Source organism: Thunnus albacares, chromosome 22, assembly GCF_914725855.1.
Source record: "Thunnus albacares chromosome 22, fThuAlb1.1, whole genome shotgun sequence".
NCBI classification, from domain to species: Eukaryota; Metazoa; Chordata; class Actinopteri; order Scombriformes; family Scombridae; genus Thunnus; species Thunnus albacares.
The window spans coordinates 12,255,161-12,521,462 of NC_058127.1; the positions used below are offsets into that span (position 1 = coordinate 12,255,161).

The 266,302-nt window shown below is 39.8% G+C and overlaps 23 protein-coding genes and 2 long non-coding RNA genes across 30 annotated transcripts; 13 read left to right on the forward strand and 12 right to left on the reverse strand.

Annotated features, from left to right (window-relative positions):
* The first annotated feature begins 1,218 nt into the window (after window positions 1-1,218).
* LOC122973932 (polyubiquitin-like) lies at window positions 1,219-15,243 on the forward strand. Its single transcript, XM_044341735.1, has 4 exons — window positions 1,219-1,401; window positions 6,173-6,398; window positions 12,065-12,286; window positions 14,285-15,243. The coding sequence occupies exons 2-4, from the start codon at window positions 6,254-6,256 to the stop codon at window positions 14,536-14,538; spliced, it is 621 nt and encodes a 206-aa protein (XP_044197670.1). The 5' UTR covers window positions 1,219-1,401; window positions 6,173-6,253; the 3' UTR covers window positions 14,539-15,243.
* A 1,181-nt stretch (window positions 15,244-16,424) lies between these two features.
* On the forward strand, window positions 16,425-23,486 carry oxa1l (OXA1L mitochondrial inner membrane protein). Its single transcript, XM_044341617.1, has 10 exons — window positions 16,425-16,565; window positions 17,675-17,809; window positions 19,113-19,395; window positions 19,558-19,701; window positions 19,810-19,895; window positions 20,227-20,391; window positions 21,176-21,280; window positions 21,430-21,592; window positions 21,715-21,795; window positions 23,207-23,486. Exons 1-10 carry the CDS (start codon window positions 16,455-16,457, stop codon window positions 23,326-23,328), a joined length of 1,395 nt encoding a protein of 464 aa, XP_044197552.1. The 5' UTR covers window positions 16,425-16,454; the 3' UTR covers window positions 23,329-23,486.
* Window positions 23,487-23,596: 110 nt separating this feature from the next.
* On the reverse strand, window positions 23,597-35,897 carry slc7a7 (solute carrier family 7 member 7). Its single transcript, XM_044341616.1, has 11 exons — window positions 35,610-35,897; window positions 34,988-35,037; window positions 33,100-33,751; window positions 28,929-29,054; window positions 28,679-28,823; window positions 26,821-26,944; window positions 26,627-26,730; window positions 26,394-26,490; window positions 26,132-26,281; window positions 25,859-26,042; window positions 23,597-24,412 (listed from the first exon to the last, which is right to left on the reverse strand). The coding sequence occupies exons 3-11, from the start codon at window positions 33,590-33,592 to the stop codon at window positions 24,339-24,341; spliced, it is 1,497 nt and encodes a 498-aa protein (XP_044197551.1). The 5' UTR covers window positions 33,593-33,751; window positions 34,988-35,037; window positions 35,610-35,897; the 3' UTR covers window positions 23,597-24,338.
* Window positions 35,898-40,634: 4,737 nt separating this feature from the next.
* On the reverse strand, window positions 40,635-47,757 carry si:ch211-212k18.5 (sal-like protein 4). Its single transcript, XM_044341438.1, has 3 exons — window positions 47,230-47,757; window positions 42,060-45,418; window positions 40,635-41,910 (listed from the first exon to the last, which is right to left on the reverse strand). Exons 1-3 carry the CDS (start codon window positions 47,303-47,305, stop codon window positions 41,674-41,676), a joined length of 3,672 nt encoding a protein of 1,223 aa, XP_044197373.1. The 5' UTR covers window positions 47,306-47,757; the 3' UTR covers window positions 40,635-41,673.
* Window positions 47,758-49,008: 1,251 nt separating this feature from the next.
* Window positions 49,009-52,786, forward strand: LOC122973320 (E3 ubiquitin-protein ligase CCNB1IP1). The gene is made up of 5 exons (XM_044340726.1): window positions 49,009-49,110; window positions 50,013-50,317; window positions 50,477-50,623; window positions 51,011-51,185; window positions 52,241-52,786. The coding sequence occupies exons 2-5, from the start codon at window positions 50,021-50,023 to the stop codon at window positions 52,405-52,407; spliced, it is 786 nt and encodes a 261-aa protein (XP_044196661.1). The 5' UTR covers window positions 49,009-49,110; window positions 50,013-50,020; the 3' UTR covers window positions 52,408-52,786.
* Window positions 52,787-52,927: 141 nt separating this feature from the next.
* On the reverse strand, window positions 52,928-59,089 carry ttc5 (tetratricopeptide repeat domain 5). Its single transcript, XM_044340725.1, has 9 exons — window positions 58,798-59,089; window positions 57,483-57,615; window positions 57,191-57,402; window positions 56,683-56,833; window positions 56,427-56,518; window positions 56,115-56,318; window positions 54,520-54,734; window positions 54,272-54,416; window positions 52,928-54,177 (listed from the first exon to the last, which is right to left on the reverse strand). Exons 1-9 carry the CDS (start codon window positions 58,858-58,860, stop codon window positions 54,058-54,060), a joined length of 1,335 nt encoding a protein of 444 aa, XP_044196660.1. The 5' UTR covers window positions 58,861-59,089; the 3' UTR covers window positions 52,928-54,057.
* A 33-nt stretch (window positions 59,090-59,122) lies between these two features.
* mettl3 (methyltransferase like 3) lies at window positions 59,123-66,268 on the forward strand. Its single transcript, XM_044340724.1, has 11 exons — window positions 59,123-59,491; window positions 61,196-61,386; window positions 61,500-61,952; window positions 62,037-62,212; window positions 63,009-63,222; window positions 63,398-63,585; window positions 63,969-64,007; window positions 64,135-64,243; window positions 64,366-64,431; window positions 64,553-64,665; window positions 64,761-66,268. Exons 1-11 carry the CDS (start codon window positions 59,389-59,391, stop codon window positions 64,873-64,875), a joined length of 1,767 nt encoding a protein of 588 aa, XP_044196659.1. The 5' UTR covers window positions 59,123-59,388; the 3' UTR covers window positions 64,876-66,268.
* Window positions 65,163-71,526, reverse strand: si:ch211-237l4.6 (uncharacterized protein LOC446130 homolog). The gene is made up of 3 exons (XM_044340727.1): window positions 71,287-71,526; window positions 66,619-66,714; window positions 65,163-66,511 (listed from the first exon to the last, which is right to left on the reverse strand). Exons 2-3 carry the CDS (start codon window positions 66,701-66,703, stop codon window positions 66,339-66,341), a joined length of 258 nt encoding a protein of 85 aa, XP_044196662.1. The 5' UTR covers window positions 66,704-66,714; window positions 71,287-71,526; the 3' UTR covers window positions 65,163-66,338.
* Window positions 71,527-82,216: 10,690 nt separating this feature from the next.
* tm4sf5 (transmembrane 4 L six family member 5) lies at window positions 82,217-89,342 on the reverse strand. Its single transcript, XM_044340555.1, has 5 exons — window positions 88,968-89,342; window positions 87,460-87,540; window positions 86,385-86,527; window positions 84,507-84,699; window positions 82,217-82,784 (listed from the first exon to the last, which is right to left on the reverse strand). Exons 1-5 carry the CDS (start codon window positions 89,139-89,141, stop codon window positions 82,767-82,769), a joined length of 609 nt encoding a protein of 202 aa, XP_044196490.1. The 5' UTR covers window positions 89,142-89,342; the 3' UTR covers window positions 82,217-82,766.
* A 6,170-nt stretch (window positions 89,343-95,512) lies between these two features.
* On the forward strand, window positions 95,513-99,167 carry zgc:103586. The gene is made up of 5 exons (XM_044341328.1): window positions 95,513-95,969; window positions 96,097-96,213; window positions 97,808-97,919; window positions 98,008-98,065; window positions 98,911-99,167. Exons 1-5 carry the CDS (start codon window positions 95,963-95,965, stop codon window positions 99,022-99,024), a joined length of 408 nt encoding a protein of 135 aa, XP_044197263.1. The 5' UTR covers window positions 95,513-95,962; the 3' UTR covers window positions 99,025-99,167.
* A 134-nt stretch (window positions 99,168-99,301) lies between these two features.
* fis1 (fission, mitochondrial 1) lies at window positions 99,302-104,043 on the forward strand. The gene is made up of 5 exons (XM_044341777.1): window positions 99,302-99,416; window positions 99,885-100,017; window positions 102,665-102,741; window positions 102,945-103,050; window positions 103,148-104,043. The coding sequence occupies exons 1-5, from the start codon at window positions 99,372-99,374 to the stop codon at window positions 103,249-103,251; spliced, it is 465 nt and encodes a 154-aa protein (XP_044197712.1). The 5' UTR covers window positions 99,302-99,371; the 3' UTR covers window positions 103,252-104,043.
* Window positions 104,044-111,861: 7,818 nt separating this feature from the next.
* Window positions 111,862-116,105, forward strand: cldn15a (claudin 15a). Its single transcript, XM_044340520.1, has 5 exons — window positions 111,862-112,262; window positions 112,624-112,788; window positions 113,136-113,217; window positions 113,307-113,414; window positions 115,024-116,105. Exons 1-5 carry the CDS (start codon window positions 112,046-112,048, stop codon window positions 115,118-115,120), a joined length of 669 nt encoding a protein of 222 aa, XP_044196455.1. The 5' UTR covers window positions 111,862-112,045; the 3' UTR covers window positions 115,121-116,105.
* Window positions 116,106-116,319: 214 nt separating this feature from the next.
* Window positions 116,320-129,354, forward strand: LOC122973767. Its single transcript, XR_006400126.1, has 2 exons — window positions 116,320-116,429; window positions 129,316-129,354. It is a non-coding gene; the product is annotated as an uncharacterized LOC122973767 (long non-coding RNA).
* On the forward strand, window positions 117,805-124,255 carry dnajc3b (DnaJ (Hsp40) homolog, subfamily C, member 3b). The gene is made up of 12 exons (XM_044341498.1): window positions 117,805-118,154; window positions 119,826-119,936; window positions 120,085-120,209; window positions 120,350-120,424; window positions 120,544-120,687; window positions 121,109-121,290; window positions 121,415-121,534; window positions 121,827-121,932; window positions 122,111-122,231; window positions 122,335-122,467; window positions 122,601-122,749; window positions 123,240-124,255. The coding sequence occupies exons 1-12, from the start codon at window positions 118,070-118,072 to the stop codon at window positions 123,386-123,388; spliced, it is 1,500 nt and encodes a 499-aa protein (XP_044197433.1). The 5' UTR covers window positions 117,805-118,069; the 3' UTR covers window positions 123,389-124,255.
* naa38 (N-alpha-acetyltransferase 38, NatC auxiliary subunit) lies at window positions 125,299-131,313 on the reverse strand. Of its 2 annotated transcripts, none has more exons than XM_044341499.1 (3): window positions 131,149-131,313; window positions 127,387-127,561; window positions 125,299-125,791 (listed from the first exon to the last, which is right to left on the reverse strand). In XM_044341499.1, exons 1-3 carry the CDS (start codon window positions 131,245-131,247, stop codon window positions 125,667-125,669), a joined length of 399 nt encoding a protein of 132 aa, XP_044197434.1. In that variant the 5' UTR covers window positions 131,248-131,313; the 3' UTR covers window positions 125,299-125,666. The 2 variants fall into 2 exon arrangements, with proteins under 2 accessions (XP_044197434.1, XP_044197435.1); XM_044341500.1 differs by lacking the exon at window positions 131,149-131,313 and adding an exon at window positions 128,269-128,376.
* A 2,698-nt stretch (window positions 131,314-134,011) lies between these two features.
* chd3 (chromodomain helicase DNA binding protein 3) lies at window positions 134,012-178,623 on the forward strand. Of its 3 annotated transcripts, none has more exons than XM_044341494.1 (40): window positions 134,012-134,862; window positions 137,367-137,494; window positions 137,590-137,778; window positions 137,901-138,028; window positions 140,773-141,011; window positions 141,348-141,487; window positions 141,634-141,763; window positions 141,913-142,091; window positions 143,433-143,702; window positions 144,086-144,289; window positions 144,870-145,093; window positions 145,289-145,420; window positions 145,848-145,944; window positions 147,294-147,485; window positions 147,577-147,777; window positions 147,930-148,067; window positions 148,747-148,868; window positions 148,961-149,134; window positions 150,120-150,261; window positions 150,685-150,816; window positions 150,999-151,116; window positions 152,475-152,599; window positions 152,695-152,926; window positions 153,228-153,412; window positions 154,804-154,981; window positions 155,329-155,415; window positions 155,774-155,859; window positions 156,327-156,460; window positions 156,557-156,701; window positions 157,138-157,300; window positions 157,447-157,607; window positions 157,945-158,140; window positions 158,244-158,360; window positions 158,449-158,580; window positions 159,469-159,577; window positions 161,522-161,654; window positions 164,518-164,713; window positions 165,665-165,828; window positions 166,212-166,338; window positions 169,860-170,201. In XM_044341494.1, exons 1-40 carry the CDS (start codon window positions 134,700-134,702, stop codon window positions 170,126-170,128), a joined length of 6,381 nt encoding a protein of 2,126 aa, XP_044197429.1. In that variant the 5' UTR covers window positions 134,012-134,699; the 3' UTR covers window positions 170,129-170,201. The 3 variants fall into 3 exon arrangements, with proteins under 3 accessions (XP_044197429.1, XP_044197430.1, XP_044197432.1); XM_044341495.1 differs by having other exon boundaries at window positions 155,350-155,415; XM_044341497.1 differs by lacking the exon at window positions 169,860-170,201 and adding an exon at window positions 176,277-178,623 and having other exon boundaries at window positions 134,014-134,862.
* A 2,944-nt stretch (window positions 178,624-181,567) lies between these two features.
* LOC122973890 lies at window positions 181,568-185,847 on the forward strand. The gene is made up of 2 exons (XR_006400152.1): window positions 181,568-183,966; window positions 185,704-185,847. It is a non-coding gene; the product is annotated as an uncharacterized LOC122973890 (long non-coding RNA).
* On the reverse strand, window positions 184,924-192,544 carry tnfsf12 (TNF superfamily member 12). The gene is made up of 6 exons (XM_044341693.1): window positions 191,587-192,544; window positions 190,097-190,178; window positions 188,335-188,391; window positions 188,162-188,185; window positions 187,945-188,072; window positions 184,924-186,214 (listed from the first exon to the last, which is right to left on the reverse strand). The coding sequence occupies exons 1-6, from the start codon at window positions 191,758-191,760 to the stop codon at window positions 185,939-185,941; spliced, it is 741 nt and encodes a 246-aa protein (XP_044197628.1). The 5' UTR covers window positions 191,761-192,544; the 3' UTR covers window positions 184,924-185,938.
* Window positions 192,545-193,502: 958 nt separating this feature from the next.
* LOC122973656 (diamine acetyltransferase 1-like) lies at window positions 193,503-199,842 on the reverse strand. The gene is made up of 6 exons (XM_044341355.1): window positions 199,510-199,842; window positions 199,161-199,212; window positions 198,850-198,933; window positions 196,875-196,976; window positions 196,670-196,710; window positions 193,503-196,506 (listed from the first exon to the last, which is right to left on the reverse strand). Exons 1-6 carry the CDS (start codon window positions 199,570-199,572, stop codon window positions 196,339-196,341), a joined length of 510 nt encoding a protein of 169 aa, XP_044197290.1. The 5' UTR covers window positions 199,573-199,842; the 3' UTR covers window positions 193,503-196,338.
* A 1,867-nt stretch (window positions 199,843-201,709) lies between these two features.
* LOC122973657 (thialysine N-epsilon-acetyltransferase-like) lies at window positions 201,710-211,361 on the reverse strand. Its single transcript, XM_044341357.1, has 6 exons — window positions 211,220-211,361; window positions 206,817-206,868; window positions 205,318-205,401; window positions 203,664-203,765; window positions 203,459-203,499; window positions 201,710-203,255 (listed from the first exon to the last, which is right to left on the reverse strand). The coding sequence occupies exons 1-6, from the start codon at window positions 211,280-211,282 to the stop codon at window positions 203,088-203,090; spliced, it is 510 nt and encodes a 169-aa protein (XP_044197292.1). The 5' UTR covers window positions 211,283-211,361; the 3' UTR covers window positions 201,710-203,087.
* A 2,349-nt stretch (window positions 211,362-213,710) lies between these two features.
* On the reverse strand, window positions 213,711-215,582 carry LOC122973658 (thialysine N-epsilon-acetyltransferase-like). The gene is made up of 6 exons (XM_044341358.1): window positions 215,182-215,582; window positions 214,834-214,885; window positions 214,550-214,633; window positions 214,307-214,408; window positions 214,103-214,143; window positions 213,711-213,897 (listed from the first exon to the last, which is right to left on the reverse strand). The coding sequence occupies exons 1-6, from the start codon at window positions 215,242-215,244 to the stop codon at window positions 213,730-213,732; spliced, it is 510 nt and encodes a 169-aa protein (XP_044197293.1). The 5' UTR covers window positions 215,245-215,582; the 3' UTR covers window positions 213,711-213,729.
* Window positions 215,583-232,817: 17,235 nt separating this feature from the next.
* si:dkey-19b23.8 (low density lipoprotein receptor adapter protein 1) lies at window positions 232,818-237,306 on the forward strand. The gene is made up of 3 exons (XM_044341485.1): window positions 232,818-233,258; window positions 235,013-235,747; window positions 236,117-237,306. Exons 1-3 carry the CDS (start codon window positions 233,177-233,179, stop codon window positions 236,200-236,202), a joined length of 903 nt encoding a protein of 300 aa, XP_044197420.1. The 5' UTR covers window positions 232,818-233,176; the 3' UTR covers window positions 236,203-237,306.
* On the reverse strand, window positions 237,255-242,134 carry si:dkey-19b23.7. 2 transcript variants are annotated; one of them, XM_044341483.1, is made up of 8 exons: window positions 241,890-242,134; window positions 241,496-241,567; window positions 241,311-241,382; window positions 240,905-241,104; window positions 239,916-239,979; window positions 239,588-239,753; window positions 239,193-239,346; window positions 237,255-238,835 (listed from the first exon to the last, which is right to left on the reverse strand). In XM_044341483.1, the coding sequence occupies exons 1-8, from the start codon at window positions 241,902-241,904 to the stop codon at window positions 238,658-238,660; spliced, it is 921 nt and encodes a 306-aa protein (XP_044197418.1). In that variant the 5' UTR covers window positions 241,905-242,134; the 3' UTR covers window positions 237,255-238,657. The 2 variants fall into 2 exon arrangements, with proteins under 2 accessions (XP_044197418.1, XP_044197419.1); XM_044341484.1 differs by having other exon boundaries at window positions 239,149-239,346; window positions 241,890-242,128.
* An 860-nt stretch (window positions 242,135-242,994) lies between these two features.
* Window positions 242,995-250,814, reverse strand: man2b2 (mannosidase, alpha, class 2B, member 2). Of its 2 annotated transcripts, XM_044341632.1 has the most exons (19): window positions 250,460-250,814; window positions 249,491-249,637; window positions 248,591-248,696; window positions 248,328-248,500; window positions 248,051-248,166; window positions 247,709-247,886; window positions 246,958-247,156; window positions 246,684-246,874; window positions 246,385-246,556; window positions 246,090-246,226; window positions 245,641-245,918; window positions 245,304-245,495; window positions 244,962-245,205; window positions 244,754-244,864; window positions 244,479-244,671; window positions 243,956-244,102; window positions 243,717-243,829; window positions 243,472-243,589; window positions 242,995-243,305 (listed from the first exon to the last, which is right to left on the reverse strand). In XM_044341632.1, exons 1-19 carry the CDS (start codon window positions 250,592-250,594, stop codon window positions 243,199-243,201), a joined length of 3,057 nt encoding a protein of 1,018 aa, XP_044197567.1. In that variant the 5' UTR covers window positions 250,595-250,814; the 3' UTR covers window positions 242,995-243,198. The 2 variants fall into 2 exon arrangements, with proteins under 2 accessions (XP_044197567.1, XP_044197568.1); XM_044341633.1 differs by lacking the exons at window positions 242,995-243,305; window positions 243,472-243,589; window positions 243,717-243,829; window positions 243,956-244,102 and adding an exon at window positions 244,148-244,307.
* Window positions 250,815-250,898: 84 nt separating this feature from the next.
* Window positions 250,899-252,932, forward strand: smim20 (small integral membrane protein 20). Its single transcript, XM_044341634.1, has 3 exons — window positions 250,899-251,117; window positions 251,963-252,019; window positions 252,404-252,932. The coding sequence occupies exons 1-3, from the start codon at window positions 251,009-251,011 to the stop codon at window positions 252,445-252,447; spliced, it is 210 nt and encodes a 69-aa protein (XP_044197569.1). The 5' UTR covers window positions 250,899-251,008; the 3' UTR covers window positions 252,448-252,932.
* Window positions 252,933-266,302: the final 13,370 nt, after the last annotated feature.

Genomic DNA, 266,302 nt, shown 5'->3' on the forward strand with positions numbered 1-266,302 from the left:
ATGTTATGTATATTAATGAGAGGGCTGATGTGTATTCTTTGTCTATGGACTATAGTTCAGCATAATCTTTAAATTTGACTCAGTAGGACTGGATGCATAACATGTCAAAGATACAATCTACTGTATTTAAGTATAGTTTTGAGTTACTTTGAGGGCAAAAATGTCTGTTCAAAGAAATGACTGATACTGATGTAACTTTGTGTGACAAATTAAAATCCGACCGGGATTGATTCTGATATAAACCTCTGCAAATGACTGAATGAATGAGGAAATGGCTCTAAAGGAGAGATGAAGACAGTCTCTGGGTGTTTGTTACAAAAAGTACAAGTTACATTATTATTATGGTTATATGAACCAGACAACACCCTGAAGTAGCAGAGCTTGAAAGCAGCGCAGCAGCTCGCAATTAGTGATGAGAGAAATTAAGCTTTCTGAAGCACTGAATCATATGAAACAATTGTGCTGAAAATGGTTCACCGTTTTGAAGCATTTGATACAATCAAAATGGCGACATCTGCTGGGCAACGTTGACATTGCTTTTATATGTAAAGATTCGAGACAAGACGTCATGAAACAGGCAAAATACGACTAAACTCACCGCTGTCATCGGTTTGATGTTTTCTGTCATATTTTGTTCAATAAAGGTTATTTACCAAAAACTGTCTCAGTGAATGGATGTACACACATATATATGGAGATAATTAGTCATTTTTTAAGAAGGTTTATAGTAACCCCTTTCTACTTTTATAAACTCCTTGATAAATTAGGGACATTAAGTTATATAATAACTGGCTTTAAGCAGTGACATGAAATAAAGGAATAAAAGTGATTGTGCTATAATGATAATATAGTATTTAAGGATATGCTTGTGCAACTTGGAAAGTAATGAAAAAAGAAAAGAAAAAAAAAACTTGTGGGGGATTTTGATGTGCACGTCCTCTTGGTCACTGCCTCTCCAGTGAGACCTGTTCACATATCATCGATGTTGCTGGCATATTAAGGCACCTTTTAGCCTGTTTAAAAAGGTTTGCTTACACTGTCAGCTCTTGAGCACAGATCAAACACCTGACCTTTTTAGGAATAATCAAGATAAAGTGCCCCCACACACATGATCTGGCTCTTTCTGCTGGTGCTTCCACCATTAACCTTTTTTTCTTGCTTCCTCATTCTATCAAACACTCGCACAATCTGCCTGTCAACTACACGCACATGAGCACAACACTCCCCCAATATGCACGTGTGACGTATATTTGTTTTGCACGGTCGCATGACTTGTGTTACATCAGCCAGCAACAAGTAAGGTTACTTTTGCATCGAAGGATCGATCCTGTGTCGAATAGTCTGCTTCGAGCGTTACACCACTTTTTAAAGCCTTTCTGATGTGGTCCGGACCAAATTAAGGTAGAAAACTGTTTTGGGAACTTTTTTGAATTAGTTTTTGAAATAGTTTTTGTAGCTCTCGTGAGTGCAACCACGCGCAGTCTTCCGTGTTGCGTGTTTTCATTTGTTAGTACTGTAACTCCTGGACATCTGCATTAAAACAACTGCCTATACAAGGTTTTAATGTAAAATTTAACGAAGTGAATACTGTAGATTTTAAAGGAGTGAGCTTCATGTTTAGTGTATAGTTATTTAAATGTTAATAGTCGTTCATTCGAGTCAGTGCACTATGTTAATGTTGTAGGACGGTTAAATGTGATATTTTCGTAATGTTAAATGACCAAGGGTGTTGATATATTATATATGTATTAGTGTTTTTATTTTGTAGAGGTGCTCGTGTATACAGTAAATCAGAGAAGGCTACAACAAAACAACCTCGAAAACAGCGTTAAAGATTCTAGTAAAGTATATCTTGCAAGCTGGTTACAGCAGCAGTAAAATAATGTGAGTTGTAGTACACAAAGAGTTTACAGCAGTATTTGATAACTATTAATGGTAAACGTAACCACTGATTGGTGTGTAGAGATCATACGTTGTTATTCTGACGAGGCTGAAGTTGGCATTGGTAGTTGGAAGTTGATATTTCCTGGTCCAGCTAAAAAATGGCAAAATGCTTGTTGATGGCGTTGTTCAGTCATTTTGAAGCTAATTCATTAACTGAAAACATAACAAATAGGGGGAAGATGAAATGAGAATGAATCGTAGAATGATGAGTGTCTGGGGTCTCATTGGTTATCTAGTCCAGATTTGACAGGTCTAAGTATAGTGGTTTTTGATCTGGACCTGGTCTAATCAGTTTACTATGAGTGAGGTCAACAAAAACATACAATTTCATTCTACTATTCATTCTCATTTCATCTTCCCCCTATTTGTTAGGTTTTTCAGTTCAGTTCAATGACTGAACTCCGCCATCTACAGGCGTTATGCCACTTTTTAGGTGGACTGGGAAATTCCATTCAGAAAAAAAGAAAAGAAAGAGAATCTGTGAATCGGATGCCAACTTCAGCCTTGTGTTATTCTTGCAGTAACCGGTGACAGTTCATCATTGTTGTATTGAGAATAGATAAATTATGGTTTTTGTTACGTGAAGATTATTGTGAACAATAAACTTATGGTTTAAGTTTAAAAGAGAGAAGAAAGATGAAGTCTGTTTTAATAAAGACACAGAACAGCCTGCAGAACGAACACAACTAACTTGTCCTGTCTCTGCTTTTCATGTATAAAACAGGACTCATCTGTTCACAGGTAACTCATGCCTGAGGCCAGTAACATTATGATTTTGTTTAGACAAAAGTAAAAGTGTCCTTTACCCCTCTCTCATGTCAGATCCCATTGATTAACCCAGACAACACCCTGAAGTCACACACAGAAACAGCGCAAAATGAGTAAAATCTACAAGGTCGTCGTTTATGGCATAAGGGGGAAGAAGATTGCGATCCACCTGTGCAACAAAGAGGAGCTGAAGAAGAGAATGACTGCACTGCGGGTCAAGGAGAAGATAGCAGACAGGCTTTCTAAGTATGGAGGTAAAAGAACTAAAAGAAAAACACGATTTGAACTCGCAGCTGTTTATTGAAGCTGGTGAAAGTTAAACTACTTAATTTAAATACTGTTGGGTATTTTTAAGCTATAACAAATGTATGTATTCCTCTGTGTGCACCTAATTTAGATACCGCACGACTGAATTTCACAAACAAGAAGCTGTTTGGAGACTCCACCGAGCTGTCTGAATATGGAATCCAACACATGTCCATCATTCAAATGGTTGAGCGTCTAGCGGGTGGAGGTTGGCCCGGAGGGGGCATTGGAGGGACTGGAGATGGTGGGATGGGTGACAAGGGGGGCAAAAATCGAAGTATTGAAAAGCTCCCAGATTTCTAAACCTACTAAGGATATAACTGGGATACTTCAATAGAGCCCAACCGATATATCGGTCGATATTGGCCTATCACAGATATATTGGTATGGGGGTATATGTCTTCTGATATGCGCCGATATATATGTATATATTTTTTAAAAATATATTGGCAGCATATTATGTATATTTAATCATTTTTCTTAAAGTTTAACATATATGTACATATACTTTTTTGTTCTGTGTTTTTTTTTTTTAAATTTATGGTTACTTGTTGGGGGTGTACAGCACACTACACCAAGTTCACTGTTCAGCATGATTTTGGCACAGCAGGAAAAAAGAAAGGTAAAAAAAATAACATTTTGGTTTTTCATTTTGAAAAAATTAGACATCCAACAATGGCTCATTGACCAAAACTATTACTGAAACAGTTTAGTTGTGCTGTAGTAGAAAAGGGAAAACAACCTTTATGTTTGTTACAAGGAGTCAGGACAGCTGCTGACAGCTGTTTTATGCTGATTTATTATCTAACTGTATATAAAATAGTTGAAACTAGCTCCACCTCCAGCAGCTACAACAGTAACATGCTGCTCTAACACTAATGCTTATGTGTGTACATATATATATATGTGTGTGTGTGTGTGTGTGTATGTGTGTGTATATATATATATGTGTGTGTGTATATATATATATATATATATATATTTCTGTATATATATTTCTGTATATATATATATATTTCTGTATATATATTTCTGTATATATATTTCTGTATATATATATATATTTCTGTATATATAAGATTATCAGATTTTTTTTACTCCCTAACATCATTGGCATGGGCCCCAAAAATCCAGTATCAGTCAGGCCCTGTATTTTAATGTTTAATTTTCACTCTACCGTCATAATTTACTCTGTGTCACATTATTCAGTATTAAAGGTTACAGCCTACAGGTCTGCACATTTTTACACTTTTATACCTATGTGAGCAAAACTGAACACTTGTCAGTTACATTACATGTAAAATATCTGTTTAATACTTTGAATTTTATATTGCATGTGAATGAATGTTAGAATTTCACTGATGTTTATCCTGTACAACAAACAGGAAGTTCAGTCACTTACATGTATGGAGAAAACATCTGATAGACATTGTACATTTTATTCTCATGTCTTTTCCTATTATTAAATATTATTGTGTCATTAAATTTATTTTATGTGATAACAATGTTTTTTGATGGAGACTTAAAAAATAAAATAGCCTTGGACTACTGTTTTATGGAAGATCATCATGTTTTTTGAGATTGAAATAAATGCAAGAATGAAATAAAAGTTTATATTGTTATGAATTAATAGGTGGCTGATGTGTATTTGTGTACTTAAAGGATAGGTTGTGAATTTTTCATGTCTATCTTTTAATCATTTTAACTATAGCATTTTTTTCTTATCGTCCTCACTCATGGTAAACTGATTTTCAGTCTTATTGCTGTTTCTGCTCAGTATTAAACAATCTCGAGAAACCGACAATCCAATATGACAAAGAACATCACAGAGTATCATAATCCTGAATATTAATAAAATCCAAAGTGGCATTTTCTGTCTTACTGAACTTATAAATTAGCTTGAAAATGGCTGAATATCATCTACAGGTGTATAATGCCACTTTCAAGGTGGACTGGAAAATATCAACAAAAAGCTGTGAAAAAATAAGCCAGTTTCAGCATTGATTAGAGAGTTGTTTTTATTATAAGACTTGATATGAATTTTTACTAAATAAGTGGACGCAATACGAACAGGAGAAGAAAATAGTTAAGACAAGTTAAGACAAAAGTGAATGTGTCCTTTGCCCTTTCCTGATATCAGTTCCCGTATTTTAACCAGAAATAACACTGAAGTTGCTGAACTTGAAAGGCTCGCAAACAAAAACAGCGCAAAATGAGTAAAATCTACAAAGTCGTGATTGATGACAGGAGGGAGAGGACAGAGATCGACCTGAGCGACTCAGAGGAGCAGATGCAGAGAATGACTGTGAAGCAGCTGAAGGAGAAAATACAAGAGAGGCTTCCCGAGTGTGCAGGTAAAGGAACTAAAAGATAAAACATGATTTTTTTTTCAGTATTAAAGGTTATAACCTACAAGTCTGCAAATGTTTACACTTCTATACCTGCGTGAGCGAAATTGACCTATGTTACATGTTACAAAGTGTCATTTAGCTCATCTAATATATATCATAGCAATGTTTTGATGGAAACTTAAAAAGTTTTTTGGAAGATCATGTTATGATGGTTGAATAGAATATAATAAATAGGTGAATGACATAAATGTTATGTATATAAATGGGAGAGCTGATGTGTATTCTTTGTCTATGGACTATAGTTCAGCATAATCTTTAAACTTGACTCAGTAGGACTAGATGTATAACATGTCAAAAATATATAATTTACTGTACTTTATCATTTTGAGTTACTTTTGAGAGCAAAAATGTCTGTTCAAAGAAATGACTGATACTGATGTAACTTTGTGTAACAAATTAATATCTGGACAGGATTGATTCTGATATAAACCTCTGCAAATGACTGAATGAATGATGAAATGGCTCTGCAGGAGAGAGGAGACACACCTGACAGCGAGCGTTATTGGTTCACAGATAAGTTATCTCGGTAACTGACACACAGTCAGTGTCCAAAAAAATATGTCAGTGATGAGACTTTTTTTTCATGACAAGACTCAAGGCTGTTATTAAGTTTTCAATATAAGTGTAAGTTATACGCTGAGGAGAATAAAACAAGCATTTTTTATTATCATTATTATTGTAATTATTATCACATTTTTTTAAGGCGAAAGTGAATGTGTCCCTTTGCTCCCCCCTGACGTCAGATCCCGTAGATTAACAAACAACACCTTGAAGTGGCAGAGCCTGAAAGCAGCGCAGCAGCTCGCACACAAAAACAGCGCAAAATGAGTAAAATCTACCAGGTTGTGGTTCATGGTTTGATGGGGCAGAAGAAGGAGATCGACCTGTGCGACTCAGAGGAACAGCTGCAGAGAATGACTGTGCTGCAGCTGAAGGAGAAGATAGCAGAGAGTTTTCCCGAGTACGCAGGTAAAGGAATTACAAGAAAAACATGATTTGAACATTCAACTGTTTAATGAAGCTGGTGAAGTTTAAACTATTTCATTTAAATACTGTTGGGTATGTTTGAGCTATAATAAATTCCCTGTGTATGTGGTGTACTGGCCATCAGGCATACCGGGACAAATTCGGTTGGACCGGTGTCACAAATCAACTGGTTTTCCTGTTAACTGGTTACCTTGGTTTGTAAACGTCGGGAGTGGCTCATGATGACAGCAGAGGGAATTACTATGAAGGGAGATTGGTGGGTTAGTGAGGTATGCTGAGCCTAAAATCAGGGTTTTCAATGTCACAAAGGTGTCTCTCTTTTAACCTGGCTAGATCACCATGGTAACTTATGCTGCAAATTTAACCTGATCCGGATCAGGTTATGTTCCGAGTTTCGGCTTAAATTGGCGATAAAAAGCGCCGCCCTTTCGCTAACCACCTGATTTTTCTGCCAAGTTCGTTTAACACTGCTGGTACTGCAGCTATTAGAACACCAATTAGAAAATTGATTAGCCTTTTATCATACTTACCATTGATTTGATATGTCATATTGTAAATTTGTAATGGTGCAATAGGTTAGGGTTACTTGTGGGATGGGATTTTGTTACAATATATCAAACTGTATTTCAAATAAATAAAAAAAACTAATGAAAAAATACTTTGAACAAAAAAATAAAATTGATTAGTCTATTGGTATTTATCACAGATAATATTCAATCTATCAATGATTTCCACTTATCTTTCGTTATGGGACAGAGTCAAACCCTAAATTCACTTCTTGAGTATAATGTTTAAACCTGCTGCATCAAGTTTAAAGTTTAAGAGCTCTGGATTTGGGAGGCACAGAGAGTGCATTGAGTGGTAAAATAAGTATATAAACTAATTACGAATAAGTTTCTTAACAAATTTACACAATCAGCAATTTTCTGCCAGCATTCCTCTCTCGCCTCATTTGCGGTAACAGTGTTGTTTTTTGTTATGATAATGTATTTATATTCTTCATAGCTCTCCATTATAATGACCTGTTCCTCTTGACTGAAGTAGGCGGCACACAATTGGTCCATTTTGTGCAGAAGAAGAGTCAAATAACGTGCCAAACACCCCTTTTTATGGGAGCACGCACAGAGCCTGAAGCAGAAAGCCTGAGTTAACAAAAAAAGTTGATAACCACTGTCATGATACCAAGCTGTCGAGCCAGCTTACAAAAAGAAAGCCTGGGTATGTTGAACTTGCTTCGTAGTACAGCCCTCTGATGTTCCAATCACGGAAGAGGAAACGTAACTCACCTTGCAAATGCCTGATTATGATTTTATATCCTTATGTTTTTATTCTTTTAGGTTTAACACTAGAGGCCTGTACTACGAAGCAGGATTTGGGGTTAGCAAGGTAACTTCAGTTTTAACTCTGGGTTTTCAGTCCTACAACGGTGGTTCACTTCTTACTGGGGTTCATCACCATGGTAATTGATGCTGATCAGTTAACGTGCTCCAGAGCAGGTTAACCTCAGAGGATCACAACCTGTCAACACTGCAACCACTGACCAATCAGATCACTGGGGGAAAAAAGTCATCATTCCTACAAGATGACTACATGGACAAAACTCCTGAGTTTACAATAAAGTGACAAGTAAAAAAGAGCAATAGGCTATATATTGTAATAGGTCAGTGGAAACATTTTATTGTTCCAGGCTTTCTATTTCCACTTTGGTTTTAAAACAGAGCTTCTAATAAATGGAGAGATCGTTTACACAACTAGTATAAAGTTTATTTATCCCCGGAGTGACAAGTTACAGTGTGGATGATTTTACACTCTGATTCCATCACTGCAGTCTTTTATCAGAAAAATAATCCACACTGTTAATTGGCTCCATGATTATAAATGCAACATTTGGGTCAGATAGACCCCATCAGTCATTAAATACTTTTACACTCTTTGCTTCGGTAGCAGAAACAGTCTGGCATTACTTTTAAGTTTGTTTTTTTATGTAACATATTCAGAATGGTTTCTTCATCATCCAACTAAATAGCAAAAAATACTCTCTCTGTACTTAAGTCATATATTTTTTATATATTTTTAACTCACTCCTCAATCTGCCTCCTCCTCCGTCCTCCACTCTGCTCACTGCAGACACGTTTGCCTCATTTTTTACCGATAAGGTCGCTGCCATCAGTAACCAGTTCTCTGAACCTGACCAAATTAGTCTACAGCTGCTAATTAACAAGGCCACTCCTTATTCTCCCCAATGACCGAGGAGGAAGTCTCCAATATTCTGCTAGACTCTCATCCCACTACCTGTCCACTGGACCCAATACCATCCAGTTTGCTACAGAAAATTTCCCCCACACTTAACCCAGCAGTCACACACACCATCAACTCCTCACTTACAGCGGAATTCCTTTCTGAGAACAATCTGTGCGACCCAAATCAGTCAGGCTTTAAGCAGGGTCACTCTACCGAGGCTGCACTCCTGTCGGTTATGGAATCACTACGCTCAGCTAGAGCTGCTGGTCAGTCCTCAGCCCTTTTGCTACTGGATCTGTCAGCTGCCTTTGATACAGTTAACCACCAACTCCTCCTCTCCACACTCACTGAGCTTGGTATCTCAGGATCCACCCTCTGCTGGTTCATGTCCTACCTGTCAGGGAGATATTTTAGAGTATCTTGGAGTGGAGAAGTGTCCAAACTGCACAACTTATCCACAGGGGTACCTCAAGGGTCAGTGTTTGGTTCACTTCTTTTCTCATTATACACCACCTCACTTGGCACAATCATCCGCTCCCATGGTTTCTCATACCATTGCTATGCTGATGACACCCAGCTCTTCCTGTTATTCCCGCCGGAAGACCACACAGTCTCAGCTAGGATCCTGTCATGCCTTGCCGATATATCAGCATGGATGAAAGAACACCACCTTCAACTCAACCTCTCTAAGACTGAGCTCCTTGTCATCCCAGCCAGTCCCTCCATACAACAAAACATCAGCATCCAGCTCGAATCAACCCAACTCATGCCCACAAAGTCTGCCTGGAACTTGGGTGTCATGATTGATGACCAGCTAACCTTTAAGGTTCACGTGGCCTCAATCACTCGGTTGTGTCGGTTTGCCCTGTACAACTTCAGGAAGATCGGATCCTACCTGTCTGAGCATTCAGCACAACTCCTGGTATAGGCTCTTGTAATATCACGCATTGACTACTGCAACTCCTTACTGGTAGGCCTCCCTACATACACATACAAACCTCTGCAGATGATTCAGGACGTGGTGGCACATGTGGTCGTCACCCTGCTTCCTCCACTGGCTCCCAGTTGCTGCCTGCATCAAATTCAAAACCCTGACACTTGCTCACAAAACAGCAACTAAAACAGCTCCTGCTTACCTGAACTCCATCTTTCAAGTGTACACTCCCTCCTCACCACGCTCTGCCAACGAAAGGTGCCTGGTACCACCACCACAACAGGGCCCTAAGTCGCTAGCTAGACTCTTCTCCTCTGTAGTTCCCTGGTGGTGGAGCGAGTTATCTAACTCTGTTCGATCTGCAGAGTCCCTCTCAATCTGAGACTAAGATTGAAGAAGCCTCAGCTCTTTCACGAACACCTCTGCAACTGATGGACTGGAGGTAGAGAGAAAAAAAGAAAAAAAAAACCTGCTTCTATGCAATCTATGCACTCTATGCATTGACTTGGTGCACTGCCTGTGGGCATCTACGTCCTATCGGACTCTATCTTCAGCTTTATGGCACTTACTCATGTTGTTGTCTCCTGACTAGATCCCTGCTTGTGTTGTATCAGTTTTAGATGTACGTTTCTTTGGATAAAAGCATCTGCTAAATGAAATTAAATGAAATGAAAAATGAAAAATATATAATAATTCCTACATGTATTTTAAGCCATAGCCTACTTTTAATATGGCGAAATTGTTGCTAGTGTTTCTACATCTTCTTATTCTGTTGTATAATTACAGGCTGTCATTTACATTTCACTTTGTTGAATGTGACTTTTTGCTGTCTCTTAAACAGAAGTTCTCCACAGGTACTTGGTATCAATGTTTCATTTCATATCATGAAGTACTTCATTCATGGGTCTGATGATGTCGCTCGTAATTAACAACCCCACCTCTTTCACATGAATGCACTCGTAGCTGGATAGGAAAACCCTGGGTTGACTGAGCTGGTTGATAACTAGTTTCGTAGTACTGGTTATCTGGACAGCCAATGTTAGGTTCACTGAAGCCAGATAACGAAAAGATATCCAGGATATGTTGAACTTGTTTCATAGTACAGGCCTCTGGTATCGAAACCCGGCTGGAGAGTTTTTATTTTGAATATTTCTAATCCCACAGTTGCACTGAACTCCATTATGTCACGTCTGATTGTGATGGGCAGGCCCGCTTGACCATCTTCCATTGGAGCCAGGCAGAGACTCATTACGCCGCTGGCTGGGCTCACTGGCCAATCACTGGAGAGACAGAGAGCATGCCTGTAGCTAGCTTAAAACATTAGGTTTAATCATGTCATGTATGTCTACCAGAGAATAAAAGGTAGTTTATAGCTTTATATGCTGAAACCCATTGCATTGTATATGCTAACTACATGCAAGGGCTGACATCACGTCTACAGTAGCGATAGCACAACTATATAGCAAACTCAACTACATAACAGGATGGCATGACACTTTTCACAGCTGATATGGGAGTACAGTTTGTAAACATAGATGGAATTATATTAAAAATTACACACACAGACATGAAATAATTTCCCATTCAGGCTCTTTTTACAGTTAGCATTTCAGCTGAATGCAGGTTATTCTGTGATTTAAACATCTAAACACTACGTACCTTTCAATTAAACAGCTGCTCTGTTTTTACTTTCATGTGTGTTCTCTGTGACTGGCAGAGGTATGTGTATGCTCAGGTATGTGTCATTTTTACGGAGGTTTTTCAGCTGCACGCTGTCCGTGCACTTCAGGTCAAGTCTCTTCCACCACTCAGCACACAGCCCTGTAACGTTATCCTTTTCTCCTCAGTTTTTCAGTTTGGCAGCTTATAAAAACTTGGGTCTGGGTTGTTTACCCTGTTAGTAGTGTAGTGTAAGGTCAAAAGATTGGTCAGCTATTCATTAGCCAATCAGCATGCAGGAAACCAGTTGATGTACACAGTCCACTACATATGTCAGCAGTGTGATTTTTGGCGTGCGTCACATCTTGCGATTTTAATATAAGAGGGGAGTCAGATTTTGCTAGGTGTAAAAACTTACATAATATGACTCCCCCTCAGTCTCTCCCCTGTTGCCACTAGTGACAAATAGGATCCAGATATGTCAGCAAAGAGATTTTGTTTGTGTCACACCTTGAATTGTTTAATGTAGCCTAAGAGGGGACTTGAACTTCGTTTAGCGAAACTTGCGAAACGAAACTAAGTGAATCGAAATCCCTCATAAAACCATCTCCCTCCCGATTTACTATTCTTTCATTATTCATTCATCCTGCAGTGAACTGAAGATAACAAGACTGTTTTCAGTAAACAGTTTTCAGCTTGTAGCACAAAGTGTGTGCTACAAAACCATCCCAGCAGATAAGTTCAGGGCTGAATTTCTTTCCCAGTACACTCCTGCCTGTGTGTATGTGTGATTTGTGTATTTCTCTTTGTGCAGATGAATTTGGTAGGCTCACCGTAGGACTGCACCTTAGAGAGAATGTGAGAGACTCCACCCTGCTGTCTGAATGTGGAATCCAACACATGTCCGACCTTCAGCTTGAGCGCACGGTCCTGGTGAAAAATTCAAATGGGAAGATGATTAAGATCAACTACGATGAGGGGACGACAGTGGACAACCTGAGGGCAAAGATGCAATATAAGGAAGGCTTCCCCGCAGGTAACTCACTGAAAGAAAAACATGACTTGAACATGCAGCTGCACAACTTTATTGTTAGATCAACGTGTTTCAGCATGTGGCCTTCATCAGGGTCATCCATCCAGTAACCGATGACAGGTTTTCTTCAGCAAACCCTGAGTTTCTCTCCTCCTTCTTACACAGCAAGACCATAGACTGTGTATATATATATATATATATATATATATATATATATATATATATATATATATATATATATAAAATACTTATATATAGTCTGAGCCAGACTCACTGTTTCATTTCCTCATTCATTCAGTCCTGTAGAATAAGGGACCAGCAGGTTTATCCTCTGCGGAAGTGTTTCACTGGACAGCAACACCCCTTTGATCGAGTGTATTTATTGATTGGTTATTAATTGGTCAGCTGATCTGACAGGACAGTAAACAGTCGGGCTGTTGTTGTAATACAGCAGATGAATCGTGAATCAATCATAAAAAAAACACTCTTGTAGCTTTATTATTTTTCCTCATCAGCCAAAAGGCTTCTCCTTTCTTCTTTTCTGTATCAAGTACAATTAGGGTCCTCCAGGAAAATATGACGCTGCACAGCTGCGTCTCCTATAAAATCATCTTAAGCCTGACGTCAGACGTTCACAAACTAAATAAGCAATATTTTATTTAAACATATTCTGCAGGCTGCAGCTGTTTTTATTGCTCTTTTTCATCATTTATGTTCTTTCATTAATTAACTGATTTAAATTGTCTATTGTGTCTTATGACAGACAGACGCTGCTATAGATCTATAGTCAAATGATAACAATTGGAGTACTTATCAGCTGTTTTCCTTCCAGCTATTATTAAGTAACAGTTTAAAGTGTTAATTAGTTATTCATGAATTTTAAGGTTAAATTTAAGTGTTTGAACTATTACTTAATAATTTCTACATATTGATAGCTGACTTCTATTTGACAGTTAAGGTGCATCATGAGTAGTTACCGTCTCCTCAAAATGATGCTGGAGTGAGTGAGAACATCCCGTTTGGTCAATTAAACTCCTTCGTCCTGAGTCACAGTCAAAATCCTGGTTGGAGATCAGTTTGTTACTCAAGGACTATCTTTAACAATGTTACCGCGTCTAGACAGTAGTCAGTCATTTATTTGAACATCGGTTTTAGTCCTCACATTCAAATATTACACAGTGTGAATTCACCCTCAGCTCAGAATAAAACCTCTCTATGTCCTTCTGTTATAACACTGTGACTCTGTGCACATCGATCAGGCAGCTGTCAGGTTATTACAGTAGTTCCTGCATTTAAATGTTTGTTGCACATTATGTCAGTTTAAATTAAAAAGTCTGTATGAAGCTTTAAACACACAAGATCAATGAATAAGTCAGCCTGATAATTATCTCTATAACTCATGATGTGATTGGTCGCACTGATGGAACAATCATAGGTTTCATGTCATATTTCAGATGCAAACTCAATGTAGTTTGAAAGTGAGTCCTTTAAACAGGCTGCGTATACTTTGAATGTGCTTTAACAGCATTTCAGTTTCTGTATTTAAATGTACATTTGTTGAAATAAAGTCGCTGAATGCTGTTGGGCGAAGATCTAAATAGACATCTAAAAATGTTCTCTCAGTCTGGACCTTGAAGCCTTTTCAACTGCAAATCACCAAACTCATTATTATTGTCTCAGACTGTTTTTTTTTTTTTTTTTTTTACAATATTTTAATAGACAATAGTCTTTTTAACTATATATTTTTTTGCTGCCCCCTGTGATTTGTCACCTTCAAAGCTGAATAAATATATTTTAAATGTATTGCACAGCAAGATGTTTACTTCTAATACACTGGTTGCAGGTCCAAGAAGGACAAATTGAATTGACCTTTTAAGAATCATAAATCTTTGGAATTAATTTTTTTCATCCTTGGCAGATAGTGAATGAGCCTTTTCTTACTGTGTGTGTGTGTGTGTGTGTGTGTGTGTGTGTGTGTGTGTGTGTTTGTAATTATGGTAGATCAGCAGAGACTGATCTACGGAGGAAAGGAATTGCAGCATGGCAGACTGTCTGACTATGGAATCCAACACATGGATACCATTGATTTAACGCTCAGCCTTCGAGGGGGATGGCTTCCACCAGAGGAGGGCAAAGGATGGGTCATTCCAGATACTGTAGATGGTGCGATGGGTGACAAGGAGGGCAGAAATCAAAGTACGGAAAACTTCTCAAATTTTAAAACCCCTTCAGGATCTAACTGTGCCATACTTTAATGTCTCATTTTCATTCCACCGTAACACCATTAGTGGCCGAAGTGACCCTGCTTGTAGCTCAAGTTCTGCTCAGGTGTGTGTAAGAGAACCTGTTCACACCAAGTCCTCATCTATGGACAGACTGGGACACTGTGTTTTAACCATTGTTACTTGGAACAGAAGCACAGAGATTTGTTTGGTTAATTTATAGCCGCTTGGTACTAGTCACGAAAAATATAACCCTGTATTTGATGTTTAAAAGAAGAAAAGATGAAAGCAGTTGAATCTGCACCAGTTCTTCTGTTAATTCTCTTTGCTTTGTTTGCTTTGACTTTCCAGGCCTTAGTATGAAACTGAAGCATTTATGTGAGCTCATTATCTGTTGTTTTTATCCTAAAATGTAAAGAAAAATTTAGAAATATGTCATTTTTGAAAAAAAATTCTAACTTTGTTGGAGATTACACCATTTTTTGTCATCAGTGTCATCATTGTTCAGTGTTATTAGAGGATTGACCTATAGATGGTGCTACAGATCTTCTGGGACTCTGCAAAGTTTACTCTATATTAAGTTACTCAGTATGAAAGCTTATGGCCTTCAGGTCTGCACATTTTTACACTTCTTTACCTACGTGAGCAGAATTGAGCACCTTTCCACTACACTACATGTAAAATAAATGTTTAACATTTTGAAATTTATATTGCATGTGAATAAATGTTTCAATTTCACTGTCAACATGCAGGAAGTTCAGTCACATACATATATGGAGAAAACATCTAATATTCAGCATTTTATTCTCTTGGCTTTTCTTGTTATTCAACATTGTTGTGTCATTAAACTTATTTTATGTCATAAGATGTTTGATTGAGACTAAAAAAAATAAATAAAATTATAGCCTTGACCAATGTTTTATGCAAGATAATTATGTTTTTGAGATTGAAATAAATACATGGATGAAATAAAAGTTCATATTATTAATAAATGGGGGTGGTTGATGTGTATTCTTTGTCTATAGGCCACATTTCTGCATAAACTTTACACAGAAGGGCTTGATGGATAACATATCTGTCTTAAAGCAACAGTCAGGTGTCCATATGAACATTGAAAGAGGTTTTCCTCGCTGTAATCATTCCTCCTGTTCATACTGGCTGTTAAAAGATCCTCTTCAAATGAGCTTTCAATATAAGTGATGGGGGACAAATTCCACAGTTTGTCCACACAGTCATTTTATGCTAAAATGCATTTAAAAGTTTATTTGAAGCTTATATGATGCTTCAGCAGTCTGAGTTAGTCATATCAAGTGGATATTTGCCACATTTACAGTCTTTTTAGTATCAAATTCCCTGTTGAGCTGTGGAGGAAGTATAGTAACAAAAAAAGGGACTTTGGTACTAAAAAAGACTGTAATGTTGAAAGATATCTACTTGATTTGACTCATTTGGACAACTGAAACTTCTATTATTATTAACTTCAGATAAAGTTTTGAATACATTTTTGCACAGAAGGAGGACTGTGGATTTTGACCCACATCACATCTGCCTGTATTGAGGCAGATGTTAGAACTCTTGTTGTTTTAAGATGTACTATATAAATAAAAGTGATTGACTTACATTTTAAGTGCATTATGAACTGATCTTCTAATGGTCAGTATGAATAGGAAGGGTGATTATGGCAAGAAAAACCTGTTTCAATGTTCATTTGGGCACCTAACAATATTGTATAGGCTACTGTGGACAAGTATTTATAATCGTTTGAGTTTTGGCAGAAATGTGGAGAAGGGGCAGAGAGAAATCCCATTATATTTCAACAGAATGACACTACACCGCCCTATCAATAAACAAAAACAAACAACACGTCACGTCGGGCTAAGAACATGCTGAGAACAGCCGAGTGAATTGACTCTTCGCGCTTTCCGTAGCAGGTTGTATTCCCTGCCAACATGGCTGCCATCAGAAGTGGGGTGACTCCGGGCTGCTTAGCGAGGTGTTTTCTGAGACAAACTGGAAAACCGAGCCGAGGCAGCCATCCTCTTTCAGACACATGGAACCACGTAGGTCTCACTTACAATTTACCGCCTGGTACTTTCCCGCTGCTTTTTAAACAAAGACACAAACAGCGGCTTTCTCTCGGCTAACTCGCTAGCCGATTAGCATCCTCACAGCGTAGTAATGTGCATGTCTTCTGTGTGACTTTGACAGCAGCAGCCTCTACAGGAGACACACATTTCACTGTTTAAGTTTTAATCACCACGGTTCATAAGCGACAACATAGATAATTTAGTTAAAAGTAACGAAATGCTTGCTGCTGATCATTAGGAGTGTTTTTATGGCATTATTGAGGTTTACCCTTCATCTCTGGGGCTCCTGCCATCTTTGTCAACATCTACCGCAGAAATCTCTCCTAAAGTACAGATATTACAGCTGTTGCTCTGCCCTTTGTTTAACTGATGTTTATACAGGTCTAAATCTTAAGTAACTAACCTCAGGTTAAACACAGAGTCCTGTAGAAATCACCTAAATGCCCCTAGAGGTCACTGTATACATGTGAGTAACGTCACTGTTTTCAAGTCTGTTATAAAACAGTCAGGAGCCCAAATTAACATTGACATCATACGTTTTTCTTTCTGTAATTATTCCTCCGGTTCATACTGGCCATTAGAAGATCCCTTCATATTGCACTTCTGCGTACATGCACTATACACCAACCTGATGGTACACACACATACATAAGCACATATATTTACACATATACTATACACATATAGATATTTATTCATATATCATAGGTAGGACATGCATACTGCACTTTACATACATACACTCATATATGTTTTAGACTATTCATGTTGTTTATAGTCTTGTTTATTACTGTTGCTTTCACTCTTTTAAATATTAGTTTTTTTCCTTACTGGAAAACAGTGACTTAAATGATTGATTATCAAAATAGTTGCAGATCAATTTCCTGATAGTCAATTGTTTCAGCTCTAAAATATTTCAATGCATGTAGGCTATGAATGATAAAACGTGCATTGTATATTGTTCCAGTGGTATTTCTGATTTCCTTCATGGCTGCAACAGCACCAACATGTGTCATCAGGTTGTATTTTATTGTGTGAAGTGAGCACCTGCCTGACGCTCGTTCCCCCTGGTTTACAAACAGCGGTTGCTGCAGAGGTCCCACCTGCACACAGTGTTTGAGTGCAGCAGTCCGACCACAAGAACTCTGCTGGGTCGGAGACAACATGGAAAGTTGCTGTGGGTGAACGCCGTGGCAGTCAGACACAACAGCTCACAGGTGAGTTGGCACACGGGTGATAACTGTTGTCTGAGTAGCATCAGTGACCGGCGGAGGAGTGAGATTATCCTGTTATGGCTGCTTAGTCTAAAGCTCTGTCTGTGTTTTTTCACCATGTGCATGACGCTATATTCAAATATACATTGTAAGAATTTGAGTTACAGGTAAACAAAAAGCATTTTTTGTTTTAAAATGACCAGAATTGGAAATATAAGCCTGTTTCACTGCCTTTTTTCAATCATTATTAATGTAAATAAATCTCTAATATGATCATAAATTACTGGTAACTAACTGGTAACTAAGTTTTTGGAGTAACAACGTGTTCCAATGCTGTGTTTGACATTTTGAAAAAACAGTCAAGGCCTTGAAAGTTTTTGAAAGTAGACGTAAATAGACTTGGGTCAATGAAAGTGCTTGAATTTATATATTTTGTGCAAGAATAGAACATTGTTTTGCTGCGTTAGAGGCAAGAGACCTCATAGTCTGTGAGCTTCTGTAAATCCTATCAGGTATTCTGTGTTGTAACAGTAATTAACTTTGATCCATGTCTCAAACTGTTCTGTGTTGGGTCCTTGAATTTGAGGGGATTGGGCCTGGAAAGTACTTTAATTTGATGTTTCAGGAGGTGTGGGAACCCTACTTTAATTTTTTCTCAAAAATACATTTAGCATTAAGTAAAATTTTTATCACAGTAATTTTATATTGCAATATTAATATGTAACGTCAAATATATTAAGAATATAAAACAGATAAAATAACTAGATGGATGGAAATGCCTGTTTTAGTATTATCCAGAAGAAAAATATACCTGACAAATCAAGGCAGAAACAATGTAAAAATGTAATAAATCTTTGATTTGCAACATTACCCACAATGGACTAATATAACCACAGATATGAAAGGGATTATATCCTCACACACACACACACAGTTTATATCTTCATATTACCCTTAAGACGATTGCTTAAATTTTGTCTTGAAAATAAGTATTTTGCTTTTTGGAAGAATTGAAATGTTTCAAAGTAAACTGAATCAAATTGCGGCCACAATTGGAGATTTTGTGGTGCGCTAAATCACTGCTAAGAGTCAAATTTATATCAAATAACTGCTAAATCGATACTGATATTGCCAGATCCCACCTGAGGCTGGATCCATGGCAGCTTCCTATGAACCTCCAGTTATTGAGTCGTCACCTGTCTCCCTGCCGGCAGGCCCCACCCCCATCATCGCACATCCAATCACTGAACTGGTGGCTGATATTCTCACCTGAATCATGTTTCTCCATTTGGATTCATATTTTCAGATCCCAGTCGAAACTGTTTCCGTGGCAGCACCAGTATCGGACAGCTCTGCTGCTCCTCCAGTTTTGGGGCCTGCTGACCCCACCCCAGTCATAACGCAGCCAATCATTGAGCAGGCGGCCGACGCTGCACCGACTGCGGTGGAGGTCCTGCAGGCTGCGGCTACAGATCCCACTTTAGCAGAGCTGGGACTCGCCGCCCACACACCAGTGGGACTGATCCAGAACTTGTTAGAGTTCATGCATGTGGATCTAGGTTTACCCTGGTGGGGAGCCATCGTTGTCGGTAAGCACAGATCAAGAAAAACTTAGAAAGCAACATTCGGGCATTCTGGGAAAGTAGTGAAGGCAGGTTATATCTGTATCCAAGGATGTACTTCCTGTCTCACTTCTAATCTTCTTCTTCTGTTCCTCTTTGTTTCTGTAAATCTTTCCCTCCATCGTATAGGAACAGTGATCGCTCGTATGGCTGTGTTTCCAGTCATAGTGAAGGGCCAGAGGGAGGCGGCCAAGCTAAACAACGTCATGCCCGAGATGACCAAACTCACCACCAGGATGACTGAGGCCAAACAGAGTGGAAATAAATTTGAATGTAAACGTTCTCTCCTGTTTCTTCACTGCGTTTCTCTTTTCAGTCACAATACAGATGTGTGTGTGTGTGTGCAATTTCAGAAATGAGCTGCTGTTTTTCATGTTGCAGTTGCCAAAGCCTACTCCGACCTGAACTTGTTCCAGAAGAAGCATGATGTGAATCCTCTTCGTGGCTTCCTGGTTCCTTTGGTGCAGGTCAGTTTATCTCTTCCAATCAAATTTAAAACACAGTATGCATCTAACTGATTAAAGCGGGATTCATTTTCATGCCTGTTTCTATATGTTGCCCTTTTGTGGTGACAAACCTGAATGAAATAAAATAATCATAATAATGGAGACAATATAAGGAGGTAAAAACTGATCAGGATCTGATTTATTAAGTAAGTTTGCATACCAACTTCATACTTAATGCCAGTTTGTGACATTATGTTCAAGATTTGTAGGGTTTTTTGTAGCACAGGTTCTGTTTGGCCATTGTATCTGTTAATGATGAAGACGACTCACTTATCTGTCCGTCTCCCCCCAGGCACCAATCTTCATCTCCTTCTTCATCGCACTGAGGAAGATGGCCTACCTGCCAGTGCCTAGCATGCAGACAGGTGGCGTGCTCTGGTTTCCAGATCTGACGATAGCAGATCCTTTATACATCCTGCCTTTTGCCGTCACTGGAACCATGTTCTTCATCCTGGAGGTGAGCCAGCTTTTACTCAACTTGTCAGACAGATAAACGGGACATTGTAACTGTAAAATACCGCATTGGCCTGAATATAGGATGATGTAATCTGGAAATTACATTTGAAAAAGTGAGGTTCTTCTTATATTACATGTTCACAAGAGAGCGTACTGGTGTTACAGCAGCTCCTACAGAGAGTGCTGCATTATGGGTGATTTGGAGCTTTAATGTTGCTAGGCTAACGAGCATATTCAAGTCCATTTGTGGTGCATCTGTCGGCACTAAAAGTGTTTAATTAGCTCAGTTTAACTAACAGGTGTTTCTTAGGGCTCATGTGATGTGTTTTTTCTGCCACAGAGGAAATAAATTCATGGCAAGTGAAAACAAGTCAAAAGCGTCTTCCAACGTCTTGACTGCAGAACCATACCGGGGTCCAAACTGTCCTTTAAAGCTGCCAAGAATTACTGCTGTCACAGATGATGAAGAGGTCAAACAGACAATCTGAAATATGCTAACTTGACCGCTTCCAAGCTGTGTGTTATATCTGAAAAAAATCTTTTTCCCAAAAACAGGCGTTGGAAAAGGAGAGAACAGGGGGTCGTCTTATATTCGGGCCAATATGTTAGTATGAACCCTGTTAATGTGTAGTTTTTTCAGTGCTCTTATGCCAAAAACAGTCTCCTTCCTGTTATTATCAAGCCAGACAGAATAACCAATCAGCACAAGCACTTAATTATTAGAATATTAGGACTATCATTGGACTGACTGTCACCTTAATAATCTTCACATTTGTTGCCTCCAGCTGGGTGCAGAGTCTGGTGTTGACAACCCCAATCTGAAAGCCATGAAGACTGTGTTCAGGATCATGCCCTTCATCATCCTCCCTCTCACCATTAACTTCCCCACGGTGAGTCTGCCTCTCACTCGCATCTGTTTCTACTCTTTTCTCCCTCATCTTACATATTAGCAGGTAGTACCAGGAAATACAGTTTAAACGTCTTAAACTCTTTGCTGCATTCAGTGTCTAAAGTCTGTTTCTCCTCAAACAAACCTCAGGCTGTTTTTACATACTGGTTGACCTCCAACTGCTTCTCCTTGGGTCAAGTCGCTCTGCTCAGACACCCCTTCATCAGACAGAAACTGAGGATCCCAGATAGGATCAAACACCCAGAGTCCGCGCTGCCTCCAAATGAAGGCTTAATTGAAAGCATGAAGAAGGGTTGGTGTTTTAAACTACTTAAATCTGATAGATTAAGACATTTCATCTATTTATTGTTTGATTCACTGAAAAATAAATCAGAAAAATTGCAGCACTGATTATTTCTCTGGTTGTGTTTCCAGGCTGGAAGAATGCTCAGCTGGCCCAGCAGCTGGAAGAGAGGGAACGAAGGATCAAGAACCATCTGGACCTCGCTGCCAAAGGTCAGTCCCAACATACGCAGATCCTCTCTCCATATCTTGGTTTGGCTTGATTTTACAATTTGTGACATCAGAACAAAGAGCTGGCTGGAGTTGTTTCTAAATGAGAATATAGGATGGGAAAAAATATATAGGAAAATAAAATATCTCTCCAATACAATGTCCTAATTTTGTACATTATTTGTACTAGTATACAAATGGAGGAGGTGCTCCCCCTTGTGGCCATAGTCAGATATAGCAGCAATGACACTTGAATAATAAAAAGATAATTGTAGCAAAAAGAGAAGAGTATTAATGGGGATTGTGGATGTTTTCTTGCCTTTACTGTCGAAACTTTTACACAAGACTGAGAGCTAGAAAATAGTGTAAAAAATTATCACCTTCATTTTTACCTTCTGTATGAAAATACAAGTTTTTCAACTAACAACCAGACGACCCACCTAATAATAAAATGTTACTGACTGCAGTTTAGGGAACAGGTACACACTTAAAATTCTGGTACAGCTACTATATGTATTCAGTCCTGCAGATTTACAGACTTCAAGTTGTGCCGCAGTTGAATCAACAAGGCTGTAAAGTTTGTTTCACAGCAAAATCAGCAGGTGATAAACGGCTCTCATATGAGTATTTGGAGCTTCGCATGTAAACTTTTACCAAGTCTGAAACCTTACAGACTTTCCAGAGTGAATTTTTGCTGAATTTACAGCATCTTAACGAGTGTTTTTTGTGTTTATTGTACTAGTATTTAAACAGTTAGTCAATACATCGATAAATTAATCAACAGAATGTTAATTGGCAACTATTTTGATCATCGTTTGTTTGGCAAAAATATACTTGTTCCAGCTTCTTATATTTTTTTTAATTTTCTTGGTATAAAGTAAACATCAGCTGTAGGAACAATAATATGTATTTTGTTGTGTTTGCTGCCTTTTTATAGACCAAATGATTAAGCAAGAACATAATTGGTCAAGAAATCAAAATATTTGTTAGTTGCAGCCCCACATCAGTCACACTTTTTGTGTCATTTTCCGTGTGTTTACATCTGAAAACAGACATTTATTGAGGACATTTTATGTTTACAGATGCTGTTGCTGTAACAAAAGCAATTTATGAGGTTACAATTTTTTAATTTATTTTTTGCCTGTTGTGTGCCACTTTAATACCCTTTAACATTTTCACAAAACAGGCCAATGTTATCACCAAAGAGCCACAAAAGCTCACTCTTCAGGTTTGAAGCCACACTAATCAAGTGTTTGTCAAATGTACTTCCACATCCTGACAACTAGATGGAGCCGTCAGCACGATTGTCTGGCTGCTGCCAAGCGTTCCGACGCCTGAGACCATTTACAACGAACACTGCAGCAAGTGTGTTTCATTCAGTTTGTCATTTCTAAAAGTCCTTCTCTCTCTGCAGGTCCACTGAGGCAGACTTTTACCCAAAATCCTCTCCAGCAGACGCCTCCCATAGGCGCCGCATCAGCTAAAGACAAGACAGCCGTTGGCAAAGCGAGGCCATGGAAGGACACTATTGGATAAATCAGAGATAAATCAGAGTGGCTGAGTGTTTGAGAGTATCATGAATTATGTACATATTTATAGATGCAGGAGAAGGAGGGAAAAGATGACAGGGTGGGTAAGAGTTGTCATTGTGTATGTGTTATTCTAATTAAAATGTAAAATCTGCCTCAAAACAACCACTTTGGTGCATGTATTGTCATTATATTTCACTACACAACATATTAATACACTCAACCAGTAATGTCCTTGTAGCAAAATGAAAGAAATAAGACATTTATGTTGTCAACAAGTAATTTTATTATAAATACATGTTTGCAGTTCAACTGTCTCATACTCTTCTACATTTAACAGCCTGTGTGTGAGAGACACTGAAGACAAAATGAGTTAATTTGAGTAAAAATAGCCCTTTGTTTCACTAGACTTTGCACCTGAAAGTACAAAACTTTTATGAACTTTTTCTCCACATGAATGAATGTGGATTTACATATTTAAATCTTTTATTGTTTGTTTTACTTTGTGCAAATAATAATATCACCAAGGCTGTTTCTATGGTCTGCAGTGCTTTTAGTTTCAAAATGTTCTCCTGTCCACTTAATTTAACCATAATAATAATAATCTGTAACCTTCCAGTAAAATCAAAAAGATATCTCTCGGGTTATATGATGTCATACATGACATATCAATTAAATAATTTTCTACTAATACTTTCAGTTCTGTGATAAAAAAACAAAACAAAACAGGTGTAGTTGATTTTTTTCAGGAGTGCATTAAAAATGGTCTCTCTGAAGTCGCAGTCAGCTTGAATGAAATCTTGCCAACAAGCACCCGGGCGCCATCATGCATGCATTCGTTAACATTATCGCCGGGGTGATGATTGACAGGTCAGAGAGCTGCGTCCAGCTCAAGCCCAATGTTAGTCCATCAAGGCCTAACAGTAGTAGTTGACTGGCCAGGATGAGTTCAGGTTGAGCCTCTGTGTGTGTTTGTGCGTCGTCAGTCTCTGGCAAGGTATTAAAACCAAAATGTCTCTACTCTTCCTTGTCAATGTCCATTTCAGTCAGAACGGAGAAGCACACCTTCTGAATGAGTATGCCAGATTTAGCTGAAAGAGGAAGAAACAGGAGAAGAGTTAACGTGAATCCAGCTGTAAAAATCAACAGTTTAGTCCTGGGTCCAATTTGAATTTTTAAAACTTTAATGGGCAACTTTTGAGCCGTGATATCTGGTTTTAAAATTTAGTTTTACTTAATGTGAGTGAAGAGTGTGTGGTAGACACGGACATCCAAAAAACCTCAAACAGTCCAAAGAAACGTACAAAAGAAAGAAGAAAGTCTGCACACTGTAGCTCCCTTTTTCTTCAAATGCAATTTAATGGGACATCCACACTTTGTGAAAAAGGGAGCTACAGTGTGCGGACTTTCTTCTTTCTTTTGTACTTCACCTGAATGATCCATCTCTAATTATTTAATCAGTTTAGCTTTAAACAGCTAACAGTATATTGTAAATTAATATCCAAAAAGTCTGATAACTTTGTAATAATTCTTCAAATCATGCTACACCAGTTGGTAGAAATGTCCATTTATGTTAAGGTAATTTATTGCTAACATTTTAATTTTTTAATTAAAAACGTCATATTGCCTGGAACACAAGATCTACAAAATCTAATGGTATTTCAACTAAATTAGTATTAGTAGTATTAGTATTTACTTTAATGACATTTTTTCTCCCTTAAAGTGAAATAAAAGATAGTAAAAGTACATTAAATCATGCAGATTTGAGTTTACTTTTAATGTATGTGGACGTCTCTACCATTTGGTTGAGGCTCATATTTAAAAAAAAGCATTCAGTTAAAAAAAAACAAAAAAAACGTTTTTGTTATTATTTTTGCCCAAAGAAACTAAGAAATAAAATTAAAAAAAAAAAAAAGTTTCCTTTGAAAGGTTAAAATAAATACAATTTCTTGTATTTCATCCAGCCTGCATTTAAGTAAATGCAGTTAATGCTGAATGATACAAATGGATTCAAACTACTTGAACCCCTGTTTTTTTAACTCCCATTGTTATTTTTATTTCTTTTCATTTCTTGTCTTTTTTTTTTTTACAGTAAAGATTTCATTTACTAGCAAAGCTGCAAAACTGCAGCATAAAAATGTATTTCATCATTATTTCACATTTAAGATTTAAGAAGGTGCACCGACATGCGTTACATTGTCGACATAAACACTTTAACTATGACCAACAGCAGTCTGATTTACCACGATGCACCTCACACATCTGCAAACTCCAACTCTATACGATCTCAAGCAGCATTACTCTATTAAACATGTGGAGCATTACGTTCGGTATGAGGGAGAGGTGAGAAACTCAGCTTTGTGGTGCATGTTGTTGTTATTATTATTGTTAAAACAAGTGTCTAAGGACGTCCCTAGAACAACGAGAGCAACCAGTCATTTACCACCAGGTAATTTGACTTTGAGACCCCTGCTTTAAAAACAAACGGACAATTTTTCAAATATGAAAACAATGAGAGAATCCTGCGGCTTTCTTACCAATCATCTTCCGTAGCAGCAGCGGCCTCTTATGGGCCGGAGTGTAGCAGCAAAGGAAGTAAACGGGCACTCCTGACAGGGCGATACCAATGCCAATGAGGGAGTTGATGGTGTCACTGTAGAGCGGCACCACCACCAGGAAGACAGTGAGCAAACAGAAAACGATGGGGTAGAACAGACTGAGCTGAGGGAGGACGAGAGAGGGAAAGATTAGACATTGTGGCCTTGAATTGTTGATGAAATAAAGCACTGTGCTTTAGATGAGTGAGCTACCTTCAGTGGTCTCTTCCTGTCTGGCTGCTTCCAGCGCAGATACAGTTGTCCCAAAATGGACAGACCCACAAAGAACCAGTAGCTGAAGCTGTAGTAGTTGATCAGCCTGAAGACGTCCTCTACGCACAGGTAAATGAGAGCCATGAGCCCCTGCGGAGTATAAAGCAAGTCAGATTGAGAAATGTGAGGATGTAGGGTTTTTTTTGCAAAGATACAACACTTTAAATAAAACCGATAAAACAGACGATGAAGGCAGACTGACGTTGAAGAGCAGAGCGGGGACGGGGGTGTAGCGGGTGACATGGATCATGCACAGGTAGTCGGGCAGGTGGCCCTCTCTGGAGCCCACGAAGAACAGCCTTTTGAGACACAAAAATGTGGATCAGAGTGGTGATGAGTGACGCCGACGGACACAAGTGACAATGAGTGGGGTTCTGATAACACACGGATGAAATGACAGCGCAAAACGTTTCCTAAAAGTGCAGAATCACTCACCTGGAGGACGCCAGGATGGAGGCGTTTAGTCCTCCGAAACAGGACAGAGCCACAGCTAAGGGAATAGTCCAGTTCATCACTCCGAACACCTGGTCTGCAAACGTCTGGAGAGAGAAGACAGAAGAGTCTTTAACAAAAGGATGACGATTACAAAGCTTAAATAAGATGATTTATCGTGGATTATAGACACTTACCACTGCTACAGCATCACTGTCTAAGATTGCATTCATGGGAAGGATGGTGTAGTACGCCACGTTGGTCAAAATGTAGATTATTGTCACTATGGGCATGGAAATAGCGATGGCCAGTGGCAGATTCCTGTAATTAACACAAATAAACAGCAGAGGGAAGCAAAAGAGAGATGAGACGTAGATTCAGGGTTCCTCATGAGTCGGCGGGACAAGAGCCAATCGACCCTATGGGTGAGGGAAGGATGAGGATTGGGATAAGGTTGGGGTGTTTATCACTTAATCTGCCTGGGAACTCGGGGAGAGGCTTGAGATCCGATCACATGTGTAGCCTTGCTTCATTTGATCAGCGTTTGGAAGTGTGAATCACAGCAATAAATTTCAAGCACACATTTGTGGTTTCAATGCGGTTTCCTTTAAAAACATCATCACAAACTCTTTCACACCTATTGTTTCACCCACTCTTTATTTTGTCTGTCACATATTGTTCACTACTCAGCAATTTGCTCCTTACTGGCTGACATTTATTTCAGAAAGAAAAAAAGCTAATTTACCTTCTTTTTTAACTCAGGACAGAAAGAATTTTCTTTGGTTCAACAATAATCTAATTATTCTGGTAAATTTGAGGTCATTGATTAACCTCTGTTAGATACAGTAAAAATGCAATATGCGAATAAAAAATGTGAATAAAAACTCAGCAACACTTTATTTTACAGGTTCTTTAATTTTATACTAATTACCTGGAAATTTTCTGAATAATTGTTTATCTAATACTTTTCTCATATTCTATAAAATTACATAACTCTTTCAAAGAAATGTCCCAAGATTTATCAGTTAAACAGCAGCTACTTTTAGGAAGTTTTGAAAATACGTCTTGGAAATAAGTGAAAAAGTAAGAAATCTGTGAAGTATTATCTTAATTGTTGCTAGAAGTGTTTTTAAGAAACAATCTAATACGCAAAGACAAAACTACACACTGAAAAATACTTTTTTTCTGTCTGATGAAGAATTGGTAAGAGTCTAATTTTTTAAGAGGTTTTGCAAATTAACAATTACATACAAATACTGTATAATGAGTGGGCACTTTTTATTCAAATTTTCTAATAATGTTTACAAAATGTCCAAAAAATGGATCGTTAAATACCTGCGAATTTCTGGGAAATTAGTATAAAATTCAGGAACGTGTAAAATAAAGCGTTACCAAACACTCTCCTAACTTTAGTTTGTGTCCAAGACAAATCTGGATGATATTTGTTTCTCCACCTTTAGACTGATGATAGATTTTTTTCTTTGAAAATGAGAACAAATTCATAAATGTGTGGACAAAATGTAAGTGTACGAAATACACAATCTTTAATTCATTAGTGGCATCAGATAATGTTCAAAATGGTAACACAGTGTTAGCAATGAGTTTCATTTAAAATCATGACATAATTAATTAATCTATGTGTCTGTCTAGGAGAGGTAGATGAAGAAAGGATGAGCTGTTATTTAAGATTCTGCCCTGAAACACTGTGATAGATGTAAATGCACCATGGATTTAGGAAACAAGTATATTGAAACATAGTAAAAAAATAGTAAAAGAATTAAATAAAAACAAAGTTGCTTAATGTTTTTTTTTTGTTTGTTTTTTTTTTTTTACCATTTTTCAGGAGTCTCTTCCAGCTCTCAATGTTGACAAAAACATGTACACACACAATAAGGATGAACATATTTTGCTTGTATTAAGTGATGGTAAATAATGAAATGTATTTCAAAACCTGATATTATGGATTGGAAGTAGAAAATGCTGAACTGGTCACAATCAAATGCCATCATCCGACAAGTGTATCATCTTTATCACCCTCCTGCCCGCCCTCCTCACCTCTCTGGGTTCTTGATCTCCTCTGTGACAAAGTTGAGGGTGTCCCATCCAGAGTAGGAGAACAGAGCCGAGTACAGGGCCAGAGCGATGCCTCCGGGGTCCTGGGATGAGCCTTCAAACATGCCCTCGAAGTTCTGTGTGTAACCTGAAACACATCACAAAGGGAAAGAATAATCATGGTAAGTAATGGAATATAATTTCATGATTGTTACAGTATTTGGGTTAATATTCTGAATGTAAGATAAAAGACCTTGTCCAAGCTTCACCAGCCCAGTGATGATGACCGCAATGAGAGCAATGACTTTGGCGTAGGTGAAGAAGTCCTGGACCCTGGTGCCATACTTCACATAGGCACAGTTCACAAAGGTCAGCAAACCTAAGGGGAAATAACCACAGTAAGTTCATAAACACTCTATAAACATGCACGTATTACTGATACACACATCCAAACGGATTTCTTGAAATCCTTCAACGGTCTCAATGGTGACATTTGCTCTGTAAACTCAGCGCTTGTTTCCGTATGAGTTTGCCAGGTTTAAGGAAACGGTGCTGCTGACTCAAGCAGACTGCCGTGTTGTTTTTCAGACGAGGAAACAGCTGAGTGCAGCACATACAAACTCACACACACACACACACACAGACACACACACAAACACAAGGGCCCACAGGTACAGCCATAGAGATGAGAGAAAATATAAAAGCTTTTGTGAAATTAGATCTTTTCTCTGATTTTTCAGCATTTACTCTTCTCAGCTGCTTCATTTTTCCTTTACTGCCCTAGTTTCACTTGAAGTAGTATCGATGTTTTTGGAAAACATGTTTTCATGCTTCTTTCTTTCTGAGACTTATCTCTCTCTGGGCTCTTATCAGCACATGATTCCTCCAGTTTCTAAACATTAAGATAGTAAAGTACAGGATGTCTGCTCATTTTGAATCCTCCTGTGTCCCAGCAGTGGTCAATTGCCTAAGAAGCAACAACAACTCAAAATTACTCTAATTTCCTGCTCTAAAAAGTGTTTTTTTATTGCACTATTCTTTTGTTCACAAATGTGTTTTTAATTGGATTTTGAGGGGATAATTAATGGATTAAAATTAAAAGGTATTTTTAACAGGAAATGGAATTTTTACAAACTTAAAATTGACCAAAAACCATGTAAACCACCCCTAAGTTATACCTTAAAGCGCCCGGATTTTCAAATTACAGTGAAAATTAAGTATACAGAAAATGTATGTGTAAATCAAGGGAGTTTTCAAATTAGAGTGTTTTAAGGAGTTTAGTTTTTGCTTTAAGAACCCCTTAATTACTCCTCAAATTAATAAATAAGGGATTATGTAGCCCTTGAATAGTACCTAATTTGTAAATTAAAGGTGAAATATATGACATTCAACCCCACTAGATGTCATACTAGAACACCAGCATCTCAGACCAAAACAAATGTGCAGCTCACAAAACTCAGATCAACTATTTCTCACCTCAATGTTTTCATATTTTACTGTACTGTTTAGCTGTGATATGAGAAATTTGACATGGCTGCCATGTTGGAAATGGACGTGGGGAGGACACAGAGGGACCCACATGCACTAATATGTACACAAGCCGGACCAGCTACCTAGACAAAGAACAGAGAGGCTCGGATTACAACACACACAGAGGGAGTGTGACTTCTTTCTCTGCTCAGTACGCCATTACTTCACTATATCTTTACATAGCAAATAGTTGTTTGCTTACATCTAGTGGGGCTGAATGTCGTGTATTGCACCTTTAAGGGCTTCTCAAATTAAGGTGTTTAGAGGGGTTTGGGTTTGCCTTTTCAAATCAAAAGGATCTCTGACAGTCATACTGAACAATTAAAGGGGTTTTGGTATGTTTTCAGGGGTAAATTACGGAGCAATTAATGGTATTTTAAGAGATTCTTGTTTCATAGTCGTTATTTAAATATTTCTCCAGACTCTACAAGTCTTGTAAGCACTGATTTAACAAGTTCAGCTGCAAACCAGCTGAGTGCACATATTTTATCTACCGTTGCGTCAAGTTCTTATCACCTCTCGCTAACCTCCACATCAGCCAGACGTTTAAAGAAGACACCAAAACAGGATTACATCACTGTCCTTCTCCTCCACGCTGACCATCGAAAGGCCTCCCACTCAGGCCACAGTAAGAGGAGGCTTCAGTGATGAATCATAACACTATCATCTTCCACCACATTGACAGGTAGAGGATCATAACAAGTCCATTATCAGCACGAGGCCCAGTCAAACACAACAAAACACAACGCTTTAGACAGAGGCGAGGGAGACTTTGCCACACAGAAGTAGAGGCGTGGTGTATTGACAGTGGAAGGTTAGAAGGGTGGGAGGTGTGAGATCGGGTGTAGGAGGATGGCTTGACTGGTAGTGGAGGTCAAATGTGGTCCAGATGTGAGATGAAATGGAGATCTTGAAAAACTCATTCATTTGTTCGCTAACTGTGAACTCACGTGCTGGTGGAACATCCAGACTCTGGATGTAAGCAGCTAAAATGCATTAAATTTCCATGTTATTTTATTGGAAAATAAGTTATTGACAACTGCGGAGCTCTTTGAAATGTTGATGTAGATTTGGCTCCTTCTTAATTGAAATGGTTAATTATGTTTTTTTTCTGTGAAGCAAAGATGTTTTCTTACGTCTAATGGATACAAATTTAGATTTTCTGTCATTTTGGAAATGGGAAAGTCAGTGAAAGTTTCCAAATTTGTGGTTAAAGGTGTAACTATTGTGACATTAAAGGTGTCATCTTAAACCACAAAGGCATTCATGTGAAATTTCCACGTGGTACATTTTCCTCATTTCCACCAATAAAAGAAAAAAAATCCATAAAAATATAGGCCTGATAAAAATGTAAAGTATTTCTTAAATTTTTAATAGTTGTTTTACTTACAATCAATAATTTTGAGATTCTAATTTCTACCCAGTTTTCAAAAGTCTGAGATGCTAAGTTGAGTTTTTGACTTACTGAGTCAAAATTATGAGATAGTAAGTAAATTATGACTTACTAAAAAAAACAAAAAACTTTTTACTCAGTAAGTCATAATTATTAAACAGGAATTCAAAATTTTGATTCAGTATCTTATCATGTTTACTCAGTAAGTTGTAATATTGACTTAGTAAATTAAAACTATCTTATATTTTTAACTTTGTTTTTTTTTTTTTAGTTTTTGTTTTTAATCAGTAACTGTTTTGGTTTTTTTTACTTGGCATAAATGAGCTTCCATATAATTGGAACAACTTCTGTTAAAGCTAGCATGTAATAGTCTGAAGATCTGCCTTGAACTAATTAAGAAGTAGGATATAAGAATTAACCTGTTAAATTAATGGTATGACCTAAACCTTAATCTCAACAGAAACAGGATAAGACTAAATTGGGGCATAGGGGAACTACAACCTCTATGCCCCGACCTGTCTGATCGCATCATTTCCGCACCATTTCTCAGTCTCAAAGAGTAAAAGTTTGTCAATGAGACTTTCACTAACAGGAAGCATGTTTAATTTGGTTTAAAGCTTGACTCCTGTGCTGAGCTGTCAGAAGCTGCTCAGGTCAGAGTCTCACTGCAATAAGGACTTTACCTCACGGCTATCAGCACTCTAAGCCCTCCTCTGAGCGCTGCTTATCGGTGCGTGGCGGGAGTGTGTAGGCTATGTGAGTGTATGTTCAGGTGAGTGGGCGGATGAATGAGTAATATTTATTGCGCCCCAGCACATTATGTGTAGTTTTTATCTTTAATATTTGCGCTTATCTGTGAACTACTGCCTACATAAGCTCTCTGTCCGTCTTTGGCTTTTTGTCTCACTGTGCGGTTGCCAGAGTGTTGGTATTTCATTGCCTCCAGAGTTGCTCTCAGTTGCTTAGCGAGCAGTTTTGTGAATTTCTTGTTAGTTTGATTAATTCAGTTTGTCGGCTTTACTCTTTCTGTGCGCCATTGTGTTCTAGTTACCTCAGCAATCTGGGCTGCATCCATCAGAAAGGCTATGTCTACATTTATGAAGAGTTTCTTGCCGTTTCCCAGAACAAAAACCCTGTGACTTGACTCCTCATGTGCAAGACGCCACGCCAGGATTTCTAAATCAGTGCTCTGAGATTGAGTAAAATGGCTTTTTCCCCTACTCTTCCTAATTGGCGCAGAAGCCTTGGGGTCACTTGGTTCCTCTTTCATGTGCTGTGAGTGTGTTCTTCTGCTGACAGCAGCTGTGTTGTCACCATTTTTCAGTTCTCCTGTCTATAAACCACAGGTCACATGCTTCATTTCAAATGTGAAATTGAATGCTGCTATAACTTCGTTGACTCATATTTCACCACTTACACTGACTCATCTGTCATTCTGTCTGTGTCACACACAAGCAATAGACACACAGTCGCACACACTCCAGATTTGTAGGCTACTTACATATACAAGCAGCTGCCAGCAGCCTGTTGGCCAAGTATGGAGCGATACAGGTGGGGAAGATGGGCTGCACCATGTAGTTGGAGAACGTGATGGCTATGATGGCCTGGCTGGTCGGCTCGATGATCAGCAGCGACGTCCACAGGCGGATGAAGGCCAGGAAACCCCCGAACGCCTCCAGGATGTAGGCGTAGGAGGCGCCCGACTTGGTGATGGTGGTCCCCAGCTCGGCGTAGCAAAGGGCCCCGAACACGGAGAAGATCCCGCCGACGGTCCACACCACCAGCGACAGGCCGTAGGAGGCGCTGTGGATGAGGACGCCCTTGGGTGAGACGAAGATCCCAGAGCCGATCATGTTGCCCACGATCAGGCACACCCCGTTCAGGAGGGAGATCTCCTTCTTCAGCTTCATGGACCCATCAGAGCCTTCAGACTTCACAGATGGGGGGCCGCCATTTGATACCTCTTGTGTTGGGGCAGAGCTGTAGGACGCCATTGTTCGTGTTTTTGTAGCTATTTACTATATATTAATTTTAAAAAAATGAGAAGCTGTTTTCTGAATGAGATTTCAGTCACAAAAGTATAGTTTTTCGCCTTGACGTGACACTGAAGAGTTCAACTTTTCCTTCAGCTATCTTTGATCATCTCCTGTCATCTGTGGAGGGAACGCAGAAGCTCATGTCAGTGATGCTGTTACCATAGAGACTGATTTGTCATAGCACATATAAATACCTATGTTGTTTCCATCTTGCCCAAATCTAGTCAAACGAAAACATATTTATATGTCACAGGCACTAAAGTGGGAACAAACATGTAAAAATACCACACCGGTGTGCTCGCTGCTGGATTTGAGGGCAGTTTGGCGGATTGGAGAGCCATTAGGCCGCACAGCAAATGGCCTTTTAAGGTTGAGTGTATTGACAGAGAGAGAGAGAGAGGAGCAAACATGCCTGAAAACACTGGCTCTTCATTAGTAACCATACGTCTAGCTGAGGAAGAATTACCGACTGAGACACACACACACATTTTGATTATTAGCCGCCCACCCCTTCCACCTAGTACACACACACACACACACACACACACACACACACTAGCTTGCAGAATTTGAGAGTGTCAGCACAGTGACTGGTCACATGTTTTCCAAAGTTCATTATCATCAGCATGTATGGAGATGATGATGAGTCAGACACATGTCGGACAGCATTCACCTTTCTGCATGACAGGCTTCAACAGGTAAATGTCATTGTGTTAATGGGCTCCAATTAGCTGCAGTCTGAACAAACTCACTCATTTAATGAGGTGTTGAATGAGCTTAATAAAGGCCAACTTTGCAGTGACATTATATTAAGATTTTCAACAAAAACATGCAGATTTTCTGAATTGAAATTTAGACTCTCATCTTAAACTTTTTTTAGGGGATTTAAGGGTGAGAAGACATAAAGAGCATACAAAAAATATTTCATTTTATCGACTTTTTCTACCCTCTAGCTTTATCGTAAAGCTGTTACGGCTCCATATAGACGTCTATAAAAGGCATGTTTTCACCTTAAAATCACCCAAAATCTTTCTTGGGCTGCTTAAGCATTTTTCCACAAGCAGAGATTGATCAAACAACCAAGAACAGTGACTCATGCTGAGATGAAATGTAGCTTAGAAACACAAAAAGACCTCAGGGAGACTGGCAGAGATCGAAACAACAATTGATCCCAAGATAATAGACAGAGGACACTGCATGAGTGATACAGGCTGAGAAAGGAAGTGAGATAACTCAATCAACACGTGCAAGGACCTACTTTACCGTGTGATCAACCAGGTATTGAAAATGCAGATTAGAAGCAAAAGATGTGAGTGTGAAGCCTTTGAGGAGACTTGAAAAAAGTTCAGATACCTTGTGGCAGCGGCAGCAGATCAGCAGCACGTGGGTTCAGGAAGGAGTGACTGCAAAGGAGAAGGACAGTAGATTGAGTGTCTCTACGTGAGATCAAACGCGTGCCGGAGACACTGAGGAGGCGAGACTCGTACAGAAAGAGAGTGCAAGGTCCAAAAGCTGCTGATAAGCATAGTCCTTCATGAGTTACTCAAGGTTACATCCTGGACCATGAAAATCCTCTCCACTGGAGGCGTATAGTGAGGTTATTCAGTTCCTTATCAGAGATTAATAAAGCAATAATCACCTTTTTTTATCTTGAAGAATTATTTGAATTAGATTTGAAAGATGCCATTAAGATATCATCTTCTACCAAACCTTTAAAATACTTATTCTGATTTATCACTTTTTCCTTATTTTAACTGATAAATGAGCTAAATCTAACACACTTAAGGATGCAGTTGTGCACACAGTGCTTAAAGTCAACAGGGAAAGGCACTATAAGTTAATAAATGATAAATAGACCTCAGCCAGTGTTGTAAACGAGTCTGTAACTATCTTGTATCACTGGAGAAGCCTTGTTGAGTAAAGACAGTGAAGTACAAGCAGCTATTCTTTTTTTTTGGGGGGGGGGGGGACTCACCTTCTCCAGACGCGTTTCAAGCTCCGTTTTGGGTCTCCTTCCTGGTGTCGAAAACGCGCAGCAGCAGCAGCAGCAGCAGTAAGCAGCAGCAAATTTTGATCACTTCACTGATCACAAAAAATGTACGGCTTCAAATGCGTTATCTCTCCTCACCAAATCGCCTCAGGTCTCATTTTTCTGTGTTTTTCTGCCGGTGCAATGAAGCCCCAGCACAGTACGTCCTGTTTCCTCTCGTTTTGACTCTGCGCTCCTCAGCTGATGCACTTGTGGCTTTTATGCACTTCTGGTTTCTATAGCTTTACTACCAAGGAAACGGGTAAGACGAGGGGAGGAGGAGGAGGAGGAGGAGGAGGAGGGGTGGTGGGGGGGTGGGGGGGGGGGGGGGGTTCTTAATTGCCTCGCATTGTGTCTCCTGAGTGAGTTTAATTTAATTATCGCGCACATCAAGCGCGCTTGATAAATGTTACAGAGAAAAGAACAGCAGAGCAATGTGATTATGAATATTATCATGCAAATACAACTAGAGTCACTTTATTGTAATAAAAATAAGAAGCACATATACACTGTAAGTCTATATATTTATTTTTTAATAGGGTCTATTTAACAGTAGTTGAATCTAACTAATTATTATTTTTATATATTTACTCAAGTATGTAGTTGAGTATTTACATTTCCTGCAGCTTTAAACTTCTACTCAACTACATTTTAGAGGGAAATATTGTACATTTTACTCCATACAGTATGTATATGTATGTATATATATGTATATGACAGCTTTAGCTACTTTTAGGATTAAAATGTTACATGAAAATATGATATATTTTTATAGATTTAACTATAAAACAGTAAAAAAAAAAAAAAAAAAAAAAAAGGAAAGTGGTTAGAATTACTTTCACTTCGGTCAAGTACAATAAAATAATCCACCGTGCAGTAATAATAATCTAATGTTTTTATAGGGTAATATTATAACACTTGCAGGGGCAATTTTTCTGAATTAGGAGTATATTTTTGATACATTAAGTTCATTTTCCTCACAGGCTGTGTACTTTTATTTAAAGGACAGGTTCACAATTTTTCAAGTCTGTTTTAAAACAACAGTCAGGAGCCCAAATGAGCACTGAAAGAGGTTTTCTTCCCTGTAATCATTCCTCCTGCTCATACAAGATCCCTTCATAATTCACTTACAATGTAAGGGATGGCGGCCAAAATCCACAAGCTTCCTACTGTGCAAAAATGTATTTAACGTTATCTGAAGCTGATACGAAGCTTCAGCCGTCCAAATGAGTCAAATCAAGTAGATATCTCTCAGCGTTACACTCTTTTTAGTGCCAAAGTCCCTCTTTTTGTTACTACACTGATATTATCTTGAACTTTGCAGATGACTCAGTTATAATCAGTCTCTTCCATAATGATGAATCAAGTCATGGTCCTGTGGTTGATTATTTTTTAAACTTGTGCAAAAAGTCCTCTAACTCAGTGTATCAAAGATAAAGCCGTGCATAGACTTCAGATGCTGTCCTCCTACCACTCAAAACACCATCATTGAGGGTCAAGAGGTGGAATCGTTTGTGAGCTATGAATACCTGTACCTTCTTTAATCATTGATAACACTTTTGAATGTAACACTGAAATGGTTTGCAGTAGAGGTCAATAGCGACTTTTCTGCCCACAGAAACTCGCCAAGTTTAATCATTTTCCCTCATCTGCTGGTATGGCAGTCTACATATCAAATCCAAGAATGCACTGGCTACACTCGTGAATGCAAGCAGCAAGATTACAGGTGTCCAGCAGAGTAGACTGCCTGTTGTGTATAACAGTCAGGTGGTGAAGAGGGCAAATTCCATCCTGTCTGACTGCACTCACCCTCTTCATCAGGACTTTCAATCCCTGCCCTCTGGCACCCGCTTCAGATTCCTCTCAGTCAAGACAAACAGATACAAACACTCATTCATCCCCACAGATGTTACGCTCCTCAACTCACAGAAAGGGAGGTAACTTGCACATCAGGAGTATGAACGTCTACTTGTAGAATGATGCTGCCACCGGACAAATTTGTTCATGTATTTTGATTGTTATGCTATGTTGGTCATACTTTATGTAGCGGGTTGACAGGATAGTCTTCACTGTTAGTATTATTATTGCTGTTCTGATGATTATGCTTGTTAATTGATGCAGTGCTGCTGAGTCTGTGTTACTCTCACTAATTTATTTGATGTTGCATTTTATGCTGCAAAACCAACTGCCCCTCAGGGACCAATAAAGTTGAATTATTACTTCAACCGCAGCTCAACAAGGAAACACTGTCCGAGGAAACACAAAGAGGGAATTTGATGCTAAAAAGACTGTAAACGTGGCAGATATCCGCTTGATATGACTAACTCAGATTGATGAGGCTTCATATAAGCTTCAGATAAACTTTTAAATGCATTTTTGCACAAAATGACTGTGTGGACACACTGTGGATTTTGGCCCCCATCACTTATATTGAAAACACAATTGAATGGGATCTTTTAATATCCAGTATGAACAGGAGGGATGATTACAGCGAGGAAAAAAATCTTTCAGTGTTCATATGGACACCTGACTGTTGTTTTAAAGCACACATGAAAAATTGTGAACCTGTCCTTTAAGTGACATTTTCAATGCATGACTTTTACTGACTTTAATGACTTTAATTTTTTGACGAATATTTATTTATTTATTCACTCACTCAGTCAACTGCTTTTTTAATCACCACAGCCTCTGTGCCTGTATGTGTTGTGTGTTTATTGTGTTTTAATGTCTTACTGGTGTTTTCATGTATTTTTGTTGTCTGTCATGGCTGCTGTGACAATGCAATTTCCCTCCGGGATTAATAAAGTTTTCTATCTATCTATCTATCTATCTATCTATCTATCTATCTATCTATCTATCTATCTATCTATCTATCTATATATCTATCTATCTATCTATCTAATTATCAAATTATCATGTTGTATTTTTATTTTTTTGGAGTATTGTTACTTTTACTTAAAGTAAAAGATGAATATTGCATTCATGAATCTGTCTTAAATCACTATCTGGAAAGATAAAATGATAGGGTGTTATTTGCAAACATGTCATCTGTCTATATATAACATAAAAATCCTTTTAAAGTATATATGGATGCATGTGTTGGCAAATGATTTTACTTGGTTGATGGATGTAAAAACTTTGGATCATAGCTCCCTCTTGTGGATTTTTCAAAAACACTGGAGGCCTTCCAGTGTGTCTCGTAATTGGGAGTTAATGCCAACTTGAGCAGGCCCTTTTCTCAGCATTCAGCTCATATAACATTTATATAAATTGTTTAAACTGGATTCAACATGTAGCGTTTGCATGGTTAAGTTTGGTTTATTCGTGAGTTGAGATCAAGATCTATTTTACAGAAAAAGACTTGAGAAAAAACTATATATATACAACTTTAAAGTCCCTTTGTTGAGATATTTGTGCAGTTTCCTTTCAAAATATAACTAAAGTTTGCATTCTGCTTGTACAGAATGTAGATAAATACTTTTCACTAGTTTCTCCAACAGAATCTATTTATACATTTCTGTGGCTAACAATTAAAACAAAAACTGCTCAGAGAGTCTTCCTGAAACAAAATGTTATCAAATATCAAATGCATACCTAGTATTTGGGATATATTCATTTAAATCTATTATATACATTAGTGCTTAAATGTGTATTTAACATACTATCTCTTTGTCTATAACTGGTGAGGAAATGGAGTCATGTTGAGTGGCAGGTTTAATTACTAAGAGCAAATGAATGATGCCCAATGTGGAGTAAACAACCTCTTTGTCTTCCAAATTGGTGTTGATTCTTCATTAATTGCAGGCTAAATATGCATATTAGACGACCTTTAACACCTTAGAAAAAACTTTTGTCCATCCTACTGAAGATGATTGATGTCCACAGAGTGTTGATTGATGCGTATTGATGAGTGATAAATGTGTTATAGGCTATGTGATCAATGCCTGCTGCCTTCCACATCACACCTGTGGACTTCTGTATTCACCTCTCCTTCTTTGCTATAACTATTAAAATAAATTTCTTTTCTTTCTTTCTTTCTTTCTTTCTCTCTTTCTTTCTTTTTTTTTTGATTGAGACACGTCCCTTGTCGCTCACGAATGCATGTAGACAAACTTCTCACACATGGCTCCTTTCACTCCTTTTGTCCCCTGGGCATTCTTTTCCTTGGTTACCGGTTGTCATGGTTTCGGGAGCCCCTGTAGGCTAAAAACTGGAGGGATTAAAGGCGGCCATTTTGGGGACAGCTGGGCCAGGTTGGTCCCTGTTGCCCCCTGTCCCGCTCCCAGTCACTCTGGGGGGAAGAGGGGTGGCATTGTGTGAGGATTAGAGCTTCCTGTGTGTCAGCTCATTACATGGGTTGGGAGGAGGGGGGCAGAGGGGGAGTATAGGGGTGAGGGGGGTGAGGCAGTGAGGGAGGGGGGGTGTGGGGGGGGGGGGGGGGGCAGAAAGAGTGAGGGAGAGAAATGAAAGAGAAAATGAAAGAGCGTACGTATGAAAGAGAGTATGACACAGAATGGGGGAGGGAGGGGGGGGGGGGGGGGGGGGGTGGCGGCCTCTACAGCTGCACCCTCAATCACACTCATACAGGCTCTGATTATCCTTTTCACACACACACATACGCAGACACACATACAGAGAGAGAGAGAGAGAGAGAGACTACTGGGGAACTGAAACATATTAAAAGACATTGAGGGCAAAAAAAGGCAGAATTAGGAGACAGCTAGCCCAGCGCCCCAGACAAAGGACCCCCCAATCCAGACACACCGAGAGCTGGAACAAACAAGAGAAAACTGACCAGCATGCAGGCACACACAGAATCAGAGTCATGCAAACAGAATGCTTAAACAGATAAATTAATTCACAGAGACACGGGCTTAAACTGAGCCCAGACAAAAAAATACGAATCCCATGGCCCTGAAAAACCACAGACAAGCAACAAACAGGTCTCCCCTTCACATCACCATTGTTTTATTTATCTTTTATACATCACATGGGAACCATGGGAACATATTTTGTGTCATTGCTACAAAAAAGGGATACAAAGGGTAAAGAAAAGCATACAAATACTAAACTGGGATAAGCAGGAATGCAGTGAGTGCAGACAATTTCTGCAGGAGCAGAAAACTCTCAAGTGCTTTGAGAGAGGAGAGTAGGGAGAAGAGGGGGGAAAAAAGAAAGATAAAGGAGGGGGAATTTTAACGGACGGGGCTCATCCTTGTCGTTGGTTTCTGCAAGAGTCCAACATGAAACTGCAGATTGCCTCGACAATCAGGAAAACCATTTACAATCATCAATATGAGTACGGTAATTTGCCACTAGCAAAGTTTACAGCTATAAGTACAGGACTGTTCACAGAGTTACTGATAATCTAACACATTCATCGCCATCATTATCAACATCATCATCATTGCTAGCATGTGGTGTTTGTTTCAGCAGATGTTTCAGCAGCACAGGACACAGTGCAACTCATAGTGCAACTCAGCACATCAGAAACATGCATTCAGCAGCATCACATTAAAAAAAAGGAAAGAAGAAAGTAACAATAAAAAGGCATAAAATGTAACCGCAGCTCATATTTACAGACGTTGGCCATTACTAATTTGGCCTGTTTTGGTATGGAGTTCATCTTGTGAGTTTCATTTTCTGGACCGTCTTCTATTTCAAATCAGCTTATACTGGTTGTTTATACAGTATGTGCTGAGAAATGTCAGCAAAAAAAGGCGCAAACAGTTAATTCTCACCATGACAATGCTGTGAAGTGTGTAAGATAAGGCCTCACTGTGGTCTTTGAAGTACAAAAATACATAGGTAAGATGACTCATGCTCTACATTCACAAATCTCTTGCAATTTTACTACATCACAAACTAGATCTATCTGCCTAATATGAAAGGTAAACATGAATTAGAATCAATAACTCTAGAAAACAAATCTTATTCTATTAAAAAAATACATTCCCTTGTCAGGACCCTTTAAAAACTGACTGCAGCCATTCAACAACACTAACTTTTTCTACACAGCAGTGTCCATAGGCTCGCCCGCCTCATCCGAACCAACACTGATTGGTAGTGGGTCTGTGCTGCCACCTTTCTCAGGGGATTTAGCCAATCCCTGCTTTTCTTCCTGTTGTCCTGGATTCTTATTGGCTGAATGAGAACTGTGATCCTCCACAATGTCATTGTCATTGTCATTGGTTTGAGCCTTGGAGGGGGTATTGGTCAACACTCCAGGGTGGGTTTTCATGTGCCCCTGTTGTTGGGAGAAACAACAAAATAATAATTTAGTCACAAGTCCAAAAGGGTGAATTCTGACATAAAATTGCATCACCACATACATATCATCATCTTACAAGATATAACTCAAGAGCAGTGTTAATCCTCAATATCTTAAACTCTTACCTTAAGTCCACTACGGCTGGCGTATGCCTTTCCACACTGGGAGCAACTGTAGGGTTTGTCCAGGCGAGGAGGCTGGGAATGTGGTGCTGGTGCTGGGACAGAGGGCTCTGGGTCCTCTGAAGGCTCTTCTGGCACGCTGTAACCCTCCTCAATTGGAGTGTCCTTCTCTGGATCTAATGCCGGCAAAGGCTCTCTGGGTGTGCTGGTCTCACCCTTCCCTTTACTTTGGGCAGCATCTCTCTCCTGTGGCTCCTGTGGTACACTGCCACAGGCCTCTTCTGCTTCTCCCCTGGCTTTGGGGCTGGCAGGAGGGGTGAGGGAAGGTAATGGGTTTGCACCTGGGGGTTTCGGGTTAGAATCAGGACTAGTAGTTTGCTCTTCTGTGGAGCAATCGTGATTCTCTTTAGAAGAGGTGGCATCATTATTAATCGCTCTGTGCGGCATATCATTTTCTGCGCCAGGCTTTGAAACACAGAGGGAAAGAGGGGTGTCATCTGCCTCTGAATCTCCATTCACTACAGCTGAATTAAAAGTAGCTATGGGTGCTTTGCCCAGGTCAGCGTGGGTCTCCTCCTCAGAGTACATGGAGCTGTTCATGGGGCTACTATCAATTAGGGTGTTCTCTCTCACACGCAGGGGGTCCTCTGCTCCCGCTGAGGAGGGATTACGGGTCAGGGGTGGGCTGGGTGTTGAACTCTCGGATTCCTCTGTCTTCACAGAAGATGCATCAGCAGCTGTGGGTTGCTTAGAAGTGGACCCTGAGTCAGGAACACCAATTGGAGACTTGGAGCCTGTTGTTAAGGCCAGGGGAAGGAGTTGTTGGGCTTTAGATGGGGAGCCAATGGAGTCATTCTCACCATCATCAAAGACAGCATTCTCAGTTTCTGCGCCATCTTCAGGTGGCATGTCTTCATCAGGTGGTATTTGCCCTCCTAGGTGCAAGCGGATGTGGTGCTGAAGAACCAAGGCATTTGTGAACTTGCGTGGGCACAGTGGGCAGGAGTTCAAGGCACGGGCATTGGGTGGTCTTGCACGGTGAGTGGCTTGGTGGGCCCTGAGGCTACCCTTGGTGGAGAAGGAACGACCGCACAGCTTACAAGGGAATGGCCGCTCTCCCAGATGTGTGGCCTGGTGCAAACGCAGAGCTCTAGGGCAACTGAGGACACGCAGGCACACACCACACTGGTTAGCCTGAACAGTAGGCAGAGAAGGGGTAGTGGTGGTGGTGGTTGTGGTACTAGAACCTGAGACTCCCTGGCTGGTCACTAGTCCTGCAGCATTGGCACTTGGGCTCAGGCCGAGAGCAGCCAACATTTCCCTGCGATAGGCACTAGAGGTGGTGGTCAGGTCATGGCCATGTGTGTCCCCATTGGCTTCAGCAGGGGTTAGTGAGGAGGTGGAGGCAGAAGAAGAACCTCCCTGTGGTTGCTTTTCAAGCTTCTGAACCAGGCGCTGCAACTTGGAGGTGTCTGAGGTCTGGGTAGAGGTGTTGGGAGATGATGAAGAGGGAGAAGAGGTTGATGGTTTGGGGAAAGGTGGAAAGGGGAAGGGTAGCTGATGAGGTGAGGTGAGGTGGGAAGTGGATGGGTGGCCTGGAGGTCGGAGAAGTGCAAGGTGGTGCGGGGAGGTACCTCCAGGGAAGAGAATCTTGGGAAGGTGGGCCAGCTGGGAGTATGGGGAGGTTGCATGGAGGGCTGAGTGAGGAGGTGTATTCTCATCAAATCGCTGCTGCTTTGCTCCTTTGAACTGACTGCCCATGGAGGAGGATGAAGATGAGGATGAAGAGGAAGGCATTACAGTGCTAGATACACTGGCAGCAGCTGCAGCTGAAGCTCTGTTCAGCTGTAGTAGTGAATGGGCTGTGGACAGCAGGGCCATGTCCACTGAGGGGGGCAGAGGTAGAGAGGAAGGCGAGGGGCGAGAGGACGTACCAGACAGGAATCCTAAAGCCATGTTCTCTGTCATCCCGGGAATGCTTCCTTTCACTCCATTAAATGGCTCATCATCATCAGCTCGCCTTTTTCTCCTTCTCTGGATGGCACCAGGAGCAGAGCCACTCTGCGTCTGCTCTGACAGCGCTGGGGGCAGCAATGAGAGAGACAGCTCTGGGTTCTGCTCTCTGTGTCGCAGGAAATGGGCTTTGAGGTTCCCTCTGGTTGTAAAACGGCTCAAGCAGACCGGACACTGGTAGGGCCTTTCACCTGTGTGTGACCTCAGATGGATCTGGAGTGATGAATCACTGCTAAGCACCTTGCCGCAAAAACGGCAGACATGCTGAGGGCGTCCCGATGAGGAGGCAGAGCCGAGGGAGGAGCTGGGTTGGAGGTCCTGGGAATGGCTGGTGGTAGGAAGGGGAGGAGTGGGGAAACTGATACCATTACTGTGACCAAATGAAGAGGTGTTAGATGACTTCTCATGGAGGTAGCGTGGCGGTAACCCCAATGACAAAGACAGTGGGTGTAGGGAGGCAACAGAGGAGCTGATAGTGGATGAAAGAGATGAGGAAGACGAGGATGATAATGAGGAGGAGGATGGAGCCCTGCTGCCATTAACATGTGAAGCACCTGATTTGGAGACGGATGGCTGAGGAAAGAGGGAAGAGGGGAGGCCGGTCAAAAGCGATGAAGCCGTAGTTACTGGAGTGGCAGTAGAGGGGTGTGTTGGTGATGGTGAAGACACTGCTCCTGCAGTTTTCTGGCTGCTGTCAGCACCACTAGCCTGTGTGTTATTATCTTGGCCAAAGACAGCCCCTCCAAGCCTTAGAACATGCCTACAGATTTCCTCTGTTATCTGCATCTGGTGGATTTGCCTCTGCTGTAAAACTCTAAGCTCCTCCAAGAGTACTGCCAGGGTGGGAGGCACCTGGATCTGTCCCTGCTGCCCTGGAGAGCTGGAGGCCTGCTGCTGACCTGGGCTGGAGCTGTCACGGTGGGGTGGCACACAAGATGAGGAGATGGAAGAGGAGGAGGAGGTAGTGGTGGTGGCCGAACTGCCCATCGGTGGGGAGGTCATGGTGGAGTGAGAGTTTCCTTGGTGGGACAAGGTGTGGGAGCCTGAGGTTTGACCCAGGGGAGGAGGTGAGTGAGTCTGGGAAGACAGCGAGGGGTGAGGAAAGTCTGGGGAGAGGGAAGAGTGGGTGTTAGGGAGGGAGGTGGTGAAGGGGGCAATGTGGCTTGGCCAGTGGGGAGGAGGCGAGCTCTCGCTGGGTAAGGAGGGCGCGTGGAGCCCACCGGGGGATGGGCGAGGGGCCAGAGGCGGCTGGCAGTCTTGGAGAGAGGTGGGGGATGAGGAGGAGGACCCTGATGAGGTCACTTCTGAGCCAAGAGATGTGGATGGTGACTTCATGCCCAGGTGGTCATCTGCGAATTGAGAGAAAACAGAAGAAAGAGGTTTTTTAAAACTGAACAGTCGCAGTGAGTGTGTATCTTTGCAGTGTTTATTATTATGCAATACACAATCTCCAATATCAGCCCAAATGTCCAGGTATGTAAATTCATTAAAACTTTCTGCTTCACTTACAAAGTGTTTTTATTTCATTGCTTCCAGTTATTGTTTACAATTTTGTTTGCAAATTTGTGTGTATGCCAAAAGATCCTGTTACAACTTCAAAAGAAATGCCTGCTAGGAAATGGACTTGAACAAGCAAATAAACAAGTGGGAGAAACTCCGCAGTCTATGAGTCTTTGTAATGTCTTGCCTCAATCTGTGCTCTCCAGTGCAAAACTCCTCAAACATCTTGCACACACAAAAAAGCTTACAGACCACCTTGCTGCTATGGCAACACATTTTAGAGGACAATGGGCATCACCAAGACAACCCATAACCCCTCTTAACCCACCCCCTCCCTTCAGGAGTTACGTCTTTCATCTCCCTATTCACCCTTCCCCCCTTACGTCACAGTGGAGGTCAAGGGTCAGGCCATGCTAAGGGTTCTGGGCACTGTCCAGACACTCTGATTGGTCAACTAATCTGACCTCTGCCGCTCAGGGGTCAAATTCTTTCAGAATCTTGAGCACAGAGTGAGAAAGAGTAAAAAGAAAGAGAGGGGGGGAGGGTAACAACAATGGAGAGACAAACTAACTATTCCCTCCTGGAGAGATATAGTGATGGAATGAAAGACTGTACCTCAGTGAAATTCCTTCCCTGTGACTTATAAACAGACCCGAACCTGCAGGGAGAATATAAATAATTCCCAATCTGAACTCTTACTTTCATGTAGAAGTTTACCTGCAGAGTTTCTAAGGTGCATGCACTTGAAGCTATCACCCAGTACAACTGTGAGAACAATCTCTCTATCACCCCTCAATCTTTTTTTTTTTTCTCATCCATCTGAACCCCCCCAACTGTGTAGGAGTATACAGTCAATAGGGCTGGGGTGTGTGTGGGGGGGGGGGGGGGTGTGGGGGTGAGAAAGAGGGAGAAAGAAAGGGGAGGGAAGTAATGAGAAAGTGGAAAATGGGGGAAGAGGGGAGCATAAGGAAGAATAGCATGGATGAAGAGCGAAAGAAGGAGAGAATAGAAGGGTGGAAGATTAATCTTTACCAAAAACACTGCTTTCCCTTCCCCCCAACCCATGCACCTTATTGTTAACAAATAAGAGAGTGCTCTATACTAATCAAAGACCTCCAGCAGTCAGCGCTGAGCAGCCTGTTGGTTTCCTAGAGGATGAACAGCACATGAAAATGGCCACAGATGTATGTTAGTTAATCCTTCTCTATTCACTTCACAGGGACAAGTTTATTGGCCCCGACCAAAGTGCCTAAGGCCTCCATTTAGTGGGGCCCATAACAGTGAATGACTAAGCAGGAGGGGTTTCTACAGTTGACAAACTCAGACCTTAAACTTTTTTTAGTCTGTTAAATCAGGTGTGTTTGATGGAATGTGGCCATGCATGCATAAACGTCTGATAAATGACAGAAATCAAAGAGAAACCACACAATACACATGAAACATATCCCTCTAAATCCAAACTTTTGCTTTTGTTAAGTGTTTTTTTTTAGTTTTCAAACTCTGAAAGTAAATTCTACATGCAATAATGAGCACCATTTGCCTATGAGTTGCAGGGTGGATGCTCTCTCTCTCTCTCTCTCTCTCTCTATCTTTCTCTTTGACTCAAGAAATTCAAAGACAAAAACGCATGCCATGCACACTCATAAAGATGTTTTCTCACCGTGAGATAGCAGCCTTGGGCCCCCCGGATCCGCATTAACGAGATGCTGGGGTCGCTTCTGCTTCCGGCGTGACATGATTCACGGCGAGTCAGACAGAGAGGGGGGCATCAGTCGATTGAATGGCACCAGGCACGTTTTTGCGCACTTGGACGCGCTCCTGAAACCATCCAACCATCAACAATTAAAAAAAGTCGCGCAAATCCCGCAAGCTCTGAGATGAAAGGGGAATTTAAAAATAACAAAATAGCGTAGAACCAGTTTTAAATGTTGAAAGAGACGTTTTTTCGTGGAAGAAGGTCAAAAAAAGGAGGGCAGTGGTGTTTTGGAAATCCGCAGGTCTGCGCCGTGTCATATGAAGCTGCCGTGAGTGCGTGTGTGTGGCTGTTTTCTAAAGTCTCTTCTCCCCCAAAAAACTTGTCCAATTTGCGCCCCTCCTCTCCCACTGCTGCCCCGCTGCATGCACATACAGGGAACACACACACACACACACATGCAAACACACACCATACACACACACACACACACACACAGACACACAGAACCACTCCTTGTTCTTCAATGATATTTGCATTTCAATGGCGTGTAACACACAGCCTCCCTGGTTCTCTCTTTCTCTTTCTCCCCAGCTTTATTTTTCTTTACACACTCACACAGCAGCCATAAACTTTCAATAAAACATGACAATGAGGTGTCAGAGCCGTTGGTTGCTTAAAAAACATTGAAAATGGGCGTTAGAGTTGGCTATTTGTTAAAGATAAATGTTTCAACCGTTGCTGGAAGATAAATTAAACCATCATGGGGCAAATTAAGATTCAATAATAGATCTGAAATAAGTCTTACAGGTTACTGATGAATCAGGTGACATCTGTTTATGACCCGCCTGGTGTACCACTGTCTAAGCAAGGTGGATAATGAAATCATAGCAGTAATAATTGAGTGGCAGGTGGTCTGCATCAGTAAGAGTCAAAAATCCGTCTTCCCAGCGGTTATTGTGCCAGATGAGGGGTGCACCAGGCAATATCTCTACCCTTTGATTTCCATAGGGCCAATTATCAACAACAGTGCCCGTGAGTCGCTGTTGTGTGCAAGTGGGGCCACACAGCCATTCCACATGCATGCATGTATTTCGTGTGTTATCACCAAGCGCATAATACCCCCCCTCCACACCCCACCCAACCCCAAAAAAGCATCTTACACTGGAGCTCTATTTAAAAGGCAGAGAATAGATGGGAATCTTTGACAATGGCGTGCTGGCCACAGTTGAGTGAGCATCTCCCCTCTCTCACTATGAATCCCCGGATCCACTGCTGCACAGCACAATGCCCCTCTTTCACCCCCCGCCTTTACTCCTGTACCACGTGGAGAAATGGATAAAAGAGAGAAAGAGAAAAAAGTGGGTGGAGGAGGAGGTGGAGGAGGAGGGGGGGCCATATTTAAGTAGGTGTCTCACATTATAGGGTACATATATATCCACTTAGAGACCGTATAAGAAAATAGGGGAATTGTTTGATCTGGAGGAAATTACGGACTCTTATATTTGTACAAAAGGTTACAATGTGGGCTGTTCAAGAAATGTTTGACTTCATTCCAGATCATTAGCATCACCTGGAAAATAAATAGGAAAATGGTGCCAGAGTCAAAGTCCAAAATGCTGTTTGAAGCGCCCAATTTCTCCTTGATGATCCTCTTATCAGTATTGAATAAAGTCTATTCAGAACTTTTACTGAAGAATGAAAAGTGCAGTACAAATTAAATGTATTATTATTTATTATCATTGAAGTAAAAATAATAACATTTATATAGGAGTTACAAACAGCCAATTAGATTACAGGGCAGATTAAGCGTCACCTGCTGCCACCTGCGGAGAGAAGAATCAACTGGTAAGTTGTGTAGCTGCTGAAATTTACTGTTAATAACGACATATATTCGCTCTCCCATTATGGTTAAGGTGTCCATTTCGAGTTTAACAGAAAAAAAATGTAGTTTTAGTTGTTGAAAACGTTTTTTAAACAGCAGTTGAAGAAAAGAGAGCTGATATTAACGTACAATTAGAATGAGTGGACTGTAAGCTAACGTAAGTAGCCCGCTAATGCTAGTTAGCAGTTAATGGCAGTTGACAGTTAATAACTAACAACGTCATTTAACAAAGTTATGATATTTGGAATATATAACTAAACGCTAACAAGTATTTATTATCTAGTATTTTCCTAATTGATACTTTGAAACGGATTAAAATTAAATTAAACATTGAAAATGAGTCAAAGTTATTAACAAATTGCTGTTTTAGAGGATTTCACATTAGCAACCAGATTCACTCTGCAGTCGCAACACTTTTATTTATTCACTATTGAAGAGCTGCTAGTACAAACACAGGAGTTTTACTGTTTGTTGCAACTAGCTAAACAAGCAAACACACCTCCTGAAAACATGTTCATTGATAAATAGATCCAGTGGGCCTTAATTATCCATGGAAGTTGTAGATTTTAGTAAAAATAAAACCTTAGGTGAAAATAAAACTAAACACCTTTGACATTTCTCAGCTTTTTGCAGCTCTTCATGTTACATTTAAATAAGACTCAACTTTAAATTTGAATGGCTAAAGTAGTATTTATTCCATATTTCTCTACTTGACAAGATAAGGAGTCTAAATTAAAGTATTCATGATATCTACCTATGATCAATATCATACTGTAATATGTGTAAAATCCTCTTATCATCTTCAGTTTATGATGTGCCTATTGCACTAATCCTCATTACTGAACTGTTTCTGTACTTTTTGCAGTCAGGACCATGTCTCTCTGCGATGATACGCTCCTGTGTAACTTCCCAAAGTGTCGGACCAAGTTGAGCGGCTTCGCCTGGGTCACGGCTTGCTCACACGTTTTCTGTGACCAGCACGGATCCGGTGAGTTCAGCCGCTCTCCTGCCATCTGCCCGGCCTGCTCATCCGCTCTGTCTGGGAAACTGGACATTGTGAGGACAGAACTGTCGCCCTCTGAGGATTACAAAGCCATGGTGTTGGCAGGTCTGCGACCAGATGTAGTTCTGGACATCAGTGCCCGCGCTCTGGCCTTCTGGAGCTATCAGGTCAAATATCTTTCTTTCAGTTAAAACCTAGAAAACTCATACACCACATACTCCTAGAATAAAGGTGTGTTGACATCTGTGTTACATCTGTTTGTCTGTGTCAGTCTGGTTGTCTTCTCTTTTCTTATAAAACAAGCTCATCAGTTTGTTTGTATACAGGTCCATCAGGAGCGTCTGTATCAAGAGTACAGTCTGTCACGGTCCGAGGCACAGCTGAAGCAGATGGAGAAGGTGTTGACCCAGCAGAACCAGAGCAGAGAACTGGAGCTCACTTCCATGAGAGGGGAAATTGCCTCCCTGAAGAAAGTAAACAGCAACTCTTGAACTCAAGTGCATATTCATAATCTCATGTTTGAAATGAAGCCCTAAGACTGTTATCAATTGTCAAATTTAATTTTTAGTTGTAATTTGGATAAAAATGGCTTCAGCTGGCCCTCTGACCCGCTAAGGGATACTTTTGAGGATGAAGAAATAAAAATAGGAGCAGTAAACCTCATGTTTTCAATCTTCATCTCTGCTTATGATCCACAAATAAATTAGAATTTGGCCAGCGATCTATTAAAAACACATCAGACCATTGAGATAAGGAACAGGATATTATTTAATCTTTGGGCTCGATTTAGTAAACTTCAAATTCAGAAGAGTAATGTTAGATGAAATATTTAGAAATCAAGGAAATCTTTTTTCCATCAGGTGATGGAGGAGTATAAGAGGAAGTACAGCGAGGTGTCTGAGAGGCTGATGGAGAGGAACAGGCAGTACCAGAAACTACAGGGGCTGTACGACTCTCTGAGGCTGCGCAATATGGTGGTGGGTGTGGGGGACAGAGACACCCTGACACATCCAGGACATCACGACTTCAACACTGGTAAGAACAATAATTTGATCTCAGATTAATGTCTTTCTACGTTTAAATGTGCACTCATGAAAAGGTAGATTGGATAGGTTTAAATTCATGTAAAAGTTGAAGTGCACATAATTTTATAGGAGTTTATGAATCAGCTTTTTAAGAAGATGTGAAACAAGGAAATGAGCTGTAATATTTTAATATATTTTTCCCTGTTTTCAAATATTGTTTTTTATTATATATATATTATTTTGTTATAGGGATAAACTTTTCAAAACTGACTCGTCAAAGAAACAGAAACTTAACGTTTTCAGGGTATCAAAGGACAATTTTTTTTCATATCTATTTAAGTATGAACAATTTAAGAAAATGAATAAACTGATGGTTACAACAGGAGATCCACAGGCCAGCTTGTGCTTTAGAATAGCAGCTCCTGATAAAAATATTATAGCTGAAGCAATTAGTCAATTAATTAGGCAAAAATCAATTGCTACAATTTTGATAAGTCAAACAAAAATGTCCACATTTACTTGGGTCCGCCCTCTAAAATGTGAATATTTGCTGGTTTTCTAAGTCTTCTATGATAGTAAATTGAATATTTTGGGGGTTTTTTGGCTGCTGGTTAGACAAAAATAACTTTAAAAAAAACATCACCTTTGGGAAATTTGGGCATTTTCACTAATAGGAGAAAATAATTGGCAGATTGATTGACAATGAAAATAATGGTGAGTTGCAATAAAACAGTCATCTTTAATATGGGCTAAAGTATCACTTTCATTTAGTTGAGATGAAATAACATAATAATGTGAGCTGTTCTGCCCTTGCTGTAGAATTTGATGCTTTTATAAAATCAGTTGTCACATTTGAGTTGTGCCCACGGTGATTAACGAGTAAAGGAAGGAAACAGCAAGGATAATGTTAAGTGGCACAAAAGGCGACACAGCTGTAGGTGTTTTGTCAAGAAGAGGTGGTCATCCAGAAAGAACACTGGGAGTAATGAGCTGATTGTCTATGTAAGGGAATTTTACTCAGTGTAACAATGAGGGACATCCGTCAACCTCCCGTGTGTCACCCAGGGGTGGCTCGGCAGGCGACTCCCCAGAGGAGCCCTCAGTTCCTCTCAGTGAGCCACGACGGGGACAGCCGGTTCTTCTCCTGCCTGGAGGCTGACGGAGCAAAGACTTTCTTCCAGTTCAGCTCCCCTGCCAGGGACAAAGGCCGGGCCTTCATCAAGAAGCACTGAGACAGGCACAGGTTTCACAGTGGATGTGGGGCATCAGCTTAACTGCATTTATTCATATATGTTAACAAAGTTCTGTTATTATTTAAGTTGAAGTTGGTGCTTGGGTGCATTTTCATAGTGTTATTTGTCATTTTGAGACATAAATGTGGCCAAAAAAAGCAAATACTGGGCTACAACTGGCAGTGAAAGCCAATATGAATTTTCAGTCCTGCTCTCTGTTCAAGCAGTAGACAATGTAAATACAACATAAACTGTTTGTTTACGCAGAACAGACTTCCCTGTTAATGTAAATTGTGTCAGATTGACCGTAAATGAGTAAGCTTCACCTGCTCCTTGTCAAAAAACAGACAGATTTTACGAAATAAAACATTTGAGAAGACATCGCTGTAGAATTCAGCCCTTAGTTTTTCCCGTCAGTAATTTCATGTGTGATTAACATCTGAAATGTACAAAAAAGTTTTGCTAGTCATGGATAGTCTAACCCTAACTGGAGTGAAGAAAACTGAGGGAGAATACAGTGTAACATCAAAAGGTCAGTGGTGTTATTGCCACATCAGATCGGCATAAAAAAAAAATCACATTTTCCTTTACCTTATACAGTACATAAATGTTACTGGATGACTAAGGGTAGGTTGTAATTTGATTTGCAGTGTTGCACAGAGCAGAAAACAAGTTAATTTGTATGAATTGCAGCAATCTGGGTTGTTGATTGGAGAACCAGTGGAGTCTGGATTGGATATCTTGTGTAATATGAATTGTGTCTTTTGTACAGATATTTTTTTTTAACTAGAGTAACACCAGACAGACAATGTCATTAGGCCTTTTTCACAGAGGACATTTTAACATGCCACAGTAGGAAAAGCACAGGTGTAAATAGTAAAATGAACAATGGCTGAATTCCATTTACTTGGCATTGTTCATTCAGATACTTTAATACAACAAGACGTTGTTAATGTTATTAGTAACACCTGCACTTTTCCTAATATGACACGTCAACATGTCTGCTGTGTAAAAGGCCTATAAAGTCATTCATGTCTCTGGACCTGATCAGGAATTGTTGCGTTAAGACAGGCGTACTGAGAGGAAGTCATAAATACTGTACAATGTTTTTAAAAACATAGCATAACAGTTGTAGCTTTGACATTTGAGGCTACAAACATCTGACAAGATCTTTCACATCAGTTAAGGAAAAGAGATATTTGATAAAAAATAGTCTTTAAACATTTCTTCCATTTTGCTTATTGTTGAATGAATTTAACACCAAAACAGTAAATTTAAACAACATTTTTTCTCCAACCTCACTTTGAGAATTGCTCTTTTATGACGCTGCACCATTTGAGGTATAAGAGGATTTTTTTTTTCCAGGGTAAACTGAAGTTAAAATTATTCTGACATCACACAGTCATCATCACAGGTTCATTCATTTACAAAAGAACTCATTTTGCTCACATAACAACAGAATACAAAAAAAAAGGAATTATTTATAAATATAAACAACCTGTCTCTCTAAAGACAATGTAACAGGGAGACCACTATGTACAAAACAACATAAAACAGGCACAAACTTTGGAATCTTCACACTCCCATAATTATCCAAACTCTTCATCCATGTCCAGCATCTGACTTGGTCCTATTTGCTTCTCGCTCGGCTCATTCGCTCTGAGGCTTGTAGCTGACGGAGGCAGCGATCTGACTTTGGATATTTTGTTTCTTGCCATTGACAATAGTGAGCAGAGGAGAGTCCACTCGTATACTTTTGAAGTCAAACGACTGGAAAAGGAAGAAATAGAAAAAAAAAACATTATTATATTATGAACTAATTAATGAAGGACACTGAAATTTTTACCGACTCACAAACACTGACCTTATCTTTATGTGTTATACTGTGTCGTTTGACCTGAGGTTCAGGAATGACTACAGTGTCTCCTATCAGGACGCCCCAGCTGTCTGCCGTGTTGTAAACCATCACCACTATGCACGTCTCCTCGCTGTCCACCATGCCGAACGTACTGGAGAAAAGCGAGCGCAAGATTTTACAACAGCACTCCAAAATTCAAGAAATCGCTCTCCGTTATCACAACAAGACCGAAGCATGCGGACAAGTGCACTTACAAGGCCATGCGACCCTCAGAGGCCAGACTGAACACCACCTTGCCCAGGGCGGCCACCCCGGCGTTGTGGCCGTGCGTGAGGGAGGACAGAGTTCGAGGCTCCAGGCTGCCCACGCGCCCTGTCGGAGCGCGAAACTGAGGGGAAGAGCAGGGACCCAAAGCCGACGTGTTGAGGTTAGAGAGCATCGTCCGTAACCGACGCGCCTTCACCTTCCCCTGCAGAGATGCACAGACTGGATGTAAGAGGCAAAACAAGGAACATGGCAGGACTTTGCTGCCACCTTGTGGTGAAAAACAGAATATTATCGTCTTGACAATTGTTAATGCTAAGAGATGAAATTTTTATGAATACAAATGTATTAATTCTATAATATTGACATAAAAAATAATGACAAAAACCAAAAGGAGATGATAAAAGCGTATAACAAACATTCACTTTTTACAACACAATATTTCTGTCTTAATAAACGAGTTCAGGAATGTATCTATTTTTTATAATGACAACATTTAATCTATCTTCTTTATATAATTGCATGTTCCCTCTTTCCTGAAATGCAATTTGCTCTATTGAATTTTCCCATAATTTTGTTCCAGATTTGACTGCAAGGACTACATTATTTCTGTAACCATAATTTAGTTTAAAGTTTGTGACGACCCTCTCCAGACAGACTCTTTGGCGTCTCGCTGCAGGAGCCTGGAGAGCAGAGTTAGGTCATCGGGGAGATTAGCCACTTGCCCTTTTTTCCCCTGACTTCCACCCTGTTGGTTTGGTTTTGTTGTGTTTAGTTGGTCTTTCATTTCTATTTTAGTTATGCACAACAAACCTATTTTTACTTACAACTCATGTGTGGTCTCCCCTAATTTGTCCAGCTTTGAGTCAGGTTGTGACAAGTTTCAAAGTGGAGAGCTTTAAATTTTTCCGGAAATGTGTAATTTTTTAAATTCAAGTTCTGCTGTTATTCTGCCAAGTGATAAAGATTCTACTCGAGCTAAAACAATCAGTTGATAAATCAAAGTCTTAGTTGACCGACTGAAAATTAATCAGCAACATAGTTGATAAGATAGTTGATTAATTGTTTAATGCTGCAAAAATTCACTCGTTGTGGCTTCTGAAATGTGAATATTTCCTAGTTTTCTCTGTCTTCTATCACAGTTAACTAAAGATCTTTGAGTTTGGACTGTTTGTCTGACAAAACAAGACATTTGAAGACGTCACCTTGAGCTCTGGGATCTTGTGATGGGCATTTTTCTCTATTTGCTGACATTTTTTAGACCAAACAATCAATCAATTGAGAAAATAATCTAAAGATTGAAAAGAATCCTTAGTTTTAGCCTACTAGAGAAGCTCTCTAATGATTTTATCAATTTCTCTATTTATTTACTCCCAAAATGGGGAAAAACCAAAAAATTATATTAAATGAATTTTATTAAAAACATATTTTATCACATTTTGTCCAAAATTCTGTAAACACTGATGAATTCTATCTATTTTTCTTAATAAATCAGTGCGGTAACAAATGAATTTGTATTTTCTGTGCATATCCTGACCAGAAACTGGAGGCATTAGTTGTGTGTTTTGTTTCAAGGAACTCCCACCTTGTTCTGTATGAGTTCTGTGACTTTCCCCAGGTACTCCAGCAGCTGCCTCTCCCTCTCTGGAGGCTCCTCCCAGCTCGGGTCAAGTGCGGCCGCTCGGCTGTAGCCGCCGAGCGCAGACCCGAACATCTCCTCGTACTGGAACAGCGTGGCTCGGTTAAAATGCAGCTCCGGGTAACAAGACGCAGTTCTGTCGACTTTCTCCTACAAAGGGGAGAGAAAGAGAAAACATTTGTACAATAATGAAATTAGGGATTTTATTATTGGATTTTTATAAACATGTTCAGCTCCAGTCAGCATGCGTATACTCACAGACTGTGCATAGGCACTTAGAGCTTGTTGAGACAACTGTGGATTCTGTCCACAGGTGAAAAACAGGGACACATAGGCATTTCCCAGAATATCTGTGAAAAGAACAACATGAAAAAAACATTTTAACATAATCTGCATTATCACTGTTACAACTTCCATCTAACTCTGGGTCTGTATAACAAAGAGCTCCTTCATTACAGAGAGCAACACTACCCACCGCCCCACAAAGAAGCAGGTACCCTGAGGCTCTACTCACACCAGGACGTCCCATCCGTGACATCCAGCTGGACGGCTTGTCGGGCCATGTCCACACTCTCCAGCACCTGCTTGCCGTGTGCGTCGCTGTCCGCTGCTGGCAGCTGCCTCAGCACCATGGACAGGTTGCGCAGAGACACTTTGTTCTTGCTCTAAAGAGGAGGACGATAAAGCAAGATGAGGCACAGACAGGTGAATCAATAAGTAAAACCCAGTGATTAGCATAGTCCCAGATTATCTGTTATTTCGCAGTTTTTAATGGAAAACCAATTTGAAAGGATGAAAACAAATTGTGCCGGTTTGCAACAGCTCAGGCTGCATTTTCAATCCTTCACGATGAAAACTTAACAATAAATGGTGAAAAAGAAACTTTTTAATAGAGCCACAATATAAAACAACACCATCTAGAAACGCAATGCTTGAATTACGGATTATGTGTAAAGCCAAGGGGACCAAATGGAAACAGACCGAGTGAAAAACATATCCCCCTCTTTCTGTCCTTAATGTACCTGTTGCATGGCTCCAGTGAAGCAGTTCTTGGCACCAGTTAAGTCTCCTTTTTTCCAGTACTGCTCCCCCAACGTGTTCCAGCCCTCGACCAGGCCGGGCTCCAGTTTCACAGCCCGGGAAAGGCACTCTTCTGCTGCCGCGCTGAAATCGGGAGCTACATTCAGACACCTGCCCTTCTGCAGCAGAAACTCCGCTTTGTGTTTAAAGCGCTCTGTGGGAAATCAGAAATACAGTGTAAATTATATTCCGCAAATAAGCCATATAAATATGCTCTTTGTCTAATTACGACACCTTCTTTCTCCTCCAGCTTCTTCAACGTCTTTTCCATCTCCTCCGCGACATCGGGCTGTTTCCTTCCAGCATCCTCCACACTGTGAGTCTCAAAGTAACAGTCTCTGTAATTATACAGCTCATCCACAAGTTCCTGTAACAGAGGGGGCATAGAGAGGGAGGGTAGATGTTGAAATTTTAACAGCAGTTAAAAATAGACCAAAGGCACATTTCTCTCTGCCAAATCTGCCTGATGTGCAATTCTGAGTTGGTGAAAAACTAGGGCATCATGCGCCGCTAGAGATAGTCCAATATAACAGCACACTATTAGGACTGGATGATATCTACATTTTTGTGATTCTTGTTTTAAGTAAGCCACTTAATTACTACTATCAAATCTGAAACAGTAAAATTGTCATGGTTGTTTTAGGTTTGCTTTGGCTTGATTTATTGATAACATCCCGATATGTTATAAAATAGAGAAATAATAATGAAGTCCTGGACTTATCATATTAAATTTATCAAGATGGAGACTCCATGTTTGGCCAAGTAAATATTGGAAACTAAGAGCTAAATACTAGAAAGATGAACTACAAAAACACAATACATAGGCTAAATAAAAATTTAAGCCTTTAGCAGCTCTTCACACTTACAATATATTTTAATTTTCATGTAAATTTCCATCTTCTTTTATATTATTCAAGATGCTTTAATTTTGTGTATATTTTATTTACATTATACATGTTTTTGGCTTTTATGCACCACAACACAAAGGCTTGTATGTGCAAACCTACTTGGCTATAAATCTGATTCTGATTCTTAAAAAGTATCACAATTGACTTGCAACAAATATGCACAGTTTTACCTTTATGATAGGCATTTCTGAAAGGTTTAAACCGTCTACACACCTGCATGAAACATGCACTGGCTTCAGAAAAGACATCAGAGCATCTCTGGTGCATTAAATGTCCTCAAGCTAACTGACAATCTGGTGACTCAGCAAGAAGGATGAATGCAAGCAAAGAGTGCACATTTAAGGCCATTTTAAGGTAGTTTAATGAGGCAAAAATGAAAGCGCTGAAGCCATTCTTCACAAAAATGGTGTGAGCCACAAACACATTAGTAAATTAGATTAATAGAAATGAATTAAATTAAAAGCATGGCAGTTGCAGGCAGTTGTTATAGTAACGAGTGGCTCAGGAGATGATAAGGGAGCAAACTAAAGAGGCGACACACGACACCGACCGCATGAGAAGCCAACAAAAAACAAACACTGAGAAAATAAACACAACAAGTTGTATTTTAGTAGTGGTGTGAATCAGCTGGGAGGAATTACCTTCATAATGTGCAGTTCGTTTTTGTCTTTCACAGGCTCGCTGCTCTTCTCTTCCTCCGCCATCTTTACGTCGCTTAGAGGAGCAACAGTCTGAGCTGAGACGCCGCCGTAGAGGAGCAAAATGCTCTAAGTTACGAGATGAGTATTAAACCCAAGACTCTAGTGTCTCTGTGCTGACAGAAAAAAGTCATTTCTTTCAGGAAAATATCACGAAGGCGATAACTTTTAGCACCGAGGAAACAGGTTATTAATTTCAGTGGCGCCGGAAGTCGGAGTTGTCCGTACGCAAAATGCTTCCGGGAAAAGACATCTAAACAAATTAATTGGGGGACTATCATCTGTGGCGTGTAGTGTTTCTGTTCCCTAAATACGGCTTTCAGTTTAGGCTAATTATACGATTATAGATCATTTCACAACCGGGTCTTTTTTTCTCGTAGCAGCAATTAGCCGGAACCTTTCAGTCAAGATTCTCGTCCGACACTTTTTCGCTGTGTACCATACATTCTTTGCTCCTCGCAGGGCCGGCGGGACAACTTTTGTCCAAAGAGTGGCTTGTGTTTGTGTTTGTGTCGGCGCTGAGCCCGGCTCGTCATGTCGGATACATGGAGCAACATCCAGGCGCACAAGAAGCAGTTGGACTCTCTGCGGGAGAGGCTGCAGCGGCGGCGGAAAGACCCAACACAGCTGTCGGCGGGTAAGTGCAGACAACACAGCGGGGGTGGAAACTAACGAGTGTTTCATTGTCAAATACTCAATGTAGTATTCGTCCAATTAATTGGTTAGCTACGTAGTGTATACACTAAAAAGTGCATGTCCTTTTAAAATTGCAAGAGGCCATCGTGAAATTTCCCACTGACTGTGGAAAATGATCACAACAATGCAGTCAAACTTTCAGCTTCAGGTTTAAGTATGAAATTGCATCCACTGTGAACCTGTCGGTCTGTTGATTACTTCTTGATTAATCATTGTTTAGTCAATATATAGTGGTTTTGATCCATAAAGTGTTTAAAAAATAGAGCTGCAGCTAAAGATTATCTTCATTATTGATTAATCCGTCGATTATTTTCTCTATTGGTCGTATGGTCTATAAAATGTCAAAGAATTGTGAACAATATTGATCACTGGAACCAGAGAATTTGACATTTTTTCATAAAAAAAAAATGACTCACAACTATTAACTAGTATCATAATAGTTGGGGACAAATTTTCTGTTGGTCGACTAATTGTTGCAGCTCCAGTGAAAAATGTCGATCACTGTTTCCATGATGCAAGCTCAGATGTCTTGTTTTGTCCCGACTAACAGTCCACTGTTATGGATATTCCATAACTGACCAGGACAACAGAATGTCAAGCTGTACTCTTCTGTTCTCTCAAACAGAAGATAACACATGTTGTTTAATAAACCAGGAGCCTCACAGGCGAACCAAGGCCAGAATGCAGGTCATCATCAGACGCAACAAGACAAACCAAAGATACAGATTTAGGTCATAGGTTTATGATTCGGAACTGACGAACTAGTTTCTATGATTGGCTTAAAGGCTGGTTTTGGACTGTGAGGGTCAGACGAGTTTGGGGACACCGTACGAACAGGAGGTGTCCCTTGAGTCGCTCTCCCTTGCAAGGTTCTTCATTAAAGTTTTCCCAGAATCATCATACGAAGTTTGGTTTGGTCTTCTCTTCTTCAAACTGACAACTGCCAGTGCATCAGCTCCGAAAATCCACAACAATTTGGCGTCACGAACAGGATTTCAACACAACAAAGACGTGGTAAGTGCATAATTTTATTTTATTATTGTGCCTTACCATGTCTGCGTTTGACGAAATCACAAAGAAACTGTGCATCACTTTCACTTTAAAGGTGGTCACAAAGTGAACAAAAAAAAAAAAAGCAAAAAGCTGATGGTTAAAGAATCTAAACACATGAAAATGTGTTGAAACTGTGCAGTGATAAGCAGGTGCAAAGCATGTGGTTGTGAAGAGGTAAAAAAAGGCAGAGTTGAGTGAGTCTTAACTCCTGCAGTGCCACAAAAGTGGCTGGGATTTCTGGGCTAGCTAACCTAAAGAAATTCAGTTTACTGTCACAGAGGACTAAAAAAAACAGAAAATATTCACATTTAAGAAGCTGGAATCAGAGAATTTTGACATTTTTTCATAAAATGATTATTCGGTTACCAAAAAGAGTTGGCAATTAATTCTCTGTTAATTGACTAATCGATTAATGGACTAATTGTTGCAGCTCTAAATTAATTCATAGCTTGAGCCACTTTCTAAGCAAAATGTCAAATATTCGGTGATACCAGCCCCTTAAATTCTTTCTCCTTTCTTTCTGTTATTTTTTTTTTTTTTAAGTGGGGTAAGTTTTCTCTTAACTTAACCTCTCTTGTCTCCTCTCGGTCAGACGGTGGAGGCAGCACAGATGGTTCCACAGCCAGGAGCGACAGCCCGGCTCCGTCAGCTCCACCACCTGCTCAGGAGGAGACTGAAAAACCACCAGATCCTGAACTAGAGAAGAGGCTGCTGGGATATTTGTCTGATCTGAGTCTTTCAATGCCGACAGACTCCCTTGCCATCACAAATGAGCTAAACAGTGTAAGTCTCTGTATCCAAAACACATAAATGCTTGTGGCAAATAATATGATTAAAGATTTTTTTTTCTTCTTCTTCTTCTTCTTCTTCCTTTAATGCGTATGTCTCGTTCACAGTCTGAATCAACCATCACTCATGGATGCATCCAGAGTCTTCTGTTGAAATTCTCAGCTCAGGAGCTCATCGAGGTCCGGCAGCCTAATTTAGCCTCTTCTTCTACAACTTCTTCCGCCACAGTCGTCGTAGCAGTGGATCATACAAAACTATGGGCTATGATCGGGTCTGGGGCTGGAGCTCAGCGGACTGGAGTCAAGAGAAAAGCTGAAGACCAAACGCAGCACAAAAGAGCTCCAGGCTTCTCACCCTCGTTACAGAGCTCTGCTTCTCCTCCGCGCTCTACCACCACCTCCCTGACGCCAGCATTGTCCTTGCAGATGGCGGGGCCATCGGCGTCAGGGAGCGGAGCAGAGAAGAAGGGCAGGAGCAGTAAAAGCCAGTCGTCTCACGTGGACATGGAGATTGAGAGCCTCCTGAACCAGCAGTCCACAAAAGAGCAGCAGAGCAAGAAGGTAGGACGGTCAAGGAGGAGAGTTGAGGAGAGGTTAGGTTTGAGTGTGATTACTGATGCAGGGTTATGTGTTATTCATGTGCAGGTGAGCAGAGAGATCCTGGAGCTGCTGAACACCAGCACAGCCAAGGAGCAGTCCATCGTGGAGAAGTTCCGGTCTCGCGGCCGCGCTCAGGTCCAAGAGTTCTGCGATCACGGGACCAAAGAGGAGTGTGTGCGTTCTGGGGACACACCTCAGCCGTGCACAAAGTTACACTTCCGGTCAGTGTTCATCAATATACTTGTGTTTTTTCAAACTTTTTCTGTCTTTATTTATGTCACCTGGCATGATGAAATCCTCACAGCAGCTAAATCTGACAGCACAGGTCTGACTTTTACATAAATTAAATAAATAGGGCATCTTTGCACCACACTTCAGTGTTATATTCTGTTTGTCCTTTACATGGTGCTATAATTAAGGTTAGAAAAACATGCCAAATTCATATAGAAACACCACATTTTGACACAGTTTTGGCCAAACACTTGGGTTTCATGTAAATACAAGTACAAATTTTAAACTCAGAAAGGCCTTACTGCTAAATCAGTTTCATTTTGATCAAATTGAGAGGGACAACGTATTTTCATACTTGTTTTTTGTCTCAAAATATATAATTTGTGGAGCTTTTTCTCATCCAGAAGAGCAGCAGTTGCTAACTTCTGGTCGGGACTTTCTAAATGGGTTGCAAGATAAATCTGAGGGTTCATAAGATGAATAATAGAATATGAATGAATCAAAAACTTTTTCTACTACAATGAATTGTGTTTATATTGTGTTTTCTGTAACCTTTGCTAATTTTCTAGTGATGTGCTAGACAGTTTTATCCCCAAAACTTAAAAGATTGGGAACTATTGCTCTAAGAAAAGTGGGTGTTTCTGTGCAGAGTCAACATATTTATATTAGCTTCCCTGTATTTTAACTTATAACTTTTGTGGTAAAATAGAGGAGGTTCTGTGTGTTACTTTACACGAACATGTTTATGCAGCTGTTTCACTGTGATTTATTATATATTTCTCTTAGTCGCATCATCAACAAGCACACAGATGAGAGCCTCGGCGACTGCTCCTTCCTCAACACTTGTTTCCACATGGACACCTGTAAATACGTCCACTATGAGATCGACAGTCCTCCGGAAGCTGAGGGGAGCCTGCTGGGGCCCCAGGCGGGGACCACAGAGCTTGGCCTGCACGAGGGGGACGCGGACAGCAACGTTGGCAAACTCTTCCCTTCACAGGTGAGGAAGAGAGAGGATGGATAAGGAAAGAAGATGAAGACAGATGGATAGATTTTTTTAAATGGAGGAAGAAAAAAAGATCAGATGAATTGGATATTTAAGTAGAGGGCTTGAAAACTGTGTTTATACATTTTTTAGCAGGTTATAAAAGTGTCTGTTGTGTTTTTATTTGCAGTGGATCTGCTGTGATATCCGCTACTTGGATGTTTCCATCCTGGGTAAGTTCGCCGTGGTGATGGCCGACCCTCCCTGGGACATCCACATGGAGCTGCCCTATGGCACGCTGACTGACGACGAGATGAGAAAACTCAACATCCCCATCTTGCAGGATGACGGCTTCCTTTTCCTCTGGGTCACCGGCAGGTAACCGCAGCAACACAAACAGTCTCAACAGCACAGATGAGAGTGATGTGAATGGTTTCTCTGTCCTACAATGTCAGTGTGTCCTTGAACTAAGCACTGAAAATTCCTTCAACTTCTTGCTTTTTAGTACAAGTATAAAAACTGCAGGAACACAATTTAAATATATTTTAATACACTTGTTTATCCAGTAACATGTTCAGAAGTGATACCTTGACAAGAAGGTTATTATTTAACAACTAAATGTTTTGGTTCAGAAGTTTTGTGAATTAAATCAAGTGGTCTAGAGAATGATATGATTCCTTTTGCTTACTTTATAATATCTAACAATATTTAGTCTATAATCAGTCTTAATGGGTTGAATCAGCAGTGTATGGTTTTTACAGGGCTATGGAGCTGGGCAGAGAGTGTCTCAGTCTTTGGGGGTAAGTCTCTCTGTCTGTGCATCTACCACCATCATCAAGTTATCATTTTGTTAGGACACCATTTGATTCATTTCTCATGTATTTTCTGCTTCTTTTTTTTTCTTGCTTTATTTTCCTCTTCTCTCAGGTATGAGCGTGTCGATGAAATCATTTGGGTAAAAACCAACCAGCTTCAGAGAATCATCCGCACAGGGAGGACGGGCCATTGGCTGAACCACGGGAAGGAGCACTGCCTGGTGTGTTTACATACCTCTGTGTTCTTATATATCTTCTTGCATACTGTATTTAAATCTGTGGTATGTTTCTGTAAAAGTGTGTCTGACTAATGTTGACAATGTGCCTTGTGATTCGTGTTCAGGTGGGTGTGAAAGGAAACCCTCAGGGATTCAACAGAGGTTTGGACTGCGATGTCATCGTAGCCGAGGTAAATAACTGCTGTCATACGTGCTGTAGTTACTCATATGATTCTTACAGCCTGAAAGGAAAGCTTCTGTAGTATCAAACAGATTATATCTCTTCATTTAACTCCACTCACTCCCTCCCAGGTCCGCTCCACCAGTCACAAACCAGATGAGATCTACGGCATGATAGAGAGACTCTCACCCGGCACCAGGAAGATCGAGCTGTTCGGTCGACCCCACAACGTCCAGCCCAACTGGTAACACATCATCACATTTAACAGGCTAGCTAACTGTTCTACATATTTTACATGTACTGATCGGCCCGCGCTGTACGTTTCACTTTCCTGTCCAGGGTCACTCTCGGAAACCAGCTCGATGGCATTCACCTCTTGGATCCTGAAGTCGTGGCTCGCTTCAAGAAGCGCTACCCAGACGGCGTCATCTCCAAACCCAAGAACATGCAGTGACGACGTCATCAGTGGACACAGGTCTGGAGAAGTTTGCTGTGATCATCTATAGACAGGTTTTTTTGTTTATTTTTTTTTATACTAAGGAGCTAATTTTTAAATAAATATTGTTATGATACATTGTCTGTGTCTTTGTTCAGATACTGTGAGCGAATAAAACCACACGTGGAAATAATGTGAATTGCATTTGGTGTTTTGTAGTGATGTTTTCCATGTACATGTAATCAACATACGGTAAATGCTGCAAAACTTGAGATTCAGCATCAATAAAAACACAGGAGACAGTGTTTAGTGTAACTTTTGTTATTATTTGTTAGTAAAGAATAAAGACGCTGGTCTTTTGACTCACTGTAGATTTGAATAACTGACAGTTAGTTTTGCATGAAAAGGACAAACATTGACATTTTCACCAGGTTTTTCACACTCATTTTGGATCAGTGCTTACATTCACATCTGTTGTGTTTTATGCACATACAGAACCCTGTTCGTCCTAAAAAAAATCTTCTGCTTCTGTCGGTTAAAAATAAATGCATTTTAACATGAAATGCAACCAGGAGTTTTTTTTTAATTATAAAAATATTAAAGAAGAAATTAACCAGAATGAGTCAAATATGATTGATGAAATAAACAGAAAAAATATTGTGCAACTCGGTTTACTTTTCCAAAAAAAAAGAACTAGTTAGAGGCAAAAACAGCTGCTGAAATGTGATCTGTAAATGTACATGATGTGTCAATATGACGCTTATGCACTTAGTTACAGTCAGTGCTTTTTGTAAAAGAGGAAAGTGTTTTTCTGTTTTGTACAGTGCAATGCTTCACTGTCAGTGTACAGGGTTTTTGTCACAGAGCAGGATCAGAAAGTTTAGGAATATGATTCATTCACACATGATGATGATGATGATGACTGATAATAGTAAACTTTCACAAGATACTGACCATCTGTTAACTGACTCGTCCTACTTTGTGAAACACCCATATTTCACACGGACCATGACCTAATCAGTAAATTTATTCCACAATAGGTAGTTTAAAAAAAAAAAAAAAAAAAGAAAGAAAGAAAAACAAACAGTAAAAAAAACAAGAAAACAATGCACTTGTTGGTGGTGAATGCTGTAAACAAGTCTTCTCTCGTCAGTAAAAGGTGCGTTTGGGCAGTGGATCCACTCTGTTCAGGATTTAGTCTTATATTCTCGCTCCAGAGGAGATATTAATGCACTGAGACCGAAAACAAAGTCTGTTTTAGTCCGTTTTATCCGCTTCATTCCCGTGTTGAAACTGATGAATGTCTGAGCACAAGAGTTCTTCGTGGGCAACGTGGAAGAAGATGTTAAAATCCTAATTGTGGCGGCGCACAACTAACTTCAAATTTCATCTATCATGAATGGGCAGCTGGTTGAATACTAAAAAACTTCAAATACTGGAGTCAATTTTTTTTTTTTCTCCTGTGCAGCCTCTCGTCCTCTTCAGTAGGTGGCGTCCACTGCGTTGATGTTGCTGTCCAGCTGGTGTCTAAAAGACAGCCTGGCCTTGGTGGAGAAATAGATTTGGGAGCCTCGACTGAGGCTTCCGGCTCCTTCGCTGTCACTGCCCCAGGATGTCGTGGAGGCCAGGCGCGGCTTCATCTCCTCTATGGGCACTGAAGGATGAAAGATAGGAGCAGGAAGTCAGATTTAATTGGGTGTGACATGAAATAAAAAAATGGTATTCTGCCTACAAAGTAGTCAGACTGTAAGTGCTGCTCACCTGCCGCTGGGGGGCACTGCCGGCCCTTGCAGCGCTCTTTACAACGTCTGTAGAAAGGAAAACACTGAAGCATCTTCACACCCATGACAGCAACGTCTGCGTAGAGAGGACAGTGAACAGAAACATGAATACTCAAGGTTACATTTGAGACAAAGCTCTCACTTCCCATTTAAGCTGTTCTATCACAGCAGAACTGAGTGTTCAGGCCTCGCTGACAGCTCCTTGTCTTCTCCTCAGGTCACACTTTAATGGAATTATGATCCCGCGCCTCACTGACATGATAGCCTAATGTAATCTGACAATATCACTGAATGGCACGGCGGCCCAGCAGCCAACCAATTAGCCTGCAACTCCAGCGCCATCATCATCATCATCACCCTCCCTCCTGCTGTCTAATCTTGGAAAAGGACGTCAATGAGCTACGGCAGCCAGATTAATTGATAAGCCCTCTTCTGACACACACACACAATCAAACACAGATTACACAGAGGTCATCCAACCTATGCCGGTCCTGACTAACAGGCAGACACAGGTGCATATCTTAACTCCGACGACAAGCTTTTGTTTCCATTTCAAGAAAAGTTTTTTTTTTTAACTTTTCCCTTTCAGCCAGCTATCGTGGGGTTTCACTCAACCTGCACAAACAGTAGCTGCTTTACGCTGCTCAACCTTGAACTATCCGACTGCAGATTGAGACTTAAATCTGTTCTGAGCACACACGCCCGATCTTTGATCCAACTTCTTGAAAGTAGATCAGATTCACAGAGCAACAAGTCGGTCAAATTCCTCATTTTCCGAATGTGTGGGAGGGAGGAAATTTATGTGTGGCACCGCTGAACGATAAGATAAAGCTGAGGGGGCCACACACCCCACCTGTTTGCTTAGAGTGAAAAAAAGGTATTTATTTTAGTCTAATCAGGTTAAGAAATAGGTCAGGTTAAATGGAAAGGGGTGGAGGGGGAGGGCAGCCTGTATTGTAACTGTGCAGAGAAGTAAAAGAATTATTGTTCTTCTTCTCCCGGGTGAACAAGGGCGAAACACTGAAGCATTTCACGCATCTTTTCATCATTAAAAAAACTAAAATAGCTCTTTGGGAGACTAAACGACAGAGGATGATTTCCTGCAAAGCACACAGCAACGTTTCAGCATTTCCACAATGAGATCTGGACTGTTGTTAGATGTCATTTTTACCTCTTTTCTAATAGTCTTTTAAGCAGGAGACGTGATCGAACTTTCAGGCCTCCAAGGTGTGTCAAAATCACACCAATGTATCAGAGTTCAATTAAAAAAAAGTGGCATTTTCATAACAGCACCCCCTTCAGCCAATCAGTCTGATTTTTTAAAATATCTTTGCAGACTTCCAACATGCTTCCTGCAGTGCCTGAAACGAAGCTCTTACCTCTGTTTGATGGGAAAACCCAATTGTGTGTGATAATCCACTGAGCCCCATTGTTCATTAATGACAGAGGGGAAAGATTTGGATATCCGATGTCAGATAGTAAACTGTGATTGCAACATACACACACAGTAGTTCAGTGTTCAGCTAACATCTTTCTCCTCTTTTTTTTTTTTTTTTTTTTTTTTCCCTTTCGCTGTTTACTGCTGATTCCTCATGCGGCTTGACTCAGTGAGGCAATTTGGTGGAGACGTGACAGCTCACACACACAGTCGCAGATCTGCTGTGGCACGTTAAACAGAAGACAGAGAGGACTTGTAAGTGGAAAAAAAACTCTGTATCTAATTTCACTCGCTCTTTTTTGGGGGGGATAAATTCACACAGAAAAACCATTTCTTCTAGCTTCTCTTTAATGCACCTTCCTTCTCTCTTTCACACAGGTGTGGCTCTGAAATCCTATCCCGTTTACAGACACAGTGAATCCATTATATTTAGGTCAATGCAGACGTTCTGCCTTTGAGATGAGAACTCACAGTACAGAACAAAACGGGAACAGACTGACGACGTTTCCTCCCCCACCTACTATAGTTTCGTTATACTTGCACGGTGATTATAAATTCTTTCTGTATTAACCAAGAATTCGCACACTCACTCACTGACAGACACTGAATATTAAGGCCTTGGTCAGTGGTGTGGAATTTTGGGCCCAGATCATGACTGGCTGAGGGGGTCTGGCAGCACACAGCAGCCTGCTAGTTTAGAAAGAGAAAAACAACCCAGATGGTAAACACACACACTTAGAAAGTAGAGAGACAGTAACCACATTGACCACAGAGAGCCGAGAGGGGGGGTGGCGGGGGGTAGGCTGAAGAAGGAAAAGCAGGAGAACCACAAGATGAGAGGTAGATGTGATGGGAAAGAGCAGGAGGATAAAAAAAAACAAAGCTAAAAAGGGAGGAAATAATATCATGAGAGGGGGTTTGAGCTTGTGCATTGACCTCTTTTTCTCCTGTTTGTTTGTTTTTTTGTGTCAAACTGGAGGCTCCAGCCTGCAGGCAGCCGATATGAGCGATGTGCAGCCCTGAATAATGCCGTTTTACTCGTTTCAACCAGAGGTGGGTCCACTTACAGAGCTGAAAATTGTGCAATCACCCCCACCGGAGAAGCATTAGTTGGCTGATGATTTATCGTCTCAGATGTGGCACGTGTCGCCGCAGCTTCTCATCGTTTTGAGTGCATGTTTGTGCATGTGTGTTTACAGGGAAATTAGAGTAAAGCTACTCAGACATGATTGCCAACAATTGTAACTGTCGTTACATATTTTTAGACATCAGTCAAACTTTTCTCCCAAGAAAACCACCTCACTAGTCCCCTCTGTCCCCACTCAGCTCCTTATCTGCTCTGTAAACAACATTACAGCGTGTAAAGCTTGCAGTAACATGATAATAATCTTCCCACAGCCGTGTAGCTCCACATGTCCACCTTTATTTTTTATCCAAATCAGACCCCAGAGCTTTACGGAGAAAGTGCAGTCCTGTGGCAGCATGCAGCTCTTAACACAAGAGCCTCACACAGGCCTGCCAGGCTGGATGACGCACGCACACACACACACACACACTCACACTGTGCATGTATGAGTGTTTGTGTGTCCACTAATAGCAACATACAATCCTCTTTCATTAATATTCATTATAACCACAGTGGATAAATCAGCTTTCAAAGTGTTTCTGCAGAAGTCTAATACAAGAGAAACATCAAACAATGGTCATAATGTTATCAGTGGTGGAAAGTAACTCAAGTACTGTGTTTAAGTACTTGAGTAATTCCATTTTATGCTACTCTATACTTCTACTTCTCTACATTTCAGAAGCAAATGTACTTTTTATACTCCACTACATTTATTTGACAGCTATTAGAGTTACTGATAAAGATTTTACAAACAAAATGCAAAGAGCTCATAAAATATGGTGCGTTTTTATAGATTGAACCACCCAGCAACATATAAAGTACCAAATGCAGCTTACGTATTAATGTAATAGTACAGAAACAGTACAGTAATGTAATATATACGCTGCAAGCATTAAAATACAATAAAAAAGAGACAGTTCTGCAAAATAACTAGTTTTATGTTTGCCACTCAAAGTACAATTTGTTGATAATACTTGCACGCTTTTTTTATAATGCAGGACTTTACTTGTAATTGAGTGTTTTGTTCATGGTGGGATTTGACCCATTTTAACTTTTGAGAGCAGTAAGAACACTTTTCTTTTAGCCTAAAGTTGATGAGTTGAGTGTTTGACCCACATTCATTCAAAAATACTGTTGCATTCCTCACATTTAATATAATCCATTGAAATCGTTATGTTCTCCTGTTTTATGTAACATCGGACCATTATATACAGTAGTGTGATTATAAATGTTTTTTCCTCCATAAACAAAAAGCATAAAAACTAAAGAATGCACTCTGTTTGCTCTCTGAAAGCTTCATTAAGGATTAATCCTCCATTTATCTGTGGCTAATGAGCTGTCCATGAATGATTTATTGTTCGGAAATGTGGTAAAGAGACATATTATGAGGGGATACATTAAAGAGTCAGAATCTGAGAGGTATGTAAGGGCTTATTGCTTTCAGGTATGTTATGGTGGACGTGCGCAGGCGCTCGTGCGAGGGGGCGGAAGCCCGGCTCTGCGCGCGTGCAGGTAGAAGGTTGAATGAAAAGCTGCGCCAGACAGGCTAATCCGAGTTTTCACCTGATGTACTATGCATCACTTATCTCTCTGTCTGAGCGAATAAACCCTTAAAGACCCGTCAGGAAGTGAACGCTGACATTATTCGCTTATTTAAGTGAGAAGTCGAGCCTGAACTTGTTGATAAACCCCCGTTATTCGCACTAATCAGTGACGCCAATTAAGATGACCGACCGGATAGCTTGTTAACGAGAAGAATGGGTGAATTACTGGGGCGTGCAGAATGAAGTTTGACAAGTGGTTTTCACAAACAGTAGCACAAACACACACACAAAAAGCTCTCAGCATACCAGACAGACTTATTTATGATCAGCAACCCTCCTGCAGACACACCCCCTGCTCCAGAACCAAAAAAGCAACCCTTACACTTAAGCTGTTTTGATAACAGAGGCTTAAATGTCAAGTATATTATATTTATCCACTTGTCTCACTGCTTTGTTTTGCCTCAGTAGAGACCCTTAGCAAATCCAGAAACCAGTGGTCTTTTCATTTGAGGCTCAAATAGGTAAAGTGGCGTTACCTACCTGGTGAAATGAACTGTAGGCTTGGAGATAGGCAATGAAAGCTGGGTATTCTTGGTAGTTTTCCACCTGCGACACGACTATTCTCTCTTCATTTGCGTGTTTCTTGGCGCTTTCCCTCACTGAAATGTGTCCTCGGAGCGCTGCCCGGTTCAGCGCGTCCTGGAAAAAGCTGCGTCCTGGTGCGTCCTTATTGGCAATACGGAAAGGTCTCTGTGGCGCGGAGCGACTGAACTTTAAATAGCTAATCCCTGGAGCATGGTGAGTGAGTGGACACGCCTGCTGTCTCTCTCACCCTCCCCTCCTTCTGTCCTCCTCTCCCTCCCTCTGAGCTCCCAACTCCCCTTTTCCTCATTTGCTGCTTCTCACCCATCCCACATAAACCCACACAAACCCACACACACTTCCTTCAGCATGCTCTGCTTTGTTTTGCCTCCATCTTATGTACATTTTCGTTCATAAATGATCAAAAATAGCCTATAGTGTATAAATAGCTGCTCTTCCTTGTAATGTAAGTCACGTAGGATGAAGTCATAGGCGCAACTCACAGGTCAAATGACAATAAAATCATGAATCAAGGTGATTTGACCTTTTGTGCTATGGTTTAGATGAGGTAATTACAATCTATCAAGAGACTCATTAGTTATTGTGAGCTGTAGATGTGATCTTTTCACCTCATTCTCTTTTTAGTGATTCATGTAGGGAGTTTATTTCTCCTTCCCAGCCCACTTTAGAGGCAGATTGTTGATGGTATCAGTAAAGGAAATGGAAAAATAACTGGAAATTTACAGTAGTAGTGAGCATGTTGTCTCTAAAATGCAGCTCCAGACACAGCAAACACAAAAAACGAAAACGAAACAGAACCAAACAGAAATTATACCATCAAAAAAGGTGAAATATAAGTTAAGAAAAGTGCAGGAATACAGTAAATGCTATTTTATGTTATGTTACGAGACAAAAACTGACATAATTTAACAGGCTGGGATGGCGGATGGGCGTACACATTAACCTTCAGTTAACGTGAACACCAATCCTACAAGTTGTTTAACCACAAACAAAACCTCAGCATGGCCTTCACCAAATTTCTTTTCTTGCTTATTGCCCAGACTTGAACTGTTTGTGTTCGAAACACATGCACAACAGTTATGTTTTTGTGCTTAACTGTCAATTTGTATTTGAGGAAAGAGATATGCGAAGGAAATCCCCACCTATCCTATTAGAGTGAGAGGGTTTTAGTCTCCAGTGGATGAAACCTACTGAGAAGAATTAACAAGTCATACGTGCTTCAGGTGATAGTGGACATTTTTATGTCCATCTCTGCCTCTCCCCCTTTATCTTTTTGACAAAAAGCCACCTTACAGACTACAAGGACTCAGAAAGCACTTCGTTTGAATAGATGCAAATGTAACATCAGTATACAAGATAGATTCTCATCCTCTGATAGTCTAAAAATACACTCTAATGGCTGGAATCAAAGATTTAAATCAGCACCAACATGTTATCACTTGTTTCTTGACTCTCGTCCACCAAATTTCATGGAAATCTGCTCAACGTTATGAGGCAGCAAACTAAGAGCAATACAAAGTAACTGGCAAGGGCTTAGACATAACTTTCTTAGTAAAAGTCAATTATGCTTTCAAGGAATAAACATGTGGCGACGTGTCACTTCTTTGTCACCAGCATTCATCCGGTAAAAATTAATCACGCCAAGCTGCTGTTTTACCTTCATGTCCATATGAAATGTACAGTACAGTGGGGATGTTCTAGGTTTACCTCAAAATGTCCCAAATTATATGAACTCAAAGCATCAACTAACACTGAAGTCACACCCAAAAGCAGCGATATGCAGGAAAATAGCCCACATGAAGCTGGAAAGCAAATCATTTGTCATGTTATCAAGAGGAAACACCTGAGCCAGCACTGAAAATAAATTAAAAATCTGACAGTTTGAAACACGAATATGCACACATACATGAAGCGCTATTATAGTTTCTAATATTAAGCACTTCACATTCTAAAAACAGTTGTAATAATCGTAATTCATCTTGCTTGGCTGAACTCGTCTACGTGTCCATTTATAACATGCTAATGGATGCAGCATTGTGATCTTGGCCACTTGGCCCATGAGATGTTTTACTGCTGTTTATTAGCTCTCTGGCCTGAACTCACTGAAGCTTATTGAGGGCGGTTCACTGGTTGGAGGGATTTGTCCTGGTGGAAATTTACCCAGATGAGTTCTCAGAGTGAGTCTGAGCCCGTTGGTCAGAAATCACCCAGGAAACAGTCTGTGTAACAGCAGGCACGTTTCTAAAGCCGATCCCGTACTGTGAACTGCAGCAGGGACTTACCCGCATGTAGATGAGCTGTTTATGGCGTTGATAACTCATGTAAATGACATTTAAAGTGGATGCACATGCACAAGTTGTAATTATAAGTAAAAAGATGACATCTTTCATATATTTTGCGTCATTGCACTGTTCAGCAGATGCTACTTAATCATACAGCATGTTATAGCATAAGCATATAGCATAAGTCACAATATTACATAATTCAGTTCTTATGCAACAAAAGCTTTCCAGTTAAAATCCGCAGAGGTTCTCTGAAGTAGAATTACAACATACCATCGGTATTTTCCCACATTCATTATCATAGTTTGACCCTAAAGGCACGGACAGACATCCTGTTTGTTCCTCCAAATCTACATGATATCAAACCAAATAAATTAATATGAACAACCTTTTTAAACACAGAGTAAGATAAGATGCTTATTAATTTCATATCCTGCATTTTTCTGGCACTAATTTTAGGTGTCCTGTGTGCCAAATTTGAGGTGAAAACTCTCTCTTAAGTGCTGCTAAGCTAGTTACTGTTAGCAGCCTGTTTAGCTGGGTTTTCTCCATCATGATTGGGTGTAACTTCTGCCTCGTTTAGTTATGTGGAATAACTAACTGAATTAAAATGTTAGTTCATCAAAATTGGTATTTCTTATTTACTTGTAATAGCTAAATCCATAAGTAAATTTAGTTTTAGTTTAAGCTAAGGCTAGCTGTGGCTATCTCACCAGCTAGCTTCAGCTCCCTCTGTTGCAAAAAAATAAAAAATCAACATTTTAATATTGGTTCCAACTTGAATATTTGCAAAATCTGTTATTTAGACTGACATTGAAATGTACTGAAGCTGATCTTTAGCAGCCTGTCAGTGTTAAAAGGTTATAACCCTAACTGTTGCACATATATTCAAAATGTCTGCCTTCTCTTTCACACTACAAGAGTGTGTGAATGTCCAGTCTTTCCTACAAAGACATGCATTTGTATCCATGCAGTGCATGTTCACAGTCACTCATACAGATTTATACCTGCAGATGTGGGTGAAAGGCAGACATACTTCAGTAGGACATTGTCTCTAATTTTAAATCAACCCCATGTGGATGATTAACAGCAGGGCAGCAGATTTTTTTTTTCTTTTACTTGGTCCTAAACTGGTGTATAGAGTTAAGACATTTCATGAGGAAAGAGGAAATATTAGATTTTATTTCAAAGTATAGACTAATTCTTTTTTACTTTCTATAATGAATAGTCTCCTATAATTAAGACTTTTGAGACCTTTTTTTAGTTATCTCCAACTTTTTTCCTTATTTCGCTCTTTGTTTTCATAAACTGAAAACTGGGACAAATTGCAAACTTGAGCAGTCGGAAAAAATAAGAATAATTTTGGGTGGCAGAAATGTTTTTTCTTCTTCTACCCTATCTTGAAAATGTTTATGCAATGCTTCAAATTGGTCTTACAACCCCCTTATGTTGTCCCGACTCAGGCTGGAAACCACTGCTTTAAATCAGAGGATGATTTGTCTTTCCCAGTCAACTTATTTTATGTGAACGGTCTAGAGCTTACTGCTTTTTATAATGAACAGTCTCGTATAATTCTGACTTTTACTCTATTTTTTGGGGTATTTCCAACTTTTTTCCCCTCTTTGTTTGTTATTTCATAAACTGAAAACTGGGAATTACGTAAGCGTATTAAGCAATAACTCTTTTTTCCAAACTTGCTCTGAGGTAATTGTCATGCCTTCACAGAGTCAACTGATTCCCTCTGTGCGTTCAGACACTTGTTCCTCTCCATGTAAGGTGTCCCTGCTAGTCTGCTGGTGGCTCAAGTATGATTATGAGCCAACACATTAGCTTCCTGTGAACCCATGAAGAGGCTCAGATATCAGGGACTGAATGACACTTCAAGTGCCACCGTGATATCAGACACTTTCAGCCAGGGGTACAAACTGGATGGCGACTGGAAAGCTGCATTGTCGTAATACTTACATCATCCCTTGTGGATTTTTTGCCCCTCTGGTAATGTAATCCCTCAGTACTTCTGCTCCACTGGCCCAGAGACAGGAATAGCAGGGCTGTGACTGTGCAGCAAGATCGAAGACAGAAAAAGAAAGAGACAGGACAAGGTCACAAGGGTGACCTAAAGTCAAATTAGGTCTTCAATAATCAAAAAATAATCAATCTGAGGTAAGATATCCATTTAAATGTTTTGTAAAATTATAGATGTATATGTCTTACAAATGTAGTGGAGCAAAGTCTGCTGTACAGAGCAGATTAGCCATTTATTATATTGGGTTGGTGGTTTGATTCCAGGCTCCTCCCGGCTACATGTTGAAGTGTCCTCGAGCAAGACACTGAACCCCAAATTGCTCCTATTGTAAGTAAGGGAGAAAACAAAACAATGCTTCTTCGGAGGGTGTGTATGTGGCGGAAAATGTAAGTTGTTTAGGACAAATGATCAAAAAAAATGTGATGTAGTCTCACAAAATGGAAGTAATTGAGTTAAATGTCAAAATCTCAAAACTGTAATCAAATAAAGATATTCAAATGCACAAACATTGGTGTTTTGAGGAAGAAAGGGTTCAAATTTCCAACCAAAGAAGCTGGAGAAGTGTGCAAGTTAAACTAACTTTTAATTTAACTATTAATAACTTGGTTTATTCATGAGTACCATTTAAAAAGTCTTCATCAGGGTTCAAAGCACCTCAAAATAACCTTTTTATACACTCAGTGAATAAGGGATGTGTTTTGATTGGAGGACTGGGACAACAGGTGGTGACCATGAGTTTCATTCAAACCCTGAACTCATCAAAAATGAAAACAAAAAGTAAGCAAAGGTCCTGAAGGTATCAAATATGTATCATGTAGGAATTGTTCTGACACTGTTGCATCAAGTTTAAATATCCAAAAACTTTTCTCTTTGGAAATGTGAGCAATTGCATTTGGTTAAGGAAAACTATTTGGTTAGTTTACAGCTTGAATCACAGGTTTCTGATCTTTGCGGGTTGTAACCCTTAATAAGCAACCTTCCTCACAGTTTTTAGCCAAAAAGGTTGGTCAAGGTCAAGCTGGAAACCATTGGTTTAAATCAGAGGACGATGTCTCTTTCCCAATCAACTTATTTTATGTGAACGGTTAAGAGCTTGCATTGCATCAGAAAAAACATCATTTACAGTCCACAGGGGGGTTTATGAGTTCTAGTAGCTCAAAACTGTAGTCTCACATCCATCTAATGACATCTAAATCGAGGTTTATTTGATTTTTAATTGCTTCCATACCTTTGAGACATATATATGAATGCAGGAACTTTTAAAAGTGGCAGGGAAGGTCACCATGCAGGGTCGTCGACCTGTAAAAGCTATTAGACTTCAGTTCATACTAAAAGCATTACAATCAGAGACCTATTATAATAATGTATATAAACACCTTGAAATCAAGTTATTGCAGGATCAAGCCAGCCTGAGCCTCTGTGTGAATGTTTACTGCTCCCCACCCAGATTCCCTGTTTCCCCCTCTTGTCCCCTCCCGCCTCTCTCAGACCTCCAGACATTCCCACACCCAGGGTTTGTTGATTTTCTGTTGATGTTGGCATGCTTGTGTGGAGCCGGGACCGGGACTGACTGGCTGAGGTCGCTTCGGCTGGTTCCAGCCTCTGTCACTCCCCTTGTTCTGCTCCTCTCTCTGTGCACTAATGTCACTTATCTCGTGCTTCTTTACCGTGCCCTGCTTGGATTGCAGCCTCTTTTTGTACGTCATCAAGAGAAATTCTTGTATAATTATTGTTCTTAGTGATTACATTAAAGTGCACAGTGGAAGGGGGCGTAATCACTGTTGTTTCCTACATACCATGCAAATGAGCTGATAAAGCTGGATGTAGTAAATAGACAATCAGAGGACAAAGAGCAGCAGACTGTCTTTACTTCTCTGCCTTTTCACCCAAATTGTTTTTCAAAGTCTCAAAGTCTCTTACATAAAAAAAACAGTCCTTAAAATATCAGAAAGAGAGTATTTTCAACATAATATTACAGAGGCAAATAAGGAAGCAGTGAAGTTGAGAAAATAGTGTTTAAAGCTTTAAGGCTGGCAAGGAAACTGCATACCAGATGGAAAAGTTATGATTCATATGCCTTTTAAGGCTAATTATTTCACTCCCAAAAATCATAACTCCCAAAAAATGCAGATATTGAACTCTGGCTTTGGATATTCTTCAGTAGTATTTGCCAACAACATGTGTTTTTCTTAGCTCAGTTCTCTCTTTTGACTAGTTTGTTTAAGAAAATACATTTTATCTTGATTGTAGCTGGGAATTAAATGCATCATTCCTACTATGTGTCTGTCAGTCCATCTACAATAAATGTGTATTATGAAATGTACAGTTTAACACATTAAAATATGTGATTTAAAGTTGGCTTAACCAAATCAAATACCATGAATTCAAAAGCCGTGATGGCACTTACTGAAATCTGCTAAGCTAGTTACCGTTAGCATAAAGTTTAGCTGGGGTTTCTCCATCGGGACTCATTTAGTTATCAATCAATCAATCAATTAGACTTTATTTGTATAGCACTTTTCATACAAATATGTTGTAACACAAAGTGCTTTACACAATTAAAAACAATACAATTACCCCACCACCACCACACCTCAACCCCCCACCGCCATCCATACACAAAACAATAAATGACTATGTTATAAATAAAGGACTCAATAAAAACAGGAATTTGCAATGAGGAAACACCAGAGGTAGGATAAAAAGGTTAAAATTCAGAATAGCAAAATAAAATTATAATACAAAATTGAAGTATGAAAAAGATAATAGAATACTAAAAAAAAGAGGAGATGTATTAAAGTGAGTAAAACCAGAAATAAAAAGTAGGGTATAAAAAGGAAAACAATCAAGAGAATAAAAATAGAATAAAAGGATATACCAAGTAATAAAACAGGTTAAAACATATAGATAAAAGACGGATAAATGTATAAAATAAATAAAATTCAATTAAAAGCCAGGCTAAAAAGGTAGGTCTTGAGTTTGCTTTTAAGAATATCAACATTCTCTGCTGCCTTTGGGTCTTCGGGAAGGCTGTTCCAGAGATGTGGACCACAGTAATAAAAGGATGCCTCATTGTGGGTTTTTGTTCTAACTTTAGGGTTCATTAAAAGGCCACTACCAGAAGACCTGAGCGTTCTAAAAGGTTCATAGGATAAAAGCAAATCTTAGAAACAGGTAGGACCAAGACCATTAAGAGCTTTATAAACCAATAAAAAGATCTTGAAATCAATTCTGAAGCAGACAGGCAGCCAGTGCAGAGACTTTAAAATTGGTGTAATGTGTGCTCTCTTTCTGGTTTTCATCAACACACGAGCAGCTGAGTTCTGAAGTAATTGTAATTGTAATATATTCTTCTTAGGGAGACCAGAAAGCAGAGCATTACAGTAGTCAATCCTGCAGGTAATAAAGGCGTGCAGTAGTGTGTCTGTATTGGCTTGAAAGACGAACGGTTGCGCTGATGAAATGCATTCTTAGTTATGTTTATAATGTGTGGTTCAAAACTGAGATCTGAGTCAAAGATGACTCCTAAGTTTTTCACCTGTTGACAGGGGTTTAATGACAGTGCTCGCAGTTTCACATTGAGTTTCTCTCTCTGAGCTTCAGTACCAATGACCAAGACTTTAGTAAGTTCTCTGCCATCCATAATTTGATATCTAAAATACAGTTAAAAAGGGCATTGACTGGCCCTGAGTCAACAGGAGATTCGGCAATGTAAAGTTGTGTGTCATCAGCATAGCTGTGGGAATTGATGCTGTGCCTACTGATGATGTTTCCAAGTGGCAGCGTATAAAGATTAAAAAGAGTAGGACCTAAAATTGAACCTTGAGGAACACCACAATTCATTTTATAGCTTTTAGATGAACATTCATCAGTGCTTACAAAAAATTCTCTATCGTTATGTGGAATAAAATGTTAGTTAATCATTCACTTACATATAGTTAACAGATAAGGAAAAGTACATTTCATGTTAGCTTAAGCTAAGGCTAGTGGATCTCACGATAGACAGGTCTTAGCTCAATTTTGACCAAATATGTAGTTACTGTGTTTTTCCTTTCACACGCATGACTTGATTTAACCTATTGGACTTAAACCCCTCAGCTTCATGCATGCAAAGCAGAGATAGTGGATTTTTAACTCAGTTCTGTTGCACTTTGCCTGTTTCATGTGCAAGCTGCCATTAAGCAATGATGTAAAACGAAAATTGTGACATTATGTCTTGTTGGTAATGTGTGGTTTGAGCGTTGAATGTCATGTCTCAGTTGAAGTAAGGCAGGTACTGTCAGCATTTTTAAGCAATTGTTACAACAGAAATTGTTCTTCCAACCAGCTCAACTCATATCACAAACTGACAGAGAAGCAACGTCTTCATCTGATGATACTTTATGTTTTTGTTTGTTTGATCCAACTGAAATGATGCTGATAATCAGTTTTGGTGTTGGAAGCATAGACTGTATATAAAGAAATTTATAAAGATGGAAGCAATTAAAGGAATGTGGTCAACATTTTGGGACATACACTTATTTGATTGGAAACAGGGGGAAACAGCGAGCCTGGCTCTGTTCAACTCTGTCCAACTTTTTCCAACTTCCCCTGTTGCTAAGGTAAGGTAACTGGCTGCCGGCTATAGACCTATATTTAGCGAGATTTATATTTAGACAGATATGAAAGTGGATTGATCTTCTCATCTGACTCTTGATATTTCCCAAAATGTCATTCCTTTAAGTCAAGTCAATGTACTTAGGGATCATATATAAAAGTAACACATGTTGACCAAAGAGGTTAAAAGTACAGCTAAGTAAGTAGAAAGGTAAAAAGGTACAAATTTAGCTTGAAAAATTAATTGATTTTGGACTTGTTAGCTCACACACTTGTAGACAAACTGCTCGCAGACCTGCTGAATGTGCCTGACTGTCTACTTTGTGGCGTGGCTTGGGCCATTCGTAGTGTGGTTGATGTAATGACAGGGTGGTGGACACTGCTGACTTATCAGTTACGTGTGTCTGGGTTGAAATTTGTGTTTGGCCGCCGGTTAAAGCATGACTGTTGCTTTTGAATGAGGCTGTGGTTGTGTTTGTGCTGAGGAGATCTCATCCAGAGATGAGACGAGAAAAGTAAAAAGGGAGCACAGTCATGCTATTGTACGAGCAGCAGGTTAATTAAAAACATAATAACATTATCACCATCATCATCTGTGCTGTACCGTCGTCCTTCTCTGTCTAAATTCTGTTTAAACTATTCCAGTCCATACCGGCCAGTTCTGCCTCAGTGTCCTGTGTTTCTCTTTCGCCTCCAGTCTGTTTTGTTAGTCAAGCCTGAAAAGGGGGGATAAAACAGAGAGGAGGGGCTCGTTTTTGGGAAAGGGGTACATTTCTAAATAATGGCCTCACCACAGGGTCTAAACGAATTTCACAAGGCGAATAACAAGAATTTTGTGCTGAAATGACTGTCCTTTTGACCTGTTGTCATTCTTTCTTCGTCTTCTCCTCTCTGTTTTTGGGGAACCTCCATCAAGTCTCAGCGCATGTGTGCACTTATATCAGTGTTTGTCCACCACGCCATTAAACCGCACTTTCTTTGCCTCTCTCCAGATTCTTTCAGAGTGGCTACGATTTGCATGAGAAGTGGCTGAGAATGGGCCCCCTTCCCATTTTCCTCCCTTTGTCCTACTATTCTTTTATTCCAAATTCTTCTCACTTATGCTCCTTCCTCGCTTTGTGCTGTGCATTATATAAGAGAGCTGCACCGGCCAATCAGTCAGCTAAGGTGGTCACAGTGTCGTGCACAGGCTTTTTTTTTGTTGTTGTTTTTACTCAGCAACATAATTTTTCTTCCTGTCCTGGAAGTATGTGAACACAGACATCATTCTCACTTAAGATCTGTGAGGAACTTTTGAATTTTAAAGCCAAACGGGGAACAGATGATTTCCTCTAAAAGAACATTTGTATGTCCACCAACCTGATTCACCTGGCTGCACACACAAAGCTCCTTCTTGCTGAGTCTGTTACTGAAAAAGGGTAAAAAATGAGGCCACTCAAGCAGTATTAATCTGTATTCCTGGGGAGGTTAGGCTTTAGCTTTGAGCCACAGCTTTGGGCTATTTGGTGTCTCTCATCTCACACTGTGTCTATATTTACCTGGGTGCAGCTCCGCAACAGGCGTTTAACTTGAAAGTTAGGTAACAATTACCACGAAGTCGCTCCATGGCAACAAAAGATTATGGGCTTAACCTGGACCTATGCTAACAGGCGCTTGTCCAGATTGTGTACTGTTTATGCAGCTGCAATGTTCTCGGTGTCCACAGGGGGCGTTCTGACCTTTGACCCTGTCTGGACGTGCAACAATCCTGTTAGATCTGGCTGTCTGGCTGCATGGGCACAGCATGAGGTGATTAATTTACAAAGAGCCTGATTCTGCAGAAGTTCTTCAACTAGATAATCAGAGTTAATGAGTGTGTGTGAAGGCAAATAACAATGGCAAAGTTCACATCTTGAAACAGTTTTTTAACTTGAACGACTAATTTGTTGAGATCAAGTTGTCAAATAAATGCAAACCATCATGCAAAAGAACTGGTCAGAAAGGTTTTTAAGGTTGACAGTTACACAGAATTGAAATAACTTGACTCCCCCTGAGAAATGTCACTTGTCGTCCACAAATCCAGATATTAAAACTTGGAAAATACTAAATAATGTGTTTTTATGTATCAGCTTTTATTGTATTGTTATATTCACCTGATATACAATAACTCAAGGTGGAAAGTGTATAAAAGAAACATAAAGGATTATTTACATCTACAGTTTAGTTCACATTTGGTCCCATTGGACACTTTCAGAATGGAAATTATTTATTAATCCAGTGATTATTTAAGCAACAAATTCAACCAAAACAAACAAAATCAGGCAATACACACAAACCTTCAGCCACAGTAAATACACACAATAATGGAGTAAGTAGTAAGGTAAGTAAGATCTCTAAGACACAATTAATGTGCGACAAATACATCAAAAAGTATCATGGAGAGGTTTCCCTGAATGTGAATGTTGGGGAATGAATGAAGTGCTGAAATGCGTCCTGGTCTTCGTGAAAGTACAGCAAAGTGATCCTCTCCAATTTCACAATCCACCGTCATCCTGCAACAGGTCAGAAGTCACGTGTTTATTTCATGTTTTGGACAGGAAGCAAGCTCTTGGATGACTGACAGAGCTGATAATAAATGTGAGCCGCGTGTTAATGTGTAGACATTTGTTGATACAATACACATGTGGATGTGTCTGTTCAATATTGTAGTTATACACAGAAGCCTGTACTGTAACTGCCATGTCCTTCAAATCAACATATGTCTTTTTAATTATATTTATCTCCATGATTCCTTTACTAGAGTGCATATATGTGTTGAAATCTATTTTACAATTCTGCAAATGAAAAATTAGCAATCCACATCACTATATGTTCAACCATGTGTTAAATCTCAGCTTAATCTTCAACCTGTATGTGCAGATATTACAGTTCAAAAGTACATGTATACAGCTCATATGTAGGCATTTTTCACTATGCCAGTTTACTTATTGTTCCTGTAAGAAGGGTTGAGGTTAAAATTGGTCACCATATTGTGTCCTGTTTATCTTTAGCAAATCATCAGATTTGTTATAGTGTATGGGAAGGAATTTGAAAATATGATAAAGTTTAATGTGAGAAGCAAAGTTTCTTGGAGGTAGAAGAAAGCATAAAGCATCTCAAATACTATATCTTGGTGGTTCTAGTTTAAGATCTGTGTCTGACATCCAATAAGAAATTTTACTATGGTAGAGGTAAAATGGTACAAGTACTATGGTACTATTATACAGATACCATGGTATTTTTGCAAGTTCCACAGTACATTACTTAGGTTCCACTTTCCGTACATACCATTGCAAACAGTATGGTATGTACTACAGTTTACCATAATATGTACCATGGAAACATTTCTTTTGGGGTTTATGTGTGTACAGTTACTGATTGAAATAAAATGTGAATTCTTTAAAGTAATAATACGGCATTTTGGGAAATACGCTTTTTCGCTTTCTTGACAAGAGTTAGATGAGAAGATTGATACCACTCTCATATCTGTATGCTAAATTTGAGGCAACACCAGCGGCTGGTTAGCTTAGCTTAGTACTAAGACTGAAAACGGTGGGAGACAGCTAGCCAGGCTCTGTCCGAAGCTAACAAAATCCACCTTCCAGCAGCTCTAAACTCACTTAAGTCTTGTTTGTTTAACCCATATAAAAAGAAAAATGTAAAAATGACAATGCTACGGTTTTAAAATTTTCCCAAAACACCAAACTATTTCTTTAAATGAGTGCAATTCCTTTCACAAGTAGGAGCAATCTTCCTGTTTAGTGTTGCTACTCTGTTTGCAACAGTCCCATTTAAACACTTCCTTGAATGTTTTATCAACATGCGATCAAAACTACACAGAGCAAACTTTTCCCTTTTCCTGTTTCCATCAGTGGGAGACCTGACAGAATCCCAGGATTGCAATCAAAACAGCAGTAAAGAAACACTCATCTTAGGAAGCTACTGTAAGGCCAAGTCACATATTGAGCTACAGAGTATTTGGCTCACTCCCAGCAGCCAAACCAGTTACTACAGAACATGTTGGTTCATGTTGGCTTGGTGCAGTTCTAATGAAATAGTTTATTGTAAAGTTGTATTGTTTCACCCTTTTATTAACTCTCCAGTTAAGGTTTCATGACCTCCAGGGCTCAGAAACACCATTCATATCTCCTTGTGTGCATGCATTCTCTCATCCTCTCCTATCTCAGTTTACTTTTTTAGAGTTTTTCAGATTTTTTTAGGGTATGTTCACTTACATCCTTGCTGTCCCGACAGTCCCCGCACACGCATCCCAAGCAGCCATTGACCACCTGGATGCCACAGAGCACCATCTGCACCAAACCCATAGCCAGCAGTATGGAGAACAGAACGACGTGCCACTTCACTGCATTCTTGGGGAACACACAGATGTCCCACTGATCTTGGTTTACAAGGTAGCTACCGTTACCCCTGCGAGGGAAGACAGAAGTAGAGCATAAGCTTATACAGGACAGCATTAATAAAGGTTTCGGGGCGAAGCAGGCCTAGTTTGGAGTGCAGGAAGACAATGTGTGATGACTGAGTTGAGGAAAAAAGGAGGTAAATGTAAGGAGGTAAGGAGGTAAATGGAACAAGTGAGGAGTGGAGAAAGAAAGCATGTGGAAAGTAGAAAGGAGAGGAAGTGATGGGAAAAAAAAGAGTTTTGTTGGACATTTTGGGAAATATGCTGATTCTGTCCAAAGGTAACTCCTTTGTTATAATATTGTAATCCACGCAGAAACTGTTGAGGTTTCTGTTAAGCACACATGGTAGATAAGTCAGTAAAGTAGCCAAAAAATAGAAAAAATTTTCAACATCTACAATTGCACTACAACACAACATTACAACTCCATTGGCTGATGAATCATGTGATCATGTGGTATGATTGGAAGCTCCAGACACCTTGTGGTGGGAATATTTTGTTGTATTATTGATAGTTTAACAAACAAGATCCAAGTTCAATATTTTGCAAACTGATATCATTGATAGATATGATCCTTGAATGAGATTAGGGCTACAACCAACAAATATTTTCATTAGCATCTCTCTCAAGCTCTAGATTTCATTTTTTTGTCTTTAAAATGCCAGAAAATAATGAAACATGCCCATCACAATGTCTTAGAAGCCAAGGTGACATCTTCAAAATGCTTGTTTTTGTCCAATAAACTGGCCAAAACGTAAAGATATTCAGTCAACAATGATATAAAGCAACAAATCCTCATTCTTGAGAAGCTGAAACAAGCAAAGGTTTTGCAATTTTTCTTGATAAATGACTCAAAACCACTGACAGTAGAAAAGGAGATCAACATAGCAGAGGACTACATAGAAAAACAGAAACAGAAAAAGGGGAAACTGAGGTTTAATATAGGAAGGATAAGCTGAGGTTCAATATTAATATACCACCATGTATTGTGTAACCAAACTTGTTTCCCTTCCTGTAAACACCGGTGCCCTTTAAACTGCTGTCATCATGGACTTCAGTAGCCTACATATTAACAACATGTATTAACAAATCTCCCAATCAAATGTTGGCCCACTATCAGGTGATTCACTTTTTCCTGCCATCACATGCAACAAGGTTTACCTCAGTAAGCATATCTTAATGTTTTGGAGCCAGCAGCAAAGTCACAAAGTATTTACAACATCAACTGTCCCTCAACTTAAAGCTGTAGAGTAATGACCTCTAAGCAAGCTAGAAGAGGGTTAAGGTTTTAAAGCTGAAGTTTTAAAAACAGAAGAAGACTTTAAAAGAACAGTAGTAGCTTGTTCTGAGCTGCCAGGCTCATTGGAACAGATTTTTTCTATAAGAAGCTGCCGAATGCCACTAAATAAGACAGAGCGGGTTCAGTCTGCCACCTACTGGAACTTTATGCTATTACGTTATTCTGTTTGATAATCAAGAACTGAACCTGTTGTGCAGCTCTAACAAAGATAAGAGAGGTAAATATGACTGAATAGAAGATAGCACAGATAACAGGGAAGTGTGGGTACACGGCAAACCTCAAAGAACAAGGAAGGACTGCAGTGAGAGATCAGAGATTTTTAGTCTGGTTAATATAAGGTTGCATGCCTAGAAAAAGCACATTTAAATGACTCGTGCTGGGAGAAACACTCACGTGCCAGAGTTTTCAAAGGGGTATGTCCATTCGCCACCCTCGATCTGACACTTGGGTCCAATAGCCAGACCAGCTGAGGAAACACTGTTGCAGTAGATCGCTCCGACCAGGCCGAAAGCAGAGGAGAACACTGAGTTCAGCATCTGGGGGAGAGATGGGAACACATTGTGACATTAATACATTATTTATATTATTTGGATTCTCTCTTCTGGGATGTTTTATCAGATATTTTTCTGTTTTACCATTATGTTGTTTTCTTTTGAGGATTATTTGCCTCACCTGTCAATATTTTCTTGCCTAATGTGGGCCTATGATGCCCTTTAAGGCTGTTATTGTGATAAAAGTCAATTTTTTTTTACTTTTTCTTGACTTGACGTGATTAAGCACCGACATAAACACTCTTACATGCAGCCTGGTTTCATTAGTAGAAAGATCTGAAATCACAACTGAATTAAATACACTTTTAGTGTGTTGATACTGTAAATACAGTGGTGGAAAGAATAGAAGTACTGGTGAGATAAGAGAGGTAACTTTTGATCTATCTCCCTGACAACGAATCAAACTCGGTTGAAAGCTCCAGAAAAAGCTAATAAGTGGATGATGAGTTCATGTTTTAATTATTTCATGGTCGAGAATGAATTTTCATGCTCAACAAGAATGTAGAAAAATGTAGAAAATTAAAGAGATAACATTACGTTCAGTAAAACTTGAACATTTCAAAATGCAAAGTAGTAATGCAAGTAGTAAAGGCACATTACACTGTTTTTTTTCTTTGCTGACTGTCCATTCACTGTTAATGGCTTAACAACCCGCCAATTAGCAGCCCGGTAGTTCCTGATAATTCAACAGACGTAAGTAATTTTTCACTCTATAATTGAGGTGATTTATTATTGAAGTGAATGTGCACTGTACAGCAATAATCCATATGTTTTATTGCCAATAAAACATACATGACGCTAGTCACCCTCGCCTTTGCCTTCTACCACCCATCATTATCTAAACTGTGCATACACCCTGTCCAGTCCCTACAGCGACAAGTACAGTGATTGTAAATCTTTCAAATGACTTTACTCACCCGGCAACGGTTGCCACAGCAACCTGTTCCGCAGCAACCCTTGCCCCCGGCCCTGATAGCTGAGCAGCTCGGGCACAGCATCTGAAAAAAATTGCAACAAGGAAGTGGTGACTCATTTATCAAGGGAGAAAGTTTGGAGTATCACAAGTTAAGTCCAACTTTTAAGTATTTAAACGCAAGTTTGAGCCTCTCAAAAGCATTTAATATGCAAGTATGGTGTGTGTGTTTCGCTCTCATACATCTGTGAGTGTCTGTTCTCTTATCTCTTTAGCCAAATATTTGTGAATCCTGCATCGAATTTTACTGTCTTGTCCCAGAAGGCAATGACATCCACACATAGTTGGACCAGGGAAAGGTGAGTAATTAATCTTCCTGGTGACTGTTCCTAACTGTGATAACATGGTCATAAAAATGTACCACTAAGACAGACAAAGGTCACTTTGACGCATTTATGAGCTTATATATTTATGAATTATTTATAGTCGTTGTTAAACTTTCAAAAGTTGATGTAATGTTGGTGCAAGCCCAGATGATCATATCTGTGTGAGAGGAACTACGTTAATGTTTTAATAGTCAGTGGTTTCAAAATTTCCCAAAAATTTCTCACACACAGATCCTTTACTAGAGTAAAAGCAGAAATAAAATAGTTTAAAAATACTCCTGTACTAGTAAAAGACTTGTAAAGGTAAGTAAAAGTATGTAAGTATTATCAGCAACATGTACCAAAAGTATCAAAACTAAAATGTACTCCATTAAGAGAAATGGCCATCTGTGAGTGTTACTGTATATTACATTATTTAGTCATTCTAACCATTAATGTGTCAGTTGCATTTTACTGGTGTAGTTGGTTGAGGTGGTGCCAATTTGATCTGTTTTATATACAGTATGTTGGATAGTTTAATCTTACGCTCTAACAATGCAACATATTTTCAAGGTTTAATTACATGTTTTGTATGTAAAAGCTTATTTTGTAATGCGAATAGTAACTATAGTCGACATATGAATGTATTGAGGAGTAAAAAGGACTCACTATTACAGTAAATGTACTTGGTTACACTTCTGTACATATAGTGTCAATTTTCTTGTTTCAAGTATGTCACAGAAGCAAAATCTTGCTTTTGTTAAGTTTAATATTCATTTTTCAAGAGGGCTTTTTGTATGACAGCATCATTATATGAAATGGAAAATCCTCAATACCAAATTTGAAATAAAGTTTTCTTAGTGTGGACTTTGCTTGACTGCTCAAAACGTCTTTTTAAAAATATGTAGTTTAAGTTTAAGAGTTATATAAATGAAGAATGTGGCAGTGAAATATTTATACTCCACATGAAGTCAAAACCAAGATAAGGCAACGGTTGTTCCCCCAGAAATTACAATACTCAATAAAAAAAGCACTTAGACTTTACAGGTTTACACAGAGCCGAGTTAATGGCTTAAAAACTCAATAAAACACACAATAAACCATCAAACCGGACTTTGTAGATGTACACAGAATCAGAATTACTCACAAAGAGGCCTCCTCCGATGAGCCCCCCCATGAGCCAGGCCTGGAGGGAGATCTGGTCATTGTCCAGTTGCTCCCCGTTAGGGAAGAACAACAGCAGGTTGCAGATCATGCAGACGAACGCTGAAGGCAGCAGGATCAGGCCCACCAGGCGGGCACACTTCCCCGTACAACACATGGTTTTTATCTTTCTTTTCTTTCTTTTTATTTGAGAGCTTTTTCTGTCTTTCTCCTCTCCTTTGGACTATCTTCCCCTTCACTCAAAGTCAAAAGGAAATCAGTGAAAAGCAGGTGAAACAACAAAAAGGAGGCGAACAAGAAGGAGTCCGCTCACCACTGTCAAGCTCACCCTTTTACACTGCGAAAGTTAAATACAACCAGTGACAGTTACAGCAGGGAGGAGAGAAGGAACAAAGGCCACGTGTTGGTGTGGCTGCCTGCAATCTGATTTCAGACCTGCGTATCTTCTTATAGGTTTCAGATAAGGATGAAAAACTTGGGTGGACAAAAATTGCCTCCCTCAGCAGTGTCAAAGTTAAACGTAGGACATATACAAAACCTAAACAAACTAAAGACCATAGAAATGAGAGCGGTACATGTGTGTGTTTGTGTTTCAGGGCTTTACTATTCATCTGGACGCCCTTTGTTACCTGTAGATGATGATACCAGTCTGTTTGTTCTATTTGTGGCCTACTGCAAACACGAGAGAGACCTTGGTTTATACAGGGCGGCTTAATATGAACTAAAAATACAGCAAACGACTATCTGGTTTGGTATAAGAGCTCATGTGTGTATATGATTGATTTTAAGCATCAGGGGTGCGAGAAACGTGCAAACGTTTACTTTATCTGCAATCAATACACTAAATTGCCCCTGGGAGAAGTTAGTAATCAGCTCTTTCAGTGTGTTAAGGGTTGGGCAGGGATGCAATATAATCATGTATAAACATCAATATTGTGATGACATGACACATCATTTTGTCATTATATAAATAAATACTGTCCAAGCAAGCTAGACTGTAATTATAAACTGACAAAATGAGTTATTTCACTTTTTGTTTTGCACATATTAACGGATCGGTCTTGTGTAATGCATAACAGAGGAACATGGTTTATTTATTGAGGTTTGGTACTTCACTAAAGCACAATATAAACTAAAAGGATACAGGCCTTGAGATGGCTGTTGTATCTTAATACTTTCATTATTTCAGGTGATCTTACTGTTACTTACTGCTCACTGTGCCTAGTCCTCAATAAATCTGTGTTTACCACAGACTAACTGGGCAGGTAGTCGTCCAGCTAAGGAGTGCTGGTTGAGGAAAATACAACAAGGTTGCCATGTGTACTGCTGCCACCACGATAAACACATATTTGCTCAGTTTCTCGTTATAACGAGAAACTTTTCTTGTTTTAACACAATCCTTCTCATGTTATAACAAGTTAATTTCATTTTATAATGACATAATTTTCTGGTTTTTACTAGATACTAGACATAAGAAACTTTTCTTGTAGTAACAACATACCACTTTATCTTCTTATATAGCAAAATGTTCTTTTTATTTCACAAAATGAACGTAGCTCATTATAGAAAACTTTTCTTATTATGACATGATAAGTTATTTACTTGTCATAAAAAGACTTCCATATGTCATTAAAACAAGAAAAAATCCACTCAGTACCTATAGAAGTGATATTATAGCCTACATCAGCTGGAAAAAAGTGAAAATTACAAAAATGTATATCATGAAAACAACCGTGTTAAAATGAGAAAAGTGTCTCATTATAACAAGAAACTGAGGAAGGGGCCCGCTGCTTATTTTTGCACTTCAGACTTGTACTTCAGAGATGTAAACTGGTGAAACAGTGATAATACGTACATTAATGATACTCATACCTGATCATTAAAAGCAAACTATTGCTGATTGACACTGACTGTGTCTTTTGCCATAAGAACCCTGTAGTTGTACTCTGAAATCAGGTCTGTTTTCTTATTTTGTTATGTTTTAATAACACTATTTGATGAAGAATTCATCTTTTCTCAAGGTTAATGGAAATGCATACAACAACCACTCAGCCTCTTCTACTTGAAGCCTGTTTTTGACATGCTGGTTACATTACTGCCTAAAATAAACAAATGCTATTTTAATCAATTTGAAGTAAAAAAAAATCTGCTTTTGGTCTCTTACACAACACTCTCCAGCTGCAATTCTTAACTTTGGGGAATTTAAGAGGGAAAACAAACTTCTTTTTTTAGCTTTGCTTGAATTAAGAAAATGAATTTATGCACTATTACTTGGATCATGTTTGACTCATTATTGTATTTTTCATTCTCTAAAGCAGCTCCATATTCTGACTAATTCACTCTCTGACTCTGCTTTCTTAATAATCTCAACCCGAACACATTTAATTGTAATGATTCTAAATGTTCTTGATTTTTGGTTGAGATCCAGTACATATAAAATCCCTTTAAAGGAATCATTTTACTTTCACTTTAATCGCAGTGTTGACGTGAAAGGCACCATGTAAACACGCTCATCCTGTTCAGTGGCAAACCCTGTATCAAAACATCATGTGTTAGAAATCCCCACTTGTTCCCGTAAATCTCTTTTTAGCTTAGTCATTTGACAAATTGTTCAGGAGGAGGAAAGTTCGTCAGCTGCAGCAGCAATGGCAGGTAAATGAGTGTTTCTACGATTGTAAATATATCTTTGATATCAATATTCACTGTTACTACTTGAGTAGTTATCTAATAATACACAATATTCAGATTAGGAGCAATGCACTAAGTCAGTGATTCGTTCTTTTCATTTGTCATTTCATTTGCATATATTTGAGTCTTAAATGAGCCATGCACAGTCCCTCTGTTTAACCTTTAAGAGAGATCTACAGAGATCAATGATGTCTCATCTGACAATAAATCATCCAAGATAATTTTACTCTCCAGTGAGAAAAGTCATATCATAGTTAATAAACAGCTCACACTCGCTTTCACTTTTAGATTGAGTGTGAATGTTATAAGAGGATATAAGATAAGATATAAAAGGATATAATAAAGACATTGTAGTTGGTTATATAACGACGGTAGTGATTGTGATAACAATACTGTACCTGTCATCTCATTAATGATTAATAGAAAAAAAAGACAATGCTGTGTTTCTATGTCCCTCCCTCTTCTCTTTTTTTTCCTTTCAGTTTCTGGCTTCTAACATGAATTTCAATCTATTAACGAACTGTCTCTGTTGTTTGTTTTCCCTCACAGTTAAAGCAGATTCTCACATTTCTAATTCTTTAATCTAACTCTTCTGGTTCCATTTAGATGTTTTTATTATGAACTCTTAATACATGTCAATCAATCAATCAGTTTTATTTAAAGTGCAGAATCACCGTGCAGCATGGTCCCCAATGCATTTTACAGTTAAAAAGAATACATAGGACAATATACAGCAATCAATTTACAATAATGAAAATTAATGTTAAATAGGTGTTAAAAGGTGATAGGCCTGGCTTAGTTTTAGGGGAGGTTGTAATGTAGTGAATAAATAAAGGTTTTCAGTGCTTCTTTAACATGTAATGGAAGGCCATTCCAAAGATAGGGGGGCACGGTAGGCAAATACTCCGAAGCCAACTGAAGGAATGACCAGGAGACCAGCATCGAGAGAGCGATGAGGGCGTGCTGGTGTATATAGTGTAATAAGCTCAGATAAGGAAGGTGGTGCATGCAAGACCTTATAAGTTAAAAGAACCTTAAAATCTGTTTTTTGTCATGTGAAAACATTATGAAGAATCAAAGAGGAGCCATGCTTAAAATCTAATGAAATTGAATCATTTTATCTGTTTATTTTGCACCGTCATGCATTTTGACCATATTATGTTCATGTGTAACATGTCTACAGTGCAGCAGCTGTGGGAGGAGAATTTAAACTAATCTGAGTTTTGCTCTCTAGCCCCCTCTGCACGCCACCCCATGACAATAACTACTGGTATCGTATGGAAGCTTCAACTGGACCCCCCACCACCAAAACCCCCGACATTAACAGGCAAGTATCTGAGGGTGTAAATCTGCAACATACTTAAGTTACAAAATGTTTTAACAATTTACATGAAAATAAAAAGTAGTGAGATATGGAGTCAAACACATCTCATAATATGTCATAAATACCAATTACTCAACTTAAAGTATCTGCTGCCTGTTTGAGTTATATTACAATTAACTGACCGTCTATTTAAAGGTGAAATTCCCTGTAATTAGGCTGAAGTTGCTGATTTAAATCTGAAGTTTTGTTTTATCTCACCCTTTTAGTTGCTGCCACAGTAGGTGCTGCCGTTGTGATTCTGACTCGAACCATCTTCGGTCAGTATGCTCTTCCTCAAATACATGTTTGACTTTCAACAACCCTCATCTGTTCTGAAACTAAACATTTCCTGTCACTGCAGGTGTGGTGTATTTCAACGACTGCCCCCAGCAGCCGAACATCCCCAACTACCTGTTAGGGATGGCTTTAATACCTCTGATAATGGTCCAATTTGTGACCTTCCCCTGTGAGAGAGATGCACCTCAGCCACACCAGCGTCCTGGTGTTCTCAAAGCCTGTCTGCATTTTTTAGCAGTCGTGTCTATCCCTATGTGGATCCTGGCAGGTAAAAATGAAAAAATGCTAAAAGAGTTTTTCTAAAACACACAAAATCCTGATTACTCTTTTATAGCCTGGATGCTTTATTTGTATGAAAATGCTGACATTTTTCTTTCCAAAAAAGGACAACAGATTACAACTAAATGTTTTTGTCCCCCCTGTCCCTCATCTGCACCCACATACAGGTGACATCTGGATCTTTTCGATCTACCAGCCCAACTATGATCCTGCAGCTGCTGATGGTCTTTACTGCAATAAGACCCTGTACACCTTCGCTTTCTGGAACGCAGTGTGGGAGACGTTTGTAATGTTCGCCTTCCTGGCTAAACTCTGCAAAGGGCTGCTGTGTTACGTGATAATGAGTCCTGCACCAACGCACAGAGAGTTTTATGGGAATGTGTAAGGCATGGACGGAGTAGGAGTGTTTAATGATCTACACGATTATCTGCGAGCTTTAAAAAAGATAAAATACTATGCACTTTCAATGTGAAAATCAGTGGTTAATCTACAGTTTTATTTGGGACTGTTATTTTCTATACATGGATCTCAGGTTTGATCTAAAGTAGGTGCATCACTGTTTCCTTCTTTCTTTGCGTTAAAGGGTAAAGCTGCTATTATTCTGTATTTTTCATATTGTCAACAAATCCCATGAAAAGACCGACAATGTGTTGTCTGTCTCTCAATGCTTACCAAATTTCCTTCAGCCTTTTTGTCACAAATCAGGTCACAAATATACAATTTCATCCTTTAAATGAAGCAGTTTCTTAAAACAGCAGGGTACTATGTCTTTATCAAATGTTACTCAAACAGGAGTAAACTGTGCATTTGTAGGGACTATTTTCAGCTGTGGAGTTTTCATTCCTGGGTAGTAAGTATTATTTCCTGAATGCTTATGCTTGAAAAGTATAGAAAATGACTGTTATTCCCTTCAAACTTTGCTTTTATGACCTGGACAGTGATATTTTGAAATTATCCTATTTCCAATGGGAAAACAGGCAAATTTGCACATTTCCATTCACATAAAGTCAGAAAAACAACATATGAATCAAAATTAACATGTATTTATACTAAAGTTATAAAAAAGTCACCACAGAAGATTTAGAAGTGAGTGGTTTTTTTAGATTTATGATTATACTAAATCACTTTCACAAATAAGCCACCAAATATAGTCTCACATCATCGTATCCAGTGATTCATGTTGTTTTTTCTGAATGAAAATGTGCAAATTGACCCATTTCCCCATTGGAATTAGGTACATTTTATAATATAATATCACTGTCCTGGTCACAAAAGTAATGTTTGAAGGGAATAACAGTCATTTTCTATACTTTTTAGACTTAAGTAATATAACACTTACTACCCAAGAACAAAAAAAAAGTAAAAATGTGTTACACAGGTTTATTGTAACACACATTTGGTGCTGGTGAGTCTTTATGGTAGCAGGATGTTTATGTGGGAATAACTCAAATTATCTGGTTTTGGCCATACAGACAATATTTGTTAGTCTGATCAATTCACTGCTGGTTTTGGTCTTTTGTTGTTGTTTTGGATTTGTTGACATTAAGAAAAATAATAAGAAAAACTACTTGTTTGTTTTTTCCCCCAACCCTTTCTTTTTCAAAACAATTGTAATTATTTTTTTTTTTATTATTTTCATGTAGGTGTTGACTGTTTTGACCTCAGGAAGTTGTGCAAATCTGCAAAAAAAAAAAAAATTGCTGTATATTGATATAAAATTGTCTATTGCTTGTCTTATTATTTATTTTACATTTGCTTGAAAATTTCTTGTTATTTTAAATAAAATTGTGCATTAATGTAAATGGGACAAGATTGTGGTACCGGAAGCCTTCTGATTTCCGTTTGCCCCCTTACCCGGTTGCTCGAAAATTTCCTGTAACATGTCACAACTTGTAACTTGTAAGTTGTGTCCTACGTCAGTGCAATTTTGTCTTAGTAGTGCAGTTATTTTTTGTCAATATATGACATTATATTGTCATAATATAGCTCCCTCGTGTTGCAACCAAGTGATTTTCAAATTTTTTTGGCTGCAGAGTGGTTTTGTCATCGTTACCGTTAGTTCAACAACCGTTTTTCTCGCGAGAAACTTTGATAAAACACAGCTGGTCCCATCTGATACGGTCACAGTTCAGTCCCAAACTGGTCGATGACGCTGCGTCCAGCCGGCCAATACCGTGAAGGTAAACAATGCGCGGCCAGCTGGTCTCGCTCCGGTCAGCAAACTTGGCTGACTGAGTCCACATCAATTTTAAAACATTAACCATTAGCCTGTCATCCATTTGTCCATCACATGACGCTCCAGTTTGTCAAGGTGACATTAGTCCAAAAACTATCCACCGTCTTCTTCTGCAATGACAGGCAAGTCCACTTCTCTCCACCTCAACCTTGTTTATGATTGCAGACTTTTCGTTTCATTTGACACATGATGTACTAACTGTTAGCAAACCTTGACTTGTAAACTCATGGTGGTTTATTTAATGCGTAGATAAAGTAAAAGAGCTCGTTTCCAAGTGCCTGCAGGCCCGGGATATGGCATACTGCCCCTACAGTCGTTTTCCTGTCGGTGCTGCCATATTAACAGCAGATGGCGCTATAATCACAGGTAATAACCCAACTGGTGACTTCTTGCTTCCTATGATTTAAAGGACAGGTTCACAGATTTCAAGTCTGTCTTAAGACAACAGTCAGGAGCCCAAATGAACATTGAAATAGTTTTTCTTGTCATAATCATTCCTCCTGTTCATGCTGACCATTAGAAGATCCCTTTATAATGCACTTACAATGTAAGTGATGGGGGGCCAAAATCCACAGTCCTCCTTCTGTGCAGAAATGTATTTTAAAGTTCATCTGAAGCTAATGTGAAGCTTCAAATAAGTCAAATCAAGTAGATATCTTTCAATGTTACAGTCTTCTTAGTGCCAAAGTCCCTCTTTTTGTTACTATACTTCCACCACAGCTCAACAGGGAAACACAAAGAGGGAATTTGATGCTAAAAAGACTGTAAATGTGGCAAATATCCACTTGATATGACTAACTCAGACTGCTGAAGCATCATATAAGCTTCAGATAAACCTTTAGATGCAATTTTGTGGACACACTGTGGATTTTGGCACCCATCACTTACCTTGAAAGCACATTTGAAGGGGATCTTTTAATAGCCAGTATGAACAGGAGGAATGATTACAGTGAGGAAAACTTTTCAGTGTTCATATGGACACCTGACCGTTGTTTTAAAACAGACTTGAAAAAATTGTGAACCTATTTTTTAAGTACACTAATGGCTGAATCTAACTATGTACATTTACTCAAGTACTGTACTTACTTTTTACTCTACTACATTTATTTGATTGCATACTACTCTACATATTAAAATATAATGCATGGTTATAGATTAAACTGCCAATAATACAAGTTAACTCAACTAGCTGCAACAGTTGAATGCTGCACAAACATGAATGCCTCAGTATTAACCATCCACTAATAATATTTACAATAATATTACACTGACAATCTTCTGCACTTTTACACTTTAAATAAATGTTGCTACTGATAATATGTTTACTTTAGTACAATTTTTATTGCAGTACTTGTTATGGAGTCATTTTAAATTGTAGTTTTAGTACTTTTATTCAAAGAAAAGTAAACGTCTTTCACCACTGAAGTACACCCATCAAGTATATTCATTTACTCAAGTACTATACTATTGTACTATAATAGTAACTGTATTTCTCATTACTATTAATGTTGGTGTATATAGTAATTAGTATTGTATTTTTTGTGTTTTTTATGCTTCATTTTGTGTATAGTAAATCCTCATAAAGTCCATCCAGTTACTTATTCATATCAAGTTACTTATCCTCACTATGCATCTGTTCTGTGGGATCAATAAAGTTTATTCTATCTCATTCCATCTTATTGTATCAGTAAAACTTTTGAGGTGAACGATGTGTTGTCACACAGTAAATTCAACTACTCAAAAGTATAAAAAATAGTTCAAATTAGCTCCATCTCAACCAGCTATAGTATTAAAACCCTGTATTAATAATTCAACAATGTATATTAACAATTTTTACTTTTGATGCTTGCTGATGATGCGTCTGTGCTTTATTTATTTTTCTTTTACATGGTAGTATTTCTTTTTTAAAGAGTCTGAATTGTGAAAGAGTCCAGTGTCTTAAGTATTTCTGTATTTTCAGGCTGTAATGTGGAGAACGCCTCCTACGGTCTGACAGTGTGCGCCGAGCGAACGGCCATCCAGAGAGCCGTGGTGGAGGGACACAGGCAGTTCACCGCCATCGCTGTGACATGGTGAGTAATTACATGATGAGACATTAACATTAAAAGTTTCACGCAGCACGTTTTCTTATCTGTTCCCTCTGTCCTCTCCTGTCTGTAGTGATATCAAAGACCGCTTTGTCGGGCCGTGTGGAGCATGTCGACAGGTTCTTTTGGAGGTGAGACGCCTCTTTTATGACCAGTGCAGACAATCATTATCTCATGATAAGTATGATACACTGTAAAAATGTCACAGCTTATCAAGACATTCTGTTGATAATTGCATCCTAAAAATCTTATTAAGGATGCAGAATCTTGATTTTACAAAATACTTGACAGAAGATTTGCTTTTGAAACAGGCTGAAATATTATTTCTGGACTTTTTACACTTTTTTAAAAGAGAAATAAACTTTACGAACTGAATAACAAATAAAAATGATTTCATAAAAGTAGATTTTGTAGAGTTTATAAACAAGAAACACTTACTCGTCCATATCAAACACATCTTTGGATATTGCAGCAGGCAGTGGTTGGGCTGTGTGTACAGCAGGAGCCATTGTATTTTACAGGCATGTTAAACATTGACATAACTAATAACCAAGCACAGTAAAATCTGATAACTCTCCTATAAAGAAGGGCTGCTTTGGTCAGTAAATTAAATTATCATTTGAGGCAATATATCAAAAATTAATATGATTTTATTGTCTTTTTCCTCCTATCATAATTAAGTTAACTTCAATAGGCCAACAAAAAAGTCAATTTTTTCAATCATGACTAAGCAAAACTATATAGAAGGAGGCTGAACACCATTCAGAGAGATTTTTAACATGTTAGCCCCCAAATTGTTCTTGTTATGGAATTATAACTGATTAGTAAAGCAAAATGAATCCATTAGTTACAATTTATTTTAAAGAAGTGGTACCCATAGCTCAGCTTGTTGGGGAAAAAAAATGTACATGTACTCATTCTATATAGCTTTCATGTCTGTATTCACAATTGTGCATCACTCTCTCTTCTTCACTAGTTTGGAACAGACTGGATTGTATACTTGACCAAGCCAGATGGATCTTACAAAGAAACCAGCCTCAGTGAACTGTTGCCGCTAGCCTTTTCACCAGCCCACCTCGCAAAGAACTGATGAAGCCACAACAGCCACATTAGGGTTTTTTTTTTAGTATTTTTAGTGTTGTACTGTAATGTTTTACCTGCAATGTCTCTGGAACTGTAGTTATAGCAACATTGAAAATTTGGTAAACAATAAAACATTTTTTCCCAAAAACATATGTGAGTGTTTATGTGTATTATTATTATTATTATTATTATTATTATTATTATTATTATTATTATTATTATTATTATTATTATTATTATTATGAAGAAGAAGAAGAAGAAGAAGACAGACGTTACTAGAAAGCTCTAAAGCGACGTCACGTATCGTATGTCACGTGGTAGGAGTGGGCGGCTCCGAAGCCTGTTTCCGGAAACATGGAGGCTGTGCTAAGTGATGTGGTGGCCCCTGAAGACCTTTTAGTAAGTTTTCACGTTATTAAACCTCTTCTTCCTTACATAAAACATACATATCAGCTCCCGAGCGACTCACACTGAGTCGCTCACAGTATCTATTTCACTTAATAATTGCGGAAAGTTTGATTAAAACGCGACGTGTCGGAGCGTACTGTGACGCGTCACTTAGCCAGCTAATGCTAACGATCATGTTTTTGATCAATAACTGATCACAGTGTCGTCGTTATTAACTTTGACAGAATTACTCATGTCTCGTGGTGACAACAGTGTCGGAATAATGTGTAATTATGTGAGATTGACAGTAAAAAAGAGCCCGATTACACAATTAATGTCACATTTGCGAAATCACACGCACTTAGTATAATGTAATGTTACCCAAAGCAACATGTTTCTGTTTTACTTTCATGCCCTGATATTGTTATTAACTATTACACAAATTCAGTTCTGCGGTCGCTTCATGCTTTGTTTTGACAGAAATTTGAGAAGAAGTACAACAGTGAGCTGGCGAAGGGAGCTGTCTCCAAAGAAACAAAGTTTGAATATGCTTGGTGTCTGATCAGGAGCAAATACACAGATGACATCAAGAAGGGGACTGTACTCCTGGGGGGTAAGTTAATTTTAAAAAATGCATGTTTTATTGGAGTATTTTATTATTGCTCGAAATGGCTAAATTCCTACTTGTAAACTCCAAAGACTGCTTTCCCATAAAAAGTAAAACACTAAAATCATAATCTGTAATCACCTCCATAACTGTGTTTCATTTATTACTTTCTGTTTAGTGTAAAGTAATGTAATATACTGAGTTTCTGGTGTGTAAATTGTGGTTTTCTGTAGGGTTGCAACTAATGATTATTTTCATTATAGATTAATCTGTTGATTATTTATCCAAATAAGTTGTCGTTGAGTTGTTGTTGGTCTATAAAATGTCAGTATTCGCTATTTCCCAAAGCCCAAGTTGACGTCCTCAAATGTCATCTTTTGACACAAAGATGTTCAGTCTATTACCAAAGAAGACTGAACATACAGAAAACATTCACATTTGAGGAACTGGAATCAGAGAATTTGAACATTTTACTTTAAATAAAATGATTCGAAATGATTAATCGGTTATCAAAAAGTTGGCAATTTCATTTTCTTTTGATTGACTTATCGTTGCAGCCCTAGTTTTCACTTTAAAGGGGACTTATTATGCTTTCCCTTGTTTTCAGTCATATATATGTTCAGTTCAATTCAATTCAGATTTTATTTTGGACACAACTCATGGGGGGTCCATAGCACAATAAAATACAAAGTGTAAAACGAAACAAGTAAATTAATAAACAATCTCTCAAAAAAAAAAAAAAAACACAACAACAAAAGGCATTCCACAATTATCAGGTATTTGTATTTAGGCTAGATTTCGTATTACAGCAGAGCAGGTAGGTATTCCAACATTAACAAACATTTAGCTTGCACTGCAGCCTCTTAGAGCTTTAAGCAGCAGCCTCATACTGTCATTATAAGCCACTGTGAGTCTCTGCATGCTGCCTTTTCTGTAGCAACGCCACAGGTGGGCAGTATATACTGTAGTGGGGTACAAAAAGCTTTAAAAAGAGAGATCTTCACAGTCACTGAACACACACTAAATTTACAAGCCAACATGTTTGCTTGTGCGTACAACTTTCCACACTGTCTGTAAATGTCCCTATCATCATCGTCATCGTCATCGCCATCTGATAAATCATTAGTTATATAATGGCCCAAATATTTATCCTCATTATACTCTTTAAGGGCAATGCCAGACAGGAAGAAACCAGGAAATACTAATTATCTGTCTTCTCTACTTCTGACTATCATAATATTACTCTTATTTTCATTATATCTGATGTTAAAATCTATACCATATTGTGAACATATCCTCAATAACTGTTGAAGATCAGCACTACATGGACAGAAAATCACCAAATCATCTGCGTACATGAGGTGGTTAATGATAGAATTGCCAACTATAGACCCTGTTCCACATCTTTTCAGCTGCAGTGACAGATCATGCATATAGATGTTAAAAAGAAAGAGACAGAATACTGCCTTGCCGAACTCCATTATTCACATGGAACTGAGCAGATACAGATATATAATGTTACAATGTCAGATGTTCATATTAAACGTGGCCAAAGTGTCAAATAATGAGGTAAATGTATGTAGAAGTAATCCCTGTGAGCAAAGAGGACCAGCTTCAGACCATCTCTGAACGCTCGGTTTCCAACTGTTTTTTCTACTTTCAGCCCGAGCCAATGTCGGCTTGTGATGGATTTCTTCATATGGTCATCTGCTCCACACACAGCGTGCAAATGCACTGCTTTGCTCCACTAACATTATAGCATTTTTCTATTGTTTTGGGGGTAGTCATGCCGAGCCATGACTGGAGTCAAGCTGCCACGCTGTGAGTGTTTTTCCATTACACAGCAGGGTAAAATAAAATAAGTTGTTTACCTGTTGGAGGTGTGCTGGTCGTCTGCAGCTTTTCATCTCACATCTCACTGTGGCTGTTTCTGCTTGTACTATTCCTCCCTGCATTATTTCCAACTGATTGACTGAACAAAGTAAAGGTCAGACACTAGACATCTATAGATGTACAGTGTGTGTATATATATATATATATATATATATATTATTGTTAGTGCTGCAGCTAACAATTATTTTCATTATCAACTAACCTAAAGGTTGATTTCTTGATTAACTGTAAAGGGTAAATCATGTTTCCTGAGAGCCACTGATTGTTTTGTCCTAACAATAGTCCAAAACCTAAAGATATTCACTTTACTATCACAGACTACCAAAATAAAACAAAAAATATTTACATTTACAAACATTTAGCATTTTTCTTAAAAATTAACTAAATGATGATCATTTATTGTTGTTCATTCATTTTTCTGTCAATTAACAAATCAACAAACAAATCAAATCATCTTGTTGTTTCAGCGTTACTTGGTTGATGTATTTAATAGTGATTATATTTATTTTTGATGTTGTATATTTGGTCTACTGGATGCTGTTTCAGAAGGATTTGAATTGAAATATTTTGAATAACAATTACTGTACAAACAGTTTAATGCATAGAACAGTAGAAACTTGAATTTTGTGAATGATTTTACTGGTAAATATCACACAATGTACGTAGCAGCTCCACTGTTTGTAAAGTGATGACTGCTGTGACATATTAACTTGTATTTTTCATAACTCTCTGTTGTTGTTGTTGTTGTTTTGTCTTGTAGAGCTTGTTCAGAAAGCATCAAAGGACGACTCCCGCGACTTCTTGTTCTATCTTGCAGTGGCCAACTACAGACTCAAAGTGAGTAGCATTTCTAAAGACATTGCAGATGATTACATGTACATCCTTACATTTGTTAGTTTTTTATTTTACATTGACACCTTAATGTTATTAATATTTTCTAATTTAGCATTTACAGTCATAACATCAGTTAAAATGAGTATTTTCTATTTTTGTTTGAATTACTCCTTTTTCGTCTCCCTCTCCCCTCGTCCTTCTTCCAGGAATATGAAAAAGCTCTGAAATACATCCGGACTCTTCTAAGGAACGAGCCGGGGAACAAGCAGGCTCTGGAGATGGAGAAACTCATCGACAAGGCTTTGAAAAAAGGTAAGACAGAATAAACCGCTCGCTCAGGTCAGGTTACTTAACTCTGCTGTTTGAGTGAATAAATCCAGACTGCTGACACTCACATATTGTCATCTAGATGGCTTGGTCGGCATGGCGATCGTCGGGGGAATCGGTCTCGGTGTGGCCGGCTTAGCGGGCCTCATCGGCTTGGCGGTGTCGAAGGGAGCTGCCAAATCCTAACCTGGACATGAGACGGCGTGTCTTCATTTTGCTGGACTGATACACTGATACACCCTCTCCCCGCATAATACATTTAAACGCTGTGGAGAAAGCTTGAAGGATGGAACATTTTGAAGTTTAATAAGTACTGCTACACATTAAAGGGTTTGAATAATGCCAGTGAATAACCTGTTTGCATATTTTAACAGGGTTGAGATTCACCATACATACGACATTACTCTGTTGTCTAGTCACAAACTAAAGCATGGCACTTTCTCTGTATTTGTGTAAATAATAACAATAGACAAGGTGCAGCCGACTTTTATGTAATTTCTTAGTTATTATGCACCTCAGCCTAAACTTTCTAAGTTGACATTTACATTTTGTAAAAAAAAATATATCTCTCTGAAAGTGCAGTTGTGGTTCTGTAAATGTCTGTTTAATTATTTTTGCCATTAAGAAAACACATTGTTGAGGAAAGTGTTATTGGTGCAGTGGGACGTGTAGCTTGTAATGCCAGAAAGCAACAGTGTGTAGTTTGTTTGCTGGTGAAGTTGGAGTGACTCTGCTGTAAGAAGTACTGTACGTCCAGCTGTGGAGGCCACAACCACGCAGAGAAATTTAATTTTGGACACGAGGTTTCTTTGTATTTGTGCTGATTGTAAGTTGAAAGTAAGGAAGGGAACACACTTATTGGGAATTAATACATTCACATGTCATGTGAGGCGCATTTTCTGAACACTTACCTGTGCTACATTTAATGGGCTGTGTTTTCCATATTGTTAAATAAAATGATTTTGAGCTGACAGGAAATGATTGTGGAGCTGTTGAATGACGACCGCCTCGGTGTTTTGAGTGTCACACGCTCAGGTACGTTTCTCTCCACAGATCTCTGAGTGACGCAGAAGAAACAATCAGACATAATCATAAATAGGTGTGATGTAAGTTAAAAGTTTTAAATCTCCCAGTTCGATGAGACGATCAAGTTTTAAAATAGCTTTTTGGCTCATGCGGTTTATGTGGTGTAAATACTGGGAAGCTTTATTCCCAAGTTCAGTATTTACTCCTGAGGTATCAAAAGTTCTTCTGTATCAGCTTTATCAACAAAACACTGTGGTTCTCTTTTTGTTCTTGTCTTGTGAGGACCAGCCCACTTTTTTCATAAAATACAGTGATGAAAACAATCTTTACCTGTTGTAATTAAACACAAAGCGCAGTGGTGAACTGCATCTAGTTGTTTTAAAGTAGGATGTGCAGCTTGTGAGTACAAGACGTATCTGAATATGTAGGATAGACGGTGTCTCTCTACTCAGAGAACACCATCCTTCCATGTTTGAGTGTCACACGCTCAGGTACGTTTCTCTCTACAGATCTCTGAGTGACGCAGAAGAAACAATCAGACATAATCATAAATAGGTGTGACGTAAGTTAAAAGTTTAAAATCTCCCAGTTCAATGAGACGATCAAGTTTTAAAATCCCTTTTTGGCTCATGCAGTTCATGTGGTGTAAATACTGGGAAGCTATATTCTCAAGTTCAGTATTTACTCATGAGGTAAATACTGAACTTTTTTTCATAAAATACAGTGATGAAAACAATCTTTACCTGTTGTAATTAAACACAAAGCGCAGTGGTGAACCGCCTCTAGTTGTTTTAAAGTGGGATGAGCAGCTTCTGAGTACAAGACGTATTTATAGTTAAAGCATAGATATGTTCTCTGTCATATCTCTTCATTTGAATGTGTAGGATAGATGGTGTCTCTCTACTCAGAGAACATCATCCTTCCATGTTCAACAAAACACAAATAAATAAGCATTATGAAATAAATCATATGAATAAATACAGACAAATATATAATATGGACGTGGAATTGTGAAATAAACCTGCTTCTCTTTGCAACACTATTTTTCCTCACTTGTCTTTACTGACAGACAAAGCTTTTGTAATAAAAATGACCCAATGAATAAACTTGACCCAATAATAAGCTGAGTTTTAAATAAAATATTGGATAATTTCACAATTTCATGGTTATTTATTTTGTCTGTATGTATTCCTAGAATTATTTATTTCATAACATCTTATTTATTTAACTGATATTGAACATTTTGGGTCTCTATATTCTGATAGAACAAACCCATCTTTCATCTCGTTCTGAGTCGCTGCAAATGATGATAATGTTTTATTGTCAGACTGTGATGGATGAATTCACAGAGAACAAGTTTTATTGTTTTATTGAGTTTTATTGTCGATATCCAGAAGACACATTTGCAAGTGCAGATGTTCCAGTTCGGTATGCGGAAGAGATACTGTATGAAGTTCGCTGTTGGTTTGTACATACAACCACATAGGTCACGTCACCCTAATATGTTTCTTTTAATTAATCTACCTTCTCTTTGGGGAGTTTCTCTTGGTCTTCTGCCTTATCTGCCTGTCCTCCCTAATACCTTTCTCTCTCTGCCTCTTTTCTAATGAGCAGTAAGGTTGCAGTGACCGAGAGCTCGCTTTTAATGGTACCTGTTAGGAACATCTTCATATAGGAAGCAGAGATCATAAACTCATATAATGTGCTCTTGACTTTAAGGCAATAAAACATAATTAAAAGACATTAACACAAGGGTATAAGTTTCCATTTCAAAGACAATATAAACTAATTCTCTGATTTTTATAAGATTCAACAAATTAAATTTCCCTCCAGACATGACAAGACATATAAAAATACTCTGTTTTGAATAGTAATTTGTGTCTAATAAGGTTTTTTTTCACATACTGGACCACTATTAGCTTCCAGACTAGTTGTGACATTGCAAATCCTGCTTGTAGTTTCACCCCTTTAACTCAGATTTACGTCGAGCGCAGAGAAACTTTCTACCTTTAGCAGATGAACGTGAAAACAGCTCTTTAGTGTCAAACTGTGCACAGTGAAGCTCAAACATCCAGCTGTAAGTAACAATAACTAAAACTACATGTATAAATGTCTATATTGACTTTTCGGTACACGTTCGGTACAAGGCGGACTGTAATCTTGGTAATCTTGAGGACAAGAGAGAGTTATCAGTCTCATAAAATAACGCTGAGTCATCCACATATAATATAGATAAGTACGTCTTGTGTTTTCGCTTCTCATGAAGGACCAGGAAACTGTGATTTTCCATTTGTGTAAACGTCTATTTATCAAAGTAATTTTCCTACGAAAGTTTTATTGATGGAGCAAAGTCCAGTATACTGTAATCCCATTCTTATCACTGTCATTTATTGACTATTAAGTTTACAATTAGGTTTTAATGGACACTGTGTAGGAGGATGTATTATAATCATTATCTATGTTTGAATCTTTCACACAAATACGTTTGTTTGAACAGAAAAAAAAAAGTGCCCGGCCTAGTTCACTCCCTGCCGGTCATCCTCTCATCTTGACTCAAGATTCAGACACCTTTTTTTTTTTTTACAACAGGAAGACTTATGGAGGCTATCAGTTGTGTTTGGTGTTATCAGCCTCGTGGGATGTTACTCATTAACTCACCTGACAGGACCGAAACTTTGCTGGGAACGTATCAGTGAAAACAATAATCTTCTTTGGTGTGAAAGAGGTGAACAAAGAGAGAAAAACCAACAGATATCAGGGCTGGTAAACACCCCCCAGATAATTTATCTAATATCCAGACAGAGGAGCAGAATATGAATTTAATATCTAACCAATGCCGCAGTTGTCTTAAGACTTGTCTCTTGCACAATTTAAACACCCTCTTAACAGCAGCGTAATTCAGATCAGCTTCAGTGAGTTTCAGTTAAGAGGGCCAATGTTCATTGAGTATCAACTGGCTTGCACACGCATGGCTGAGGGATATTAATGTGTAATCACCGAGAAAGTCTGGGAACACCGTGTATTGGTTGAGTTACACCCTGTATACATGTCATAACACAGTAATTGGAAGTTATTGTATAATCCAGGAGAACAGAAGTTTATTGTCTGTCACCTTAATGTTTCCGCTCACCGCCTGTCACGTTCTCATACGCAAGCTTTGATTGTTTAGTTCCATCTTATCATTGTACTGTCCTGACGTTCGAGTTTATTTGCAGAGCGTCAAGGCTTAAAGAGGAAAACAACTTTAAAAGGTTCTGTATGCATTCAGTGGATTAATATCCATTCACTTGTTAGACTTCTGGATCTGACTGTACACAAAAAGGATCTTTTAGGGAACACGAATGGAGAAAAAGCAACATTTTGTGATCTTTATAAGCACAAAAAAAGATCTTTTGAACGGTTGACATGCTTTTGCAGGGTCCAAATTCTCTCAGACATGTCATGAAGGTGTAAAAGAAAACTTTAAAGATCCCATGAAATCAAGTTTAAACTGTTTGCTCATAGGTTTGTGGGAAACAGCAATTTCCCTGCATTTGTCTGCATGTTTAAGTCCCCTGACTCGACTAAATGAGCAAGAGTCAAAGTTAAAGTTTGGGGGAAAAAACATCCTTATTTATTGTTTATTAAGAGTTTTACACTAAATTTAGTTAATTATGTGCACAGTCACTTTATTACACTATTAATTGAAACTGGTTCCATTCTATAGTGTTCATAATAACACATTATTTTCCTTTTTGGAGAGAAAATCCATTAATTTTGTTGTCTCTCTAAAAATGTGAACTCTAACTAATTTGAAGCCTTGCTAAAATAAACTAGACAGTCCAAACGGCTCCGAACCAACGTTTGGATTGTCAACTAATCAGCTTGATCACATTGTGTGGGTGTTGTTTGATCAGATCTGATTGACATTGACCTGACAATATACTTAAACAACCTCACAGCTGTCATCAGATTATCATTCAAATGTTGCTAAAGCCTGATTGGTGCATGGGACTTTGTGACATCATGTTTTCCAGCTGAGCCCCACCAGCTTTAAACTAGTGAGAGAGGCACAGAGGAAAAACACAAATAGAGAAATCTCTCAAATGAAATAATCAAAATTGTTTCAACTTTGGCTGAAAATTGTGTGTTTGTTTGGGACGTCATCGCTCACGGTAACACTCCTGTTGAGAAAATATGTTTTCAGGGTCTTTAAGGATCTTTTACATGTAGAAAATATCCAGAATATGATCAGAAATATATGATGATTTATGTATGCAGTTGTAAGTCTATTGAATTAGCTTTTAAAATGTCAAATTCAGGGTTACATCTTAAATGTTTTCCTACAACAAACACCTGAACACAAAGTTTCTAAACAATCATTATTTTATGAGTTGCATTATTATAGTTGCAGAACAATAAAATCAACCTTTGCGCAGACCTGGACTACAAGATGGTTTCTACATTAAGCAAAAACTGTTCCCATCTCTGAAAACAGCTGTTTCAATTTCAGTTTTTTACATTAGTTCGTCATATCCCTTCTGTAAATAAACCAGAATACACAGACATCCTTTTTCTAATCTATTCTGTGCCATCTTCCGTGTTGTCTCTCCTCGTCACATGTCCATCCAGCCTCTCTTTAATGAGTTTTTCCTGGAAAGCACATGAAAAACTTCTTCTCAGGTAACACGTTAAAAAAATCACATAAAGTTTTGTTTTCACAGACTGTGACATTTACATCTAATAACACAAACACATCAGGGACCGAAGCAAATGCTCAGTAAAATGGGTTTTGCAAACAGTTTGGCCATAAAATGAGACATTTATAGTGGGGCAGGGTCCACTTTTCATAGGACCTCAGGTGGAAGTGAAGCAGATGAAGCAGGGCACTGAGTTTAGATTCATCTGTGAGTTCGGATTTCTGCTTTTCTCTCACTGATCAAGTGGCAAAAGAAGGCTGACCTTCAAAATGGCACCTGACTTATATCCCACCGATCTATATTCGTGAACATGGATCATTTTTTCTCCAGGTACTCTCATGGTGTCTGATTGCTGAAACTGATCAATTTTCATGTCACTGATATGTTAAAAATATCAAAACAACAAAATCTTTTTCTTATTGTCAACAAATCTCATGTGCAGAGCCAAACCAACAATGAATTGATCAAGTATTGTGTGAATATCCAAAGCCTGATATATCTGATTTATCTGTGTAGACTGTAGACCTCTAATGTCCAAAAGCTATTTAAAAACATGTGAGTGAGCCACACCACTGCACTGGGTGACATGTTCCTTCACCACAAAGAGTTTGAGCACAGTAGTTTGTTTAGAAACGGCTTCAAAGACAGCAATCGTGTTTTCAGTCTCTGGAGAGTAGTTCAGTGTTTGTACAGTTCTTTACAATTTAGCACAAAGTTTTGATTTTTAGCATAACAAGCTAGCAGCATTATAAACACAACCGCATTCCTGCACATGCACAGTGAACTGCATTTTTTGGAATGGACTGCATTTATAAAGCGCCTTTCTAGTCTTCTGACCACTTAAAGCTCTTTACAATACATGTCACATTTACGCATTCGCACACATTAATACGCTGATGGCGGAGGCTGCCATGCAAGGAGCCAACCTGCTCATCAGGAAGCGTTTCTAATCATTCATACACACACTCACACATTGATGGAGCAACCTTAGGGAGCAATTTGGGGTTTAATATTTAGCCCACTTACTCAAGGACACTTTGACATGTGGACTGGAGGAGCAAGGGATTGAACCACCAATCTTCCGATTAGTGGACGACCCACGCTACCTCCTGTGCCACAGCTGCCCTGTAGTTGTCCCGTAGATGCCCCATAAATACCTCGTAGACACTCCCTTTAGATGCCCCAGTGGCATCTACAAGGAACTGCTCTCCTGAGACTGAAAACATGATTGCTGCTTTCACTTTTTTGAACTGTTTGTAAACAAACCATCATCTTGGTGGCAAAGGAACATGTGACCCAGTGCAACAGTGTAGCACATTGACATGTTTTTACCACTATTTGGACAATAACAGAGGTCTACAGCCAAGAGGAATAAGATATATTGAGATTTGGATACACATACAATACTTGTAAGTAGGATGACTTCATTGTTGGTTTGGCTCTGCACATAAGATTTGCTGACACCAGCCAAATACCTTTAAGGATGAATCAATTTTTTAACGTTCTGAATACTTGATTCAATCGCTTCCTTAACAGTTTTACAATTTCAAACAATGATAGAGACAAAAGAAACCTGACCTTTACTAAATCAACAACACTGCTGTTTGTGAACTCTGTTTTTTTGTTTTTCCAATATATCTTTAAGAGACATATTGGATAGATTTTTTAAATTAATGCATATTTGCGGCACAATAATTGTTCTTTGACTGAGACGAAGCCTTCTCGTCTTTCCATAATGTTTTGTTTAGCTAAATTCTGAATGTAACTTACTCAACCTTGAAACAAGAGTCTACAGCCATGCTAACTGTTCTGTAAGTGCAGAAGTGCTTTGAAGATAATGCTAACGTCAGCATGCTAAGATTCAACATTCAAGAAACTTTATTGTCTTTCACATAGTAACAGAAATTCCTCGAATCTAATATGCTCACAGCAACAAAGCTGAGGTTTAGCCTAATGTTTACCATGTGCACCATCGTAGTTTTGCGTGTTAGCATGCTAACATTTGCTAATTTCCACTAAACTAGTTTCACAATTTAGGGATGATAAACATACTCCAAGACCAAAAAAGAAGAAAGAAAGAAATCAAAGAAGATAAAATTTTAAAAATCTTGTGTGCAATCATGTTTACGAGGTACTTTATAGACTTGTCTGTCAGTTATTTTAAAAATTTAATTAAATTTTACAAGACAATCAACAAAGACAACAAAGACAATTACAATCAACAAACTTCCTTTGCTCCCACTTCCTTCCAGAAAGCTGATGAACAGCTCAGGTCAAGTTTACCTTTAATGAATTGAGTCTATTTTTGGAGCCTCGTTCTTCACCTTTATACAAATGAGTTTTGCCAGGTTACAAATCTCCTCACCTTTAAACCCAAAGGCTTTGTCTGACATGCAGGCTAATATTTATCTTAATATTATCAGTTTGGCGAACCCAGTGTGACCTGGATTTTGCAACGCTACCCAGCTATCAGGAGGATTATTAATCAAGACACACAAACACAGAAACTACGGGATGAACTGCCTAACTTAAGACCATTGTCATTTGCTTGTAGCTGTGACTTTAGGTCCTTGAATTAAACCACATGTCGACAGTTCTCCAAAAACGTTATAAAATGCTGGGTGTGATGCTCAGTGATTGTGACCTTGAGTCTCATGGCCTTGAGATCATTTAAAACAATAAAACTTACATGTTGCAGCTGGCTATATTACAATGACTTCAACACAAACTTTATGAAATTTAGGTTTGAAGACACAAATACCAACATTTTCATGAAGCAAAAACACAAAAAAACATTAGACATAGACAGCTTATAATGTTCGATTGTTCTTCCAATTGCATCAATTGTTATATTGCTCATATTTCTGATCAAACCTTTGTGATCGAATGCATTTTAAAAGAAGATACATGCACTTCTAAACATGACTGAAAACATACACAGCACAGTGTCATTAAGAGCAACAGATGACCATTGGACCTTGGGTAAGCCGATAAACACCTGTTCAGTTTCAGGGGTGTAAAATGAAAAAAAAAAAAAAAAAAAAAAGTGTGAGGCGAGAGGGGTGGAGAGAAAGCAAGTCATATAAATCATTATAGATATCTGTTGAGCTGGACACATCTCACAGTTGCAGACCAGACACCAAACTTCTCAGACACCCACAGACTTTCTGTCACAACAAAATCAAATATTCTGGCTTATATAAAAAAGCTTTATTGAATTATAAAAACCGAGATCTGGATACATTTTTGTTTGGCTGCTGGACTGAGGGGGGGTCATGGATCCGGTTGTGGAAGTAGTGGCTTTGTTGCTGGGGTTCATTTCTTGGGTGATGGTAGGGATCGCCCTGCCGAACCGTTACTGGAAGACCTCCACCGTTGATGGGAATGTCATCACCACCTCCACCATCTATGAAAACTTGTGGATGTCCTGTGCGACGGATTCGACGGGGGTACATAACTGCAGAGAGTTCCCCTCGTTGCTCGCTCTGAATGGTATGTTGACCCATCAGTGACAAAAAAAAATCTTATAAGTATGCTGAAAGGTTTTTAATTTCTGACCCACAAAACATCAATTGTAGATCATTTTAAGTTTAAAAAAAAGTTGAAAGTAGCTAAATTACATGAAATGCTGATGTTGTTTGTAAATAAAAAATGCTTATGCAATGATGAGTGACTGTTAAAGGAACATTTCAAGATTTTAAAAGTTTAAATATTCTACTTTAATTGCTATTAAATTGATTGCCAGGCATGTTTATGGGCAAAAATCTAATCTTTCAAACTGGAAATTATCTGATGACCCTTGTGATTATAAACTGACAGTGAATTGGATGGTTTATTTCCTTCCTGTGTCCAGGTTACATCCAGGCATCTCGTGCCTTGATGATCACATCGATAGTACTGGGCACCTTTGGACTGCTGGCGGCCATGATAGGAGTACAATGCTCCAAGGCTGGAGGAGAAAACTTAGTCCTCAAGGGGAGGATTGCTGGCACTGCTGGAGTCCTTTTCATACTTCAAGGTAACAAAAAGACAAATAAAGTGCATAAATAAAAGTCCAAAAAGTGTATTTTTGGAGTAGTTGAAGCAGTGAAGTAGAGTCAAAATGGAGAGAAACATATTTTTGATATAGAAATGTACCTGCTTTTAGCTTGTAGCCTTTCTGTCTGAATTATAATGACTCTCAAATATATTACCCTATAAATACCTAAAGGAAAATCCAACTAAATTATGATTTTTATTACACGGTCAAATAAATCCTTCATGATTTTTTACTGGCTTCTTGCATCACTGAATCTGTATCTGGCAGCTTCCCCACCGCAATGATTAAAGAATATTTGTTTTTCTTTTTTCTTCCTCCATCAAAAGGTGTGTGCACAATGGTTGCAGTGTCCTGGTACGCCTTCAACATCACACAGGAATTCTTTGACCCTTTCTATCCTGGCATAAGGTAAGATGGTGGAGGTGGTGGTGGTGGTGGGACTGGAAATTACCCAAAAGGCGAGTGTGTCACTGATCACACTGTGCTGTGTGTCGCAGGTATGAAATAGGAGAAGGACTTTACATCGGCTGGTGCTCTGCTGTGCTCGCCCTCGCTGGAGGAGCTGTTCTCACCTGTTCCTGCAAACTGGGAACACAGGAAAAATAGTAAGTTCATACTAACATAATCTGACCAAAATACAAAACAATGTGCACTTAGCAGTTTTTGTGCATGAAGAGTGTCTGTAAAGATCTATATCAGTTAAGAAATGCTTTAACACTGACCTTTAATGCAACTTCAATGGAGGAAACATGATAAAATCTCTGATGTGATTAAAGAGACGCATTGATAATAGACCTAATGAATTAATCAATCTGTCAATAAATACATCATGTTAGAAAGGGATCTATATATAAATAACTAAAACAAGATGGATTAATACATAAACAGTGTAATTTGTAAATCAATATGCAGTTTTAAAAATAAATATAGAAGGTACATGCATAAATAAATGTAGGACAAATAATTTACAAGTAAAGTTTACATGAAGGAAATCAAAAAGAGGATTCTTTTTTTCAGTTTTCATGGTTTTTACTAAAAGTTTATTTAACATTTAACAAATCTTTTAGGATTTACATGCACACACTGAACACCTGTCATGACTGTTTTGCAATGATATACCTTGTGAAACTGGTAGGAAAGCATGTCATGGCTCTTTGGTGCCTCGTCGTGGTAAAACTGTGTTAACCCACCAGTGGGATGTAACATGAGCTCTTGTCAGATATGATCACCTGAGCTTGTGTCCGCCCATCTGAGTTCCTTTGTTTCTGATGTGTTGGATGTTTTATTGGAGCTCTATTTTAGTGGTACAAAATATCAGCTTTATGTGTCATATGCAAAATGAATAAGAGCATAAGAAACCAGTCAGATGACCTGTCTCATACATTTTAAAGAGCCGTGCCACAGACACATCCTGTTTAAAGCCACTATGTGTAGGATATACAGGATTTGGACATTTCCAACTTTGGCGCCCCACAGTGGAAAAATCAAAAAAGACACTTTTCACTGGAATTGCACAGACTTCTTATACTATATATATAGAGAGAGATAGGCCTTTTTCACAGAAGGCATGTCCCACTATGAAAAAGCACAGGTTTAAATAATAAAATGAATGATGGCTGGATCCCATTTAGCTGCTTCAGTTTCAGGACCCTGTTACTGTGCGTGCTGGATCACTGTCACATGATCAGGACTTACTGGGACACCTAACTGGGATGAGACATCATTAATGTTATTAGGAGCACCTGTGCTTTTGTCAAAATGTAAATTAACAGACCAATTAATCAAATGTTGTCAGGATTGTTGATTTGACAACATAAAGCCTGTCTGAGGAACTGAGAGCAGCTGAAAGTTTAGAATATTTTATAGGCGTTATTTATTTTATTTAATCATTTATCTTATTGTAGTGTTTTAAAATGTTTTATTCCCTCTTATGTATTGTATTGGTTGTTTATATGTTTTATCTAGTTCTTGTTTTATTTTAATCCATTTTATTGGTTTTTATTACATTTTTATCTCTTTTGTGTGCATTAGTCTGAGATTGTTTTTATTGTTTACATTGCTTCTGTCTTATTATTAGTTTGTCAGTAATCTGTAAAGCACTTTGAATTTTACTAACCTGTACAAACCGTACCATACAAATGAAGTTTGATTGATTGATTAATTGAAATGCATCCTATGTGACTAATGTTTTTGTTTTACTGTCTTGTTTTGCAGCCCTATGCCTTATCAAGCCAGGGGAACCGTATATTCTGCAGGCGCCCCAACTAGAAGTGTTGCAGCCAGTACTTACGGACGAAACGCCTACGTTTGAGCAGGGAAGGAAAAATGAACTTTATCGATTAGAACAGGCATCTAACACCTTTACATTTATACTAATGGGGCTTTTTGTCCACAACTATGTATGAGGAGAAAGTCCATCACACTGTATGTCCAGTGATGAAGGTAACATAGCGCCACTGTGTTGTATATAACTACAATCAATCAAATGTGAATCCTGTACAAATGATACTCCATGACCATGACCAGTACTCTGCTGCTTATTCAAAACATTAGGGACATCGACTCAATTAGTGCAGGTGATCCATTATTGATTTGTTATTTGCCTCGCTGGACAGAAGAGGAGATGTAGAGATATTAAAGAGCTGGAGAAGGATTTTTAAAATTGTCCCTGATATTTTAGCATTGAAGCTGTACAAACATACTGTTCGCTTGCAATGTTTTTTTTTTATTTATGTTCCCCTTGTGATGTCAGCACTAAATACATTTATAGTCACTTGTTTTCAAAGAAATCTATAAATCTAATGATCTGCGCAGGCTTACATTTTTGTAGACATTTTTTACGGGGAAGGTCAAAGTGGGGTGATCCAGATGTTTGAGTGTGTTATTTCATACAGTTTTATAGTTGTATAAGAAGACGATGGACAAGCTATCTTTGTTTTGATGTTTTTTGGGGGGTTTTTTCTACAATTGCGCACAATAGAATGTTTTATGCTTAACATCCCAGTTTGGTTTCTTGTTCCTCTTTTCAGTAAAGTTGTGACTATGTTCTGTTGCAGAAATGTCTTGATGATGGGGATGTTATATGAATGTATGTATTTTCATCTGATAAGTTTTCACTGTTAAAATTTGCTACAAAAAAAAAGGGTTTTGTCTTTTTCTATGTATAAAATTTTGTGATTAAAAATGTCATGATGAGATAAAATGTCATTGGAAAAATGGTGTTGTGAAACAAAAAAAGACTTTGGAAAAAGGATGTTTTTAAATAAAAAAAACTGTTGGAATGAAATAAAAATATGTTGCAACAAAATCTGTTATTGTGAAAAGAAGCAGGATTAAATAATATTTCATAAAAAATCATCCAAGGCCAAAATCCACAGTGTGTCCGCACAGTCGTTTTGTGCAAAAAATCCATTTAAAAGTTGATCTGAAGCTTATATGAGGCTTCAGCAGTCTGAGTTAGTCATATCAAGTGGATGTCTGCCACATTTAAAGTCTTTTTAGCATCAAATTCCCTCTTTGTGTTTCCCTGTTGAGCTGCGGTGGAAGTATTATAACAAAAAGAGGAACTTTGGCACTAAAAAGACTGTAATATTGAAAGATGTCTACTTGATTTGAGTCATGTGAGACTTCATATTAGCCTCATCATCATCCATCACTTCCATTGTAAGTGGATTATGAAAGGATCTTGTAATGGTCAGTATGAACAGGAGGAATGATTACAGCAAGAAAAACCTGTTTCAATCATCATTTGGGCTCCTGACCGTTGTTTTAAGACAGACTTCGTGAACCTGCCCTTTAAGAGGATGTTTTGATGGCGTAATTTGGCTTCCGTACAAAACCACACTGACAACATAAACTTTTGACTTCTCTCCTGCAAAGACTTGACATGCAGCTTGTTCTGCTTGTTCAAAAGCAATAAACAGAAAATACCTCTTAACAGTCAAGGCACATAAGATAAGAAAAATAAATTACATTATATAAAATAATATTATGACAACACAAATAATTTAAAAACAAATTACTACTATTAAAAATAACAATAACAAGTCTGCAGTCTTTCATAGCTTCTCTAGACCACTGGTTCTCAAACTTTGTCATATCAAGGACCCCTAAACTGACACAAATTAGACCACAGACCCTCATCTGTTAAGATTTTTGCTTTTAGATGTTTTATTGTAGAAAATATATTAAACCCATGACCAAAATAGTCATACATTCTGTCATTTTGTTATTTATGGATGGAATTATAGTGAAAACAAATGATTCCCCTTTCAAAGACCCCTGGGGGTCCCCAGACCCCACTATGAGAAACACTGCTCTAGAGGTCATCAGATATTTTCAGTTCTTAAATATTAAGCTCCAAGGGGAGACACTGCCTGTTTTCTTTTCATTAGTTTAGTGAATTTATTAGTCAGTCAAAACACTGAGATGAATGTCCACAAGATCCCTTTTAAAAACAGAGAAAAAGGGGGTTTCATTCTCCTCCACTTAGATGTTTGGATGAAAAAATTACACCAGCAGTATCAGGTTGTTCAATATCAAGTCACTCTTAATTAGAGATTCATCAATACTGACTCAAATAGCTCGTATGAGCGCATCCCTACTCTTCATGTCTTTCATGTTAATACCAAACACAATATTTTCTCTAGTGAGAGGAGCAAGTATTTGTATTTTGGTTGACATCCAGGCCTCTAAACCCTCCCAGAATGTCACAGAGTCCATACAATGGAAAAAGCTTTAGTGACAGTGCATGCTGTGTGTCCATGCAGGGACATGTGGGAGTGCCACTAGTGTTAAAATAGTCTCTCCAATGAGAGCAGCACACGTCTCTAGACCAACACGGATGTGCGCTGCGTGGACCAACCACGGAAATGTAGGACAGAAAGAGACACCAGACAGGAAGGTTTCATTTTACAAAGTGTTTAAGCGCGTCAGCTGTTCGACTGCTCCATCATCATGTTGAGTGGAGGTGTTTTAACTACAAGTAAAGCCCAAGTGATCCGCGGCTCAGGAGGGAAAGCGCGCCTTTAAGGGGGTGGGAACCTCTGAGCTGAGTGTCGCCTTTTCCACACGGAACACAGTCAGACCAGGACCGTAAATACACCGTCGTAGCTGTCCCTGCGGTCTGGCAGAAGGAAATGATGAGGATTTAACAGATATTATCGCCGTTTCAATGAAACAAACCGGCGTTTTTCGCCCGACGTGAAAGCAGAAGAGAGTTAACGCTTGCTAGGTGTCAAAAGTGTGAATCGTTTTAACCATGGAGACGTGCCGGCGGGGCGGAGTCAGCGGGGTCCTGTGCTCCCTGTCACTGCTGTGTGTCATTTTGGACCTCCAGCTGGACGGTGAGACTGCGTTTAAAGTCAGAAATGCTCTTTTAGAAACACCTCTCCAACATAAGTATTGTTTTCAGACGTTTTTAGCTCGTTTCTCTCTGTTTAATCGTTAAAAAAACGCCCATGAAAGCTGATGTCCCGCCCTTTCTCAGACTTCCACAAAAATGAAACTGAATTTGCATCTGGTCGCATTATTGCACTTATATGCAATAATTATAACTTAAATAACTACCTGTAGCAGCTTTATAACGTGTTAAAGAGTTGAGGAAGTAGTTGTGTGCATTGACAGAGGCGTAGCCAGGAATGACAGTCTCTGGGCCCCCACCCCCCTCTCCTGTCATCACCTTTATTACCTCTGTAAATATGGTTTATACACAGAAGTTTAGACAAGAATATCACGTATTTCATGCTTAAATTAATCAGTTTTGTTAATCAGTTAATTTCAGTTGTGGTAGAAGTATTCAAATCCTTTACTGAGGTGAAAGTACCAATACAGCAACGTAAAAGTACTTTATTACAAGTAAAAGTATTGCAGTAAAAGTAGTGTTTTATATTATTATATATGACATCATTAGATTATTAATACTGGAGCATCAGTGTTAGATCAGCATGTTACTGTTGTAGCTGCTGGAGGTGGAGCTAGTTTCAACTACTTTATATACAGTTAACTAGTTTAGTCCAGTGGTTCCCAACCTAGGGGTCGGGCCCCTCCAAAGGGTCACCAGATAAAACTGAGGGGTCGTGAGATGATTAATGGGAGAGAAAAGAAGAAAAAACAAAGTTCTGATACACAAATCTGTTTTCAGTTATTTGGAATTTTTCTCTAATCTTTGATTTTTGGTGAAATATTGGATCATTTGATCATTTATTAAAATGAAAGCATGTGAGAAGTTTAGAGGGAAAAATCACTATTTGTTGGAGCTGTTATCAACTCATAGACATCTGAAATGTGACCCCGACTGCACACTGCTTGTAAGACGTCAAAATCCAAAAAGGTTGGAAACAACTGGTTTCATCTTTAACAATGTGTTGTATTTTAAAAGCTTGTTATATTATCCATTGTGTCAAACCTTCATCTGAAAAGTAACTAAAGTTGTTAATGTATTGAGTTACTTTCCACAACTGGTTAATCGTTTAAGAAATGCTGCTTTTCTTTGTGTTATATTTACTATAAATTTAATATCTTTTAAGTTTGGGCTGTTTTTTTCAGACAAAACAAGCAATCTGAATATGTCACCCTGGGCTCCAGGAAGGGTGATATTTATTAGAGCTGCAGCAATTAGTTGATTAGTCAATCAGCAGAAAATGAATCTGCAGTCATTTTGATAATTGATCAATTGTTTTTAGTCATTTTATTCAATAGAAAACGTCCAAACTCTCTGATTCCAACTTCTCAAACGTGAATATTTTTTGGTTTCTTTATTTTCTGTGATAATAAACTGAATCTCTTTTGGGTTGTAGACTGATGGTTGAGATAAAACAAGACATTTGAGGATGTCACTTTGGGCACTTTGGACATTTTTCACTATTTTAACTATTGATTTAAGAATATAATGTAATAAGGAATGTGCCTGACAGACAGACTCACACATCATGATCTGCTTTAATCATTATGCTGCTGATCCGTTGACAGCGGCGTGTTTCTGTCGTGGCTGAATTAACACTTGTTTCATGCTTCAGGTGTCTTGGGGGCGACTCATGTGGAGATTGAGCACCACTTGGAGATGGGCCGCAAACTTCTGGCAGCCGGTCAGCTGGCTGAAGCCTTGTCCCACTATCACTCCGCTGTGGGTAAGGTTACACACACACACATACACACACACACATTTATATTCTCGCCTCTGGCTGACATTTTCAGTCTTGTATCTCTGCTGAGTTCTTCCTCGTGAGTGTATTCACACTCTGTAAGACAAAATAAGTATTCTTTGACATTTTCCAGAGGGAGACTCTAAGAATTACCTGACGTACTACAAGCGAGCCGCGGTGTTCCTTGCTATGGGAAAATCCAAATCTGCCCTGCCAGACCTGACCAGAGCCATCCAGCTGAAGCCGGACTTCCTCGCTGTGAGTTCCCCTGATCGCAAGTAGAGAGAATATTGTTTATTAAGTCTTTATTTTGTGTCCATGTGCATCTCCTGGGTACTCTCATCTGTTCTCCCACACCTCTTCCTCCCCCTCATGTCATCTCATCTCTTCATTTCCAGGCCAGACTCCAGAGAGGGAATATCCTTTTAAAGCAGGGCAACACACAGGAGGCCAGGGAGGACTTTGTAGCAGTGGTAGGTTCACTAATACTGTATGCCGCTACTTTTGCAATCAATGTTTTCCCTGCCTGACTAGTTGTTTCCTTTATAGACTTGAATCACATAGAGGTTAATAAAACTGTCTTATTCTCCAGCTGCAGCGCTCTCCAGACCACGAAGAGGCTCAGGACCAGCTGATGAGAGCTAATGAACTGGAGGAGCTGCAGGAGGAGGCCCACGCTGCGTACCACCAGGGGGACTACAGCGCTACCATCTCCGTGCTGGAGCGAGTCATCGAGGTACGCGTCAGCTCTACAGTGGGGCCTACTTTTGGGGTCAAGCTGTGACTATTGCCTCACTGCAGAATCCTGCGTGTAGTTTTGGAAGCGTACTTTTGCATTAAAAGGTTTTCCAGAGATTTAAAAAAGCCTTTTCCATGTCGTTACCCTGTCTGCCGAGCTGTATTGGTCCATTATTTATCATTACAGCTCAAATGTATGTTAAAAAGTTGTTGTTTTTTGTACATCTCCTCCATCATGTAGTTAAAAATGTCCTCCAGTAATGCGTATTAAGGATTATGGAGGAATTCCTTACTGTCTTTTCAGTCAAATTAGCATCTTTGAACATTTAAAAAGGATCTTTTTAAGATGGATAATTATTGTCTGAGAGTTACTGCTGTTGTCTGTTCATTCTTTTATAAAAGTCGCCATCTTCCCTCAGATCTCTCCTTGGGATCCGGAGTCTCGGGAGCTTCGTGCAGAATGTTACATCCGGATGGGAGATCCTCAGAAAGCCATCCAGGACCTGACGCCGACCACGAGGCTACGTAACGACAACCGCGCCGCCTTCCTGAAGCTCAGCCTGCTACACTACGGCCTGGGAGAACACCACGAGTCACTCAAGTGAGCCGGCACAAACTGGAATAAACAAACTACTCCTCAGCGTCATGCAAATTCAGCATGATTTTACATCTCGAGAGCAGTCTTGGTGCTCGCCGTTGTTGATTTAGTTTCCTTTTCTGTGCAGTCACATCCGAGAGTGTCTGAAGCTGGACCAGGACGACAAGGAGTGTTTCAGCCACTACAAGCAGGTGAAGAAGCTCAGCAAGCAGCTGGACGCAGCAGAAGAGCTCATTCAGGAAGAGAGGTCAGTGTCTGCGCCTCTGTAACTGACTGTCCTCCTAAGACATCTTGTGTTTTTACGAGAATGTGTACTTCAAAACATGCAGCAGAAAACAAAAAGTGAATTTGCAGATGCTCATGCAGCCTCATTAGTGGAACCTAGGCACATACTGCACCTTATTACCCATTCAAATCTTATTCACAACATGCATGCTTTCCTGGCTTTTAGTATCTTGTTTCCTGACTCTCCAAAAGAACAAGGAACAGGGAAGAAGTGTTCTCTTTATTCATCTATTGTGTTCTCTTCTTGCAATCAGGTATCAGGAAGCTATTGATAAGTATGAATCGGTGATGAAGACGGAGCCTAACGTCCCGCATTACACCAACCTGGCCAAAGAGAGGATCTGCTTCTGCCTCGTCAAAGTGAGAGCGATGATCATCTCTGTGTATTTGAAGCTCTGGAGCAGGAATTCAAGCCAAGTTTGATTAACCGATTTACTAGACCGTTAATAGTTCAGCTGGCATCAAACTTGCCGGTCCCAGTGCTCCGCTGGTTCATATTTAAAGTGCTTTTTCTCCTCGCGATTCTTGCCAATTCTAGGTTAGGCTGGCTCAGGAGGCGATCGACGTGTGCTCAGAGGCCCACCAGAGAGACCCGCGCAACACCAACGTCCTCCGAGACCGAGCGGAGGCTTACATCCTCAACCAGGACTACGAGAAAGGTAGAAGCACTCATCTTCAACAGCAATAAACTGCATGAAGATATTATATTTGCATGCACACACCTTATATTTATGTAATCTTTTTCATTTCACCCGTCCTCAGCTGTGGCAGACTACCAGGAGGCCAAAGAGTTCGACAGCGAGAGTAATGAAATTAGAGAAGGGCTGGACCGAGCGCAGAAGCTGCTCAAGCTCTCTCGCAAGCGGGACTACTATAAGATCCTCGGTGTGGGCAGGTAACCGGTCCAGCTAGTTTTGTTTTTATCACAAACAGTGTCATCTTCTCTTTACTTGACTGACCTCCAACACTAAATCCATCCTTTGTGGATCACTTTAAAGAGTAGAACACGTTTTGATTGTTCTCCTCAGGAGCGCCAACAAGCAGGAGATCATCAAGGCGTACAGGAAGCTGGCACAGCAGTGGCATCCTGACAATTTCCAATCAGAGGCTGAGAAGAAGGAGGCGGAAAAGAAGTTTATCGACATCGCGTCGGCTAAAGAGGTCCTCACCGACCCAGGTCAGGAGCTCAGATGGTTACATGTGACACCACTGACGTTATTTGAGAGAAACATATTCAGAGAAAACTTAAATCACAGTGAAAACACTCAGCATGGCAGAAGTATCAGAAAGCTATAGCACGACTTGTAGATAACCAATTGCTAACGGATAATTTGATGAATAGAGAATAGTTTGATGTTTTGGGAAGTAAATATGAAAGCAGCCGTTAGCATAGCTTAGCACAAAGACTGGAAACTGCTAGCGTGTGAGCTTCACAGATGCTTTTAGGTGGATTTTAATAGCTTCACACAAAGCCAGGCTCGCTGTTTCCCTGTTTACAGTCTTTATGCTAAGCTAAGCTAGCCGGCTACTGGCTGTACTGTCATGTTAAACAGACAGACATGAGAGTGGTGTCAATCTTATTGTCTAACTCTGAGCAGGAAAGCAAATAAGCATTTGTAAGAGGAAACATGTGCGACTTATTAATGTTCCTCCAACTGTCTTTCCAGAAATGAGGCAGAAGTTTGACGCGGGCGAGGATCCCCTGGACCCGGAGAGCCAGCAGGGCGGAGGCGGAGGACAGGGCCGAAACTGGCCTTTTCACTTCAACCCCTTCGAGTCTGGCGGCAGCTTCCACTTCAAGTTCCAGTACAACTAGAGAGGAGGACTTTAAGAACACGGTGGGGATGGGGGGTGGGAGGGTACGGGGACGTTGGGGGAAGATCGATGAAGGAACGCTGGAGTCTTCCTCACAATTTGTGCTTCAGCTTGGACGCGGTTTTGTGGGTTATTTGATAATTTCACTTTTAATGCAGTGAAGGCACAGCCGAGGTTTGTGCCGTACCGTGAAAAAAAAAAACTTGGGACTTCTGACCACAATAACTAAGGACTTAACTGCAGCTACTGTTTGAAAAACTTCTCGCTGCGGTTGAAGAAAACGAAGTCTTCACTTCCTTTAGGAATGAGAAGGTGGTGGTTGAAAGCAGTCAGTGTGGGACAGTTTCTCTCATTTCATTCTTTGTGCCATTCTTTGAAACTTTACCAGGGGGACTCTTCTTCTTCTTCTTCTTCTTTTTTTTCTTAAATGCAGTAACGTTTCCTTGGAACTTTACATCGGAGGACTCTCAATTGGTTTCTGCTCACAGTATTCTCTAAAGTGGGAATCTAAAACAAAAAAAAGGAATCACGTTTACTGATCTTCTATTTTTGACCATGTCGAATCTTCTCCATACTAGAGAACAAAGATTTTTTATATTCGATGACCATCAAGAGACGCGTTTTGTTGAGCTTCTACATCGACGGTAAGTAGGTGAGACTTGAGCACTATTACATGAAACTTGTGGGTGTCTTAAATCAACGTAGCCGCTCTCTGTGATCGGTTTTCTACAGCTGTATAATTGGAATAATGTGTGAATCCTGTATTTGCGTGGATATATTATATTTTCAACAGGCTGCATATTCAGCCGCAAACATGGATGTAATTTAATTTGAAGACTTGTGGAGTCTATAAGAACATAATGAGGGGGAAAAAAAGCGCCTAATATTCTGGACAAAAGCATAGTAACCGATGACTGAATCAAGAGTTTGTAGCTTTTTTCGCTCGTTTCCCTTTTCACTCATTTCAAAGCACGTCTTTGAAAACTTGCACTTTTACCCTTGTTTGTTTTTGAAAGAACCACTCCTCTCTCTTGTTTCTCTCCACTCCTGAAATGTTACTGCAAAGACTCTTTTTACAAACCAAGTGTGTCTTCAACAGCTATCCAAGAGCCTCATTTCTGAAAAAGGTCTGACAGACACGTGTACTTGAATATTATAAAACCACACAGAAAGACGTGTGTGTGTACGCAAAAATGTTACTGTAGTATTTAAAGTAGCGGCACTGTACATGAGTGCGGGTCTGTATACAAATCAATTGGGTAGAAAAATACTTGATTACTCCACCAATTCCTGATGCATATTGTATGAAACTCATAAACAATTGTGTATATATATATATATTTGTTGAACAGGTGACACTGAGGTACAAATTCAAACCATTAAATCACTGATTTAAAAAAAGTGCAACTCAAATTTAAGCTAAACAACAGTATAACCATAAATAAAAATGATATTCTTTGAAAGGTTTTACTTTTTCAGCACAAACTAAGTTATTTTGTCAGTGACGACTCTTCTTAAATACTGCTGGACTGTGTGAACCGAATGTGACAGGCTCTTTGTTCTTAAATCGACTGTTTCCGGGTTTCTTTTTTTTTTTTTTTTTTCCTTTGTCGTTAGTGGCATCAATTCTTCCGTTGCCAAAACTGAATCAGCTGACATGCTCAAATGTATTAAAATATTGAAACAATGCCAATTTGTCTGATTTTTTTTTGCTTGGTAATGCATAATAATCATAATAATGAAGGGAAACAGCTACAGAGGAAGCGTTTTAGTGGTTTTCTCATGACACTAAACTGCCCTCAATTCACCAACTTTCTTCACTTTACATATTAATATTTACACTTACAAATAAATCAAAATATAAGAAATATCACACTTGTTATCTACTTTTAGTCAATAACAAACACTAAGTCTCAAATACAGGGATTTATTTCAAAATGTCCAAGAAAGACGTTTACTGTACACGACACTGAAACACCATTTCACACATTGAGCAAGCTTGCTCACGCACACACACACACACACACACATCACATGTGCTGTATTGTACAGCTGTTACTGCAAAAAGGAGACTTCCTCACATATGAAGGGAATGGCTAAAATCCAGAACACTGACGCAGGATTTCTGCATCTGTAGCGGAGAAGTGACTTGATTAAAATCCACACAGTCAAGACGTCCGTTGTCCTTTGAGCTCTGCCGCAGCCGTTACATCAGGCTGAGTGGGAGTCAGTCACGCTGAACGCTGCTGCTCCTCCTCCTCCGGGCAGGCGGGGTGTCGTCAGTGGTTAGCCCCGAACCCTTGCGTGTCTTCCAGACTGTCGGCCTCCACCTCGATGGATACCACATGGTGACCGGGGATCATAGCCAGGCCCAGGACTCTGGGTTCACCCTGGGAGAATGTGTCTGTGGAAAAAATGAGATAAATAAAAAAAAAAGAGTTCATTTTCTTTGGTCACACACAAGAGCGTTGAGGGATTTACCTTCTTTTAACCTCTGCTGGTGATTCACACAATGTCACGAGCAACGACAATAAACACAGCTACGCAGATTCTTCTATTTTAGATCAGATTTCGCAACTAAAAGTGCAAACTAATGAAAAGCCCTGAAATGACTGAGCCTTTTCCATAGCTGCCCCCTCCCTCTGGAACTGTCCCCAAACACATCCGTCACTGCACTGACCTGTCTGTGTAACTAAAACTTGTCTTTGAGTACCCTGAAAAGCGCTCTATAAATAAAAATGTCTTATTATTATTTAACACTTTGTTTGTGTTTCCATCAGTATTTAACTTTAAAGGATACTAGCTGGCATTCAAAAGTACTTTTTGACACCTACATGTATGTGTTTCCTCTGAAAAAGGCTCCAAAGCTACAGTAACTCATTTACTGTCCTACAGTGGTGGAACAGCTGGCACAGTGGCAGCAAAAAAACCCCAAAAAAACAACATTTTAATGGTCACAAAGGAAGGAAGGAGGGAGGGAAGGAAGAGAAACATAAAACATACCAGGGCCGTTTTCACAAACATTCTGAGAAACCTTTCACAGAGCTCCTGACTTAGCCTAAAAAAGTTCTAGCGAGGAGTCCGAGCTTAGGAGTGATTTAGGAAAAATTCTCGGAGCGACTCTGAACAAAGAAGGGACAGAAACTTTAACCTTAGTGAGAAGGTGTGGTTGACCCCGTTGCTAGGTGAACCTGATAGGCCTAATCATAGAATTTAGGCTCTGTTAAGACATGGTGTAATATAAATACTATTTTATGTGAGACATACTTTAAAAGTAGTCTATGAAATGTTTGACATGTCGTTATGTTTATTTGCTTATGTTTATAGCTGCTGGTCATTTTAGTACTTAATCTATGTGATATTAACGGGGGAAAAATGGCTCAGCTTTCATCAATTTCTGTGATTGCTGACCAATCTATGTAAGTAGCAGCGTTTGTTAGCATGTATATCTTTTTTTTTCCCAGCTGCCAAATATCTCAGTGTTGTGATCACTTTCATTTCTGGCATTATAGTGTCATTGTGTCTGGTGGGAGATGTGAGCGTATGTCTAATAAGATCGACCACAAACGTCCCTGCACGATCTGATCTGTAGCGTTTTATTAACTCACTGTCATTCAGCGTTTAGAGAATATTTCTCCTACCGACCTTTGTCTTTCCGCCACTTTCTCTTCTGCTTAAGGATCTCTAAAGCCTCTTAAAAGTCTGTTTTTCACCTTAAGAGCTCTCTTTAAGGGCTAAGATGCTTTGTGAATAACTTTTATCTTTACCAGGATCTAGTCTTAACTGTAAGGAGGAAATTCTTAATGTCATCATTCATAATAATAAGTTTCTTAGAATTTCATCAGTAGGAGCAACTCTGTGTACCAGGAAGCTTTATTAATACAGCCCCAGGATGCTTATAGTATGTTCTCTCAAACGGTTATAATCATTTTCTCATCAACAGCATCATTATCGTATACGTGCTGCAAGGCTGCTTGATCCTCTCTGGTCTTCACCTACCTGTGGATTTGAGGAATTCCTGAGCTGAGCCGAGGATGACGTTGCAGTCCCGGTCTGTGCAAAGAAAAAGCCCCACCAGAGTCCGTCCGTCTGTCATGCGGATCCTCATGTTCTTGTTCAGGAGCCCCTCTAGTTTCTGCCTGGCCTGGGATGATGAGGACACATCAGACTGCTCCTGGGTGTGAACAAAAGGACAATAGATTACACTTAAATTGATTTTAATGCTGAAACAATCAGTCTCATCTTTGATTAGCTGATAAACCACAAATATATTTGATTCTAACAGTCAATTACTTCATTTTCAGGATGCAAATATACCAAAACAGTTGCTGCTCATAACACAGATTTGAAGAGTTGTTTGATATTTCTCGTTTTATATCATTATGAATTCAACACATTAGGTATTTGCCTGCTGGTCAGACCAGATGAGCAATATTGAGATAATATTGGGACTCTGGTAGAGATATTAATCGATATTGGAAATATTTTTAGATGCAACTTGCAGCCTAAACACATCAGGCTATCTGGCTTATGATAACATTATCGTTTGAAAAATATCTTGCTATGTTGGAGGATTTTAATTAATGAATACACGTATTAAATTGTATGTTGCTTTGACCAAGATAGTTATATATTCAGATGCTTAACTTAAATAATAGTATGTCTGTAAATATTGTCTGATAGCTCTAATATTTATTTACTTTTAACAGGTGACAGATGAGCCGCAGCAGCTAATTCAACGTAAAGCTAGCACTGAAGCCTTGATAAAAATGAAATAAAGCGAGCTTTAGAAACCTGACGAGATTTTCTTCACCACTATTACACGTCAAACAACATGAGTAACGATTAAAACACTACAAGTTAAAAGAAAGAAATACATACACGAATCGAAGGACCATTTTCCGCGATCATTGTTGCCATACCTCTCCCTTCTTCTTCTTCTACTACTACATTTGCTGTCGGAGGACTTTCTCGGACGGACCAGCTGAACCGGAAACGGTGATTTTTGTTTTGTTTGTTTGCTTTTTTTTTTTTTTTTTTAAAGGGAACGGCATCATCGAAGATAGAAAGATAAAAAAACAAGTAAATTATTACACTGGCAGCACAAGTGGTTAACAGAGGAGGCAACAAACAGCGGAAAGGAACACTATTAAATGTAAGACTCTATTGTTAAAGCTGATATTTTTACACCTGACCTGTTGTGTTGTTTCAGCGAAATTTATTACAGCCACATGCTGACTCTGACCCTGCTATTAAATGTATTATTTTAATGGACTATGTATTATTTTAATTGTATGATATTTTAACTATGTAACTGTTGCTGAACAGCGGCCTCTGTGGCCACAAGTAACAATTACAAGTCATAACATAGAATAATGTTATATGTATATATTTCCTTAAATTTTCTTGAGACAGTTGCATCAAAGGACTGGTTCAGAATTTTCAATTTTCAAGTCTGTCTTAAAACAACAGTCAGAAGCCCAAATGAACATTGAATTATGTTTTTCATGCTGTAATCATTTATTCTGTTCATACTGACTATTAGAAGATCCCTATACTGTGTTTTTTTTTTTTAATCTGTGTTTTTAACGGTATCATGCTCGTAATTTCGTTCTGCTTTGCATCACTGATGTTTTGCTGAATGACAATAAAAGGATCTTGAATCTTGACCAAATCCACAGTCCTCCTTCTGTGCAAAAAATGTATTTAAAGGAATATTTGAAGCTAACATGAAGCTTCAGCTGTCCAAATTAGTCAAATCAAGTATATATCTTTCAACGTTAGCCTTTTTAGAGCCAAAGTCCCTCTTTTTTATTACCATACTCCCAGCGTAGCTCAACATGGAAACACTGTCCAAGGACACACAAATAGGGAATTTGATGCTAAAAAGACTATAAATGTGTCAGATATCTACTTGACATGACTAAGTCAGACAGCTGAAGCCTCATATAAGCTTCAGATAAACTTTTAGATGCATTTTTGCACTAAATGACTGTGATGAAACACTGTGGATTTTGGCTTCCATCACTTAAAGCATATTTGAAGGGGATCTTTTAACGGCCAATATGAAGAGGAGGAATTATTACAGTGAGGAAAACCTTTTTCACTGTTCATATGGGCACCTGACTGTTGTTTTAATACAGACTTGGAAAATTGTGAACCTATCCTTTAAAGGCGTCAACATATATTCTTTAAAAAATAAAACCATCAGAATTGTTATCTGGCAGCGGTGTGTGTATTCTAATTGTTTTTTACACATGCCCACACACCAGCTGACAGACTCAGTAATGTCAGTTAACACAGAAATATCTGTCCAAATTTAGTGGCTAACTATAGCCACTAAAAGCTACTGGTGATACCAAACCAAGTATAAGACTGTAGCAGCAACACCCCTGAGTTTATTGAGTAAGGTGTTTTATTGCTTATGAATGCAACTTTCAATTTGTATGATAAACATTTTATTTCTTCTTTCAAAAGTAACATAGTGTTGCTTTAATGAACTCTCAGACAAGATTTTACCCAAAACAATGGTGGAATAATGGAAAAGACCTCAAATGTCCCCATTATGATGTGTTTATTCACTGACTCTTCCAGCTGTTATGTCTTTGTTTCTGTGTCTTGATAAATAAAATTAAAACAAATATAGTACTTTAGTTTTAGATGTCGCCATTTTAATGTAGAAAATGATATGTTAAAATGTAATTACACCTTGATTTGTGAAATTACACCATGATTTTGTACGTGTGTTCCTGCTCAAGATAAGATAAGAATTTCTGGACTCTCAAGTCTAAAATGCTAAGTGAGCATGAAAGGTTGGTTGGTTTGACCCTTGAACTAAAGTTGTCAGTGTTAATAGGCCAAATCAATCAATTAGCCTAACATTTTTATCTGTATTCCTGATTCAGATTTACACCTTCTCACTACAGGCTCTGACCCATGTGATCCGCTGACTGTGTGAAGTGTACGTGCCCCCTCCTGGCTCTGTCACGTGCCAGGCCGATGACTTCGGAGAAGCCTGCTGGAAAGATAAACAGCACGAGGGAGGAACTGCTTTGGATACAAACTCACACCTTGACGTTACGAGAGCTACAGATGGGGGTGAGCGGTATATGCTGGTTTGCATCCCTTTTTTTGTGTTGTTGTTTTGTTGTCTGGACTCCTGTTGACCCCTTCAAATGAAGCAATATCTACTTGCAACACCTTAGTTGCACATGTTTTTCATTTGTCAATGTCAGTTCTTTCTATTACATATTTGAATCATTTTTAGATGCCTGAAGAAGCAAAATTATCCAATTTTACAAGAAGAAAGCAAATGTTAGAGGAAAGTCAGATTATTGAGTCAGAGAAATATGTCTTTTCTGCATTTGTATCATTTTAATCAACTTGCGATCCCTTGTGGGGGTCCAGATCCTCAGGTTGGGAAACACATGAAAGCACTGTTACTATTTTAGCTCTTCATGTGCATCAGAGCTCTTGAGGCCAGTCTGGTGGCTGTCTTGTATCTCGCCTCAGGTGTGGACAGATCAGCTGTGTTTGGGAGGTTTGTTATGCAATCAGCAGAGTTGACTTGAGTTCCTGCAATTGTACATGTACTCTACACATCATATTAAAGTGGAAATGTAAGAGACTCCCTCCTTTGTTGTTCTCAAATTAAACGCTGATGCAACTCCTCCAGAAACTGTAAATCTCAAGGGAAGACAATTGGAATCCATTAAATGACTCACGCACGCCTAAACACAAAAAAGAATAAGTCATACTTGCATTTAAAACACTGTCAGGACGTGTGAAGTGTGAAAGGACGAGCGGACACAGATCAACGTAAGGCGACTTCCTCTTTTCTCCACAGGCCCCCTGCTGCATTATCAGCTCTCTGGGTTGCCTCAGTTCAGACAGCTGAGCTCTGAATGGAGAACAGGAGCTGGTGTCTTCCTCTGTGTGTTGTGTCACACTGCATAAAATCTGGGTTAGCTAGAGCGCAGCACCCAGGGGAAGCGCTTCTCCCTCTCATCCTCGGTGTATCTGGGGTGGGGGCATGGAGGGGAGGGGGGTGGTGGTGGTGGTATTCTCAGCACAGACAGTAGTGCAGTGTGTCAGGGCCTGCAGCATATGAGAGTCCTGGCTAGTTTCACCCTTTTTTTTTTTTTGCACAGTCATGGCTGTAAATACCTCACACACACATGGATGCTGTGGGTGAGGGTATGTGAACTACACACACACACACACACACACACACACATAGACACACTGCAGCCATCCAATCTGGCAACAGCAGTCTCCTCAGTGGCCAGAGGCTTAGTAGGGGGCTCCAGTCGCACACTCAGATGCACTTTCCCTGCACACACACACACACACACACACACACATCTCCTCCTCCTGTGTGTCTTGCATTGCCGCCGTGTCTCTCTTGGCAGATGTGTCCATTGGATCAGGCACTAACAAATTCCTCTCGCCTCATTTGTGGGCGCGGGGGGGAAGCTGAGCCGGAGCGGCTCAGACACCTGTTGCAGGCAGGGAAAGAGAGAGTGAGAGAGAGAGAGAGAGAGAGAGAGAGAGAGAGAGAGAGAGGAGTGGTGCACGGGAGACGAGGCGTAATTGAAATGCTTGTTTACGTACATGATATCCGGTTATTGGTGTGAAAGCCGCAGATGTCAGGGTTCACACATACAGACAGAACGTGGGGAGGGATAAAAAAACAAAACGGATGCGTTGCGGCTGCGTGCCACGCGCTCAGGATGGCTCAATCCTCGAGCTCTCACCTTCTGTCACATCACTGCTCTCTTCACTGTTTCTAGTCATATCAGGCGGCAAAATTAAAACCTAAATCCAACATGCTCCCTCTACAAATGTATAGTCTAGTTAAAAGTACTTTTGAGAGGGTTCAGTTATTGTGCCAAAGGTCTGCCTGCTTGCAAAATTATGAATAACTCACAAATTAGGGCACAGAACTTATGATAATTACACTTACAGTGAGTTCAGGCTCGTTAAGTCACTCGTTAAGTGTTCCTCCAGCCAATAAACTGATTGTGTCAGATACAATAGCTCCCTTAACTCTGTACAGAAACTGGAGTAATAAGAATTTAAAAACATCTAATTTATTCGACTTTTACATGAGTTAATAGACAATATTCAACGGACAGATTCGTGAATGAGGCACCTCGGCTTTTGTCTGACTGCACATATTTTCTGCTTTAGAAATTCGGAGCGAAGATTGTGAGTTTATTTGTTAGAGTGGAAACTAGATGAAATCCTCCAGTTGCTTCTTTGTTGTGCTCTCAGGTGTAGCCGGAGCCGTAATGGAGTTATGACCCTGAGAGCATCCCGGACAAGGACGAGGACCCTGAGCTTTTCAAACCTGCTCTTCCTTCTCCACTTCTACAAAAGGCCCCTTTTTGCACAACAGACTTTTTGACTCGTCACGGTAGGAAAAGCACAGGTGTTATTTATAACATTAAGCCGTGACAGTGTGACAGTGTGACAGTGAGCCAGCACGCACAATACCGCGACCCCTGAACCCGAAGCAGCTCCGAGGAATTCATTCATTGTCAATTTTTATGATTTACACCTGCAATTTTTCCTACTGTGACATATCAAAAGGTATTCTGTGAAAAAAGGTCTGTTGACATTGGTGCTAACCTCTAAGGTCACCTCAGGCTGCTTGGACATGATCCTAACACAAGAGACTAGATTTCTTTTTGAGGTTTCAGCCGCATCTCACAGTCTTCTGCTTTGCTCTGAGGGCCAAAAACCTCACCTTGTGTTCAGATTTTTTACTATTTACTGTTTCCAACATCAGTAATTTATTAAAAAAACAGAAAAGCTGTCACCTTTCCCCCCAAAATCCTGACATCTCTTTGTCATTCAGCTACTCTGTTGCTGCTTTTATCTGACTTTTTAAACAGTTTTGAATGAATGCAATAAAATAAGTTCAAACCGTGGAAAAAAAAAAAAAAAATAGCCCCTGGAGATTTATTTAACTACATACTGCACATTTTTAACATATTCTTTTCTTTGTGCCGAGAAGCTCATTCGGATGCAGATGTTTTAATACAATCCGGCTCTTTCTTTTTTTTTTTTCTCCCTTCCTATTTTTACCTACAGCCGAGCCACCGGTTTCTCCTGTCTGACCCCTGTTTCGTCGTGAGGTTTAAATGCGAAAGGCAAATCAAAATTCCTTTTGTCAAAACAAAAGTGCCCCTGAGCAGCCACTGAGGGCTGGCTGGGGTCTAGGGATTCCCATGGCCTTACTGCCATCCAGTTGACACAGCACCGCTGCCCCTGAGAGGACTGATATTACAGTAAAGTGTTGAGAAAAAAGCTCATGTTTGTATTGAAACGTTTGCACCGCAGACGGATTGTATGCCTCGAGCTGTTTAATAAGGTGATTTCAAAGTGGGGAAGTGTAGTTTGCATATTCTGAATTGTTTTCATCCCCACCACAAGTAGTTAATTTTTAAGCAATACAATCTGATGTAAGTCTGGGCATGGCTGCGGCAGATTTTCCCAACCCCCCTCTCTCTCAATCCCTCCCCAGCTCTCTGACACTCTCTCTCTCACACACACACACACACACACACACAAACACACACACACACACACACACACACACACACACACACACACATACACACACAACCCTGCTGCTGCTGCTGCTGCTGCTCCAAAATATTTTTTATACAACGGTGGGGGCTCTGGAGAATATAAGGTGGCCATATTTGATAGATTTGTGTGGGGCTCTGCAATGCAGAAAGCGAGAGTTGTTGCGTGTGATCTTGCAAGTGACAGTGACACCAGGCGAGTGTGTCGGATTCGTGACTGATCCGGACTTGGGGAGAGAGAGAGAGAGAAAGAGAGAGAAAGAGAGAGAGAGAGAGAGAGAGAGAAAAGAGAGAGAGGGAGAGAGAGAGGGAGAGAAAAGAGGGGGGGGGCAGACAGAAAAGAAACAAACAAGTAACAATGTAACTTACATGCAGTCACACACCCCTTTTTCTTGTAACAATGTGTACGTTTTTAAGGAGGGAGGGGGCGCGCAGAGGGAGAAAGAGAGACGGAGAGAGACTGAGAAAGGAGGAGGGGGGTGCGTTCTGAAATAATATAGTCAGCCATTTTTTATGTAAGGGGATTTTTTCTTATTGGGGGGGTTGTTAAAAAATAAATATAAGAGGGCGGCCATCTTTGTTGCTCTGCCTAGTGTAAAATATTCCAAAACGCCCCCCACTTTTTTCTGTGCCGATTTGAATATTAAATAAATATCATATATTCGGGCAAGAATACGCTTTTTTGAATACAAGGACGGATCCAATGACAGGAGTATAATGTCCTCTCCTCTCCGGTCCTGTGAGGAAGACGAGGGCATGGTGGTTAATTCCGAGGGAGGAGATTTTGATGAAGAAGACGACGACGGAGACCTAGACGAGAACGCAAGCGACATAAACTCGCCGGCGGCGCCTCGGGAAACTGCAACACCAGCCGCGCCAGGTACAGTAAAAAACTGGCGGACAAAGTCGGGAGCGCGCACACCAAATAAAAACACTCTTTTAGACGCACTAAAAATGTGGAGAAATGGCATGCTGGAAGTAGCCGAAACCCGCAGTTTGTGCCCCCCATATCTGGGCTTCTCCAGGTCCTGTACGGTACAGTAGAGAGCTGAGGACTCGGGTGCGCGCTTACAAAAGAGAAACATACTTACTAGTCCAGATTTTTTTTTTTAAAAGGAGGTTTAACCATCTAAAACCCCTATTCATCAGGTATATGTTGCACATATATGTCTCTCATCATAGTCCCGTATTTGCAGCTATATGAGCGGCTGAGGGGGGAGAGAAAAAAGACGAGAGCGCGCTTGCAAAAACAGAAACTCCAGTCCAGTTTGTAACAAAATGCACAAAACCCCCAGCCTGCCAGATGTGTTTCTGTGTTGTTTCACATGCTCAGTCTCCCTACTCCACTTCCTCTTCGCCTCCAGCGCATCCCGACAAAGTTTAAACTAACTTGGCACAGCTGATTTTTCGTTGCGCTTCACCACAAAAAGTTGCAGCTCGCGTTTTATCTCTTAAATCCCTCTGACAGGTCCTAGACATGCATGATCATGTAAATGAGCTCGCTCTGCGGGGTAATAAGGTCACCCTGAAGGGTAAAAAAAAAAAAAAAAAAGGCTCACAGCAAAGAAACACTGGCATAAACATGGACTCCTCTGGCCGGAGGCTACATTTGATACCCATGTCGAGGAGGAGATGCTGCGCTGTGCTGTGCAGACATGAAAGCCGGGTGATGGTGTGAAAATTGTGGGAGACAGAAACTTGCCCCTCTACCCCTCATTGTCGCTATGACAGGTCAATATAGGACACTGCTGCAGCTGCATGCTGCTCACTTATTACGGGACAGAAAGGTGTGACTGTTTTCCTCATTTTTAGCCCCCTCTGGTAGCTTTGCATACCTGCTCCATAATTAGCTGAATAACATTTTCATGACGTGTTTACTCTCTGGGTTTGACTCCACAGAACTGGACGTTTTTGGGTTTTTTTTTTGCTGCAGCATATGCAGCATTAGTTGTCAGTATTGATCATTTATATAAAAAAAAAAAAAGGTGAAAGATTGAGTGCATTTGGCATTCTGGATGTTTCTGTGACAGTGAAGTTGTTGCAGTGAAACTAAAGGGTGCAGAAAGTGGTGGTTGGTTAACCACATTGCTACATTAGACATCAAAAATAAGTGCTGCAGCCTTAAGGTTGCAGTTTATTCATAACAGGAGTATAATAACTAGTGATATGTGGTTTGGATGCGATGCAGATGTGACAGAAAAACTTAAAAGTCACAGTGCAGATGTCACAAGGGAGATAATTATGCGTAATTTCCCTGTGTGAATATCATCCTTTGCTTTTACACTTTTATTAGCTCGACTCCGGAGCTGCCGCTATGCCGTGTCAGACAGATAAATTAGTGTCGGGCTTCCCGTCGAGGACCTTAACCCCCTCACGACCTCTAGCAGCGGTCACAGCGGTGGTCGAGGTCCCGGTGTGGGAATTGCAGGGCGGGAAGGAGTCGTTCCAGTTCATCGCACCGTCCCGCTGGCGGCCTTTGAATCACCGAGTCCTGCGTGCGTGCTGCTGCCGCCCCCGGCGTGCCTTCGGCGGCTGCACGCTGCACGGATACGCGGGAAGCGGGGTTGGCTGGTTGGTTGGAAGGGGGTGGGAGTGAGGAGGTGGAGGTGGAGGTGGTGAGGGGGGGCTGTTTCTGCTGCTGGTGGGAGCGCGCACCAACAAAGGCAGGCAGACAATAAAAATCGGACAAAACGTAGCCGATCAAACAGACTGTTTGCATGGTGGAGACCGCAGCCCATATTTTGGTTATGCTTTAATGCTTTGCTGCATTTTCTCTTAAGCTGAGGCTGCAGCTGTCTCCCTTGTGTGTGTGTGTGTGTGTGTCTCTTTTTCTACTCCTAAGCCAGGTCAGGTTGCAGGTTAAATTGCTTTCCCCGTGGCTGTGATATTACCCAGGTACCATGGGGAATAACTGGCCTGATATTTTCACATCATTTGTTCCCTGAAAGCAGTCATGTATTTTAGATGTACTGAGGCTGAGAGTCTTCTATGATGTAAGAAAAGTGAAGGGTTTAAACTCATTGTGTTTCCCTTAAATCAAAAGCTTTTAAAAATGAATAAACACTAGATTTTTATTGTTATTACACATCAGCACTTTGCCATAAACCAATTATCCTCCATGCTATTGAGCCACCAACACCAGCTGTCAAATCTACTTAGAGCACACTGACAAACTGTATCTAATTCAGCATGTGTCACAATTCAGACAAGGTCAGAGGTCACTGAAGCCACCTTGGGTATCATGCAGCTTTTGTTGTGTGTAATTATGTTCAGCGGGGATTAGCTGGAAGCGTTTTGAGAAGATTATTGTTCATCTGATTCCGATAGCTGTCTTTCTTTTAATGCTCTCTTTGACCTGTCTCTCCTCTGCGCTTCCCTCCGAAGACGAAGAGGCGGAAATATCTGACAGGGAAGTCCCGTGCAGGAAGAAAGGACGGCCGAAGAAAAAGAAGGACACAAAGAAGAAAGACAAAGAGGGGAAACCCGTCAAAGCAAAGAAGCGCAAGAAGATTGTAAGTCTGTTCAGCTGTCACGCTCTTGATTTCTCACTTTGCTGACTATCAGTGTCTTCATAATCAAACATCTTCCTCTCTCCTCTTCTGTTCAGGACAGTGATGTAGAGAGAGACTCAGACAGAGAAAGAGACTACGGTGACAACTCAGACAGTGTAGCCAGCGACTATGGATCTGGTGAGAAAAAGAAAAAGAGGAAACATAAAGAAAGGAAGGAGAAGAAAACCAAGAAGAAGAAAAAAGACGATGGGGACCGAGACAGCAGTCAGGAGGAAACAACAAAGGTAAAGACTGAAATCTTGTTGTTTCTTTAAAGCACTAAAGTCACATTTGTCCGTGAACATATAAAAATTGCTCTGACAAGCGGTTGATGATCTTTCTCGTCTCATTGGTGGTTTCTACTCAGCAACCGATAGAGCAGAAGACCTCAGCCCAGCTGGCAAAGGAGTGGGGTCTGGAGGATGTTGATCATACCTTCACTGAGGAAGACTACAGGGAACTCACCAACTACAAAGCCTTCAGCCAGTTCATGAGGTATGGCTGTCGAATTGTCAGATTGTGTTGATGTGGACTGCTGGCTGTTGCTGTTTAAAGATTTTGATGAGGTAATTGAACTTAAAAAAACACATCAAACACAAATAATATTTCTTAAAACATGTCTGGACGGGATCATTAAGCTACAGTTTTCAATTGTAAATAGCTCAAGAAATATCTTAAAGCCTTGTTAAGTCTTGATTCAAATGAAACCTCTTTAAATGCCCCGTAGTGCTTTCAAAACTTGTTAAATATACTATAGCTCAAGACATGATTAGGTTGGTGAGTTGTCAGAGACTTTGCAAACTGATTGGAAAGATTTCAAGAATCAAAGGAAGGTTTTGCTGCAGACCATGTGGATGTCTGCGCTCGAGGCCTCGGCAGTCCTTCAGATCTAAAATTTAAAATTCATACTAACAGAGAAACCAGTGTTCTCCTGCTGAGAGATCATATCCCGCAGTGTCTTTGTGCACTACTGTACATTGCATGCAAGGTTAACATCGATGTCCAACTCACAAGGCAAATGTAGTTTGGAGAGTGAGCATGCTGATGTGAATACTTGTCACGTCTGCTGATTGAAAGCAAGCACGCGTGCATACCTGACTAATGTGAAAACACAGACATTACATGTACTTTTGCAGTAAGCAACAGCTCTGCTCTGCTTGGTCACCAAATGTAGCAATCACATCACTGTATATATGATTTCTTTGCTGGTCATAACAGTATTAGCCATGAAGATGAAAATAACTTTTAAATATGCTATTTAAGACAAAGAGACGTCAGCACAAAACTTTGAAAATAATCATACAAACTTTTGCTATGTTCTGTTCTCACTGATACGAGGCCCAGTGTAACAATTCTCTAAATATTAATAATCGAGTGTTGTCTCGTAGCCACTTCCCTCCCCACCATGTTTTCATTTCTTCAACATTAGGTACAGGTGCTTTCCTGTTTCTGTTTAAGTTTGTATAAAGTTTCAAGCCCAGGGCTGCCAATTTTTGACTTGAGTTTGGAGTGGGATTTGTTCCCGTTGGGGGTTGGGTGGGGAGGTTTACGTTTAGGGGAGGGGGATATTTTAGTAGTACTTCTTTTTGTTCATGATAAAATGAGCATTATTCGTGGTAAACTGACCCACTCAACCTCTCTCTGGCCTTGTTTAGTGCTGCAGTGCTGCATTAACTTTACTAACCTTGCTCTACATAGACCAGCTCTACAACTTTACACCAACAGATCCTGAGTAACACCCGACGAATTCATAAACTTAGACAAATGGCCAAATGAACTGTCAAGTTAACATGACTAAAATCTGGTCAGGTCAGTGATTGAAATACATGAGCCATCCTACAGCCCACACACACACACACATATGAAAAAGACAACACGTGCAAGTATGGGTGCCTGGATATGTTTTAAAATAAGGGAGCAAACTTGGAAAGATACATAATTGGCAGAGGGTCTGGGGGTCCTCACCCAAAAAAAAAAGTAATTTAAAACAAATTTCCTGCATGTCTACACAACCGAGCCTCTCGGATTAAGTCAAGAAACAGCCACCTGCACTAGTCTAGATTAGTCAGATTGAGGGTGCTATGAAAACCAAGAATGCATCAAGAACAGTGTATAATTGGGTGGATCGGGACAGGAAATGATTATTAGAAGATTGACTATTTTATATTTTAAATTATATTGATAAAATGTTATGTAGAAACCTATTGCTGGGAATCACAAGAAAGTTTCAGAGCGACAGAGACACAGAGCGTCTCTGTAATCATAGTAACTCACTTTCACTCCTGCAGGCGTGCACACAGCGCAAGAGGAGAGTGAGAGACACTGTGCTGCTGCCAGAAGAGCCACTGACAGAGATTACTCTGAGCAGCACGCATGGGAATAAATTACAATATAATAGATGTGTGTATATTTCTGGCTTTCCCACCCAATGGTCTGAATAACTCACTGCTGCACGGCGCTGTTGTAGCGCTGTGCTGCTCTGTCTGGTCCGTCTGTGCGCTGTCAATGTCCTCTTTGCCCGCCATGACATTATCAGTTATAAATTTGTTTTTCACCGCGTGAGAACATGGATTTGTGGCATGAAAGCGTGTGAAAAGTGTCACAGTCTCACGGTCAATGTGTGAGAGTTGGCAGCCCTGCAAGCCTGTTATACTCACACACACCAATCTTCTTCTACTACATTGGCATCACCATTCAAAACACAAAGCCTCAATGGTGAAACTTTCCACAGCATATTAACATAGATACAGATGGCATGGGTTGGGCATAACAGAAGTACTATTACTTGCATTTGTCTTCTCCTGGCATCCCAGACAGCCATGCTAACCATGTAGCAGTCAGTTTGTCAGTGTCAGCCTGAGCCTCTGCCTCTGTGGCTGACTCACCTGCTTTGACTCTGATAACATGAAGTAATCCATAACATCCAACGCCTGTATCTGTTGGGACATTATTTAGCCGTCTCAATACCGTCAGTGCCCGTAGAAGAAAACTAAACTCTTCTCAGCCAAGTCAACCATGTAGTGTTTCCACCAAATAACTGTAGTTACTACAAACAGTTATAGACAAACAATTCCTATGACTAATACATGGAAGTATGATTAATGCTCACACACGTTTAAGTTGACTGAAAAAGTGTTATGTCACAGCTGTTTCTTCAGGGCCTTTGTCAGATTTCTGCATGTCGCCTACATAGTTTTTCTCTCCGAAACATTTCAGTGATCCTAACCTCTCGCTCCCAGGCCCATGATAGCCAAGAAGAACCCTAAGATCCCCATGTCAAAGATGATGACCATCCTGGGGGCTAAATGGAGGGAGTTCAGCTCCAACAACCCCTTTAAGGGCAACGCAGCCGCTGTTGCTGCGGCTGCTGCAGCCGCGGCCATTGCTGTCGCCGAGCAGGTCTCTGCAGCAACCGCCTCGCCTGAGCCGCCACCTCAACCGCCGCCGATCCGAAAGGCCAAGACTAAAGAGGGCAAAGGTCAGTGGGGTCAGCTGTAGTCCGTGCTTTGGTTGAATGTCCACCTGCAGTGTTATTTATTCTATACCCCTCATGGCGTACAATCCAGCAGTTTCATTAATAGGATTGTTTCTAGTAGTGATTGTTGACCTCAGACTTTATCTTAAACACATGCTGATGTCTTGTGACCAGCTGATGTTTGCCTGTATTGTAGTTTACATGCAATATAAGACAATAAACCAAGTGTACTATTTGTCAAAATCCTCCTATTTACTCTTACTTTTTTGCTTATACAGTACACTCACCATCTTTTCTTTCTTTTATGTCAAATGTTGCACGCTCTTGCTATCTGTTCAGGCCCAGGCTACAAGAAACGCAGTAAAAGTCCTCGAGTCCCAGACAAGAAAAAGGCTTCGGCTGTAGCCAAGGCTAAAAAGATGGCACCCATTCGTATTAAACTATCGCCCATAGGCGCCAAGAGGAAGAAGAGCTGCTCAGTGAGTATAAAAAGTTTGTAGGGTGCTGAAAACAGTGGGGTCTCTCGATATATCTCACTGAGCACCCACTCTCTATCTCAGTCTCAGATTCTCTTTTTTCCTGTTTCTTTCACTCACCCACTCGACTCTTTCTCGTTCTACGTCAGAGCGAGGACATGGACGAGGATGAGTCTGAGCAGGAGGACTCCAGCGTGCACAGCTCCTCAGTTCGATCTGACAGCTCTGGCCGTGTGAAGAAGAGCAAGCGAGGACGGCCGGCCAAGAAGAAGAAGAAAAGTAAGGACAACCTGCTCGTTAAGTGTACTATACAGGACTTAATTATAGATGATATAAAGTATTCTCAATTTGAAACATTTTTACCTGTGTACATGTTTCCATCCTTTGTCTCCTATCTTTTTTACATGCGTTGTTCTCATACCTTCCAGTTCCAGGTGGTGAAGAGGAAGGTGATGGCTATGAGACCGACCATCAGGACTACTGCGAAGTGTGTCAGCAGGGTGGCGAGATCATACTGTGCGACACTTGTCCCCGAGCTTACCACCTCGTCTGCCTTGAGCCTGAGCTGGACAAGGCCCCCGAGGGCAAGTGGAGCTGCCCGCACTGCGTGAGTCCAACCACACGAGAATGCATCTGTTCCAGCGTCATTTGTATATTTATCTCAGAGCTACATGGCTAAACCTGAGTGAAAAAAATAACAGTTAAAAGTGGTTTGTTTTTACATGCTTGGAGGACCAGATGAATAGAGGCTTTGTATTACAGTTGCATTACAGATTTCAGCAGAACTGCTCTCACAGACAAACACAATCCTGCCCAGACAAAGACAGACACCTGAAGCGTATGCGTGGGTGTAAATGCATTCGGTAATGTCACAAATATGAATGCTCATTTTTTTGGTTACCATGACACAGTTGTTTTTATGCTGGGTCTGTGATGCAAAACAACTTAGATTAGTCAGCACAATTAGGCCGAACTGGATCAGCACTTCAGCACAGCAGGCCTGAAACTGCTGAATAGCAGGCTAATTTAACAAAGTAGCCAATGCAAAGTTTAACATTTGCTTGCTTGCTGTGACTAATGCCAACTTCTACCAGATCAGATTTGTTCATTGTTGATTTTTATACCCAATAATGTCCATCACTGGTTAGTAGCTGTTGTTGCAAAAATGGTAGGCCACAAATATGACTTTTTTTTGCTTGAAAGGTGTTACTGAATGGTGTTACATAAATCAGGTTGTTTTTTAACCCCTATTCTAAAGCCGAAACAATTAGTCGATCAACAGAAAAATAATCGGCAACTATTCTGATAATTTATTAATCATTTCAGTCATTTTTAAAGCAAAAATGTCAAACATACCCCAGATACAGCCAGTCATTTGTGAGGATTTGCTGCTTTTTTTAGGTCTATGTGATAGTAAACTGAATATCTTTTGGGTTTTTGACTGTTTGTCTAATAAACCAGGCAGTTTGAAGACACCACCTTGGATTTAAGGAAACTCTGACAGACATTTTTTACTTTTTTTTAGATGTTTATAGACCAAACGATTCACTGATAAATTGAGAAAATAATTGCCGGATTGATTAATTGCAGCTCTACTTTATTCAATCCAGGTTGTGTCAGTGGAAGCAATGCATCTTTTTTTTGAGGAACACCACATTCAGCACTCACAAAGGCACCTCAGCAGTGATTACAAAGGAAGAGCAACTACCGCTCTTTCAGTTTCCCCTCTAAATTTATCCTCCTGGTCTGGGGATGGAACTCATGACCTTTCAATCACAAGCTGGCTCTGAGTTTTCCTCCCCTTTATCTATTTCTCTCAGTCCTAGTTAATCAACGCCAACAAGAAATCACCTGGTTTCACCTTGACAGTTAAAATCATCAAAGAAGAAGTTATAAAATTCCTGTATTCATGTATTCAGGATTTTAATGTTTCCCTTCCCATCCCCAGGAAAAAGAGGGAATCCAGTGGGAAGCAAAAGACGAGGACTTTGAGGATTTCGAAGAGGACAGTGAGGACAGAGTGATTTCAGAGGTCGGGGTGGGGGTGCCCACCGGCGCGGAGGAGGAAGACGACGACCACATGGAGTTCTGCCGGGTGTGTAAAGATGGAGGTGAACTGTTGTGCTGTGACACCTGCACATCCTCCTACCACATCCACTGTCTAAACCCTCCGCTACCAGAGATCCCCAACGGAGAGTGGTTGTGTCCGCGATGCACGGTTAGTCACTCTTGTGTTCTCTGTTTTACTTTGTCACTGTTTCAAAGAGCCTGTACTTTGTTTATTGACGGTTTTCTGATTTGTTCATTGACTGTTTCTGTTGCTTTACTGAACTGTTAGGTCTTACAAAGAGAAAATAAGTATAAATAAGTTTAAATTATGCCCCTAGATGGTGGATATTGTTTGGTGAAACCTTAAAATACATCACATCACTTTGGGAAGCTTTTACGTTCATAAGTTTTACCAGGATAATACAGTCAGTCACATACATTAGAAGGCAGTTTCACCTAATTTAAGTAAGTATATTACCACTTAAATTGTCTATTTCTCCTTTATGCAGTAACTACAGCAAGGTCTGATTAGTCACTATATTCCTCCTCTAGTGTCCGCCAATCAAAGGACGTGTCCAGAAGATCCTCCACTGGCGGTGGGGTGAGCCTCCTCCTCCCATTCCCGTGCCCCCGGCTCCTGATGCCCCACCCGACGCCCCCCTGCCGCCTCCCATGAAGGGCAGAGCCGAGAGGGAGTTCTTTGTCAAGTTGGCCGGGCAGTCATACTGGCACTGCACATGGATCACTGAGCTGCAGGTGAGATGATGAATGCAAAGTGACGGTCAAATCCGAGAATTATATGAGGAGAGAGTTCAAGAACAAACTCAAGAATACAAGGATGAAGTGTGGAGGTTTAATTTTCTCGGTACTGCCATTTGGACATAATGGGTCATTCTTGCATTGTATCTTAGAATTCAATGCAAGAACCATTTTCAACCAATTTCTCTCTAATTTAGTTTATTTCTTAAAATACTGGATACCTCTCAGGTCTCTAAAAATAAATCAAATGAAACAGTCTAAGAAAGAACAGTGCTCATATCTTATGTCCATGCTAAAGCCATAACCTGCAATTAGGTGTCCCAAGTATATTTATTTTGCTTAATTTTAAGGGGTCACAAGCCAGAAACTTTGGGAACAACTGATGTAGTGCATTCTCAGTCTGCAAAAGAGGAAAGGAAAAGGAGGAAAGTAAACGTGCAGTACTTTCGCCATTAGATGTTGTATTTATCTTACAAATGTTCAAGAATATATAATGCAAAAGATCGAGAATTGCTTTGAATTTTGGCAGAAACCTTCAGTCTCCTTCTTCTCCTTCTATATACTTTCTTCCCTCCAGCTGGAGATCTTCCACTCGGTGATGTACAGAAACTACCAGAGGAAGACAGACATGGACGAACCTCCAAGCCTGGATTACGGGTCGGGTGGAGAGGATGAGAACGGAGTGGGAAAGAGCGAGAAGAGGAGGGCCAAAGACCCCCAGTACGCCATCCTGGAGGACAAGTACTACAGATATGGCATCAAGCCTGAGTGGATGATGATCCACCGCATCATCAACCACAGGTATGGGGCCTGAGTTGTAATTGATTTATAATGCAATCCTGAGTCAGCCAATGTGATGTATTTACAGTATATTTATAAACTTGCAGATTACAGATGTTTATTTTTCATCTGTTAAAAAAGTTAAAAAATGATGGATGACAAAGATTGAAAAACATGACATCACCACTCACTGTACTGTATGTGTCTACCTGTAAGTGTGGACAAGAAGGGGATGTACCACTACCTGGTCAAGTGGAGAGACCTGACCTATGACCAGTGCACCTGGGAGAGAGACGACATGGAGATCCCTGACTTTGTCATTTACAAGGCAAACTACTGGAGACACAGGTAGGACCAGCAGTGAATGCATCAACCCTCAACAACTTGAGTATAGAAAAAAACACTCCAGTTTAGATTGTAAGATGAAAGCAGTGCTCCCAATGTAATTAAAAAAAGTTTCAATTATGGCCAAAATATTTCTAGAAAAAGGATATATGAAAACTGTGCATATACTGTATTTATTGTTTTTTCCTTTATTGCAAAAAAAGTGAATAATTGTATAAGATGTTTGAGCGTCTTAAAGTGTGGAAGCCAAGTTTAATGTAAAGGTATAATTAAAATATTATTGGTTAATTAGTAGCTTCTCTGGACCTGTGTGTAAATTCATACACTGTAAAATACTCTGCTTATACAAACCTATTTAATACTTTTTTTGTTTACTTTCTTGATCGCCTGATTAATTCCTTGACTGAACATCCGTGTTGCTGTTTAACAGAGACGCTATAATGAAGGACGACCCAGACAAACCCAGGAAGATGAGGAGCAAGAGCCAGGAGGGTGATGACGACTCTCCTGCCTCTCCGGTCACTGATGTGAGTTTGATTTGTAGCCGCTACCAGTCTGCATTTCTATTTCCTGTTAAAACACACCGGATCTCTGTCAAAAGATTGTTTGAGATTTTGAATGAAATCACTGTTTTTCTTTGCTGTAATTCCTTCATTTACTACTTTTATTTTGTGGCTGTGGAGGAGGCCTTGCTGTAATTTTCAAAAATCTGACCCCAGTAAATTAGCCTCATTATATAACCGCCTACATGATATAAAAAGCTGGATGTCCCAAAACTTATTAAAACTTAACTCTGATAAGATGGAAGTTGTCATCATTGGCCTTGAATACCTCTCAAAATAAATACAGCCACTCCTCGGCTCCCTCACTCCTAACATTAAGTCAGCCACAAAAAATCTGGGTGTTATCCTCGATAATGACTTTAGCCTGGAGCTACATGGGAAGAAAGTAGTCCAGTCGTGTTATTATCAACTGAGGAATATTTCCAAAATTAGATGAGTTCTAGATAAGATTACTGTAATGCCTTGTTTACTTGCCTGACCAATCAAGCTATGGAGCAGCTCCAAATTCACATCACACCATCACACCAATCTTGGCTTCACTGCACACGCTTACAGTCTCTTTTAGAATCCATTTTAAAGTGCTCTTAATCACATACAAGGCTCTGAATGATGTGGCGCCGGAGTAGATTACTGAGCTCCTTACACTGTACTGTCCAAACAGGACCCTCAGGTCTCCCAATCCGGTTCTTCTAACTTTTCCGGAGTTCAGGTTAAAATCAAAGGGCGATCAACTCTTTGCAGTACCACATATTTTTATAGAATGGCTTTTCCCAACAGCTGATTGACTGCATTTCTCTGGTCATGAGCTGTTTGATTTTTTCTTTCGTTGAGAGTTTTTGTCTTTTATTTGTGTAGATATATGCATATATGTGTGGATGTATGTTTGTGTTTCATTGTTTTATCTCTTGCAACTGTTCCTAATGTTGTTATGTTTTGAATTTCCTCTCCTTTGGAAAGCACTTTGTGGTCATTGCTTGAAAAAAGAAAAATAAAATTATTCTTATTATTTTCTTCTTCTTATTATTATTATTATTTTGCATAAAACTCAAAAAGATGCATGTTCCCTTAAGTATGTTTCAATTTTTTATGCGTATCTCATCATTTTTGTGTCATGTGTGTATTTTGTGCATATTCCTTTTATGTGCACATTAAATTTTATATAATTTCTAACTTTTTAAAACTATACTTTAGGGAATTTATACTGTTTTGCAGGAAAAAAAACTATTTTTACTTCACAATTTCAGTAATAGTAGTTTATGATTTGTGTAAATTCTTCACATCTCTCCTCTTTGCTCTCTACTTTGTTTTTCCAGCCTACGATAAAATACGAGGAGCAGCCAGACTTCGTCACATCGACAGGCGGTACGCTGCACCTGTACCAGCTGGAGGGTCTGAACTGGCTCCGGTTTTCATGGGCACAGGGCACTGACACCATCCTGGCAGATGAGATGGGGCTGGGCAAGACCATCCAGACCATCGTCTTTCTTTATTCCCTCTTTAAAGAGGTGATGGTTCTTGTTAGTGTCTTGTTCCACCTCCTTACGGAAGTTGAGGTTGAAACGTTAATGTGAATTTTCCTTCCCTCTGTCCCATCAGGGTCACACTAAAGGTCCGTTCCTGGTCAGCGCCCCGCTCTCAACCATCATCAACTGGGAGAGGGAGTTTGAGATGTGGGCGCCCGACTTCTACGTGGTGACATACACAGGAGACAAGGACAGCAGAGCCATCATCAGAGAGAACGAGTTCTCCTTCGACGACACGGCTGTCAAACAAGGAAAAAAGACCTTCAAGCTGAGGGTGAGGAGGGAAGACAACTAAATGAGATTTAAAAAACAACAAAAGGAGTCGTCAGAGTTTTGTTTTACAGAGTGATTTGATTGGAAAGTGGATCACACCTTTGTTTGCAGTTGTAAAATGATTTACACACAAACACTCTCTCCTTCCTGCAGAGGGAAGCTCCTATTAAATTCCACGTGCTGCTGACCTCCTACGAGTTGGTGACCATCGACCAGACGGCGCTGAAATCTATCGACTGGGCCTGTCTGGTGGTGGACGAGGCTCACCGCCTTAAGAATAACCAGTCCAAGGTACAGTAGTTAGTGTGTGTGTGTGTGTGTGTGTGTGTGTAAATGTTAGTATAATTGTAGAGCCTGATTGATTAGGCTGATTATCAATATTTAATAGTGTAAAAATCCTGTAACAGTTTAAAAGATAAAACTTGTCAGTGCTCTCTGGTGGACAAACTATGTAAAAGCATCATTGTTTCTAAATTAACTATCTTTAACATATATTTGGCATTTCTCTACTGCAAATTTTTGTCACTTCCACTAAATTTACTTTATCCTACCAGAATGATTTTAGATTTTATCATTCATTTAAATTATGACAGATATTCAAATACTGTCCCTAACTGGACTTATTTATGCTGCTTTTATCTGTTTTTGACTGATTTGCTTGTTTGAATTGAATTTGAATAATCTGCTCAGTATCAGTAATGCCTTCAAGATAGTCTACGTACACTATAAATAAACAATAAACCTATAAGACAATTAAAACATATCAGACTCTAGTAACAGTCTGCACAGTCTGTTGATCAATTGTACTAATTGTACTATACATAGAGAGATCGATATATATTAGCATTTAGATAAAATTGGCCAATAATATTGGCTATACAGATGTATCAATTAGGCTACAATATAGCTCTTATCAATGTGATTTTATATGAATGTCATATAATTTATAGAAATACGTCTTTGTTTCCAGTTTTTCAGGCGTCTGAACGATTATAAGATCGACCACAAGCTGCTGCTGACAGGAACTCCACTACAGAACAACCTGGAGGAGCTGTTTCACCTGCTCAACTTCCTCACCCCCAACCGCTTCAAGTAGGACTCCTCTCTCTCTCGCTCTCACACACACACACACTTTTCTTATTTCCTTCAGTCATCATTGAGTCCCTCTCTCTTTCTCTGTACAGTAATCTTGAGGGCTTCCTGGAAGAGTTCGCTGACATCTCCAAGGAGGACCAGATCAAGAAGCTCCACGACCTGCTGGGGCCTCACATGCTGCGGAGGCTGAAGGCCGATGTCTTCAAGAACATGCCCGCCAAGACGGAGCTGATTGTCAGAGTGGAGCTGAGCCCGATGCAGAAGTACGATACTGGGGAGGGTTGACGGGGGGAAATGTGGATGTCATGTAAATTAACATGAGCTAGCTGGGAGGAACTGGGTAGTGAACGGTGAATATTTGTCAACCAGTTGTTGTGCCATCAACAAATACAGTCAGTTGTTACTGGAGGACTCTGGCACTTCCTAGTCTCCAGTAAGCATGATTTAGGTGATTTGTAGGTGAAAAAACATCTACGCTACATTAAAAAGTGAAAGGGTTTTTTTTTTTTTTTTACATATAACCATTGTTTCGACTGTATTTTAATGATCATATAATCAGTAGATTTGCCCTGTTGCTTATTGAAATATGGTCATTGTCATGTGTTATTTAGGCATCTAAAAAACGTCCACTTTTCAACCTAATCTAGGCCAATTGATTACCTAGATGTCCAGATATTTTTTGACCTGCAAATCACCTGAATCATACTTAATCGGTTGTGATTGTTTGTATTTGGATGAGCGCAATGGATGTCTACTTTGGAATAGAAAATAATTATCATAAACAATGGAAATAACATTGAAATATAACTTGTAAACTTAGTTATTCCATCACAAAACTTTATTTGCCACTTTTAAGCTGATTAATGTGGTTTAAAGGGACCCACACCAACCTTTATACTTCCAACAACCAGTGCAATTGTGAGTACGATTGCAAATGTTGGCCTGTGAATTTCATTATATTGTATATTGTAAATGTAACTTATTATACTGAAATAGAAAGTGAAAATTCTTAACCAACAGTAAGAAAATAACCAAAACTTTTCTAGTTGTTTGATGTGTTTAAATATTGAACAATGTAGGGAAGAGAGGAGAGAGATTGAAGAATTTTCTTTGCACTGAACTCAAAAATTGTGACATTACTCAATGATTTATAGGCAAGCAAAGCAGACAGGCAAGCAAAGCAGAAAAAATGTGTTACACATTTGCATTTAGATGATCTTTTTTTCATGTCTTTGTGTTTGAAAATAGGAAATACTACAAGCTTATTCTGACCAAGAACTTCGAGGCTCTGAACTCGAAAGGCGGAGGAAACCAGGTCTCCCTGCTCAACATTATGATGGACCTAAAGAAGTGCTGCAACCATCCCTACCTCTTCCCGGTCGCCTCCATGGTGAGTAAAAGACAAACACACGCTTTTGTCCTTGACAATAAAATATAGCCAAGCCAAGTTTTACAGAAATGTAAGGGGAAGAAATATCAGTAAACAATTTCTTGTGTTAAATTCAAATAATTTGCAGCTTTGTTTGATCACACAGAAGGTTTAGATCCTCTATACATCGCTGGAATTTCACTTCTTTTTTAACAATTTTCTTTGAATTACTCCTTAATTGCACAACAGTGACACCTTGTGGTGATGTAAGGTAGTGTTCTTGTATTATATTTGTACTTTTAACAGGTATTGCAAGGTTCAAATAAAAGTTGAGATGCACAGTCATTATTATAAGACACTACATCATTTTTTTAAATCAATTTATCATCAGTGCAGCCAGTTAAAGTTTGTTTGCTATGTGGTATTGTTTGTGTGTGTTTGTAGGAAGCCCAAAAAACACCGAGCGGTGCTTACGAGGGGTCGGCCCTAACCAAGGCTTCTGGGAAACTGATGCTGTTGCAGAAGATGCTGAGGAAACTGAAAGAGCAGGGGCACCGAGTACTGGTCTTCTCACAGGTACACACTCACATGGACACACACAACAGATGGTCACCTCTCTTCACAGATGTTAAATTAGTCCCATGCTACCTCCAGAAGGCTCAATGACAGCAGGCTGTCATTCCAGCTGTGTGTGGGCAGTGAAGTATAGATGGAAATATACACACATGAGCAGCTTTCTCTCTCTTTTCTGTTTGTAGATGACTAAAATGTTGGACTTACTAGAAGATTTCCTGGACTATGAAGGTTATAAGTATGAAAGGATCGATGGCGGCATCACGGGAGCGCTAAGACAGGAGGCCATCGACCGCTTCAACGGTGAGGTGCTGGATGTGCAGCTGGATGTCCCTGTCCTCTATCGACCTCTATTGGTGACGCAGACAGTCTGGCATAAATTATATACTCCTCATGTTGCCTTGAATCAAAGTTGCAATGAATTGACAGAGCTAAAAAAGAAAACAGAAACAGCCAGCTAAATAAGGCAGAAATCCAAAAGAAATTTCCAATGAAGAGCTAATAAATCACTGTAGCGATACTGCATTGCTGCATGTTTTTCTTGCTTGATAGTGAGACATTAAGAAGAATCCGTGATGTTTTCATGTGAAACTTACCCACTAATATGCTTAAACTCACAGTGAAATGGAAATTAGAGCGTCCCTAGCTTCCGTAATGTGACATATTTCCGAGAGAATATGTGGGTGGAGTGTAGTTATGAAAGGGATTTGATCTGATTAAATTGATTAAATTGAATAACAGCGTGATGCTGTTGAGAGATATAGAGCAGTCGACTGTTCGCCTCCGCTCATACCTCCCTACCGGCGTTGTTAGATTAAGAGTTGGGGGACGAGGGAGAAATCAATGAATTAGACCTCAACCGCATGTAAACAAAGTTTATTGAAACTGACATCAGAACAAACAGAACGTATGTGTAGTTCAAGAGGAGCCTTCGGAAGATTTTCACATTTTACAGGACAAGAAAAGGGAGATTTTGTTATAAAGACACGTGATTCAATTCATACTTGGAAAATGTATTTTTATTTCAGTGTATCTTTGCGAATTTGTTGGCAATTAGTGACATTAAATTATGCATTATTAAATATAGATTATAGTGTTACCTCAGGTGAACTTGAATATTGAAATGTAATGAACCATAGGAAACCTTTTTTTTCTATTTCAGATCACCTTAATTTGGTTTAGAGTACTGGTGGTTTATTGGTTTATTACTGGTGGTTTTCTGTGCAGAAGTGATTAGTAAATGTTTCAGTAGGATGTTTAAGCTTTTTGCTCAACAGAAATTGTGCAAAAAAATCTACATTAACACCATAAAACCTGCATTTGTTCTTCGCCTTTATCAAAAAAGGATTGATAATGAAATTGTTGAAGAATTAGATCAGATGTAAATATAACAGAGGTTGTGATTGAATTTTGAATTGTATAAATTGTATAATTCACTAAGTGAGGTACTCGTTACAGCTATTTTGTGTTACTGGACATAAAAATATAAGTTTATCTTATATAAGCTTATCACCCAAAGTGAAAACCATATTGCTACCATAAGAATATCACATTTTATGAATTAAGTTACTGATATCAATAGAATTCTGTCATTAAGGACAAATTATTTTCATTACTGTCTATATGTCTCTCTCTCACATTCTCTATCTCTTTGTTTCCAGCTCCTGGCGCTTGTCAGTTTTGTTTCCTGCTCTCCACCAGGGCCGGAGGTTTAGGTATCAACTTGGCCACAGCAGACACCGTCGTCATCTTCGACTCTGACTGGAACCCTCACAACGACATACAGGTACTGTAGACCGGCGGGTTGTGGAAGATGATTCACAAAACTTCAATCTTTCTGTGTTTAAAATGAGTTCCTTGTCTTTGTCCTTCTGTGTTCAGGCATTCAGTCGAGCTCACCGCATCGGGCAGGCCAACAAGGTGATGATCTACCGCTTTGTGACGCGAGCCAGCGTGGAGGAGCGCATCACTCAGGTGGCCAAAAGGAAGATGATGCTGACCCACTTGGTGGTCCGGCCGGGCCTGGGTTCCAAGGCTGGCTCCATGACCAAGCAGGAACTGGACGACATCCTCAAGTTTGGAACAGAAGAGCTCTTCAAGGATGAAATAGAAGGTAACAACATTCATTGTTCAATGTCAAAATTAAAAGTCAAATGAAATTTGGATTTTCAGTAAAATATAATAATTTGGAGCTTTGGATGTTTCATGTTTGGGTCAAAGTTTGGAGCGTTTGGCAGGCTGCTTCCCCTGAATGAAATTATTTTGTCAAACACACTCACTCTAATGTCCTTTCATCTTGACAAATCTGGCCGAAGGACACAGTTGGCTTACTCTTGTTTTATTGATGATATAAATGATGATGATACGACAGAACAGGACAAATCATTTTCACTTTTCGTCCCCGCACATGGCAGGTATGAAGAATTCTTCAGGGGATAAAGTTGAGGATGAGGGCAACGTGATCCACTATGACAGCACCGCCATCGAGAGGCTGCTCGACCGAAGCCAAGACGCAACGGACGACACCGACGTCCAGAACATGAACGAGTACCTCAGCTCCTTTAAAGTGGCCCAGTACATGGTCCGAGAGGAGGATAAGGTGAGAGATGGAGGGGAGAAAAGAGGAAGGACATGAGGAGATGTGGTGGAGAACAGAATTGCACCAATAATACAAAAGATTTCATATTTTTTATCTGACCTTTTTTAGACATTTTTTAAAATAGCTGTTCATGTCCCGACACCTGTGGTCATCCCGTTCTAGCGTGCAAGAAATCCAGTTTCTGGATAAAGCAAGTAGAGGAAGGGATGTGGTTGATTATTTGGGAGGTGGTGAGAATTAAAAGTGCTGCTCTTGGGTTGTAGTTCATTATTTCATGTGAAGGAACATGTTGTGAATGCATGTTCATCATAGGGTTGAGTGATACGAAGATTCTGCCATGCTGTATTGTATTAGGCCGCCCTGCTTTATGACAGTATTGCAGTAGTTACAGGATTTTTTGCACCAAAGTGATGAAATACCTTGATTTGCCAGGTATGTCAGTGTCTGGATTAGCCAAAAGACAGACATTCCCATCTGGTTATTTTATCTATAATTTTATAAACTGTTTCTCAGTTGAGTTTCCATGAAAATGTACTGTATCAGCATACTTTCTATATCTTTATGGTGCAAGCTAAAAATACCTTATCTACTGGCCTATTATCAACCTAAGAAGTTGATATGACTAATGTGTTAGCAAACAGTAGCTTATTTACACATTCAACAACATTAACATTTATTTGGAATCTTGTTTCTGGTCACCTGACAAATTTAAGTCCAGTATTTATCTTTCTTTCAGCTCTGTTTTTGGTCTCTACTCACTTGTGAGAAAAATATCTGTCTCTTTAGCTGCTCTGCTATGTTCCCCAGCTAGTCGCTAACTTTGTTTGTCTGCCGTTTGATGCTGTGCAGGTAGCGTACAGCAGGTGTATCAGATTTTTCACTTAAAACAGCTTATTGCTACTGCAGCTGGAAACAAGGTTAATGAGAGTGATAAGAGTATAATAAATAAAATAAAAATAAAAATATAAAAATGTTGATTAGTGCAGCTTTAATTCATACTAAATCAAGAGCCCTGATTTTGATATCTTGGTATGATGTTTTATGAAGAAGTGTCTTATCCATATATCAAAATTTCAATAACAATGTATATTGTAGTATCCTTACTGGTAACCACAGATCATCAGATTCATCTAAAAAACCCTGGAGACATGTGATCCTTGCACAGAAATCTGAAAATAGCTTATTACAACATCAGAAGTGTGATCATTGCAACATCTTTCATCTTTGTTCCATGGCCAAGCACTTTTTGCAAATGTGCACTTTCTGCACTGATGCCTTCCTTGCCCTCCAACCTGTTAAGAATATATTTGCGTCCACGTGTGTATGTGTCTGAGAAAAGACACATAAAAAGACATCATTTCTAACCTTTGTGTACTTATCTGACGCTCCAGATCGAGGAGATCGAGCGGGAGATCATCAAACAGGAGGAGAACGTGGATCCAGATTATTGGGAGAAACTGTTGCGGCATCACTACGAGCAGCAACAAGAGGACCTGGCGAGCAAACTGGGCAAAGGCAAGAGGAACCGCAAGCCTGTCAACTACAACGACGCCGCACAGGAAGACCAAGGTAGGGACTGGGTTTGGACCTGGTTGACCCTTGGGTACCAAGCCCAAGTAAGCTGTGTAAACTCATCTGAGTTGCTTTACGTCTCTTACACCTCAGTGTTACGATCATATTAGAAATAAAGGAGCAGTTTAAGATTATTTTGGGTAATCCAGGATTTAAAAGTGAAGCCTTACTTTTTCCTAAGATGATGATGATTTCTAGCATGAAAGTAAGTATTTATTGAAAAGATTTATTATTTTAATCTTATGATCTTACTAGAAAAATGATGTCTTCTGTTTTGAGTTATTGCTTGCACAGTGGAAGTGAATGGGCCTGGCCTATTGACAAACCACCATGTGCTGTTTCAGAGTGGCATGCTGACATTTCAGATAACCAGTCCGAGTACTCAGTGGGCTCCGAGGAGGAGGACGAAGACTTTGACGATCGGCCAGAGGGTAAGGAGAGATTTAAAAAAAGAGACATCAAACAGAGCTGCTCATGAACAATGAAAGACGGCTGCTGTACTGTAACACACGAACACATATTCAGGTCTGTGTTGAATTACAGGTCGAAATTGATTTAGTTGTTACAGTTGCCTGGCACAGCCGAACGAATCCGGTTGCCAAAAATTGCGAACCGCCATCCACCTTCAGACAGTTGGAACTCCAAGTAACTATAAATTTCAAGGGAAAGATAGAGTTGTACTTTCCGTTCTATTTTTTTTTTTTATAATCTTACTTTCATGAAATTAGAAAATCTGGAAATGCGAGAAATTATTGCTACCTCTTTTCTGTTGCCTCCTTTTACCTGCAGGTCGAAGGCAATCACGTCGCCAGTTGAGGAATGAGAAGGACAAACCTCTGCCTCCCCTTCTGGCCAGAGTCGGAGGCAACCTTGAGGTCTGTACATCTCGCTGGAACCAGTCCTCCTTTCATTTTTGTCTGTCAGCTTTATTTTAAGTAGAACTTGCACTCTTAGATATTTTTATAACAATCTACTAATCTTTGATTTGAGATGGCAGCAAGGCTATTACACCTCCGACAACTCCAAACCTCCCAAGCTCATCTATCATCCTGATAATGGTGGACATGATTATAATGGCCTGCATTGTTCATGCTAGTTTATTTTAGCATTAAGCAGTTAAACCTATTCACAAAGGCCTTGGGAAGTTTGAGAAACGCAGGGATGTCTGCAGGAAAATGAAAAATGAACCTTAAGTTCTCTCATCCTGACGTTTTCATTAAAGGTCTTCCAGAATTATAATAATACAGAGATACATTTTAACAGACAAGGAGTTTTTCTACTTTCCAGACAGTGCCACTTTCACTCTGTAATACCTAAAATATACTGTAATTTCCATCGATAGGTGCTGGGCTTTAACACACGCCAGCGAAAGGCTTTCCTGAACGCAGTGATGCGCTGGGGGATGCCATCTCAGGACGCTTTCTCCTCTCAGTGGCTGGTCAGAGACCTCAGGGGCAAGACTGAGAAAGAATTCAAGTAAGCGACAAATAAAAGGAAAAATATTCAAGCATAAGCTACCTGCAGTTATGTCTGTCCTTTAACCACAGTTCCTATCTTCTTCCTCTCTAACAGAGCTTACGTGTCTCTTTTTATGCGTCACTTATGCGAGCCGGTGGCCGACGGGGCCGAGACGTTCGCCGACGGCGTACCGAGGGAGGGCTTGTGTCGGCAACCGGTCCTCACTCGAATCGGTGTCATGTCCCTCGTCAAGAAGAAGGTAAGGGTGACAAATGCGCAGAATCAAACAAGTATTGTCTAAACAGAGTATCTACAAATCTTTAATTCAACAAACTACAAAGACAGTAGTCTTTGTAGGCTTTAGGTCTCAAATAAAATGTCAGAGCTCTTTGAATTATGTTTTTCTAGTGAAGAAATCAACCATGACATCTTGAAAGATTGAATTGCCCTACTACTTTCAGTTTGCCGGCTTATTTTAGTTTATCCAAACATCTTAAATCCAGTCTCCACTCCAACTTGTTGAAACCTGCTGACATCCTGATCTGCTATCTATGCCAGGGGGGACATATGATATACTGCCAGGCAAAAAGGGCATGTGGGTGGTGAGTTGAAGTAAGGTGGTATTAGGTAAACTGAGTGTGTGCCAAGCTTTTTTTTTTTTCTTTTGCTGAGTGCTCGCTGTTTTGTGTCTCTAGATCCAGGAATTTGAGCACATCAACGGGCGGTGGAGTCTTCCAGAGCTCAAGCCTGAGGTCAGCATAGACAAAACCTCTTCCAGGGCCTCCTCTCCAGCCGTGAAGACCGCCACACCCACCCCCGACGCCAGCTATAACACCACGCCATGCACCTCCAAGCCAGGTAACCAAATATACACAATCACACAGCCCCAAATCCAGCAGGGGGCACTCCATGTACTGTACAGGGCACCAGATGTTCATTTGGATGTGATCTAGTGTCCCGTGCGTGTGCGTTTTGATGTGTCTGATTTGTCTGTGCATGTGCAGCGACCCCTGCTCCAGCAGACAAGCTAGAAAAGAACGGGAAAGAGGGAGAGAAAGAGGACAAAGAGGAAGGCGAGGCCTCGTCGGAGAAAGAGAAAGCGAAGGAGAAAGACAAAGATGAAGGGAAAGAGGTGGACGGCAACAAGGCCACTGACCCCGAAGAGGTTGGATGTGTTTCTGCAGTCTTGAGTGGCCAGTTACAGTTTCTCCTTAATCAGAGAATTGTTTAAATACAATAAGTTTCTGTTTTTGCAGCTCTGTTTTTGCATGTTTTAACCCATTTACCATGAAGGAGCCATTGGTTTCCACTCATTTTCATGCAGCATCAATGAAATGTAGAAAAACCTGCTTTAGCAAATGGTCATCCATGATAGCAAACAATATACAAAAACTGTGGTGTGATGTGTCCTGTTATAATAACCTGAAATGCACTTTAAAGCTGACGAAACAGAGCAAAACACAGCTCACTGACTGATAACATATTTGGCTGCTTCCCTTTAGCTTTCCTCATCACAAAATGCATCTCCCGGTCAAAAAACTGAAGGCAAAGAAGAGAGCGACGTGAAAGAGGAGGAGAAGAAAGAGACAAGTGACGCTCCAGCCGCCACAACAGAGGAGAAAAAAGTACAGGAGGAGGGCAAAGAGGAGACAAAACAAACAACAAAGCAAGACACGGAGGTCAAAGAAGAGAAATCAGGTGAAAACAAAAAAGGAAACATGATAAGCAGATAAGGCAGAGCTTCACCTTTGCTTTTCAATGCGAGACAGAAACAGATGGTTTATGGTGTGTTTTCCTGCAGACGCAGAAAAGTCAGGAGAGGAGAAGGACAAAGAAAAAGAAAAGCGAGAGGAGACGCCCACCGCAACGGAAACAACAGACGCCAAGGATAAGAGCGAGGCTGCTGACATGAAGAAAGGTACGTCTCACAGTTTAAATTCACTTATGACACAAAAAAGCGCAAATTTTCTGCTAAACAATACCTTTGCTGTCTTTCTCAATAACAGAGGAGGTCAAAGGTGAAAAGGATGCTGGGAAAGAACTCAAAGTAGCTAAGGAGGAGGTGCCCAAAGGTAACGGGAGACCTCCCATTGAGCGACCCCGCTTCATGTTCAACATCGCTGATGGAGGCTTCACTGGTTAGTACCGACGTACCTTCATTCATCTGTTTTAACCATCTATGTTTATTTCCTCAACATTCATTCTGGGACTTTTTAGGTGGTCAGCTAGTAATAAGTAGGATAATCAAAAACAGGATTCTCCAGTGCACGTGCACAAAAATATTCAGGTACATCTCCATCTGTAAAAAAAAAAAAGAAAAATGAAGTACAATATTGACAGGAGCCTTAAAAAGTCTACAGTTTACAAGTCCAAATCTAGTAGGTAGGTTGAATGCTTGAATGCTTTATGCATTGTATGCTTGACAGATCCATTTACAGATGAGGCAGGACTCCAAGTTACGAAACTTCCTCTGATCTCATGGTTCTTCAACAAGAGCCCCGAGGAAGATCCCTGACAGATCAAAACATTGTGTGCTAATAAAAGTTCCAAATGCAAGATCCAGACAGATAAAGGTAGCTTAGTTGTATTTTGTACTTTAATATTTCAAACAAAGACTCCAGCCCTAAATATTTAATATAAACTGTGCAGCAAATTGTATAAATGATTTAAAAACATTACTGTAATTGTATCAGAGACATTGAGATTGAGAAGATTAGCTTTTTTTTTCTTAAATAACAAAACAGTTTCCATGAAAGGTGAGGAGAGAGATGAGGTGAAAAAGTAAGTCTTTTAAACAACAAATTCACTGCTAAAACCAAAAAAAAAAAAAAAAAGAAAAAGGAAAAACATTCCCTTTGCTTTTCAGGGCTTCCGTACAAAGTCAGCACTGAGCCGAAATTATCCTCACCTTGATCACAAAACCAGAAAAGCTCTGCGCTCTGTGGAAACACCTGCAGCCAGGTTTCAGCTAGCTAAGCACTTTTAGACCGACTTCATTTTTACCTTGTGCTGGCTTCACTCTGCAGAGCTGCACACTCTCTGGCAGAACGAGGAGCGGGCTGCCATCTCCTCAGGGAAGATGAACGAGATCTGGCACCGTCGACACGACTTCTGGCTGCTGGCGGGAATCGTGATGTATCCTTGACAGCAGTTGCCCGGGCGATGACCCCAGTGTGTTTATTTTTCTGCCGGCCGGCAGAAGCCCAGCGTAATAAGTCAACAAGTCAGCCAGAGCTCAGTAAACAGCAAACTGTGTCTGCTGGAAGCTGATGTAGTAGGTCATTTAGTTCATGTTGTTCCCTCTATTATGTTAATTAAGGGTGTGTAGTATTCACATAAAACTGTGTTTTCATTACTCTGCAAGTTAATGCTCAGGCTCAGTTACTCTAAAATAAAAAGGATACATTTGTCATTTCACAAACTGCCTGAAAACTATTTTCTGCCCAAAAAAAACACCCATTTTGAATTTAAAGAGGATGAAGATGAAAGATATCGCCCTTAAATAGTAGTTTTCAACTAATGTTAATTCTAATGTGGTTTAATGTTTTTGCACCAAAAAAAATGCAGAAACCCTCAATGTTTAGATTCACTGTAACGGTTACAAGGCAGGAAGACAGCTTCAGTGTGTCACTTGATGGACATTTTTTGATATTTTGAGAAATACTGTGATGAAAAGTTCAACACCACTTGCATTTTTTGTGTTTAGTATGAAGCTAGAGCCAGGAGCTGATTAGCTTAGCTTAGCTTAGCGTAAAGACTGGAAACGGGGCAGCTAGCTTGCCTGAAGCTCAAAAATACACCTGCCAGCACATCTAAAGCTCACTGATTATCGAGTTGTATCTCGAAATGTAAATTTAAGAACAACAATTTCTGGTTTTATGCAGAGTTATGTGCTATTTTGCTATGCTACATGTGCTACTAAATATCTCATGCAGGCTTAGTAACTTGGATTATTGTCAGAACCACAAATTGTCAGTTTTACTTGTCAGTTCATGTATGGATGAAACAAACAAGGTATGTGTTAATTGTTAAGCTTGAGAGATGTGTTTAAGGCTAGGCTTGCTAGACTAATTGCGTCCTGGCTCCAACCTCAGATTTTATAAGAGAGTGGTATCAAACTTCTCACCTAATTCTCAGCAAGAAAGCGAATAATATTTCCCAAAATGTTGAACTATTCCTCTAAGTTCATGTGTTTCATAACTTTTTCATTGCACAAAAAAATCTGAAAACCCTCCCTGTTATGCTTCATTGTCACACGATGATGTTTGGTTTGGAAGGATGACCCACAGAGTGCTGTTTCACACTGTTTCTGTGTTTCATGACCCTTGACCCCTGCGTAGGAAGACGGCTTCCATGTGTCTCTTGAAGGACTTTTGTTTTTTTGACATTTAGAGCAATACTGTGATGAAAAGTTCAATACCACTTGCATTTTTTGTGTTAAGTATGGAGCTAGAGCCATGAACTGATTAGCTTAACTTATTTTAGCTTAGCTTAGCTTAGCATAAAGACTGGAAACAGGGCAGCTAGCTTGCCTGAAACTCAAAAATACTCCTACCAGCACATCTACAGCTCACTAATTAACAAGTGGTATCTCGAAATGTAAATGTAAGAACAACAATTTCTGGTTTTATGCAGAATTATGTGCTATTTTGCTATGCTACATGTGCTATTAAATATCTCTTGCAGGCTTAGTAACTTCTTGGATTATTGTCAGAACCACAAATTGTTAGTTTTACTTGTCAGTTCATGTACGGATGAAACAAACGAGGTATGTGTTAATTGTTGACCTTTAGAGATGTATTTAAGGCTAAGCTAGCTAGACTAATTGCGTCCTGGCGTGGTATCAAACTTCTCATCTAATTCTCAGCAAGAAAACGAATAATGTTTTCTAAAATGTTGAACTATTCCTCTAAGTTCATGTGTTTCATAACTTTTTCAGTGCACGAAAAAAATCTGAAAACCCTCCCTGTTTAGCTTCATTGTCACATGATGATGTTTGGTTTGGAAAGATGACCCACAGAGTGCTGTTTCACACTGTTTCTCGACTGGTGTTTTATGACCCTTGACCCCTTGCGTCAGTCACGGCTACGCTCGGTGGCAGGACATCCAAAATGATCCCCAGTTCGCCATCGTCAACGAGCCTTTCAAGTCGCAGGCGAATAAAGGCAACTTCCTGGAAATGAAGAACAAGTTCCTGGCTCGGCGCTTCAAGGTAGGACAAGCCATAGCTACAGCTTCAGCTTGACTCTTAAATAGTAAAGACACACATGAATAATCTGTTTGTTTTTATTTTAGGGGAAGGCCTCTTATATAGGGCAGGAAATCAACGATGTGCTTGATTCTCCTTCTTCAATATCTCACTTTGACAAAAAGAAACATGTTTTTTTTAATGCAAAATCTATTTTTAGTGGATTAGTCTTAGTAAGCAAACGTTCTCAAATGTTATAGTCTAAACTAAATACAATAAATCTGGCAACTTTTTCATTTAACTGTCTGACCACATGATAAGGAAACAGCATTATAAATATGACCAGACATTCGAAGTTGCAACTTTTGGTACTTCACAGTGTCTTCGATCACCTGACTTGTTTGATGGGTCGGATGACAGATGCCCCTAGACCCACATATAGGGTGGATGGTATTGCTGACCGCTGCATTTCTGGAACAGCTCTCATCCTGTTTTTGACCGGCTCACATGTTTCAGATCCTGCCCTCAACATCCTCATTTACTGTATCCCTTTCTGTCTCGCTCTCTTGATTCCTCGTTATCTCTCTGGCTAAAAATCGCCTGCCGTCTCTGTCAATTTGCTGTCAGCCAAAACAGCACAAAAATATTCTTTCACCAAATTACAAGTCGTAATCAGTTGTGCAACTCGATAACCTCTTTTGCAACACATTTACAACAAATAACCCTGTTTTTCCGAGAAACACACACACACACACACAACACACACACACAACTGAATCACTGTTTGACGCTTGATTTCCCTTGCTTGAAACGCTTGCTTTACTGTCGCCATGCCAACAGAGCCATTGATATTACTTAAAAACATCAGAAAGAGATGATGAGAGATGACTGGAGCAGTTCCCAAACAGAAAAGAATCAAAGTAGGGGGCAAAAACTATAAAAAATTTATAGTTTTTACAAGAAAAAAGGAGATTACTTTTCTGCATATGTGTTTAAATGTAACGTAAGAAACAAATTTATCAGTTTTCCTTTGATGAGAGATGTGGTTGAGCTCCATCTAAAATTCCTGTATGATATATATTGAACATGAGTTGAGCTGTTTTTGAAGCAGATTTTTTTTTTAAAGAATATACCAAGTAGCTCATGTTAGGTTTTTTTATTATGAGTGTAATTTGTTTATTGGTTGTTTGATTCCTTGCGATGTACGGCTTCTCCTCTTTTGCTTTGTTTTCACTCGAATGCCTCTGAATGCAATCAGTAGCTTCAGCTGCACGCTATGACACCTATCAGTGAATTCAGCTGTGCAAAGGCGGGGCTTAAGTTATATATAGCCTCTAGAAATCATTATCTGATGAAGGTTTGAACGGGTCAAAATGGTAGTTTGGTGGACTGATTTGATAAATGTTAGCCTCTTTTCTGAAGCACCTGCATAAGAAGTACTGTGAAAGTCTTCGCAGTATTCGCACCCGCTATAAATACACCTATTGTACATATCAAAAATAAATCACAGCAGCAATACTTTATACTTGCCCTTTTTTGCCCAAAAGAAACAAGAGAGTATAGAAATCTCTCTCTCTTCATACAAAGCAATGTTTTAAATCTTAAGACAGCAGCTGAGTCCCAATTCCATATTCTGCACTAATTCTAAGCAGATTTTAAGTGTGTAGTGTGGTGACACTGGGGGGAAAAAAGACAAAGTTTTTTGAGTGCGCTGTTGATGGAAACTAGCATCCCACAATGCAATGCACAAGAGGAATAGAGGAGCTTCTCACAGCTGCTAAACATTAACTTGTTGATGGTGGTGAGACAGCTTTGAACGAAAAACATTTTAGTTTCTGTCTCTTTTGGTTTCTTTTTTGATTTTTTTTTTTTTTTAAATCAAACTAAATTGATCATGACATATTTCCATTTATCATAAAAAATCTAATAGAGCTGGAAGGTTCAATCATAGCTTTTATATATAAAAATAAAAGAGGAAAAAAGAAATCAAGAAAAAAGCAGTGTGGTGTATTTTTTCAGTTGTGTAGATTCTTCCTTTATTTCTTTTAGTTGTAGTTTAGTTTAGCACACGTAAGTTAAAGACGGTATTCTTCTAGTAAATGGACATTTATCAGTGAAACATGATAACATTTACAATGAAACTTAACTGTGGGATCTTATATTCAAATTACATTAAGATTTCTTCTCTACACACAGATGTAAATTGTGCTCATATTGTAGGAAATAACACAAAAAGCTGACCAAAAATGCAAATTAGAAAGAGACAAATAAAAACCTCAGTAGAGAATCTTATCACAGCACAGGTAAAATGATTTTTTTTTGTTGAGTCTCTCTCTACAAAAACACTTCATCAGCTGCGCACCACTCTCGTGTGTTGTTCCTGTCTCTGCTCTTTGTCTGTCTGGCAAATAACAACATGTGACCATGACAGTTATGTTTTTAATCTAAAGCTGAAATTTGATGATAAGGGCAATTTCCTGCAAGCACAGAATGATTTTAACAGCAAAAACAGAATATGACAAATGGCAAATTGACAAATATGTAGTACGGTATCAGGACACAGTATCAGGCTCAAGTAGTAAGCAAGCCCTCAGGGAAATGTGGACTCACAAATGTAATATCTTGCAACTCCCTTTTAATAAGTGTTGATGTCAAGTATTGCAGATTGACTGGGTTGATAAATATGTGTGTTGTAATGTCTTACAACATGATTTCTTGTGTTGAAGGACAAATCTCTTCTATTTTTGGAGTCCAAAGTGTGTAAAAAAATACTCACATTGCGCAGTAGATAAACATATATTAATTTCATCGACATTAATACATTTATTTTTGTATTTTCTCCTGTTTTTCTGTGAATCCACCTCCTCTCCCCCCCTCTGCCGTCCAGCTGTTGGAGCAGGCGCTGGTGATCGAGGAGCAACTGCGACGGGCGGCGTACCTGAACATGACTCAGGACCCCAGCCACCCGGCCATGGCGCTCAACGCACGCTTCACCGAGGTGGAGTGCCTGGCGGAGTCGCACCAGCACCTCAGCAAAGAGTCGCTGGCGGGCAACAAACCAGCCAACGCTGTCCTGCACAAAGGTCAGCTGAGATGGGGGTGACGCCTGCACAAAAAAAAAAAAAAAAAAAAAAGTGTCTGTTCAGTTAACAACAAAAACAAATGTAGTGTAACCGAAAGAAGTAAACAGACAAAAGGACACAAACACAATTAGAAAGGGGGGGAGATTGGCAGTCAGATAATCACGAGCACACACAATGAAAAAGAGAGAAACATTTCACCAGCAGCGTTGTGCAATCGCAGTCTTTTCCTGCTGCAGCGACAGTATCGCTCTGCCTGGAGCTGACTTTAGTAAAGCCGAGCAGATAAGCTTACACGATGTTAAGTGATAGCTCCAAACATTTCCTCACTGGCTCGCTGGCAAGTCTGTCCATGTTTATATAGTTTTGTCGAAAGGAAAACATGCACAGCACACTACTGTTCTTGTTCCCGTCTCGAATTTCCACATGTAACGGCACTGAACTTAACGAGCGCTCTAAAACATTTTTTTTTTTTTTTTATCAAACTTGCAAAGTGACTCTGATAGTCTGAAATCAGCGGTTAATTCCATGTAGGGATGTGATAACAGAGAGGCGAGATAATAAAGGAGAGGAACAGTAATCTTTTGTAAAAATAGAAAGACATGCGCTATTTAAACATGTAACATTTTTTGGAAGACCCAGAAATCTATCTAGATGGGACCTTTTTAAACAGACTTCACATTGAATTTGAAAGTATTACTGTATTTATTTTCCAGTGTTGACACTGCTTTGCTGAATCCCTGCCATGACCTTTTGGAGAGACACAGACACATTTTTGTGAATTACGTAAAACATAAAGCATCCAGAAGTTTTAAAAAAGAAGCCAAAAGAAGCTAGGATAAAAGCTAACAGAATAAAATATGGGGCAAGTTTTGTCCAATAATTGCAATAATAGTTGTAATACATTTTAGAGAATGTGTCAGTTGTAGTAGATGTTTGTTGTTGTCATTGCAGTGCTGAACCAGTTGGAGGAGCTCCTGAGTGACATGAAGGCCGACGTGACCCGGCTACCGGCCACGCTGTCCAGAGTCCCACCCATCGCCGCCCGCCTGCAAATGTCCGAGAGGAGCATCCTCAGCAGACTGGCCAGCAAGGGCACCGAGACGCACACACCCCCGGTCAGCAGCCTTTTTTTTTTTTTTTTTTTTTTTTTTTTAACACACACACACACACACACACACACACACACAAACAGCCACATTCACAAGTTGAAACCTGCTCTAGCTGCCTGCGCTTACTGGAAAAATAATAGATGGAGGATGGCCAATGAAAATAAAGAGCACATTATCTTGTCACCCACCTGCGCTTTTTCCACTCCACAACTGCTTAGTCAGCAGATTTTTTTTGTCAGCTTACATAACTTCAAAGTGGTTCATTGTTTTCTTTTTATATGTCCTTTTTTTTTTTTTTTTTTTTAATAAATCCCATATCACATGTACATCTTTCCTGAAAAAAAAAAAAAAACTTCTCCTCCTCCTCCTCCTCCTCCTCCTCTGTGCAGCCCATCCCTCCAGGACCCTACGCCACCCCTCAGAACTACGGAGCACCCTTCACCCCCGCCCCCCCGAGCGCCCTACACATGGGAGGGGCCAACTACAGTCAGATGCCGCCTGGATCCTTCATATCAGGTCAGTGTACGCAGCTGCATTGACATCTTCTATTACATGAAATAATGGAGCGGTCAGCAGATGGAGCCTGTGGTAGGTCCATCATTACAATACAAGACATTATTCTGATCTCAAGTTAAGATCTCAGCAGGGAACATTACAGGAAATATGTGTAAAATTATGCCCTAGACATCTGGAATTATCCGTTTTTGTGTAAAAGCACAGCCTTGGCCTTTTTTTTAGCTTTTAATATTTCAATCAGTATTTTTTTTATTTGAAGTGTGTTGTCTGACTTTGAAACTACTTAAAGGGAAATTTAAGAGGGGTTTTTGCAACATTATGGTTCAAACACAAGTCCAAAGTGTGTCTGTCTGTAAATCTGTGAGAAACCTGTGTATGTGTGAGTGTGTGTGAGAGAGAGAAATGCATGTGTTTGCAGTCAATAATAATAAAGGTTAAAATGCATTACAGCATCAATAATCACAGTGTTCAGGGTGATTTACAGAATAAGAAGAATACAAATTTGTTTGATTTGTTTGACACTTGGCAAGTGGATGATTAAAGCCAGATTTATGCTTCTTCATTGAGGTGTTTTTATGGTCTTACTGAAGATGCCTCTGGCGCAGGAACTGATTTATAGTCCACCGAAGAATTTAACCCGTTGATTGTCACAGAGCTGCTGCAAAGTTAGATTTTCCACATTGTTGTGCATTCCTCATATAACCGAAGGAATCCTGTGCACTTTCTTTGATTTATTTGAGGATTGTGGTGAAGGTTTGCAATAAATAAGTCAAGGTATTCATGTTTAAAGGGGCATTACACCATTTTTACAGGTGAAGTTCAGTTTATTTGTCATGAAGCTTACTAGTTAGCCTGTTAAAACTGTTATATAGACAGTATGCTGTCTTCTGTGGCTCTAGAGGAGCTTTATCAAGCCTGAGAAAATAACCTTGATGATGGCATAGTGACGTCATCGGCAGGATGCAACATTTTGTGGAGCTTGACTCCTACTAGGGACAAAAAATTAGGATATCTCGGCCTCTGGTGCAGAGATTTCGACCATTTTTAGCATGTTTCTTGCAAGTCTCCCAACTTTGTAAGTGTGATATCAAATCTTTTAAGTCTACTTTGTGATTTGCACCCAAAATGAGTTTACTACATCACAGAATCACAGAATCTTTTTTTTGCACAGCTGAAAAAGAGAGTATCATCGAGCCTTTCTTCGAGTCGCTCCGTATTTTCTTTACCATCAATAATCTCGACCAGCATCAGAAACCTGGTCTGTATGTTGCATTCCTGTAGCTCCAGCGCAGTTAAGTGCACGTCACCCCGAGAGAGGACACCCTGACAGAAAAGCACAAATCGGGCTTTAGAGATCTGGACTTGATTACTTGGCAACCTGCACCGATGGGCAAACCCGGTCCAAAATATTGCACTCTATTTAAAGATAACATCTGAGGAATTCCATCTTTATATGGTTATGCTGTTGTGGGAAAAAACATTTAGCAATGAAAATATTAAAAAAAAAAAAAAAAAAAAAAAAAATGTTCAGGCTTCATCAAAACAGAGTGCTGACTCTGGGAATTTCAGGAACATTTTTATGCACTAATGTTAGCTTTGTAATCAAATACAGAACGATTTAACTCTTAAATTTCACTATAATCCTTAAATGTGAGGAGTAAAGAACTACCTGATTGCTTCTAAAGCAGCACTGCTATAAGCACTTTGAATAGATACTTCAGCTCCCCAAGTAGCTTAGTTGTGAAACCCAAAATCCAGAAAGGAGTCCATATCGGAAAAAAAACATCTGTGGCAGAGTTTCTGATGTGGCTGCCAGATAGACACCTGAAATAGACATTACCAAAATCAAATACAAACGTGCTGCACTGCTATATTAAGGCATTTTCTCTTAACATGTCCGACCTCAAAACCTCAATACTCAATGCTCAGCAGTAACGCATTGTGCAACAGTGAAGCATAGTCTGGAGTGCTATCAAACCTGTCTGAGGAGTATTTTTCTATTTCAAGTATGTTTATTTTCTCGTGTGAAGTCCTATTGTGGCTCTTATTATTTATTGAGTTAAAAGCTTTAAAATTAAAATCGTAAAGAAAAAATGTTTGGGTCTCTTGTCCAACTCTCCTCGTCTGCAGTCTGTCAGAGCATACTGGCAGTTTGTGAATTTATTTTCTCATAATTAGATTGGTAACAGCATATGCTCACCAGACGCACACTCTCCGCTCTGCGTGTGCATTCGTGTTCGGAGATGTTTAGATAGCAGAGATGTGGCAGAGATAACTGGTAAAACCTGATATTTCCCAATAGCTCTACCCTAAAAAACCACAACACCCAGCTCTCTCAGTGCTGCGTCTGACTCTCACTCAGTGTATCTTGATTTATGTAATTGTAGACTGAGACATCTGTCAAAGGCATTGCATTTCAGAGAGCCAGGGCCTATCTCTGAAAATGTCATTATGCTCAGCCTGTCTGAATCTGGTCATGCCAAGAAAACATTCGGACTTTGTACCAAGGTATTTTGAGAGGGGCAGAAACCGCAGAAGCAGTTTGGTTGTGTAAACGTTGTGTTGTGACTTGTGAACCGGCGGGAGGGCTGGGCCGAAACGCTGGCTGTTCAGAAATAGTCGCGCACGAGTTGTGTTGCCCCGTGGGTGCGCTTGCGGGGGCCTCGAAGCGAGCAGCTGAGGTGAACACAGGCCGAGCCGCTCCGAGTGCAGTCTGAACATCCTGAACTCTGGCAGGGCACAAGCATGCAGCAAATGAGGCCACATTTGTGGTCTTGATTGGGGTCGCGCTGGTTCCTGACCTTTTTAGACTCAGCCATAGAGGGGAAAAAGTGAGCAGGAGGAATGGACGGAGTTAAAACAACAAAATCCTCTGATTTGGCGACCTTCGAGCTCCCCTCGTTTTTAATAGCCCTCTCCTGAGAGAAGCTCCAATCTCACCGCCTCACTTGAGTACACAAAACATGTCCAAAAATATGCATGTCTGCCGTGGCACTTTTTAACTACACATCTACTACTTTAGCTGCACTCTGTGAACCTCAAAACAAAATGCGATGATGCACCAAAGGCTCCAGTGAAGGACTGTTTTGTGCTGCAACACATGGTGATTTCTCAGCATTTGCTCAATACCTTGAATTGCATTTTGGAAAACCTGTTTCATCCATCATTACAGGCATGAGGAAGCTACACATCTGCACTAAAAGGAGTCCCACACTCTAGACAGTACTTCATCTTTTAGTGGCATAAAAGTAGGGAGATTCCCTTCACGTGGAGCACATGGGCTCAAGCCCTCATGTCTGCAAGCACCTGCCCTGCTGAAGTGTCCTTGAGCAGGACGCTGAACCCCCCCATTCCCTCCCCTACCCACCAGCTCCAGTAGCTCCCCCCTGACCTCTGACCTCCTTGCAGAGGAGGGAGGCAGACTTAAAGAGAATTCCCTACAGGGATCAGTAAACTGTCACATTATCCTGCTCCCCCTCTCCAAGTCTCCACTACAGTCTGCCGCTTGTCTGCCCCCACAGAAGCCGCCGCCGCTGCTGGGGCCACCGGGGGAGCTGCTGGGGGAGCTGCTGGAGGGCCAACCGCCGCCGGCGTTTGCCAGAAGACCAAGGAGCACGATGTGGGGCAGAGACAGAGAGTGGTGGACCTCTGGAAGGACGGCAAGTCAGAGGGGGCCATCGGCCTGGAGCTGAGGATGCCCAAGTCCACGGTGCACAGCATCATCGTCAAGTACCGGCTCAGCAACACCGTGGAGAACCTGCCGCGCAACGGGCGACCAAAGAAACCCTGAACCCTGAAGTGGGGGGGTGGAGACTCACTGGACATTTGGATAAAACATGCACAATCCTGGAATGTAACAAAAATAGAGACTGAAAAAAAAAGACAGTGAAAGCTGAAAAGGAGAGACGAAGTAAAGTCCAAGAAGGACCGAAGGAGAGAGCACTTTGACACTGCTGGAATGTGAGGAATATAAAGGGAGACAGAAACCCAAGCAGAGCAGAGAGGAGAGTGGAGAATGCCGAAGTAAAACTCACTGGATAGATCGAACAAAGACGGGAGGCAAGAAAGATGTGGCAAGCACTTTGATCCATAAAAGAAAACAAGCAATCAACTGCAGAAAGAGAGAGAGAGAAGGGGGGAGAAATGTCCAAAATAAGTAGGGAGAGGTGAAAAACTGGCCTTGAGATCAAGCACTAATGATGCGTGGGGGGGGGAAATGAGGCAAAAGACAGAAATAAGAGAGATGACCTGTCTGGAACAAAGAAATCCTCAAGCAAAACGAAAAAAAGGGGGGGGGGGGGGGGGGGAGGGGGGGGGGGGGGGGGGGGGGGGGGGGGGGGGGGGGGGGGGGGGGGGGGGGGGGGGGGGGGGGGGGGGGGGGGGTTCCTCAGACAGATTTCTTTCTTTTTCTGTTTCTCCTTCTGTGCCAAGAAGATTTCCCTCCGGATCAATTCTTCATCCGCCGACTGCCTGAACAAGCCTGTCGCCTCACTCTGACCCTGTACTCCCTCATTCCTCCACAGTCCTCCACTCCTCCGTCTCGCTTTCTCAGTCTCACACACACATACATATATATACATATATATATATATACACACACACACACACTGTGGACCTCACACACAACCTGAAAACCTGCAAAGAACTTAATTTATCTGCTGAGCACAAGCAGACGAAATGCCAACTCAAAATAGAAAGGGACGTACTCACAAAAAAGGAAAAGAGAATGAAGAAAAGAGTTTCCTGAGTTTAAAACACTACTTCCCTTGGACTCTGTTGCCCTGGCATTCCTAAGCCCAGCCACGCGTAGAAGCAAGAACCATAGACATAAAAACCTGAGACGTTGCCTTTGTCCAACTTTCAATCAGTAGCAACATTGCTCTGACCCAATCTCACGGGCTGGCATTGAGATATGTACTGTATTACAAAGCATATTTACTAGTGCACCTTTTTTTTGTGGGGGGTTACTTAAAGGGGAAAATCCATCCATTGAAGAATTTTTACATTTCCTGTTTTTTTTTTTTTTTTTTTATGCCTCCTCACAGCAAAAATCAGTATTTATGAGCAGCTCTTCTCCAAAGTTAAAAACTGTAATCTGTCATCGAAAGAAAAAAAAAAAAAAAAAAGGGAGACTCACTTTGAAGCCTAAGGAGAAATTTTCTCGTTCGTCGAGCTTCTTTATTGTGACAGCGTGATGGACTCCACGCTGGAAAATGTCCCCTGATCCCCCAGAAAATAAAACACTCTGGACTCTGTCATCGTTTTTCCAGCTCAGTGTGTGTGTATGTGTGCAGTAGAGCTGTACATCAGTGTGACATCCCTGAGTACTGTAGGGAGCAGGATGAACTCTACTGCCTGTCGTTTGTGGAACAAAAGAAAAGTGGACCATCCGTTACAGTCCGTACTTTTCTTTCTGAGTATTTTTAAGCTAATATACTGACTGGGATACAAAGGCAGTGAAGTGCAGCAGTAGTGTGGCCTGCAATGAGAATATACTGTATGTGTGTAGACTGAAAAATACTGTGTACAGGTGTGTTTTTGTTCTATATGTGTGTTCTTTTGTACATGTGTTTATGTGTGTGTGTGCGTGTGTGCGCGTGTGTGTGATAGCACTGCCATTTTTATCAAAACTAGGGCTCGGTATCGTTAAAAACATTTCGATATTGGCACCAATACAATAACTGAGGTTTTTTTTTACTGATTCCAAAACAAAACTTTTTTTGGATACCTTACTTTCAGGAATATGAAAACAGTTTTTCTACAAAACCAGTTTTTCTATTTAACAAATAAGCTAAACTTCCCAAATGCATCAGTGTTTTTAATTTTGTTTTAATGCAGCCAGACAAGAATTTACCTTAAATAGTCTAAAAAATAGCAGAATTAAAGCCGCACATATCAATATTTTGATGTTAACAATAGATCAAATCATTATGTGTAATGTCAAAAATGTCACTCTAGGTGACGAACCAACAGAAAATAATCCTCCGACTCTGCAGTTTCCCTCAGCTCTACAGAGCGTGTTAGCGTCTTTCAGCTCATTGTTTTGGTTTTGCGCCCCATCACTTTACTGTGTTAATTCATTTTCACTGCTTTCATCAACCTTCCAGCTGCAGGCAGCTGTTTTCAGTGAAAAAGCTCAAATAAACCCACTGTACGCTACCTTCCTAGCAAAGTTAGCGACTAGCCGGTGAACATAGTTGAGCGTTTAGCAGCTAAAGAGCCACACATTTCCTCAGGAGTTGGTGTAGACCAAAACTGGACTGAATATCAGACTTACATTGGTCAGCTAGCCAGAGACACAATTAAAAATGAATGTTAGTGTTGCTCCGTGTCTGCTGGATATGTATAGATGTGTAAATAGGCAACTGTTTGCCTCAGTGTTGTGTTTACTGCTTGATGTGCCAAAAAAATCACATTTAAATGCACATTTAAATCAGGAAATACCTGATCAAAGAATACATAATTAAGACTAAAAATATGAAGTATTTCCATGTCAACTTCCAATAGTTGACAGTTTTCAGTACTATGTACTTTAAGCACATTATGATCAGAATCCAAAAATAAAGTATTGTGGTATGATAAACAGCCCTTAATAGAAAATATAACAAACATGTGCATGCACACAGAGGAGCGTAGACATGCATGCAAGTCACTTGAACCTGATGATTTTACCTCCAGTTGAAGGATTTTCTGCTCCTCCGACCGACTGAAAAACTCCTGCAACACATGGATTTATGAAAGCACTTTTCAAGTCCCAGTTGGACCGACTCTTAATTCTAAAATCAAGCCTGTGCTTTTTAAGTTCCTGCACAGTTGACAGTTCAGAGACACAAGGTTGTTCCTGATGAAAGGTTTTGGCATCAACACACTCACGCAAAGCTTTTCAGCAAGCAAATATGCTGCCTTTTCTGCCAAGATGGCAGTGCTTGCTTCTATCGGATAGTAGGCAGGACCCACAGGGGAGAGACTCGGGCTGACATGTTGGCCGGGAATGTTTTTTATTGCTTTGTTGGACTTGAAATGCCTCATCTAGAGCAACCCCAGAGTTTTAAGTCTTGTAGAGGAGTTTAAAGAATTCTTAGAGATATGTCCAAGTGTGTGCTCTTGGATTTATCATATTACTGTAAGTACAAATAACTCACTGCCAATATGATTTTGGACTAGAAAAGGTTTATGTCTAACAATGTCTCCTGCTACTGTGAGGGTGCAGGCAGGCTGGCGAAAGAAAGAGATTTGCATGAAGAAGAGACAGAGGAGGATTTGGACAGAGGTGAAGTATCACAGAGTAAATCTGGCAGCAGAGTGAAATGTACAATGTTGGACGTCACAGAGGGAATCTTTTATCTGGTATAATAACAAGCTATTTGTTTCATTCCTCCTCCCGTTTTATCTTCATAGCTCTTTTTTTTTTACCTTATATGCCTTTTTTGAGTCCGGTGCAGGGCTGTTGTGAGGCCAGTGCAGATGTCAATATTTAAAGATATAATCTTTAAGATTTCAGTCCCGGTTGATTTGGCGACACCTGTGAACAGCTGGCAACAAACGGCTTGTGCTTCAAAACACTAAAGCAAACATTTACTGAGCAGGTATTTTATCAGAAATGCAACAAAAGAACAAACCATTTATCTGCCAATTTTATAATCTGCATTAACCACGGACATAATTACATTACATTTCATGTAAATTAATACACATCTGACACAGTTTTAAGAAAGTAAACAATAATACAGTTACAGTAATGCTGGATTAAATGCATGCATCATTTACTGTGGTTAAGCAGGCAATTTGAATCCAGTGCAGGAAAGGCGGACTCCACCACTAAAAGTAAAATCTAATCTATATATTACTGAATAGATTAGCTATTGCTGAAAATTTCAAGACCATAAATACTATTTAAAAAACGGGTTTGATTTGATGAAAAAGATAAAGGATTTAAGAAAAATCAATACATATATAATAGCTTATTTTTTGATTATAAATGCATAAGAATCTCTTAAATTAGTGCAAAGAATTATGACCAAGAAATGCGCTGATCGGGACATTTTACAGTTGGTGCCCTCTGGTGGACAAACTATGTAATGATGAAACTTTAAACGAACTCAAACACATTTTTTTGGCATTTCTGTACTGTAATTTCTTGCAGTTATATTTGCCATGTTGACATATCGGTCAGGCCGTTTCTTTTTTTCGCCTTCCTTTCCAGAATACTCTATCCCCCCCCCCCCCCCCCCCCCCCCCTTCTCTCTCTCTCTCTCTCTCTCTCTCTTCTAGTTCTTTTATTTTTTTTGGTTGTTTTTTTGGCCGTGCACCCATATTTCTTTTGCTCTTTCACCCAGTCTTTACCTCGATTTGTTTTGCTTCTTATCAGATTTTGTCTGCCCCACTACACTCACATACACACTTACTGACTCTGTCTCTCTTCTTTCCCTTCATCCCTTGTGTTGGCCTCTATTGGCAAAATGCCATATGTTTTCCCATAAGTGGTCCCCCCTTCTGATTCTAGACACACACACACAGTCATACCCCCCTCCGCCCCCCCACCCCCCCCCCCACCCTCCACGAAACTCTTCAGCTCAATATGCTCCTTATCACATCTTTGATCTGCACAGGGGTGTTATGACAGTTTATCTTTCCCCGTGGCGCGAGTGAGAGAAGAGCGCTGTTGGTCTATTCCTGGCTTTGTTTTGAAAGGAGCGCTAAACTCGCCGTTCCACTCCCCGAGCTGATTCATGATAGTGCTCAAATGTGGGAAGCTCAGATCCCTTTGCTGGCCAGCTGTGCAGTCGTGTAGAAAGAAGTTAATTTTCATGCATGTGTGCAGTCGTGTGTGTGTGTGTGTGTGAGAGAGAGAGAGTGAGAGAGAGAGAGAGAGAATGGATGTGTGCTTATACTCATTGCCAGCCTCACTTTCTCCAGGTCAAACAGTTATGCATTCTGGGGTTTTATCATTATTGTAAACATGATACTGTATATGTAATATGATATATTGATGTACTGTATTATGCAAGTTTGCTCATTAAAAAGATTATCGAAGCATTATCAAGCACATCTTGTTTACTCGTAGAAACTCAGTGTGTTCACCATGATTTAAAGGTGTAACTTTGAATGTTTTAATGTATTGTAAAATTAATGATGATACTTTGGTCGACCTGATCGTGAATAGAGATGATTGGCAGGCTTCTTATCAGCAGTAGTTTTTCTTGGTGTTGCTGTTTCTTCAAACTAAGCCCAAATTTCCTATAAATAATATTGTTTCACGTCACAAAGAGGACTTTACTACTTGTTACCCCAGTCTGAACCTCCGTAAAAGATTGCTCTTTTGCTTTCAGGAAGAGGATAAACACATATGAAGTGTTTTTCCATTGATAATAAATCATTTACATGACTTACACATTGTCATTTTCAAAACATTCCCACAGTTGTTTAAAAAAAGCAGATTGGTTGTGAAGAAGAGGTAGTGGTGTGCTCAAGGACTGTCATCATATCTATCTATCTATCATATAAAACTCAAGAAAAACGCAGGTGGTTGAAGAAAAGGGTCATCACGTAGAAGGAAAAACAAACTTCAGGCACTCATGCGTGGAGCAGGAATAAAAAAAACTCAAGGATTAAGTTAAAAAGCGTTTATTCAACATGGCTACTGACAATAAAAACCTACTGGTTTCGACCATCATCGGGGTACAAGGGTGAACAAACATCAAGCAGACGTTCTATAAACTTGGCAGGGGCTTGGCAATTTTACCTGGATTTAATGTCAACAAGTATCTAAAAAGTGTTTATGCCTTCAAGAAGACACCTGTCACAAAAACGTACACATTTTGGGGTATTTTACGTGTTAAATTGTTATTTTATACTGAGTTTATTCCAATGTGATTACTTTAACCGTCTGAACTGAACCCGAACTCTGGCGTCTCTCTTTTCTTTTTCCCCCCCTGCAGTTCTGAACGGGCCTCCCATGTCTGTAAAGAAAGAGCGGGAAGTCGAGCTGCTAGTCAACCGACGGGAGCAGCGCAGCGGAGAGGTCATCTGTATCGACGACTAGACTACATGCACACACACACGCACACACACACACGCACAAATACACGCTCACACACACTGAAACCCATCTGCTGCAAAAGGTATCTCCAATTCCTCTCTAAGAAAGTTGAGTTTCGGTGGTAAAAGCTCGTCAAAATGCCACCTTTTTTTGAACCACACATCCAGTATTAAAAATTACTGACTGACTGAGGGTGTACTTATTGACTTATTATTGACTAGTGATTGTAGTAGCTTCAGTTGACACACACAGACACACACACACACAGAAAGAAATGTACATGTCTCCACTACACAAGTCTTCTAAACTTTTACTCCGCTGACTGGTACTCCCCAACCACACATGCACATGTGCACTTACTGTCCACGGACACACACACATAAACGCACGAACGCACTCACACACACATACATCTAAACACAGTCCATATTGTCTCATAACTTCTTGTGACCTTTTCTTGTCTGCCTCAAACCATTATACTCCTCATAAACGGCCTCTTCACACAGGCCGCCTCCTCCTCTAGGGATGCTTCTAACCTCTACACACACATAGATACTTACTTTAAACACACACACACACACACACACATACAACACTCACTTCACCTCAATCCTACAACCTTTAGATCTCAATATTTCCCTTCTCCTCCTCCTCCTTTCCCGGATCCTTAAACTCTTGACAGGAAGCTGCATGTGAAATTAAACTCATTTCTACCGCCACACTCCGCCCCCCTGAAGCATGCTCTAATCACAATAATGCTGTCTCGTGGAAAGGATAAAAAAAAAAAAAGAGAGAAGAAGAAAGAAAAACTTGGTATCAAGCTGTGCCTACAGTCATTTCTAATTCTCAGAGAGGCTGAAACCCCGATTTTGTCAGTCCGAGCAGCTCCAAGCACAGCTCCAGCTTTTGTTTCGCTTATTTCAATGGTACATGTTCATATAAACACACGCAGCGGGATGTGAGACTCATATTCAGGACTTGTTTGACCACATAAAGTATTTGCCGCCATCCTATCCCTCCTGTCCCGATGACGGTTGGTTAACGTTTGTGTACAGCTTTGAGGTATTTTTTTGGGAGGGGCGTTTGTTCCAGAAAAGGTCTCGCGACAACGCTATTTTTCAGAAACCTCCTATGAATGTTTATAACCTTTCATAAGCAAGTCAGTGTTATTAAAACCTATCGATCACCCTGAACACCCTTCTCCTTCCTCTCTCCCCCTCCCCCTTTTCCCCCTTCCTCTCAATCAATCTTTTCTCCTGTTTTATGTTTTCCAAGTTTCTATTTCTTTCTACAAAACTCCTGTGATATACTTTGCATATTTAAACAGCTCATTCGTGTTCTCTTGTGTTTTTACTCTCTCGCGACTTATGAGTATTGTTGTCGTCGATGTTGCTGTTGTTCTCGCTGTTGCTATTCGAGAAAGAGCTTCTACCAAAAGAGACATTTTTTTGTAACAAGGAACTATGAAAAATGATACCGTATGTGCGACACACGATGCACCTCTTTGCAATGTTTGTCCTATAATTACAAGAGAACGAAGAAGTTGAGCTAACTTCAGAAGTAGATATATTACAAGAAAACTCATTCTTCTTGCTTACATTTTAGATTTGGGGCTTGCAAATGATATATACATATATAGATCATAGGCCATATGTAACCCTAAATGCTTCCACGAGCAAAAAGATAATGTATACTATCTAACCCCAGTAAAAGTACTCGGTTAATATCTGGAAAATCAGAGGCTGGAAGTCCATTTTATACACTGCATCATTAAAAAACGCCTTAATTAACATAGCTGAACAAATGTAAAGTCATCAAAGTGAATTAAGAACCTGATGTCAACCTGTAAATCCTCGTCAGATTAGTCCGTTTTAAGTTAAGAATTTAAAAAAAACAACAAAACAAGATAGCTAGGAGTTAATTTATCTCATAAACCCTGGATATTTTACACTGATCTACCCAGGAAATAGTCCGTTTTTAAAAATTATGTTTCATACAAAAGTTTTGCAACCCCCGAACTAAAATGTTTTGCGTCAAAAACAAGCACTTAGTTCTTTTTCCACTTTTAGTTTCGTCCTCTTTCCAGAATTTTGTGTTGATTTCTGGGTATCTTGTGTCACTGTGTATGTAGTGGTGCCGATCAAATGATGAGTGGCAGTGAAAACATGTCAAGGATGACGCATCTCCTTTTTTTCTTTCTTTTGTTTTGTTTGTAATAAAACTGAATGAAATTATAAAAAAAAAAAGAACTGTGTGGATTTTTTTGAGATGGTGTTTGTTAGCACTGGGTATCGACACTGATTTCCCATTTCAATTTAATTTCGGATTTGATGCAATATGGATTCGGTTTGGGCTGTTTCAGTTACAATACCAATTTTGCTTGTATATGAAAGAGATTCTCAAAGAACTAATGCTGCAAATTGTGCAAGGAACCCTCTAACCTGGTGCGTTATTAAAAATATTAATGTTTACAGTAAGAATTGACCCCAAAGCAGTTACATTAATGTACTTTTTATTTAATATGACCAACAATATATTTATTCAATGTTTATTAATATTAAATCAAATTAGACACTGCACTCCCTTTGGTCCCCAGCCACACACCCACCAAGTGTGGAGTCCATCAGATTAACGGTTCAAGAGATACGTGAGGGACATACATACACATATATACATGCATACATACAGAGATTCCTTTAGTAGAGAGATGGCCAACACATGACAGCTGTCAACACAATATAGTGCAACTCTACAGACTTTACAGTCAGCGAGTATTGAGTGACCAGATAAAATTAGTACAAGTGCTTTCTTTAGTGCAGAGGGTGCGGTGCAGAGACAGTTCGCATCATGTAGACACAAGTGTGTTATGACGTTTAGTTCATGTCAGGATTATATCTGTATATTATATCTGAAATGCAACCGTACATCTGCCTTTTAGGCTCGGCGATGCTTTCAGTGGAGAAGCTCCCGCCATGTTTTTTTGAGGTTCACTAGTCTCTCACGTGGCTAGATGTCGTTGAACCAAAGTCTGGCTGTGCAAGACTAACGGGGTTAAAGCTTCACACATCCACAGGAAAAGGCGTATATTAAAAGATTGATCCTGGGATTTTATGAATTGATATTGTATCACTCAAATGACGATCGATTTGAATCGGAATATCGATTTTTTTTTTTTTTTTTTTTTTTTTTTTTAAATCCAGCCCTTCTGTTTTATTAGCCATGTTATAAATTCAATTTTTATTTTATCTAATTTATAATAAAATTAATAATTTGATTTAATTTTTAATTTAAATTCTTAATTACATTTTTTAAATTTTATATTATAATTAAATTAATTTGATTTTTAATTAAATTCTTGATTACATTTTTAATTTAATTTAACTTATTTATTATGATTATTATTTAAATCATATCAATGAATTTAATTCTAAAAAAAATTGAATTCATTTGAAATTTAATTTGAATTAAACTAATTTAATGTAATTCAATCTAACATTTAATTTAATTGACTTTCATTTAAATGAATCTAGTCCAATATTATTCATATTTAATTCAATTTATTTCATAATTTGATTTAAATATTAATTAAAATCAGTTTAGATTTTTTGAACCTAATCTCATTTAATCTAATTTTATATAATCCAGTGTAGTTCCTTTTCACACTCTTGTGTATTGATGAATATTATTTCACATTTACTGACAGACAATCCATTACTGTAGACACAGTGCATAGTAAATAATAGCAAGCAACTTATTTTGATGAAACATGAAATAAATATGTTGTCACCATAGGAACAGGGTAAACCTGTTGCTGCGGTGACAGCTTGGTAATTCTGAGTTGCTCAGCTCCCAGCAGCTTTGTGAAAGGCTTTTAAGAGGAAACTCTTTGCTTGAAACTTTGCTATGTACCTCATTTGGTTGGACTCCTGATGGAGATAAAATAAGACACTTCAGCAACTAAATACTGCAGTTTGTCTGCTGTCATGGTTACGCAAAAGCAGAAAGATGTAAATGTGGGAGGCTGCGATAACGACAGTGATTCAGTTTCCCCTTTTCACAGGCCTTTATCCCACTTTTCTCTGTCTCCCACACACACACTCACACACACTCACTCACATGCGCTACACCCAACAACAACCTTGAGAAGCAGATGGTTAGTGATTCATGATGACTAAAGGTGAGGAGTCCTCCTGTCACACAGTTTACTATTTACTGTTATCTCAGCTTTATGATTCCTTATGGAAGAGTGGAGATTATGTCAACTCCCTTTAAGCACATACTGACAGTCTCATTATTCGTAATATATTCACTGTCTCGGGTGAATGCTCTTCTGTACTGTACATTAATTTTACTTTTAAATCTCAAGCACGTAGCTGATGTTTTTATGAGGAGAAACTTGAGTGCTTTAGTTTCTTACTTTGGGTCACTGCAGAAACTGATAATGTACTTAAATGTCAAAATAGAGGAAAAAATGAAGCTTATATTGTTGAAAATGTGATTAAAGTTCACAAATTCACCCATATTCTGTAACAGTCTCTCTTCAGAGACTATCAATCAGTAATTTTTGCAATATAAGAGGTATAACATCAACATTATCTATATATTATTGCAATAAATAAACATTACAGACTTAACAGATTCTGGAGTAAAATCTCATTATATTACTTTACAGTAAGGCTTAATATATACTGTATATTCCAATAAATCATAGTCATGTTTATCTCGATAACAATAAATATAACAATAAGTAGTGCGTGACTTGTTTGCCAGAATTAATTACATTGGTGATTCTTAAACTGGGGCTCTGAACCCCTCCAAGGGGTCCCAAGGTCAATCTGAGGGTCACAAGAAAATAAAGGGATAAGATAGAAAAACATTTATTTCTGTTTTTTTGGTTTTTTTTTTTAAATACCTGTTACTTTTAGCTCTTTGGGGCCTCTAAAAACCCTTCAAATGCAACAATCAGAGTAGCAAAAATCAATCCTTGGTTGAACTGCTCACAACTCATGCCCGCCCTGAGGACATGACCTGTGATTAGGCATCAAAAGCCAAAAAAGTTAGGAACCCATGAATTATAGTATGACCAGTTCAAGTATTTGGTTAGATTTTATTGGTTGTTGTATTCCCAGTTTAGATGTCACAAAGTCACAAAATATATTTATTGAAAACTGCAATGAGTTTATTTATGTCTACTACTATTTTTAACTGACATATTGTTCAGTATAAGGGTTACATATTATTGTCTGCTATTAAAAGATTTCTTAAAGCAATATTAATTACCTTTTTGGCCACTTGGGGACAGCGAAACAAGCTGTAAACACAGTTGACATATTATCATCTTATAAAGTTGTTATGCTAACTTGTTAGCGAAGAGTTGCTATTTAGACATCCAGCAGACATGAAGTGACATTAATGGTGCATTCCATTTGAACTGGGAAGTCTGAAATCTGAGTTCCCAGTCGGAAATTTCAACTAGAACACCCCCTGAAGTCGGATTTCCAGCTCGGAAAGTCGGAAGAACCTCACCAACCCCGACCTCAAAATCCAAGATGGCTGCTCTCTGCAACAACAGTGTGAAAAATGTAGTAATATACTGTGTATTAGCACCTTTGTCTTATTTGTGTATCCATTAAATCAGTCATACACACAGTATTGTCCAACTTCTATCTGTGGACGTGTTGATACGCTGTTTGTATGTGCAAAACACTGCATAATGCCTTAACAACTGGTATTGCTAACCATGGCTAACAACGGCTAACCCGGCCAGAGCTGGAAATGAAATGCAGCATAACATCCATTTGGATTCATGTTTCTGTCTAACTGATGAATGAAAGTCCAATATTTAGTCTGTTTCTAGCTCTATTTTGGCTCCAACTAACTCCTGAGGGAAATAGCTGGCTCTTTAGTGCTTCACTATCTTTATTGGCTAACGCTAATTGCTAATTTTGTCACTCTGATATTTGGCGCTGGTCCGGTAGTTTACAGCAGGTTTATTACATCTCGTGTTCACTAAGGCAGATGAAAAGCTGATGAGAGCGGCAAAAGTGAGTCAAACAGTAAAGTTGCGTGCCATAAATCCAAAACAAATGGGCTATAAAACGCTAAAATGCTCCACAGAGCTGAGGGGAACCGCTGAGTAATAAATACCTGTGGGTTTGTCATTACGAGTGACGTCTTTCACATTACACATAATTATTTGACCCATTGTCAATATAAAAATATTGAAAAGTGCAGCTTTAAATTTACTCTATATCCCATCCAATTTATCCCAGAGAGACATTTTTATCACATGACGACTTACGACTTTACATTTTCTGCTCACCTTCCTTTTCATTTTTGTAGACACACGAGATGTTTCATGAAACAAAATTTATGGTATGGTTTTTAAAGTATAGCTTTTTCAAAAACAACAACAAAAAGTTTATTCAACATTTATGATGAGTGAGTTGAGAAATTTAAAAAAAAAAAAAAAAAACAAAACTTTCAGGCAATGCATACATCATCATTTTACAGAGAACTTCTTCACAAGATTTTCCGTGGTGGTGATAAACTTTGACATTTAGAAAAATAGGAATTGGGGCAGGGAAGTGTGTGAGACCATGTGAATGTGTGCGTGGTAAGGTTGGCGCGGGAGGAACGAGGCATGTTTTTCCTCAAAGACTTTCAGCTATGTGGTTCAGGTTCAGATTCAGGAAGTGAAAATTTAGACGCTGCTTATGTGTGTGTATGTGTGTAGTTGTGTGTGTGTGTGTGTGTGTACGACACTCAGGGGATTCAGTATGTGTGTGTGTGCGGTCTGATAGCTGCTGACAGGGAAATATGAGGTGCACAGGGTGGTGGGCACTAGGTGCATGAGTGAGACACTAAAGGGAAGAGGAAAACGATGAGGAAATCAAACAGGATGTAATGTCTACACTTCAAATTCTGATATTTTCCATTTGAAACATGAATGTTTGGCTCCAATTAAAAACACTAGGTTCGCTACAGTAAAGTGCTGAGGACAAACCAATGTGGTCTGTCCACAAAAACTACTTATAAACAAGAGTGGGAGTGCTGAAACCCACTGCTAGAAATACACACTGTTTGTATTGTAGCAGGGAATATTACAGAAAGCAGCAGTGCCATATGAGAAAATGGAAGGAGTTTCATTTCCATAGAGATTAAAATAAAGAAGTCACAGTTTTACACAATAATGTGACTGAGAAACCTGTCGGAACAAATACAGAAGCTTGAATAATATAATTTTTTTTAAATGGATGTATATCTTTTTGAATTTGAAACTATTAACTAACTAATTAAATATAAGGTGGGTGGAATATTGTGATTTTTCTATCTCAGTCAGAACCGCCTAGTTAATTTCTGTTAGTTTATCAAGATGTAGCTATATACAGTTTAACCTTGGACTTCTCCATTTACAATGTATCACAAAGTATCTTCTTCTTAACCCTTTTCCAGAGCTGTGCTTTGGTGTCATTCAACTGATTTGGACTTTGGATAAACGCTTCTGGCTTTTAGAATAAGAAAAATTCAAAGTAGAGCCACAATAGGGTCTTCAGCCATGCTGGCAGCTCTGCAAGGCTAAACTAAAGGTAATAATGCTAACATTCGCAAACTACCATGCAATGACATGTACACCATCTTAATTTAGCATGTTAGCATGCTAATATTTGCTTATTAGCACTGTAAACCAAAAGTACAGCTGAGGCTGTAACAGACCATGTTGACTTTATGTGTAAAACAGCAACATAAAAAAGGCAATTATGTTTTACTAAAATTGCTGACTCACTGTGTGACTTTTGCTTATTGAACAAGTCTACAGCTAGCAGCTCTGTGAAGCTGTACTTTGGCACAGTGGTGCTAAATGCCAACATGCTCACAATGACAATGCTAACATGATGTTTAGCACAGAATGTTTGCAATATTTACCATCATGGCTTAATATGTTAGCATGCTAACTTTTGCCAATTAGCTCAAAACACAAAGTACAGCTGAGGCTCATGGGAATTAGTTTTGTAGGTATCTGGTCATAAATTTTAAAGGTTTACCTGCTGGTGAAGCTAGATGAAAAGTCAGAGGGTCACCACAGTTATTACAGTTCATCCTGATGGGGGCGTGATTGTCTGTACCAACTTTTAATTGCAATCCAACCAATAGTTAGCAAGATTTTTCACTCAAAACCACAAATATTGACCTCATGGTGGCGCTCAAGGAAACACCAAAGCCATTTGGATCACCAAAGCCATTAGGGTTCATCTTCTGGGGACCATGAATGTCTGCACAAAATTTCATTAATCCATCCAATAGTTGTGGAGATATTTCAATTTGGACCATATAGTGGTGGACTGACCAGCCAAATGACACTTAGTGTGGCTAAAAACATGCTAAATATATTCAATTATTACTTTTTAAAATGTTTACAGTGTTATTGGTGAGTAAATCATTTATGTAAATATACATAAATACACTCCTTTCCTCTTGTTTTGCAACAGACGGATTTAAAAATGATCTGATTATCTATAAGTCACAGAATCAGAAAATCCCAATGCTCCTTTATAGTACAAAACGTGTGTAATATTTAATAGCAACTTCTTAATAGCAACACTTTGGATGTACTGTATGAGGGCCTCAAACACAATTATGTGATGATTTACAAAAAAGATTTGAGTGTTAATGTGTCACCGCAACAAAAATGACAAAAGCAGAAAAGAGAGAAGAGGCTATATTCAAAGCTCCATGCTTTCCTATAACTTGCCACCTACTTTTCACAAGTAAAGCCAAGCAGACTACAAATGAGGCCTCATTCATAAAAATATCTTATGATCAATTTTGACCTTTAGAAAAGAGTAAAAATTCACTTCCATGTTATTTAAAAATCTTAAATGTTCCCCGTTGTATGCCAGCTCCTAATAAAATATGTGTGAAGTAGATACACGGTATTTAAAGAAGATGCTTACTTAAATGTTACTTCACGCACACACACTCACATAGACGGTACAGTATAAAAAATATCAATGACAACTCATTTAGGCTGTTTATCTGTTTGCTCGCTGATGTGCTCTCAGCTTCTTGAGGCACTGGTGATATAAAAGTGGAAGGTGCATGCACAGCTTTATAGACAGTCTTATAAAGAGAGTGTAAGCACAATTTATTACATGAAACCAAGGCTAAGAGGAACATCCAAGTATTTTTTTTCTTTTATACGAAGCCCTTTATCTACAGGACAGCTTCCATCACATCTGTTCTCTCGGCAGACATTCTTAGAGGCATTTCGTCCACTTCAAGTCTTGGTTTTAATCCAAAGTCTGTGTTTCTGCGTTCCAAAACAGCACCGCTTTCCAGAGAAAGATTCCACAACAACTTCCACAAATGTCAGGTTTGTCTTTCAAATTAACGTCTTTGGGAAGAGGCGGTAGCAGGATGTGATGCCCCCACTGCTTATGACTGTTATACCGTGTAGAAAAAAAATCTCATCCATACAAAAAACAAGTGAATTTTGTTGCATTCGGATGAGTTAATGTACTTTTAAAAAGTTTCCATCCCAGATCAGATCAGCGCCAAGGTTCAGTTGACTTTAAAGATGCTGAAGACGTGAGGCGAGGCTGAGGGATTGCCCACACTGTGCAGTCTGAAGGACGGGCCTGTGATGGCGTGCAGCTCCGTGCCTTTGTCCAGTCGCAGGAGTCCGGACACTTGGCAGGGCTTCAGGAAGTGGAAGGGGTGCGGCCCTGCGGAGGGAGTCGTCCCGTAACCCTCCAAGCACTGCAGCCTCTGCGGCCTCTGGTCGCTGGTCACAACGTCCAGCTTCACATACTGAGACTCCTGCTCATTGAACAACACCTGACAGAGACAGAGAGGAGATGAAGAGACTTCCATCTTGTCAAGAGAGGTCAGCGGAGGCACCAGCAGAACGTGTTTATTCTGAACTATTCAAACAGAAAACTAACCAGACTGCCTCAGGGTTTCCAAGGTCCCACTATTGTCTTTTTTTCTTTCCTGGCTAGATTTTCTCCAGACCTCTGTCAACTTGACAAGACCGAGGTCTGGCTACATGAGATTATCCGAAACCTGATATCCACTTCTCCAAAAAACATGATACATACTTCTACAGTATGACTGATGCTTGCAGAAAATAAAGGCTGCTTTTTTAGAAACTCAGAAGTAGGGCTGAAATTAATCTTACCACTTACCCAATTCCCTATTTTCATTAAGTCTGTAATGTTTAAAAATCCAAATGAAAACTGCACATGACTAAAAAAGAAAAAAACACTTCACATACACAATTTCACCAGATTTTGGGTTTTCCTTTCAAATGTAATATTTGAAATTCAATACCAGTGCCAAGAGGATACCTGATACATCTTCAGTACCAATACCAAAACAGTACTTTTTGTTCCAACGCCTCACACAAAAGCCTTTTCTCTATTTCACAGAAAATATGGGCAAAATTATTATTTAAATCTGGAAATATTGTAAACAAGACCAAGAATAAGTGTACTGCAGTCTAATATCTCGGCCTTGTTGGATTTTTTTTTTCCAATCAAAATGGACAGAATAGCAGTCTGGATATTAATGAAATAACAAAATGTTACTTTTAAAAAGACATTGAGTCTTTTTGTCCTGGAGTTACCAAAACAGAAACTATTTTACAGAATCCATCTGCTAAATCTTACAGATACCTTATGTTCTGTTCTGCTGTAACTAATCTTTTGGCCACTTGGGGGCAGCAGAAAAATCTTGACATATTATCACCATGGATATATTATAAGAGCTGGATACCGCACCGAAAATGGCGCCTATTCAGTCCAATAAGAATTGCTTGGCCGGCGCATACGCCAAAAAAGTTTCTAGCTTCTGGGTTTACTTCCGGGGGTATGTGTCTCACTGAATAGTGTTTCTCCCACTTGTCCAGCCCACAAGTTCCAGCTCGGACCATAGACTCTGAATTATGGCGACATCATGGATTTTTAAATTGCTTTTCTCGGCTCAAGGGGAAAAAAATTCATAATAGAGTCATAATTTACCTCAGTTCAAGTTGTTCTGTCAACGGTTTTACAGACAGTGGTGATATATGGGGAAAAAGCTTTTTGGGCCGCGGGGGGATTTTTCGCTGCAATACCACCTGTGGCCACTGGGAAAAATTGGCTGCATGGCAGAGTGGAAGTGCTGTGTTCAGCTCTTATAATATATCTATGATTATCACCCCATAAATTTGATACAAACCTGTTAGCCAACAGTTGCCTAGTAATGCTATTGTGTAAAGACACATTTCCACGTTTCCACCAACTCTTGAAGGAAATATCTGGCTATTTAGCTGCTAAATGTTTGACTGTGTTCACCAGCTAGTAGCTAACTTTGGCTATTTGATGTTTGCTCTTGGAAAGGTAGCATACAGTCAGTTTATTATAGCGTTCTTCCTGAAAATGAGTGGTGTGACTGAACAAAACTGTAAAGACAAGTGACAATTTTCACATACAAGTAGTCTTTTGATGTCTTCTTAATATAAAACTATTGATTAGTGCAGCTTTAAAGGGGCATGTGAGAAATAACAGTGTAGTTTAGAGACGTACCTGGCAGAAAAGGAAGTAGACGCCTGCCTTCTCCACAGTAAAGGTACCTTGCTCCTTGTTGTACCTCACCGCTTTGGTCATATTCAACATCCTCTCTTCCCAGCCCTTTATCACACCACCTTCTCCCACTAACACACACAAACACATCCAAGGTTATTCATCTCTTAAACGAAATATTCGCAGATCATCCTCCGTCTTCCAGTTTTATGAGTCTTACCTTGCTGAGAGGAGACTTTGGTTACTGGTGGAAAGTGAAAGGGACATAGAAAGAGAAAGGAAAGGGAAAGTCAATTAAGATTTTATGAGTGCAATTGTATAGGGGTATATGATTGAAACCACTTCAGCAGATGCTACATGAGACGGCTATAAGGGATCTGCCAAGCCACTTACTCTCAAAATGAGACGCCGCTTTCTTTCCGTTTCCATTCCTCCCTCGCGACGTCCCCCCTTCGGAAGGCAAGGAAGAGACAGAATATGAGTTTAAACGGCAAAAAAAACCATGTCTGTGGTTTTTTTTGATAAAACAATCATTCCCATCTGTATCTGTCAAATAACATGGTGTGTTAATTTGCGGCCATTTAGATTCAACCTGGCTGGTTTTAACGCGGTTAGCAGATGGGCAAAGGATTTCCTTTCACATGCTTCAATATATTTCCTCAAACTTATTTTCAGTCAGAAGCGTGTGCCTCTTTTAGTTTTGTTTTTTTTCTTTCCTGTGGGGGCTAATCTTAGTGCCAGCTGGTTGCAGTCATCTAGAAAATACAGAGAAAGAAGAGGAGAGAGATGTGTTTGAGAGTTGTGTGTTTGTGTGTGTGTGTGTGTGTGTGTTCGGAGGAGATAAAGAGAAGATGGACAGGGCAAAAGCATTAAGCGTAGCCTGAGAGACACGAGCTAAAATGCTAGAAAGCTAAATAAGAGAAATGAAGCGCCGGAAAAAGAGAGTCAAAAAGGTCTTTTGGCTGCTCTGTGACCCAAAAGAGTTGATTAAGACCAGAGTGAAGCAACAGATATGGCCCCTGCTCAGATAAATACAATAAATAAAACACAACGCTAAAAGGCCAGAGCTGAAGAATGCCTGCTCTTGTTACTTACTAGAGGTTTATTTTAGCTTTGCAATCTGGCCTAGGGGGAGCGATTTCAAACACAGATACAACTGGAATACTGTATGTCTGAACTGTGAAATACATACTTTATGTTTCAGGATGGAGCAGCCAAACACCGGGCCCCCGCCATCGTACAGGAATATTAAGTCCCTGCTAAAATAACTCACAGGTGGGTGACCCTGTAGATTTTGGATTTGCTATGGGCGAGCGTAAAGCCCTCAGGCTGGCCAGATTTTCCTGACTTAAGCTGTCAGTCATCATGAGAGAACATAACAGCAGTGTCCTGCTGGCGGTCAACTTTCCACAAACTAGAAAAAGCTGGGGTTTTTTTTTTTTTCTCCATTGGTAGTTATGAATTTCTGAACACTGTTTAATGCGTTTTGGAAGACAAAGCAAGCTATCAGTTACTAGAGAAAAAAAAAAGGCTAATACCTGCAGGATATCAATATAGAATTGTTTTGGCGAGACATGCGGCTCCCTAAACGAATCCTTTTGTCAAATTTGGACACTCGTCTCCTCCACTGAAATCCAGCATAAAAGCGTGTGAGGGTTCACCCTCGGACAAAATGTGAACAATCAAGCAACCCTGTGACGGTGACGCAAGCATGTGGCTATAAATACCGCAATGATAGGTCATCAAATATCACCGCTTTCACAATAAATCATAGCTGTGTCAGTCGTGTGCTCACGGGGGGGAAAAAATCAATTTCATTGCCCAAAAGCGTGCAACAAGGCCTCGCTCCCGCGCCAGCTGGTTTTCTGGGCTCCGAGGCCGTTCTGGTCAGACCTGTAATTTCTGAAACAGTCATCCAGCTGCCTACTTTTTCCTGTGTCAACTTTTAGCAGCGGTATAGTGCCTGCGGGCCCGCTAGACCCGACCAAAGTGGCATGTGGGCCAAGACTGGCCAGCATTTGTGTTAAATGTTCTTCCCAAAAAAACAACAGAGTGCAGTGGGTAAGTATATTGTGTCTGTGGTGATCTGGACGGCTAAAAAGCACACATTTCTACTGTATATGTTGTCAGTGTTGGGAGTTCTGATTTGCAATACCATCTCTCTTCACTCTCTGGCCCACCAGCAGCTCTCTCTTCTCCAGAATGAGCTGAACAATGGCCTTCCTCTGTGTATTGACCTGTTGAAAGAGAGAGAAAAATACCACATGATTAACAAATGTCCAATAAGTTTATTAGGACTCTGCTCTGGCAGATCCCACACAGCCACAGACTCTGTGCCTCTTCCAGCCAGCCAGCCACATAAACAGGCTTGTCTTTTCCAGTATCCTGCCGCTGCTGCCATGCTAGCTTTAGCATAGGTCTACCACTTCCTCAGAGACTGGTTGCGACACCTAATGCGTGTTTTTAGTGCTTTGCATTCCTCTCGTCTTTACTCCCTTTCTGAGTAAGAAATGAATTTTGTCAAGCCAGCAAACTTTTAAATCCTTGGCTGGGGGCCCACCAAATGACCGAAGGAGGCCTATATGAAGTAAGAAGAGAAGTGGTGCAGGAAAAGAGTGTTTAAATTTAGTGCTACTGTGGAAATAGAGGCACTGAGTTGCTCTTCACTCTCCAGACGTTCACTCACTGGCTCTCATCAGGAGTTGGCTAACGGTCAAATGGACAGAACGGGGCCCCTTGGGAAAGTCTCCAGCATCAACACTCCACGTGTCCAATTTTGAGGTGTTTGTGTGTATGTGTGAGTGAGGGAGAAACTGTGTGTGTGTGTATGTGTGTGTGTATATGTGTGTGCAAGTCTGTCAACATGATACACAGCCAACCTGTTCCCTGATCTCAAATCCAGTGCAACCTGGTTTTGTAAACTTGAAACCAGAGGAATTTCCATCAGGTCCTTTTGGCTGCTCGTCGAAAAAGAATTTGCTTCGTGATGCAACCTCATGCTGCAAGTGCAAGAAGTTTAAAAACTCAGGACTGCATTTCTGCAAATGTAACTCCTGACCTGTGCATGAGAAGTGGCTGTGGCATGTTGCAAATGATTTACACTTGCCACACTTTATCATCCAGCCCGGTTCACGCCTCAAGCCTCAGTTGCAGACAAGTTGGGTGCTCACATGCCAAATAGTTGAGCCTTTCCAGTAAATTGAGATAAAACTGGAACACAACTGGCACCAGAGTAATTAAACATGGCGGGTGAAACAGAGGGGGGGTTGGATACGAAAATAAGCAGTAACTGTACAACTTGACTGCGCTTATTGGTAAGCAATAAAAGTGCCAAGCAGAGAAATGGTACAAACAGAATAGAGTACGTGCAAAGGGGGGGAAGACAGAAGGAGGAGGGGGTGTTGGGGGTTAAATGTGGACTTGCATTTTTTCATATACCCCCCGCGAAGATCCCAGTAACCGCAGGCACAAAAGTAGTTACATAACAAACACTTCTTTAAAACGTACAGGCGAGTAAATATTATTGTTGGTAGGGATATGCATGCCATTCAGAGGGGGAGGGGGGGGGGGGGGGGGGGGGATGAGGAAAGGGAGGGTGGGGGGGTGGGGGGGTGTTTGCAGGCTTGATTGGTTTTTAATACAAACCTGCTCCAGTCGGTCCTGCAGGATCTTAAAGGACTGCGACAGGTCGCGCGTCTGTCGCCAAGTCCACGCCGTGAACAGCGCGCTGCATGCGGCCAGAGACAGAGCCACCAGAGCCAGAGAAGCCCAGACGACCCGCAGCTTGCGCACTCGCCTCCTCTGCAGAATCCGATGCATGTTGGTGCAGACTGCACTGCTACTCACCGCCGCAGACCATCCGAAATCCGCACTTCAACTCCATTCCAGTAGAGCATGAAGTCCCTCCAAATGCATTTCTGTCCGATTGTCCATTTTGGTGAGACGCGCAAGCGGACAGCCTACAACTAAAACACCCACTGCTTTTCTTTTTTTTTTTTTTTTTTTTTTTTTTTTTACACGGGCTGTCTTAATTTTCGGTTTATCTGACAGATTTTTAAATCGGTAAAAACATCAGATCCTTCCTCCACATAGATCAGATCAAAGCCACCATCCTCCGTGTGTGTCTCCAAATCCAAGAGAAGTGTGCACGGTGCAAGTCGCGCACATCAACTGTTGCATCCTTCTCCTTGCGATTCGTTGACTCAGCTCTCTTGTCTTCCCTTTAAACTGCTTGCTGGGGGGTCACTGTATTAGACAGACAGACAGACTGCACACACACACACACACACACACACACACACACACACAAATACACACACACTCACACACATAGACTTTGGCTTGAACTTTCCGTGCGCTCCAGCTCTGATGCTGTGATACCAGCTGGCATCCGCCATGAAAAATCCACGAGGTATGCGCGAGAAAAAACACCTCACGAGGCGCATCGGAGCTTCCTCTGCTTCTCAAATCACTTTCATCAACTTGCATGCCTTGAAAATATGTGCCATTGACGCGTGTAACAGTTCCCGGTGTGACCACACGGTGGCTGTAGTGTATCGGTAAAGATGCAGCAGGCTGCTCTGCTTATAGTTACCGTATAGCCACTGTGCCATCAACAGGTGAGCGCCAGGATGATGCCCTTAATCCCATTTACCAACCAATCTAAAGTCAAAAAACTTAATTTATTGGGTAATGAACCCCTCCATAATCTGTGTGGACATGTGGAGGATACAGTTCTCTGTTGACAAAAACAAAAACAAGTTAATCTAAAAGTTTAAAATGCTTTTCACGGTTTTATGAACCAAATTAAATACATTTTAAAGTCAAACTATTTCAAAAAGGGACATTTTTTTGCCTTACTGTTTCTAAAACAATGTTTCCCAACCAAGAGCTTTAGTGATTTTTCCCTCTCAGATTGTTTCATTCGAATACATTTTTATAGAGCCAAGGAAGTAAAAGTAATTTAACAAGAATCGAGCAGAATGCGGTGTAAAGTCTGAAAAATAAACGGTTTTGTGTAGCAGAATTTAGTTTTTAACAATCCTGTAAATAGTAGCAGGGGCGCAACACATCTTTCAGGGGCACTGGTGTGTTTGTGGGGCCCCACGCACTGATCATTTGAAGCCAGGTGTCCTATAAATCATATACTGTATATCAGTGTATGATGACAACAGTTTTTTATAGTAATATTGCTATTTTGTTACATATATGCTAGTTTGTTTTTCATTGTTTATCATTTTTAACATTGTTTTCCAATTTTGATTCATACTGTGTATGTATAGATAGTATGTTTATAACTATTTTAGTTTTTTTATTGTACTATGTATACTGAGCACAAAAAGTGTAATTTGGATTGAAGACATGTAGTGTTAGTGCACCCCCTAGAGGTCAAATGCAATTGCAGACTGCCGGTGCTTTTTATCCTTAACAGGCGTAATTTATTTTCTTATGTTTGTACTTTTTTTCAATTCAAGTAGTCATTTTTATTCACATTTTGGTTACATTTCTGAAAAACTGATAAACCGTTAAACTGGATAAAACCACACACAGACTGAAGAAACTTAAAATACACATTCACACGTCACTTTATTCAATTGCAGTCTTACAAGTTTTATTCCTCTGATCAACTACGTTGTAGATTCACAGTAAAAGAAACTTATTTTTTTTCAAGAAAGGGTGACAATGACAAAAAACTGTACCTTTTTAGAAACCGAACTTTATACCAACATACAAGGTCTAAATGTAACATGGCTTTTGGTATTTCTACTGTATCGGTAACCCCAGAAGGTACTATTTGTGGCCACTTGAGGAAAATCACAGCATCAAATTTCTCGCTGATTCATCATGTGAAAAACTTATGAATCCATTTTTGCTGATTTTGCTGTTTTAATTTCGGCTGATGGCTTTTCCGCTCCCATTTGGGTTGAGAGAACTGATTTGATCTTAATGAAGCCCTTTCTGAACTCAATGGATGAGTTCTGCAATGCTTACCTATTTACTTTCTGGATTCACAAGCTTTTCACACAAACTGTATTTTTTAACCATTTCAGAACCTGACAAAGTCTGACACTAGATCACAATATCACACATGAAAACTTATGCTTATACTGGCGGAAAACATCAATGACTGTTCATGACTTTTGACATCAAATGGATATCGGTATAGCACACACTGGAAACACCCCACCATATGAATAAGAACTTCTATGATACAATGGGAAACACACACTTCAGCTCTTCCTGACGACTAAGCTAAACTAAAAACAGCACCAAATATGTGGAAGTGAGCCTAAAACATCATCATCATACTTCTCTTGTCTACTTATATTGACTGTTACACTGTGTAGTGATTACATACACATCCTGTACAATAGAATCTGAATAACCATCTGAAATATTCGACAGGTTTTTTTTCCAAAGTTGTCTGATTTATTGTAGAGATCTCAGCTGGGACTGACAGGAATCAGGTTTGAACTTTGATGTGATCCATGTTAGGAACAGAGTTACAAGTCGTATAATTTATAGCTCTGGCTCTGGCATTCTGATGGGAAGTTGCAGACAAGGGAGGATATAAATATCTCTCCATGTTCCCTTGGACACTATATTGACTTTTTGGGCGTTCAAATGTATTTTTCCACATCGATGTTCCAAAAAAATAAAAACTACATTTTTCACAAAATCATTTTGTAAACAAAGTATAAACCGAAACTCAAACTGCATAAGTTACAAAGAAAGGTCAGTGGTTCTTTCTTGTTTAGAGTGAGAGAAAACAAACTAAATATAACCCACAACTCAAGACTGTTTTCATTAAATTGCTGGAAATGATACAAAAGCCCCCTTTTTTAAAATCAGACTGGATATAAAACAGAAGTGCAGACCAGAATTGTGCCACTCTCATTTTAGCAGGACAGGTTCAAAGACACAGGCTGAGCCTGATCCAAGATTTTCTTTTCTTTTTTTCAAATTCCACCAGATGGATTGTTTTTGTCTGATTCTAGGCTTCATCCACTTCTTTGAAACCAGCCCCAAGAGTTTCTGTTTGGCTGCACGGAAGGAGGTTTCTGGTTGAGTCCAACTGATTCATTTAGTGCACAATTTTATGAGGAGAACTCTCTACAGACATACACAGCATAAAAAGAAGAAAATAGTGCAAATGCAACATTGTGCTTCACAACAGCTCCTCATCTGGAAGACAAGGGAAGAGGTGACAGACTCTTTGGTCGCTGTTGCCATAGTCATCTTCTTCATCTTTAAAGGGATACAGTACCAGAAACTCACTTTTTTATATTGTATGTTAAGACTGATTTCCTTCAAAATCCCAACCACCACCACCACACACAAATCCAAAAAACACCATTCTCATGGCCATATCTTCTACATTTTGGTCACACTTTAGGCAGAGGGGTTAGGTTTCTGATCTAATCACACAAAAAAAGGTGCTCTGGTCATAACAAATCACAAGGGAAAATCACAAAACACACACAATATTTCAGTGCCTCAGTTATGTACTAATTAAATGTATTGCACCGGCCCCATTCCAATACTTAAAACTACATCTTTGACTCTCTAAATTATAAGGCAATTGACCATTTGCTAACCCCCTCCCCAAACAGCGATTGGCCAGTGATAGCTTACTAGCTTTGGATTTCTCCACATGTTGACGCAGTGTGCATGCTAACAAGAGCGATAGCCTACTCCGTACATTAAGAGTTTGGAAGGTCATGTCTTTTATTTTAGCCTTAGCAAAACCAAAAAAATACAAATAACACACAAAATAAGAAACAGATTAAACACTGCGTTTATCTGCTCTTATGTAAGCCGCAAGCTTACAGCTAACTAGCTTACAGCTAACTAGCTTACTACCCAGCGCTAATCTAGCTAGGGAAAGTTACTCCTTACCTGCAAAGGATACCAACTTTTGCCTGGGTGCAGTTTTTTAGCATTATATTATCATGTGCATTTTACAGTGTTCTCATTTTCAGCAAGAGCTGGAAATATCAAAATATCGGAGACTCAGTTTTCAGCCAACTCACCAATAAGCTAACAATAGCTAACTAGAAATGAGAAGCCTGCTTTTGTTTACTTCTGTGTGAAATAAAACCCTGTTTGTTTTCAGAATTTTGAGCGGTAAATCTGCCACCGTTATCAATGTAAACTGCATGTGTGCCATTTCAGAATGGAAAGCTTGACAGCAATAGCAACAGCAACTAAGGAAGGTGGGGCTTAGCGAACGGTCATATTATATTATATTATAATACATTAGCTTTTTGAGTAATCAGCACGACGATTGAGATTGTCAAGTTTTGGAACGGGGCCTCTGAGTGGCGCTCTATCCCCGCATTGTGTGAGTTGACCTCATGGTTACAAAAGTCAAGAGGTCATGAGCCCGGTGTTGGGTTAAGGTTGGGCCAGGCGCTCCAAAGCCTCTCCACTGCAGCTCATATACTGGTAGCCCAAGTCAGCTGTGATGTTGGAGCAGCCCTGCCTGAGGTAAAAGTCCACAGATGATTTGTTCCAGTCAAGAACGGTGAAGTTGAGCAGGTTGCAGCCAGCGGCGAGGCCCAGCTACGAGACAACAGGAGGACATTTCCAGTGATGTACAGGATCTCCAAGGCATAATATACATTATTTTGCATGTTTAACTGACAAAAATGACCTCATTTGCATAAAGACAGAACAGGTTAAACAAACAGGTTGCAGTTAAATGATGGACTCATGTTTTACTCACCTGCGCTACCTTGCTCATGAGTGCTTTACCAATACCCTTCCCTGAAAGACAAATCATGCATTATTTGATATTTTATGTGCTTTTTTTAAATATTAAAGCTAATTTTCTCCAGGTTATTATCACAAATTATATCTATCACAGAAAAACAATGACAATTATGTGAATATCATCAGTCCTAATGCATGTTTGAATCAGCCTACTGTACCTCTGAACTCAGGCATCACGTACAAGTCCTCCATATACACAGCCCTGCCCTTCCATGAGCTGTAGGAATAGAAGTAAAGTGCGTATCCTATCTTCGTATGGCCTGAAAGGAAACAGTCAAAAATGTCAAGTCTGTGCAACAGTTTTACAGTAATGTTTTCAGTATTTATAAAATATTCATTCTACTAAATTGGCAACTCTGTACTTTCTGATATATTTTATACCATGTTCTCATACCTGCACATCATCTCCTAAATGTATCTGTATCTTTAAGAACTGATCTCATGTATCCATGAAACAGTCACTCCTGATTGATTTTTTTGCACAGAGGAAAACAGTAATCTGTCTCCTGGCAGATATAAGACGCCTGCTAGTCTGGAAATAACCACACATGCCTCCAAAGAAAGTCATCGGGCACAGATAGTTAAAAATGCAACCTGGCTGGTTTGGACAAATGTGAGCTTTAGTGAAAGTACAGGCAGAAAAACTATCTTTTGCATGCTCAGGTCTGTAGTTTTATTTCTCAAACCATCTGTCATTCCCATCCCTCATGCATGCTCAGTCATAATTTCCTCGCTGTCATTGCCCAGGCGTCAATTGAGACGTCAGCTGTTCACATCAGCAGGTCACTTCTAACCAATAGCACGGTGACACACCTTCATTGTCAGCCTATCGTCTTGCAGCTGTCTTTTTGAATATGTTTTCTTCCTCTCTGCCTTAATGCTGCCGTTATGTGCGCCCCACCACTTCCACATCATCACTCAGTCTTCACAGATTCATTAGTTCATCACTTCATCAACCTCATCAGCCTCAGCAGAAGTCATCAGCCACCACCACCACCAGTGTCTGGACTCCATGAGGGGATTTATCTCTCTGCTGTTCAGGACTGATGTCCCTAAATTACAAAATCTCCCTATAGAGCCCTAAACGCTAAAGACTTTTGACAAGACTTAATCATCAACACAGTAGGGTGTCACGCAACATCTATAAATGAAAGTTACATGTTTATTCATTAAACAGAAGGAGGATTAATCATAAACCTATCTTTTTTTAACGCCACCAGTTTGGTCAGATTATAATTGATATTGATAAGGTTGCAGTAATAACAAAGACTGTAATATTAAACAAAGCTAGCTGTTATCTCAATCATGGGATATGTAGGTGTTATACACACACAGCCACTCGTCAGTACGGAGTCCGATATCAAAGTCCAGTGAGCAGCGAGAGACGGTGAGTGTATGGAAAAAAGGGCTGTGTCATGGAGGAAAAAGGCCGAGCTGGGCAGCAGAGCGTATGTTAATGTCCTCATTACTGTATTCTGAGGAGAAGCGGTGCTTTAGCTTTGTTATGTAAGTGGTGTGTAAGGAGAGAGGCCACATCAGCACTGTGTGAGAACATTAGGTAACAGAACTAATAAATATATGTTTTATGGACCAGGTGACTGGCTGACAAGTGTTAAGCGCAGCCACTGAGAAGCTGGAAGTGTTGCACAGTTGCATGTTTCCAAACTGTTATAAAGTGGTTAATATGAGAAAAAGAGAAAAAAAACATGTTGAAATAATTAAATCAGCTCTTCAATCAATAATTCTGTAGTCATAATGGTTTTGTAATTAGTGACGGAAGTACCTGATTTACTGACCATCTTTATTAATGTAATTAATTAACTTACTGTGCTCCATAACAACCATGATAACAATGAACAGCACCCCTGTGTAACGACAGTCTCAATCTACATGAACCCTGATCTAATAAATCAAATAATCTAAAGCGTGACTGACCCTTATTACAGCAGGAATTTCGACTTGTCATAGTAGGAGAAGCACAGGTGTTACTAATAACATTAACTCTGTTTCTGTTCCAGTAAGCCCCTTAATTAGTCCCTTATTCCCTAACGTCACATCTTGCTCCCTTGTACGTAGCAGTAGATGTAGTAGATGCAGCCTAGACGGGCCTAGAGTCGGCGGTTCCCCCCTCACCTTCTTTGGTTCTGTGCTGTTCAGGAACCTCGGCGATGATCCCATGGAAGAATGGGTTCTTGGAGAAGCCGTCTTGCTCCAAGTCTGCATGTGAGATACAAAGACAACTTACATGCTATCTGTTAGGAGTCTCTATGATTTAGGTTCATGATTAAAATGACTTTTGCTCTCTACCCTTTCAGTCATGTCATCTGACTTGAAACATGGATGTTCTGCAGGTCAAGTACATGTAAAAGTAAGGTCAAGGCAGAGGAAGAGACTACAGTAACTGAACTTTTATGGTGTATGTTAGTTTTGTTGATATACATTACCTTTCTGTGTGATTTTCACATGGTCTGTGACTTTCTCATGTTCAGCCAATTCCTGGGAAATAAAAATAAATAACATTAAGCCAATCCCTAATTCAACATCTCAAATATTATAATAGTATAGTAATCTTTAAAATGTCAGTGATCCATCATCAATCATACACTTCCGGTGCGTCTGCGTTCAAATATACACACATTTCATCTAATAACATCTCAATAATACAATAACAACAACATTGTGTATGCAGAGTGATCTACTGACGTAAGCCTGTGAGTCATTTAGGCTACTAAACGTCTTCAGAGTCACATACAGCTGCTCTACACGCCTGGACGCGCACACGTGTCTGCTCACCATGATCATCCGCGTTATGTCCTTGCAGTCCTCCACGTTGGCTGCGCGAATAGTGTAATCCATGTCTATTCAGTGTGGTGTGATGCTCACAGTGCTGTGGTGTCCTGGTCTGTTGTGGATCCGGAAAGATACAACGTGAAACTGTCTTGCTGAGTTCCTGGACCCGATCAGTAGACTCTAACCTTTCTAAACTGGATGAAAACTGAGCTGAGAGCGCCCTCCTCCAGGAAGAAGGTGACCCGGGGTATCAGCTCCCCATGTGGATTTTAGAGGCGCATTAAATCAATATAAGACATCTGTTATGATGTGTTTATAAGCTGCATCTGATGGCTTTATCGCTGATTCACAAATCATTTACTTATTCTTTAGAGAGAGACTAATTCTTTACAGACAGGTTGTAATTTATCTCTGTCTGTGTGCATTCTGTTCCAGCAGAGGCCATAATAATCCTCTAGAGGGCTCCATTGGCAAAAATGAGCTGTGGGCTTTATACATTTTCCTTTTTATCCCTATAAAGTTCACATTTTCCCAGACAGCAACCAGTATGTTGGAATACAACCCCTCCTAAGTTTCTTTTGTGTCTGTTAGTTTGTGATAAAGTGATTAAAAACACATTTATTTCAGAATGTGCACCGTCAAAGGAATGAACAAAATGGATACTAAAACTAGATTTTCCCTCCAGGATACATGGCCTCAAGATTAGGTTAAAAAAAAAAAAAAAAAAAGCAAGACCAGTTACAGCACTTAGTCATGCAAATTTATTACAACAAAGGAATTGAAACAAGCTGCAGAGCTTCTGGACCAAAACACACTGATCAATTTTAACAACTGCAGACTGTGTAGATTACTCACTAATATTTATGGCTGCAAATGACCCACTTCATTTGGCTGACTTCTTATTAGAAAGTAAGTTACTCTTTAATGACTTGCCAACATTTATAACCACAGACTCCTCAAGGAGGAGAGTGCTTGTGCTGTAAGAGGATATAAACCATCTACAACCTCTACTGTTTAACGGCTTATAACTGACATAACATTATGTTTAATCACAATGTTTAAACTCTTCATAAAGGATGTGTTATTACACGGTGGTCCTTAATATTTCTAAGTGGCTGGGGTCTGTGCAGTCTACAATAAAGAAATATTGTGGACTATTTTCCTTACAAACTCAAGGATGCATCGGGGTCTTAGGATGGCGCTGTCAGTCACTTCTTCAGTCAGTTGGTTTGTCATTTTCATAATGAGAAATACGTGAAATTTGATGAGAATGGATTCATGATGTCCAGAGAATGATTTTGCTACACAAGGGCACCGGCAGTAGGGGGTTCAAGGGGGCATTGGCCCACTTTACCCTCCTCCCACATTCTTTTTAAGTCGTGAGTCACTGTATCCCTCCAAATGCCCCTATTTTGCAACACTTACGGTACAAAGACCTTTCACTCATTCCCGTCAACCCCAAGACATTAGGGTACTTTTTTTTTTCAATAATGTGTTGTTAACTAATGTTATAGGCTATAGACCAATTCATAATCCCTGTGAGTAAATTGAGCCAAAGTCTTGAGGTTTCATGCCAGCACATTTGGGAAATAAACAGAGCTATTTCTGTTTGCTTGTTTTTTCCAAGATACAGTTTGTTGTTAAATATGTTAGCTGAATCTTTTTTTCTTTCTTCACCATCTTCTTTTACGAGAGATGATCAGCTGACATGCTGCTGCAACTTCATTACAAAGTGGAATGACCGTTTCTTATTTGGACGCTTGCGCCCATAGGCGAAACCTATTTGTGCCAAGGTCAAAGCAAGGTGGAGTTTAGAAAATAAGCTCCACATTAGGAGGGGTTATGTGAGGTATATGATTTAATGTTTTATGATTTTGCATTACGTTTTTTATTCCGGGATCAAGGCCTCAGTTTGCTTTGTATTGCTCTTTATGCAGAGTAAACCTATTCACATTGAACTCTACCACCTTCCAGTGTATTTCTTTGAGTCTTTCTCTTAGAAGTTTTGAGTTTAATGCTAAGTTGTGGGTGACCTGAAGATTTATTGGACCATTTGAAGATTTTCCTACAACACGCTGCACGCAAGATAAATCATAATTTCCATGCCAGATTACTGTCAAAGCAGCTGAAAGGTCAGCCAGTCTAAGAAGTAGGTGAGAGAGATAATCAAATACCAAAGACACAGCACCTGCAGTCAAACTGCCTTTAATGAATCATGCAAAACGTACATGTATGGGCCACACACCCACTATAGCAATGAGAGTGAGGATTAAATTCATACCAAAGAGGTGGTCACACAAGAATGCGTATTTGGTAAGATGTGATAAGGAAGGCTGTGTTCAGCTATGGCTAGTCACGCAGGCAACAGGTTCTGAGATCAAGGACAAGTTTTCCAGCGTCATATATCACTGACACTGACTGAAGAATCTCCATATTGGTTAAAATAATGCCACAGTGGTTACCAGTATGTGCTGTTCTCATGTACTCAGAGTGAAGTGATACTGTTTCAATCAAAGTTATGTGCACGTTATGTTCATGCTCTTTGTCTTAGCTTTCCACAGATGGATGTCTGTCCATGACCTTTCCAAAAAAACCAAACTGTTGATCATTAAGTTTCTTTCCTAATGGGTACATGTCCTTTTACAGCCATTCACTGTCAAGGCTTTCACACACAGCTGAACTCAGCCTCCATACATAGATTAAACACACAGTTTATATGATTACACATACATAGGTGATCACACAGTCATATGATTAATGCAATTATTTCCCTAACATTACCATGAAATTTGCTGAACACCTTCAAAGGAATTAAACTGAAGTATGATTGTATTAAACAACACACAAAATGTTATCCTACATCTTAAAAAGAGCAAAATCATCAGTATGTTTGTTCCATCCAACATTTTAATGTTGTAGTGTGTAATAAATATTGCAGCCTGTAGAGGCCCCTGGTGAGACTTTAGACTTCTTGCTATGTCTCTGGGTGCAGTTTGAAGTTCTGCTGACCAGCTTTGTTTAGATCAATTTTCAGATGTATGTGGGAGCTGCAGAAATACAGTAGTACAGCATCTCCATTGGAGTCCAACTGATTCATTTAGTTCACAGTTTATCACGAGGACTCTCTTATGTACGTACACAGCATAAAAAGAAGAAAATAGTGCAACACTGTGCTTCACAAGAGCTCCTCAGCTGGAAGACAAGGGGATCATAACTTTAAAGTGATGTAATACCAGAAACTCTTTTCTTTTAATCAACAGTCCTACAATGGCTTTAGGGTGCAAAAGCTTTTTCTGAATTTTTGTGCACAGAAAAAAAAATCATTTAATTTCTGAATGATGATGTGTTGGTGATGCACAACTGTTTCAGAATGGAAAGCTTGACAGGTGTAGCAACAGTAACTAAGGAGGGTGGGGCTTAGCGAACGGTCATATTAAAATATATTAGATTTTTGAGATTTCAGCATGATAATTGTGATTGTCAAGATTTGGAACGGGGCTTCTGAGTGGTGCTCTAACCCCGCATTGTGTGAGTCCACCTCATGGTTACAAAAGTCAAGAGGTCATGAGCCCAGTGTCGGGTTAGGGTTGGGCCAGGCGCTCCAAAGCCTCTCCACTGCAGCTCATATAGTGGTAGCCCAAGTCAGCCGTGACGTCGGAGCAGCCCTGCCTGAAGTAGAAGTCCAGAGACGATTTGTTGCTGTTAAGGACAATAAAGTTGAGCTTGGTGCAGCCGGCAGCCAGGCCCAGCTACAAGACAACAGGAGAACAGACATGAGTACTGCTGTTCTGGAAATTTCCAGTAATGTACATGATCTCCAAGGCATATTATACATTATTTTGCATGTTTAACTAACAAAAATTACCTACTTTGCATAAAGAGAGAACAGATTTAAAGTACATTTCCATTTTTGAACTGTCACAGTTAAATGATGGACTCATGTTTTACTCACCTGCGCTACCTTGCTCATGAGTGCTTTACCGATGCCCTTCCCTGAAAGACAAAACATGCATTATTTGATATTTTATGTGCTTTTTTAAATATTAAAATATTATTTTCTCCAGGCTATTATCACAAATTATATCTATCACACAAAAACAATGATAATTATGGAAATATCATCAGTTCTACTGTATGTTTGAATCAGCGTACTGTACCTCTGAACTCAGGCATCACATACAAGTCCACCATATACACAGCCCTGCCCTTCCATGTGCTGTAGGAATAGAAGTAAAGTGCGTATCCTATCTTCGTATGGCCTGAAAGGAAACAGTCGAAAATGTCAAGTCTGTGCAAGAGTTTTACAGTAATCAACTTTGAACAGCAGCTTAATGGTTCAGTATTTATAAAACTGGTATATTCATTCTACTAAATTGGCAACTCTATACTTTTAGCCATGTTTTATACCATGTTATCATACCTGCACATCATCTCCTAAACATTTTCTGTTTGTATCTTTATGATCTGATCTCATGTATCGATTAAACAGTTACTCTTGATTGATTTGCAAAGAAAGTCATCGGCCACAGATAGTTAAAAAATTGGTGGAACACAACATCTATATAATGAAAGTTACTGGTTTATTCGTTAAGCACAAGTGGATTACGTCAAGGAGTAATCATTAACCTATCTTCTGTTTTTTTTTTACTTTCAGTTAAACTTCTCCAGGTTGGTTGGATATTGATAAGGTTGACAATTTAAGAAAATAAAATCCTCTATTGCAGTAATAACAAAGACTATAATATTAAACAAAACTGGCAGCTATCTCAGTCATGGGATATGTAGGAGTAGTGAGTCACACAAACACAGACAGCCACTCATCAGAATGTTGTCTGATATCAAAGTCCAGTGAGCAGCGAGAGACGATGACTGTATGGAAAAAAGGACTGAGTCATAGAGGAAAAAAGGCCGAGCTGGACAGCAGAGTTATGTTAATGTTCTCATTACTGTATTCTGAGGAGAGGCAGTGCTTTAACTTTGTTATATAAGTGGTGTGTAAGGAGAGGGTGTTGGTTCACTATCAGCCACTATCGCTTTACCTACTATGACAAGTCAAATTGTCTGCTATGAGAAAGGTCTGTAACAGTTTATTACTATTAGTAAATATAATAGATATGAGAACTTTTTTTAACATGTACATGTTCTAATGTTATGAGGTACAGTATAACCATATTTACTGTAGAAATCTCATCATAAAAAGCTTTTTACTTACTGTGCTCCATAACAGCAATGAACAACAGTCTCAATCTACATGAACCTCATACCACCTCAGACTTCTGAAGTTTCCTGTTAAGTATAATATTGTACCCTATAAGTAGGCATACTATGTAGTTTTCCTATCCAACATTAGCAGTTAAAGCTGAAGCGGACAGGTTTGTGGACTGGTGTGATTCTGAAGAAGTTGTGTTAGATCCCAGATCAACTGGAGCTCATACGTAGTTCTGTTTCCATACACCACCATGACATCAGACGATGGCTGGATTGACCTCTTATGGGGCCCCGGGGCAAAATTTTGTTGTTGGGCTACTATTGAGCCCCACTATGCATGGTTGTACTCTAGAGTTAAAATTAGACAATTAATCAATTTGCAACAATTTTGATAATTGATTGTTTTATTATTTTTTTAAGCAAAAATGCCAAGAAGTTAATGTTACCAAAAGGTCTATTGACGCTGTTCAAATGCAGGGCCAGATTCACAAAAGTACTTAAAAGATACTGTAGCTCTTAAACAAGTAGTACATGCAGCAACTTAGCTATTAAGTGTGTGACATCAGAGTGACACAGGCCTAAAAGTGGCGGTTCCCCCCTCACCTTCTTTGCTTCTGTGCTGTTCAGGAACCTCAGCAATGATTCCATGGAAGAACGGGTTCTTGGAGAAGCCGTCTTGCTCCAAGTCTGCATGTGAAATACAGAGACACTGCCAACTTAAATGAAATATACCATGATAGTCTCTCTGTCTCAAATAATCTTGATTTTTGGTTTGACATGCTTGCATTGTTGATTTCTGGTTGTGGGTGTATGTGATGTGCTGTTGTGAGTAGCTTTGTCTTTTGTATAATGCGTCCTGTGTGTTTTTTGCTTTGTAGTGTTTGTTATTGTGCTGTTATATGTAAGGGACTACAGATGAAAATTAGCTTGAAGCTAAATCTGGTACAGTGCATCATTTATGTTGTACACTGTCCCAATAAATAAATACAATACAATCTGTTAGGAGTGTTTATCTCACCCCACTGTTAGTGAGTGCTACTGTGTGTGTGATAGGTTCATGTTGAAAGTGATTTTTGCTGTCTACCCTTTCAGTCATGTCATCCGACTTGAAACACGTGTGGCCTCCCTTGGGTTTTGTGAAGGTCAAATAAATCTAAAAGTAAGGTCAAGGCAGAGAAAGAGACTACAGTAACTGAACTTTTAACAGATCATTTTACAGTGTTTATTTGCAGTCTGACGTAAGTCGTGACGTATCAACCATTTTCAGGTCCAAGCTGGTCCCCAACTCTCGTCTTTTCAACAGTGCCCCTTGTTGTTTGAATGGATCTGAGTCAAAAAAACTTTCTTTATGGTAAGTTCTTCAATACCATAATAAACAATGTCAATTATGACTCTTTCTATTATGAATTTTTGATCCTTTTGACTTTTGATTTATTACCTCAGTAAATAGTTTCCGAATGAGTTTATGGTCTCATTGTCTAGTTTCAGATCTTCTTCAATACAGCATGATGTTCATTTTGTAAATCATGGTCCCATTTAGAGTAAAATAGACGATAAAGCAGGGCTTCACGGTGTGGCTACCTTGCAATTAACAAGTTGGCACCACAGTGACAACGTTGATTACATAATGTAACCATTGTGTAACCCCAGATTCACAGAGTATAGGTGTAGCGGCCGCTATTTCATTTCATGAAAGTTAATTGTAACATTTTGATCGCCTAAAAAAGTCTTGTTAAGTGTTTGGTTGAACTTAAAGACCCTCTAAGGAGTCAACTGTTCAGTTTTTCCAGTAAGTACATTTTGCTTTTATGGTTTTAAGCCTGTTTTTTGCTAGCAACAGTTAGCATTAGCATGATTACAGTTAACCATAGACTAAAAAATAAGAGTTGGTAAAAATGCTTAAAACTGAACTCAGTTTAATCAGGTTTAATTCATATGTTGGCTTACAAGTTTGTTGAACTCAATTTCCTCTATTTTTCACTTAGTCTTTACTCAGCTTACTTGTTAACATTTTAGATTAGGGGGATACAAAAGCACAAGCGTAGGTTATCCCACTCCCACAGACCCACAAACTACTTATGATTTATTCATCAATACCTTACCTTTCTGTGTGATTTTCACATGGTCTGTGACTTTCTCATGTTCAGCCAATTCCTAGGAAGAAATAAAAAATACCATTTAGCCAATCTCTAACACAATATGTCAAATATCATAAAAATATAGCTCTTTAAAATGTCATGAGATTCTATGGCAGCAATCTAGCAAAACAAAGAAAACGTGAAGAAGATAGGCTGATGTCTCAAACTGCATCTTTATCTGACAAGACTAATGAAATCCTCTCTGAGGAGGAGTTGCCGCAGCTTAGCGGATGTCAGAACGAGTTAGATGATATCTATAGACAGAAGGCCCAAGGTCAAGACTGAGGTGGATGGAGGAAGGTGAGCGAAACTCATCTTATTTCTTTTGTTTAGAAAAATCCAAACTGAAAAAAATCATCCATAGATGCTTTAAAAATTAAAGATAACTTTATTAATAATCACAAAGTGATTGCTTCCTTTTGTTCAGAGTTTTACAGTAAACTTTACACTTCAAATCTTTCAGAAGAAAAAAACATCTCAACTTCTAAACTCCATTAAAAATTGCAAAGTAATTTCTGAAGATTATAAAGCACTTTGTGATGGCAAAATAACTCACGATGGAGTTCTGAATGGTATCCTAAACCTTAAAAACAACAAATTTCCAGGCAATGATGGACTCACTACAGAAGTTTATAAGAAATTTTCAAATGAACTGACCTCCGTTCTTTTTAATGTATTTTCTGAAAGTACTGAACATCCAATACTAATACAAGGCCTTATCACCCTTATTTCAAAATCCAAAAATGATTTGTATTTTTGCTTTTAACTTGGTCTCTTATTTACAAGCACTGTTCCTCTCCACATAAATATCTCATTTGGAATAACCGTGACATAATATTTAAAAACAAATCTATATTTTTCCTAAACAATAATATTCTATTTGTAGAACATTTATTTAATTCAGAAGGTCTTCTAATGAGTTATTCTGAATTTTTGTCAGAATATAATTATTATAATATACCTGTCACCCCAAAAGAATTTGCCACAGATTTTGGATTGGATTATTTTATTTCAAACATGTTAAATAACAAAATAAAATATATTGGCAACAAAACAAACAAAACATGCTATTCAGCAAAACATTATTTACATAAGATAAGAAATGACATTGATATTAGTTGTTTTTTCTGTGGACTTGATAATGAAACAATTATACGCTTGTTTTGGATCTGCCCTTACACTGCTGGTTTTTGGAAATAATATATTTGTTGTAACATTTCTGTTCAATTTTCATCACTATACAAAAATGTACTGCTTGGTTTTTTATGAAGTCTGCAGTGCAGAACAAAAATCTTTTCATTATCTTAGCAAAATTTCACATTCACAAAGGTACATTTTCTAATAGACAATCTTTATTTAATTTTTTTTTATAAATTAAATGCAGCAATACACTCTATAAACCAAAAAGCTGTTAAAACTCTTGATATGTGTAAATTATGGTTGTCTGAACTGCTCTCTTTTTTTCTTTTTGCTTTCATTATATAGTTTATTTGCCCTTTGACCCCGGGCATATATGTCTATTGGTATTTGTTATTTTTCAATTCTGCAAATAAAATTTAAAAAAAAAAAAAAAAAAAAATTAAAGCTGCAAGCAGCGTTGAACGGGCCTTCGCGCCCTTGCGCACGTCGGGCCGCGGCGCAGTCAGTTGAGCTTGTGGGAACCAAGAAAACGTTTGGAGATGATTAGTGTGAGAGTCTTTTTACACACAATACTAACCAGTGTCTCTCTGTAAGCCCACCCCTCTGTTCACAGACAATTATGAATTATGAAATCAAAATATTGTTAACCTTAATCAATAATTCAGGTACCAACTGTAGGATCTGCGAAGAACACAGTTAATTATTTGCTATAATTATCAATTATCAATAATAATTAATTATAACAATTAACAAAATTATTAATATGAACTAACAGATACGAAGCACCACCCCGAAACCGGGACCAATAACCGAGCAAGGTAGTCTCATAAATGGGAGTTCACCTAGAATGTTAATATCTGAGAGATAATCATTCAAGGGTGAACAAAGAAGGGTTGAATTCGAGCTCTGACTCCTTCAATCAGCCACTTTTCACAATATGTTACCAATAATGACTAAAGAACTTCTCTTTAAAGATATAACAGTGTTTATTAAACTTAGCAAAATTAACAAAGTTAACAAATGCTTCATTCAATAAATAGCTATTCTAAAATCTAATTCTACCAAACAAAACACAAACAGCTTTGCACAGGGTTGGACACTTGCAGGTTGGACACTTTTGTCCGACGTTATCTGACCATAAGATGTGCAAAACGATGTCGGTGCGTATATCTGTGCGCACGTGAGTATGGTGTTAGTCACAAGAGAGGGAGGAGGGAAAGCGATCGTGAGAGAGAGAGAGAGAGAAGCGGTTCTTTTTCCACAGATAGCGCACGTATGGACGGCAGTCTGTAACGCACGTTGTCTGGTTTAAGATCGACAAATCAGTTTACTTTCTCACTCACGGCAGCACAAACACAGTAGTCCCGAGCGGGACAAACACAAAATAGTCAAGCGTGGTGAACACAACTAACAGGCAGCAAACAGGCAGCAGCGGAGCGTTAACTGCAGCATGACCGAAAGAAGCACAACCAGTTAGCCTCTGCTAGCCTCTCAGCTAACCCCGGCTCTCTGTTTAGATCCAAACGGAGCACCGAGTCCCGATTTGTTATTTAGGTTAAAGCGGAGAGAATCTGCGGGTCTGTCGGCCAGCTGAGTGAAGTGAAACCTGCGGAAAAAACACCGTGACCATCACGGTAAAACAATCCGTAGAGAACTACCGTGTTCAGCTGCACAGATAGGAAATCCCTCGGCTGACAGGATGTACCACTCTGTGAGGAAAAATATTTTACCCTCCCCTTTTTGGTTGGCAACAACGGTTGGCAACCAGCATATTGGGTGCATTACTGCCACCCTCTTCCTGAGTTTTTCCCTTATATCAGCTATAGTCTTTATTGATCATTAGTACAATATATGATCACATGTGTAATAGTCCCCTCAGCCAAGTCAGAAAAAATATGTGCATGTATGAACAACAGCAATTGGAGAAGATGACAGTCAAAAAGTAATCATGTTAAATAATCATGATCTCAATATTGAAAAAAAATGATCGTGATTATATTTTTTGCCATAATCAAGCACCCCTAAAAACAGCAAATTGTGATTTACACACACACACACACACACACACACACACACACACACACACACACACACACATACACACACACAGAGTTTAAATATGTATGTGATCAATTGTAAATATGTTATAATGAATTGTTTTCTTTAAGAAACTCTTACTTGCACATTTTTCAGTGTGCTCCTAAAGTTATATATATGCTCCTAATTTCTTTCATTTAGGAGCACATGTACTCCTTGAAAAGAAGTAGGGATTGAACACTGCTGTCAGATGAGTGGAAGCACTAAGTAAGTGGAGTGTGGCCAGTCCAAGGGCTTCTGTCACAGGCAGTAGATTTTTACTTTACCCCCCCCCCCCCCCCCCCCCCCCCTCCCATTCTCTCTCTCTCCCTCACAGCTGCAGAGAAGGATATTAGTGTATTCTACTTGTGAAATATCCTCATAAATCCCATAACTTTGGTCAAATCCTACATAAAAATCACATTTTTTTTGTAGGAATTTTCGTCGCAAATCCATTGATACAGGTTTGAAAGTGGTCGGACTTATAGTTTAGACGCCAGATTCCCCAGTTTGGCACAAAGTCCATGCCCAGAATTTGCCTCCCCATTGGTTTACATTGTAAGGTGTAATGTCGCACTCCAACTTTCAGGGCTTACTAAATCTAAACCGTTCGAGTTATTACAAAGTTTTTAATAACTTTTGCTCAACACAGTGTGATAAGTCATGTATTCAAGTTTGAAGCCGATACCATTAACGCCCTAGGAGGAGATAGCGTTTATTCAAGGTCAAAAATTGGCAAAAAATCGTATTTTGAAATTGACATTGCAGATTTCCTGTTGGATTTAGGTCAGGGGTGTCAGCGTATGATTTGTAGGTCTTGATGAGACGAATAATTGAGTTTTGGTTCGATCTCTCTACGACATTCCTACGGGCCGTGGTGGCCGTTTTAGATACATAGGTGGCGCTCTCGAGCATATTTTGGCACTTTGGGGTTTAATTTTTACATTTTATCAAATAAATTTTTCACCATTCCTGATGTGCGTGCCAAATTTGGTGAGTTTTTGAGCATGTTTAGGGGGTCAAATTTAGAGTTAAAGTGGCGTAATAATAAAGAATAAGAAGAAGAAGAAGAAGAAAGAAACAAACACACGAAAAACAATAGGGTCTTCGCCCTTTGGGCTCAGGCCCTAAAAAGTCACTTCTCTGCTCACCATGATCATCCGTGTTAAGTCTTTGCAGTCCTCCACGTTGGCTGCGCGAATAATGTAATCCATGTCTATTCAGTGTGATGTGACGCTCACAGCACTGTGGAATCCTGGTCTGTTGTGGATCTGGACCAAGAGGCCAATTTTTTTTTCCTAGGATGGCGAAGTCATGACCCGCCCTACTCCGCCTCTGATTGGCTAGTACTCGTTGCCTTTTTTGGTTGGGTTGGTTAGGTTTAGGCATGAGGAGTGAGATTGGTTAGGATTAGGGTAAAAAAAAAAAAAATCAGGGTAAGCCAATCAGAGGCAGGGTCATGTCTTCGCCATCCTAGGAATAAAAATATCGTAAACAGGACTGAAGGAAGACGGCAGCAGTCCCTGGACTCGATCAGTAGAATATAACCTTTCCAAACTGGATGAAAAGTGAGCTGAGAGCGCCCTCCTCCAGGAAGAAGGTGACCCGGGGTATCAGCTCCCCATGTGGATTTAGAGGCACGTTAAATGATTATAAGACATCCGTCATGATGTGTTTACTAGCTGCATCTGATGGCTTTATTACTGTTTCACAAATCATTTACTTATTCTTTATAGACTGACTAATTCTTTACAGACAGGTTGTAACTTATCTCTGTCTGTGTGCATTCTGTTCCAGCAGAGGCTATAATAATCCTCTAGAGGGCTCCATTGGCAAAAATGAGCTGTGGGCTTTATACATTTACCTTTTTATCCCTATAAAATTCACATTTTCCCAACTTGCCAACATTTATAACTACAGACTATTGTGGCTTATTAGAAAGTGAAAGTACCTTTTATTAGTGTCTTACTAACATTTGTGGATTTCAGTTCAGATCCTCTGTAGCTCTTTTCAAGGAGGAGAGCGCTCGTGCTGTAAGAGGATATAAACCATCCACAACCTCTACTGTTTAATGGCTTATAACTGATATATTATGTTTAATCACAACGTATAAACTCTTCATAAAGGATGTGTTATTACACATAAGTGGCTGGGGTCTGTGCAGTCTACAATAAAGACATATTGTGGACTATTTTCCTTACAAACTCAAGGATGCATCCGGGTCTTAGGATGGCGCTGTCAGTCACTTCTTCAGTCATCAATCTCAATAAACCATGGCATTTGATAAGAATGGATTCATGATGCCCAGAGGATGATTTTGCAGAGTCAGATCTTTTGACCTTTCATGCAGTGTCAAAGTCCGGTCAGTTTCATCTATTGCTTTGATCCAAATGTCAGATTTATTGACCCACAGATCTTTCAGATCCATTTGAGAAATATCTAAATCTGATGGACAGATTAGTGACATTTACTGAACACATCCATGCTCCCCAGAGGACAAACCTTTAGTATTCAAGCATTTTATAATCTTTTCTATACTGCTGCATGCAAGATAAATCATAATTTATGTGGCAGATTACTGTCGAAGCAGCTGAAACGCCAGCCAGTTTAGGAAGTAGGTGAGAGAGGTAATTAAATACCAAAGACAAAGTACCTGCAGTTCAATTGCCTTTAATGAATCATGCAAAACGTACATGTACAGGCCACACACCCACTATAGCACTGAGAGGCCCCGAGTTAAATTACAGGATCAAATTTATACCGAAGAGGTGGTCACACAAGAATGCTTATTTGTAAAAGATTTTACAAATCTCAATGAGAATTTTCCTGGTTAAATGAATATGTTGATGCAGTGTGCATGCTAACAAGAGCGATACTCTGTATCTAAAGGTTTGGAAGGTCATGTCTTGTTTTAGCCTTTCCAAAAAAACCCAAAAATGTATAAGACATGGATTAAACACTGTGTTTTCCGCTCTAACATAAGCTGCAAGCTTATGTCCCGGGCAAACTAGCTTACTACCCAGAGCTAGCCTAGCATATTTTCAAAGAAAGTCTACACTCCCGCAAGTCTGGCTAAACTTGTTCCCTGAGTTCAGATTTATGTTTGCCAAACACCTTGGTGTAGTCCTCATCCTCAACCTTTCCTTTTGTAAAACTGAAACATATGTTTCCAACCATAAGACATACATCCAACCTCTGCTTGTTCAAGTATTTTCTATAGCAATTACCCAAACATGGTTGTGTTGGAACAAATAAATTATTATAATTTTTTATTTATCCAATCTAAATTTACTTTATCTAATTAGTTCTACACTGCAAGACAAACCCTGCTGTCCAGTATATAGCCATCATGTGCATTTTACAACGTTCTCATTTTAAAATAAGAGCTGCAAATATCAAAATATTGACTGGAGACTCAGTTTTCAGCCAACTCAATAAGCTAACACTAGCTAACTAGAAATGAGAAGCCTGCTTTTGTTTACTTGTGTGTGAAATAAAACCCTTTTGTTTGAGTATTTTGAGCGATTAATCTACCACCATTATCATGTATAATATGATTGTCAAGTTTTGGAACGGTGCCTCTGAGTGGCGCTCTATCCCCGCATTGTGTGAGTCGACCTCATGGTTACAAAGATCAAGAGGTTGTGAGCCCGGTGTTGGGTTAAGGTTGGGCCAGGTGCTCAAAATCCTCTCCACTGCAGATCATACAGTGGTAGCCCAAGTCAGTCGTGGCGTTGATGCAGCCCTGCTTATAGTAAAAGTCCAGAGATGATTTGTGCCAGTCAAGAACAATAAAGTTGAGCCCGGTGCAGCCGGCAGCCAGGCCCAGCTATGAGACAACAGGACAGACATGAGTACTGCTATTCTGGAAATTTTCATTATTTACAGGACCTCCAAGGCATATTATTCATTATTTTGCATGTTAAACGAACAAAAGTGCAAATAACCCAATTTGCATAAAGAGACAACAGATTTAAAGTACATTTCCATTTCTTAACTGTCACAGTTAAATGATGGACTCATGTTTTACTCACCTGCGCTACCTTACTCATGAGTGCTTTACCGATGCCCTTCCCTGAAAGACAAAACATGCATTATTTGATATTTGATGTGCTTTTTTAAATATTAAAGCTTATTTTCTCCAGGTTATTATCACAAATTATATCTATCACACAAAAACAATGACAATTATGTGAATATCATCGGTTCTACTGCATGTTTGAATCAGCGTACTGTACCTCTGAACTCAGGCATCACATACAGCTCCATCATAAACACAGACCTGCGCCCCAGTGTGCTGTAGGAATAGTGGTAAAGCGCATAGCCTATCTTCGTATGGCCTGAAGGAAAACAGTTGAAAATGTCAAGTCGAAGAGACAGTTTTACAGTAATCAACTTAAGAGAAGTACATGCAGCAAGTTAGCTATTAAGTATGTGACATCAGAGTGATACAGGCCTAGAGTTGGCGGTTCCCCCCTCACCTTCTTTGGTTCTGTGCTGTTCAGGAACCTCAGCAATGATTCCATGGAAGAACGGGTTCTTGGAGAAGCCGTCTTGCTCCACGTCTGCATGTGAAATACAAAGACAACTTACATGCTATCTGTTAGGAGTCTAACATGGCCCCCCTCCCAACTCCAATGAAAAAAAGTGAGCTCCCCTGAAAGCCATGACATAGTTTGCACCCTGTTCTGTGTGATAGGTTCATGATGACAATGACAATAACTGAACTCTTATGGTCTATGTTAGTTTTGTTGACATTCATTACCTTTCTCTGTGATTGTCATTTCGTCTGAGACTTTATCATATTCAGCCAATTCCTTGGAAGAAATAAAAAAATACCATTTAGCCAATCTCTAATACAATATCTCAAATATTATAATAGTATAGCTCTTTAAAATGTCAGTGATGCATCATCAATCATACACTTCCGGTGCGTCTGCGTTCAAATATACACACATTTCATCCAATAACATCTCAATAATATAATAACAGCAACATCGTGTATGCAGAATGATCTACTGACGTAAGCCCGTGAGTCATTTAGGCTACTCAACGTCTTCAGAGTCACATACAGCTGCTCTACACACCTGGACGCGCACACGTGTCTGCTCACCATGATCATCCGTGTTAAGTCCTTGCAGTCCTCCACGTTGGCTGCGCGAATAGTGTAATCCATGTCTATTCAGTGTGGTGTGATGCTGACAGTGCTGTGATGTCCTGGTCTTTTGTGGATCCGGAAAGATACAACGTGAAAGTATATAACTATATAGGACTATAGGAAGACGGCAGCTGTCCTGCTGTCCTGAGTCCCAGCCTAGCTATGAGACAGCAGGAGGACAGACATGAGTACTGCTTTTCTGGAAATTTCCATTATTTACAGGACCTCCAAGGCATATTGTGCACTAGCTTTCATGTTAAACTAACAAAACTGCAAACAACCTCATTTGCATAAAGAGACAACAGGTTTAAAGTACATTTCTGTCTCTTAACTGTCGCAGTTAAATGATGGACTCATGTTTTATTAACCTGCGCTACCTTGCTCATGAGTGCAAGGTAGCGTTTTACAGTAATCAACTTAAAAGATACTGTAGCTCTTAAATGAGTATTAGATGCAGCAAGTTAGCTTATTAAGTGTAATATCAGAGCGATACAGCCCTAGGAGTGGCAGTTCTTTGGTTCTGTGCCATGGAAGAACGGGATCTTGGAGGAGCCATCTTGCTCCAAGTCTGCATGTGAAACACAGAGACAATGTCAACTTACAAGCCATCTGTTAGGAGTCTTTATCTCACCCGACTGTTAGCGAGCGCTGCTGTCTGTGTGATAGGTTCAAGCTGAAAATGACTTTTGCTTTCTGACCTTTCTGTCATGTCATCTGACTTGAAACATATGTGGCCTCCCTTGGATTTTGTGAAGGTCAAATGAATCTAAAAGTAAGGTCAAAGGCAGAGAAAGAAACTACAGAAACTAAACTTTTAACATTTCATTTGCTGGCAGACAGATTATCATAAATCAGGTGGTCCAACTACAATATTGAAAAATTACCACCTAGATTAGCTAATTTCCAAAAAACAAATGCTTTTAGCTTGGAATAACTGTGACATATTATATAAAAACAAATCTGTATTTTTCCCAAATTGGTTTAACAATAATATTCTATTTGTAAAACAGTTATTTAATTCAGGAGGTCTTCTAATGAGTTATTCTGAATTTGTATCTATTTATAGCATTGCTGTCACCCCAAAAGAATTTGCTATTGTAATGGATGCCATTCCCAAAGGTGTGATTATGTTATTTACATTTATGTTATTAACACTGAACCACCTCTTTTTCCTTGTCCATTAACTTTGAATGACACTATAGTAGGAAAAATATGTTTTTTATCCAGGTCTTCAAACAAAAGGATCAGATCCCTCTTTCAGAAAGACACTGTCTATTTTTCTTATAAACTCAAAGATGCATCGAGGTCTTAGGACGGCGCTGTCAGTCACTTCTTCAGTCAGTGGGTTTGACATTTCCGCCCATAATGAGAAATCTCAAAGAAGCCATGAAATTTGATGCGCAGAGGGCGATTTTGCAGACCTCCTTTTGACCTTTCACACAGTGTCACAGTCTGGTTAGTTTCATCTTGACTTATTGCTTTGATCCAAAATTCCATAAATTATTTTTAGAAGCTATTGGCCATGTAAATTCAATAACATGTGCTGTGGATATTCATGATCCCCAGAGGATTGATCCAAATGTCAGATTTGTTGACCCATAGATCTTTCATCTAAGGCCAGTTAGGCCATATTGTCCCTTTGGTTAAGAGAAATCTCTAAATCTGATGGACAGATTACAGGGACATTTACTGAGCACATTCATGTTCCCCAGAGGACAAATCATTAGCATTTAAGCACTTCATAAGCTTTCCTATACCACTGCATGTAAGATTGTTCTATGCAACACTTTAATGTTGTAATGTGTAATAAATATTGCAGCCTGTAGAGGCCCCTGGTGAGACTTTAGACTTCTTGCCATGTCTCTGGGTGCAGTTTGAAGTTCTGCTGACCAGCTTTGTTTAGATCAATCTACAGATGTATGTGGGAGCCGCAGGAATACAGTAGCACAGCATTAGTCTGGTGTAAGTTTGATTATAAAGTAGTGTAGTAATTATATTTAAGCTGTTTGGTTGTTCTACTGAAATCTCAAGTTCTTCTATTTAACACCGTAACTTCTGCTTCTGAGCACAAGCTGAGGATTATTTTTATTCATAATGAGGCTGATACAGTACACTCTGTTGGCCTCGTGTGTGTCTGTGTGGGTTATTGTGCATGTGGGTGGAGGGTTGTTTCATCATACTTTATAAGATTTATGCTTTTTTCCCCCAGCAATAGTTTAAAAAAAAAAAAAATTCACAGAAGGTGTCAGTGCCAGAGAGGTTATATTTAGTTCTAATAGCCTGTGATGACGCACATTGTGGACATGTCATCAAACTGTGAACTTCAGAGCCAGAAATAATAATGATCTTATGAATTTTCACTGTTTCATACAGGAAACGGCAAATCCCCTAAAAAATATAGAGCCAAGTTAGAGGAAGTGAGAAAGCTTTGGTGAGAGATGTAAGGCACCACGCAAAAATGATCACACAAATGACTGCAAATGAATCAATCCCAACTGTCTTTAAAGAACTATATGGACTGAATGGAAATGATAAGAAGATTTAAGATGGATTAAGCAAACAAAGAAGCCCGTTTGATACATTTCCCTGCCAGCATACAGTTTATGGGATTGAAAAAGGACATTACTCATACAAGAGGAGTGGTTCTTTCAGCAGGTTACATCATTCTCAAATACTAGCTGCTGAACAATGAGCTTCAACAGGCCTGTCAGTCCCTGCCAACAGCTCGAGGGCAAAGGGAACGCAAATGTAGCCCGTCTAAGCATCATTTTACCACAGATATATGTAAGAAACTCAGCAACATTCAAGTCTTAGAGAAAGATAAAGATAGCACAAGGACACAACCGTGTCACTGCAGAAAAAAACCTCAAGGAATAATATTAAGTGGTGAAAGTACATGTACTCAAGTGCTGTAGTTATTTGTACTTAACATTTCTTGAGTATTTCCATATTCTGCTAGTTCATACCTCTACACAGCGTTTATTTGAGGCTTATCTATTTATTTATTTATTTATTTATGTGAGAGCAGTTTTTCAGATTCCAGGAAAATAAAAATTATACTTGTCCACAATGTGCGTCATCACAAGCTATTTGAACTAAATATAACCTCTCCGGCACTAACAGCTATACAGTATGATGAAACAACCCTACACACACACACACACACAACATGAACATAGATTCAGAGGCTAAAGTATATATATATACACACTATATATATATATATCCATAACTTACACAAATAATGCATCCAGTGCACAGTCAGCTGGAGAAAATCACTGCTATCACATACAGACAACATGCTGCAGCAGACAAATGAAGAGACTGAGCAGGACCTGAGTCAGGTCTCTTATCAGCTCAGGTGTGGCCTGTTTGGTTGAGGCTAAGTCTGATCCACCTAGGACTGGGCAGGAAGGAGGCTTTTCAACACACACATATATATATATATATATATATATATATATATATATATATATATGGTATATACAGTTTATTTATATAACATAACATTCTGATACAGATCCTTTCTACATACTTTTACTTTTTATACTTGTAGTGTATTTTATCTGTAAAATTTTGAATGCAGGAGTCTTGTACTTTATATATGGTTTTGTTACTTAAGTAAAAGTTGTGAGTTCTTCTTCCACCACTGAGTATCCTGTTATTATGTAACGCTAGTCAATGATGGAAAAGTTAGGCTTACTGGTTGACCAGCAGGAGAAACAATCTGTTAAAAGAAACAAGCAATAAGATAACACACGAATATGTTATCTGATTAAATATCTTTGAAAAGTTGTATTTTAAAAGCAGATATATTCAATATTTTTTATGATAACAATGTATCAAATGACAACATGTAATGTGAGAGTCGTCACTCGCATTGATGACCCAACAGAGAATTATCAGCGACTACTGTGCAGCTCCTCTCGGCTTTACAGAGCTTTATAGTGAGTTTCAGCTCATTGTTTAGTTGTCCAGCTGCAACTTTACTGTTTTGGTTCACTTTCACCGCTTTCATAGCATCGTTTTCAGCCACACTAGGAAGCTGATTTCAGTGAAAAAGCTCTAAAAGCCCACTGTACGTTACCTGCTCAGCACCAAACAGCTAACAAGCACGTAGTAAGTGACTAGCTGGTGAACATAGTCGAGCATTTAGCAGTTAAAGAGCCAGATATTTCCCTCAGGAGTTGGTAGAGACCAAAAGAAGAGCTAAAACAGAGTGAATACTGGACTTATATTCACCAGTACAGAAAAATGACTCAGTATTCTTCTATGTTGGATTTGTGGGAGCAAACGCCAAGACACATTCTCTGTATGCTTGCATATCTGGCTAATTAAACAGATTCTGTGTAAATAAGCAACTGTTTGCGAACAAGTTCAACATATCAACTTAAAAAGGTTATGATATGTCAGTGTTGTGTTTACAACTTGTTTCCGTTGCCCTTAAATGGCCAAAAAGTCAGTTAATACAGATTTAAGGAATTGTTTGTCTTAAATGCGTCAATTCTCCTTATTTTCTGAGAGTAAGATGAGAAGGTTGTTACCACTTTCCTCTAATTCTCGACAAGAAAATAGATAAGCATATTCCCCTAAATGTCGAACTGTTCCTTTAAATTTAAACTATGTTGTTCTAGTCAAACTCCAGTGCTTGCTCACACACAAACAAACACCTTTAGGATTTGCATTGTCAAGTTTACCTTAAGTGTAATTATGTGTCAGAATGTAGCTTATTAATAGAAAAAAGCCAAACCTAAAGCTAAACTCAGTTACCAGCTGATTTTTTAATGTAACAACAGTGTTTATGAACTAAATACTCTATTTTCAATGCTTCTAATTCAAGTTAATCTTCTCTGTGAGATCCTTTGGTTTAAGAACAGCGTAAGGCGAAATCAGACTTCACAAAAACTACAGCTGGTTTAGCCATGTGTGAAGTCTGGTTTGAACTAATAAATGATGAATGACTCAGCGGACAACTATCTCTGAGAGGGTCACTGTAAATTTTTTAACCTGAAGCCTTCTTGCAATAGTTTAGTGTACTAACAAGCTCATAATGAAGTTTACCTCACTGCCTTTAGTTATTTGTGTGTTAAATCTACACTTAGACCGCCGTATAAATAGGAGGAGGTGGTTGCTCAGGGCTAAAAATAAATTTGTGAGAGATTTGTCACAGTACATGGTATTCTGCAGAGCACAGGGTGGGGAGGAAATGAGCAGGGAAAGGGGGATTTTGTGTGAGGCTGGTTTCAAATGCGCCGTAGACAGCTTTCTCCTGAACATAAGGTCTATGTGGCTATTAATAGCTCCAGCAAGACGGTGTGGCTCTTTAAGGGTGAGTAATGGCTGCTTTCATTGGACGCAAGCAGAAAAAACCAGAGCATTGCCACCGTTTTCATCAGCAGCCTCTCTGGCCTTGCTGATGACGTGCGCGAGACGTCCCTGACCGTTTTTACAGACGCATTTGAGGACTCATAAGCAGCTAGAAGCTGAGACATTGTATTAGTCAGTGGGTTGTGAGTAGGAGAGGAGAGGGGCCTCTCACCAGGCTTTATGCATCTGATAAATGTTAGAAAAACCCTGAGAAAGTATGATTGGTATGCAAGGAAAATGCAATTTTTTGTTTTTTCGGACGTCATATTTTAGAGAGTATTGTAGCAGAGGAAGTCAAAAAACCATTTAATGGATCTATTCTGACTCTGAGAACTTCATCTTATAATAATAGTTTGACATGTTGTGAAATATTTGCTTTATTTCTGAGACTTAGATGAGAATACTGATATCACTCTGTTTTGTCCATTCAATATGTAGCTGGAACCAGCAGCCGGTTCGCTTCGCATAAAGACTTGAGACAGAGGAAAACAGCTAATCTGGCTCCGTCCAAAGCTACCAGCATCTCTAAACCTCACTAATTAACATGTTACATCTCATTTGTCTAATTCATAATCAGATTTTCCCTTGTTTTCAGTCTTTATGCTTAGCTAAACTAATTAGCTGCTGGCTCCAGCATCAAGAAAGCAGATAAACATATTTGCCAACACGTTGATGTATTCCTTTAAGAATATTGTTGTTGCAGGGGAGGTTATATGTTTAACATTATCTTTTTAAAAAGTTAAAATAAACAGAATATACTTAAAATATTTACTTTCCCCATATCACTTCCATAAGAACATGTTGGACCAGTTCAGCCAGACAATAAGAGAGGCAGATGACAGTAAATAAACATCATAATTTTGATCTTTTTTGATTTATTACAAATAAGTAAGATAAGGAAAGGTAATGTAAAGCAGGAAATAGGCAGAGACAAATAGGAAAAAAGATACATTTTGACTTCAGGTTATCAGCTTTATTTTTAGAAATGGATGTGATTTTTGACCTCTTTAACCCAGTGTTATGCAAGGAGGGGAGATATGAACAGATATGATTTTTTTTTTTTTTTTTTTTACCAGCTGCTCAAAAAAGCAGTTGTTGTCGGTATCACAATTATACACTGGTAATCTTTACTAAGGTTCTCCAACATGATCTTTTCAAATGAATATCTTTAAATAACTAATTTCATATAACAACAGCAAACTCACATCTTTCATTTGTCACTTCAGGACATAATAATTACATTTGTTAGTGCAAATATTAAGTCTAACATGCAGGCTGATTACAAGCTTGGAAATTGCTTGGAAAAGTGCAACACTTGTAAATCCAAGGGTGTGCTACTTCAATTCAGCACTAATGAATAGAGTGCGTATTACATAACAGTGACATTATTCACACCTCCAAATAAATAAAAAAAATATGGGATTCTGTGTGCCAACTCTAAAGGGTCAGTTTGGAAAAAGCTTTACGGCCAAGTTCTGTTAGCGTCATTAAAACGTACTGTACATATTGTACTGGCGTTCTAACACAGAGGTTAACATTTAAACCTGGTACCCTCAGATCATCTAACATGTTGTCTTGATCTGCTCTAATGTCGATATGATCATAGACTTCCACAAATCTAGAAAAACAGGCCTTTGAGAGAAAAAGATGTTTGACTGATGGTAAATATTAGAGATATAGAGTTTGTTGTACTTGAAATGTTTGACCCTTTACATTGACATAACCTGTATTTTAGTCAGCAGATACTGTACAAACCAGATCATATGCAAGAAACTGTTATTTTTAAGGACAAAAGTCATTTAATTTTCAAGTCATACTGATCTAGTCTTAATTATCCCCAGTTATTTTGCATACTGGACCTGAAAACTATCTAAGACAAAAAGATTTCAAATTTGTGAAATATGAATTCTGGCCTAATTTTCATCCCCCTCCTGAGCACAAACTCATTCTGTTATTCACCCTCATTTTTTGGCGCTTCTATGAACTGTCTCTTTTGTTTTTATCACTGTCTGAATCTCTAAGAAAGTGCTGCCGGGGTCCAGTACACATAACGGCGGCAGCTCCTTCAGGCCTGTACAGGAATCCGCCTCCTCTTCCTGTTTAGTCTACCTTCTGATTGGTCCCTGAGCTGTGGAGCATTTCCACAACAAGGCAGTCATCACCGCATTTATCAATTTCTTTAAATAAAGGGGCAAAAAAAGGCAATGCAAGCAAGTGTAATACAGTCAAAACAAAAGAGGAATCAATCCTGAGTCCTTCCTGTGTCCCTCCTTCAGCTTCCATAAATGCCATTTTTGGACATTATTTGCTTTCAAAGTAAGCGCCCTCCATAATTAGCTTTTGCACCACCAGATTAGTGTGTTTTTGTACATGAATACAAAGAGCAACAAAGCGCAGCTCAGCGCAGCATTGTGATAAGAGCTATTTAAGTGGCTGGATGCCTTCAATTCTGCTTATCGTGAGCTGACTCTGGGGATGCAGCAGCCACAATTACAAAGTTTTTGATGTATTTGAGGATGTTACATAACTGGTCTCCCCCCTGCAATAACAGCAATGGTGCTAGCCAGTGGTTGTAGTCATCAAGATATTCTTAATCAGAATGACATTGCACAAAACATAAAGACAAAACAAGAGGCAAATAAGTCTCATGATTTGAGGAATTCCCCCAGACAAACCCTTCCTCCTGTCTGGCTTAGTTGTGTTTTTACTTAAACCCAACTCAGTCTGACAAAGGGACAAAAAGGAAATTAGCTCATCAGCAGACTGACGCAACCGTCACTTTAAGATAACTAGATGAGAAAAAAGCAGACACCGTGTCATTCCCTCTGCTGCTTAACATTCCTTATTAGGACATCTGCAGCCAGTTGTGTGTGTGTAGAAGCACGGCTGGCAGATGTTGCTTTTTGTTTTCTGTGGGTTTTTTTAACGGTCAGCCTGCCTCTCATAACCTCCCTCACACAGTCTGAGTCATGTGATCCCTGTTCAGGTCACTTGGCCACTAGCTCACCATGGGACTCTGGCTAAGTGGGACATGCAGTAGAAGATTAAACAATAACACTGCAGGTACATTTTCAGTGAAGATAAACAGACAACTCACTTTCCCGTAAGGAAAAGGCAGAAGCGTCTGATTCTGGCGCAGCTCCATGTCTGCACCCAGTTCTTGGTACATTTATCGCTCCAGGTTCATTGTCTGTAAGCCAGTGGCAAACATCCAATCTTTGCTATCAGTCTGGAATAAATTACTCCTTTTCACTCACTACTCATACAAAAAAGCGTCATTTACGAGCCCCATATTTCTATTTCACTGATAACCAACAGGGAGTGTCTCCTCCGCTAACCCTCCAGCTTCCCTTTTCTGTCCCAGATGCAGTATGTATGTATGTATGCAGTAGAAAGAAGATTTCCTGATGCATTTTTAGCCTTAAAGGTACACTATGCAGGATTTGTCGGTTGGTGTTTGTAAACAAACAGCATCCAAAGTTGACCTCTCCTCCCTGGCTTGACACTGGAGCGAGAGAGAGAGAGAGAGAGAGAGAGAGAGAGCAATGGTGGTCGAGCGAGCTAGAGAGTGAATGAAGAAAGCGAGCGGAACTGGCGAGAACAAAGCCGTGAGTAAGATAAATAAAATGTTATTTTCTGATTGTTTCATGGCGGTTACGTTCTAAAGCACAAATAAACTCGCCCATACCTCTGCACACCTCCGCACAACCCTGTGGTAAAGTGTCGCATCGCCAGATTTTGTGTGAATGCAGAGCTTCAGCCTGTCCGCTGTGGCCTCTCTGCTCTGCGTGTGTGTAGCGCAGCCCTGCGCTCGGTCAAGCAGACACTCAGACCTGCAGCTCTTTACACATCCATGACACAGACATAGAGAGCAGAGCAGAGAGACAGAGACAGCGATGTAAACTGGTCACTACGTTACAAGTCCTGACCTAACACCCTGCGCTCTGTTATTGGCTGGGGGCTACACACCCACTGCCCAAAGTCTATACATTGTTTTTTAGGAAAATCCTGCATAGTCTACCTTTAAGGGCAGGTCAAAACTGAGGTTAACTAAATTTACAGACAACAGCAACTACGTGTAAATCTGTTGTCACTGTACACAAGCATCACTTTTGAACTGTTTTAAAGCTACTACTCCCACTTTAGCCTCAGGGGTACTGCGAAAATGTAGTGCTGTCTTGCATATTTGCACACAGGTAAGCACACAGATGAGCACTTCCTGATATAGACCGTATTAAACTTTGAAATATAAACTTTCTAAAAGTGTCCTTGTTTGTTTGTTGTAGCTGATATCAGAAGCTGATGGGAAGTAAAATTGGAGCTGGGCTGTTCCCGAGCAAAACTGGAAAGGGTCAATAAATAGAAACAAGACTAAAAATCTACAGCAATTCTGTTAATTCAATTCAGTTCTGTCAGGCTCGGCAGTGCCTTGAGCTAAATGCTAACATCAGCATGCGCACTATGACAATGCTAACATGCTGATGTTTAGTAGGTATAATGTTTACCATGTTTGCCACCTTATTTGAGTATATTAGCATGCTAACGTTTGCTTGTAGGGACGAGTATATAGAATGAACTAATGCCACATACCACAGCATTTATAGCCTAAGATAGTTTGGTATGCCCGTCCCTAGATGGACCTTTAAAACACATAAATCTCAACAATAAAATACATATGAAACTGCACAAAAGTCAACGACAGGGAGCCCTGTTTAAGTCACATAGGAGCAAGGGAGATGGGAAGGATTCCCAAGTCAACAACTTGTGAGCATTCACATCATCTGACAAATCAGGATGGTTTCTACAGTTACAGAATTGGTTGTGGATTGAAAATAATGAGCTATATAACACTTAATCCTCCAAATTTCAGTTGAACGATGGGCTTTGGTTGTGAGGTATCCACTTCTGTTGGGTTTTCAGGCACGTCCGTATTATTAAGTGGTTATATGACTTAGATGTTGGATATAATCACAGCTTGGATAAGACATGAACACTATTTACAAGTCAGAAACTTGAAATTATGATAATTCAGATATAACATGAATGTGGCATAAACACAAAGTACAGCTGAGGCTGATGGGAATGTCATTAGTTTTGTAGATATTGGTCATAAACCCAAAATATCGGACAAATTAAAATCTTGACGTGGATAAAATTAAGGTGTCACCATTTCAATTTATCCTGTGGGGAACATTAATATCTGAACCAAACTTCATAGCAATCCATCCAACATCTTATCTTCTGGTTCTCTTTTAAGAATCCCAAAAGCAAAAGCTCACAGATATAAAAACTCTTTCACCCCTTCAGCCATCTTTCAACTTAACTCTGTGAGGAAAAGGTGACTTTACCACACAAACCTACTCAAGACCCAAATCCTAGATACCTTGAAAATTTACATCATTTATGTATTTACATTGAAAGCATTTGTTTTAATTTGTGTCCTCCTCTGCTTTATGTTGTATTCATTAGATGTTTTTATGTTGCGCAACCCATTGCCACTTGGGGACAAATAATGTAATTGATGGATTGAACAGTTGTAGTAGTTTCACTCAAAACCACAAATGTCAATCTCATGGTGGCGCTGGAGGGAAAGTCAGTAGGATTCATCCTCCGGGGACCATGGATGTCAATGTGACATTTCAGTCTGGAACAATATGGTGGACCAATTGACTGACATCAGCATCCCCAAAATAACAAAAAGAAATGAAATCATGACAAATAGAAAAATAAAGTGTAACTCCAGGATTTATTTAGAATTATTATTATTATTACCTGATGATAAAACACTTTTACAAAAGAATTTGACATTTTTAATACCTATTGTCTCTGCAGTGTTTGCCTAGCCAACACCCACCTATATTTACAGACAGCAAACAATAAACAAACAGAGAGCTGTACATCAGTCCACAGCTCCACACATGAAAACACCCTGCAGCTTGTGATATGCACGTAGTGTATCTAAACTCCAAACACACAGAAGCAGGGAGCACATAAGCTTCTGTAGCAACATCCTGAGGAAATCGCCTCTCCCTTAAAGATTTCTGAAACGAGGCATCAAAGCTTGGGCTGCAGCCAGTCAGATTAAGTAACTTTTTAAGTGGCAATAAACCCCCTGTGAAGATGTCAAACTATTTAAAAGTGATGAATTCACTATTCATTCAAGTTTGTTGGAACTTCTAAATGATAAACTCTGTTTCTTGAGTAATTTCCTTTAGATTCGATTCTTGTAAATTTAGGCGAATAACAGGAAAACCTGACTAGGAGGCCAACAGATACAATGAACCCCCACTGACGACTTCTCCTCTGAGTAACTGAGCCATTTCCTTCTATGAAACCAGAGTCCTGTTGTACTGGTTCAGGAAGGCGTGACCAGGGGAGTGGATGAAGCCTTGGCTTTTCAACTAATGATTTAATCCGGTCACTTTCACTGGAAGAGTTGCCATTGTCACTTGATTGATAACATGCAAATAGGCAGCGACATGCTCATTTTCTCTTTCCCATCAGACTGTATTGTTTATATTCCCTTATAAGACCAGCTATGTCACAAACTTCTGAGTCAAATGATAAATACAAACTTCTGTGCAAGTTGTGTAACCCACTAACTCACTGGAACTGCTGCATGTATTTTTAAGATCAACAGATTCAAGAGATCAACAGAGGTGTTTATTTTCCATCACACTCCGCCATGAAAAATTAAAGTCAAGCTGACAATCAAAACGCTCAGGAACGACTGACAAGTTATTATGAGACTTCACTCTGGACCAGATCTGAATTGGATGACACACTTCTCATACCATACGTGGACAGAATAAGGACTCCTCCTATCCTGTTCTCTCCTGTAGTAAATATTTGAGAACAGAGCACTGACCTGTAAACCTACAGTTACCAGTCCTGTTTTCATATCTCCACGCCTCATCCGACTTCCCCTTACAGGCCAATGCTCCACCAGCACATACTGGTGTGTTGATGTGTTTGGTATTCAGGTAAATAACAACTAAAAAACTGGTATGACTAGAAATGATGAGGTTGGCAAGATGACATTACAGTAACACACAGTTCTTATGCTGGTGGCAGATTTTAAAAGAGACAATTTAACAATGATTTTATGAACTACTGTTTAAATGTTTATTCATACATGCCATTTCTTTCACTATTAGTTAGTATGTTGCAGGATTGTTTGTAGGAAAAGGCCTGAATCTGGCAACTCCTGACTGTAATTTTATTTCTTGTTACTTTTCATTCATTTTTACAAAGAAATGTCATTATAAAATCATGAAACAACCTCAATGGCACCTTGAAACAGCCCTGAAGCTGTCTAAAACCATATAATTTATATTTTGTTTTATCCCTCTATGTTTGACCCCTCCTTGACATTCCTGTTTTTATTATATTTTCTAAATCTTGTTTTATTTCTCTACGTTCTCTATGTTGAAATATGTATGCTGAAATTGCACCTATGTTTTATGGTATTGCATTTTGTGAGGCACATTGTAACTCTGGTTTTGAAAGGTGTTATAGAAATAAAGTTTACTGACTCACTAATTGAATGAGACCAATAGCATCATGACGCTAACACATCAAGATTAAAAAATATCCTAAAACATCAACAGCCACTTAGTAAGGCAATGATACTTTGTGCACTGTAAACATTTCAGTGTCATTTTTTATCTTCTTGATATATGGGCAACCCACATTTGACCCAATTTGTTTGCTGTTGTAGTGTTTGCTGATATAAATAGCTGACGGGAAGAAAAAGTGAATGCAGGCTGTTCCCAAGCATGAAACTACACCAAAAGGGTCAATAGTAAATGCTAACATCAGCATGCTAATATGCTAACATGCTGATATTTAGTAGGTATAATGTATACCACTGTGACCATCTTAGTTTAATGTGTTAGCATTCCAATAATTGCTAATTAGCACTAATCACGCAGAAAAGCTAGATGAAAGCTTAAAGGCAAGTCATTATATTTCATCTTGAGGGGGACATGAATGTCTGTACCACATTTAATGACAATCTATCCAATATTTGTTGGGATATATCAGTCTGGACCAAAGTGGTGGACCTGCTAGCTTAGTAAAAAAATGATTGGCAGCTCTGACGATAATCAAAAGTAGGTTCAAGGTTGTTTTTATAGCGTTGGTTGTAATGGTGCCATGGACAGACTGTAATGTCCTCTTTGCCTCAATAGGACTCGGAGATAGCAAAACTGGAATGCTGCCTTCATTGTTGACAAGCCTAGCTGCTGTACTGTAGATACACATCAGTAAATGCCTATGACATTTGATTTAGAGCAGTTTAGAAAAGGGAACCAGGCATAAAAAACTTCTGCTATGAATGGATGGATGCTTATAGTGTCAATTTACTTCCCAAGACACTGTATGACAATCAGAGCAGAGGTCATGGCCCTATAAATATGATTTTGACATTTCCATGAAGTAAAGTGTCCCAGTTAGCTCAGTAAACCTGCTTCTTGGAACAGACCCTTATTCTCATAGGCTCTTTGCTTCTCCAGAGTTGGAATAACCTTCCAGTGCGTGTCAATTATTGCCTCTCTTAAGAGACAATTGAAAGCTATTCCCATCAACAGGCAACCTCAGGGACTCGCTCCTGTCTTGTTTTTGGTACACTGTGTTTTTGTTCCTCCAATTCCCCAAATTTCTCCCTGACTCATTCATGCTTCATTGTGTTGTGAAGTGTTGTGACATGCTTTCTTGGACCGCCCATTTTCCTTCAATCTGTCTCTTCTAGTTTTAGAGATTGTCTTTGTTTCCCCACAATGACCTGTTATAACCTCCTGTAAGTGTTGAACACTTGTTGGTTTCAGTCACAGGTAGTAGTAATTTAAATTAATAGAGGGCCAATTAGTTTCTGAACTATTGGGTGTGTCTGCAGTAGCGGCCACACCTCTTACTGAGGTGTCTGTTGCAACTGTTTTTTTGTAAGCTAACTGGGGGATCTAAAAAAACACTTTGCTCTTTTATACTTAGAGAATGACATTTAATTATTGATGATTTACAGAGCTGCAAATTCTCCTGCAGCAGGAATATTAAAAATACAATATTTTCCAAACCAACCAAATGGGGCCAGAAATGCAAGGTACACTGCCAATTGCTTTTCATAAACTGAAAATATGTTTTTCATTGGATTAAACATGTAAAAAATCAAATAAGCAAGGAGCTTATTCTATGTTTGCACTCCAGGAATGGTATTCTCAGTAACAGCTAAACATTTTTGATCTGGCAAGGATCTGAGTAAGATCAAAACATTGGCCTCTCTGATTAAATTTTGTGGCTTGTAAGTATGCAGCTGTTGCTACTTTTTTATATTTATGCTGCTTTCTAATAGCCTTGCACCTATGTGGTGTGCTTATTATTACTTTCCCTCATCTCTCACTAGTAGCACCATCTGAATAACTCCAATACAACATGCCAGATGCTCTCACATGACCAAGAACCGCAGCTGCACCCCTGCCTCTGCCACGGTTTGGATGCTGACTCTGTTCTCGCTGCTCGTTGTGAGATACGTAGGGAGGGTGGGTGCCTGTCTGAGATGGTCCATTATGTCACCGGTGCCCCAAGAATAGTTTCAGTGTGTCTTGTGAGGCACTGAGGCAGTTGTGACGTCCAGAACTTTAACTGTTGTTGGGCCAAACCCAGAAGAAACAGGGGCCCTACTGTTTCCCCATGTCAGGCACACCCAGCTCCACACACACACACATATACACACACACAGACGCATACACACATGGAAGCGTTTAAGGTTTTCCTCTGCCACTGTTAAAAATGCCCCCAGAATAAACAGTTGAAGCAGATCTTAACCAGTGAGGCCAATGATCCCCATTAGAGACAGGCTGTGACGCAATGTGATGCTAGTGAAATGTAGTGGGTTTCAGATGTTTGTGTCTTGTGAAATCATGCTGACGGCTGTTTTCATTCACTTCAAATATATTTTTTACTTACTGAAAATTTTTATTGTAAAATTATATTTATATTATTTATGATCACCTGTCTTTTGTGGTACTTGTGTTTTCTCTTTCCTTTTTTTGTGGACACATCTCTCTGAAGGTGTTCTAAGCACGTCCAACTGGTAGGAGACCCGGGGCAGAACCAGAACACGCTGGAGTGACTACATATCTCCTCTTGTCCGGGAACGCTTTGGGATCTCCCAGGAGGAGCTGGAGGGCGTTGCCAGGGTGAAGGATGTCTGGGTTTACTCAGTCTGATGCCACCGCGACCTGCTCCTGGATAAGTGTGGGCCATTCATTACAATTACATTACATTTTTCAAATAAACTTAACTATATTTTAAACTCCCCAAAAAATTACAAAGAAATTTGAGGAAATGTATTTAAAATACTATATCTTATTAAGATATAAAATATGAGGTTTCCATTTGAGGTAAGGATGCAGCTGGGATTGAATATTTCACTCTGAGTAACCATCATATTGGCTAGTTTTGATGAAAAGTGAATACAGAATGTATAGCCTACAGGCAGTTTGGAATAAGATGATTTTACCAACCTTACATTAGTCTACTTGAAGATAAAAGAAGGAAAAGGGGGTTAAATATGTACAGTGTGTAAATAAATGTGTAAGTAAGTGTGTAAATCCCCTTCTCTTCTGATTCTCCTTGACCTGAGTGCTGTGGATCACACTATCCTCTTAGAGTGCCTCCACACCACCATTGGACTGTCAGACTAGGAGTGAGTATGTGTCACTGGGAGGATGCAGGTCTAGATCACTCCCTGTCCCCTGTGGTGTTCTGCAAGGATCAGTTCTTGGCCCCATCCTGTTTACCCTCTACATACCTTTCCTTGGACATGTCATCAGCAGATGTCTTTTCATTGCTATGCTGATGATACCCAGCTGTACATCAAAACTGCTCCAAGCCCTTCTGTCACACCTCAACACCTGTCTTGAGGTGATAAAGGCCTGGATGAGCACAAATATCCTCCAGTTAAAGAGCAGCAAAACTGACACTCCACACCAGATTCAGTCATCTCACCTTTGACAGCCAGGACATCCCCCTTTCTTCCTCAATCACTAATCTGGGTGTTAGGTTTGACCCTCAGCTGACTTTTGATGACCATATAAGACATCGATGCAAAATCATCTCAAAAACATCTCTAAACTCCGTCCCTCTCTACCTCTGTCAGATGTAGAGAAACTTGTCCAATCCTTTATCTCCTCAAGACTGGACTACTGCAGTGCGCTATTCACAGGGATCCCTGGCGGGAGCATCCAGAAGCTCCAGTACATACGTGTGAAAACACAAACATATAACACTAATTCTGTTTTCATCGCACTTGCTCCCTGTCTCCTTCAGGACTATCTACAAAATCCTGTTACTGATAGACAAATCCATCAACTACCCACAGGAACTGATCATACCACAAACCTCTACCCACACCCTCAGATCTGCCAGCAGCTTGCTCCTCTGGTCCTCCTCCTCCTCCAGTACTAATCTCTGCACCATCGGGGATCGCGCCTGCTGCTCTGTTGCACCGAGCTTGTGAAACAGCCTTCCTAACCATCTGAGGGCAGTACAGACCCTAGTCTCTTAAAAAAGGCCTAAAAACCTTTCTGTTAAAGTCCAGATGAAACAGCCTTTTGAGAGTATTTAACATCTGTATTGTGATGTATTTCTGAGCGAAACAGGACAGACAGGTGGTACATAAAGTTGGGAGGAATCTGATTTAAACGTTAAAAAGTGGGCATGTCAAAGTGAATCTTAGCTCTGTGACGCTAAAAGTTAAAGATTGCTTGATGGGTGGATGTCATGATATTGTTGGTTGGTTCAAGCTTACATAAGCACATATCACATTTTTTCAGTCATATTTTGTTTTACAGGAAGAAAACATGATTGGATTTTGATATAAGAATACAAAGAAACTGATGTTTTTGCATTTCTTTTGGTATATATTGTTAAATATGCGCACAGTATGACCAGGGATGTGATTTAAAAGGGTTAAAAAGGCTTTTTTCATTTCATCTCAACTTTAAGAAAGGCTTTTTCATCTTAACTCTTAATACTATTTTCTTTATGTTGTTTGTTCTGTTATAAATATTAGAGCACTCCCGGTTTCTCTATGATTGAAAAGACAGCTTAACCATGCATTTCTAGTAAAAGACTACTGCCAGTAAAATGAAACAAAGCTAGGTTAATTGTTGTCCATCCTGCCATATACAGTAAGTCCCTCTCCTCTTATAAATCATTAATTTCGCCCTCAGACCTCCCTCTGCTCACTAACACCAGCCAGCCTCCTTTCTGCCCAGACGCAAGCGCTCGTCCACGTGCGTGACGGGCTCGCGCCTACGCTGTTTAAAACGTGTGTCCTCGGGGCTGTCTGATTCACTCAACTCATACACGTCCACCGGATAAAGCAGAGCATGATTCAGTCTGTACACACGCTGTTTCACTGTCGTATATATGCGCCAGACGGACACTGAGCTCAGAGAAAAATCAAACAGAGAACTGGATGAACTGACTGCGAGTTTGTCAACACCGACGGAGCGGTTAACCGATTTATTTGTCACATTTACCGACAGTCAAACTGTTGGGGTTTTTTTTGTCAGCGTGCATGGTATTAGACTCTCACCTGACGGGACTCTGCGGTTCACCTGAGGCGCACGAGGACATCGTTTGCATGAATCTGTGGCCAGGTAAGAACAATTTTGAAAAAGGATAATTTAAATACCCAGCTTATAATTTAAAGGCAGTTGTAAAAACATTATTTAATTTTTTATACATGTTGGTGAGCTGTTAAGAAATGTAACTTTTTGCAGTTTCCTGCCACGAACTTCTCTACGAGACCCGAACTACCTTCTAAAAACTGTCAACCTAATGTTTTCTCGCTTACTCCCGAGATATACGTTGCATATCACAACTATTTCAAATAACCAGGCTCTGCTGCTTAATCCGGCAGAAAAGGAAAGAGCTCAGGATTTGAAGGAACTCAAGTTTTTTTTTTTTACAAATAGTTTGCTTTTGCTCCATCAGTTGCTTTTTATTGGAGCTGCAAGTCAGAAGACTGAGTGTTAAGTCTCAGCATTGTAGCCTTAATATATAACTCTTAATTGACAATCCTCTTATTCTATTTGTATTTTTGCTATATATTTAGAATAAAGTTTGGAGTAAGAATCTCTCTATATTGTGCAATGGTTTTACAGAAGTGATTAAGCAAGCATCTCCTATCCATTTCCAAAAGCTGCAACACCAGGATACTGCTGTGATTTGACAGCTCTTTGCACCAATCATATAGACGTTTACTCACATCTCATGAAAGTTACTGTGATGCAGGCAATGTTTTGTTTTTTTTAATACCCGGATGCAAATTTGGAATGTTTGATTACTGTGTTTGTCCAGTGATAGAGAAAAGCAGTGTTGTAAAGTGGCCTTGGTTTTATTCCAAAAACGTGTTTGTGTGTGTATCCAAGAGGTGAAAGTTATCAGTATTTCTGCATGTCTGTGGCCCACACATGTAATTGCACGTGTGCATGTCCTAGGTCAACCTAGGCTCTAGGTCAACTTGCATTTTGTGATGTGACATACTCACAGAAGCATGCCATTGTTTGAAAGAGAAATATTTAGGGGGGGAATGCAAAGCTGTTTCCTGCACAGGGGGTTGACTAACAATGGCCGCCACTTTGGAACAGTCGGCGGTTTTCTCTGCCGCTCACTTCTGAGGAGGGAGCTCGGATGTTGAAAGAATGGCAAAGAAAAGAGAAAGGGGAAAAAATAAAGTGTAACACAATAGAGAACAGGCAGTTCTGTGGGTTTGTAGGGTGGGAGACAAATGGGAGGCCAGATGTCTTGGTTGCATAAGACTTGAGTTGGCAAGGTCACAGAAGTCTTTAAGTCCGCCTAGAAGTAATGGTATGGCAATATGTGGGTGGTGTTGATAATACTTGGCACGGGGTAAAGTTTAAAGGCCATGTACCTTTTGTGTGTTACAATAATCTTCCATTTATTTCATCAGTGTGTTTGTACGTTTCTTAAGGGCTCACTACTGTGAGGACAAAGCCCAGACCAAACCTGACTGTAAATATTTAATGGCTAGTGTCTGTGGTAAATGAATATTCCTCACTGAATGCGTCACTTTCGTAACTGATCCTGTTTGGTGGCCTTTTGTTTTTCCACACTGTGGTACAAGATGTGCTGACTGCATGCCTTTTTTTTTTTTTTTTTTTTTTTTTTTTCCTCATCAAGGAGACTTGCGGAGTTTAAAAGCCACAGATTGAATGTAGCAAATGAAGAGCTGCTTCATACATAAGAAAATCCTCAGTGTCCTGGATGTACTCTTTCCTTCACTTTATTTAACTCTGAAAAAAAGCTTCATCCTCTGTCTTCCTCAATTATTCATGCCTCTTTTGAAAGGGATCCGCTAACGTCACTCTCTTTATCTGCCTCATTTCAGATAAAAGCAGTGGATGCAACTACGCTCCATTTATAGAAGAAAGGTGGAAGAGCGGGAGAAGTTCTGAAGAGGACCAGCTGACCATCGGCAGTTACACCTCAGCAAAAACTTCCCCAAAGCCCAGCCTGAAACGCAACATGTCCCTCAGCACTTTCCACCTCATGCAAACCCTTAAGAACTCCCCTGCTGCACTGCGGCGCCGCTTCCGCCGTGACCGCACGGAGTCTTTGTCCCACGGTGACCCTCTCTTCAAGGTCCACTACTTGGGAACAGAGAAAATCTTCTCTCTAGATAGAGAGCAGGCCCAGGATGCTATTAACCATTTGCTGGAGGGTATTGCTAACGGGAAGAAGCTGAGCAAAGATCACGCCCTGGTGGTGCGCCCGAGATACGTCGAGGTCAAGGAACTGAGTACGGGTCGGCAGCTCACAAAAACATACCTTCAGGACATTGCATACTGTGCCGCAGATGCCAACCGACCCAATGTCTTCCTGTACATCTGCAAGCATCATGGGCAGCAGCTGCAGTGTCGGGTGTTCTGGTGCAGCCGGGCCGAGAGAGCACGAGACATGACCGCTTGTCTGGCACATTCATTCCAGCGGGCGTTGAGCGACTGGCAGCAGGACGGCTCGGCCACGCTGCTGCCAGGAGAGGTGAAGGGGAAACGTGTAGACGAGTCATCCAACTGTCCTGGCAACACGAAGAGCTCCACGCTTCCTGCTGGTCTGGGAAAAGGTGAGCTATGAGTAGCTATCTTAAACCAAAAAGGAAAGGCTGTAAGTCTAGAAAGCCTTTTTATGGCTATTGAACCTTTATCATGATTTGTTGTTCTTATCACTCTCTCCTCTCTTGGTAAAATTGTTGAGAAAGATAAGATTTCTAAAGCTGCTGACCTCAAGCACATTTAGTGAAAGTAATGACAACCAAGAGCTGAAGTAGGTGTTAGTAAATGAATAACCTCACTAGAACACTTTAAAGTCAAGGTTGACAAACTACTCGGGCCTGTTGGATGTTCATAATTAACATTTAAAACACCAATGTGAGCTTTTCATCTGCAGCAGCCAAGCTAACATGACTGACCCTAGTATCTCTTTTGCTTTTCAGTTCACTGGAAGAAGAGAGGCTCAATGTCACGCAGCCCCCTCAGGGCCATCACCAGAAGAGGATCTGCCTCTGACAGCTGGAACTGAGCCCCTGCTTTAACCCTTTGAACACGGGCCCATGTTAACCTAACGACAACCTCAAGGATGACCGCACTGATGGGAGGGAGGGAACAATTACAATGCAGACGAAAGGACAATGGGGATGTGGGGGAGTTGGTTAAGTCCATATTTGGACACACGAGGATTCTGCTTGTGAAAGGATGTTGCCATAATCGGTGAGTCAGTGTATGGACTTGAAGGTTTTTTGACGCAGCAAAGTCGTCCTTTGACTTTTGCAAGAGTAGCGTCCAACACGGCGCAAGATGTTGTTGACAGCTGCCTTTGTTCACATGTCAACAGCTATGTAAGGACTTGTGACTGGCTGCAAGCCATTTGAAGACCGGATAGGTTCATTTCTATGGCTTTTGTTTGTTTAAGTAGTTGTTACATGAAGCCACCAAAGGTTTAGTCAGTTGGAGAGACAATTAAACCAACAATCTTTTGGCTGTTGGCCAAAACTGGAAAAAGACGACAAGTCTTTATTTTTGAAGACTTTTTAAAAGTGTTTTATTTACTGACATTTGTGACAGGTCATGATTTTATTGTAATTTTTTTTTTTTTTTAACCCTGTGGCACTAGCAAGCATTTTTCTCTTTTATTTTTGAATACGATGGAGAAAAACACACTTGTGACCCATGATGTGACAGTTTTTTTTTTCAAGATTTTGTCGAGATTCAGAGGGAAAAGCAAACATGGCATACAGAAGTAAAAGTGATTATAGTCTGTGTTGCACATAAATGCAGCTACTTACAGTTAGTAATTTCTGAGCACTTTTGAGTTTCCAGCTGTTAAATTCTACATCTGAACACATCAAAGTTCCTTTTTCATCATAAATCAAACGTTTTATCATGTCTTACTACATTTTAAGAGGTCATTAGTTTCCATTAGTTTAGTAGGCCCAGCTGCATTATAAATGAAAAAAAAATAGACCTTTTGCAAAACATGCAAGGTCAACAAAATCCTCCCCTTAAGCACACAGCAGCATTCTGCAAGAAAAAACCTCAAACAGATCCTGACTGTCCACAGTGATAAATCATTTGCATTTATGTGGAAAAAAAAAAAAAAAAAAAAAACCCCACTCAGTCACGACTTGCGGGTTTGTTTGTGTCCGAACACTGGGAACGCTGTGTTCCCTTTGCGGAGCCTCTGTGTGTGTGTGTGGAATGCGCCGGCCATGCACCTGCATTCCAATTTGGGGGAAATTCGAGATAGAGAGTTTTCTCAAAATCCCCCAAATTCTTCCCCCCTCATCCGACCATGACTTTGCATATTGAGCGGCCTCATCAGTAGATGCTACAATGTGCTTTTAACTCTGAGCCCTCGACTTATTCACATTACCAAAGCCATAAAAGGTTCCCTAACTGCTTAAGTCCGTTTTTAAAGTGACGGTTACAAGGCATTGATATGTGCAGTATTGCATAAGTTGCTCTGATTCATGTCTTAAGGTTTACAAATGTTACACAGAGATGTGAGAATTAGCAGTGCACCCCTGAGGCTACCATCCATTTTTCATTTTTGTGTTTCCGGACCAAAACTAAGCTAGAGATGTTGCCTTTTTTTTTTTTTTTTTTTTAATCAGGAAAGGTGCCTGTGTTTTTGACTGATGTGCCACTAGGTTTTTCTCAGTTAATTTTGAAAGTTTTGTACTCGTGATGTATCTCTCCAATTACAAACGGCACAGCCCCGATCTCAGAAAAGGGGCTCAAGTGCCTGCTTTAAGATTTATTTTATCAATGTACTGTTTTTATGTCAGTATGTACATATTTAATTAATATGTATTTTATGAAATATTAAAACTTTTTTATACTGCATTTTCTGTTTGTTATTTCAAGTGTCCTCTACATGTTGTTCTCATACCGCTGTAACGTTCAACAAGACAAATATTTAAGCTTTTAACTTCTGCAGCTTTGACCCTGACGGTGAATGAGATGCATGATAAACGAGCCTGTTTCCAGGATTGAACACTCGAGTTTTAAAAATGTTATATTTGGCCCGAGAAAAACAGAATTCCTGTGTGGGAGAGGGAGAGAGTGGGATTGAAGGGTTCGGGGTGGCAGGGCAAGACATTCAGAGAGGTCCTGGGATTTTTAATCTCAGTCATGTGACTGATTTCCCAGGGTCTGATACATGGGAATACCTTCCCAACTGTAGTAAAGATGCAGCTACAGCTACATTTGGATACTGCTGCAATAGGTTTGTGCACTGTGTGTGTGTAGCGTGAGTGGTGTCACAAGAGCTCCATTCAGACATTTTGTTTGTACGTGTTACATAAACACATATGATAAGTCAGATTTTGCACGCAGGTATACTCATTCAATCTCTTTGCAACGTGTGATTTTTACAAAACCAGGAAATGTACCACAACACAAAAAAATCTGTTAAACAAAACAGAGTTCTGATGAGTTTATACATATCTGAACCTATTTTCTGTCTCTTTTTTTTTCTACAATACATCCATAAAAATGCACCATGAAGATAACAGAAGGATATTTATGGTCACTCCTCTCTGGAAGAGTCCTGCTGCTTGGGACTGTTGAGCAACCCGGAGCTCTCTCTGTGCCGTTGTAACTCCAGCAGGGAGTGAACGTGGAGACGCCTCAGAGGCTTCACCTCTTCTACCACTGAAAGGAGAAAAGTATCATCAAATATGTTCACTGAGGCCTGTAAACAAAGTGTAGAGTGAGGAGAAAGGCAGCAGGTCTGAACCCTTCATAATGTGGCTAAACAGCACCACCTGCTGGCCTGGATAATAATAACAGTGTATTAATATGCAGTGATAATGTAATATATACTGAACTTTAATTCACCAGAAATTATAGCATTTCAAGTAAGTGATCATCTAATTCTTCTCTCTTAGTGTCCCTGAAACTAAAGTGAAACTGAAATGACACATCCTCTTGCTATCATCCACAATTTCCTGAGATTAAATCACACCTTTGTCATAGTGCAACTCATCCCGGTTCCCGTAAACCACATACATCTCCAGGAAGTTGAGGAGAGCTCCTGTGACGAGGAAGCGGTCTGGGAGGGGAAGGCTTTTGATGTAACGCATGTCCAGGGCAAAGGGGTTAGAGGGAGAGGGGACAGTGCACAGACACACCAGCTCACTGACGACATCCCACACACGAATACCTGGAGGAGTGGAAAAAAAGGACAGAAAAGCTTTTTTTTTTTTTTTTTTTTTAAATTCTAATCCAACAAAAAGCACATAAAGCTTTTTTCCACAAACCAAATCCACGCTAAACATTAGAAGGTTAAACTCAAGCGAGGACATCTGCATCTGATTTAGCTCATGGAAAATGGTGTAATTATTGAATCTGTGCAGTGAAACAATAACTTTCTCCTTTTTGGATTCCACACATTGTTTCCATACCTCGTGTTTGCCAGTCAGCGATGGACTTCAGTTTCATAGGCGTGTCCTTGACCATTGAATCAGTCCCTCCGATGTTGACCAGGCGCTCGTGATTGGAGCGTATCCAAGCGTGTGGACGTCCGTATTTGACATAACCAGCCACTAAAAACAGAGTGCAGTTCACCTCCTGTAGAGGGACAAAGTTGAGGCTGTGAAACTGAGTGTGCAAGTGAAACTCACAGGGGTTAGAAGTAGACCAGAGCTGCCTCTGTATTAATGTGTCCTACACTTTACAAGCATCTTTCAAATATTAACTGGCTCAAAGGTTTCCCTCTTAGAAAGCACTTACAGGCACTGCTATCTCTCTTTCACTGGGAGATGCTGGGAGAAGATGCTCCTCACTGCTGGCGTCCCTGAGGGCATAGAAAGAGGTCAACCAATGTGTGTTTATGTGTCTAAAGTCTGCTGGCAAAGCAGGTTTATTTATTTTTCTTGTGCTGTATGAGCTTATTTCATGAGATTGAGATGGCCAGAGAGAACTGTCACAAGTCATTTAGAGATGTTACAGATAGATGTACATCCATACCTGGGAGCTTTTAAGTGCTTTACTCAAGGCCTCATCAGTGATATCTGCTTTATAAGAAGAGTGCAACAGTGTGTCCCATAGAAAAAAATGTATAGAATGGATATTAAAAAACCCTTCTTCCATGTACAACACTGAGGAGGAAGTAATCAAACAATGTATAGATACTTTCGTTATCTGATATTTAGTTCATAAATTGCTTAATCTAGATTAGAAAATGAGCATTATCATTCAGTGAGAGTCAACAGTGGGAAAACAAGTTCCAGGAGCCCAAAGTGACATCTTAAAATTCACTGTTTTTTCTAGTCAAATGTCCAAAATCCTGAAAAAAGCAGCAAATCTCACCTTAGAGAAGCCGTGATCAGAGAATGCTTGGCTTTTTTGCTTAATAAATGAGATAAATCATGTTATTGATTAACATTAATCCAGTCGATTCGTTGATTTTCAACATTAGCAACATGTTTGTTCGATGTGGAACTATTCTGCTCGTCCTGCAAGCCCCTGCACCTTCCGATGAGACCATAAATGTCCACTACAGCTTTGTCTAGGCTACATAATTATCAAAGTATCATTATAGCTGCCTCTTCATCATTTTTATTGTACTGAAACAAGCATCATCATCATCATCTGTATCCATGACAAACATATTTCTGTACTGTTTTGTTTTGTGCGCACCGACAGATGATAATTCCTAAATCTGTTCCCCAATTTTCACATCATCAGACACACAAACACACCAAAGTAGCATTAATCACCTGGCGGTTTGTGGCTGCGTCTTGGTGTGTGTGTGCAGCTGAGAGGCTCGCTGGCCCGGAGGTTCCCCAGGCAGGGGAGAGCTGCTCCGGCTGGCCAGACTGGGGGAGCTGCTGCTGGGGGAGACATCACTGCTGTTACAGCTGCTGGTGGAGGAGTAGGAGGAGGCTCTGGACACCACGAAGCCCGGAGAGCGCCAACCCTAGTAGTAGTAGTAATGATGATGATATGATGAGAAATGCAAGACGACAGGGACCGAACTACATTCAGTTTATCCCATATTGTCATTTTGTGCACCATCATAGTCCAAAAATATGAAAAATTATAGCATTTACTCAATTTATTTTCTTTTTTTCAAGGTGTACAAGCTGTGTGTTTATTGAGATGAGTGCATTTGAGTCTTCTCACCAGATCCTCATTAACCACTGTCAGCAGCAACTCCTCTTTCCCTCTGAGCCAAGGCTGGAAGTACTTAAAACCCTGTCAGAGGAGGAAGAAAAAAAAAGAGTGTTTGCAAGAGTTTGTTTTAACCATGAATAACTGTGTGTTTAATCTCTTCTGCAGATGCATTCAGTGTGTTTATCTTTTCGAACCTGTAACGATCCAAGTAAAGCCAGGTCACTCAGAAAGTGCTGCAGTTTCCTCCTCTGCTCCCTCTCTCTCTTCTGTTCACACACATAAACACAGAGAGGAAATATAGAGGAAACATATCAGCAAAGGCCTGACCTCAAAGTCCTCCAGCACCTTAGGGAGCCCTGTAGGTGATGCAAACCATCAGCCCCCCTCCCAGTCTAGTATCCTAGCAACGCATATAACGCCTCCTCACAGCATCCAGCATTTCTATGGACAATAAAACCGTCATGCATAGCTTTGCTAAATAGGAGACACTGACATTAAACACCATTCTGACTCGCTTCAAATATGATTATTCGGTTGCAATGTTCATTCAAAATCCTGCAGCTGATGAAAGAAAGAAACAGGACTCACACTGACACTGCTCATCTTGGAAAATTGCAGACAACGTCCTCTATTTCCAAATCGGTCATGGCGTAATATGCTACTGAAGGCCAACACTAACACGTCATAACATGCATTTTAATACTATTTCCTTTCTGGTTAGCTGCCACAGCGATACACAGACCACCAAAGGTTTTTTGTTCTCTTCGGGTGTTTCCTTTTGGAGACTCACTGCTGCTTTGGTAATAATGGGTGTATGAAGCCCCTAGCGGCCATACTAGCAGATTACCTCTGAAAACTGTCATCTGTCATATTTTTTTACACTTATGTGGCAATGCAGCACCAACAACAACAAAAAAAAGCCATGAAGATGTTATGTGCTGGATGGCTAAAAGCTTTCTTAACAGGATCCCTCATATTTAGCCCCAGAAACTGTATTTAAAGGATTAGTTCAACATTTTTGGGCTTTTTTTTTTTTTTGCCTTATAACTGTCAGTTAGGTGCCAGGCCAGGAGATGATGATGATGATGATAAGGGTTAGTTTAGCATAAAGACAAGCATATGTGTTGATGACACGCTAGAGCCTACCTTGTCAAGTTTCATAATTTGTCATTACATTCAGATTTGTGAGCTTTAGAGCTGCTATAGATGCATTTTTTTATCATTTGGACAAAGCCAGGCTGCCAGTTTTAATGCTCGTAGCAAGAGAGCAAATAAATATATTTCCCAAAATATCAAACTATTTTTTAAAAGCACATACACATGTAAGAAACAGGCATCATTTTTTACTTGCTGTAAAATTTGCCAAGCTGTAGACTATAACAGGAACTCTCTGAAGCGATTTTATTTATACTTGTCTTAATTATTGTAACTTTCTTTTGTTGGTGGCAGTCAGGCAGCTGCGTTTTGCCTGCAGCAACTTTAAAAATGCATCAAGGATGACCACATACATCTCCCCCAATACCAGAAGTTTTCACTGGCTACGAGTGAAACACAAGCGTGAAACATTTGAGCACTTTTCACTGGAATGAACAGATGTTCGGTTTTCTCGCCCATAATCCCCCAATATCAGACACGCTTTACTGTGATGTTTGTTAGCCAGTGAGAGTGCGGACACAGACATTCGAACAAAACATGACAAAAATAATCACTTTATTCAGTGAGAGTCAACAGTGGGAACGTTCACACTTAATCAACACATCAGTGCTTCAAAAAAAATCAACAGTGTGCAAAATGAGCATTAATTAACAGTGTAACAAAAGAAACAGTATTTTAAAAGCATATTTGTTGTAAAGTCTAAAGACGGGTTATCTTCACAGAAGACAAAAGACAGTTCAGCCTAATAAAGGTTGTTGGAGCTGAAGTGAAGGAAGAAGGTCCTGATCTCTTTGGGTGAGATGGTCACAGTGAAAGCTTCGTCTCCACATGTCCAACAGCTTCTGCTCTCTAAGAAGAAAGCACAAAAAAATACTGTATGTAAAGGGATGAGATCATTTCAGCTAATGTACATATCAGTGTGAGTCTATTCTAAGACCTTTTTCCAAACAATAGAAGTAGAAGTAGAAGATAAATCAAGTATTCTCTGTTCTCCTGTTTACCACCGTTGTCTCACTTTGTTCAAAGTTATCTGCAGTCTTCCACTTCCACCTCTGCAGACTGCCGATATCCCAGGTTCCTGTGAGAGAACGCTCCTCCATCACTCTCACTTCCCCTATGCCACGCAGAACATCCTGCGCACACAGGAAATGACAATCGAAAGAGAAAAAGGTCATGTAAACTCTATTTTAAAAATGATGAGAATCCAAGAGTTTCCTCTGTGACATTAATATGAAGAAATTAAGTTGTTGTTTTTTTCACCTTCAAGTTTATGGTGACTGGCTTTGAAAGCTCGGGGTCTTCTCCCTCCTCGAAGAGATGCATGATTCTCAACAGGACCCGATCGTAGTCCGGCTCTGAGTGTAAATCCTTACCTACAGTAGATGTATGTCATGCAAAAAATACATTACACAGCTGACAAACAAAAAGTCTATGAGCTTCCTGATGGTTCCTTCTGGGAAAAATCAGCAAGAAACTTAAAATGTGAAGGGACAGCTGACCTGAGTGTATGTGGCTGAGGTGAACATCGTGATTAGAGCTGTAGTTCCATCCAGAGATACTGAGGCTGAGCAGGTGGAGGTTGGGCGGCAGCACCACCGAACGCATAGGAGAACTTTCTCTAGGCTCCTTCTCCAGCCAGGGCTTCTCTATGTGTACAGGAGATTGGGAAGTTGGGTCAACTAACACAACTGAGGCAGTCAAAATGCAGCATGAGTGCTAAAAAAACAGCTATTTGTTGCAGTTTAAAAGAGAGTAAAAGGGGCCTGTACATAACTGAGACGACTGTGGTTCATGACCTTGTCTCGGCCAGCAATCACCCAGCTGAGGAGTCTTTAACAAGTCTCTAAATCTCTACAAGTTCCAGAAAAGTTCCAGAAAGTTGGATGGATTACATTATTCAGGTGTAGCCTTTCCATTCAGAACAACTGCTGTGACTCTTTTCATCTTAATGCAAATGCTGGTTCAGAAAATATATAGCTGTATCAGTTTTTGACGTCATGCAGCCTTATAATAAGCACTCACGAGGTTGGTCGATGGGCATGACGACAGGTCTGTGCTGCAGCTCTATCGCCTCCCTCTGATAAAGCTTGGAGGTGGCACTTTTAGAGCCCAGCATCATCCACAGGGTGGGCTGCACGACCGAGCTGTCGTTGAGCGTCAGGTTGTAGCCGAGGTTCCAGGGTAAGTTGTTCCAAAGACATCGATGGAGCATGACCTGGGACAAACACGCAGAACCTATTTCAGCAATAACTGAAGCAGGGGGGTGTATTTGTTCTCCACAGCTTTTTTTTCTTTACCTCTAGTTGTCCGCTGGCTTGGCTGGACACACCGTGGGCTCTGTCGCTGACGAGCACCAGTCTGCTGAGCTCATCCTCTATGTATGCGGCACGAACCATGGGGAAGTAGTTCTGCAAAGTGAATAGCATATCATATCACCTGGGCTACTTATTTGGAAAATTCCCTTGCAGTCCAAAGCCAAAGAGTCCAGTTTATCCTGAGCCTTACTCTTGCTAAAGTGTTGTTGGTGAACTTCTTGTATGGCCGCTTCATCATCTGATATCCATTGTCGTCTGTGTACAGGGTCCTGTTGTTCTTCACAGAGGAGCTGGTCCTGAGGACGACCTCTGTGTTGATGTGGAGGGGGCCCAGTGCGTAGGTCTGCTCCAGCCTATGACACTGCACTTTGCTCCCAAGGCATTCTGGGACACGGGTGGTGATAGAGAAGGCGTAGTCCTTATCGCCTTCCTCTCTAAAAGACAGACGGGAAGTGTGATGAGGTGAGCGGCAAAAATACCAATAAAACCTGAATGGATCCAAAAGTACAACATTTAGGTTACTTTTACCCACCTGTAGAAGTATTGTCTGATCTCAGTTACTATCTTCCCAGGGATGATCTCCATCTTCACAGCCTTGTAGGCCCGAACTGCTGAACCATTGGCGCTGAAGATGTAGTTATCAGATATAGGCCCTGCTTTTACATCTCCATTTGCGTGATACTCCCAAAAATCCTGCGTCATCCTTACGCTCCTTTTCTCTTGTCTACAAAGGATGTCAGAGAGGTCAAAGGTTTACATGAGCACAAGAGAAGATCATCAAACCGGGATTGTAGGTACGACTGGTAGATGCAACTAGTAAGTAAAAGCATCAGAATGTAACATAAGCTGTAGTAGACTTAAAATCTTACAGATAAGTGATGCTGTGCAGCAGATTTGTATCCTGGTCAAACATGAGCTTGTAACATTCATTCAGAACTGGCAGAAGCCTCCTCCCTGTTTTTGTCCAGTCCCGGATGCTGCGTCTCTCAAACACAACCCCTTTGGCTTTATAAGTCCGGCCACATTTGGACCTCCCATTGCACGGTTTCTCGGAAAACTTAATCAGGTATTTCCTATGCTGAAGACCTCCCACGTTCACCATAATGAAAAGGTCGTAGGTCACATTGGACAACGCTGACCTCTGGATCTGTATCAGACAGAGGAAGATATTGTTACAGTATATATTATATCAATTTTCTGCTTCTGACTTCTTGTCACTAAAGAACAGATATAACTTCTCTCTCTCTAATTTCTTAATGACAAATAGCACATAATGATACTGTAAGAATTCAATATTTGAAGACCACCAACACACTACCTGTGCGAGTACAGGCTGTCCGTCATCATCAAAGACGGCTGCAACGGGGAACGCTACAGTGGTGTTGATGATAGTGGTGATGTTCCATGCTAACGGGTTGTAAACGATGACGTGTTGCTCCAAAGCCTGATGACCACCTGGCGTGAAAAGATTAATGACCAATTTATTTAAAAAGCAACCTCAAAGTCCTTTTTGACCACTCTTGATGCTAGTGCTTAGCTAAAAAACAATAATAAGTCTTCAAAATCTGCCTACTAACAGTCTTCTAACTGCCTACAGTCTTTTTGCAAAACACCTTTTCTGTGGTAGCGGCTGCCGATGATGCTGGGTATGTCAAGGTTGTGGGGCAGCAGGAAGAGTGCAGCCAGAAGCTCCTCCACCCCCATCATGGCCTGTGTGAGATGCTGCAGGTACATGTCCGCCACCTTGGGAGACTCAGTGCCAGTGATGCCATCATGGTGCTGGACCTAAAAAAACACGAACATCTTCTCATCTTTAATCATACATTTCAAATTTGACCATGAACAATATGTCATTTACTATATTTCAAGACACCCTTTTCTGATAAAGGAGTCAAATATCTTGACACATTACCTCAGAGACAGCCCAGCGCAGAGCTCTCAGTTTGTCCAGGGCCCAGTCTTTAGCTACAGGTCCGTCAGGGAAGCTGATCCGGTACCGTGTGAAAAGAGTCTCCGCCGCATGTAGCTGGGAACTGGCTCGTCGTGCCACCCCTTTCAGGACGTTTCTGGAGGCGTAAAACCCTGTCCATGCCTGGTAGGGTTCTGGGAGATAAAACATGTTAGCCATAGTAGATGAAAGGGACACGAATATCAGTGTGAGTGTGAAGTAAACTCAGGTTTCTCACCAGTGGAATAAGGTAGAAAATCTTCACTCTCGCGGACTTCCCAGACAAGATTTGATTGGTAGATGGCTTGGAAGTATTCACTAAGAGTGGCATACTGGACTGTCACCCCAAACTCTTTGCTGTTCTGGTTGATGTACTTGATTAAAGGGTCCATGTTGTTGAACTGCACTGATGAGTTGTAGAACTGTTTGTCACAACCCTGATAAACAAGGACCACATTTACTTAAAAGAACATTTCTGAATAATTGTACTTTATGTAAACATGTGCCCCTTGGAAATCAAATTTTACACGTTACCTCCCACATTTTTCTTAACTTCTCATTTCAAAATTAACCTTTGCTCCATGTAAAACACATCAAACAAGAGCTGCAACAATTAGTCAATCAACAGAAAATTACTATTTTGATAAAAGATTACTCGTTTAGGTCATTTTTTTAAATAAAATGCCAAATACTGGATGGTTTCTGGTTCTCAAATTTGAAATTTTGCTTTTTTCCTCGTCTTAAAATGTCCAAAATGTTACATTCATTGGCGTCACCTTGAGCTCTAGGAAATTGTGATGGACATGTTTCAGTTTTATCATGTTTTACAGACCAAAACAATTAATCGTTTAATCTAAAAAAAAAATGTCGGAAGGTTAATATATAATGAAAATAATCCTTTTTTGCAGCTCTACATCTCACAAGGACACAGCAAAAAAAAAAACTCCATTGACATTGAATAAAAGGATCACTTTTTTGTATTTGCTTACCCATGGCCAGAGCACATGATTCGTCCTAAACCATGCAGCCCTCTGCTTGATGTTGTCCACCATGGTCTTGGCGTAGGCGTGTACTGTCTCCTTTGTGACGGGCAGGCTCATGTTGGGGTAGACTCCATCTTTAGGGGGGTCAGGGAACAAGGCAACTCCATTCCAATAGAAACCAGAGCTGAGAAGTAAGAATATATTTCCTTTTAATGAAAAATCTGCCATTTGTCTATTTAATAATACCAATTTAATAAATATGGATATAGAATTTTTTGCACAATAATAGGTCAAGAAGGCACTTGTCATTTACAGTGGAATTCAATTCTACCCATGGCTACATACTACCTGTTGGAGAATGGCAGGTAAGATGGGGTGCAATAGCTAAACTGGTCCATGGTGTGAGTGAAGATCTGCTGCTGCCCCTTCAGAGAGGGAGAACCTCTCCACACAAATTGTAGTTTCTGTTCCAAAAAATGAATACACATACATGTGGTGGCAATTCACAACCATATCAAAGTTTTGATATATAGATTACATGAAAATTCCAACTGTTTTCTGATCAAGCTCTATTAAATCGGCTCCAAAAGTAACCTAGTATTTGGAATGAGGCATCACATTATACCTTCTGTTTCTGCATGTTGTCCTTGAGGTCGTAGTCAATGCGGGAGATGAGGTGAGCATTGAACCCCGCCAAAGCAAAGAGGACCGGCGTGGTGGCCGAGGCTCCAAATGGATCCACGTGCCACGAGAACTGAGGACGCACCCCGAACGTCTCATAGAGGAAACCGTGGCCCTCTGGAACAACAGGGAGGCTGTTTTACTTTACATAACTCATCACTAGGATTGAGGATTAAAAAAGAGGGCAGGAAATGTGCACAGCGCTACCTGTCATTTGCAATATCTCATCATCTAGATCAGTCACAGCCTCATCGTGCATTACTTGGCCCCCGATGATGAACTCAAGTCGACCCTCTTTCACAAGCTGCCGTACCTAGAAGGCAACCAAGCAATAACATGTTCAATATTTACTATGCATGTAAAGAGGTACTACTCAGCCTCTAAAAACAGATATAGTGTTAGGGCTGCAACTAACAATTATTTTCATTATCAATTAATCTGTTGATTATTTTCCCAGTTAATCAATTAGTTGTTTGGTCCATAAAATGTTGATCACTGTTTGCCAAAGCCCAAGGAGATGTCCTCAAATGTCTTCTTTTTTCCGACCAACACTCCAAAACTCATAGATATTCAATTTACTATGATGTAAATTCTCAAATTTGACAGTCTACAACTAAAAGATATTCAGTTTACTGTCATAGAAGACTAAACAAAACAGAAAATATTCACATTTGAGAAGCTGGAACCAGAAAATTTGGACATTTTTTCTTTAAGAAATGACTCAAAACGATTAATTGATTATCGAAAGTGTTGCTGATTAATTTAATAGCTGTCAACTAATTGATTACTTGAATAATTGTTGCAGCCCTATATAATGTCTTATGAGGCTCTAAAGGAGCTTTCTAAAGTCTGACAGAACTATGATGTTATCATCAGGGTTATCTTGGGCTTTAATATTCATTCATTTGAATTTTTGGATTTGAAAGACACATTCACATTTACCAGGCAGAGAAGATCTAATGAGGGATATCGATGTGCATAATGTTAAAGGTAGCATTCTGCATTTTTGGAGCTTCAATCAGGATATTCCAGCTTGAAGTTAATTTATTGGCACTGCTTTGCAGTATTCATGTCAGTACAGAGTTCAGACCCATCTCATATCCTTACTTGTCTCTTATGGGAGTCTGAGGCCACAGTATCCCACCACAGTCGGAAGAACTCCTGCTCCACAGCAATGAACCTGCGGTCTTTAGCCTTTGACAGCTCCTCAGTCACACTGGTGTACACATTGGCTGCATAGGCATGCATACTCTCCTGCGGAAGATACACACTCATATTCAGATTTATAATGAAAAATACATATTTACAATATACAAATATATATTTATCCACATTATACGAGTAACAGTCCCTTGGTAAAAGGAAACCGTTAAACTGTAAGCTATACGCTACATGCTTGTCAGGTTTAAAGGATGGGTTCACAGTTTCTCAAGTCTATCTTAAAACACCAGTCAGGTGCCAAAATGAACATTGAAACATGTTTTTTCTTGGCATAATCATTCCTCCTGTTCATACTGGCCATTAGAAATTAGAAGATCCCTTCATAATGCACTGACAATGTAAGTGATGTGGGCCAAAATCAACAGTCCTCCCTCTGTGCAAAACGATTTAAAAGTTTATCTGCAGTTAATATGAAGCTTTAAATGAGTCAAGTCAAGTAGGTATCGTTCAACGTAACAGTCTTTTTAGTGCCAAAGTTCCTCTTTTTGTTACTATACCACCGCAGCTCAACAGGGAAACACTGTCCGAAGAAACACAAGGGGAATTTGATGCTAAGAAGACTGTACATATGGCAGATATCCACTTGACAGGACTAACTCAGACTGCTGAAGCCTCATATAAGCTTCAGATAAACTTTTAAATGTATTTTTGAGGACACACTGGATTTTGGTCCCCATTACCTACATTGAAAGCACATTTGAAGAGAATCTTTTAACAGCCAGTATGAACAGGAGGAATAATTACAATGAGGAAAACTTCTTGACCCCTGACTGTTGTTTTAAGGCACACTTGAAAAATTGTGAACCTATCCTTTAACACCTTAATTAAGAAAAAAAACTGGTCACAGAAACCCACCTGAATAGTGTACACCCAGCCAACATCCATGTGACTGTGAGGAATTACAAATGTCTGAATTGGCTCGTTTTCTTCTGTCACTCCATACGAGTAAAAGTAACAAAGAAAATGCACTATAACAGCTAAAAACCTCATTTTTTTATCCTATAAGAGAGGATAAAATCGCCAAACGGCACACAGACTTCCTTATTATTGTTGTGCTGCAGCATGTGACTCTTCAGAAACTCTCGCGAGATTTGTAAGTGTTGTTCCTTCATTGTGCGCGTTGTTTGTCATTGTAATTGTTTGTCAATAATTATGTTTCGTGATGTGACAACGCTGTGGTTAAGGTCTAGTTAGGTTTAGGCACAAAAACACTGGGTTAAGGTTAGAGAAAGATCATGGTTTGGGTTAAAATGAGCGCTTGAAACAAATCTCGCGAGAGTTTTCACAAATCTAGGGTCACCGTCTAGACACGCGTGGTTTTGGTGACCTTTACGCCGGAAGCTATTTTTGTAAACATTGTGTGCACTTGGAGGTGAGAGTTTGTCCTCCGATGAAGCGGTAAAAATGTCAAAAAATAGGAGAATAGCGTTGGTATTTGGAGGCTTTATAACGGCTGTTGCCGCTGCGTTTTACCCGATATTCTTCTACCCTCTGACGCACAAAAATGAGTACAGTAAGTACTAGCTTTCCTGACGTTGTAGCCTCAGTTATACAATCAGGAGTTCACAGTGAAACTAAACGTAATGTCAGGAGGTATTTTGCAGCGCTAAAAGCATCTACTGTACACGTTCAATACGCAACACAAAGCCTTTGGTTAGCTAAGTGTTTTTTCTTACAGTTATAGTTAATAATTTAGCTAACGTTAGCCGTTAGCTGGTGTTATATGTCTAAAACATGTGTCTAAAACATTCATCAAAAGCTTTTCAAAACAGCTAAAAGGAAAGAAACTGCCATTCAAAGACTAAATAAACAAGTGTTGCGTGTGTTGCAAGCAAGCTTTTTAGGTTTGTTTATTTGTTTGTTTACCCTAAATGTTCCCTTTCCACTTCTTCTGAAACCATAAACATGTAGTTAAAGCAACTAAGACAAAGACAAATGATGCCAGGAAAATTCATTTAAAGAGTTGGACTTTTACCATATGTCTTGTACAACCACTCCTCTTATTGTTCAGATGTGGAAACCTTTCCTTATTCTTGGTTAGAGTTACTGATTTAGGTACTTTAACTTAAGTAAAATTAGCATTACTATAACTTAAAAAAAACTCCATTACAAGTAAAAGACCTGCATTCAAAGACTTACTTCAGTAAAAGTACAAGAAATGAATGAAATGTACCTTGAACCTTTGAGTACCCCAAAATTGTACTTAAATTCTGTACTTGTGTAAACACACTTGGTTACTTTCCACCACCACAAAAAACAACAAACTGATTGTGTTACGTGAAAATCTTGCTTATGACATTGATTTTTTGACCACAAGCATCTTCAACTGAATACACTGTATTCTTTTCTTTGTCTTAGGAGAAGTCCAAAAGACGAACCGGGCAGGAATCAACCAGGCAGATGTGCAGCCCGTGGGTAAGAGCTGACACTAGATTTGTACACGGGGCAATTTAAAATAACTTAAAATATATATTATTCTAAATTCTACAAGCAAAAACACACAAAAAACACATACACGTTACTTCTGTGAAATGTTTGTCTTGTGGCACTGGGCATTTTCTTTTTTCTTTTTTAATTACCTAAAAATATACACAAATTAATTTTAATTTAAGACACCCACTGTATTGTCCTATATGACGAGTTATACACAAACACAGTAAGTAAAGTAGACTGTTGAACGGGTCTGATGAGAACTTAGTGACCATTCTTTTATGTACAACTTAATGCCGTAATAGTAGTTTAACATTACAGTTACATACGGTACATAACTGACATGATTTCTTCTTTTTTTGGCTCAAGGTGTAAAGATATGGTCTGATCCGTTCAAGCCTGCAGACAAATGATGACCAGCTGACCCTCCACGGACTCCAGACGCTGATTGAGATTTTGAGCCTTTTTTTGATGAGTGTGTGGTGTGTGTATGAGTGAATGACTGCAAGAATGGGGTTTATTTTGCTTGTTGAGTGTTTAATCCTGTGAATAAAGTGTGAAAATCTCAGAACTAAAACAGGATTCTTAAATAATTTATTATGCACTGTGATGATAGAAAAACATGTCTGCAAAGAGTGATGGACAAGAGACAAGGGATCTATATTATTTTCTGCCCCTCTTCTTCCTTCTATATTTCCAAAAAAAAAAGTGAGATGCTTGTTCTTCTTTGTCCACAAGGTGGCACTCTATTCCTGTCTGTTGACACTAAAGGCCCTGGAGTGTGTGTAAGGTCTTGTTTGTGCATCTTGGATATTTTGGAAAAACTTTTGTATGTCCAAAAATCTTTCTCTGGTATGCAAGCTGTAGGAAATTATAATAAAATACAGTGGTTTGTTTACCCTTCCTAGTCACAATGAATCTCTTTTGACATTTTATTTTGATTTAGTTGATGCGAGAGTCTTAAAAACGGTTCAGCAGATGAGGGACAATGTCCAGTAATGTGCGGTATTATCTTCCAAAATGGAAACAGTAGAGGCCGAGTTATTCCAGGACACATCACTCTGTATTATCATTTCCCTGTCACGGACACAGGGTTTAACTGTTGAAATGGCATGTGACTCTTAGCTCTCTAGTGTTTTGCCCATAGGCTTAAAAGGACGGGGCAGAGCTCCATGGCCGTCTTGTTCAAAATCCTAGCCGATGTGATCCAGACTCCCTTTACGAGTCCATGGGTGCCGTAAAAGCAGAGAATTCCAAACTACCATTTTTTTCCCTGTACTTTTGTGGTTTCCTGACATTCACCAGCATCCCCTTTCAGAGTTTGGTCCATCAAAGTCCTTTTGGAGGAAAGATAGATTAAGAAAGAGATTAAGGAAGAACTAAAGCATGTGTTTATGGTCCTTCAGAGATGGTGCATTTTTAAAGTTGCCCTTAAATCTTTCACAGTCCTCGATGTAGCCTGTACTTTCGGACTTTTAGGACCGTTCGGGAGGCCCACTGCCAGCAAAACCGACTGCACGGGCCAGCAACGGCCACTCTCCTTCTCAACCCCCCAATCAACAAGCCCCATTGTTTATGAGAGGTTGTTATTGTTGGGCTGCATTCAGAAACAAGAGAAAACTCAAGAGCCCGGCTGTGCAGAGGCGTCCAAAGTAAAGAGAGCAAGGGGTGAGGGGGTGGTTAAGGAAAAACGAAAAGCAGAAATTCCTCTCATTCCCCGCTGGTGTTTTCCAGATTCCTCAAGCGACAGCTTCTCGGCTGTGTGAGTGAAGTAAGCGAGCAGAGGGGAAATTGAAGCGAACGGCGAGAGGAAGAGAACCACATTCTTGAGGGGACGCGTCACCTACACACAGAATAGAAAGACACTCAATCTCTGTTACTTTGCCTGGCAAAGTATGTAACAGGTTGTGCAGCATGGCCCTCAGCTTTTAAAGTCTTCCCCTTGCCATGAGTTAGTGTTTGAGTCACTGTGACGCTTTGACTTCTCATTTCAAACACGTACTTGCTTCTTTCATCTGTTTTTTTTTTTTGTTGTTTTTTTTTTTTTTTTTTCTGAAGCGGGCCTCAAGTCTGCACCACGCTTTTATGGTTCTGTGTTGTCTGGTCCCCTTTATGTGGCTCTTGTCCCATTCATCTGGATATGTAGACAGACACCCATCACTATAAAACATTGAATAGGGTCACAGCGCACTATAAACCAACATGAACTCAACAATGTCGCCTCCGCACCACTTTTACTATCCTACTATTAACCCATCACACAAATCTCTCCCCTCCATTGAGGAAGTTTTGGGAGAGCGGTGGCACATTGTCGCTCGGAACAGTTTTTCAGGCGTGTGTTCAAGAGCAGCGGATAATTGGCCAAGGTTTTCTAACTAATTGCCATGGGAACAAGGGGTTGACAGACAGGCCACAGGGTTGGAGAAACAGCCGAGCGCATTTGCGAAGGGATGGGATGTAAAATACGAGTGAGCTCCTACGTCATGTGGGGGGAATAGAAACAAAAAATAACAAGTGAACAAAAACAAGAAGTTTGGAGAGCTCTAAGAGCCGCTTGCTGACACAATTGGTAACTGAAGACAAGGAACTGTGGCATTCATTTCTGTTTGAAGGGAGATTTCTTTTTTTCTTAATGTGTATTTTTTAGCAGATAATTATTATAGGAAATCACACATATTACACTGGAGTGCTGGCTCGTAAGCAAACATCAAAATAAAGTGGAGAAAGCCTCACATTCATAACCGATGCAATCTTTTTCATATTAGTCTGATGAATCCGTGTTTCAGCACATAATGTCTTCTTCAGGATAAAAGGTTGTAATCATCTGACTGACATATAATGTGCAGCACAGGTGATTCAAAGCAATGAACTCACCATCCTTCCATCCATCGGGAGGTCTTCCAACATTAATATGTCAACATTATAATAAACAGTGAATACAAGAAAAGCAGTAAAAAAAAAAAAAAAAAAATCACAAATTTGAAAAACATCTGGATGCTGACATACACACTAAGCTATGGGTCTATGAAAAAAAGATGAGGACGAAAAGAGGAAGAAATAAAGACAAAAGAAGGGAAAAGAAAATGAAACTCTACAGCAAACGACAATCCTATGAATTTCCTGTGCGGTTGGTTTATTTTAATATTTACAAAATATATAAAAAGAGAAGGAAGATCCTTGAGTCATGAGGAAAAAATGAGCAGAATTGGGGCTCCTCCAGTGCAGCACTGAGATAAAGTTCTAATGTAAAATGTTTATTAAAAAAAGGTCCATTTTGCTCATCTATAAAGAATTTGTAAGTGCTTTTTTCTCATGATGTGTCTGGATTTAATATGCAGGGGTACAAGATATATAAGATGCCATGGTCCACATTCTGCGTCTTCAGTATTGCTGTATGTTTAGTGTAGAACACTGAAGCAATTACCTTTTTTCTCCAAAGATGTCGCCAAATTTTAGAAACAAGAACCTCACATTATCGGTTAAAACAAATTCAGATCATATTCACACAAGCGCAAACACACACGGTTGGGTTTTTCTCCCACAAAACAAGCAGAGTCTACATTTCACATCTCAAATACGCTGCTTAGCCTTGTAAAACAATGTACCGGAGTGCTGTCCGCATTCTTGGGTCAGCAGGCGCACGGCTGTGGAAACAGATAGTATGAGTCTGAAGCAATGTCTAGGAAAAAAGGCACCGGCCAGGCTCGCAGCAGGCAGGCGAGGCAAACTGCCCCAGTGACAGTGTGGTCTGGACTGAGCTAGTGTTACATTTAATGCGTGCGTGAGCGTGTGTGCATGTGTCATTCAGGAAAGAAAGCGAAGAAGTTCAGCTAAGAGGAACCCAGTATCCCCTGGAGACTAAACTGTGGTTGCAGAACTTACTGGAACTCCAAACATCGTGTGTGTGTGTGCTTTTGTATTATGTTCATATTTGCCTGAAGCAGGACCACAAATAGATAATTATGGTTTGTTTTAGGTTGCATCTCCGTTGCCCAGTCGTGAAGGCATTGCAGTTCATTGCTGTGGTGTCAGTTCTTAGTCGAAGCCGTGCACATGGAGAGACAATGTTAAAGGGCAGATGATGCAATGACGGTTTGTCTGCTCTCTTCTCCTTGTTGGCCGGTGTAATTTAGACTCTGACAGGAACTCTCAGGTATAAACAGTCTTTGTTGCCATTTGGCCACCCAGCAATGCACATGTGAAAATATACCGTGCGGTTTTTGCCTCTTAAGGTCTGTTTTTAGCTTAACTCTATAAACATTTGTCTAATAATTTAGAATTAACATTCTTTAACATACAGTAATATATACATAGCACAATTCTTGCTTTTAGCCATGCTAGCGGTGTGGCTCTAGAGATGCTGATGTCAACCTGTTGGCCCACCACTTTGGTTCAGATTGAAATATCTCAACAACTATTGGACACATTCCTATTACATTTTGTAAAGAAACTCAAGCTCTCTAGCGGATGAATCCCACTGACATTGGCTGACATATTTTGGTTCAGAGTGAAATTCCCCAACTATCTAAGTATCGGATGGATTGCCATGACTTTTGGCAAACAGATTCATGCAGCCCTCAGGATGAATTACTTTAGTGATCAGATTTTGGGTCCAAATTGCAAATCGGTTCAATGTCAGCTGTACTCTGTGATACTAATCTGCTAATTAGCAAATGCTAGCATGCTAACAGACTAATAATACATGGTAAACATAGTTAATAATATTACCTGCTACACATTTTACACATTGTATTAATCATCCTGATGAAGGCCCAGAGCTGAAGTGGTTTTTTCACATTTTTCATACATGAGCACCTAATGAGCTGGTGAAGTAGCAACAGCACACTCTTCCTAATATTACCTGCTAACTAGCATCGCCATGCCTAAGTACAACCATAGAGATGCTAGCATGGCTGTAGACTCTAAGTCTAATGGAAAAAATGAACAACAGCATTTTATTTGTCTGAGCACTTCAGTTAAATGAAGTAAAAAAAAAAAAAAATCGTTGATACACTGACTTAAAAGTGTCTGTTGCACTTCTGACAAAGTTATTGCAAAAGCAGGATGTTAGCCCTGTTTTTCATCACTTTTAGAAGACGTTTTTAGGTTCCAAATGGAAAATGGTGGCCAGCAGAGAGAAATAAACCCGTATCCACTCAACAATTATGACAAAGATCTCACAAAAACATGCTAAGTGCAACAAAATTAAAGGAACATCAAGCGGTCTCCACAGGCCAATCTCAATGAGGCCGTCTTTCGTCACGTTCTTCAGGCAGCCGGTGAATGTGATTAAGCAACACCTCTGAATGAGTAGGAAATTCTCAAATGTGGCTTGAAGAGTGCCAAAAGCCTGTCGCTTGGCTCAGGTTCACATATGGATCTGTAGAGGAAATGTTTAAGCAATTAAGTTGGAGTTAAAGGTTGGAAAAGAGTTATTATTTCCTCCTTTTTTCTTTCAATAGAGAGGAAAATCTTTGTTATGGACAGACCTCATCACGCAGACCATCTTTCCTCTTTTAACGTGTTATACCCTGTTCCACTGATTCTATGGAACCCAAATTTTGAAAACCACAATTGCATTTAATTCCGAATTGTTTGATTAACGGAGTCTTACAAAACCACACACACGCACGCACACACGTTGATTGAAATATTATTGTCACCCATCCTAAACACACACCATTACGGCAGCACTGTCTGAGCTTGTGCGAGGCTTGGCCGTCAATCACATTATATAGCAGGTTTCCGTTTTACGGTCCCATTATAATCTTAAAAATTTCTTATGCACTAAAACAGCAGGGCGACTGTTGATTTAGGCAACGTTACTGACAAAAAGGGCCAGAGCTGTAAGCAATCACGGTGCTCCTCCAAACCTCTCAGAAAGGCTAAGAAAAGAGGGGAGAGGGAGAGTGATTTATAAGGCACCTTAATACTTGACACATTCATTTGTGAATATAAGTCTGCGGCCTATCAAAGCCATCGCTTACATTAAAAACCATGGAAAGCTCTTTTAAACAGCTTTTTTATCCTCGGTGGGCCAGTTTTCATTCATATTTTCTGGCACTGCGCTTCACTCCCCCCCACCCCCCTTCAGTCTGATGGACTATATCAAAATAAACAGCTTAACCCCAAGACAGCATTTAAAATTATATTGTAGTGAACAATACAGCAGGAATGCAATTTCAGAGAGCTGCTTAACAACATGTAATGCAATAAAGATTGATAAAAATGTGTAATATTATGATCTAATGTGACGTACTGAGTCTTATTTTAGTTGGATTGGGTGTGCAAGTGGACTGAATGATTCACAGTGTTGAAAATACTCACAATACCCTGCTATTTTCATGCAACTAGATGAACTGTATCCTGTTATTAGTGGTTTACACGCGGAGCAAATTAATTCAATAAGTCAGACCTGGATCCTATAGCACACCGGCAGCTGTTTAGAATGAAACCGTTTTAACGCATATCGAGCATTCGCAGTGGTGCGTGATGAGTCATATTTGGTGTATATTTTCATTATGGTGTAAATGGCGTGTGGGTGCGCAGACACGATCAGCCTCTGTTCCCCGTGGGTTTTCATTAGAGTCTTGAGGATGACAACAGAATATATGACTTGGCTCCGGACGGGAATTCTGGGAAAGTCATGGAATTTTGGACGCCTTGACGGAACACAGGCTGTCCGCTCTTGGCCTGTTCCCCACCGAGAAAGAGGAGGAGGAGGAGGAGGAGGAGGAGGAATCCTGCTGCAGTGTGTGTTTGTGTGAGTGTGTGTGTGTGTGTGTGTGTGTGTGTGTGTGTGTGTGTGTGTGTGTGTGTGTGTGTGGTGGGCCTTAAGGACATCCTAAGGGAGCTGACCCAGAACAATGACAGGTTTACAGCACAGCACCAGGCAGGCGGGCTCACATGTGGCTAATATCAAACAGGGACCAGGATCCCTCTGAGTGCTACAGCAGATTTGTCAAAACTGGATTGTCTTAATGATTAGTATAAAGCCAGTTATCTGTATTTCTGCCTAGGCAAGGGTTTTATCTGTTCATTGCATTTACTTTCCTGACGTAGTCAAAAAATCCTTAGGGCTCTTAAGAAGAAAATCCATTTGGAGTCACTCAGTCTTTCGTATTTTGGAACAAATGTTTTTTAGATTTTTTACTGATGAGAAACATCCAAAGTTGTTCCAATAACGTCTTTAGAATTTTTCATTAAAAAACCTACAGGTATGTTTTACATTATTTCTTGCAGAATTGTAGACTTGAGACTCAAGACAGTCACAAAAATGAAGACTTGGACTTGACTGGAATAAGATTCGACTTACTAAAGACTTGTCCCCTAAGACTTGACTTGAAACCTGAAAGCAAAAGCATTCCAAGTCTCAAGTTTTGACCGGGTAAAATCCCAGAACAATAAAAAATAACAGGATAGCAATAGGCCAAAAAAAACAAAACAAAACAAAACACAGCTTTGAAGTCCACACTAAATTGACATAAAGAGACTTCAACAGACTTGCAATTTGTCGATAAAGATTTATGACTTGCTTGACTTGGACTTGTGCCTTGATTTGAACTTGTTCTTGAGGACTTCAGACTTAACTGAAGATTTGACTTGGACATGTCTATGAGGCCTTGAGACGTGTTGAGGCTCACTGTTAGAAAACTTGAGGCTTATCTTGCACTTGTATCAAATGACTTGGACGTGTCCGCAAGGAAATTAGACCTGACATGAGATTTGCTATTGCAGGACTTAACTTGGACTTGTCCTTGAGATTTGAGCTGAGATTTCTAATGACAAGACTTGAATCAGACTTGTCTAAAATGACTTGGACTTGTCACAAATGACTTGTAACTTGACTTAGACTTGTGTTTCCGGACTTGAGATAACTTGAGGTTCATTATTATAAGACTTGAGACATAACTTGGACTTGTGTCGAACACCTTAAACTTGACTTGGACTTGTTTTGAATTACCTTGACTTGACTTGAACTTGTATTTAAGGATTTGAGACTTCACTTGAGGGTCCCAGACTAACAAGACTTGAGACTAGACTTGAGTCTTGTTTCTACAAAACTCGAGACTGCAGTCGTACCTGTTTTTAATGACATGAGATTTAACTCAGACTTGTCTAAAAAGACTCAAAATTAGCTCTGATTTCTTGTCAGGTTTTCAGAATATTTAAGCTTGCCGAGGACAGCGTCATAAATTTCAAGTAAAGAAATTGTATTATATCCTTTTGGATAGCTTTAAAGCCTTGGAAAGGATTTTCTTTCCACAACTGCTCAAGAACTTCATTATTTCCTACATTTGTTCGCTTCAGCTGTACGTGCAATGGAGGGTCAAAAATAAACCTTGGTCATGTCATGTGCATAACCCTAAACCTAACCACAGGATTAAATAGCGCCCATATGCACTGATGTCAGTAGGAAATTTGCAAAAGCGATTGAATTGCATGCGTGAACCTCATCCTCATATTCTGTCCAAAGGGTATACTTCTGCTATTTAATGCCATCCACAGAAGAAAGCCACCCCAAGATGAAAGCCGACTCACATCCCACCTGAGCTCCAAATGATCTCTCCCTTTGGGCCATGAGCTTACTTTGTGGTCTCCCTTTTCCCTGCTCCCTGCTCTCCTCATCCATCCATTTCTCCGTTCTTGCTCCATTCAGAGAGAGAGAACAAACCACATGTTTCAGGGAGGAATCCTGAGCGGGCAGCATCCCAGACCAAAGTACCTCCAGCGCTCCTGCCCCCTGGCATCACTTAGCTCTACCCTGTCATTAAGGACAGGGTTGGATGATTTGTGTTGGAACGCAGCCCTTTGTTAGACTAGGATGGGTGCAGAGAGGGGGGGGGGGTATAGGAATGATGTCATCTCAGGTCTGCGCTGGAAGTGGGCCGGGACCTGCGGTGGCAGGAATGGTGTTGCCTCGGGGCTGCAGGAAAAGAGGATGCATGTGAGTGTGTGGATGGAATGATGGTGAACAAGAGTGTGTGTAACTTGGTATGTGTGTATATCTGGGTGAGTAAATATGTCTTCTTCTTTTTTTTTTTTTTGTTTTGTGCTGTGGGTATGCACGCTGGTGCACAAATTTTACAGTTTGTGTGTGTGTGGGTGTGCTAGTCTGTGTGCAAAGGCATGTGGTTGGAAAAGTATAGGCTGTTTTATGTTGCGTTCGCTCTTTGTTTCAGTGTTTCTTTAGTGGGTGGATGGTTGAATGAATCATTTGGACAGAGGCTGAGGTATCAGAAAGAGTGGTTTGGCTTGGGGGCAAGCGGGGGAAGACAAGAGAGAAGGAAAACCAACTTGTACTTGTGGCTTCTGGATTCCTAATGCACACTACTGCACAGTGATGTCTGCCTTCCTTCCGCTACCTACAGTATGTAGTGTGGAACATATCACATGCACCACAGACAGCAAGGGCTGAAAGTAATTAGCCAAAGCATTTCTATCCAATACTTCATTTTTACCTCATCTTAAAGAATAATTCCAGTTTACTGAGTCATATTTTTGTAATTCTGAACATTTTTTCTATCGCTGATAATGACATCGTACTGGTTAATTTCTGAGATGTTGAAACACGGCACCATCGCTTAAAAGAAACCTGACAGGATTTGGTTGTTGAAGCTTTAGGGACTGTAGCTGATGAGCTAAGTGCTAAAACGCTAGCTAGCCAGGTCAGTCACAATATCTCCTCCGATTTTCTCTGTACAAGGCCATTTACTCCCCCCTGGCATTTTGTTCTTGGGATTGTTCACCATTTCAATCAATGAAATATGCAACATTATTGCTAACTGTCAGCTAGCTTGGATGCTAACAGGACAATAAGTTCAAACATTATCGTATTTGTACGATCAACTCCTGTCTCATAACCGTCTTCAGACTGTTTTTGTGGAGCAGTTAATACTCCAACAGAGGAGGTTCAATACCAGTGGATGGTACAACACAGCTATAATTAACTTAATAGTTTTCACCATTTTGGATTCCCTTAAAGTTCAGCACTATCAAAAAGGCTTGCCAACTGGTCTGTGGTTGAAAATTCACCAAAGTTGAACTTGATGTGAAAATTTTGTGTGGAACAGTCACTAATTGCAGCCAAATCATGGAATGACCTTGTTGCGAAACATTGCCATTTTAAATGCTGATGCACCAGGCCTTAAGAGTGCCACGTCCTTTTGGTCCCACCTGAACTTCAGTTGCACCAATGGTGGACCAGACCTTTTGATTTTCAGCCATCTTTTAGAGCTGGCAATCAGATGCAGCCACAAATAAACCACAGACAATTTAAACTTGATGGCCAACTAACATGATGGATCTTTAATAGCTTTGAGATGAAACACGTCATTGAACTATAAGGTCCTTTTATTGACCGTGCATTTTCCAATGTCAGTCACATTAAACTTTGACTTACATTCAATTTTTCAGGGAGAATTTTATTTTATAAGCTTACAAATTTTTAAAAAAACATACATTTGTTAAGATGTTCCATTGAGCCAGTGGTTATATGCACACTTCACATATTAACACATTCATTTCAGATGTAAACTGCCAAGGAAGTGGGCTTGCTGTGCACTCGCAATGTTATTTCACATATTTATTGCAACTTTTATTATCTCTGCCTCCAATAATATTTAGATGGAAGGCGACTGATAGCACCAGAGTTCCAATAACAGAGATTAAGTGCTCTGGGGGTGATTGTGCAGCGTTTTTGAGGAGAGAGGCATCTGCCTAAGTAAACTCAGCCCAACACTGAGGAATTGCGCTCTGGAACGTGGTGGTGTAACCGGAGCATGGGTTTGGGAATAGCCCAAGGGAACTGGGCTCAGTTTTCCAAAAGCCTCTATCTCCCGCGATATGTAGTGTGATTTGAGGAGAGGCAAGGGTTTTGTGTGTGTGTGTCTGTGTGTGTGTGTGTGTGTGTGTGTGTGTGTGTAACAGGGGAAGTGGATGGAGGGCTTACAGAACGGCTAAGTCAGGAAAACAAGTCTCAGGAAACCCTATACCTCACTCTGGCACCAACACAGACGTTCTTTCTTTCTCTTCCTCTGTCTCACTCTTTCTTTCTGTCTGTCTGTCTGTCTCTCTCTCTCTCTCTCTCTCTCTCTCTCTCTCTCAGCACGCCTGTCTTGCTGTATCTGTCTTCCCACTCTCCCTGCCTGCCTGTACTGGAGAAAAGAGGAGTGAAAGCAACAGCAGTCAGAGCAACAACAGAACAAAAGCTGCGCTTGACACTTGGTGCTGTTAAGGAAACAGCGATGACCTTGTTGGGAGTTCAAACCTCCTCATGCCAAGCATCTCTCTTGAGATTTTTTTTTTTCTTTCTTTGCAGATTTTTGGTGCTTTTTTTGAGACATATTTTTAATGTAATTTTCAAAAACAACAAAATTATCAAGGACGCTCAGACAATAATGAAAACATGACATTGAAATATGACAATTAAATTACTGCTTGGCCTGTGAGAAAAATAAAGAAAATAAACATGAGATGCAAGATGAGGGAAAAAAAAGGTGCAGTGTATCATAAATTACAATGATGAAAAGCTTCTCAATTTCCTAATAAAGTACATTCAAGCATCAACCAGTTTTCTCTACAGTATCAGATATCGTGTAATACGTGCGTCACTGTTCATTCTTAGGAAAATTGTAGAAAGTGTGCCAAGTATTTCAAAACTTATCAAGCTTGACGAATCAATATCAACTCATGGTCTCCTTACTTGCTTGTTCTGGAGCTATTAGCCATATCACACATTCCTCATCTTCATTATCAAGCCTGTTTCTTGTAAAGTAGCTGATGTTTGCTGAAGCAAGAGAGGAAGTTATCACTTTCAGTTGCCAGGGCATTTATGGGCTATGCTGTATATCATATATCTCAAAGTAGAGAGATGTTGTCAAAGTCCTCTGTTATCTAGGCTCATTGAACAGACCGACAACACTACAGAGATATCCGCTTCTCAAGTTTTTAAGCGAGTCTCCCCTTTCTAGCCAATCAGAGAAGGCTAGCTTTAGCTGTTACAAAGGCATTGCTATGCCTTATTTACAGGCTAGCAAGCCCCTGATACCTACATTAGCTGAGACAGCACAAACTGCAAAGAAGGGCAAGAAAAGAAGAAGAAAATTATTCTATTTTAGTCTCTCTGTTCTTCAAATATTTCTTAATTTCTGTTTCACTTTGTTCATTGGGTGTCTCTGTACAGCACGCTCTTTCTTTATCTAATTTCTTGCCTCATATGTTTTCCTGTCTTGCATACGAGTTCTCTCCTCTCTCTCTCTCTATGAGTTCAATTAAGATGCTTTGTATGCTCTCACACTGCTAATTTAGATCACACTGGCTATCTCTCTTTCTCTCTCTTTGTCCTCCTAAAGCACACACTCACACACTTCCCCTGTCTGCACTCCTTTATCTTATCCCTTTTCCACCGTCCCCGAAGCCCTTGTCTGTGTCTGTCACCCCTCTTTCCTTTCTCAAAAACACTCTCCTCATCCTTTTCCACTGTTTTCCCACTCCTTTCTCTATCTTTTCTCCTCGTCCTGTCCCCCCCCCCTCCCCCCTCTTTCCATGTCTCTGGACCCCCTCACCTAAACTCCCACAACAAACACACCTACTTAAAACCCAACCCAATCATCTTTCTTCCCTTTTTTTTTCTATTTTGATTACTGCCATCTTTTTTTCCCTTTCCTGATTTTTCTTTCTATCCCGGCACCTCATTCGCTCCTTCTTTCTCTTTCTGTTTTCCTACATCTATCATTATCAGCCTCTGTTTCCGTGTCTCTCTCCGTCTCTCCGCCTTATCAGCTTGTCCTCTCTCTGCTCTCCCCCGCAGTTCTTCCCTCCGCTTCCCCTCTCTTCTCCTCTTGCCTCTATCCTTTCCGTTCCTGCTCTCTCTGTCCTCGGCGTGTCTGCGGGGGCAGCGAGTGGTCAGGCTTGCCTGCAGGCATCAACAGCACAGGGCCACTGCCTCAGGCTCTGTGTGTGTGTGTGTGTGTGTGTTAGGCTGATTGGCACAGTGCCCAGACCCACCTCCTGTGGTGAAACTCACTCCTTTTCTTCTTAGCAGTCTGGACTGATGCCCAGACTGACCCTCACAAATACACACATGCGGATACTGGCGTGCAAACACATTCACAGATAGGCTGACTGGCACACAGATGTTGGCCGTTAATACACACAGACACACAGAGGAAGAAGTCTCATGAATATCCAGAAAGCAGAAAATCACATATTCCGCATTCGTGTCTATATGAATGCATTTATAGATGTTTTCTTGACTTTTTGCCTGTTGCTGTAGGCATGTATTGTGCCCACAGTGTGTGTGTGTATGTGTGTGTGCGTGTGTGTGTGTGTGAGTTGCCTTGGCAGCCACTGTGTGTGCATGTCACACACAATAGGCCTGACTTCCACTAACTCTCCTTCCACAAACCGATTTGTATATCATTCAATTTAGGATGTTTGCATTAGATTAAAATGTGTATACAAGAAACTGTTCTCCTTTACAATAAAGGAAATTCCACCCTCAAATACAAAACACCAGTCTGTGCTGTTCAAAGGTTTCCAGGTGTTGCTTTCTGATTAAGTGTTTTTTACTTTCTTTTTGCTGACCAGCCTCATCTACTTTAATTTAACTGAGATTAAAGTTCATTCTTGACCTTAGAAACAGCAGTAGGGAAAAAAAATCTCATCACAAGGTCCATTTAGTAGCTATTCTGGAGCTCTCCATCATATCACATTTTTCTCTGAGCACTTTAAAGACTTGTCTATGTTCATATGAGGTTAAAAGCTGAGGTTCAAAGTTCATTGACTGTGGAAACAGTTAACTTTAACTTATTTTTGTGATTTCCTACATTTCCCAGAATGCCATTGACAACCCACAGAGAACAGCCATATGAAGTGCAAGTGTCGGTAGAGTGGTGAGAGTTTAAAGTTTCCCAGTTTCCCAAAGTTTTTTTTTTCCAATTTTGTGGCTACACTGAAGGTATTGTCAGTTGATAAGATTATATATATGATTCTTCAACAAAAACTACCTAAATGAAATTCTTTATACTGTGAGATCAAAGTGGAAATAATGCTGTTAATGCTGTTCACTGACACCAAAGCATGACAGTTAGGGACTGCTGAAAAATTATTATGGGCAGGATAGGTGAGAAAATGGGGAGGGCTACTGATTTTTTCTTTTTCATGGAGGGTGTGTAGTCTGTCTTTATTGGGGGGGGGGGGGGGGGGGCAGGGAAGGGTCTTTTAGCCTTTTTTGACCCCTGGTGTATATTTTATTTTATTCTTCCT

What these genes read in the sequence shown, in the direction of transcription:
- LOC122973932 (XM_044341735.1), top strand. Translation starts at nt 6,254, where the DNA reads ATGAGTAAAATCTACCAGGTTGTGGTTCATGGTTTGATGGGGCAGAAG. An exon ending in GAGTTTTCCCGAGTACGCAG is followed by an intron (nt 6,399 to 12,064) that starts GTAAAGGAATTA and finishes CTCTTTGTGCAG; the next exon opens with ATGAATTTGGTAGGCTCACC. An exon ending in TAAGGAAGGCTTCCCCGCAG is followed by an intron (nt 12,287 to 14,284) that starts GTAACTCACTGA and finishes TAATTATGGTAG; the next exon opens with ATCAGCAGAGACTGATCTAC.
- oxa1l (XM_044341617.1), top strand. Translation starts at nt 16,455, where the DNA reads ATGGCTGCCATCAGAAGTGGGGTGACTCCGGGCTGCTTAGCGAGGTGT. An exon ending in GTGGGGAGCCATCGTTGTCG is followed by an intron (nt 19,396 to 19,557) that starts GTAAGCACAGAT and finishes TCCATCGTATAG; the next exon opens with GAACAGTGATCGCTCGTATG. An exon ending in GAGTGGAAATAAATTTGAAT is followed by an intron (nt 19,702 to 19,809) that starts GTAAACGTTCTC and finishes TTCATGTTGCAG; the next exon opens with TTGCCAAAGCCTACTCCGAC.
- slc7a7 (XM_044341616.1), bottom strand. Translation starts at nt 33,592, where the DNA reads ATGGCGTCCTACAGCTCTGCCCCAACACAAGAGGTATCAAATGGCGGC. An exon ending in GAGATCAAGAACCCAGAGAG is followed by an intron (nt 26,945 to 28,678) that starts GTGAGGAGGGCG and finishes TGTTAATTACAG; the next exon opens with GAATCTGCCACTGGCCATCG. An exon ending in TCCCCGCTCTGCTCTTCAAC is followed by an intron (nt 26,282 to 26,393) that starts GTCAGTCTGCCT and finishes TATACTCCGCAG; the next exon opens with GGGCTCATGGCTCTCATTTA.
- si:ch211-212k18.5 (XM_044341438.1), bottom strand. Translation starts at nt 47,305, where the DNA reads ATGTCACGCCGGAAGCAGAAGCGACCCCAGCATCTCGTTAATGCGGAT. An exon ending in CCCAAGGCTGCTATCTCACG is followed by an intron (nt 45,419 to 47,229) that starts GTGAGAAAACAT and finishes CTCAATTCGCAG; the next exon opens with ATGACCACCTGGGCATGAAG. An exon ending in CCAGCCGTAGTGGACTTAAG is followed by an intron (nt 41,911 to 42,059) that starts GTAAGAGTTTAA and finishes TCCCAACAACAG; the next exon opens with GGGCACATGAAAACCCACCC.
- LOC122973320 (XM_044340726.1), top strand. Translation starts at nt 50,021, where the DNA reads ATGTCTCTCTGCGATGATACGCTCCTGTGTAACTTCCCAAAGTGTCGG. An exon ending in TGGCCTTCTGGAGCTATCAG is followed by an intron (nt 50,318 to 50,476) that starts GTCAAATATCTT and finishes GTTTGTATACAG; the next exon opens with GTCCATCAGGAGCGTCTGTA. An exon ending in AAATTGCCTCCCTGAAGAAA is followed by an intron (nt 50,624 to 51,010) that starts GTAAACAGCAAC and finishes TTTTTCCATCAG; the next exon opens with GTGATGGAGGAGTATAAGAG.
- ttc5 (XM_044340725.1), bottom strand. Translation starts at nt 58,860, where the DNA reads ATGGCGGAGGAAGAGAAGAGCAGCGAGCCTGTGAAAGACAAAAACGAA. An exon ending in ACGAACTGCACATTATGAAG is followed by an intron (nt 57,616 to 58,797) that starts GTAATTCCTCCC and finishes CCTCTGTTACAG; the next exon opens with GAACTTGTGGATGAGCTGTA. An exon ending in TAAGTGCCTATGCACAGTCT is followed by an intron (nt 56,319 to 56,426) that starts GTGAGTATACGC and finishes TCCCCTTTGTAG; the next exon opens with GAGAAAGTCGACAGAACTGC.
- mettl3 (XM_044340724.1), top strand. Translation starts at nt 59,389, where the DNA reads ATGTCGGATACATGGAGCAACATCCAGGCGCACAAGAAGCAGTTGGAC. An exon ending in TGCACAAAGTTACACTTCCG is followed by an intron (nt 62,213 to 63,008) that starts GTCAGTGTTCAT and finishes TATTTCTCTTAG; the next exon opens with TCGCATCATCAACAAGCACA. An exon ending in CACAACGTCCAGCCCAACTG is followed by an intron (nt 64,666 to 64,760) that starts GTAACACATCAT and finishes TTTCCTGTCCAG; the next exon opens with GGTCACTCTCGGAAACCAGC.
- si:ch211-237l4.6 (XM_044340727.1), bottom strand. Translation starts at nt 66,703, where the DNA reads ATGGGTGTGAAGATGCTTCAGTGTTTTCCTTTCTACAGACGTTGTAAA. An exon ending in GCAGTGCCCCCCAGCGGCAG is followed by an intron (nt 66,512 to 66,618) that starts GTGAGCAGCACT and finishes TTCATCCTTCAG; the next exon opens with TGCCCATAGAGGAGATGAAG.
- tm4sf5 (XM_044340555.1), bottom strand. Translation starts at nt 89,141, where the DNA reads ATGTGTTGTACGGGGAAGTGTGCCCGCCTGGTGGGCCTGATCCTGCTG. An exon ending in GCTGTGGCAACCGTTGCCGG is followed by an intron (nt 86,528 to 87,459) that starts GTGAGTAAAGTC and finishes TCTCTCCCCCAG; the next exon opens with ATGCTGAACTCAGTGTTCTC. An exon ending in CCCTTTGAAAACTCTGGCAC is followed by an intron (nt 84,700 to 86,384) that starts GTGAGTGTTTCT and finishes CTTCCCTCGCAG; the next exon opens with GGGTAACGGTAGCTACCTTG.
- zgc:103586 (XM_044341328.1), top strand. An exon ending in ACCGCCATCGCTGTGACATG is followed by an intron (nt 97,920 to 98,007) that starts GTGAGTAATTAC and finishes TCCTGTCTGTAG; the next exon opens with TGATATCAAAGACCGCTTTG. An exon ending in GTCGACAGGTTCTTTTGGAG is followed by an intron (nt 98,066 to 98,910) that starts GTGAGACGCCTC and finishes CTTCTTCACTAG; the next exon opens with TTTGGAACAGACTGGATTGT.
- fis1 (XM_044341777.1), top strand. Translation starts at nt 99,372, where the DNA reads ATGGAGGCTGTGCTAAGTGATGTGGTGGCCCCTGAAGACCTTTTA. An exon ending in GGGGACTGTACTCCTGGGGG is followed by an intron (nt 100,018 to 102,664) that starts GTAAGTTAATTT and finishes TTTGTCTTGTAG; the next exon opens with AGCTTGTTCAGAAAGCATCA. An exon ending in TGGCCAACTACAGACTCAAA is followed by an intron (nt 102,742 to 102,944) that starts GTGAGTAGCATT and finishes TCCTTCTTCCAG; the next exon opens with GAATATGAAAAAGCTCTGAA.
- cldn15a (XM_044340520.1), top strand. Translation starts at nt 112,046, where the DNA reads ATGGATCCGGTTGTGGAAGTAGTGGCTTTGTTGCTGGGGTTCATTTCT. An exon ending in CTCGTTGCTCGCTCTGAATG is followed by an intron (nt 112,263 to 112,623) that starts GTATGTTGACCC and finishes TCCTGTGTCCAG; the next exon opens with GTTACATCCAGGCATCTCGT. An exon ending in CTGGGAACACAGGAAAAATA is followed by an intron (nt 113,415 to 115,023) that starts GTAAGTTCATAC and finishes CTTGTTTTGCAG; the next exon opens with CCCTATGCCTTATCAAGCCA.
- dnajc3b (XM_044341498.1), top strand. Translation starts at nt 118,070, where the DNA reads ATGGAGACGTGCCGGCGGGGCGGAGTCAGCGGGGTCCTGTGCTCCCTG. An exon ending in TGAAGCCGGACTTCCTCGCT is followed by an intron (nt 120,210 to 120,349) that starts GTGAGTTCCCCT and finishes CTTCATTTCCAG; the next exon opens with GCCAGACTCCAGAGAGGGAA. An exon ending in GGGAGGACTTTGTAGCAGTG is followed by an intron (nt 120,425 to 120,543) that starts GTAGGTTCACTA and finishes CTTATTCTCCAG; the next exon opens with CTGCAGCGCTCTCCAGACCA.
- naa38 (XM_044341499.1), bottom strand. Translation starts at nt 131,247, where the DNA reads ATGCAGCAGGGGGCCTGTGGAGAAAAGAGGAAGTCGCCTTACGTTGAT. An exon ending in GTCCTGACAGTGTTTTAAAT is followed by an intron (nt 127,562 to 131,148) that starts GCAAGTATGACT and finishes GTTCACACCCAG; the next exon opens with GAGCAGTCTGATGTGTCCTC. An exon ending in GGAATTCCTCAAATCCACAG is followed by an intron (nt 125,792 to 127,386) that starts GTAGGTGAAGAC and finishes TTTTTTCCACAG; the next exon opens with ACACATTCTCCCAGGGTGAA.
- chd3 (XM_044341494.1), top strand. Translation starts at nt 134,700, where the DNA reads ATGTCCTCTCCTCTCCGGTCCTGTGAGGAAGACGAGGGCATGGTGGTT. An exon ending in TTAAGAATAACCAGTCCAAG is followed by an intron (nt 148,068 to 148,746) that starts GTACAGTAGTTA and finishes CTTTGTTTCCAG; the next exon opens with TTTTTCAGGCGTCTGAACGA. An exon ending in TCTTCCCGGTCGCCTCCATG is followed by an intron (nt 150,262 to 150,684) that starts GTGAGTAAAAGA and finishes GTGTGTTTGTAG; the next exon opens with GAAGCCCAAAAAACACCGAG.
- tnfsf12 (XM_044341693.1), bottom strand. Translation starts at nt 191,760, where the DNA reads ATGCATCGGATTCTGCAGAGGAGGCGAGTGCGCAAGCTGCGGGTCGTC. An exon ending in CAAAGTCTCCTCTCAGCAAG is followed by an intron (nt 188,073 to 188,161) that starts GTAAGACTCATA and finishes TGTGTGTGTTAG; the next exon opens with TGGGAGAAGGTGGTGTGATA. An exon ending in TCTACTTCCTTTTCTGCCAG is followed by an intron (nt 186,215 to 187,944) that starts GTACGTCTCTAA and finishes TGTCTCTGTCAG; the next exon opens with GTGTTGTTCAATGAGCAGGA.
- LOC122973656 (XM_044341355.1), bottom strand. Translation starts at nt 199,572, where the DNA reads ATGGATTACACTATTCGCGCAGCCAACGTGGAGGACTGCAAGGACATA. An exon ending in CGTGATGCCTGAGTTCAGAG is followed by an intron (nt 196,711 to 196,874) that starts GTACAGTAGGCT and finishes TTTGTCTTTCAG; the next exon opens with GGAAGGGTATTGGTAAAGCA. An exon ending in TCATGAGCAAGGTAGCGCAG is followed by an intron (nt 196,507 to 196,669) that starts GTGAGTAAAACA and finishes GTTGTCTCGTAG; the next exon opens with CTGGGCCTCGCCGCTGGCTG.
- LOC122973657 (XM_044341357.1), bottom strand. Translation starts at nt 211,282, where the DNA reads ATGGATTACATTATTCGCGCAGCCAACGTGGAGGACTGCAAAGACTTA. An exon ending in ACTTAACACGGATGATCATG is followed by an intron (nt 206,869 to 211,219) that starts GTGAGCAGAGAA and finishes ATTTCTTCCTAG; the next exon opens with GAATTGGCTGAACATGAGAA. An exon ending in TGTGATGCCTGAGTTCAGAG is followed by an intron (nt 203,500 to 203,663) that starts GTACAGTACGCT and finishes TTTGTCTTTCAG; the next exon opens with GGAAGGGCATCGGTAAAGCA.
- LOC122973658 (XM_044341358.1), bottom strand. Translation starts at nt 215,244, where the DNA reads ATGGATTACACTATTCGCGCAGCCAACGTGGAGGACTGCAAGGACTTA. An exon ending in TGTGATGCCTGAGTTCAGAG is followed by an intron (nt 214,144 to 214,306) that starts GTACAGTACGCT and finishes TTTGTCTTTCAG; the next exon opens with GGAAGGGCATCGGTAAAGCA. An exon ending in TCATGAGTAAGGTAGCGCAG is followed by an intron (nt 213,898 to 214,102) that starts GTGAGTAAAACA and finishes GTTGTCTCATAG; the next exon opens with CTGGGCCTGGCTGCCGGCTG.
- si:dkey-19b23.8 (XM_044341485.1), top strand. Translation starts at nt 233,177, where the DNA reads ATGGTATTAGACTCTCACCTGACGGGACTCTGCGGTTCACCTGAGGCG. An exon ending in TTGCATGAATCTGTGGCCAG is followed by an intron (nt 233,259 to 235,012) that starts GTAAGAACAATT and finishes GCCTCATTTCAG; the next exon opens with ATAAAAGCAGTGGATGCAAC. An exon ending in TCCTGCTGGTCTGGGAAAAG is followed by an intron (nt 235,748 to 236,116) that starts GTGAGCTATGAG and finishes TTTGCTTTTCAG; the next exon opens with TTCACTGGAAGAAGAGAGGC.
- si:dkey-19b23.7 (XM_044341483.1), bottom strand. An exon ending in CAGTGGTTAATGAGGATCTG is followed by an intron (nt 241,105 to 241,310) that starts GTGAGAAGACTC and finishes TACTACTACTAG; the next exon opens with GGTTGGCGCTCTCCGGGCTT. An exon ending in CTCCTCAACTTCCTGGAGAT is followed by an intron (nt 238,836 to 239,192) that starts GTATGTGGTTTA and finishes TTCTCCTTTCAG; the next exon opens with TGGTAGAAGAGGTGAAGCCT.
- man2b2 (XM_044341632.1), bottom strand. Translation starts at nt 250,594, where the DNA reads ATGAGGTTTTTAGCTGTTATAGTGCATTTTCTTTGTTACTTTTACTCG. An exon ending in TGAGATATTGCAAATGACAG is followed by an intron (nt 248,501 to 248,590) that starts GTAGCGCTGTGC and finishes CTGTTGTTCCAG; the next exon opens with AGGGCCACGGTTTCCTCTAT. An exon ending in CATGCCCATCGACCAACCTC is followed by an intron (nt 244,103 to 244,478) that starts GTGAGTGCTTAT and finishes CTGTACACATAG; the next exon opens with AGAAGCCCTGGCTGGAGAAG.
- smim20 (XM_044341634.1), top strand. Translation starts at nt 251,009, where the DNA reads ATGTCAAAAAATAGGAGAATAGCGTTGGTATTTGGAGGCTTTATAACG. An exon ending in GACGCACAAAAATGAGTACA is followed by an intron (nt 251,118 to 251,962) that starts GTAAGTACTAGC and finishes TCTTTGTCTTAG; the next exon opens with GAGAAGTCCAAAAGACGAAC. An exon ending in GGCAGATGTGCAGCCCGTGG is followed by an intron (nt 252,020 to 252,403) that starts GTAAGAGCTGAC and finishes TTTTGGCTCAAG; the next exon opens with GTGTAAAGATATGGTCTGAT.